Below are 288,358 nucleotides of genomic sequence, written 5' to 3'. Positions count from 1 at the left end.
CTGAAAGAAATATTTTCTTTTAATTCCATGCTTTCTGACACTGAGACTGATAACATCAGCTGCACACATGGTACAACTTCTTGTCTTTTTAGCAGAATAGATGTTCCAGTAGGATCTTCCATGATGATTCAGCTCATTGTTCTGCACTGTCTAAAGTACAGTGGATATTTCAATTAAAATGTTGCAGCTAGGAAGCTTTGTGACCTCACTTCTGAGCAATTCATGTCAGATTTGTTTGACAGAGCCAATTTGACATTGCATTCATTCTAGAGTGCATGGAAATGCAATTATGTGTCAAACTTTCTGAAATCTTCAGGGAGCTCAGGGCAATCAGTATTGGACAGGCACTATACTGTTTTGTCCTCCAGATTTTTATCTAGACAGGCAAATCTAGCATTTTCTCAGTTTTCTCTCTGTCAATTAAATGTAGTTAAAAATTTTTGATGAGAATTCTTTTGTGTAGCTTACTATTCAGAGAAGATACACTTGAAGACATTTGTCTCTGATAGTACAATCTAAAATAAAGGATGCAAAATTATTTGTTAAAAAGATATTGGAAATAATTTTTACAGGTCCCACAAATACAACTGAATTATATCAGGGAATATGTTACATGTAGTATGATAAGTCCATTATCCTTTTCAAAAACCAAATCTGAGAGACACTGTCAATATATATTTTAAGTGGAATCTAGAGGTTCATTTCACTTGTCTATTTGAAAAATCACAAAACTCTTGCAGAAAATGGAGTGGTTTTCTCTCCTTAAAATCCAGTGGTCCCCCAGTCTCCAAAATTCTTTTAGCAACCAGATCTTTACTTTCACACATTCTCCCAATTAACATTTCACATACTTGTTGAAAACAGATTATTAATCTTTCTGCAATGGAAGTATAAATGTAATTTCTAAATATATTTGTATTTCGTATTTAATATACAAATTCAAGAATTAATTGTATGTTGAATGATATTAAAACCAGGGTCTGATCATTCCTCATTTTTTTGATTGGCACTTTACTGTATCTCTATGTCATTATGCTCTATAAAAGCAGAAAATATATCTGAGGCTATATTCTGCTGGGACTTACCACTCCTCACCCTCAGTGATCTTATTCTCTAAACTGTTTGCCAAAGGACTCCAAGACTAGAGAGTGGAGGCAGAGGTTTCAAGCAACTTTTCTAGGCATAAGAGTCGAATCTTGAAAGCTACAGTGCATATGGATAAAAACTAACTTTCTGTACCTAGTGCTTTTGCAAGGGAAGGTTTTACCAACCTGGTTGGTATTGCAAATAATTAACATATTGGAATTGTAGATTTATTTTTTTTCCTTTCTTTTACTAACTTCACATCTTTGTATTAGTTTTGTCCAGAGAAAAGGATGCAGTACAGTATATTAGAGGGATCTTGGATGATTTAGGTATCACTTGTCCAAGCTTAATTAATCATTTGAAACTATAAAGGCATTGGTAGCTGTTCATTATGCATCTGAGTGTTGTAGGTAGACACTCTGTGGTGCCCTACTGGTCAAAGAACATTGAAATTGCAGGTAATAACAAGAAAATATTTTGTTGTTATTTGCAATCCTTAGTAGTTTTTAAGACCATTACAACATAAAGACTTGTATTTTAGTCAGTGAAGAAGGCACAGAAACCTCTGTTATCTCAGGATATCCATTGAACCATCATTGGGTTGGTTTTTTTTCCCCTTCATCCTGCTCTGGCCCTTTCAAGTGCTGCACACCAACACGGATGCTCTGGTTTCAAAGAAGCTATACTAAGCAGCAGTGAAGGAAGGCTTCACCTTGCTCTTTATGCTTCCTTTCCCTTTCAGTTCCTCGTTTTATTTCTTCTTTCAAGAGATGAGAAGCCTACGTCTGACAGATGGATGCCTTTTTTTCCTTTAATCTTTTTTGAAAATTCCCTTTCCTAAGAAGTAAATTACGGTCACGACACTTGTTTTGCATTGCTGGTTTTGAGCTACTGGGACCTAATGTAAGTGGTAAGAGGCCATCTTCTGCCTACACGCAATCAAAGTCAGCACAAATTCCTAAATTCAAATGTGGATTAGCATGTTCAGATCTATGCCTGCTTTCAGTGTAATCCATAAAATGTGTTGTTAGCTTCAGTAAATCTGTTCATTTTTAAGGAAAGTGGTTCATTTCAGGGAGATAAGAATCTGGTCCTGAGTGTTTGATTGCTTCCTGTGAGTTGCAGTTTACAGGGAGGCGTGTTATATCACTTCTGCTTATACCAGAACCCTCTCAGCTCGCTGTGCTGACAAAGAAATGTCTCCGCCTGCCATTTGAAATGTGCTGATATTATGGACTGTTGCAAACCCACTCTGCAGCTCGGTGTGATTGGCAGGCACCGCTCGGAGGCTGTGAGAGCGGGGATGCGAGAGGTCAAACGGAGCCATGCTAGCGGAAAGCTGGCGCACTCCCTCCGTGCTCAGGGCAGCAATCTCCTCCCTTCCCTGCACTGGGAAGCGCTGCTGAGCAGTGAGCAAACAGATGGAGCATGTTCCTAACCTCCGTGCTGCTCCACCAGACTCATAAAAGGCATTCGCCCTCCCACTAAATGAGTAAATGAGAGGTTGATTGATGACTCAGAAATTTATTTATTCAAACTTCTATTTAGCTGCAGCTACACAACAGCTTTCTGAACTTGGAGAAAATCAAACAATTCAATTTCCTGTGGGTTCAAAAGTGCAAGATGGCAACAGACAGGTTGCAATATGCTTTTCCCTTTTAAAAGTAGTAGAAGAGCAGCTTCAGGTTCAAAATTTCCTTGTTGGTAGAATCTGTGATGATTTCCCTCTGGAATGACTTTTGCTTTTCTGTACTAGGGTGTGCCATAGCATAATGTCTCCAACTTGATGCATGTGTTTTACTAAATTTCCTTATTTTTGTTTTTGAAGCAAGCAGAGTCAGTTTACCCCAACAACTGTGTCTAAGTAGATTTGAGGTTTGTATCCAGCTTGAAAAAATACGCGGTTCTGTTCAGGTGTTTATTGGGGGAATATGTACCAACTCACAAATATGTATTTGTTTTAAATTGAGAACAGTACTTCCTGTTACTTTTGTTGTATTAACTGTAACACGGACCCTGATAGATCATTTTAGTTTAAATAAAAGCTTCACTGTAAATACTGCTGAAACACAGCTATTTATATGTTACACAGGGCTATGTCTTACACAGAATCTATAATAAACTCTGAGATGGTAAGTTGAGAGATGTGCATGTGTTCGTGTGTGTGCATATATGATATGCATTTCTGTTGCCAGTTACAGCTAAAGTAAGTATCAGATGGCATTTACTGCTTTATTTCCTGTCATATAAATGCCTTTTTTAGGTTTTTCAGAAATCAGGATTATTTGAAAATTGCATAAAATTTGTATTTACTGAGATTTCTGATATGACTCACAATAGGATCCCATATTGAAAAAAAAAAGAAACAAAAGTACTTGTGATTTTGTAGTTCTGATATGCATTTTAATATATGCAATTTGGACTGGTGGATAGAAACTATTTGCAGTTTTTATGAAACAGCCCATCTACCTGTACTTTGGAGGGCACTCTTTTTGCAGCTCTAGAAGGACTGAAAAGGTCCTTAGTGAAAAGAAAAGTTCATTCTCTTTTGCTCAGTGTTTCCTTTCTGGTGAGTGTCTGTGGTGTTGACTGCTGTAATTTTGATTCATCAGCATTACAGATGTGTAGAAATCTATTAAGGCTTCTTGCTTTTATGTGCCGTGACAGGAGTGAGGTTGGGTGGCTCACCCTCTTGTAGAGCTAAGTCTGCACCATCATATTTCTCACAGACCTCCAAAATGGGATCTTCCTCACACAGATCTGACTTTGTTGCTAGTTGGCCTGAGATAAGGTGGTCTTGGTACTCTTCTGTTTGTTGTGCGATCCCAGAATAAATAATTTTCAAATCTATCAGCCCTTCTGTAAACATTCTCCCCATATATCTCTTCATGCCAGCATGTGGGATCTCTGCAGGAAAAGATGTCTCTATTTTCTCTTATTTTCCAGCCACAGGAGAAAGTCACTGTGAATTTTTATTCCCTTTCTCTGTCCCTTCCTTTGTGCTAATAATTGATTTGCTTCATGGGTCTGGACTGAAACTGCACCTTCCCACCAAAAACAGTCACAGCATTGAAACCTGAAATATCTGAACATGGAAGTGTTTTGTGTAAAAGAGATGCTGGTTCAAGATTATTTATACCCATTAGTGCTGTCAAATTCTCCTTCGGCAGGCTAGGAGAGGATTCATGGGGTAGCTCATGTCACTGTGGCACCAGTTCCATCATATCTGCCCCAAAAGTCCCAGCACACAGCTCCGTTCAAGACACAAAAAATCAGTGCAGTCAGTACCTATGGATGGCATTGCAGACTGATCTCCTTGAAACTAGATTGTCCCAACTTAGTACTGAATCTGTGAAAAGAAGTGGAGTCAAAATAATAGCTTAGCAAGCTACTTCATAGGTAACATTCACTCATTCTTGTTTTAATGACATTTGTAATATTACCTTCAGATTTGTTGCACTACAGAAGCTGTGGGTAAGCAGAACAGAATTTTTCTCCTCAGAGGAAAGACAAGGACAGGTCTAAAAGTGATGTGTCATTTCAGTTTGATAGTGAAAACTTGATCCAATGAGCCAACAGGAGTGTTGTTATGAAATTTAGTGGGATGAGAGCTTCAGCACGTGGCAGACCAGTGCTTGGCCCATCATCCTACGCGTGAAAGGTGAATGAAACATTGAGAATGAGAAGAGAAATCCAAGTGCCTAAGAATCTTTGGCTTCTCCTGGCATACGTTAGTTGATTGCTCAATTAGGTCAATGTCTTCGTCACTCTATTACTAAGTATAGGTTGTTGTTCTTTGGTTACATGAACTAGTTGTTCATTAATGGCTTCTCACTAACAGCTGTGGCTGGAGAGCTGCCTGGTGGAAAAGGATCAGGCCTGCTGGTTGACAGCTGGCTGGACATGAGCCAGTGTGTGCCCAGGTGGCCAAGAAGGTCAACGGCATCCTGAGCTGTGTCAGCAGTAGTGTGGCCAGCAGGACCAGGGCAGTGACCATCCGTCTGTGCTTGGCACTGGTGAGACTGCACCTTAAACACTATGTTCAGTTTTGGGCCCCTCTCTACAAGAGAGACATTGAGGGGCTGGAGCATGTCCAGAGAAAGGCAAGAGAGCTGGGGAAGGGTCTGGAACTCAAGGCCAATGAGGAGAGGCTGAAGGAGCTGAGTGTGTTTAGCCTGGAGAAAAGGAGGCTCAGGAGGGATCTTATTGCTCTCTACAACCCCCTGAAGTAAGGCTGTAGCCAGGTGGGGGTCAGTCTCTTCTCCCAGGTGACATGATGAGAAGAAACAACCTCAAGTTGTGGCAGGGGAGCTTTAGACTGGATACTAGACAAAAAGTCTTCCCTGAAAGGGTTGCCAAGCATTGGAACAGGCTGCCAGTGAAGGGGTTGGGTCACCACGCCTGGCAGTATTTAACAGATGGGTAGATGTGGCATCTGGGGACATGGTTTCATGGTGGACTTGGCACTATTAAATTTAGAGCTGAACTCAATAATCTTAGAGGTCTTTTTCAACCTAGGCAATTCTATGACTCTATGAAATCACTGTAGGCAGGCTGTGTAGCAACCTTTTCTCTCAGTCTATCTATGAGCATTCAAGGTCATCCTCAGGTTTCAGTAGGAAAGGTATCCTGGAGTCCAGGATCTAAAAGCATCCCCAAGGTTTCTCTGAACTCCTGTAGTCCTGGAATCCCACAATGAACCTTTTCATTAGGCTGAATCCTTAATACTCAGAAATTATATCCTCAACAGCTTCAGAGTGCTCAATTCATTCAGCTTTCTTCTTCACTCACTCTTCCTTTCTCATATTTTCTTTTAGTTTTTTAAAGCAAGAGAGGAAAAAATCGGGTAATCTTGAACATTTCTTAAAATACATTGCTGCAGTTGTCAGCTGTTTAACTATAGGAATACTTCCTATTAGTTTCCAGGATTTTAACTTCACTTTTGTTCCTCAGAAAAATTATTTTTTGGGAAAAAATGAATATGTTGAGATCCTAAATCTCAGTGGTTTTCATTTTAAAAAGCATTTTCCATGTGGGAGCCCTTTTCTGTAGTTTTGTTTGTTTGCTGTATTTTGTCTGTCTTCTCTACACGGGCACTTTAGACTTTGAGTTAATACCAGCTCTTTAGCACAGAATACATTTGATGCCAAAGTAATATCAATGGTTTGAAGGTAAACTCCCCCACAGCTGCAGATCATAGGTATTTAATAATGGGCCATGAAGCCTGAGCATGCTATGATGTGATCTGCCCACAGCTTCATGGAGTGTCCTCTTCAAACTACACTGGCTTGTAGCTCCAGCTCTTTGAAGAAATTATGTCAGCCTCTAAACACAGAGCCAAGTTGGCATTGGGCTGTAGGTGCATAGCCAATCTGCTTTCCATATTGTTCTCTTGGCTTTCATACAGTCATGAATCATCTGTTCAAGACAGTCTGAAAACCTCAGAGCAAGCAGGATGCCCTTTGTATCCCTAAAGTCACTTTTTACATTTGCATAGGCCTTGTGCCCAGTGAGGAATCTGTAAACATGAGAGGGAGAAAAGAGAGCGATCTCACAGAAAACAGTTATGTGATTTCATTTATTTATATTATACTGCTAGAAACCATGACTGAAGACTGTGATTTGTCCACTGACATATGCATGCAATTTTTCCTGAGATGCAGGAAACAAATCTGTCAGCCTCCTGATGAGCATTACAGAGAGAAAGACACCCAGGATAATTTAATTAGACCCCAAGAAATAACCCAAACTGAAGGACATTTTCTGGTTGTCAGAAACTAAATCCATCTTTAAAACAGGCAAAACCACCACCCTGGTTCAGAGACTTCCCTCCTCTCTGACCACCTCTGAATTGCTTTTCCTCTATGATGATTAGAGTTCCTTGACCCTTCCTGGAGATTTTCTTCAGGGTCCTCAGGTGTGCAGACCCATGGTACCCCCAAATGACTGAGGAAAAAAGTGACCTCTTGCTATAGCCCTAAGTGCTATAAGGAATGATCCAGGTCCAAAGATTAATTTACAGCAGCTCCAACATGTCTGGATTACCCTGACCTGCACTAAGCAGTGAGGAACTGATGCAGCAATGAATGATGAAAGGCTGATTCTTTTTCATTGTCTATATAGTTCACAGCTCTGGAATAAAGTGTAATGATGTTTGGGTAAGTTATGGATTATTTGCAGATTTTTGCTTTGTTCTGTTGGTTCCTCCCCCCCTCCCCCTTCCTCTTCCTCCTGGAGGGGAGTTTAGTAGAAGGGGAAAAGCCCAGCAGTCTGTCTTGGACAAAGTAGAGCTGAAGGAAGGAAAAGAAGGAAAAGAGAGAGAGAGGAACGAAAATGGACAAGTAGAAAGATGTATCTTCATCCCTTATCATGGCTGAACAGTTATTGTTGTGAGCCAGGGCTGATGGCCGGTGACCTCGAAGGTTTCTTATTATGGCTTGATCCTGCAGTGTGCTGCTTGAGAGACCTGGGCTGGGCTGAGCTCAGGCATACAGGGTCTGCTCTTAGTTCTGCTAATGATTCCTGACCTTTGACAGCTTTCTGCTCCATTAAAAGCGGGGCTTTCTGATCTGAGAATGACAGAATACGACTCTCTTTTTATAATATTTTTGCATCTTGAAATACAAAGCTGTTTCAGTAGGAACAAGCTGGCATTTGCTACACGTAGGTGATTCTTTCTCTACTGAATAAAGCAAGAGCTTTTCATGACAAGAGCTGTATGTACCCCTCTGCTGAGTACAAGTTATGCAACTTGCCTACTCAGAATAATGCCATTATGATTATTAATAATTATATGTAAATTAGTTCATTAGGCCTCTATTTTTCAAGATCTAATATATGAACTAACTAAAAATTATTTTCAATGACCCATCGACTAATTACCAAAATCAGAATTCACCCTCCATCTGCTCAGAAACATATGCAAAACAAGGCACTTAAGTCACTAAACAATAGCAGATCCAAACAATTGTGAGAGATGCAGCATTATAAACTGCACTGGTTTTTCATGAGTAGTAGAATACTATCAAATAAATGTTGTTAATTTCTTCCAGGTAAACCTGATTAACTATTTCAGATATTGTTCTTCTCCTTGTAAGCATTTTATTCATCCCTGCTACATTTGGTTTGAATTTTTTGTTGTGTTCATTCTGTACTATAAAACTTAAAGCTATGTTAATTTAAAATACAGTCCTGTATTTTAAGGACTGCACTGGTGGGGCTGGAATTTAGAGATCTAGTATCTGAGAAATTGAGAGTTTTAAAATGTTTGGTATAAATACAGTGTATGGAATAAGTCAACCTGTGCAGTGTAAATATCAATGCTGCCCAAAATGTAGTATATCCTCAATCCTCTATGTGTAGATTTAGAATTTAGTAGAATAGCTTTGACTATTTTCTATGTGTAAATTTACCTCAAAGTGTTAAACTTGTATTTATGAAGGCTAGGAAATAGCTTTGAAAGTGGATTTACTGACAGATTTCGCAGTGAATATTTTAAAAAAAAGTTTATTAGGCAATGTAAAATAAAATCTTAGATCTAATTCACTGCTGTTTTGTGAAGAAACTGGGCAGTGGTTGAGGAGGATGGAGTGAAATTCTTTATAAGTCAAAGATTAAAATATTTAGCACTGTTTTTAAGCTGAATGCCTTTTATACTTTTTTTATTTAAAAAAAGAGCCTAAACCTAAATTTCTAGTTTGTATCCCTAAGGAAAAAAAAAAAATCTCTTATTTACACAAGAAATATTATTGGAAATGGAAATAGGAGAGTTTTCCATCTTTTCATATTTGTTACTTTTTCATCCTTTCGGGGATGTACACTTTCTGTTACCATTAATGTTTCTTTGGAGTAAGCACAAGTCTGTTGTGTGCTGAATGTACCATGTAGTAGCTGCAAGTTGATTTCTCAGCAGCTTGCAGGCATTGATGGACCATGGTTTTAACTTCTTGAGTCAAAATTTTGAAAGTGATTGGCATGTGTGAAATTAAATCAGCAAAAGCTTACAAGCTTATTGAATCACAGCACAAGCAACAGGAAAATGATCTTCTGCAAGTCTGATGTTTTGACAACAATTGATATCTATTCATATTCTCCTGAAACCAGGGAAAAGAGAGGCTTTCTTTCAAAGCAAATAGAGTCCAGCTATATGTTAAGATCTGAATTAGATTTAGCTCACAGAGCAAAGAAAGAAATGAATGTCCTCAAAGTGTAGACACATTTCCTAATTTCTTTCCCCTTGAGAATTATCTGTACTTAAACTTTGCTATTGGTGATATTGCAGCTTATATGACACAAAGGAGTTCAGCCCTGTCTGTGCATATCAGTCACACCAGTGCTTGGCACTGATGCATTTCTGAGTCCTAGGCATTTTTTGGACCCATCAAAGAAATATATTGGGTGAGAAGTGAAGGGGATAAATATGATAGAAGTTGGACACAACTACACGAGGATGTCAAGTAAATATATGACTTTAATTGTTAGTCATATAAAAGGACAGTTTTTTAATGGCAGTTAAACTGTCTAGTTGATTTTTTAAACATTATTATTATTATTATTATCATTATTATTATTGTTATTATTATTATATTTTGTAATAATCTCACAAGGATAAATGTCCATGAACAAAAGAAAAGAAAGATGGTAAACCCTGAAGAGGATTATTTATAATTTATTAATTCTGCATGGCTCATGCTGTACATGCATGTTTATAACGTATAAGATGCCCAGAACATCTGTTAAAAATATTTCTAATTGGAACTTGTAATCTCACAGGTATTTCAAGAGAACATAAAAATGATTTTACTTTGAAGAGTTTATTAATGAGTAAAGATTAAGAATACTTTTACAGTGGTAATTTCTAGTTGTTTTTTAAATGAACTTGGATATATCTAAGGCAGAGGCCTTATTTCAGCACGAAAATTTCAGAGACCTCTCCATATATACAGAAAAGGGGCAAAAATGTAAAAATTGTTCCTTCTCTCCTGTAATGTGGTCTTTCAAAAAATTAGGTCAAGAAAAATGACATTTAAAGGCTGTTTTAATGAGAGCCAAACTAAACTAACTACTGTTTATTTTAATGAACAATTCTTGAAATATTTGGTGCTTTTGAAATTCTTCAGCTAAAATCATACTCTTTCCCTCCAATTAGCCTTCATCACAAGGAGTTTCCTTGTCTTTGACCCAACTCTGTCTATTAACAACATCAAACTTTAAACATAAAATGACAGGCTTAATAATAATAGTTCAAGAAGTATCCTTTCTGCCAGAAAGAAAAAAACCTCATTATTTTAAATTGAGGTAGTGCTGAAAGGAAACAAAAAATGCAACCTTGTACAGGACAGGTCTTGCTTAAATACAGGTCTCAGGTTTTGAAGACTATGTGGAATGAAATCAAAAGGGTGTGGTTCATTTAGGTTAAAAAAAAATCACATGTATTTTATAGTAGGTGACTTTTTCCTGTCCTCCTTCAGTAAGCCAAGCATACTCTGACTTGCACCAAGGGCAAATCTAACCTGGTGGTTTAAATGCAACTACTTAATCTAAGGTGTCTATCCTTCTGTTTCTGGGATCCACCTGCCTATGACAAATTTTGCTGTCCTCTCTGTGATACCTGGGCCAGTCACTGCACAGATTTAGGGATGATTCCATACCCCCACCATTAAACTTCTTTGATTTTGTCACCATCTTAAAATGTTGTCATGGGGCTGTTAGAAGTTTTTCTTCTAAATTTGTGTAGGCATCTTCTTTCAGTATAAGTGAAACAGAAAACACGTTTATTCTCAAACAGGGGAGTTTATTTTCATTCATTCTCTTCTTATCCTTATATGAGAATATTTTATCCTATGTCTTAATTGATAGCTGACCTTTTCTCCATCTGCTCTAAATCAGGGAAGTACAGTGTTTCTCTTGTAATTACATTTCTGCCACAAGATATTTTTCTTCTTTTAGGAGATCAAAACCATTATTGACAGCAGGATGCAGTCTTTTCAATATTTTAATAAAGAAGCCCACTGCGTTTGCCTGATGCTTTAGCCTGCCAACAGGAGTTTAATAGTCTAGTGGAGCACTAACAGCAACTGATCATTGTTCAGAACATCTAACTAGCCCTAGGTTATATCAACCTGACAGACAGGACATTAGCTGAGGGCAGCAACTTTTCATTAATTGTTTATGCAGATGACCCTCTGGTGGAAAGGTGGGCATTTTCTCATTTGCCTTGGGCAGTGTAAACCAGCCTGAAACAGCCGCTGCAATTAGAGGATGTTAATGAGGAAGCAGAGAGAGAGCGGGTGGCATGGAGAGCACTGCTACAAGCACAGCAGCACTGAGGGTTTATTCGTGTTCCCACTGCAGCCAGTGCCCAGATCCCTGTTGGTTTAAAGAGCAGGAGATGTACTCCTGGCTGAGATCCAGACTGGCAGCTTCCCCTGTGTCATATAAGCTGCTGTTGGAGCAAGTTGGAATGATATTCTCTCCAGACATAGTGGATGACTGTTCTTTCTCTAATTAGTCTTGCTTCAGACATTTGGGTTGATAAACATGCAAGGAGAAGCTGAATGTTTCTCTGCCCTGTGGTCAGAGACTTGAGGACTGAGAACACCAGCTGTTTAATAGGTTGTGAGCTGTGCAGGCTGAGATCAGTCATGGGTGGGCTTGTTTGCCTGCTGGAGAGATGGCACTTACTATTGAAATCATCTAGGATCCACAGTCACAATGCCTAGACAGCATGAAGGGACTGCCTCAGCCTGAATGGACTGAAACATCTGTGTCCCCATCATGGATTTCCTTCAGGGGAGGGTGAGGAGAATTGTTGGAAAAAAAAAACCAGATAGACCAAGAATAAAATGGCTATGGGATCAGGATGACATCCATATTGGCAGAACTGAAAGCAATGCAAAAAGTGCCTTCCATGTTGCAAAAATGACTCCTTGATTGCTTTTGTTTCATTTCATCAGATCAGAAAGGCAAAGACCTACTATTTAAGTCTGAACTGTCTTTGGGTAAAAGTCAGCTGTCTGTTAAGTAGTGTAAATCTAATGGTATTTCTTTCTGAAAGCAAAATCTAGTTTGCTTCTGTCAGAGTCTGTTTTGGCACTGGAAAAGTTGGTACCATGCTGTTCTGAGAAGTAGTTATCACGAAGCAAATATCTGTGGTCAATTTAAACTCATGGCAGGAAAAATCTGGAGAAAGAGATTGCTAACAAAGAATTGTTTATTTTCAATGTGTAGAGTTATAAATCTCCCAGGTAGCTTCAATTTTTCTTTTTTTTTTCTGTTACTGAAAGATTTCAGTTTATAGTCATGACAATTATAGTTCCCTTAAGAAAACCATTGTCATCTCCCTGATGTAGTCTTGTCTCAATGCACATTGTACTATGTCCAAAACAGCCACCCATGCAAGACATTTTTGTGCCCTTGCAGTTTCCCCCTTCTTCGCAGGACTTGGATCTGTGATGAGCTTCATCTGTTTATATAGGCAGTTCCTTTCCTGAATCCGAACAGGCAGTCCTGAGCCCTGGCATTCCCTCAGTGTGTCTTGGGTACCTGCAGCACCCAAATCTTCAGTCTGGGGGAGGAAACTTCATTTTAATGATATAATGGACATTTTGCTACGGACAATTTGATTGTGCTTGGAGGAACTGACTGCTAAAATCAAAACTGGGGTTAAAGTAGCTGCTAAATGTCACCTCTAGCAAATGATTTGCTTTTCTCAGGAGACTTTTTATTTTATGCTGTCTGTAGTTGATGAATACTTCCTCAGTCAGAGGGCAATCTGTCTTGGCCTGTCCTCTGACCCTGCCCTGTGCTCCTTGGCATTGCCACTGGAACCCAGCTGGCATTCAATGGACAGCACACTGACAGGTAAAAGATTAGCATTAAGAGAAAACATAGATAAACAGTAAGACAGGTACTGAACTCTTATACAAAGGCTGAAACTGGAACAAGACGAAGCATTTATTGGGTAAATAAGACCATTCTGAGAATATAATGCAAGTAGTTCTTTTCATCCCTAAGAAAAGGACATTTTCCTGCTGCAAAAAGTATCTCCCCCATTTGCCTTCAGAAGCATCTATTTGTTTGGGACATTCTATTAATTAAACCCAAACATTTGTCTTACACCTGCCTAACAAGACGAGATATTTACATTACTGAGGTAGGGATAAAATTTGCCTTTTGTTTGCTTTTTGTGATTCTGCACTGAACTTATGAAGTGGCAACTGGCCATCTTTTGTTTTGAGTTGCATATCCAAAAAACAGGCTCAGAGGGAAGGAAAATTCCCCTGTGTGTAATCCAGAAATATTGAAATGAATCGTTCAGCATGTTCAGATCATTCTCTTTGTCAGCACTCAATTGGAAGAACAGCTAATCTGGTACAGGGTAAGCAAAGGGGATGCCTAATAATTGTACCATCCATAAACTACTGTCAGGCAAGAGCAGTGAGGAAGCACAGGAGAATGGTGACTCAGCCATGAGTGTCTGAATCACAACGCCTCCTGGATCTGCTCTGCCAATGTTGTTATGGAGCAGGGTTTAGGGGTTTGTTTTTTCTAGCACTTTTTTAGAGCTGTGACTAAAATCATAGAATGATTTGGGTTTGAAGGGACCTTATAGATTTACTCCCAAGCCACCTGCTGTGGTCAGAAGCACCTTACTCTAGATCAGGTTGCTCAAAGCCTCATCCAGCCTGGCACTGAACACTTCCATGGATGGGACATTCTCAGCTTCTCTGGTCAACCTGTTTCAGTGTCTCATCACCCTCACAGTAAAGAATTTCTTCCTAGTGTCTAATCTAAACCTCTCCTCTTTCAGTTTCAAATAATTGCCATTTGTCCTGTCACTACATGTCCTTGAGAAAATCACTGCCCAATTTTCTTGTAGGCCCCCGTTATGTACCAGAAGGTTGCTCTAAGGTCTTTCCAGGGCCTTCTTTTCGCTAGGTTCTTCTCAACCCAAACTCCTTCAGCCTGTTTCCATAGGAAATGTGCTCCAGTCCTCTAAAAATCTTCATAGCCCTCCTTTGGACTCACTCCAGCTGGTCTATGTCCTGCTCATGCTGGGGGCCCCAGAACTGGATGCAGTGCACCAGTTGGGGTCTCATGAGAGCAGAGGAGAAGAATCCCCTCTTTTGAAGCAATCCAGGATACAGTTAGCACTCTGGTCTGTGAGCACACATTGCTGAGTCCTGTCAAGCTTCTTGTCCACAAACATCCCCCAGTCCTTCTCCTTAGGGCTCCTTCGCATCCTTTCTCCATGCAACCTGTGTTTGTGCTTGAGACTGACCCAAGATTAACTTTAGTGCATATTTGCCTCCTAATGCTTCCTTTTATCTGTTTCACAAATGAGTGGGCTGTGTAAGGCAAGGTGAAGAGGCTTTTCCTTAAAATGGCAGTAGTAATTCAACTGGTTTAGAAATGACTGCTTTTAATTGTAGACTAAAGTTAAGTGCAGTTGACTGCTTCAATTGAACAGAAATGCAGGAATTAATACAAATAGGCATCATAAATTAGTGTCTAAACTGTGGCTCTCTAGAGAGCTGGGAAATGGTTTCAGAGTCACCAGACCAAAATGCCAGGCAAGCTCCTGGGCCAAATGTTTGTTATTTCCTGTGTCTTAAAGAGTTTGAATGAAGCAGTGGGAAACACTGTGCATAGGGTATGAGTAGGATGTATCAGTGGTATTTCTAGTCCAAATGGTTCTATTCAAGAAAATACCCCGTTAGTTCTAAGAAACATTTGCATACAAGCAGGTTACTGCTTATCTTTATTCAGCTATGGCTATTGCAGAAAAGGGGGAAACTATAAATCCTGCTAGTGAAACAGTTAAAAGTACCTGCAAAACTCTTACATTTTCTCTGTCTACACTGGTAACAGAACACTGTGCAATCCTGTGAGTGGACGGGGTGTCTTTTGTCATGTAATGAGGAAAGGTGTTATGACGCATTGTGTTAAAGTTGCCACGTTCTTTGATTTTTTGCACGTGCCACTGCCTTCATCTTCATTAGCAGTGCCCATGCCCGTGACTGGCACATGATTGTATAGCACATGAAATATGGATTTGAGGATACTAAGAGGGACTGTTTTACACTATTCCTACGTACTTCAACTTTCAATCAAAACACATAGATATTGAACTCTGTAATATGTCTTGAAGGCTTGGGCAGAGTTAAGGTAAAGAGGAGTGTGATTGTTCTTGTCCATGTCCTCAGTTCCCATAACTGGCAGTTTTGAATAGGTTCCTCTGTTGGGATGGGGTAGGATCATAGGATACTGCTATGATGTTGACTAGGCAGGAATCTAAAACAAACTCCTGATCTCCTAATTTTGTTTAATGATGTCATTAGGAATTCTTTGCATTTCTACTGTCTGGGCTAAGGCAACAGCTTCTGCTGTTGCTTCATATGTGGGCTCAACTTACATGACTAAACAGGCTGTAAAGCTGGCAACTGCCAGAATAATCTTTCCATTAAACTGATGGTCCTTTTTAATGGGGTCTGCTTTCTTTTAATGGTAGCAGTGGTATAGCAATGCAATGGAAAGCAAATTATTTTTTCTTCTTAGTTTAATCTTCTTAGGGAAAACGGTAATCCTCTGCTAATTTCCTCCATCAGAGCAAGCATATGTCTCAATCACATTTGTAGCTGGAGCAGAACAGCACTCAGTGCTCAAATTATGCTAATAACCATTTAGATTACTTCTTCTTTGGCATTTATTCATATTGGAGATCCAGCAAGTAAGCCTTTCCACTATGTGAATTTATGTGTTTAATCCACATTATTTTCATTAATACCTCTGGCATGAGACTGTCTGGCTCCTTGCCTTGTTGTCAGGTAAATGTGAAGCAATGGTGTGGTCCTTCCAATGCATCCAAATGCTGAACCCTTACTTCTTAGTCTTTTTTACTTTGACCTGGCAGAGACAGGTGTGAAAGGGATCGCCGAGCAGTGCCACCTCAAGCACGGAGCATATCTTATCAAAAATGTTGTGCAGGTTGATGAGGTTCAGGTCATGTGGTTATGGCATTTGTGTTATGTCATCCAGGCTGTTAAAATGGTACTGAAGATGGACAGCATCATGTATATAAATGCATACAGAAAGCCAGAAGGAACTTAGTAAAACAAAAGTTATAATCTGCAGTCTATGGTATTGATTGCCATGCATGCTCAATACTAGTTTTGGAGTACTATGGTCTTACACAATACAAACTCTTACAATATAATTTGTTCTGTGTCTAAACTGAATAGGTATTATTGGTCTTGCCTGTTTTCTTATCGAAGTGCAAACACTGTTCCAGGCATATATATATATATATATATATATATATATATATATATATGTGTATATATACATATATATGTGTATATATACAATAAAGTGTGTTAAGAGTGACTGAGGCTAAGCCAATAGGATTGTCACTCATGTTTTGATATACCTTTTCCTTTCTTGTCAGCTTTCCCCTCTGAGCAATTCTTGATGGACTTGTTTTGCAGTTGATAAGCACAGATGAGTAGTAGCTGTGAGAGTGACACCAAATACAAATTTCTCTGCAGCATTTCCTTAACAAAAAAAACCAGGTATCAGTCATTTGTAACCGTGTTCTTTGGGTGAAAGATCTCCTTTTGCATCAAGGTGTACATGAATTCCTTAACTTATTTAAGATGACTACAAGGAGCCGTTTTCATAATCCAGATATTTTATTTTTAAAAAATTGAAGGATATTGGAAAAACTGACCTGACAGTGTATTGTGCCACTGTGTACACAATTAGAAGGGTTAGAAAGGGATGACTGGAATTTAGGAAGGATTTTCCTTTATTCAGAATAGGCTGTCAAAAAATATGTGGAAGCCTGTTACAATCACTCTGTGGAGTCAAAAGTTCCTCAGTGTAGATCTTGCTTAGAGCTAAATTAGGTCTATATTTGTCCAAATTCAGTCCTTTAGTGTTTATGCTTTGCAAGATAAACTGGGTATTTTCTTTGGCCAGAAGCTGGAAACTAGCTCTGACCAGAAAAAAACATACAAAAATTAAATAACACCACACAAGTTAATAAGAAGGTTGCCCATGAAAAAAGATAAGGACAAGTCTTTACAAATATGTTTTTCTTACCTCTGTTTACAATTTATTACCTTTTTTTTTTTACTTAGAATCAACAATTTGAAATCTGAGTTGAATCATTGCCTTTTTTTTCATGCTTAAATTTAAAGGTAATTGAAACAGCTTTAAATAGTTGAGTTGCTATTCTGATAATAATTATTGTTTAGCCTTCTGTTTGCCACATAATTTTCAAAGTCAAACCTTCAGGAACATTAGGAAGTATCTTCTTAATTATACTTGAAGAAAGCATTTGATATATTTTGTTAGTGTGGCTAAGTTGTGAAACCATTATTTATTTCCTACCACTGGAGAAAACCTTCCTCTAAGACTCAAGATCAACAAAACACTTAAGCAGCTGCTTATGAGATGAAAACCCATCCCAAGGCATTTTTTTAAATAGCACTTTTAATCATCTTCGGAATTCTCATTTACTGTTTTATTTAGGGTGCTTGGGAATGAAGGAAACAGAGAAAACTTTGTAAGAATGTTGTTCACAGATGGAAAAAATTCTCTCAGGAGAAGCACAACAAGAGTTTTCAGTTTCATTCCTGTACTGTTTTCCAGTACAGGTTTTAGATAAATGCATGTTGAAATACAGAGAAAATTTACTCTACCAATTACTCTGTTAATTTTTTTTTCCCAAATGTGCCATTGAGCCAGACCACTAATGGTTTCATCAATGAAGTTCTCTGTCTCTCAGTGACTAACCTAATCGTTCAAATATTTATTTTCACAGTAGAAGAGTTTGGATGCATTGTTAGGACTGATTTATTTGTTTTGGTACAGATTCCAAGTGCTAGATATTCAGCAGAAATCATCTTCCTTGCACATCACTCAAGTAATCATCTTCTTGTATTCTTGTGTAGCCACTATTTTACTTAATGTCATTATCAAGATAGTGGAAAGTTCTGTCTAATGGGAGGAATAGCGACAATTGACCCAGGTTCTGCAGAATTTTTAAGATGTACTGGCAAGAAATGGGTAGGGAAGCAAATTAGAGAAATGGTTTGTATAAAATCAGGGATAAATGACAGAATTCAGGTGCCTGACTCACACATAGTGTCTTCTCAGGGTACCATTTGTTTTGGACAGATATATATTTGCATCTGCATACACACTCAATCTTTGCTAATGTGCAGCCCTGTCCTTACAAATTATTCTCTTTCTGAATATCAGAAGGATTTTCACATCCTTAAGAGAATGACTGAAAAACCCAACGATCAGTTAGGGGGTGCCAATTAAAGTTTTAATGGTGTAACAGCTGTTGTCTGCTTGTAAATGATTTCTCCTAATTTTGGGATTTTCTGTTAGCACATAAAATGCTTTGTTAATAAATGTGAAAGTCCCTGAGGATTTCTGTGCATTAAACTTTAATAATTGAAGAGTGCAGAGGAATAGCTGAAATGAAAATGACTGCATTATGGAACAACTTTTAATATGTACCAAGTCTACTAATGATCATAAACTCCCATGATATAGCATCTATTTTGGGTTGGGTTTTTTCCTTTATTTTTTTTTTCTTTCTTCCTTTTCTTTTTTTCTGATTCTGAAGTCTCTCAAATATTTATCCCAGGTCTCAAATCCCCAAAACAAGTTAACTAGGATAGATTATTTGGAAAATCAAAGTTCCCTCAAATACTCTTTCTGTCTAATAAGTTATTCTGTTACCCTCCAGTGCAGGTCTGCTAGTTTTGGCAAAACTATGACTATTTACATCATCTGAAATCTTGGCCCACCGTATCATACACCATTCAGCTGGTGTCCTTAGCTCTTTCCTTTCAAGTCTTCTTTTCCCATTTCCTTGAAATCGTCACATCAAGTCAAATTTGACACAGTGCTGGAAAATGCAGCATAGGCAAGTGAGTAGTCTGTTGATGATACAAAATATCCAACAATCAGGATTACTGTGAGAAAAAAATTTCCATATTGTAAGTTTCATATAAGAAAGAATAAAAGCCCAAAATTTAGCAATGATTCAGATGAACAACTTTTTCTAAAAGTGCTTCTGAAAGTAGACATTTTATCAACTTCAGTATTTGCAGGGGCTGTAGAGGTATATGATGATCCTACTGATAATTATAATAATAGTAGTAGCAATAATAATAATAATTATTATTTCATTTATAAGTAACATAGCCAAAACAACAACAAAAATAATAAGATATTAAAAGAAGTAATGTAACCAGATATAATAAACAAAATCCTGTGTATTCCAGACGGCCAGTATAGGACTTTTGTGGGGCTCGTCACTGCATTAGCAGACATCAACCTCATTTGATAATATTGCTGCTCTATTTAGGTTGTGCTAGCCAGGCTGGCCACAGTATTTTTATATTCAGAAGTTTGCTTACTTTGTATTTCAGAGAATTAGCTGGACTAGCTGTTGCCCTAGATCATGCACCTCTGAGCTGCTGCCGAGGGATCTCAGTATATTGTGTGTTCAGCAGTGGCTCCAGCGTGTTTTTAATTTCGACGAGTCAAACTGATGCATATATTTTCCACTACAGCACTCATTTGTTTACTGCATCCTCCCTGTCTCTGTGCTAGTCACATACATTATGCATATTGTACATGCTGTCAAATCACTGCAAGGCCCAGGAGTAACCTCCCTCAGATTCACTAGTAGGTTTAAAACTGTCCAAGGCTGCACATGAGCGGTTTCCCTGTCAGGATCAGCTCCTGCATGGATCTCCACCTGTAGTCTCTGACAGCTTTGCCCCCAGCAGGGCGCTTGTGAGGAGAAGCAGTCTGGGGTTCCCAAGTCAGCTGGGGCCATCAGTGTTTTGCCATTCTGCTCCTTCAGCAGGAAGCATCTAAAACAGATCTCCTGCTGCATTGTCCAGAGGGATTGTGCTGAGGTGAGCTGGAGCCACACACTTCTCGCTTCTCACGCTGGAGGAGCTGCAATGGCAGAGGTCATGCAGAGCAGAGGCTTTCCATGATCACACACTGGAAATGTCAACCCTTCAGGAGCAGTGGTTCGTAGCTTTGGGAAATTCAGATGCATGCCATGTTTCCAATTTTGCACCAGAAATATGTTTATGAGAGCACTTTCTTACAGGGGCTTTGAGAGGAAAGAGAGGTGTCCCTTACTGCGCAATGCCTTGCATAGAACAGTCCAAACTGAGTAGACTTCCATAATTTCTTAGCATGATATAAAATATATTTTTTTGCTGATCTCTTCAGTTTGAGTACAATACTCCTGTATTTTTCAGAAGGTATTTAATTGCACACTTCAAAAGCTTTTACTTTGAAAAAATAAGAACTTTATTGGTTTTGAAATAATATAACTTTATGAAATAGGATCCATTTGGCTTCTTTTTTTCATAATTAGAACAAAACCAAATCAGTACAACATCATAATTATGTCTTAATTATTCTAACAACTTTCATTTTTGTTTTTAATCTTGATTTCTTTTTCTGTGCTGAAGAAGAGAAGACAAGCTAAACAATGAATTAATTCATTACTCTAAGCTCCTTATTCTCTTTTTTGTTCTTTCCAACCCTGCTTCTCAGATCATTAGAAGCTTGAGATAATCAGGGCAAGATTTCATTTGCTAGCTCCTTCCTTTCTTCCAACTCCCCCACTTTTTTTTCTCTCTCTTTTATGCACACCTTCTTATCTGTATGTAAGTAACTTAAGAGCAGGTATAATAGGAAGTAGAGTAAAAAGGAGCCCTATCCATTATTAGTTTCTCAGTGGGTGAACTTCTGCAGCTCTTTCTGTAGCCTGTTGAAATCAATGGAGCTCTACTGAAATGCTCTTGGGGATCTCCTGTCTCCATTAGAGTCACCAGAGACATCACTGTGCTTTGCCATTTGGATCTGCTTCATAGAAAATATGGTGTTGTGTAGTACTGAGAGCAAGAAAATCTGTGCCCCCCACACAGTTCATAATTAGCAGCACTCCTTCTTCCTACCTGCTGTGGCTTTCACCCTCAGCTGCCACTCGCTGGAGACTGGGAATTAAATCTGGTGATGGAGAGGGAATTACCTGCTGCCTGCAGCTTTGCAGTGCAGGTTTATTCAAACACATCAGATTAAAACTTCTTTCACAAGAGTGAACAGTGGAGAACTCTTGCTGGTGCTCTGCTGGATTGAGGGATTCAAACAAGATCTGGAGTAAGAGAATGTTGCTCTGAGAAGATCTACCAGTGCAAATAAACCAGGTCAGTGATGAGTGACAGAAGAAAGAGAGAGGACTAGGTTTGCACTGCCTTTTGCAGGCAGACATAAGCATGCTCCACCTGTGTTACAAGTGGATTAGGAGCTAATATATTTTATGTTTAGATGGACATTTGGTGCTTGCAAGGCTGGAGGTAGCAACGTGCTTCTGCTTCATAAATATCTGCAGTCAGAGACTTGGAGTTGCTTGGGCAGAGCAAACTTGTGTCTGCCTCCACAGTGGGGCCTGAACATCATGGAGGCTTGAAGAGACCTATCCCTCAGGAGAGCAGCAGATATTTATTCCTGACTCTGTGTTTCTCCCTCTCTCTCATCTCTCTCCTTTCTCTTCATCATAAGTTTATTCAGTGAGTTGATTTAAGGAACAAATTCACATTAGAAACTGTCCACTAGAAGTGGTTAGGTTGATTTCTTTCGGGCAGCAGAACCTGCACCATCTCAAAAGTGTGCATGAAAATATGGTATAGTTTTGTTAACTAGGATAATTATAAAAGTCTTGTGTTTTCTTTGACCCAGTACTCTTTTACTGTGACCGCTGAAAATATGTCTCCAGTGTAATAAATTATACGTCTGTAAGCTACTTAATACATGTAGTAGTACCTAATGATGAAAAAATGCTGAGTCCATTAGAGTAAAAGAGAGTTTTGACATTAATTTCAATGAAACTAGGATTTCATATGGAATTTCAGTGTCAATGAAAAACAGAAGAGAATAATAACTATAAATTCTGGTAGGAAATGGTGAGATGTGGAAATCCTACTAAGTATTTAAGGTAATATACTTTTTTGCCTTAGTATGATTTGCAAGATTTGGCTTAAAAAAGAAGCATGTTATCTTGCAGTGTTGTTGTTGGTATATATTCATGGTCTTACAAAATGTCATTACACAATTATAATTTTTTTCTCTTTATCTTCTTCTTCTTCTTTGCATCTTCTCCATATTTTCTATTTGAGCCCATGAGAATATTCTTTTGCTCTTTTCTTTCTCTTTCTTCTCCTTTTTCCCTGTCACCATCGTATTTTCTGGAAAAATCCCTCCACCAGGATTTCTTCGCCTGGGAAGCTGAGAAGCCTCAGAGAAAAATTAAAACAATAATTATCTGATTGCATCTTCTGTGTTTTGCTGCTTTGGAATGTGGTTGGAGATTGTTTTTCCAATATGTGAATTATTTTTATTTAATCACCAATCACGGTCAGGCTGTGTGGGGACTCTGGAAGAGAAGGTCACAAGTTTTTAATTAGTATCTTGTTAAACCTTATGTAAGTATCCTTTCTCTATTCTTTAGTATAGTTTTAGTATAGTATTCTTTAATATAATATAATATCATAAAATAATAAATTTGCCTTCTATGAACATGGAGTCAGATTCTCAATTCCTCCTTTGTCCTGGGGACCCAGAAAATACCACATTTCCCCATCTTCCTTAACCTCATCCTCTCCTTATTCTTCTCTGTTCCACTCTTCTGCTGCTAGAACATGCCCACTTGTATGCTAAACCCAGAGCCATTTCCATAATCTGAACAACTGCATTAACTCAGAGTAGTGAGAATCTGTACAGCTCTGACATGTTCTGAGAACACCTATACAAATCACACTGAGGAATGTATTTTTTAGACATTAGCTTATCAGTGTCTGCAAAGTCTCAAAGTCTGCAAAGTGCTGAGCATCTCCTCCAAGTTGCTAGCATTACCGAATCCCATCAGTGTTGAAGAAGACACACAGGGTATTGGGAAGTCACCCAAAACCGCCTTCCAGCCCTAATCAGGGTGCTGTATGAAATTACACTCTTATCAGCTCCAGTAGATCTGTCACATTTAAATCATAATGCATCTGTAGGTGGCTTTGCATTTGTTTTTAAAAAGACTGTGAACTCTGGAGTTGTATTTCCTACAACTTTCTTTGTAGGAAATAAAAAAGGCAAGTGATTTTTGAATGTGTTTGACTTTAGTTTAAAACAATGTATTTAATAATAAGATGCATGTTTTCTTCTCTACTTCTGTTTTACATTCTTCCAACATACTTCCCTGGCATTCTTCTGTTTCTCAATCTGGCTCCACAGTGAGTCGCAGCCAGCAGTAAACACTGAAAGGAGGCTGTGATTACTGCTTGCACAAGTTACATCCAACCAAAGATGGATTTTAAAGTGAGAAAGAGACTGCTGAAATGACAGATAACTACAGCTTGGCTTCTGAACACTTTCAGTGCTTCCTAGTGTTTTGAATCAGATTTGGAAGTGAGGTAAGGTTGTGAAATGGTATCAATAGCATCACAGGGACAAGAGGTGAAGGGACTGAGGGTTTCACTTTGTCGGTGGGAAAGGAGATGTGTGGACATTGGAATTTCACAGCCAGATTAAAATTATAGAAAGCAAGTCTTGGGATCAGAAATTTTTGTCCACTGCTTGGGAAAATCAACAAATTGTTTTAGCAGTTTTGTAAAAAAGACTCTTTTTAGAGAGTTGCAGACAATGACTGAGTATGGTTCTGGTCTTGAATCAGAAAATTGTGCACAATAATGCTGAAATTAAACTATTTAATCTGTGTCCTGTCAAATTAAACAGAATGTAGTATTTTTCATCTTTGAATCTTGACAAATTAGTATTTTTGTGGAACAAAGAATACGTAGCATAATAAATATCTTTCTAGAGTCTTTGAACTTATTAAAATAAATGGATATCTAAATTTTGGATGATGTCAGGCAAATTAAGTCAATATTTGTTTCTGAAATGCTGATGATATTGGAGTGTAGATTTTCCTACTAAGGTTAGATTTGAAGCCTAGATTTACTGCTGGGTGTCCCAGAAGACACCAAATTAAACATGAACCAGCAAAGCTGCATCACAAAAAGAGAAATGGTGTCTGGGGCTGCTTAGGAGTGTTGGGGTGCTACCAGCAGGTTAGAGGAGATGATTTCTCCTTTATTCAGCCCTGGTGAGGTCATTCCTGGAAAGCTGTGTCCAGTTTTGGACTCCCCAGTACATGAGAGAGATGGATGCATTGAGGTCCAGCAAAGGGTCACAAAGATGGTCTGGACCACCTTTCCTGTGAGAAAAGACTGAGAGAGATGGGCCTCTGCAGCCTGGAGAGGTCTCATGAGGGCCTCATTAATGTGTATAAATACCTGAAGGGGAGGGTGCACAAGGGATGGAGCCAGGCTCTTGCCAGTGGTACCAATGACAGGACCAGAGGTGATGGACACACACTGAAACACAGGCAGGTCCCTCTGAACATTAGAATACACATTTTTACTCTGACGGCATCTCCATCTCATATTCAAAAAGCTACCTGGACTTGGTCCTGAGCCACCAAATTTAGGTGATCCTGCTTAGGCCAAGTGTTGGACAAGGTGACCTTGAGAGGTTCCTTCCAACCTCAGCCATTTTGTGCTTTTGTGTGGATTTTCCATAGAGTTATAATAATTGCATTGGACCTTTACCAATGGGAGAAGAGCAGGATCTAGCTAGGATACCCATATTCACTTACTTGTATCTCATGCCATGTTTGTATTTGTAAGTTTTTGGAGAGAGTTAGCTAAAACTTCAGACTCACTGGTGCTGAAGAAAAAACATTATAGAGTATTAGAAACACTAAGTTGCTCCGGCTTCTTTTCCCTTCTCTAATTTTTTAAATAATTTTATTGTTGCTGTCTGGATTCTCCCATTACATCCTATTTACAGATGAATTGTGAAAACTTAAGGGCCTCTAATGCATCTTTTTGCAAAAATACTTTTTGCTGGTGGCTAGCAGGAACTTTGAAAAGTGATCCAGCACGTCACACTGCACTTGCAGAAAACTGCCAGCAGTGGAGAAGCAGCAGTCATATTTGGTGGGTGCACCAATTTTGGTTGAATCTTCTGTTTGAAGAGAATTTATGCTCCTGTCAAAGCCAAGGCTTGGCTGAGTATCTACAGTAGGGAAAGGGCTGTCCTGTCCTTCTTACTTTCTGTGTGACTACAGACAAGTCATATGGTTTCTGTTCTGCAGATGACAAATGAGGAGCTAAACATCTCTGCCCCAAAGGTGGGTCATGAAGACCCTTAGTGAAACTCATTGTGTAAATACATTCAATTTAATATTTTGTTTATCTGTATCGTGGAAATGCCTGTGACCTGCAGCTGAGATCAGAATCCCATCCTACTGAATACAATGATCAAGGGAATCAGTCCCTCGGAAATGAAATCACAAATCTTGATGCTTGGTCTTGACCCCTGGCAATACTGTATTCTGTCTTGTCAAGATTACAATAAAAATTGCAAGTGCTTGGACATAGAGCAGTTCCTCCTGGGATGCCTCTTAATGAAAATTTCTTCGTATATATAATCAGAAAGGTAAACCAAATGAACCAGCCAAATCTTCAGACAAAGGACAGAAAACACATCTTTCTCCTCTCATTTGTATGCTTGCATTGCTTCCTTATAATGATGCCACCTGCTTCCTTTAGGTGAATAACAGTCTTTTATTTGCAAGGGTTTTTCTTGAATATATTCCAGTTCAAGAAGAACATGTTCTTATGCTTCTGATAAAAAAACCCTCAAGCCCAAGACTTTCGTGTTGGGACAATCTGTCTGTCAATATGCACCAGATGCGTTGACCATAAAGTTGATTTAGTATTCTGCACCCATATTTTCTCATGAGGCAGACTAATGAGAAAGGAAAATAGATAAGGGAAATGTCAAGGAGAATTGCAGTGAAAATTTAGATTGTTTTGCAGATAGGTAAATAGAAATGGGGATAAAAAGCAGGAACTTTCTTTCTGACACAATTGCTTCTGCTGTAAAATACCAGACAATTTGAAAAACAGGGTTTCAGAACTAAAAAAACCCCTTCATTATAGAAGCCTGGCTGCCTACACCAAATCTGTAGCTAAACATGTTCTTACACTATGCCTGACAGGAGAGGTAATCACAGACATGACTTGTAGCCAGTAAATGTTATTACCAAGTATACTGTAGTTCACTTATGATGGGCATCTGTGAGAACTGGGACAGTTTTAAATAATATATTATTGAAGCCAAATTCTGTCTTTTTGAAACACTAAACCTGTAAGAAATAATGCCATCTTCAAGGATGGAAAAAAGAAATGTAACAGGTGCAGGGTTCTGTATGTTGACTGATGTCCAAATTTCTTTATCAATCACCGTTCAAAAGAATTCATCTACTTAGGTTGTACTGATAAAAGTATTTGTTGCCCCAAAGGATATCCAATATAATTTATCCCATTGTGAATAACCTCCTTCTTATTTTCTCTGCTTGTTTCAAACTATTTATATGACAAAAATTGTTTCACGCCCCTACTATAAGAAGATGGTGTACAGCAATGGGGAGAGACATGAGCTAGGATGCAGGAGAACTGATGCTTAGGTTAAGATCCTCTGCCAAGTCAGGTGTCCTCTTTGTGATCTGGCGACCTCTGCCAAGTCAAGTGTCCTTTCTTTGTCTTTTTTTTCTGTTTCCAAGTTGATGATAATGATACTGGCCTCCTTCAAAAAGTGCCTTGATATTTACTTGCTGAGGATATGAGTCATGTGAAAGTTATGCATTTCAGCAATTAATACAAGGCAGAGGTTCTCCTCCTGCTTTATTCCATCCCTACTCCCTCTGGCTTATAAAGTCAGATGAAAATAAGTGACAGTAGCAGATAAGCAGTTGCCTTCTTCATGCATAGATACATAGATAATCTCAACCAGATGGGAACAAGGAACAGATGTTCTCTAAACATATGTGCAAACAAAAAATTACAAGTGTGAGTGTTCATGAGCAGTGACTAAAAGAGGAGAAAGGAGCAAAGTATGATTTCAGGAACTCAAGTATTTGTGAGGCCTGACCTGGAAGTTTTCAGCTAGCTCTAGAAACAGCACATTTAAGAAAATGAAAGGATTTAGGGATATTAATTATTTTCTTTGAGACATGAAGACATTCATCTAAGTGTCCTCAGTCTTTTCTGAAGAAGAATATGATGGATAACAGTGTTGTGCCAGCACATACATCTGTTTGTATTTAGGCTTCTCTCCACATGGTTGGATTTGTAATGTAGACAAAGAATTACCTTTCCTTTCCAGATTCTCTATGGGCTTAAGCTAATTTTCTCATGATTCAGTTTCAGTCACCTTACAACATCCCAGGACTTCTGTTTTTGTCAAAGTGAGCATTAAAATGACTTACTGAAAACTGAATTGTTCTACAATGCTGTATTTCCCTTCCTTCGAACAATCTGGCTACATTTTACCTCAGCTTTCTCTTACCCAATTTTTACCCATCATACCATAAATTTCAGTGCAGATCTACATCATATTACAGACGAAAGATAAGTTGAAGTCAAGCCTGTAATTGTAAAGATATTTTTCCACTACCTGACACGCTACTCATTAGCAATATTACAAATACAAGATAAGTTGTTAAGCTTAGATTAAATATCTGAAAACACTATGTGATGCCTCCTTTTGTCATTGAGTGGGATGAAGAAACAACTATGAGCTTCCCTAAGATGCAAAGGAGACATGATGCAAAATAGACAAGGTTAATTTTTTTTTTCTGTAAGCGTAGTTCTGTTTTCAGTGTTAGGCTGTTGATCTTGTTCAAGCTTCTGGAATTTCAGAGATATTTTTGTTGGTTTTTTCTAGAAATGTAAAACCAAATATGAAATATGTTGTTTTTTCTCAGTAGATACATTTATAAAATGTCACGAAAATATGACTCTTACTTCTTAAAAGCTTTTGGAGGTATGGGTGAGAAGTCTGTTAAAATACATATAGTTCTTCAAATATTTTCACACTATTATATTTTCTCCATTCGGTTGTAGAAGCCCCAGACTCCATGCGAAACAGGAAGATCTACAAGTGTTTTTCTTTGATGCACGCTGTTTAAAAATATATTTCACCCTTGAGGAAATACCCATATGATGAATTTTTTATACCATCAGTAGCAAATTCATCTTAGTGAAGATTATTGTCTCTGCTTAGAAATCTTCACATTTATGGATGAAAGCTGCTTCATAAGGTCAAAGATATGAGTTCTCTTTTTCACACTAACTTGAGCAAAGCAAAGGTGAAAGCTGTAAAATATCTTCAAGCTCACTTGGCACCTGATCAGCTCTGATTTACAAGGATGTTCATATTGCTGCTATTGAATTAATACATTTGCACTAGCCATCTATAATTTAGATGTGTTTCCAGACCAGTTAGCTGGAAGAAGCAAATAGGTGTTTAGCATTTAATAGATATGATTATAATTTTTATATAACTTATTAGTAAAGCGGATTAACAAATGGTTGCCTCAACTCTGAAGGGTTTGGAATTTAAGAAGAGTATTCCTATGCCACACAAGGAAAATATTAGATATTCTCAGGGTTTTCCTGTCTGTGTGTGTGTCTGTGCACACATATAGACCTTATAAGAAAAGACGGTGGCAGAATTCTTGCTGTGTAGTCTGCTGGTGAGAGTATTTAATAAGAAATATAAGCCCAGAGCAAATGAGCTGAACTTAAGTAATTTTTCAGCCTGCAATACAAAGTTGTGTGCAATGGGTCTTTCTCTTGTCAGCTCAGGAGGTCTGCACTGTGCCTGTGGGCCTCTGCCTGAGAAATGATTAGAAACACTCTGCTGCGAAAAGTTTCATTTCTGTGAATCAGTGAATCACAGAGAAACCATTTAGTTGAAAAATTCACAGTCTTTCTGTTTAGGCATTTTGGTGTTTTCTTCTTGTATCTTTCATTCTTTATCCCCTCTCTTTTCAGAGCACATTTTTCAAAAACTGTTGCTTTCAGATAAATCTGTTGAAATTTTAACAACAGTGATTCTTCAGACATCTGTCACAACATCTGGACTTGGAGTCCTGAGAATAACTAGCATACTCCCTCCTGTCCTCCTCATTCATATTAAAAATCAGAATGGATATGTAATGTTTTTTCTGTTACCTCTGTTAATATGTAACATATGAGAGTCTCCCCAGGAAAAGAGATCTCTAGGAGAAGGTGAGTGAGTACACAGCTCCCAAAGGTGTAAACTGTGGTGAGCAAGCAGAACCTGGGATATTTGATCTTGCTTCTGCCTCTTCAGCAGCCCTTGCTTGGCTTCCCTCTAGCTGTCTTGTTCCAGCTGCTTTTTCCTGTCTCCACAATTGCAGCTGGCTCTTGTGCTCATATGCAGATGCTTTTTTAGCACTGAATTGCCTCAGATCCCTTAAAGTGGCTTCAAGCTCCTGTTTCTCTATGTTTTCTTCCAGCTTCTCATGCTGTGCAGCTAAAGGATATGGACAGAAATGTCCAGGTTTCCAGATGTGCCCAAAACAGATTTTGTCCCAACAGACTTTTATTTTTCTGGTCAAGCTGAACTAGCTATGTTTTTTTGTTTTTTTTCCCCAGACACATCAGCTCTTCTGGCTAGGCTGGGTTTTGCGTGGTGTGCTTATATGAACTCACTGAAAGCTTCAGACTGGTTGATCATATCTAATTTAGCTAACTTTGCAGTCTTTACTCTGCAGTAGACAGTGCCATGCTATCCTAAATTGATGATTGCTGCTTTTCTAATGTAAACATTCAAAACTACTTGGATAGACCAAGCAAAATACCTTTCTAAATATTGTTATTTTTCTGATTTTGTCTTCAAAATAAGACACATTATTAGCTGAAAGAATACTGTTCATCATTTCTGCAACGTATTTTCTTTATCTGAAATAAACACAAGAATTTCCAATATGTTTTCAAAGTTTTTGTGAGTAAATTCAGAAATGGAATATGAGTTTGGCGAGGAGGCAAAGAACAGCACAAATAGAACAAACTGCATCTCTCTCACAAACTTGAGTGTTAGCCCTTCAGATTCTATGCACACTCTTCTTCCTAACCTAACCAAGCCCTGAAGCTTACACAGCCAATAAATATTACTAGGAGAAATTGCATACAGCTTGTGCATGACCAGCTTGTGCATCTTAATGGAGGAACACACTTTTCTGTGTGTGTTTTTTGCTCTAATGTACACTGGTTATATCTTGAGAAAGGTATTTGGATGCTGAGCACCTAGTAAAAGTTTTATCTTCGTTTTACAGATCGTGCTGCTATAGAGGCCAATGCCCATTCTGTCCACTAGCTACCCTGAAACCACCCTTAAATCACATTGAGGCAAAGCTGGAAGAAATTTGTACTTATTTAGTGGGTAAAATAGGCTCCAAAGTTACTGAGGTTTGTAAAATTACAAGATGTTCAAACAGTTTGGCTTTTTGTTAGTATTTGTTTTTGCTTAGTTTTTTTAAGAAGAGCTCTAACATTTCATCCCACACTCAACTGACAAAACATTTTATCTTTACATGCTCCTCATCGAGGATTTATTTTAAAGAACCCTTCCTACATTGATGAGAGAAGAGTTTGAGCTGGGGACACAGTTTCTTGTTTCTGACCTTGTTAACTGTTTCTACAGCTGCACTGTTTTCAGAGTCTTTAAGGAAAAAATAACAGTCAAAGCGTTGCCTGTTGCTAATGTTGCTCTTTTAGCCATGTGTTCCTTTAGTGCTCTCTAATAGTAATCAATAAGTGCTAGCTATTCCTAAGAGAGAAGCAGCATGAAGAAAGGGGTGAAAATATCATTGTTTGCTAGCACAGAATTGCACATCACTAGACCTCTAAACATGGATCAATTATTTCTCTCTTTGTTTAATGTGAGGCTACTTCAGGTTTTCTAGAAAAGAAGTTGCACTTCCTTTCCTCTTGGCTGCATAAAAGTGTGTGCTGGTCTTAAGCATACTTAAGAAAAACATACTTTTCTTTAGCCTATTATATCTATCTCATGAGGATATCCTCACCATGCATGTATTACCAGTTAAAAGGCATACCCAGAGAAATCCCAAATAGTTTAGGCATCCCATATCTTAACCCATTTCAACTAATATTCTTCTCAGAACACTTTTGTCATACTTTTAAAAGATATAAGCTTTCTAAAAATAATAGTCCAGCAGAATCAGTAGAAGCAACTAATGGATTAGGTCACATTTTTCTCTTGTCTAGCAAAGTCACCTTATCAGGATTAAACTTGTGCTGAAACACTCTCCCAAACTGGAGCTGAGATCAGTGACCCTGCACTTTTCCTGTGCTTTGGCCACTCACTGCCATCCTATTGGAGGTTCTGCAAGTCTGAAGAGGAGAAGCTGAGGTGGCTGTAAAGGATAAACAGCAACAAAGAGCAGAACAAGGTGAGGAGACAAGGTGAGGTGAGCAGAATAAGGTGAGGTCACAATGTTGGAGGTAGCCTTTCACACCCAGATCTAGAGGGGTCTTCAGGCAGCTAAAGTTAAGCCAGTGGCTAAAGGCTCTGCCAAAATGTTTTCAAGCCGGGTTAAGCCAGACTGAAGCATTTTCATACACGTTAATTATGACTGAGGTGAAGAGTCCTCCAATTCACATGACCCACAAAAAGGTAAGTCAGTTTCCATATTACTATTATTATTGTATCTTTTAAAAGCCAGTATTGACAATATTGACTCCCACATTTGCAACCATAAGGACTGCCCATGCTGAATTAGAGACCTCCTGGCTTAAAAGCCCATGTATGAACAAAGAAATTGTAGGGAACAATATGCACATGCTGTGTTCTGTGCTCCTGACAGAAAGCAGAGAGTATGTCTTCAAAGTGTAATTAGTAAAACATGTACACCATGCCTCCTGTGGACCATTAAATATTGTATTCCATAAGAGCCAAACCAAACTTACATGCATGCATAGATACCCACTGTTGTTTTCACAGTAAAACTGCTATTTGTCTGGAGATGCTGAAGAAATTCAAAGTTTAGGCATTATTAGCGCTGGGTTTATCCATTTTTTCCTTCAGTAGGAGTGTAGTTTGATGCTCATATGGTATTTTGTATTCAAATCTGTGGAAAACATCAGTCCAGAAAGTCTTCTAAATTTTTTTCCCTGGAGTATTTCTACTTCTGTCTAATGTTGCATTTCATTTCTCACAGACAACATAACATAATAACAGGACACAGCACTATATGTGCAACAAGTCAGTTCTATCAGTTCTTATTTTAATTAGGAATTCCTCTGGACATTTAGATGGGCTATTAACCGAGACTGTGTCTTTTGGGGCCTTTGATGTCAAGTCCATTCTTTCATGCTATTTTCACCTATGGAGAGGAAATCATTCTGGTTCAAGCATTGCCAGTATGTCAGAGGTATTTCCAAGGAAACATTTTGAGCAAGTTAGATCTGTTGAAAAGAAATCTAAAGAAAATCGGTAACAAAACAGAAGAAAGTAAGTTGAAAGAAACAGAGTCTAAAAATGAGCTAGGAGTAGGATAAAAGGCCATTTGAAAGATGGCTGAAATACTTTGAAAGACTGAAGAAAAAACAATGAACAAAAATGTAGAGGGAAAACAGTGCAAAACATTCAGCAATAAAGAGAAATGAGCAAAATTAAAAAAAAAAAAACCAAACAAACATTGAAAGTAGAAAAGAGGAACTAATTAAAGGTATGAGAGAAAGCATATGAAGGGATTGACAATAAGGGAAAAGATAATAGCAGGAAGTGGATGGTTATGGGAATTTATTTGGAGAGAGGTTTTTTCCTTAACATTATCAAGTGGGCATTATCTGAGTTTTGGTGGCGACTTCAAAGTGAGCAAGGGGTAAAAATGGAAGACAGGTTCTTTGCTTTGGACATCAAAGATCTATGAATATTTGTGAGTAATAACCTGTAATTTTTGAGTAATACCTGTAGGTAAACCTGAGTGGTTCTGAACTGGCAACGTCAGGTTTTGGGAATGGGCTTGTGAGATATTGTTTGTGTCAAGTGGAAAAGAAACATACTGGCTTTTAGTTTTGATGGAGTGAACCCATATTTCCTGCTGCTCTAATGAGTCAATGGTAATAGTCTTAGTCTGGCCTTTCTTTAATAAATTCTTTAAAGGGAATGAGATATTAAATCAGTACTGCTCTTGAGTTTGAGAAGATTTGTATTTCTTAAAGGTACACTTCAAGTAATCCAGGCCTTACCCAGACTCACTGAACCCTGAAAATTAAGCTGGAAAAATTCTTTGAAGGCTGAGATCAGTGTACTTAGAAAATGTCCTAGCCAATATTAGGGTAGCAAATCTGATATGCAGGATCAGTATTACCCAATATCTCAAGGTGTTTGCATCTTCCATACCATTCCCCAGGTGATCTGAATGCCAGTTTGGAATGGCCCTGTGAGTGAACTTCCTTTCATCACAGGACATTCATATTGAGCCAGAAAGTCCTGGCACAACTCTAACAGTGAGTCTAACAAAGACACACCACTCATTGAAAAGGATACTCTTTCTTGAGGAAGGAAAACTCTGACATTTTAGATGTTGGAGCTCAGTGTTAAACATTTGAAGGTATCTTAAATTAGAAGTGGTGCTGAGTTATTCCTAAATGACTCAGCTCATTTACCTGTTTTATTTTATGTCTAATATCTTAATTTTGATCTTCTACAGTCTAAAATTTAGGCCAAAATTTATCACCACTTCTCCATACTTTTAAAAATCTATCTAAGATCACATAAAAAACTTTACAGTATTTATTTTTACAAAGTTTATGACATAAACAAACCATGCTTGTCTAGTAAACAGGAACCATTATCCCCTTTTAGAAAAGTCAGGTTTGAGGTTCTGCTAAATGGTGGAAAACAAAAGATGCAAAAAAAATCTTTATTTAAAAAAAATGAAAAAAAATCCCATTTTCCTAAACCCTCGAGGAATGGAATAGGGCATATTTCATTGCCAACATCTTTTAGACATAATTCTGCCCAGATGGTTCTCTTTCTAGGCTATTCTTCAGAGCTGCACTCCTTTTTCAGTCCATTACCTTCACTTTATCTCTAGTTTGTGCTTTCCTGTGGCTTCTGCTGCTCATGTAAGCTCCTCTACTAAAAGTATTTGTTCTAGAACTTTTTGTGTTTGTGCCTGGTATGCTTTTCACTGTGGGCCAGAACCTCACATTTTGGAAACTGCAAATTTTTCCCATATTTTTCCACCATGAAAGAATTTTTTTTTTTTTTTTCTTTTTAAATGAAGAACGCTTGTTCTTTCAATAGGATTTTAGCAAAATGTGTCAGTGCAGTGAAGATCACTGTCAGGGATAACTTGGTCTTTTTGAAACAGGTTCTCAATGATTTTTTGTTGCAAATTTTCCAATAGCTTCTCTCAATGCTTTCTACTGAAAGAATGAGAAAGAAAAGACTCAGCTTCACGTGGAAGCTGTGAGTTAACACTGATAAAGCACTGGTGGCAAGTAGCATTAGATCAAGAGTCAGGTCTCTAAGCAATTTGCTGAATTCTTTCATGATTTATCTCACAAGACAAAAATGTAAACAATATTTTCTCCTGTTATTTACATTGGCCTTTTAAAAAGTTTGCTCTTTCCCATAAATATTTGGGCAGGGTAAACCCTGCTACATCTTTGATTATTTTTTGCCCATATCTGAAATAAAACTTATCACATACATGCCAAGGCCATTCTCCTTGTGCTGCTGTAGTACAACAATGCAATATAAAGTTTGGAAGCTACTGCAGTAGAGCGAAGCACAGAGAAGTTCAGGAACAGAGAGGAGTCTCCTGAATATCTTATCTACCTGCAGTATACTTAGGACCAGGCTCCCTCATGAGGTAATCTCTCCTGCTAGAGACCTAGGTGGAAATGCTACAAAACCAGCCCGTCCCTGACATGTGAGGATTTCAGTTATTCATGCAGGGTGGAATTCAGTGGGAATAAAATGCAATATACCTGTAAAAGAAATAAATCATTAGTGTAACTTAATTCGCTGTTCTACTCTCTACCTACCTTACAACAGGGCTAATATTTTTACAGTCAATCCATTTCAATTGATATAGGGCATATTTGTGCAGTGAATGTGCCCTCCATGGCCACCATAACCTTCATGTTTTTATGCTTTTATTTCTATTACAAAGTCTCAACAAATTCTTGTTGAGAAATGGAAAAGAGCTTTATAATGTGTCTGTGCAAAGTACTTAGCTTGTAAGAACTTCAGAATTGTTTTCTCTAGATCTCTACAGCTTTTTCAAGGACTTCACATGTTGCTGTAGAGGCAAAGTAACTTTTTTTTTCTTTAAACAGACCTTAACAGTTCAACATACTTTTGAATAACAAGTGGTTGGTCATGTATCTTAATTACAAAAGCAAATTGAGGACAATTGTCCTATTCATCAAAATAAAACAGACATTAGTTAACTAATGAAAAAGTCAACAGACAGAAGAAAAATACCACAGCAGTTTAGCAAACATGGGATCAAAATCCTTAGCTGGTATAAATCAGCATGGCCCTAATTTCTTAACTGGATTGTGCCAGAAAATACCAGGTAATGATCTGACCTTTTCTGGGTAAATGTGTGAAGAATTATGTGTACTAATTTTCTTTTGAGAAATTAGGGGTCAATATTAATTGGTGTCAGATCTTTAGATGTTGCTTTGTATCTCTCCTTTTAGATAAAACAATCATGTTGCTCATATAGTGGGAGAATTTTACTTCTCTTCTGGAGAATGTGATTTGCAATTCTCATTTTCCAAGCCAGCTTGACATGCTTACACACAGAGATTAAATGTCTGAGATCAGAAAGTTCAGTCATTAGGTGAAGCAAAGAGCTGTGGTGCCACAGATACAGCATTTTCAGATCTAGACTAAAGATTAAAAACCAAGATTATTCAGTGTACAAGAGGAAACACATTTCACACATAAGGGTAAAAATTCTCTTTTAGAGAAAGAGTGAAATTGCTGTTGAAGGTGCAGTGCTGACTCACAGAAACCAGAATATTGTCTTGAAACACTATTCAGGTCTCTTGTTTTCCTGTGGAGATTTTGTTGCTGAGAATCTCTGCTGTAGGTGCTTTCCAGATGTACAGAGTTCCCATCCCTCCAAAAACCGTCAATAAACAGAGGTCGGAGGAAGTAACAACATGGACTTTCTATTAGAATCAATATATTTTCCTATAAAGGCAGCAGAGCATAAAAATGATTTTGAAGCAGGGAAAAAGAACAAAGGAAGCTTCAAGACAAATTAGTAAGGGCCAGCGGATGCAGAGAGGGACTGCAGAAGGGTGCAACAAGGTGACTTTTTGGGTTTGTGATAAAAGGGCATGAAGAGTTCAAAAACGGGGCAGAACAGAGGTAATAGGAAGGCCAAGTCTCCTGCTGAAGGGCAGTATCCACATGTCTTTAAGAGGCCCTTCAGTACATTTGACTATAAGAGTATTTTATCAGTACTTGCTGATCATTATTTGGAGGGAAAAAAAGGGCCAAGTGATAGAAGACTGGGAAATGCCAGATTTCTGGGAGCTGTGTTGCTTGAGACTGTTCCCCTGTGCTGTCATGTTGGCTATAGTATAATGTAAGGGCCTTGTATAAAGAAATGGGTGTAGTATTTAAAGAAAAGCTGTGAAAGGAAAATAACCTAAATCACCATAACAGAGGAAAACACAGAGTGAACCAAAATAATTCCTTTATAGACCATGCTAAGGGGTTTGTCCAACCCAGGACTTTATACATACTAATGTATAGAATACTCCTTTCTGTCATGAATTCTTTCTTTTTCTATTAATCTCTGTGATAAAATGGGCTTTAGGTGCTTTTTTTTTTTTTTTTTTTTTACAGAAGACCTATACAAGTGCAGCAAGTTTGTAAGGCTTAAGAAGAGGGAACAGTGAGGAAGAGCAGGCTGAAGTACCTCCCATCCAGCCTTCAGATCCCTTAGGTATGATCTTAAGTTTAAGCAGTGGACTTCATAAAAGATATACTTGGTTGTTCTGACCACTTTTTCTCAAGAGCTTTTGATTTCAGTGCATGCCACTGTCAGTGACTAGCTGTCAATACCAGGTGAACAATACCAATATTAGCTTGCTTATAAAGGAAATCACCTACAAAAGAACATGAATATATGGAGGCTTAGCTTATCAGCTGAGCAAAACCACTAGCCAAGTCTTAAAGACATTTCCTCTGAAGATCTCCTATATGACAAATTATTTTTATGTATTTGCAAATGATTGCCAGATAATTTCAAAGATTGTTCCTGGGTGAGTGCCACGTAATTATGAAAATTTCTACAGGGGAGAAGTAGCAGGCTTATTAAATTATCCTTTCGCCTTTGCTTTGCATGTCAAAAGCCTTGAGTTTGTTTATATATAATTTTTGCTTTTGCAGTAAGGGGAAATACTTTAGATGCTGGTAATAACTGATGTTTTTATGAAGAACAGCCCTGATGGTGTTTGGCCATCTTGAAATCTCCTTTTGGTTGTAGGACTTCTCCACTCCTGGAATAGAAACAATACCCTGAGATTTTGACAATCAATCACACAGCATGAATAATGAGAAATCTCTCAAAGCAATAGTCAAATTTGCATAAACCATTCATTTGGTTTATTTGAATATCTACCAAATTAATGCAAATCAAAAGGAATCCATGGATCATTTGCAACCAGGAAGGAGGGCGGAAACCACTGAATAGATGACTTGATAAAAAAATGTTCATGGCTCTGTCTTTTCTAGAACAAAAAAGAGGAGACAGGTTGGAGCAAAAACTACCAGGAAATGAGCTTCTTGCCCAGCCTCACAATGTTTCTTTCCATATAGGTCCTCCATATAGGTCACTCTATTTCTTCCTCTGGCTGTTGTTTTCAAGAGGGTTTGGAGGGAGAGAGAGGAAATCCGGGAACCCCAGTTTGCAATAGTGAGGGGGGAAATAGTTAAAAACCTGAGTTTAATTGATTTTTGCAAGAGGAAACCAGAGGCAAACACTTTAAAGAAATGTTAATTTCCAGAGATGCATGTACTAATAATTTTTTTTATGGTACACAACATGGCTGGAAAAATCAGTTATGTGAGGGTCTCTTTAGATACATTCAAAACAGGACAGTTTTGAATGAAACTCAGAAATATGTGGTTTTGAATTCTATCTCTTCTATTTCTCCTACTTTTCTCCTCCTCCTTGTAGAAGGTGCTGACAATCCTCTGCTATGAGTGTATATTCAATTTCAAGATAGAAAACCCTTCCAGCTGTCATACCTGAGGATGAAACCTAAAATCAACTGATAGTTTATCAGGAGGTGCTTTTCATTTATCTGCTCCTGCCACTGCTCAGGTTTCTCATTTCTTGGGAACCTGTTAGTGAGAAAATAAATTTAAAAAACCCAAAACCCAAACATATGCATCATTCAAATGTGGATGCAATTAATTTCATTAAGAAATTCTATAATCCTGATGTAAGAACAATTCTGTATAGGATAGAAGATCAAATAATGTGTCTCCTTCAATATTTAAAGAAGCACGTCTCTGTCTAGTTACTGATTATTGCACTCTACTTTACAACAAAAAGCCTTCACCTGTTCTTCTTACTTTTGTAATATGATATCAACAGAGATTCCATGCATGCCAAAATAATTACCCAAATTAAAAGATACATATTTATTGCTTTGGTAACTCCCATGAGTAAAGAGAGAGCACAGTGTACTTTGGATAAGTCAATCCCTATCAGACATGGCTCTGCCAGACAGGCTGGTGGTCTAGGTCTCCGTGCAGTTCTGCAGCCTGGGCTCTTTCAAATTGTCAATATTTGACATTCATCATTGCTTAAAGCACATGCTGATGCTCCTGCCAGCTGACTCCCTTCTTGCAGGACAGGAATGATCAGTGGGCTGTTCAGAGTCCCCCAGAGAGACTCTTTAACTTAAGGTCCGTGTCAGCAGGTTAAACAGATGGCTCTGTTCAACAGCCAACATCCTGCACAGCAGTCCCTGTGAAGATCCTAAGCCTAACAGCTGACAAAATCTGGGGAGCTGCCAGTTCCACAGGGAATCCCATTTTGGGGGAGACAGGAAGGAAGAACCTTGCTCAGGAAGTAGCTCACTCACTCCTAGAGCAGTCCAATCTTTTTAGGTCTTCTTCATTGCTTCTAGGGTTCTTCTGGCATCTGTTCAGTTGGGTGGGTTTTTTAAGGATTATGGATGGAAATACAACATGCCTGCTTCTCATGGAGCTTATCCTACAGGGTTTGAAGTATGGGTGCTGTGTTAGTTGAATGAAATGAGTCTGTCCCATTGCATGCTCACAGAAGGGACCTTATGTTCAGAGTTGTCATTACTCTCCCTCACTGGTTGCTCCTCTTTCTATACTTAAATCTCGGCAGAGTAAGCCCCTGAAACCATGAAATCCTCTTTCCAAAAGAAAACAAAAAAACCCAAACACCTTTTCATATATTCTGTGTATTATTTTAACAATGGCCATCTGATGAAATGCTTAGTTCCAGGAACTCAGAAAGGAGATGGCATAAGATGTACAGATTTCTGATTTTCAGCTTGAAGAGCACAGACCACTTTTGCTTTCTCTGAAGGCAAATCAAAGGCCCAATGACCTAACTGTAATTTCTCTTTTCTTATTTCCTTGTATTCAGAGAGCAAGAACTGTGCCATCCAAATACCAAACACAATTACTTTTTAGGGAAAAGTTAAAATTAACCCCCATGAAAATCAATTGAATAATATTTTAAAAATAACAGTCATATAAAACAAGCTGCTTATAGATGGAAAGCTGATGAGTTTCCTGACTTAAGCTGATAGAGACATTGTTACCGGCATCTGGAAATTTCATTGTTATTATGCTTTTTATTTGTTAAACTAGATCACAAATGAGCTATTTATTTCTATTTCTTTGCTCTTTATTCTGTAAAAAAACCTGCTGAGATACACACCAGATGTCTGTCTCTGTTCTCTATGACTTTATTTCTCATACCTGCATTTGTCATGCCTTATTGCTCGCCTGACTGCTACTTCCTGTTGATTTATTGTGTAGTTTTACACAATAAATTTTTGTCATATTCTTCGTTCTCCCAGCTGTTTCTCAGTAGTCTCAAAGGATGTGACTTCTGAGTGGTTCCTCTCTTAGTGTTCATGTACTGTGTCTCCTATAGCAGAAAGACAGAGAGCCTTTGCCCACCATTTGCAGATATGCATGCACTTAGAAAGCTTTAAGTCATCATAAGTGAACTGTCATTTTCATGTATATTTCTTCTCCTTCTGAAGCAGGGGGTCTCATCAATACATCTTCTTTTGTCCTCCCAGAACTCACAAGTGTTTTAATCAGCAAGGCACAAATGAGAACATTATGGTAGAAATCAACTGGAGAGCAAGGAAAGGAGTATCAGTAAAAGCAATAAATGTAAATGAGCGAGGGGAATGGCAGCTCCAGGGAAGATTCCAGTCACCTAAAGTCATACCCACTTTGTCCTCATGAAGTCTCTCTCCCTCCTGCAGAAGATTCGATTTACAGCTCTCCTCTGTTTTCTCTCTACCAGCTCCGTTTAGGTGTCCATGGCCTCCTGACTGCTCTCATCGCATTTCTGATGTCTATGCAACAGACTTTAATTAATGCTAACTTTCTTGCCTGCTTTTTAAACTGCAGCCCCCCTGCTGTCTTTACCTTTTATGAACCAAAACTTTCCTGTCAAAATTTGTTTTCTTTTGCTAATATATCCATCCTCTGTGCTTTTTGTTTTGCCTGTTTAATATGCCCTGACACCCTAGTGCTTCTGAGCAGATCAGTTGGCTTTGGTGGATTTGACCCCCGCATTTCTCAGTGTCTTTCACTGCTTCTGAAGGTCAGGCAAACTCAGCCTCCAACTTTCCTATCAGACCTATGATTTAGCTTTTAGTGGCAATCCTTCAACACTGGTAACTTGTCTGATTTAACCTTATCAGATTCAATATTCATGCTAACAGAAACAAAATGCTTCTGTTTTTAAAGCTAAAGCATTACAAAGTAATTTACACAGTAAAACACATTGCTACATCAACTATAGTCTTCAGCTTTTAGCTTCCCATGTGCTCGTCACATTTTACATTATGTCCTAAAGCTGTATGTTGCTCTAAGAAAGTTTGGTGTCTGCATTAGAATTCAAAAAACCCTCACTGGTGATAAGGCTCTAAATCACATGTAGAAGAAAAGCCCTAGGGCACCAGTATCACCAGGAAAGCACTGTCCTACTAGTAAATCTAGAAAAGAAATGGAGTCAGAAAGAAGAAATGTGAAGAAATTTTCAGAAGTCCAGAATAATGTGAGGAATTTCAGCTATCTCGAGGCTGCTTTCAAGCAGACCTGCTCCATACCCTGCCTGACCTTGTTCCAACCTTCCAGATCCTTTTTTTTAACCACTTCACTGCATTTCTCTGTATTCTTGGAAGCTGTACAGATGCTAAAATCACCCAGCTGGATTTACTCTCTCCCTAGCAAGATACTTATCTGAATCTTTTACAACCATCTGCTACTTTCTCAGACAGGTAATGGAGCAGAACATCAGCAAAAAAATCCAAAATAAAACAAAACACCCATAAAAACAACAAAAAAACCCCAAAACACCACAAAAGAAAAAGTGCCTGACTTAGAGATTTCAGTTTTATCCTAAGCTTAATGAATAGTTTTATAATCCATGATTTTTTTGCTTTAGCACCATGAGAGCTGAAGGGCATGCTATCATGGAGATTTCTTCCCCCTGCTAAAAGTGGTAGTACTTCTAAATATTCATGACATCATTTTGCAGTTTATCAAATCCAAAGCTTTTAATTTAGAGCACATCTCAGTCATGTATCACTTGTAGCCAGAAGTGGTTTTTATTTCTTTTAATATTTGAATCCAAAGTATACAGAATGGATAGACTGTGAATTTTAAGCTCCTCATGTCTCTCCTCAGATTATTTCATTTGCACTATTTTGTTTTGATTTCTTAAACAGGTTTTGCTTTTGAGCAACCAATCAGTGCAACTCAACAAGATATAGTGGACAAGCAGCTCCCTCCTGACTGTTACTTTCCATTTTTCACATCCATTGTGTAATTCATCAGAATAAAACCTCCAGGCTTGAATGATAGTCTATTTAGGGCATGAGATAGGTACTCACCAATGAAAACTCAACTACTCTAGTTTAATCAAGAAAAACAGTTGTTTGCTTCAGGTAGACCATTGCAAGGAGAAAATGAAACTTAGCCAAAATACCTTCATAGCTTATTGGCTTTCAAACTATTACATCTTCTTGCGACTCTTCAGTCCAGATCCAGAGATGGGATCTACTGCTGCTTCTCTTCTTGAATTCATTTCTTCTTTTATTTCCAAGAAGGTGTGGTTTCATTGGGTATTTGGCACAGGTGGACAGCAGCTGCTGAATGTTGTTATATGAATACAGGCAGCCACAGGAACCCCATGACTGTTTTCCCTGGAACCACAACAGCAAAACTGGTATAAGAATATAGGGGATAGGAATACACTTTTTGTGTCTTGTGGACTCCAGGTATCTTTGTCTCAGATTATTTTTTACTAAATAATCTGGGAATGTGAAAAGTAGGCACTTTCTAAGAAGAAGAAATTGATGCAGTGAGTTGAGGAAGAGTATAACTGAATGGTATAATAATCTTGAGATTTATTCTCTATTTCACTTTGGGGAATAACAGGAACTCCACTTTCCAGCTGTGTTTTGGTAAGGAGACAAAGGTTAAGAGAAGTATTTAGAGGGGGTTTGTGGTTATGTTGTTATTTGTCTGCTTGCCCAATTTTACATCAGCATTACTTGAATGCCTTCATCTGAAATCAGGTGCTTAAATGAAGGGATGTCCACTGTCCATTTGTCTGAAAGTACAAGGCAGGAAAATGGCATTAGAAAAGATACATTCATTAAACAGATAAGGAGCTAAATCATAGAAGTTGTTGAGTTGTGCTGACAAAAGGCCAGACATGGCTTCCAGCTGCTGAGAAGCAGAAGCCAAGAGAGACATTGCGAGTAAAACAAAACGCAGGGTAGCAGCTTACGACAGAACTGCTGACCAAGACTGAAATTACTGTAACACTACCGTGTCACAAACATTAGATAAGAGTAAAATCAGCCAAACTGGGCCCATTGGAAAGTGCAAAGAGACACTGGCTGTTTATTAGGAAGGGAGTGAAGGTGGCAAGGGAGAAGAGCTTGGGAGGGAGCAAAGGTGTAAAAAGAGGATACAAGGGGTAGCAAATTATGTGATCTGATCTGACTGGGATACAATTTTAAGAATGTTAGTGCTATGAATATTAGCCATTTGTGATTATGTTTTGATGCAATTGGTCACTAGTCCTTTGTTTCTGTGACAACTGTTTCTATTCTGCAAAAATAGATAAATCTGCATTGTGTCAGATCACCAGCACGGCCTCAGACTGCTTTTCACCAGCAGAAAGTTTATTTCTGAACCCTCTAGGATCTTCTTAAAAAATGTTAAGCTGTAGCATATGCATCTCTGTATTATTGCTGATGGCTGTTACTTTAGGCCTGGCTTTGGGAATTGCAATGTTTTTTGTACAGCAGACCGTGGCAAACATTCTTCAAGATGCATTGTCCAGTTAGAGAGAGAATGATCCATCCTACTACCTCAGCTACTTTTAGGCTTTCTAAGGTTTAGAATGTATTCTTGGTGTTGAGTGTGACCTTTCTCTAGCACAGACACTTTGTCTCCACTCTTTAAAGACGATTGCCTGCTCTTTTGGTAGTGGTTGCCGTGCAGCACAAAAAACTTTGAAGTCCCTTTGCAGTCCATTAAGAGATTGGTTTATTTACTGTCTGCTATTGATTATTACTTAATCTTAGACTTCTTCCCTCAAAGAAAAGAAAATAATCTTTGTGCAGTTTCAGGTTTGTTTTGTGGCCAGAGAGAAGAAAAAGCTCTGATGCAGCTGACAGAAGAGACTGTTCAGCTTTGAATCAAAGTGCATTTGTTTTCATTTTCTAGCCAAGTTTCTAGCCAAAAGATTTATCTTGAGCTAAAGTTTGAAAATTGCCAGGTTATTGATGCCCCTAGAGTTAAATTTCTCTGTTTACTTGTAGGGCAGATGCAACCCTGGCACATGATGTTTCCTAGATCTGTTTTCCTGGTTGTACAGAAGACTTGAGCCCCCATTAGAGAGCCAGGATTAACCACTGCTGTTGAGCCATATCTGTGGCTCCCAGGCTGCTATTTTAAAACCCTTTGGGGTAGTCCCAATGGTAGAGTTTGTGTAAACAGCATGTAAGCCCTGCACAGAAGCAAATGTTTTATTTTGTCACTCTGTGTTGAACAGCCAATGAATGGCACACATGTACACAAATCCCACAGTGTCCTGCACCACTTAGAAAGGAGTGAGAGCCCTCAAATGGGACAGAAATGTCTTTTTAAGCAGCAGGAAAAACCTCCCAAACAACAATCAGGTCAGTTCCTGAGGTGCAAAACTGGGAATGCCAAATTTTCTGTGCTTTTACACACTAAACCCCTGTGCTCCTACCCACTGCAGGGGCTCCTCCCTGGCTTCTCATGGCTCTGCTCTCTCTTGGTTGGTTCTTATGTTCCCCTGACCACCCACTGAGCAAGAAAAGCTGTAGGTACAGGGATCAGAGCTGAGAGGTGCATGTGCTGACAAGTCACTTAGTAGGTAAATTGCTGTGTGGATATTGGGAGGTCACGCACAACAGATGGGGCTCAGTTCCTGCTGAAGCCCTTTTCCGCCTGGGAAGAACTCACTTGGCTCTCCTCTCAACCCATCCAGACATAATTTGTATGAAATTTTCAGGAACATAACTATTAATATGATTTCTGCTACTTTGTCAAATTTGCATCCAGTTAGAGAAGAGCAGACAGAGATTGATGAAGGTTTTCTTCATCAAAAAAAAGTAGAGGGAAAACTAGGCAACAAAAAGTACTGATTTAATTAATTTTACTTTTTGTCCAAAATTAATTTTTAGCTGCACTTTGTATTTAGTTATGACAAGGAATTTGAGAGAATAAAGAATTTTTAGTATTTCCTGTAGATTTTGTACAGTTTGTGATCAAACCATATCTTCTATGTCCAGAGAAAGATAAAAGCAAAGCTGAACAGCTTGATGCAGTATTGTAATCTCATAAATATGAAAAACAAATCATTACCCATAATTATGAAGTACAATACAAAATAACAAATATTTCTATTTCTATAGTAGGGGTTTTGTTTTTCATTATTTTCTGTGTTGTGGTGTTTTGTTTTGAATATTTTTTAGATAAATGATGGGTCTAAAGGGCTTTTAATGACACACTCTTAATATACACTAAAAAAGAGCTCCCTTGCATCTAGCATCATCCCACATATAGCTACAAACTTTTAAAGGGACTTTTCTTTCCTTCCCTGGTCTTGAGGGGCAAATTTGGTGGACCTTCTGTCTGACATTTCTGGAGCCTGAAATCCCTTATTTCCTGACAGAGAGGTCAAACCTCTCATCCCCTCCTGTTTCCATGCCCTCTCCTGGGCAGATGGGAATTGCAGAAGCGCTTAGCACTGTCCCAGCTCTGCTCCCTCTAACAACTAAGAAGGGTGGCTGGTGCCAAAGGCTGTAGCTGAACTGGACGGTCTATAAAACCCCGTACCTTGTCATCAGCCCTATATTACCTGTATGTGTATAGAAGGGAGCAGTGAAATTCTTCTGGCCAGAGGCTCTAAGAATATACTACAGCAAAACCCATGTGGATAGAGTTCCGAATATTTCCCTAATCCCAACTAAGGCTTTAACCTCTCCTAGTTTTATTTCAGTTTTATATCTTTGAGGTCATAGGATTTCTGCCCCTGGAAAGTAGAGGAAACTGGCCCTGTAGCTCTCACTGTGGGAGTGATTTGTTGATCAAGACATATAGGCAGCAAATATACCCATTTCCCCTTTAATCCACTTATTTATTAATACTTGATTCTTTTTTGGTCTTGAATATAAACAAGAAAAAGCCAGAAGACATTTGCCTAGGAAAATTCCTCCAGTCCCCAAATCCACTTTTCTCTGCAAGTTATTAAACATAACTATCAGCAAAAGATTGATAGTGATTGCTTTGGGCAGAATTTACAGTCCCTCTCTATTATCCAGATGCACTGCCTTTAGAAGGGTGCTGTGCCTCTGCGGTGGTGCCTGGAACCAGCAGGGCTCTTCTGACATAGCCAGTGAAACCTTCTGCAACATCATGAATTAAGTGCTCATCTGTGAGTTAGGAGTGTATTTACTGCAGGGGAACAAGGACCTGAAGACAGTTCTTTCTTTTCTGCTGGAGTACATGAGCTCCAGATGATGTGCTAGAAAAGGAACCACCTGGCTGCTCAACCCATTCCTGTCTCCCCCTTTTCTCTCAACTTCCACAGCACCTGTGCTTCCAGCTGCGAAAGTGAGAAATTGTGCCAGCCAGTCCAGCTAGGATTCTGGTCAGCATTACATGTGTTGTTATTGCATTTCTCTCTCTTTTTTTTTCTTTCTTTTTTTTTTTTTTTTTTTTTCTTTTTTTTGTGGGGAGGGGGTAGAAAGACTATTTCTTGTGTTCTTACTTTACAAGTCCTCACTTTCCTTGCAGCAGAGAAGTTTCCAAGCAGATCTTTCTAACCTAAATCATTTCCCTAATTAGTTTAGCAAGGCATTTTCACAGCCATCTCTCCTGAAATGGTACCATGTAATTTTGAATGTGCTTGAACTTTCCAAGCCTCTCATGCTTAATGTGAATGTTCCCAGGCTCGCTGTGACCAAGCACTGATTGGGGATGTCCTGCCAGGTTGCAGGATCACAGGGAGCTTGATGTGGGAGGCAGCCCCTGAGTGAGTAACAAGTTAAAGCTGGTCCCACAACACAGCTGGACCTATGTGTGCACTTCCACAAGAAAGGAAGGGATGGAGAACAACTGTCTTTGACTTAAAGCCAGGAAACCCTACAGGACTGTGAAAATCTTTTCTGTGAACCCAGCATCCAGGTAAATCCCAAGCAAAGATGCTGTACTGTAGCTTATTCGTATTAATACATGCGTGTAGAGCTTAAAGCCTGATTAAGCTACTTGTTTCTGTTTTTCCCTGTATTGACCTTCTTTGGGAGCAGGGGGTATTACTTAAAATCTCTCTATGCAGTTTATGTGGTTTGAATCTTATTCTTAGATATCTAATTCACTATGTATAGTGAGCAAGGAGGTGGGAGGGAGCAAAAATCAAGAGTGTAGAAGTAGGTGGACTCATGGACTGTGTTAAGATACCTAAAATAATGCAGTTACTTAAAGAATCTTGCCAAGTGCAGCTCACCTTTTATATTTACTGACTATGTATGAATGCCTCTCAAGCCTAGGGATGTCTAAAATGATGGTAGATCCTTAAATATAGACATATGGATCCTACTCTGGAGGTTTCTATCTCTGTTCTGGATTTTGCTTCAGTGGTCTAAAGTCTAATTTACTGTGGGGTTGGTGAGCAACTCACTCATGCCTTTCTTGGATAGAGCCTTTAGTGGTAACTATTACTGCTGCTGATAAGGATAGAATATCCCTCAAGTTCATCAGGTGTACTCCAGAGAAGCCCCTGTTGCTAGGAGTGATGACATTTCTCATTTAATAAAAATATTCAACTATCAGCCAAGGAAAAAAAAAAAAAAAAAACCAAACCAAACCTGATTTAAATGTCCTGCACAAGTGCCTCCAGCAGCTACTTGCTTCATGATCTCAATTACATCTCTAACCAACTCTCTCTATTAGAATTATTTCTGTCATGAGTTTCTTGGAGAAAAAAGTGGTTTGGGTTATTTCCCCCATGCAAATGCCTAACCCAAGAGGGCCTGCTGAGTTAGGAAGAGGAATTTCTAAAAACTGTCCTGAGAAACACAATGACTAACCAAGGAGAAATGCTCAACGGGATAGAGAAAGCAAAGAGAGCTCTGGCAAACATCAAACTCAATAAAAAAATGGGGGATGTGTTTAACTTTTATGTGTTTTGTTACTTCCATATGTGTCACTGTGATTTATTCAAAATTTGTTTCCTCACGGTTTTTTTTAAGGCTTTGTGAATAACAACAAGTGAATTAGTGATGTTTATTCAAGTGAATGTTTGTAAAGCTGCTTTATTGTGTAGATACTGCTGCATATAAGCATTACTTTTCAATTTCATTTTAGTATAAATTAACTTATCTTCTTTCAAGTGCCTTTAAAGCTAATAATCCTAAAAGAATTAAGATTAGAAAGTAATGCTATCAGTGACAAAGCTCATTAATGGCTTTTTATCACTGCAAACTAGTGAACTATAGCCAAGATAATTGGAATAAATGGAACATAGCTCTTCTTTAGCCAGGTATCCCTTACTCTACTTTACATTAATTACTTCAAGGTTTTGTTCTGGTCAAATAAAATTTGAGTGGCTTGTCTACTTCTTTTCTGAAAGGCTGAGCAAATGTCAGGTGTGCTGTTTTGAGAAGGTAGAAAGGTTAAACCTGCAGCAGTCCAGATAAGGACAGGAAAAATTCCCACAGAAAAGGGGACATAGTTTTCTGGAAGGAAATGATGCTCATTTTGGAAATTATGTTCGTTTTATGCTAGTGGATAGCTCAGGCTTGCTGGGGGAGTACAGATTTTCCTTTTTTAAATAAATTGTTTGTAAGAATTGTATTATTATTTTTAAGTTGTTTTAAAGTCCAGTGAAGGCTGGTCTGCCCCAGCCTTCTCTGAGAATGCACCTGCACAAAATAAATGCTCTTTTGATTATGGACCTTAGTTGTTGTTTCCAGAGAGGCAGCCTTGTCTAGTAATTCCACATTCAGAAATTAAAGTGCAACATGTTTAAAGTGCTTTAGTACCCTTATTAAAGCTCTTAAGAGCCCCTCTCAGAGGCCTGCAAGCACTAGCTAAAGACCCTGACCTAAAGAAAAAGGGGTACTCATTCAAGTAGAAGCTCTCTGGTCTGTCTCTACTGGGAAATACTGGTTTACAACCCAAAGATAGAAGCAGATTTTTGGACTGCACCCCATTTTCCTGCCAGCTTTTGCTCTGTTATAGCTCAGAGTGCAAACTTGCATCCTGTAACAGCTGCTGCATTGTCCTTCCTTATGTTATCTATCTTCATGGGATACAAAGAGCTCATCCCTTTTCTCCAGTTAGTTGAAACGTTTGTTGTTGATACCTGGAAAACAGGATTGCATTCAAAAGAGAACAAATCAAAGTGTTAGGGCAACCTGTTCTTCCCTCTTCTGCCTCTCCAGTCTGGATTAGTTAAGGTAAGGAAAACTATTCCCTCATGATTTTGTGCCACACAGAACAAGCATAGTGCTATGGGAGTGCTATTTAGGTTTTGAAGGCATGAGAATAAATGTACTACTCCTTTATGGCAAAAAGTAGGAGAAAGAAAATTTTAACAGTTTGAGGGACTGGTACAATGCACTTCTTTCTTTTTCTCCTTCCTTTTGATCCAGTGGAAAATAAAAGAAAAAATTAAGCTGTGTGAGACAGAATGGGAAGTTCTGGAAAAAGTCTTCTGAAACTGAGCACAAACTGTTCCTCTCTTCTTCTTTTCTTCCACAATTTATTTAGGAAAAAAAATGCTTGCAGTGGCCGTGGCATAGTACATTTACTCAAGTTCAGACAGCTTTTACTTGGTATTCTTCTGACATTTCTGTTGGGAAGTAACTGAAAGGGTCTATTTCTTCCCTGTCCTACACCTCATTTATTGAGCAGATCGTGCATCTGGCAGACAAATCCATTGTAAACCAACAGACTTCAGGGAGGTTTGGTGCCATGATCTGTGCATTTTTCAGCAATTCAAATGGAATGAGTTCTTTTTCCCATCCTAAAAGTTTGCTGTGTTAGTGCAGTACCTCAGCCAGTACTCAGGACCTGTGGAGTGAAATAGGTGCTTGAAGAATATTCATGTATTAACCATTTTTGTAACTTAATTCAGGGCATGATATATACAGCTGACATCAAAAGCCTTTCATAGCTGTTCTTTAATTTTAGTTTCAGTAATGAATATAGATCCAATTAGAAGGGAGCTGATACATGATGAAAAGAATTAACAATACCCCTAATTTCCACATTGAAGTAATGACTGCTATTATAGACTTCTTGATTTTAATCAGATATTCTCAAAACTGACAGTAGATTTGGATTCATAATGCTCAGCTGATGCTACAAGTCACACTCTCTCACGTTCTCTCTCTTTGTCTGTATTTTAAAAAATAAATTAAATCTTACAAGCATAGACCAAAAGCTTCTTCCATGTGCTATGTGTCTTTTTTTTTGGCACATTAATGTTTCCCTAAGAAGCAGATTACAAACAGCATGTCACTGGTTGTGTTTGCAGTAGCAGACTCTGAGCACCAGGTATGTGAGACAAAAGTTGAGTCAGGGCTATTGTGAGTCTGGTATAGTTTTTGAAAGCTGTGTGGCACTATCTTCAGATCAGACCAGGGGCTCTTGCTTCAAAGCATTTTGATGGTATAGAAAGGAATGTTGGAGCAGCTGTCACAACTCAATATCATGATGATTTATCCAGTTTTACATCACAACTGTGAGGAAAAATGCCCCTGTGAGTGGTCTCTCTCAGCAAGTGGTAATGCACTTCTTTCAGAAATACATGGTGAGCTAAACTGGATGAGAGCCTGCAAGTGAGAGAGGATTACTTTGTCTGCTACGTGAAGCTTTGTGTCAGAAAATGCTCTGTCTCCAGGACTGCTCTAATTTCCATGCCTTATGCCAGTTTAAGAGGGAAGAAAGAAATTTGTGTACATGCAGTACACGGGGAATGAATCTATTTATGCAGGTTTTCATCTCATCCATCTACCCTCACGGTAAGATCTGGGTGTGCTTCTGATAGTGTCTGTATTGACTGCGCTTTACCTGTGCCCTTCTGTAACCATTAGGGTTTGGTACTGCAGGGAAGCCACACCAGCAGTTGCCACATGTACCTTTTTTGATATAGGCAACATATTAGGTGATGATGTGAGGTCTCTTCAGTTTGTCTTGCTTTCCTGGCATTTTTCAGTTGGTCTGTGCGTCAGGCTTCAGTACCTGTGGGAGCAGGTGGGATATGTGGTATCTTTTGTCGAGACACTGGAGAATGTTATATTTTCTGAAGCAATAAAGTCACAGAGTTTAACTGGGAAAATAAACCTATTTGGAGAAATTGAAAGTGCGCTGGTTTGTTGTCACTGAAGAAAAATTCCCCAAATGGTCTCACCTTTTAATAAGCGCTTGACTGACGCACAAGCTCAAAATGGGAGCTATTGCTAGTGTCTGGCAACAGCATCAAAAATGCTATATAGATACATCTATCCAAATCTGCCCTGAAGAACACCTTGCATGCAGTTGAGCTGCTAATCTAAGCATGTATTAGTCACAGAATTTTAATCAAGTAGCTTGAATTAGAAAATTTCATCAGCAAGGACACAATCCTTAAATTGAAAGAGAAATTGCATACTGCTGAATGGATGTGTTTTTTGTGTTCAGCTTTGGCTCCGTTTGCAAGTAGCTTTGGGATGTGCTGTGTTTATTGCAGTTATGAAGCATGTGTGGGTTCTTTCTGGAATGTGCTTCCTTCCTCTCAGCAGGTTTTGTACCTTATAATTAATGTTGCCTAGTCCGATGTTAGTATTCTTGCTTCTTTCTGTTTCTATGTTGTTACTGGAGAAACTAAGATAAAGGAGCCTGTGTTTATTATCTGAGATAGTGGAGAGATGGCCTGGCATGTATCTTGGTCCAGAGTCAAGCCTGAAACTATTTTACATGTAGAACAGAGAGTAGAGGAGACGTAGATGCCAGAAAACAAAGTTGGGGAGTGGCAGCTGCACTCTGAAGGAGTGTTAGGAAAGGAAGTATTGAAAGTATCTTTCTGTTTAATAATGCTAATGCATGATCCTACATCTCTGGTACTTGGCAGCAATGACAGTTCTATATGTAATATGTTTGCTGTTCTAGACTAACGTAACTTGATCATATCTACTATTGCCTGAGATACATATGGGAAAGAAAATATTAAAATAAGTTTTTTTGAAGAAGGATTTGTTTGGTTTTCTTTTTTGTTTTATTTTCATACTCAGCAGTATGAATATGCTTGAGAGCAAAATTTCTGGAGGGAGATAAATCTTTGATATGTGCTGATATGAGCCTGTAATGGAAACTCTTAATTCCTTAATATGCTTCCTTCCTCTCAGTCCCTTATTTCATGCTGCATTGTGCACAGCATCAATTCAATTGTGTTTCAGTAAATTTCTACTTAACCACTTCTCAGCCGTTATGAATTCAAAACTTTTTCATTCCAGGAGCTATTATCCAGTTCCAAACTGCATTGTTGTTACTTAAAACATTTGCCTAGAAAATACTAAAATTAAATCTATGTTGTTGGGGGGTTTTTGTCCCCAAATTATTTGAAGAAAGAATGTTTGAGTATTAATATCTTTGAGGGGCTTGTTTAGCTTGCCAGCAAATTCTGTTAATTTGTATTTTGCTACTTATTTTAAAATGTAAAAGTCGGTGCTGATTTGAAGGTACTAAACAAATATTTGAAAAGAGTTAATAAATATTAATTCATGCTTAAATGCATGAAAAATTAATAAATTTTTTTGCTATTAAAGGTTTGCATCTCAGATCTTGTTTATAGTGCAATTTATAAATGTATTTTACATTGTGTGTTGGTGATCTGTCCCTCCTGACATTGTGGCTGCAACATGTGGGCAGGTCATCCCTTACAACTGTACCAATTATTTGAAAACTTGCCTTCTGTATAAGAAGAAACTCCTTAGCCATCAAGTTTTAGTAATTGCTCTTGTTCACTACTTTTGCTTCCATTCTCACCATAATATATTTAGCAACCCAAGAGTGCAGAAGAAAAAAGGAGTGGATAAAAGCACCAAGATCACAGAGGAAAAAGCAACATTAAAACACTATCTTAGCCAGGAAGGCTGGGAAGACTGAGAAGCCTATCTGTGGAACTACCAAATTGGTGTACACCTAGAATTTAAAAAGATTAATATCCGTTGCCAATCCACTTCATACCTAAACCTCCAGCCATTCCTTTCTTAGGCACCTCTGATAGTGTTGGGCTATGACAGGCACTGCCTGTGCATTCTGTTTCGTAGTCTCATATCTCTTGAAATGGCACATCCAAAGTGAGGGACAGAGCTTGTGGCCATATCCATCGTCCTCCCTGTGCTTGCTGTCTCTGAAATACTGGCTGGGTCACAGACCACTACAAGCAGACTTGCCAAGACCCCGGTCTGAGCCCCCACCTGACCCCAGCTGTGTCTCCTGAAGCACCAGCAAGTGCACAGTGTTGATGGACAGAAAGATTATAGCCTGCTCTATCAGTTTGTGTGGGGCAAACCCTTTACATGAAAAAAATGTGCAGAATTAATTTTCTCTAAAAAAAAAAAATGGAAGCCAAAAAACCCAAACCCAGATTGGGAGTAGATATCAGCAATAGGAGATGTAAATGCAGACTTAAATAGTTGTACTGGAAACCAGACTTTAGAAGCTGCAAGTAACCATTGTGTGTACACAAATGCTGTGATTTGGGTCCATTTTAGGGGTTTACCTTTGGGACTCATGTAAGAAGGCTCAATGTCCTGGCCTCCTTGGAAAGAAAGTGAACTGAGACAAAACAGGATGAGTCTGGGCCTACCAGTTCTATTAGGTCAATTTATCCTGACCTCTTCAACTTGAAAATGTTGTGATCATTGGACTGTTAATGTTTGTGCAATTTTTCTGATGATAATGTCTTCTTTTCTCCTCAGCCATAGAGAAAAGCAAGACCTTTGTGAGAGTTTTCCACTTTATTTTCTCCTTCTTTTCTCTTCTCTGTTCAGCGAATAGAGTGGAGACTGTAGATGGTATTTGTTTCAGATGTGTGCTTTTGAAATGATGATACATGGTCTAATTTTTCTATTATGCAGCCTCACGGAATCTTGAACAAGTTGTTCATGGTAGAGAAGTGCAGGCCAATAAAGGCTTGCAGGATCAGGGGCTGTCTCTGTTCTTCTGACCTCACAGTCTGAAGTGTTGTCATTAGATTGTGTGTTACTGATAATTGGTCTGCCTCAAAAGTATTTTTATTTTGCTTTTAATGTATCAAATTTTTATACAAGACCTATTGCTGTGCTTTTCTCTCCTAATGCATGGGAGTCCAGAACATTAAGTTGCGCTGTATTAAACTCTCTAACCAAGCAAATCTGCATTCTGATGCTGTTACACAATAAGCAATTAAGCTTTGCTGCTGGGTCTGAGCAGGCAGCTCAATTCAAACTTAGCAGGTTTTGTGATTTTCTTGATCAAGGCCTCTCTGTGAATGCTCTGGTGCAAGTTCCCCTCCTCTACCTGCTGGACTAACTATACTATATTATTCATTACCAACTCTCAGCAACTTTCTTGGTCTTTGGGGTGTATAGTTTATGTACACATCCTGTCTCTCTCAGGCAGTGTCACACAATGCGTCTCTCAGGTGGAAGTAGGATATTTTTCCTAAGTGGAAACCTCTCTACTCCCTTCTCAATGAAGAGAAAGGAGGGTTGGCTTAAAACATGAGTATTAAAATGTGCTTTCTCTGACTTAGTGCTGTCTTTAAAGACAATGAAGAAAGATACGATCGAATGGTTTCTAAAGAGAGGAAATGCTGAAACTGCCAGTGGGCAAATTATGTCAAAGAGGTAGTCTGGGAGGCAAAAAGACATTTTTTGGGGGCATAGTAATATTAGGTATAACAGCAGCAATAAGATTTTTATTTTTTTTTTAATTAAGTAATCTTAGTCTGAAATTCAGACCCTAAGTCAGCTGTAGCTAGCTGCAGATTGAATGCTTCAACACAGATCATAATAATGAGAATATAGATATACTGTTCTTTGTTTATTTACTTGTACTTTTAAGGGGCAAAATATTTCAGGCAACAACTAGTTCAGAGGTCTTGGATTTGGATGACTTAATGGTTGGTTGGTTTGGGGTTTTTAAAGTAGATTATTTTTGGAATATATTTCCCTTATTATTAGTGGTACTGTAACTAACAGATATATGGTACAATTATTGAAATGTCTTATAGATAAAACAGAATAATTTCATAGACCCTGGGAAGCAGTAATTGTTTATGGAGACAAATTGCCAGCTAAGAATTTCTTATGATATTTTCAATTTTTAATGCCATGTAAATTATTCCTATACTAACATAAACAGGAAAGCAGGCTATGATTTCCAGAGCCTTATGAGTAATGCTTGTTCACATTTCTTTCATTCATTCTGCGTTTTTATTGTGCCACCCAATAATGCCTTCCCTCTCTTTCCCACCCTTCATCCATTAAGGCTCAGATAATGACCTCACTGCATTTCTGCGAAATGCACTTATCGCTGGGATTCATTATTCTGTCATGACAGGGCTATTTTTAGCCCAGACTCCAGCTGGCAACTGAGAAGAAACATAGGAAGGGAAATTGCCTCAGGTGCTATTAGCGTTATCTAGTTGCCTGTAGTGTCTATAATTTAATGTGAAGTGTCCTGGAGTGCATGGCTCCAAAATTAATTTTTTTTGTTATTTCTTTAGTCTTAGAAGAAGTATTCAGGTCTGTGGGGGGGAGGGGGGGGGAAATAAAAAAAAATATAAAATTAAAATGAATACATGGCTTTGAGGGGGGCTACTTCAAAGCTGATGAGTAAGGGCAGGTATAAAAGTATATAGCAGCCAGAGTTATGAAGAAATTTGTTGTTTGTTTTGCATTATTTGCTTTACACCTTAGCTGTGCTGGGGAGAAGCTCACCTCATGTTGGCATGTCCAGAAGGCTGGGGATATTAATCTAGAAACTTGTGCTTGGGAGTAACATATAAATAACACATTGTCACTTTTGCACTGCACTAAATGTTGACAGTTTTAAGGACTTACCTGAAAAAAAAAGATTTCTGGAGGTTTTCCTGCTGGTTTAACTGAGTTGCTGATAATTTTACTGTCCTGTCCTATCCGTGGAAAATACTTTGGGGAAATTTTCCAACTCCCCTGTCTCTCTAGACTGAGTTTCAAATGGGCCCATTGCATGTACTGTTTCCCTAACAAAAGATTTCAAGAGGTACTAACTCTTGGAGTAGAAAAAAAAGAGAGTGAAACTTGCTGTTCTATGCCTGGCAGCCTTGCCTTGGGGAATGGGAGCTTAAGGCAACAGTCCAGCTTACAGTGCACAGATTTATGCATCAAAATTTACCAGTTTCAATAGAGAAGGTAAATGAGTGTGAAACATTGAGCTGCACTGGAGAGATCTCCCTTGGGTTTAAGCAAATATTTTGGAGTGTGGACTGGGTTTCATTGCTCCAGGATCTAACCTGGCTTACCATAGTCCAAGACTCTTTCTCCTGTGGGAACAGACTTCCATATTTTAGGGTTTTTATTCTGATTCCATACATTGTTAAGAAGATTGAAAAAACTGATTTTGAGACAAATTCAAAATCTCCATTAGAAGAAGTACCTTATTTTCTGCATATTAATTTGTGGTGCATAGTGTCTCTGTAAAATAGTAATGAAAAATCTTTATTTTACTACAGTCCAAATACTGTTTATGAAAACATGCATGTGTTGAAAACCTTTATAGTAAGACTGTGCATATCAAAAATAATTCCTCTTAGTCTCACTAGAACTTGAGCTGTAAAAACTCCTCCCTGATCTTCCTTAGATACTAGACTGACTGGTGAGAGCTCCTCTTGAAAACCCTAAAACTACAGTAAGTCTTCATGGAAATTAGCAGTTCACCTCTAGATCCTTCTGTTTAGCATAAACAGCTGTGGTGCCTCTGTGATGCACGTGACTAACTCGATAGATGCAGCTACAACCTGTGATGGGAGTTACATGCCTCTGGGAACTTTGTGCTAGCATGAAATGATTTCAAGGCATGCTGTTTAATAAAGGAGAAAGATAAGCTCTTACAAAATGCAACTTTATGCTGCTGAGAGGCATGGCACCCAAGAAATTAAAAATTGTAGCTATGGGGGGAGAGGGGAGGAGAAGGGAACAGCAAGTTATTTCTGAAAACTGAGATAGCAAAGGGGTCTATTTTTAATGGCCACTGCCAACGCTTCTGCGTTTAGTTGAGTTAAACAGGGCTCCATTCTTGTCCTCAGGCATCATTACTTCCAAATGATTCTAAAATGACTATAATATTCTCCATTATATCCTTAATTAAGCATCACAGGACAAAGAAGCTTTGCAAACAAAGAACGTGTCTGTGTGAATTGTTTTGAGGAGGGAATTGTTGTGCATGGCATCTCTTCATGGCTCTGGTAAAGCATGATGGAAAAAACCCTCTCTTTAATTTTGTAATATGTTTAATCAAATTATGTGTTGTGAACCTGTGACTGGATAATGGCTTTACAGTGACTGTTTAATGCTAAGGCGATAATGAAAATAGGTTTAAGGAGATAAACATAAAGCAACTACTATATGTGTAAATCTATTATCTTTGTTCCAGGAATACTAAATAATTGGATTTAAACAATAGACAGTAAAGTACTGGTGAAACAACAACCCTTTTCTGGCTTTTAAAGCTCCTAGAAATCTCATTTAGCAGCAGTTGAAGTGGGGGACAAATGATTTTTAAACTTTAGAACATTTAAGAATCACAAGATATTAACTTAGCAAAGAAAACATGAATTAATGTGATGAATAGAAATATTCTGACTGGCTTGGAAAATAATCCTTTTCTTTCAGACACTTGGAAACCAGCATATTCATTTAACAGAAAATTCCAATTAAATTAAGCTGAAAATATGTTGGTTTCCAAGTGCTGAAATGCCACCGTATTCTCTGTGCCCTTAAAAAGTTCTCTTCTAAATGATCGTGGCTGCACTTCTGCATCCATGTTCCTTTGGGTGGTGCCCATGGCAGTAACACCTACAGATGCCAGCTGAGTTAATTCCTTGGTATCAGGCAAGAGGCTCGTGCCCAAAATGTGAGGCAGCCTGCGCTGAAGAACTCAAGGAATTATGGCGCTGGAGAGGCAAAGGACTGAGAAGCATATAGGAATGTATGGGAGAGAATAAAGGCAAAGAGGAAATAACAGCACTTCCTGAACCTGGAATGGATGAAACTTCTCTGAAAATGGAAAAACATTTCACTTTGCAGCTGTGATTGTGGGGTCTAAAAGACCCCTGATAAGGGATATTTCTGGAGTGACTCAAGAGCTAGCTAAAGAAATAGAGGCAGCTAAAAACCAGTGGAAATTCAGCAAACCCTACAGGAATTCCTCCATTTAGCGTTCAAATATTTTTTAGAGACTTAAATAGGATGGAGAAAAACACCAGCACATTGCTTCAGGGATTAAATGCTAGTCATTAAAGAAAAAAATCAGTGGCCTTTGCTAATTCAGAGCCGAGTTCTGTTATTGAAAAAATGTTACAACCACCCCCTGCAGTTGCAGCTAATAAACAGTTGCATTTAACTAGTAAATTTCTCCTAAATGAGTGGAATATTACTGATGAAAACCCAACTTTTCCAAGTGGTTTGTTTTTCTCAAAGAGGGTTAGAGCTGCTTGACACTATTTTTCTGGTTTGAAGCAGGTGAGCGGAGGTACCTGAAGACTGTGTGCATGTAAACACTTGAGGTGAAGCTCTGTGTGGCCCTGGGGAACAGCTGCTGAGAGGGCTGTGGTGCAGGGCACCTGAATTCATCCCAGGCTGCAGAACAAAGTCTGGGCTCTTCTAAGACCTTGTATGGAAGGAAAAACAAGCCAGTTTAATTCATGAAAACTGTGCAACAGTTTAAGCCATATGCATGTATGCTCAGCTTGGTTTCTGATACTGAGATGAAGTTAATGATATAAGACCAATTTTCACGGGCTATATCTTCCTGTTTTGATCCAAGAATTAAGTTAGAAATGGCTGTAGCTCACTGGTGGTTTCATAGCTCATTTTTGCGTGGTTTTTCAATTAGAACCACTGTTTTTTTCTGAAATTCTTTAAAACTTTCACTACCTTTAATAAACATAGGGATGTCTCAAAAGCATGGTTTTCTACGTATTGAGTGAAACTTGATGCCAAGAAAAGAGAAAAGGTCTTTTTAGTGCCTAATAAAAGGGAAACAAACCTAAACCATTATGCCTGCCACACAGAAATGAAGCCTGAATCTGGTCATAACATCATATATTGAAGCATAATTCTTAGCTGAGAGATGTAGGAGAGATCTGGGGAACAACACAGAGTTTATAGGACATGGAGGATGGAAAGGAGGAATGTATAACCATAGAGCAGGAGGCATGAAAGACAGGTTTCAACTGTTAAGGTGAGTTTGGAGCAGCACCTCAAATGTATGGCACAAACCTGCAAGAAAATGAGCATCCTTAATGAGATGTGTAGAATAGCTTGTCCTGCATCACATTTCCAGTGTTAGCAGCTGGTATCTTTATGTCAAAGGAAGTCTGTCACACTGCGATGATCTGCAGTTTATGGTATGTTTGTTGCCTTTGAGTGGACTTTTGTGTCATGTGTTGTTTTTTCTGTCTCAAAACAGATGAAAATAACTCCAACTGTTTGTGAGCTTGTCCCAAAATGAGCTTCCTGTGGTGCCTGCTTCAATGCATCCCAATTGAGTTTTCTCCAGTGTTTGCTTAAAATGATTAGCAAGCAGGTTTTAAGAATTAATATATTTTCCGGGATCACTAAGAAAAATGAATGTAGCTTGAATAAACTGCCTCTTTTACTTCAATGACTGCTCTGTGCATACATATTTTTTCCAAGTATTCAGGGTGCATAATGTAGCTATTGTGGTTGTTTAATTTCATCCCCTAGCAGTTTGTACAGTAGGGTAATATTTCAGGAAACCAGTAACTCACATCACAAAGAATAAATATAATTTTTTTTCTCCTCCATTTATCATTTTCCTCCAGATGATTGAAAATACTCTGTATGTGAATCTCCCTGGTTCTTCCTCATTGCAGCAAACATCAAATGGGCAAATAATTGTCTGCTTTTCTTTCATGGCATTTCTAGCATTTCCTTTCATTCCTCTGTTCTGAATGGTATCTTGAGGTGTTATAACTGAACTTTTAATATTAAATTATTTATCTGAAAAGTCCATGACCACCTATATTGATTTTGGAATATATTCTGGCCATTATATTTGAGGGCAGGCTAGGATTGAGGGGTCAGAGTGGAGCAAAAGTCATGCTGCAGACAGATCTGCTAATTTCAAATAATTTCCAGTACACTTCAATGTAGTTTAGAAGTTTTCTCCCCTTATGTGCTTTTATTTATTTATTTATTTTATCTCACTATTTCATTTCAAATTTGCCTGAATTTAAATGCTGATACAGCATTTACTGAAGGAGTGGGACTTTTTTTTGTTTTGGGGTTGTGAATTTTTGTTTTATTTAATTAGGGTTATAATATTTGATTTTTTTAATATACCAAAAATAAAATTTAAGAAAGAAAGAAAATACATATCCTCATAATATGAAATTTTGAAAATTTTAGTGATAAGTAAGGTGACTTATTGTTGTATGTGACTGTGGGATGAGGAGAACTGTCATATCAGTGCCTAATGTACTGAATAATGGGCCTTCTGCATAAAGTGCATTTTCTTTGTTCCTATAGTGACAGATGCAAGGAATTAATTGCTCTTAGCAAGAAATGTTCATTGAAGATAAGGCCTGAAATGAACATTGACACACAACTGTGAAACGCCCTGAAACTGTTTCATGGTGACAAATTACTGCTGAGGTATATAGACCCTTCCACAAAAGTGACACCTATTGAATTTATTAGACAGATTATATAGAGAAGACTGAATCATTTTTTTTGTCCTGTTTGTAGAGCTGACATTTACCAGCTTCTTCTAATGAATTGGATATGGGCTACTGAAAACAAAAGTCAGATGGTTATGAAATCTCTTGCACTGACTGCTGTGGATCATACACTGACAGTATTTGTGCAGCAGCATTTTTTTCTGAGGAGGTGGACAGACCCAGAGTTTCAGGCTTAAGCAGTTCTTCTTTTCCTGGGAAATGGTTGCAATCAGAGCTGTGAAGCGCCAGTGAGCACAGTGAGGCGTGCAGGCCGTTTGCACATTGCACAAGTGTGATGGTGTTCACGGGGGTTCTTGGATGAGGGAAGAGACGAGGATCTGACTCCATGTTTCAGAAGGCTTGATTTATTATTTTATGATATATATTACATTAAAACTATACTAAAAGAATAGAAGAAAGGATTTAATCAGAAGGCTAGCTAAGAATAGAATAACAAAGAATGATAACAAAGGTTTGTGGCTCGGCTCTCTGTCCAAGCCAGCTGGGCTGTGTTTGGCCATTAATTACAAATAAGCAACATGGGCCAATCAAAGATCCACCTGTTGCATTCCACAGCAGCAGATAATCAATGTTTACATTTTGTTCCTGAGGCCTCTCAGCTTCTCAGGAGGAAAAATCCTAAGGAAAGGATTTTTCATAAAAGATGTCTGCGACACACAAGCTAAGGCTGGATGTGATGGCCAGCTTGCAGCAAAGGAGGAACCTGAAGGCTTGAAAGTCGTGCAGAGGAGCTAGTGTCAAAAATCAAATTTCCCAAGTGAAGGAGCCAGTGCAGTCAGTGAAGTGTAAGCAAGCATTTCAAAGTCAGCTTTTTGTAGGGGAATATATGCTGCAGTAAGTTTATTTTGTGGATGTTTATCTTTGGAGACTTTTGTTAACATACTGTATTTGGCCACCAGTTATCTTGAATGTGGGCTAATCTTAAATTATGTCTCTTCCTTACATGTAGCCACAGAAGATTTTACATGGCATTTCTTATCAGTGTTTTGCAAAATAAGTTAATATCATGAATCCAGTTTGCGCAGAGAGAAGCAGAGATGCAGGAAAGTGACTGAGTTAGTAACTGCCCTCACTCCCCAACTAGTTGACAGAATCAGCAACAAAAACAAATCTGTTGATCAAAATCCTGTGTTGCTTTCTACAGTCCAGTTTATATAACTACAGGTCATTTTAGTCCCCTAATTTTATGATTTTGGGGTTTGAGTCCAGTTTGCTATTGCATGGGGACCAATGGCTTTATCTCTTCTATCAACAGGTCACCAGTCACTCAAGAATCCAGGTGTGTGGCAGTCCATGGGGCTCAGCATGCAAAGTTCACTGAGTTAATTTAAACCTGTAGTTAAAATGCAAGTGAGCAAGCTTGTAATTAAAGGCTCCTTTATAATTTGCAAAAGCAGAACCGTAAAGAATTTCCCTGTTGCACCTCCATCAAAATTATTATCAATGATCTCTTAAGAGCTAAACAGAGAAGTAATCCTTTCTCAAGGTATTCTGAAGGAGAGGAAAATAATGTGTTCTTCAGCAGCTTAGGCTAAAAGCTTCTCAAAAATAGGCTGTGTTACTGAACATTTGCTATAGGTGAGCATCCCATGACATGGCTCCTTGTAGTTGTTTCAGAAGGGTTAGATCAACCTTTGCCCAGAAAGTTGTATAAACTCAATGCACTGCTTTGATTCTGCTCTGCTCCCTGGTTTGCTGGATGCCAATACACAGCTGACTTTGCCCTAACACCACAGGGGAAGATGCAGTGAAGAAAACATTACAAAGGAGTATAACCCAGCACTTTCTTTCCTTTTACCCACTACCTCTGGAAATAAATAATCTGCTGATTTTAGTTCAGCTTTCAAGCATGGAAAGTTTTACCTCACTTTCAGGCTTCCTTATGAGTTCTCCACAAATGGGTAAATGGAGCGAATATATCTGAGTAGCAAATTCCAGCTCTGTTTGGCCTGATGGATGTGAAGACAATCCAAGGCTATCATGTTTCTGTAGTGAAATGTTAAAAGAAATTCTCTGTCGTGTTAGCCAAAAAAAAAAAAAAAACCAACCCAAAAAAACCCCAACAACCAAAGCAACTTCTCATCCTTTTTTATTACCTTCAATCCTCCCTTCTCTAATATCAGGGCTCAGCTAGATATTTGACTCTCTGTCAGTCCCTTCCTTCTTTTTGCCTACTCTGAAATATCACCTGCATCAGGGAGTGGCAGAAATCTTTCTCTATACAGCTTTAAAGCTCTCTGAACCCCAGACCTCTCTGTCTCAGAGGAGCTATGGGGATGCTCTAGCCAATGAATTCTGCACCATTGCACTTGAGCAAGATTGTGCACATACACTGTGATGTGAAAAAGGAAATTTCAGCCTAGCAATGACAGCTCATAAATGCTTTGGATCTTGGGAAAGATTGTTTTGATATTCTTCTATATGTGTAATTTTAGTATTTTTTTTCTCCCCAGTGATTTAAATTAATTTGAATCAAATCATTAGTTCAGTACCATCAGACTGGTACTGAACATAATGACTCATTCCTAAATTAATATTGTCTATCCTGAACAACTCTTGTCTAAATGACTGGAAGATTCATGCTCCTCACAAAGTCAGCTACATTCAAATGAGTTCTGCAACAGTTCATTAGATAATGGTGTAATTTATATGTCTGGGTCAGCAAGTGTTTTTCTGCTTTGACTTAAAATGGACAAAGTGCAAGTAACTAAACAGGTCTCCTGTAAATTTTTTATATTTATCTGAGTGGGGAAAAAGAGGGGTAAAAAAAAAAGCACTTGAATGAGGAAGAAATGCGGTGTACTGTACTGCAAGTATTTCCAGTTCCAGCCTCATTTCTCCATTGTACAGAGGGGCATTATAAAATAAACCTGCTTGCCTTTCAGCAAATTCTGTCTTAAATGATGCGCTTGACACCAACACTTGAAAGGTTCAATGCAGAAGGGATCTGTTAGTATGAAAAATAAATGTACATAATTAGTCTGAGTTCAGTGGTAGGTGAAACCCCTGTACAGCGGAAGTCAGTCATTCCAGATGCTTGCTGTATGTTGGACCTCCTGCCTCCCTGCATCTCTGTGCCAAGTGCTGTGTTTCAATCACTGGAGGAGAGACTGGCAACAGCACAGCAAGAGCCTCCTACAAATGCTTTTCTGTGGCTGTAGAGCCCACATGCTAAATGGTCTGCAAGCTATGCACAAGGCAATTTATCTTCTGGACTTAAATAGCATAGCCTTCATGAAACAAATGGAGAATTGTTATTAAATTTTTTATCAACTGAGCACCAAACCTTGTTTGTTGTTTTTGATGTTTGTTTTTTTAACTGATTATCAACTTTGGGTAGTGACTATTTTTATGTATTACCCAGCCTGCCAGTAAATGAGCTTCTCTCTTGTACACCTATGTTGACAGGGTATGGCATTTCAGATTTAAGTAATCTTGGCCTCCTTAGGGGAAGAATCTGTCAGTTGTTCCCTGTAATGAATGATGGGTTTATGGTATGAGGCACTGCCTGTAGTATTAGCAGCAAGGAGAGCACAGCTGTCCTAGATTGTATATTGCTGGTTTCTGGTTATGGTAGCTGCAGTAATGAATGAATAAATGATATGAGTTGACAACTGCTCTACTTTATAAAACATAACACTATTTTTGCTTAATTTCTGTGCTACTGTGAACAGCAAAAACTTCCTATCTTCCTCCCACAAATAAGAGAGAAGTGGTGATAGAAAACAAAATAATTATTTCCTCTCTTTTCCCTTAATCGGCACAAGGTGATTATCTAGCTATCGAATCTTTAGCATGAGTCTCTTTCAAAGCAATCTTGCAGTGAATTTCTGTGACTGACCTTGCTGGCGTCAGTTACTTTTGTAACCTGAATGCTCAGGATGCAGCACATTCATTTCTTTGTGTTGTTGGGCTCGGAGGAACGGAAGGAATAATGCTAAAAATGAGTGACCAAGCTGACAGAAATGACATTTGAGACTGCAGTTTGGAGGGGCTCAGAATAATTTAAGTATAATGGGTGTGAATCATACCCAGCATATCAGCAGATTTGATATCTGGAAGCCAGTTTACCGAAACTCTTTATCAAGTTGTGTCTCTGTATCTTCTGGGTTGTTGGTGATTGCTCAGTCCCCAGGGGATGGGCTTACAGGCTGCTTTTCATCTGCCTGCTCTGCTCTAACTGCTCACCATTAGTCATCCCATCTTGCTGCCATCCTTTTCAAGGATTTGAAGCATAGGAATTTCTTACCATACCAAGGTAAAATCCTGGGGCTATTAGTAACAGTCATTTTTATAAGAGATGGAATCTGTAAGGATTCCAAATACTTCAAAAATTTTCAAAGTAGTTTTTACACTTTTGGTTCTACTTTTTGCTAAAGTTCCTCTCTTTCCTCCTTGTGCCTGGTCTTGTGTTTGTTATCTTTTTGGGGTTTTTTGTTTTTGTTTTGTTTTTTGTTTGTTTTTTTTTTTTTTTTTCCAGAAAATAATGTATTATAGAACTCAAAATGATGAGGAAAGAATTTAAAACAACATTTTAAATTATGCAGTAAGAAATTGGCTTTGTGTGCTAGGTCTAGAAAGTGAAGAATGACTTTTTGGGTTTTTTTTGTTTTTAACAGGAATTTCTAAACAATATGTGGTTGGACAAATTGTTGGGTATATCACAAAAGTCAATGACTAAATTTTTAAACAGAACACTGAACAAATTCATTAGTGAAATATTTAACTTTGATTCTATAAAAGCTGTTGTTCAATCGTGTAATTTTCTCCTTTGGCAGATTTTCAAAGTTTTCAGAATATCGATTGTTCTGTAATTTTAGTCCCCACAGCTGTGGCATAGAGTTAATTTCCTTACTAGAGAAGCCAATCTGCATAATCAAGATCTGAAACAATGGTATGTTTTCTGCTTTTCCTGCTGAGTGTTTGCCTAAAGTAATTCTTGTCCTATCATAAACTACTTTCAGGAATATAGAGCATAATATGTAACACAGAAGTTTCACATAAAAAATAATGCAGTGAATAATTTAATGTTCCTGCAAACTGATTGTATGCATAAATGTGTGTACTTCTAGTGCCACTGGAAGAATAGTTTCTAGCCTTCCCACTTCCTGCAGCACTGTTCTTTACACATACACTCCTCTTCTGCTTGAAAACCCATGCACCCTTCATTTCCCACAGATGGCCCAAAGAAGACTCCCATTTTCCCAGAGGTGTGGAAAGAATTATATTTATCCAGATGCCCACATAAAGTCTCTCTTAGAATATGTCAAAACAATGACAGTTTAGAGAGCTGACAGGTGCATGCAGCAGTGAGCCTCTGAGAGGTCTCAAACACTTCAGCTGATGAAAGCAAAGTAGTAACTGGGCAAGAAAAAGCAGGGATGACAAAAGAGCTTGGATAATAAATATTCCTCCGCAGGCGAGTTGCTGTGCAACATCAGTGGGGGCTGCAAAGATACAAAGTGTTGAAAAATAAGAATTTCTGCAGTGTTGTTGACTGCTGGGTAGTCTCTTGCAACATAGGTCGTGGCTTCTCATGTTTAAATCAGTGAGTTTTGGTGACTGAAACATTTCATGGGGAATGTGTCATTCTGTTGCAGGGACCCAATCTGTTCCACCCAAGGAGATCACCACCAGTTCGGTGTAGCTTCCTTCCCAGGGTAAAGAGAGAGGATACTATGCAGGTACACCATTTGTCTGCCACTTTCCTTGTGATTTGAGATCTGTGCCTGTGAGAAGCTTTGAATTTAGGAATATCTTAAGTCATCTCTTATGCCTTAGAAAACAGACAACTAAGCTTCCTCTGGTCTATATATCTGTCTAGTGTCACATACCCAATGACCAAGGATGAAAGGAATTACTCAGCCATGTCCTCAAACAATGCTTTGAGCAACTCTCCTATTCTGTCTTTAAATATCAGAGAGCATTGCAAGCTGTGATAAGCCACGTGGCTGATCTGCATTTTGGTTCCTGAACAAGCTACAGCAGTCAAACCGCTCTCTTAAGTACAGTTTGCTCCTCTAGACCTCAGCTTTGGATTCACACCACATGTGGAAAGCTAAATCTCCAAAGCAGAAGAGGACCAAAGCACTGGTACTTAGAAGGAAAAGTCTCTTTCAGTGAGAAGAAAAAAAATTACTTGAAAAGTAATAGTAATCTCTGTTCATGAAATATGGGTTGGAGGAGCTTGCACACTGGTTACTGGAGCAGAGGGTGGATGGAAACTGAATGGGAGCTCACACTGCTCTTTCAGAGCCAGTGCTGTACTCTTCCACATGCCAACAGCTTCCACTTTGGAGAGCAGAAGTTATTTGGGTGCAGGAAGTTCTGAACTTAACATTAAATATGCATTCATAAGCCTGGACCCTTTACAGAATAGTCTATCTTTCCTACTGCACAGATGGGGAAACTGAGTCTTTTCTCCCCTACAGCTGGGGAAACTGAGTCACAAGGAATAAGTCCTATTTAAGGACTGACCGTGAGTCTATGATAGAATCAAGAGTGGCATTCAGTTCCTTCTTTATAGTGATCTAGGGTCAATAGCACCCTACAGGTGATGAGGAGCAGCTGAGTGAGCTGGGGTTGTTTGTCCTGGAGAAAAGGAAGTTGAAGTGGGACCTTATTGATCTCTACAGCTTCCTTGAAGGAGGTTGTAGTGAGGTGGGGGCTGATCTCCCAAGTAACAAGTGACAGGATGAGAGGAAATTGCCTCAAGTTGTTTAGGGAAGGTTTAGATTAGATATTAGGAAAAATTTCCTCGCTGAAAGAGTAGTCAGGCATTGGAACAAGCCTCTCAGGAAAGTAGTGGAATAGCAATCCCTGGAAGTGTTCAAAAGGTATGTGAGTGCAGCATCTGGTTTAGTGGTGAATACAATGCTGGTTGGACTCAATGATCTTGGAGGTCTTTTCCAACCTTCATGATTCTTTACACTGTATTATTGCTTCTTCCCAAAATGCATCTGGTTCAGAGTCATGCTGACACTCCAGCCCTTTTTTTTGTTGTTAATTGTTAAATTATTTTAACTAGGGGATAGCTACATTTTAATTTAGTTTTTTTTTCACTGAGATTGAGACATGTTTATTTAATTTAAGAAACCAAGCAAAACAGCCTTCTAACTATTGCTGCCTTTTTACATAGGCATTAAATCTCAGGATCTCTTTTCAGGCTTTAATTGTTTGTGTTTCCCTTAGTTTAACTTCACTACTGAATGTTCTATTTGCTTTTATCAAAGTTTAGGTTTTTGCTTCATGAAGGTATGAAGCTCTGCTACTTGCCTTTCAAGTTATTTTAATTGTCCTAACTAATTGAACTCTTTTGCACACAGAAATACCATTTAATTGGTTAATTTCTGTGAAGATTTTGGGAAAGTTTCTATGATAACTAAGATGCAGATAAAACAGTGTTAGTTAGAGATGATAAAAGTCAAAGTCTGTCTCTTCTTTCCAAGCCTAATATGGTTGGAGCATTGCTCATTAATTTCAGATTTCTGATGAATTTAAATATTGAGTGTCATGATTTTATCTGTGTCTCCTGCTGCTCTCTGCTGTCTCACTTCTTAAGCAACAGGGATCAGATAGTGCCACTATTTTCAGGGACAAAATGTGCTTCACTCAGTGAAACACCTTAGCTGTTCTTGTGAGCAAACAAGCAAACTAATGTAGCTAAAGTACTTGTGAATCACTTTACCTTCCAGGAGAACATTCTCTATCCTGGTTACCGTATTTTTTTCAAGGCTGTGACTCTAAATGGTCTTTCAAGGCTCTTTAATTGCAGCATTGTGATTACATAGACTGTACTTGTCATTCACAGAAAACTCTAAATTTGCTTAAGTCTCAGCATCTCCTGAGAGGCCAGGAAGCCTTCTGGAGGCTTTTCTCCTCGTGGAGAGTTGATGTTACCCTACAATGCATGGAAAAGAAAGCAAATTCCATTTTGTTGGAAGAGCACTGCTGTCCACACATGGTATGAAATGCCATTTGATGAGTTCAGGTCAGGATTCCTGTCTGCTGTGCCAACCCTATGACACAGGCACTGAGTCACATGACACTGTCCTCATCCTCATACACTCATCCTCAGAAAACTATGCTTTCACCAAATGTCTGTGTATCTCCTGTTCTTTGGATGTGATTTCTCAGCTTGGGTGTCCATAAGGGAAGGTTAATGATATATACAGGCATATTACATTAATACTAAAGAGTGGATTTTTTTGAAGCCTGTGTGTGTATATGTGAGTATGTAAGACTTTGAGGATGGGGGTGGCCCCTGTTGATATCACTGAGAAATTTTGACATTGGAAAAGGGCGTGAGGAAAGGAGGTGATCAATGGTGGGACCCATTGAGTAACTACAAAAACTGAGCTTAGTTGTGATTCTTAAGCTGATATCCATGAGTTTTAGATGCTAAACAGATTTGCTGCTGCACAGGGCTGATTTAAATGAAGAGTATGACAAAACTTCAGAGGTATCCAGTTGAATCTTGACACTGAGCATTGCTTCTTGGCTTTTTGGAAACAATGGGCTCCAGACATCACCAGTGATTTTGCGCATCTAAGAATGAGAGTGTGCCTGAGTTGCACATCTGCTCTGTCAGCCCTGCCCTCAGGGTTCTGTCTTTGAGCATAACCTTAGAAACTATGGAGGATCTTGGGCTACGGAAATGGGTATGAAAACCTGTGAATGAGCATTATATTTGATTGTGGTGCCGTGTTCAGATCCCTAAACGTGAGTCCCTGCCTGCAGTTTCACAGCTCAGGAACTCGTTCTTGTGAAACTGTGCCCGTGGACTCATCAAGTCACAGAACCTCCCTCTCCAGCTCCTCCAGGCCCTGCCCACCCTGGCCATCCAGGACACCAGGAAGAGGCAGCCTGAGAGGAAATACCAAGGAGTCTTGCTTTCACTTCCTCCTCACTCCCTCTCCCAGGCACAGCCACTGCTGGTCAGGGTTCACCAGCTCCCTGAAGATGAGCATGGGACATGCCAGGGTGTTCTCCTCATCATCCAGATGAACTCTAGTGTTGAAAAGTTTCTCTTTCCTCATTAGTTCTTTAGCTGCTATTTTTGCCAAACCCTTTTTTTTGTCCCATGAGGGCTTACGGCTTGGTTAGGGGGGATTAAGACCCCTGAAGGGTCATGGTAAAGGATCTCTGCAGTTTGCCAGCATAAAGCTTTTCATCTCATTAAAATCACAGGTGTGCTTTCTGCGAGAGAATGAATTTTCCTTCTTTGCTCCTTTCTCTCCCTGTGACAAAGGAGGCACTACTCCTGCTTTTCAGTGGCACTGTAGGGTTTTTTCCTTATTCACAACATTCCCCCTACCTCATTCCACACATCCCAGGGAGCGTCAGACCACCGCTCTAGCACTGCAGCTTCTAGTCATGCTGCTTCCTTCATCCTCCGCTGCCTGCCTGGCTGTGAAGGCATCCTAACAACTCCCACAGCCTCTGAGTGCAGCAGGACGGGCAGAGCTACTGGCAGAGCTTGCTTTCAGCTCTCGGTGCTGAAGCGGTTGACAGATGTTCGGAGGATTTCTTGTCTCTGGACCAGCACTTCCTCTGTTCCAAGTTATTCAAAACACAAACAGTGGGTTGGCAGGAGTGAAATATGTTCAGAACCAGGATGTCAAAACAGAAATATATTTTTAAAAGACAAGTGTCAAAAAAAAAAAAAAGGAAGGTGTTCATGCAGTTTATAGGAAGATGTACTGAAATAGTTGAGATTTTCTTCTTTTAACCCCTTGGGCTCCCATCTGACATGCTATTCCACTATGTCTCTGGTGGTTTTCTTGCTTAAAATGTTAACCAGGGCATTTTGGGTCCTGGGTCCCTGGTTTGCTGATGGATGGATTTGCCACATTTACAAGGTGTTTGGACTGCCAGCTAGGAACATAATTTGGGACTATCCTGTGAAGCATACTGTTGTAAAATTGAAGTGAGATCCTGCAAATGTGTTGAGTGGTACTGTTGAACAGAGTGGTGGAAGAGACATTTAGTGAGAAAGAAAATTATTGCAAAAAAATAGACAGGAGCAGGGCAGAGGTAGAGAGGAGAGCATGGCAGAAGTAAAAGATGGCTCAAATTTAGAGAAGAGAGGCATCTCTGTTTATTTCAATTCATAGTCAATATAGAAAGAAGAGTTTCAGGGTCCTGTAGCAGATACAGCTTACCTGCAGCCTCCTTCGGTTGCATCTGCATAGTAAGGCATGGGTGGTAGCATGACTGCAAAATGAATCAGCACCAGAGCCCTCTGGAAAGGGCTGTGCTGCTTTGGGTGAGTTGCTGCTAACAGGGTGTTAGTAACTCCAGTTGAAGATAGAAAAAGATTCCTCTGAAAACCAGTTCTAATAAAATTTGAGAGAAAGGATAGGAAGCAAGTATTTAAATTGGCAATGGAAATGAAGACAAAAGTAAAATTATTTCAATTATGCTTTTTTCTTATTTAGTGTGGTGATTACCTCAGCAAAATAGAGGAACAAAAAAAAAAACAAAAACCAACAGTCCAAGAATGTTGAAAGTTTTCATGTTCTATCAAAATGCTTTTTGGTCAGCAAAAGATCTGTCACTATTGGAATATGGATGTCATAGGATAAGAGTATCATCCTGTTATTGCTCTGCCCTAATAAATCAGCAAAATGCTGCTTTGCTGGCTTTCCCCAGTTGCAGAAATAATTCTTTCCTCAGCTGTTGATGCTGTTCGTGTGGGTATCACCCACATAATTTTCTGTTCTTGTTGTAATCCTTGTCATCAGGACAGAGTCACGCAGTAACGTTACCCAATCTAATGATAATCTTTGACCTGCAAATTAATCTGTTGCTATGCTTTATTTTTGATGAGAACATTTTTGATGACAGTGAATGCTTGGTGTCTTACTGCTGCTCAGTGTCGTGACAATGTGCTTGGTAGGAACACTTTGGGATTTTTAGAAGCTTTCTGTTCTCATGGCAATTCGTACTGATGCTCTGGCATTCTCCATTTTTGTTGAGACTTGATGTGAAACTGAAAGCTTCAAATGTACATGCATGGTGGATTTATGAATTCTAGTTTCAAGCTTGCAGAACTTTTATTACCTTTATAACAGTCTGGACTCTGACTTAGTGCCCATTCCTTTTTCTTCCCAATAGAGAGATGGCTGTGTGACTAGTTAAAATTGGGGGGACTGCTTTTCTTTTTATATTTGTGCAATTCTGCTTGCTTCAGCCTGCCTGAACCTGACTGATATTAATGCCAATGAAGAATTGAGCAAAATCCGCCTGCTTTCAGTAGATGTTTCACATATTTCTTCTATATCCCCTTTTTTTTTATGCTAATGTAAGCAGATTTTGTGAGTTCTTATTCATGAAGACAGCACATAGCCAGGGAAGGTACTGCATTTTTGTCTGAAATGAAAATGATGATATTTACCCATGTTAGATTCCCATGTCAGTTTGGATCTGCTTCTGTGCATTTGTGGGTGGACAATACTTAAACATTCATATTTAGAGCATTAAAACACTTTGTAAACTATTACAGCCAAGGGCAATGTGACACCTACCTGCCTTGTGCAAGAATCATCGAGTGGGTGTGGAGAGGAAAGGACAGGAAAAGATAAAAAAGCCAGCCTGGGAGATCTGTATTTCACATAATTTAATCCAAACAATGATATGCCTTTATTCTCTCTAACCCCTGGGCTTAAGGTGTAATTGCTTTCTGTCATTGGAGGCATTTTGGCTTGGTGTGTTGTAAATCTCAGGGAGAGATGATCTGTGACTGGCTATGCTGCCTGTCTGCTGGGTGATGCTGGAAGCATCCTGCTGCCTCCAGCTGCTCTTGCTTGTGTTGGTGGACAGTTTTTGAGGCAGACCCAGCAGACTGAAGCCTAGAGCTGACTCCAAGTATGGAATATGAACTCATAATGCTGGGCACAGACTTTTCATATGGGAAGTTAGAAGACAGGTTTACTGTGCAAGGACACTGAGGAGAGCCCAGATACACAACCCCTGCTCTGCCATAGACTGGAAACTGGGGGTGTTTATAATTTCTGTCTTGATGGCCAGTAGAAAACCACTGAAATGTCACAGCCTACACTTAAAAAGCATTCTGATTTGGGGTTTTTTTTTGTTCCTTTTTCATTCATCTTTGTTTTAGGAAGACTTTATTTTAAATTGATTTTGTTATTAGTGGATCTGCTCAGCAGCAGTGTACCTGTTACATATATTGAGAACCTGACTCCTGACTTCAGCCGGTGCAAGTGACAGTGTTTTAAATTAAACTGTCCTCCCTGCAACTATCTTTCTTTTCTTTATCTCCCCACCCAGACATAAATAACCGGGCAGCAGAAGGCAGGTAGTGTTATAAATTGTCAGGCTACACAATTGCCTCATGTTTTGCATTCTGTTCTCTTCCCCCATTATCATCCATTTTGAACTAAAAGTTCATCCGTTTGTGGTTCTGCCGTGAGAAGATGTCAAATAAATTGATACTGTAGTATTTAAAAAGTATTAAAGAGTACAAATATATATCAATACATTGATAATGCTCAGCAACTACAGCTGTAGTGCTTTACTACTGACATTTAAAAACCAAGGGAAGTAAGGAATAATATAGGGAAGAGTGATTATCTCTCACAGTGTCTCCTTTAAAAGTTGAGCTGTTTTGCTTGCCAGTAGGCCCGTGATCTATTAGTCCTCTCTTTCCCTTATACAGTAGGTGTTCCTCTAATAAAGAGTTTGCTATTTGCTCCTGAAACATCAGTATGCTGTCCATCCCAGGTCTTCATGGTGGTTCTGCTAAGCAGTCACTGTCAGGAATTGTAATGGGACATGGCCTCTTGCTTTCCTGAATGCTCAGCCAGAAACTCAAGGCACAGTGTTGGCCAGGCAGTTGAAGCAGCTGATGGGCAGCATTCTAGGGGAGCCTGGCTACCTCTCTGGGTGTTTTCATCATGGCATTTCAGGCTACCTCACTCTATTCCACTCCCCTCTGGCTGGTGCTTTGCTGTATTTCTAGCGGCACCATAACAAGTGTAAGCTGGTTTGCATTGCAGTTACTTTTTTAACCATGGCTCAACTGTTGTGCAGTATGCAAAGATCATGTCTGAGTTGCAGAAACATGCTTACATAATACCTAGAGCTTGTTGCCTCCACTGGGGCTGTGAGGGAATTGTGGGGATTGTGACTTCTTGGGGGCACTACCCCCACACTGCTCCAGCCTGTTGCATGCATGCAAAAAAGACTACTCCAGTTCTTCATGTCAGCCTTAAGTTTTTGTGTTTATTTATTAAAACATGCACGGGTGTGCCTCAGTTCAGCTCAGAGAATTCTTGAAAGAAAGAGGCAGAGCAATATATACTCCTGTCCAGACTATGATGGGCGTATCTCATTCATGTCTCAGTAAGTGTAAGAAGGCAAAAAGTGGGTCAGGACATGCTGTTGACATGAAAGTGTCCCTTTCCCTGACTCATCAACTATACCAGTGCCTGAGTTTGTAGGGGAAGAACACTTTGGGTAGGTGGCAATTGCTTTTTGGTTTTTGTGTTTAGTTTTCTTTTTTTTTTTTTTTTTTTTACTTTTTTAATCCCTAGCACTTTCTAAAATATCTAGTTATGCAGTAGGAAATAAAACCTCATCTGTGTTGCCAGTTTCCTCATCAATTTGTCTGAGTGCTTCCCATTCCATATAACCTTCAGATGTTATGGAGAACCCCACAGGCTGTAACCTGCTATCAGTTTTAGAGCTGAACTCCCCTCCCATTGCCACTGAAATTTAGATGGTGGGTGGGGTTGCATAAAAAGCAATGACACAATATGGTCCATAATTTTGTTTTAACAAACCAGGCTGACTTGCCAGATGGGTTTCTACTGTTGAGAGCAGACAATGCAACACTTGTGTCTGATCTTTGGAACTCTAGGGATAGAGACCAAAAGTGCAACCTCCCTTCCCTTTTCACTCTTCTGAAAATCTTTAGAACTGTGTTTTTGACAGTCAGTATTAAAAATAAAGGCATTCACATCCTTGAACCAATATTTTGGGATTTTTTTTGTACAGTGCCAATTTTAAAATATTATGCAGTGCTGTTGAGAAAGCTCAGAAGGTCTAGAAACTAATAACATCTGAGAGAGAGCATGGTCAGTGAACTACTCTTCATGTTTCCCCTTTTTGGTGTGATTTCACTGGTTAAATCTTCAGGCAGGATTTTCATAGAAATAGTCACTAAGAAAACCAGCTTCAGCAGGAGGATGATAATAAACTTTATTATATTTATGCTGTCAGCTTCCAGGAGAATACAGGACTATTTGAATAGATGGTCTGATTCCATGTAAGGAATCCCTGGCCATAAGAAATGAATATGTGAGTGACAGTAGTGATGTATTCCAGGCTGGAGACTAATCAGGAGAATAATATGTGTTTGTCCAGTTAGATGTTAGTCCTGCAAGTTAAGCTGATTAGTGACAGATATAGATAGGGATAGGGCAATGATTTGTTATCCACTATAACAAATAAGTCTAAAAATAAACATATGACAGAATAAACACCGTGAATTGGGGAAACTGTTTTTTTTTTTCAGAGAGATAAAAATGTGTTATTTCATCCAAAACTGGAGGCTGTCACGCTAATGAGTGGGAGATGATTGTGATACATCAGAAACAGGGATTGGAGTTAGTACCAATCTTTTGCTCTGGTTTTTGCAAGTAGGAAGCTTTCTAACAGGGGAACTCGGTGGTAGAATGTGAGTCGGCCTTGGTAAGTGATGCTAAGGAAGGAACTGGCAACAGAATGGGATGAGCCTCACATAATTTGGGGGTGGAAGAGGGAGCTTGAGTGAGTGAAATATAATTATACTTTCCTAGCTGGTAATGCTGCCTTGAAATTGCTCTCCTCCCTGTATTGTGAAGACATTTTCAGTGCAGCTGGAAATGTGTTGCTAATCAACACACAAATGTGAACACTACAAATATAAAACCATTGGCATTTGTTGAGAGAAAATATAAAGACTTTTCATCTGGAGGATATTTGTGCTTGCTAATAGCTTCTGACAGTGATAAAGTTGTGGGCAGTGTCATTTCACAAATGAGAGGTAAAATTCTGACAGATTCCTTAAAACATGAACCCAGGATCTTTTTAAGGTTCTTGTCAGTGAAAAAGTCTAGCCAGTTTGACTTGCCATCCAAACATGGACTTGTTAGTTTAATTGCAGATCTTCCTTTTCTTCTGCTTAGAAATGAAGATTTAAAAAAAAGAAAAAAAGAAAAAAAAGAAAAAGGACTATTTCAGGAAAATACATCTTATAAAGACAGGAATTGCTGTAATCATGCATCTAGTCAACCATCTTTAATAAGCTCCTGATGCCCTACTTCATTTGTGCCAGCCAGCAATTCAAGGTGGGTGTTAGTTGTCTTTCAGAGTTGCACCCCAAAGTCAGAGATGGATGCCATTTCACCTGCACGTTCTGCCAAATGATCCATGATGTGCAGGGGCGTCACCTCTGCAGTGGAACCTTGTATTTTGCTATCTTGCTAGACTTCAGTGTCACCTTGCCCCTCATGATTTACAGAAACTCATTCTGTGTTACCAAAACTGGAGGCTATTGCAGTATGTGACATCTGAAGAGCAATTGGAGATATGTGTATTCCTTTTTTTAGTGTTGTTTTCCAGATCATGTTCTTTTAGGGTGAGACAAAAAAGTCTCAACATTCCCTCAAATCATCTTTGAAACCATTCAAACGCGTTTTTCTGAGAGATGGAGAATTAACTAGGGTTGAACTTTGCTTGGCTTGAAGTATTTTTTATCTCAGTCAGAACAGCTTTTTTTTTGCATGTTCCCTTGTGTCAAGAATATGTATAAGTAAAAGCAATAAAAGAGACAGATAAGTGTACTCAGACAATGATGACACAGTCTTGTTTCCTACCAGGCATGTTTCAGATGTACCTTTTCTAGTTAATCTCTAATCATTAGTGTCCCATTCTTTGACAATCTGGCTTTGCTAGCAGCTTGCATAGGTCAATTGTTGAGGCCAGCATCTTGCAAGAGCTTGTTCTCCCTGGTCCCTCTGCTCATCTCTGCTTTCTCTTCTCCTCAGATGGCGCAGTTAACACACCCCTTCCTCCTTCTGGTAGGTCTGCAGCACTCACTAAATCCAGGTCCAATTTGGGATAGCATCACAGTGCCTGCAGGGAGTTAAACCAAGTGGTCTTTCCTAAAACCTCTGCCACAGCAGCCAGCCTGCCTGTTTGCTGGGTGAGCTGCTTTGTGAATGGGCTGGTGCAGAGCAGGCAGGTTGGATGTGGGCAGGGTGTGTGTGCGTGTGTGTGTGCACAGGAACATCCACTTAGGCACCTGCAACAGGACTTGTGTGTCCTGATCTCTGCTCGTTAGGAATTTTTAATTCTGCTTCTTGCTTCAGCAAGGCTCTTGCATCATCCAGGGGCATTTTTGGGTACCTGCTTAATGCCAAGCTGCCATTTGATTTTTTTTTTAACTAATTTTTAATCTTTTCTGTTTGGGGGAAAAGCAAGCTGTGTTTGAGCACTACTTCACATGTCTAAAAATAAAAGTTGGCTTTCTAAGTGCACAGCATACTCCCTCTCTCTCTGCCTCTCCATCTCCCCCCACTTCCCTCTTCGGGCTTCTTTCTGCAGGAGAGACTGGGAGGGGGTCATTCTTGGCAAGCACTGAAGATGGATTCTAAGTGGTGCACAAGCGCACACATAGCAATTTGGCACACAGCAGGGACTGGGGGCGGGAGGCATTTTGGATTTGTCAGCTCATCGGCACAGCTAGGTTCTTGTCAAACAGCAGAAGTTGCACAAGTCCCTGGTGGCTGAGATGCAATTGGTGAAGCTGTGCTGGTCTGGAAAAGCAAAGATGTGAGGTCACAGGATCATTTTCTCTCTCATGCTGCAGCACAGTTGACAAATTAGCTCATAATCCAGCATTACCTCCTCAACTCCTATTCCCTTTCCTGTCTTGTGTGCCCCAAATTTTATGTCAGTTCTGATATCTATTCTTTGCCTCTGGATCTTCATTTCCCTGTCTTTATGTATCAGCAATTCTGTTAATTTGGATCCTATGAATGGCTAGGAAATTTTAGAGACTTTATTGTGGTCAGCACAAGCCTGTGCCCAGGAAAGATTTTGTCAAGCCCAGGGATTTCTAAAAGGTGATGCACGTACCAAGGGAGTTACACAAGCTGCTGCAAAGCAGTACCCAGTACAGGGCTGAATCAGGGGTTGTTTTTGCCAATATTGCTTCTGCCACTGATGTGCTATTGATGGCCTGTCAAGAAGTATATAAAAATTGAAAGTGTATTATGTTCCTGGTCTAGGAGCTGAATGTAGTCTGCATAGCATGACACAGATTTCCTTTGATGAGATGCCTCACACTTCCCTAAACTCATTTTCCGAGTTAAATTATTTTTTTCACTGTATTTTTGCATGACTCAGAGATGCCTTTTCTATTTGTGCTTGCAAGCAAAAAGCATTGGAGCTTTTTAAGTCTATGCTGTTTGGGAGACAGGATTTCATCTGCAGGTAAATACAGTGTAACTTTGGGTATGATTGACTTCCTTCCATGACTCTGTCAGTTGCTTCAATTCGTGTTATCAGAATTTCTTTAAGGTATCTCAGTGACAGGTCCATGTAACTGTGTGGATTCAGTTCCTGCCTTGACCTCTACTGCTGTAGATGTTGAGTCCTAATGAAGGGAGTAGGAGGATGCTTGCTGACAGATCCCTGCTTTTGTGTGTTCACAGTCCAACCCTGGTGCAGCACGGCACTCTGATATGGCGAGGGACTGCTTCTCTGTGAGTAGGTGCAACAAAGTCCTCAGAAGTTATTTTGGAAAAAAATTAAGCCAATCTGTCACATAAGGATTGGTCTGGAATTAATATTGGAGTAACCTGATGATCAATCCACCCTTCCCCAGTGTGGTAGAGACTGCATAATTACAGACTTCTGTAGGAATGGAGCTAGGATGTTCTGGAAATCTCATTTCAGGAGCAATGCAGAGGAGCTGCTGCTCCTCCTTATCTCCCACAACACAGCCCTGCACATCACACAGACTGTTCTGCACACTGGATGTGCATTGCTATTCTTCAGATGAACTGATATACTTAAAAAACTGAAACAGAATAAAAATTTAATGATTATTAGTAACGAAATATAAGAGTAGATCCAGATCCATGTGCATCAAAACATTCAAATTTGTGTTTGGGTAATGAAAGGGTGGTTGACAGAGTTCAAAAATAAGGCTCTAGTCTAGAGATCAAGGCATTCTGCCAAGTTAAAGTCCTGTTGGAGAAATATGTGAATATTCCCTTGTATATACAGACTAGCTGGAAACTTGCATATTGCTTTTATCTTAAAGAATTTATTCTACCTAATCAACTAAAATAGCAACAGTTTTAAATTGCAGCCGTCTCCCTCAGAGATTTTTAGTTTTAGCTGGGTGGGTAGTTTCTTGTAGATGGGGAAAGGGACAATTCATTGCTTTCATATACCCTGCCACAGCTCTAACCACCAGGTGTTTTGAAAAAAAAAAGGTATGACTTTGGTTGGCCTAATCTTCAATATAACCTACAGATTAAACACTTCAGTTTTGCTGGGACAAAGTACAAATGAGTTAATTCAATTGCAGATATTTGGAACAGTTGTATTGAAAACTAGAGGCATCTCCACAACAAGGCAGAAGCCAAGTGTTTCTTTTGAGCATCCAACTCATGTGGATCTGATTGTATCTATTTTTGTCCTCTAATATCCTTGGGAGTACATTTAAAAACACAGGGGTTAAAGGGGTTGGACTAAAAAAATGCTTTTCTTTTCATTATTGTAATTTTGACTCTTCTGATAATGCATAGCAAGCTAGGTCAACAACATCATGGGAGACCATACACTCCCTAGCAGTTCTACAGCACCATATAAAACAAAATCAACATATACATGAGAAAACTCAATAGTAGGGTAAAATATCTTGTGGGAATTGCATGCAGGCATCTCTATCTCCAACACTAGCCTCCTGCCAGCACCTGAACAGCTTGTTTTGTGTTCTAAGGGCTTGCACAATATTGAGTGATGACACCAGCTGTGTTCAGGTTCTTGAATTACAGCTCCAAGGATGGTGGCCATCAGGGGACACACTGGGCCTGCCGGAATAATTGGCTTGCAGACCGAAAAGCAGAGGGTTGGGAGCTGAGGCTGAGAAAGAAATCAGTAGTTTCCTGAGTCTCTCTGGTTTTCACTATAACTCCCTTGGAGAATATGGCTTTGCATGTCAAGTTTTTGTTCTGATATGCTGACCTTCTAGAGGTATGTGCTGGCAGGTTGTCCCATATGCAGTAGAGGCTTGAAGGAGGCAGTCACATGCCAGTGCTCTCAGAGGTGAGATAGTCTCATACCTGCAGTCAAGCTTTGCAGCTAGATTTGGCTTTCATTTAGCTTGAATTATCTGTCATGAGAATTCTGGCTGAGGACACACATTTCCTGAAATGGATATACAACACATGCCTCAGCCACAAAGATTCCTCACTAAATCAATGTCTGGTGCCTTCCTCTTTTAAGGAAAGCTGTAATTTTCTTCCATGGCAAGCTTAATGCCTTTGACAGAAACTGAACAAAGCAAAAACCAATTTAAGTAATTTGTTTATATAGGTGGCTGCTCATAGTCACTTAACAGCTTGTGTCAGATGAAGACAAAGCAGACTTCCCATGTTCCAGTTTGGCATGCATTATAAGGACTGGAAGACATGGATCTGAATCCACATTCCTTAAGAGAAATGTTCCTTTCTCTAGCAGGGTGGATTATGTAGCTTTCATCACCTGACATCTTTTCTCTGAAAGGCTGTAATATACCAAGAAAAATTTCCATATCTAGCAATAATGCCATTTGAAAGATGCAAATGTAAATTTTATTTTAATTTTTTTAAGATTTAGTTTAAAGCTGGATTTTCTTCTTAAATTGAAATGTGTTTAAACTGAACTACTTGAATGATTAGTTAGGGAATGAATAGACATTATTTGGCTGTTGCAATTTGGCGAGCCTGTCTTGATTTGGTCAGCTAGCAGGGAACAATACAGTGAGTAGGGAAGGAGGAACTTGCCCAGTTCTTGGCCAGGTTTATATATTACTATCACAAGAGAGAGTTGGCTGTGGAAATTAATCAAGTTTCTTTTCTCCAGGGACCAAAGAGGTTACTCAGAGGATGCAGGAAAAATGTAGGGATTCAGCTGTGTCACATTTTCTCTCTAATTGAGCTGTCTAGGGAGCCTCCCACGTTTTGCAGAAGTGGAAACATCCAGTTTCATTTTATCTTTCTCAGACTGCAGCAGCTCTCTTCTTTGGAAGCCAAGGTCACACTGCATTTACTTTTGGTGTTTGTCCCTTTAATTCTCCTACAGTTTTGCAAATGCTTCTGGTGTATTTTTAAATTTTAGCTTATAATCACTGTTTGTTTTTTTTTTTTTAAGGCACCATCTGGTCCCTGATATAGTTTAAAATAACAATCTAGCCAGGACACAACCATCAGAAGGACTTTACACCATTCACAACCCAGTATGAGAGCTTCCCCACCTATATTTGTCCACAGACACTGTCACCATCAGATCCTGTTCCCTCCAGACAGGTCTTGCAGAAAGCAAGGTCTCACAGCTCTTGCTTTCCACCCATTTCATCTTGAACATAGTCATTTTATGGACACAAAATGGATGCACTAGAGAAGCTTGCAGCTAGGAATGTGGGAGGTCTGCTGTAAAGAGCTCAGTCAGAGAAATTCTGGTTAGAGCTCACGTTGGCATTTAAGCTGCCCTCTGGTGCTTACCACTTCTGCAGTGCATGCCTTCATCATGTCCCCTGGTGCCTGGAGACATCTGCAATACCCAGGGAGAAGAGGGAATCAAGCATTGCAAAAATCATCTCAAAAAAGAAAGAGAGAAGTGGCCCCATTCTGTGGGTGTTTTATTTTAAGCAAGACATTAACATGCTATGTTATCATTGCAGGTTATGCTGGGCAGGAAGGTTTTTTTAATTTTGATTTTTTTGAGTCACTTACAGCATAGTTTGTGTTATCTTCATGCTGTGTGCAACAGCACTGTCTGTCATGGTGCTTTCCCAGTAGCCACAAATCAAAGCATGGCACTAAGCAGAGTGATCGTGTGACCGTCGCCCTCAGCACAGCTGAGCCTCAGCCTGGTGTTTCTCCTCTGGCTGTTGGAAGACCTGAGGTTATCAGTGCCAAGGTAGCAGAGACAATAAATACAAATGTACCTTTTCTTACTGAAAGGACCTAAACACTGTTGGAGATAAAAGCAGGCTAATGTAACAAATGGGAAAAATCTGTGAACAATTCTGGGACTTCAGTGTACGTTACCTGTCTGGTGGGATATCCACTGCTCTTTTTGGTTTGTTCTCCTATTAACTAAAGGCAAAGGGGGACAATTATTTCCCTGCGAGTTGCTCTGAGCCTGAATCATGCTCCTGTCCCCGCTGCAGTCCCCCGGTGCTGGCAGCACGGCTGGTTAATATTAGCCACACAGCTGATGGTCCCGCTCGGTGCCCTCCCTGCAACAGGTGCGGGCCGGCCGCCGTGCTGGAATCCCGCCCGGCCCGATGCAGGCGCTGGCACCAGCCTTCCCATTATATCAGCAAGGGCCATGTCCCGTCGCCACGATGCCCCGGCACCCCAGGCTGGCCCCAGCTGTCTGCGGGACGTGGAGCCGGGCGGCAAGCGCCCAGGGAGGGAGGCTGCTGCGGGGACAAGCGCACCGGGATTCCTTTGGAGCGGCGAGACGGGAGGCTCCTGGATGGCACTTCCAGCTGTGGCTGTGGGGTAAGGAGAAGATTTCTGCAGAGCCCCAGGCCCGTGGTTTTGCGGCATTGCTCTTAGAGGAGGGAAGCACAAATGAATAAGTACTAAAAATCAAGTATCAGCACTCTGAAATGAACGAATACGGGTTGTGTTTGCTCATCGTGTTGGCCGTAGTTTCTTTATAGTGCAGTACTTTGGGCTTGCATTAATTTTAATTGGCACTCTCTAATTTTAGAATGCTCCTGCGAAAAGTTACTTTCAATTCCACTGGTGATTAGATGGTGGTGACGTGTTTTAATAATAAACATGGGACAGATACTGAAAAAGAAATCAAATGTGCTGGCTGCACTTCTGGGGAGGAGAAGAAGTGCTATTGCTGTCCTCTAAAATTATCTGCTCTGGCGTGATATCTTAAGGCTTCCCATCTCTTTTTTTTATAATTTTTCTCTTTTTTCTCTCTTTTTTTATAATTTTTTCCTTTTTTCTTTTCTCTCTCTTTTTAAATAATTTTTCTCTTTTTTTTCTCTCTTTTTTTTTTAATTTTTCCTTTTTTTTCTTTCTTACCACCCTTTTATTTTCCTTTTGTTTTCTTAAACCACAATAGCATCTTTTGGTAAGAACAACAAAATATCTAGGTGGTGTTTATGCAGCCTAAATGTTAGAAAGAAGAAGGGGGAGCTGAAAGGCTTGTAAGGTTTTACAGGATCACTTTTGGTGTCCTGTTCTCTTAATATGACCCCTCTTTGTAGACTGTGTGAAGAAAGGCAGGGCTGTCAGGCAGGTCAGAAGGGATCTGTGTGCCACAGTGTGACTTGTGTGTGCTGCTGCTCTGCCTACATGCGTGCTCAGGGATGGAGCCAGGCAAGCTTGCTCAGGGACTCGAGCAAGCTCTGGCTGCAGTGTGGCAGTCTGCTGTGTGCTGGGAAACAGATACTGTTGCTGCTGCTGCTTCTAAATTAAGGAAAAAAGCAAAAATGAAAGAGGGATTCATCTCTACATCCAGCGATTTCTGCTCTGAATTGGTCATAACCCAGGGGCAGTAGGTCAGCCTGAAGTAATGGTCCTGGAGAGTTAGATTGATGCAAGGGACTGAAATCAGTGGGAATCTCTCCCTTAACTATTGTAGGTTTTGAGTCAGCACAGTCCTCACTATTTCTATCTATCTGTAGCTGTGCAACAACTTTTCTGGGAGTTGTGGAATAAATAAGCACCATCTGGGCCAAATAAGTACAATAGGGAACTGATGAGAAAGGTCCAACTTCATAAGTGTCAGGTGTCTCTATGTATAGTCTAGGTTTAAGTTCCTTCCAGGAGAGGCTTTTGATTGAAGCCATTAAAATTTAGGCATTGTTTTGATACAAAAGAGAGAAAATACCTTTTCTTAGTGCTGCATGTGTGGTTGTGCCTCAAAGAAGAGGCTCTCTGCTGTGGAAGCCATAATGTCTTAGGGAATTGTGAAATCCTTCCTGGGCCAGTGCCTCTGACTGAGGACACTGCTACTGTACCACTAGTGCTGTCCTGCAGCTCCTGGCCTCTGCACAGGCAGCACTGCCCTGGGGTTTGACGTGGCTGTTTGGCAATGAGGACACTATGTAAACTATGACAATCCCGCACTCTCGCAGTGACTTGACTCATGCTTCCAGAGAAACCTTTCTCCAGCTCCCTCTCTATTTCCCACCACCCACCCACACTGGTTTCTATTCCTCCTGTTTTGATACGTGAAGCAGAATCTGCTGCACCTCAAGCTGGTGCTTCAGCCATGCCTGAGCAGGAGCTCCCACAGGGATGGGCCGGCGCTGAGGGTTGGTGTTGTGCTGAAGGGACATGTGCCAAGGCACAGGGAAGATACATGACTATCTCCCTCTGAAAGGCGTTGATTTGTGACTTTGAAAGGGCCTCTATAAGCAGCTCACAGAGAAGCCATTTGCAAATTTGATGCCAGTTTTTAAGTGCAAGATGAAAGTGGATTTTGATGCTGCTAAAATCGGCAGCTCCGAGTCCCTCAGGAGAGGTGCAGCAGTCTGCGTCACTGGAGAGCCAGATCTGTCGCCCTGCTAAAGATCTTGTATCCAGGTAGGAAAACATAAATGGACATGTGGATCTCCAGCAGTGCTGGATACAAAACAGCACGTTAGTAAAAATGTTATTTGTTTTTTAACCACTATGATAAAATGCTCAGATACGAAAGTTTGAGAAGAATAAAATTATTATCCCAATTTGTACACAAATTGGTGATCTTGGAGAGAAGTTAGAGGGCATATCCAAGTAAATTTTACAATTAATCTTTTATAACCAAGGAGGTCATGCAGTCATTACTGTATCTAGAAATTGTTTATATATTTTTTTATTAAAATTATGCATCATTTTCAAAGGAAACTGACATTATGGGTTTATGGGCTCCTGTATTGCATTATGTAGTACATCATTATCATAACTTACCCTCCCATCATTCTACTAATTTCTTGGAAATTTAGCTTGTAATTTCGCTACAACATATTACAAGAAAACTCAGTTATATTTATAAGCATTGTGGGGATCCTCTCTTGTACTGTAGACACATTACCTGGTCAGATTTGTTTTAATTTTCTGTTAAGGAAATACAAGAATATACTCTAATGACATACAAGTCTAGGTAGTGAGAAAAAGCATCCCTTTTACTTTTTTAACTACTACAAACATCTGCCTTTTCCTATGCCCTAGGAGTGTATACACATATATGCATTCAAGAATATAATTTCTATAATATAAAGAACCTGTGTTAAATACTCCAAAAATTGACCTTTTTAGGGTCCTTACAGCCATGTTGGTGAAGCTGATGATAGCCAAGCATGCAAGCAAGGTATCCCTTGGTAATAGACTGACATTACTGCTCTTCTGTGAATTTATAAAGGAGCACTCTCCTCTACTTCTAGCGCAGAAAATGTGATCATGGCCTGTTCTCTCCTCAGTGAGGTCTAGAGACAAAGAGAAAGGATGTTTGACAGAGCAATTGGGAAGAGAAAAATGGGACAATTTCTACTAGATTATGCTCTCCAGAGCAAAGGCAAACAGGTTTGCCTACAGCTAGAATTGTGTATCATTGAGAAAATCCCACCTCCTAAAAATCAAGAGAGAGAAGGAAAATTACTGGAAATAGAGAAATGGATGCATGAACAATCTTACTGGAGGCTGCAGGGGTATATCAGTGGAACTATATGACCTATCTCTTGGGAAGGTCTGAGGAGGACATACCCCTGTGGAGCTGAGTCTGTTGCTGTCCTGTTCTTGCCTGACTTGTTATTGACAAATTCCACTAGAAAAGCAGGGTAATGTCAACATGTTCTCACTAATAATGATTACATTTAGATGTCTTTGTCTTGAATCTAGATCTGTCTCAGATCTGTCTAATTATGGTTCTCCTCTGGTACTTTCCTGGCAAGTTCAGCCACTTCTCCCTCGTTGCTGTGATGGGAACTGCATCCTTATTTACTCCTTCATCTCTTCCCTGCAGCAATTAAGAAAGATTAGGTGAAAAATTTGTGTATCCTTAGGCTAAAGACATCCATATGTGAGCCTGCAGGACAGAGCAGGCAGGCACCACAATTATTCACAGGGAAGGAAGCCTCCATCCATTTCTCCTTCAAAGGAGAAGGAGGTGAGTTGTTCATGAGGCATGCAGGCAGGCTGGCTTCTCCTATATTAGGAGGAGGTTACAGGAAAGGCTCATAAAGAAGGTGCCCAGTCAATCCTTATCAAAATGCTGGCTGCTTCAGGCAGGTCAAGTGTTAATGGAAGAATGACGAAATGGAAAACAGCAGCAGCCCAGGCCCCTGGCCCCTGAAATGGTGGATCCCTGTGCAGTGCAAGGGCCCAGAGCAGGAGCAGGGCAGGTGACTACCAGTGATGGATGATGTTGAGACCTCAGAGGGAAACAATATAATAAATGGTTGGTGTGACACAGTAGGAAATGTTTGCATAGTGAAGTGACGGGTAATAAATAAGATTATGTTGCTATAGGTCCTACAGGCAATGCTGGAGCAAAAATAGTTTCTGATTTTCTTTCTCTAAGGGAAAAAAGGTACAGAGGCAAGGACTCTTATTTGTAATAGCCAGGCAAGAATAAAATTGTGTTTGCTGCATACAGTCAGTGTAATCTAAGGCTGATGCAGATCCAAGCCAAGTATTGCTGTAGGTTCTCAGTTGTCATAGTTAAAGTTACAAAACAACTTCCCTCACAGCTTGTCTAACGTCACTGTCTGGAGCTGAGGCCCCACTACTGTACCCATGGTTAAAACATTGTCTTTTCTTGCACTTGATATCAGGGCTGCCACTAAGACTGGAACAATCAGACAGTTTGCCCTAGGCATCGACCCGTTATATGTGATACGTGATAATACATAGAGGGATATAGACTCAACTTCTCCCCTGAAATTTCCAGGTGTTATGGTTTATTATTTACAATAGCTTTTTCTCTGGGAAGGTTGTTGTTTGGGTTTTGTTTGTTTGGTTGGCAGGTTTTTTGGTACAAATTTTCCTCTCTTGTTCATTTTTATTTGAATAGCAAAAATAGACCTCTATTACTACTGCTGCAGTGGTCCATTAAGTAAATTCTCCATGCTAGTTTTTTCTAGGTAGATAAATACTACCTAGATGCAGCATTGCCAATTAATAAATACTTTGATTGTGAAATCTATTCAATGCTTAACTGTCTGAAAAGAATTATTCAAAAAACATCTCTTGGTTTTTTTTTTTAAAAAACAGGAATGGAGGGACTACACTGGGTTTATTTTTAACATTTTGAGCTAGCTTCAACAGTCTTGCCCTCAACTCCCTGAAACCAGTGAAACAAAGTTTCCTCTCTTTTATTTTTCCTTATAAACACCTATGGAATGCATAAGAAATTTTATTTTGAACTTTTCTTTCTTTTAGTATGTGTCTGAGGGTTAGTGAGGAGCAAGGGAATGAGAGCACTGAAATTACCTGCCTAGCTGCAATGTTTAAGGTCTTGTACGATGCATTTCGGAATACTTTCTGCGGGGAGTTTTTGGTGGCTTTCTCCCCCTCGAGAATCTAACTTCATGCAATGTTAGCTATCCTGCTATCCATTTTTAAAGGACAATCATCCTGCAGGAAAAAATAAACTCACTAAAAATTCCATTTTACGCTATTGAGTTCTAGTTTCAAGAGATTACCCTGCTGAAAGTATGAGTCTTTGTGGGCCACTGGTAATTAGTTAGTGAATAAGGACCAGAAGAGCTTTTGAGGTCCCCTCCTAGATATGGTGCTGGTGTCTCCAGTGGGTCTTCTAGGACTGTTCAAGAGAGTGAGAGTTTAGAAAATCAGCACTGAAGTTAAATGACATAGTATGTGTGGTTTTTTCATACGTTTATAATTTTAGAAGCTTTGTCATTTCAATGCCTTCCTGTGCACCTGATTGCATATCTCCTGTTTTTCTCATCTGTGATAAGGATTTCTGGGACTTAGGACTTGGCAGGGAGGGAGAACTATTTTGGAATAGGCATGTGACCTATGATCTGACTTAGAATATCAGGCAAAGACCCAACAGTTGCTGTATAGACCTAGTGAGTACCAGCATTGGAAAGTGAGATCTGCAAAACAAAATGAAGCATTTTTTCCCAAACCCATCCCTTAACTATGGTAACTCAAAGTGACTGGATAGATTCTTGCTCTTTCCTGTGCTTCTGCAGTACACTAAGCCCATGTAAACTGGATTTTAGGATTACTTGCTGTTCAGTACAGCATTGACACTGCAGTATTATAAGGCAGAACTTTCTAGCCACTGGAGTATACAATATTAAATCCTGCAATATAGTTTCCATAGTACTGCATTGCATTCTCTCCTCATTAATCCAATGTTCCCTAAACCCTGCATTTTTAATGAACAAATAATTGTTCTATTACAGATAACTCTAATAGGGTCAAACCCATTTGGTAAAAAAGACTACATGGTTTTACATAGGTGAAAAATAGTGGGGGGAGAAAATATGCGTGTGGGGAGTTGATAATTATATACAACACAGATTGGTTCCAACATCATATTTATCTTAATTATAAGAATATGTTTGAGAGATAAAGTTTCCCTAGAAGACAGCTTACTAACAACAGTGGTTTTATCTGGCTGCTCTTTTTATTTGTAGGTTTCATATGCTGTACAGAATAGTTGTCTATATGGTTATCCCCACTTTACAGAAGAGGCATCCAATTTCTTGAAAATGAGAATGAGTTAGAGGGCAGCACCAGTTGCCAGCCATGCTGTGTCCTCTTTGACTTTCTGAAGAACATTTTTACAGCCAGCCATTGCAGGCTCTGAGCAGCACATACATGTCTGGGGGTTGGATTTCAGCCCCGCTGCTCTCTTTTTGCTGACACTGCAGTAATGAGCTGAAACAAGACATTATTCCCAGGGCTGTGTGGACATTGCTAATGCCAATTACTGAGTAAAACTTTGTTGTGACAAGGTGATACTTGTGTATTACACCAGATCTTAGGCTGTTAAACAAGAAAATCTCTACTGATTCTCATTTCACATAAGAAATAAATACTGAAGAGGAAAAAAAAGAATATTTTCAAGCTGGGAATGTATGTTTATCAGGTTTCTGAGAGAGACTCTGGAAAAAATAGAAAGTCTCACATAGTAATTAAGGGTGAGGAATTTTGCCTTGAAATTAGAATCTGTTTTCCTTTTCACACATCCAGACATTGGGAATATAAAAGCAATGTCAAGTCAGTAAGTTTCAGAAGGGCAGGGAGCTGTGCTGCTCATTACCTTCCCAAATGCTTGCCAAGGCCTCAACAACACCCTGAATTTAAAGCCCCGGTGGTTGTGTGAGAAGACAACATGTGGAAGGGCAAGAGCTGCTGCTTTGGTTGGCATCAGTTGATTGTTGTGATGGTGTTGGCAGGAGACAATGCCAAGAGTTTCAGGCCCCATCTTGCTGAGATGAGCAAACAGGCATGGACACCATCACTGGCTTCCTTGTGACCCAGGCAAATACAACCATAGTCCTTTGGTAAACCAGGCTGCCAAAAGGTGAGAAGTGTAGCTGAAATGAGTTTTTAGAGAAGGATATGTCTGAGTAGGCTTATACTAGAAGTCTTTCAGGAAAGCTCAGGGGTCCTCTGTGGATGTTTGAGCTGTGTTTGATTGCAGGAGAGAGAGGAGATCTTGGCATGGACCCTTCCTTTCCTTTCCTAGCCCAGGAGATGAGGAAGGGCCTTGAGAAACTGCACTATTTCAACCACAGGCTGTTAGAGCCAGAACTCAAATTCCAGGATCATGCAGCATATTTGGATTAATAATACTTCTATTACTACTTTTACTTTGGGAGCATTATTTGCACCATATTCTTGACAAATTGCAGAAGAGATTGGTTTGCCTGTTTTACAGGATGGATAAACAACTTCCCCAGGCAGGCTGATCACCAAGGCAGTTTTAATCTGACTCCTCCTCATAAAGCCTTCTTCTGCATTGCAAGGAGGCTTCAGTGAACATCACAGCTGAGACAAGGATGGCTTTGAATGGCAGATTATGGGACAAAATCTTCCAGCCAGAGAAGGCTTTCATGGAGATGTCCATGAAATCTGGAGACATCTACTTTCGTTTTCATGAACAGCATAAGCCAAAGAAGACATCTCTAGATTTGGCTCCCAGAAAGGGTGGTAAATAAGTCTTAAGTGAGCAATTTTATTGACAAATACCTTATTGTGTGACGTGTGAAAGGATGTGGGGCTTTTCACTGAGCAAAAACTGATCTGTGCTGTAGCCACTGGATGACTCACCACACAGGGGTCAGAAAATGCCTTGAGACAAATGGTCAAATGTAGCACAGGACTGATCCCATTGGTGTCCTGGGTATTCTTCTCAAGATGGTTGACTGTGGTCAGAGGCATCTCTGCAATGCTCAGACTCAGAACCACCAGCTCCACAGCTCATATGTTTGTTATGAAGAGGAGGTGGGAGACTACATATTCATCTAGCTTGGGTTCCTGCAGATTAGCAAGGACCAAACCCTCCTTTCCCTTCTACTGCTGTTTGCCTTTAGGCATTGAGAAGTCTAGGAGGGACTTCCTGAATGGTGTGGCATCCCAATCTTCCTGTTTGTTAGAAACATCCCTCATAAATTTGTCTAGTCCTGGCACAGGCTTATTTTATTCTTTATGGCCCCTGCAGCATCCTGTGGCAGTGAGTCACAGCTTAATTACACCTTGTGTGAATAGGTTCAATGCCTGGCTGGAACCAGCAATTAGTACTCGCAAAGAGACATTTTCTGTGTGAAATGTACTTTTCATCAGTGCCACCCCATGAGAGAAGCTGCCTGTTGAAGCTCACAGGAGATAACAGTTTCAGGGGGAGAAGGGGCCAGTGCCAGCAGTTGTGTCACTGATGAGCCAGAGGAGAAAGTCAGGTACTGCCAGCGTGGTGTCACACGCCTTGCGCTACCCAGCGCTGGAACAATTAAAAAACCCACATTACACACTGAACCCCAGCTCTTTATTTGGTTCACTGTGGCCATGGAAACATCTGACCTATTTACACCTTCAGCAGAGTGAGTGGTGGCTGGTGGAAGAGAGGTGGGAAAAGGGGAATGCTTTGAATTTTGGACTTTTAATTAAGATGGATGCATGTGCATATGTGCTCAAAAGGGAGAGTCAGAGGAACATGGCCTGAGCAGACCAGGGGTTCCTGCTTCACTGCAGCTGTGGCATCAAATCCTCCTTGAGGAAACATGGTTTACCCAGAGCTTCTGCTCTGCATACACAAAATGACACCCACCATTTCCAAAGGTCTTATGGAAATTCCTTCTTCTGTCACTTTGTCAGCAAAGAACTTCACACTGTCTCTGCAACATTCTTCCCTGAAAAGGCCCTGGTGGATGGGAATCAACTTGTTCTACCAAGGAAGGAAGGGAGATGAGTCTCATTCTGCTCAAGGCTTGCCCATGCACCTCACAACACTCATCTGCTCCTTGCCTATTTCTCAGTACAGATGGGAAGAGGGAAAGAGCAACATGAAGTCATTTGGACACATCAGATGGAGCAGGAGATTTCACTTAAATGCTGCTGGGGCATTTACCTAGGCTGCAGATTCCCATGGCAAGATAATGCCATGTAAGTTACCAGGCCAGGGGCACAGCACATATCAGACTCAGCCTCCAAATCCTATATTCTTCTGAGGGCATGTATTAATATAAATGGACATATTAGCTTTTAGATAGCAGTTACCTGAAATGGACCCTAGCTAAAAGGAGATCTGCTGGAGAGTGGAAAATATTAAACTCTAGGTACAAAGAAGACTTCTGCAGATACAAGATAATCACAGTGAGTATTAAGAATAAAAGGAACTTCAAGACTTTAAAGATCTGTTGGGAAATCTTGAGGAAGAAAGGGTGCTCACTTTTGATATTAGTGAGAAAGTGTCTTTACTATCCCCAAAGCATCTGATTGATAACCATAGCATCAGACCTCAGGAATGCAAATTTGGTAGCTCTTTAAGATGAAAGCTCCCCCTCCGCATGCTTTTTTTTAATTTTTTTTTATTGCACATTTCAAAACCATTCATATTCTGGCAGGTAACAGTTTTTTATCCTGAAAGTAAGGGTTGACCGAGGAACAAACTGTGCAAAATTCTGTTCTCAAACACCAAAATTAGAGAGAAAATACCATCTGTTTCCTCTACAGCCTACTTCCCCCAGTTCCAGCGATATCTTCTCGTGGAAAAACACTCATGAAGCCAACAACAGGACAAACAGCAATGCACCATAATGCAATGGTTTCTTTGTGTGTAGGGTTCCTCGCTAGAGGAGGCAGCTGGAGGCCCTGTTCCCAGCTGGATGGGGAAGATGTTCATAGGGCTCTGTGCTGCTGGGCTCTTGCCTGGGCTGGGTGGCATTCCTCTTCCACAGCAAAGGCTTTCAGGTGGCATTCCTAAGAGTTTTCTCCTCAACCTGCTACAGCAAACTGATGGAGCTTTGACAGCAGCTGTGACTCATTTCAGGAAGAAATCCACTTGAGTGCTCATTATCATTTCAGCATCATTTACATTTTTCCCAGTCGGGGTGAATATTTTGTAGTCACAGGGCACAGGCTGTTTCCTTTGTCCTGGGAAGCCCACACAAACAGACTTTCTACCTGTAAGCTCCTGCCAGAAGCTTTGCAGCTGGATGTCTTTTTTTTCTGACTTCTTTTTTTCCCCCCTCCTCCCTGTCCTTTGTAGATGAGTTACACAACACTGTTTTTTCCTCCTCCAGAATCGCTGAGCAAATTTCAAGGCTGCGGAGGAGGGGGAGGAGAGACTGATGCACTGAGCCACCTTTGCCCATCCACTTGTGACTGGGGTATAATAGGTGCAGTTGATTTGAGACTGCCAAGAGTTTGCTGCCAAATTGAATTTTTCATAAACTGATTACTGCAAAGTGCTCTTGGCAGAGGAAAGTTAACACCTTTCTAACAGGCTCAGCTCAGCACAGCTCATAAAGAGGGATACTGTAATAATAATCCTCTTCTGGATCCTTGGCCAGGATTTTAGATTTTCCGAGAAACTGTTTCCACCCTCATTCCCTCACCCATGAATAAATTCACTTAGGCTTTTTTTTTTCATAGCTGTTGGTGAAGGCATAGGAAGACTTCTCTGCTGGTGTAAAGCATCCAACCTCCATTGATTGCAGCACTCTGAGTTACTTTAGTGCTGTGGGGGTGATAGTATGATTCAGCCATGGTTGATAAAGTTAATGGTAATCTACCCTTAATAACTTAATCTTAGCATTTTTCTCTAAAGAGAGCTATGGAGCCAGGGAAAGGCGCTGGCTGTACTACTCAAACAATTTATCTGACAATTTCGGCTTTGTGTTTTCCGCTTGCAAAACACTCATCCAGAAAGCTTTTGGTTTTCAATGGGATTTTATTCTTCATTTAGTGTCAGTGGGTTATAAAATGGGGAGGTAAATTCAATTCCTCAAGTTGCAATGTTGTCCTTGTTGCCAGATGACTGTCACCCTACTATCAGAGAGAGGCCACTTCCAAGGAAGAAGGACAGTCTCCTACCTGCAGGCAGGAGTACCTTTGCTCATTCAGAGACATGTGCTAAATGGACAGAGTTCCCCAGAATTTATTTAACTTTCATGAACATTCACAAAAAGAAAAACAGAAAACACATTTTAGGAGCATCAAAGCTGCTATTTGCAATTAGCCCAAATCACACTTAGAGATCAAAAAACACACACCAGGAGTATTATTTTGGACAGACTGCATGCCTTTAGTTTAAATTTTGGAAGCTGTGCCACTGAGTCACCGTGGAGGACCCGGTTTGTGGTGGTGCCTTGATGTGAACTCCAGTCAGATATTCCAGTGGGTGGGCAGGGATCCCACAGTGTGAAACATCTGCTTCCCAAAACAGATGCTGGGTGCAAGCAATGCCTTAAAATAATAATAAAAATCATAATTTCAAATCTCCCATGCCTCAGATGACCTTTCTAGCAGGTGCTCCTAGGTTAGAATAAAAAGTGCTTTAGCAGTTACAACAGGGAGAGAGCATGTCCTTGTTAATTATTCTCTTTGCTATGCTATCCCTCCATATTTATATCATTAAAACATGGCAGGGCTTCACACTTGCCACTGACATAGATACAACAGAAAGCTTTTACTATTCCAAAGGAGAAGCATTTATGGAAGTGCCAAGGAGCAAACAACAAAGGCCCAATGTGCTGCTAGGTCCATCACCAGCGAGAGCTTCTGTGGAATAATCCGTACAGTGTACAGGACACACATGGACCATGTGGTTCTGATTTAAAATCATGCCATCTGTTTAGGAGATCCAAATGGTTTTGATCTGCTTTGAAACAAACAAGAAAAAAAGGAGCACTGGGGCTTTTATTCTCTTTGGTGGTACAAACAGGTGAGATGTTTATAAGTGTCCAAGATCCTGATCTGCTTGGCAAAAGGTGTGGCTGTGCTGTCCCATGGAGCAGGCAGGGAAAATTGGGTCATGTTTGCAAAAATTACCCACTCTCAATTTACAAAAATTGAGAGTTAATTTAGGTAATGTAGATATGTTGATATTTATAATTCAAATTTTTTCCACTATAGTTTTTTCCAAATATTGCATCGCGTGAATAATTTCAAATATTGCATTACTTGAATAATAAACAAAAGCTACAGGTGGGAGAGGAAGAAACCTGTGTGAGTTCAAGTAAGGAATTCTAATTTTCATTTTACTCCAGGAAAATTTATTTTTGCTACCTATTAGCATCCATTTTGAAATGAAAAGTCATTTTGATTTGGAAAATGAAGCTTTGAAATGAAAAGTGAATTTCAGTTAGACATTTTAAATTATGTTGAATGTTCACTGAAAATTGCCTAAACCAATGCCAAATCCTCTCAAAAATGCTTGATCGAGTGGCTTGAGCCAGTGTGTGCCAGCTTTTCTCATCACAGAGATATTATCTACAGCAGTAGGAGTTCTGGTGTTAAAACAGAAAGGGCATATCATGAAAAACTGCCATTTCAGCCAGATAATTCATATATATTAAGGAATTTTTTTGACATGAGAAATTATATTGAAATTCACTATGTGGTAGGAGAGATAAAATGGCTGTGAATGTGCTATAGTTAAGTGTCAAAATAATTTGGTGATAAAAAATTATGTATTTGTTGTTTTGATAAGAAAAACTATGTTTTATTGTGGTTTTACCATTTCAGAAATTGAATAGCATGCCAGTAAGGAAGAGTTTTAAACAGACAAGAAAGTCAAAATATTTTTTTCTGATTCTTCTCTTTTAATCAACTAAGGAGTTGAGAGAAAGACAAGCTGCTGTTGCAAAGTTCAGTTGCTTTGTTAAAAAAAAAAAAAAAGAAAAAGTCTCTCATTTCTTGAAAAAACTACTCCTAAAGAGGAGTATATGAAGCTGACTGACAAACACCAACCCTTTTCTTGCTTCTTGGCAAAACCACTTTTAACTGCAGCACAGCTTTAGTGAGATGTGTCTGTCCATCCACCTCTTTGAGTTGAGAGTCTGTTTCTTTTGGTCAGTGCTGAACCAGGAGGATTATGGTATGTTTTTCTTCTTGGCATGGCTCCTTCCTAACTCTTGCATGATTATATATATAGTAAATACATTTTGATTCAGCCTCCAGAAGGAGGGTGGCTTTTAAGACACCGGTGTCAAGATCTTCCCTGCCTGGTATGTACATGTCATTCAGTTCTGGTGCTGAAGGAAAGACTGATGCCAAAGACTCAGATGCTCTTTCCCTTCATCCACAAACCTCCATGTAGTGGGGGAATCACCAGAGCAGGGGACACTGGGTTTGTGAAAGGGAGTGCAACTGCAGTGATTTCTCTGTAACCTGTTGTCCACCCTCACTGCTGTCTCCCAGCAAGCCTGGTCCCTCACTATCCCCAGCAGGAATGGGGGCACAGTGCCTCTCTGGATTCACCCACGGGTCTGGTGTAGCAAGGACCATAAAAACCTTTTGGGTTTTCCTACTCTGCCTCCTCTAGGTAGAAGAGAAGACAGTGATTTGTTTCCTCAGGTCCATTCTAGTCCTTTCACCTTTGTTAACACAGATGCCAAATTTGGGGGTGTGTGGGGGGGAAACAGTTCTACATTTATTTTAGAGAAAATGCTGAAGTGTTGTTTTGATTCTGAACTGGGAGCTAAAATGCTCTTGACTTTCTCAAGGCGCAGAATTCTAAAAATTCACTTAATGTCCTATTTTTCTGGCTTTTCATTTCTGAATTTATTTTCTGTATTTTGCTCTGGTATGTCAATAGCACACAGTGCTGGTTTTCATCTTTCATTTGGTCTTGTTTGCAATAGCTGAAATACTTATTTTAATCGATGATTCTTTTTTTAAACGTTAAGAGCAGCTGCTACTCGGTGTTGACTAGCACATCTAAACATTGCTTGTAGATCACAGGGTTTCTTTTCCAATTCTAGTTGAAAGTGTTTTCCACTTGGCTTAATCTTTTTTGTAGGTTTCTAGATACTGCACTTTTGAATGATTATTTTTTAAAAATAAAGCAGACTCTTTTCTTAATTTGCATGGCATTGTTATGTTAGACCATATAATCCAGCATCAAATATTTATTTAGACACGTATCTTGCCTAGTTTCATTCAACTTGGAGGCATCAGGCAGAACCCTTGAGCAATTTGTTTCCAGTTGGGAGATATTAATGTTTCTGTGTGATAAAGTGTTGTTGCTTTCTTCAGTTTCATCTTTCTGTGACATTAACACTGTGAAGGCAACAAGTGTTGGTAAACAAGGTGCTCAAAGAGCCAAACAGCAAACCCACCCCAGTGAAAGCAGAGTGACATGAATTAGAGGCAAGAGCCATCTTTTGATCCACTAATACATACTTTGTGTGCACATCTAGGTTGCTGTACTGTACTAGTCCTGTCATTTACTTGCTGACTGTATGAGAAATGAGGTGCCCTTGTCATCTCTGACCTGTGCCTAAGGAAAATGAGCTTTTAAAGCTATGATGTTGTGTATATGTACTGCCCAGTTTGCTGCCGGAGAATGTTGCATATATGTATGGTATCATCATCTAGTAAACAAATTGTATTTGCAGTTTGGTCAGCATCATTAGTTAATTAGACTCTGGTTGTTTAGGCACCTGGAACAAGCAGTGGGAATTTAAATTCTTCTGATGAAAGGATTTATTTATAATGAGTTTCACCCCATAATGAGTTCCAGCCAGGGGAGACTGACCATTAGCTGATGACTCACAGCATTACTATAAAGATCAGAGTCACACATTCAATTTTATACAGCTTACATACTTTCATCTAGAGCACAGATTCTAAAAACAAGTCTTTTGGCTCCAGTTTTTCAGTCATGTTAAATTTGATACAGTACTCCTATGCCTGAAAGTAAACAGGCAGGATACAGCAGACTATTTATTTTATTTCATTTTTTTTTATTGCTCTTCCCCTCTACAGTTTCAAGAGGAAAAGAAGCTGAGTTTTTAATATTGTGAGAATGCTCAGCCCTTTTCAGCTGGGAGATGTCAGAAGCAGCTGCAGACCTAAATGAAAGGAGCTCATCTCTGAAAATTTGCCATGCTGTAATAAATGCAGGGTTCTGCTGGTGAGCTGCTGATGGCCCTTTAATGTCTTTAGCAGTACTCCAGGGCACTGCCGTTCCTCCCGATCCCTTCCCCCCCCCCTCCCTGCCCACCCAGGCTCAGGATTTCATCATGTGAAGGCAAAGATTTCACTGCAACACTCAAGGGCCACGCTGAGTTTGAAGAAAGGGTCGTGCCTGGTTTTATCATCCAGCCAGCAGCTTCCCTTCAGTCCAGATTGATGTTCTTTACTGGCATATTAGCTTTAAACATTTGGCTCCCTGAGTCACATTCATATAATGGGAGTTGTTGGTATGCAGCAACATGGGGGTTGTTATCTATTTATTTTATCTAAGTAGCATATGTTATGCAAGGAAAAAAATGTGTTTTTCCATCACCCTTGTGACATATTTTCATGGTTAATTACAAAGCACAGTCAAATGAAATCCAAGAACTACCTTCCAGCCTCCAGGTCCCTGCTTCTCCTTCATTAATCTGTGATCATGGGCATCTGCCAGTCTGGAGACTGGAAAAGTGTTAAGAACATGACAGATTCCCAAAAAAACCCCACTTTTACAGCTGGGAAGTGAGCATAGCATATGTGGATCTTGATAAAAGGATCTCAGAGTTTGAATAAGACTCTGGGAAACCATTTGGTTTGAGAGATGTTGAGTCTTGTCGAGCAGTATTTGATGACGGGATACGTGAGGCACAGTATTTTCGGCTGGGGGGTGTAATCCCAAGGAAAGGGGGCAGTGTGACTGATGGGCAAACCAAACACTGCCTGGAGCAGCTCTGGGTAATGTGGAAGAGCTACTAGATACTTGTAATGGTCAAGAGAATCGCTCTGAGGCAAATGGGCATATGCAGACAGATGATAAAACCACAGGATAATTTGGATTATTTGGCGATTATCACAGTTGAAGGGCAAGAGTACTTTCACTGCTGGGTAGAAATAGGACTAAACTCAGCATAAAACCCAAAACCTCTCTGACAGAGAGGGAAAGAGGCCAGCTGTTGGGATCCTTCTCAGCCTAAGAGGGACATTTCTAGGCATTGATAAACACATGGTTTGAAAAAGAGCCGTATGGGGTTTATGAGACTGTAGTGAATGTGGTGCTTGGAGCCCTGCAGGAGGCACTGAAGCTGGCAGGACTGTGGCCATGAGCTGTCACCACAGTCACTAAAGCTTCATGGTTAAAGGCAGCAGCCCCCCTGCAGCAGGAGGCTGGATGTCTGAAAAAGCCAGGGTTTCCAGAACAGCAAAGGATATTGTAGCAAAAGCAATGAAGATGTATAGCAGTCTCCATCAGTCCTGACTCAAGAGGGCATGAATGAGAACATGCATTACACTGAATGCATGTTTAGCGGGGGAAAGAGTCCCATGTGAAGGCATGCCAGCTACAGTAGGAAAGAAGCATCAGATGACCCAATGGTGATAAACCCCAGCTCCCTCAGGCAAGCAATGCTCTGGTAACCTCTCACCCTGCAATTCAGCCCATGCCTGTATGTCAGACCAAGCAACAATCACTGGAGTCAGAAGTGATCTCTGGAGTCTGGAGGAAGGGACATCAATGGTGGGACCACCAACATCCCCATGACCAGAAGGTGTTTCCACCTCATGGGAAAAGATCTGCTGGTAAAAAGCTCACTTTGTTTTGTAAGCTTAGAATCCTAACCTGAGCTTACCCAGCACTCAGCTGGCAGGTGTAGCGTTACAAAGAAAAGAATCAGCTATCATCATTAAAATGAGATATCAGTTTTTCCATAGCTGGGAATATTGCAGTAAAACACCATGAGAAAGCAAGTTGGTCTGAGCGACATGATAAGTGTTAACATCAGGAAATATTTTTTTGTCTTAAATTCCCCTCACTTTTTTATTTCAGATGATGCTTTTACATTAGTTTGAAGCTTGTTCAGACATAAATAGTCCATTATATAATACTTTAGCCACCCCTTTTCTTCTAAAGTTGCTCATTTGTTCTTCTATTGTAGGAAACCAGTTTGTAGCTAGGATATGCCAAGAAAATGAAATGGTCCTTTTGCTCCTTTTTCCCAGCATGCTACCCAGCTGTCCCAAAATCTCTCTGCTCTGTAATACTGAATACTTCAAGGCAGAGGGAGATAAATGGAAAGAGACCAAAAGTACCTTTTTATGGGGCAGTTTGCCATTTGGCACGAGCCTGTCTGAGTCAGAGTTTAATTGTATTTGCTGATCATAGTTTTGGAATAGATATTTTAAACTAGATGTTATCTATTAGGAAAAAAAATAAGGGAGAGGGTGGAAGAGAGGCAAATTCACACTTTAAATTGTCTGTATGCTTTTAATTTTTTTTGCCCTTTTAACATAAACAGTTTAGGAAACTGAGAAACATGCACATTCTATTAAATGCAAGTAGAGAATTTGGAGTTCCAGTTTACCAAATATGTGCAAAGCCCACATATATAATTAATCCCTGATGCTGCAGCCAGGATGAATTAATTCCAAAATCTATATAGCAGCCTTTAATTCCCTGGTTTGACGAAGACCAGCCATATTCTCAGCCATGTTAAATTAGATATTTGAAGCATTGAGGCTGTGGTTAGGTTTTTGCCTAAAGTGCCCCCAGTGCCCTCATTGTTGTCAAGTAGTTTCAGTGGCATTGCATGCAAAAGCAGCCAACACAGTTTGTTCACCCTAAAATAGCACAGCTATTAGCTAATGGTGACAAGTTTGAGGGACATTTTTTTCAATTTGTTTTAGGGGATGGGGGATTTTACTCCATTATCCAGTGAACGTATACTTTGAAATTCCTCTGCTGACTGTATTGTGAGAATGAACTATAGGCTGTAAACTGGAAGATGAGCTATTGAAAAAAGTAAGTATTTTAGGGGAGTCTTTCTCTGTATCATTTCTTAAGGGAGTAAAGCTGCATTACTCAACCTGTATAGGAGACATCCTGGGAACTGCAGTGGAGTTCAGGAAGGGCAGGTGTGTAGGCTGATGCTCCCACCTCCGCACTGCCTGGGGAGCAGGCACAACTCTCTCAAATTTTGGCAGGTGGAGTGTGGCTCCCGGCAGCCTAAAGTTTCTTACTGGCAAAGCTCCTCTCCTCCATCAGGGGTCCCACGCAGGTGTTTCACACTTGATCAGGAGAAGAATCCAGCTCTCTGTGGCTAAACTGTTTCCAGGTGCAGGCATCAAACTTCATGTTTGTATCCTCATGCTCTGCCTTCCCCAGAGCAGCCTGCAGTGGCCGTCAAAAAGTAGTATCAGTCCAAAAAAAAACCTTTTCTTAGCTAATTTTCCTTTACAATTAATGATCACTGTTAAAAAAAAAAAAAAAAAAAGAACAAAAAAACCCATAGAAAATTACCACCAAAAAACTAATCCTGAAAATGAACCACTGGGAATTTGGGGTGGAGTTTGTCATGGTTGTGGACTGGGATGGGGGCAGAACATCAAGATCTATGTTGTGTGTGTGCATTTGCCATGGTAGCTTTTCCCTCTGAGAGTGATTCCCAGGTTTGTTTCATTTTCAGACTTAGCCTCCAAAGAAAGTATGAGAAATGGAATAGATCACGTATAAAGTGCCCAGGTGGTGTGTCACTGGTTTAGGTCTCTCATCCTTAAACTGGGAAGAACATTGCAGGTTTCATAAAACCTGAAGGGTACATCTGTGTTCTTCTGGCAGTGCAATAATAAAATCAGCAAAGGCTGATGCTCCTGCGCTGCTCCATCACTCACAATAAATATTTGAAAGGCACTATGGCTCTGCAGTAAATGAGGCTGTCAAAGAAGGCCACTTCCAATAGCTCATACTAAATTATGGCATGTGAAAAGTACTGCCAATTAGCGGCTCTTCGTTCATTCAGTGCCTAATGGCCGGTCTTGAGTGGCAGGCAAGGAGAGGGAAGCTGGTGCTGCTACTCAGCTATGTATTATCTATGGAAATACAAGGGAGATGTCTTGAACCCCATTCTTTTGCCTGCCCTGAACCTTTCAAATGCCATGGAGCTTCAGCATCTCTGAAGAGGTTGGCAGCAAGTGCTTGGAGCCGACTCCTGTGGATGCTGCATGTTGTGCCACCCACCACGCTCCCTCTTTGTGGAGTATTTTCCTCTTCCCTGATGTCACTGAAGCCATTCAGGCTGAAAATGTGTTTGGCTCTTTGTGTATCTGCAGTACAACCAACATCAATGTCTCCTCACTCCTGGTGACTAGGAATAACCCATCCTTGCCTGCCCTGCCTGCCTCTGCCCCCTCCCCACCCTGCTACCAGCTCTCCTTGCAGCCTTGGTCAAATCAGCTCCCTCTCTCTGCTTGCAGTAAGCACCAAATGGCACTCCCAACCCTTATTTCTATTTTTGTGTGGATTAGATGGATGAAAAGCTCCATAGAAGGGAATTATTAGTAATTGTAGAGTGAATTATTAGTATTTATTGTGCCTCTGGCAAACTCTGCCTTTTTAAAGGAAGTGCCAATAATTAGTTATGGTGTTTTAATTAAAGAGAGCAATCTATAATTAACAAAGGGATGTTGTATTTTATATCTGACTTTTATTATTTTTATTAATCAGCAGTTCTTCACAGATGTCATATTTTGAATTGTTCTTACTGCTCTTCTGCATATTTTTTCCCTCACTTCAAGGTGCACTAATTGAGTGAAATATTTTCGTCAGGTTTTAAGACTCAGTCAAACTGACAGGGACACTCTGTTCATGTCATACTGGTGCTTGTGACAGTGTTGTACAAGTTACTCCAGACACTCTTCAGAGAATGTAAATTTAAGTTCTTGTGCTTTAGTTTCAGTGCTTTGCTTCTTCTGTTGTGTAAGTCACCTGCTGAACTTAAATCATATAGGTAATTTAGAAACTTAGTTTACTACCCAGCTTCTTTTCTCATTAGTGGTTATTTCTATTACCTGAGTGGTTAGGCATCATTCTACAGTATTTAGATAAAAATAACTTGTATCATTGCCCATAGAAAAAAAATACTTTTCAGTTGTTCTTTTTATTTCTGAAATTTAGCTATGTGGTGAACTCAGACATTCTTCATGTCAGCAAGATGTATATCCCAAATGGCCAGTTTAACTGTAAAATATATTTTGTTCTGGTAAATGGTTGTTCTTCATATGGTTTTTATCTTAGTCTGGATAGCTGAAATTGGTGTTAAAACCTAGAAAAGACCCAGGGATGGTACCTGAGCAACTTTCAAAGGGCTCATATTTCTCTGTATTTTGCTTTGGAGACGTATGCATTCAGTTGTGTCTAGCTGAGAATGACCATGGACATTAATTTCCTACAAGATGTGTATGACCATTCATCAGTTTGTGTGCTCTTTAGAGCACAGTCTCCAGGATTGTATGCTCCTTAAATAGGTTGCTGTGTTGCAAAAGCTGGTAGAAAAATTCCTGAACAGCTTCTCACTGCTGGCATTAGCAGTTAACGCCTTTCTTGTGTATGACAGGCCATGTAAAAGAGGTGTGTGGTCACCTAAGCTCTCTGTGAAAAGCAGAGTAAAATGGTTCAGAGCTGTCAGTACTGCAAGATTTATATTAATTCCTTGCTGTTATGTCCTGCACACACTGTGCAACCTCTAAGCTGATAGCCTCCTGATTTTAATTTTCAGGCTAAGTCCCTGGACACTTTTGCAGTCCTCACAGCTTTGGTGGCGGAGCCGTTCCTGCAAGATGTAGCCTGATCAAGGGATTGTAACTGCAGATTTAGTCTGAATGTTAATGGATGTGGAACTGATGTAGGAGAGGAGGGGGAGGAAGATATTTTCTTTCCAAACAGAGATGCCTGTAGCCAGGTGAAATTGGTGTGATCCCATCAGTCTCCTGCTTAAAAGGCTCCTGCTGGATCTGGCAGAAACAGTGATGTGATCTGTGCCTCGGAGCAAGGGACACACGTACGTGTGTGTATTCATCCAGGCTTTGCAGTGGGGGCAAAAAGACTTTAGCTTTTCCCTCCTATTTTTCTCTCCTCTTGTGTCTTTCCTCCCTCCTGCAACTCTAGGTCTAGATGTAATTGCTATTGTTTGTTTTGAAACCATTTGGGAAACTTAAGGAAAAAAAGAAGTGTAGCATATTGCTATCTTGCATCAGCCTTATTTTCCTTATTTATCCTTGAAGATATCTTTTAGAAAGAGTAGCCAGGATTTAGGATGCTCAAACTGACTATAAGGTGAATCTTCTCAGATATCCTAGTCACCTTTCCACCTAGCTCCCCTCCTAACTAGTGTCTCAAAATAGGAGAGTCCTTTCTGGAGGGAAGAGCTTACCTACACTTAATTAGAGATGTAACCATAGCCTTAAACACTTTTCCAAACAGGAATCATCAAGTGAATCACAGACTTGTAAAACTCCCTGGCAGGGAAACGTTAGTTCTGAGGCTTCCAGATGGTTAACCATGCCCTTGTTTTCAACTCCACTGAAGAGTGCACGAAAAGACTCACAGCTAGAAATACTAGGGCTTACATTTATTTATTTATTTTATTTTGGTTATATTCCCATGAACACAAGTTCATGATCTTCTTGAAAGGAAAGCTGGAGAATGTTGGCATTTACTAAAAAGGAAATGTTTTCTTGTGCCAATGTGTGCATGAGCTAATGCAGTTTTCTAGGGTAGTGGAGAGAATGTCCTGAAAGTCTCTCTTCCTTATTGCTGCTGAAGGAAAGAATGGAAAGGGAGAGGCAAGAGAGCAAAAGATGGAACAAAAAAAAAAAGAAAGAAAGAATTAAGAAGCTAATAACAGTGAAAGCTCACTGCCCAGGACATGTCTCTTTTTGTATTTGAATGATTTTTCTTTGTAGACAGCCTTGCATGGCACTATTTTTAGAATGTCTTTAATAATTGAGCTCTTGTGATTGTGCTCACCAGTTAGAACAGGCAGGGAAAATAGCATCTCAAAGAAAGTGTGCACCAGGGTAATAATTTAAATCAAACCACATTAGACTGTGCTCCCCGTTCTTCCCTCCCCCAGAAAGGTGAAATGCTGCAGAACACTGAGCACAGGGGAAAAATGAAAATTGGTCAAGTTTACAACATGTAATAAAACCCATCAAAAGAGTTTATGTTTTAGAGGTGGAGCACAGGAAGAGGTGATCTGGTCAGCAGTTAATGAATTGCTGTGACTGGGTGGTTTACGAGGGGAGTGCCTCAAGTTCCCACTGTCATCAGTGAATTAGGAGAGAACAGCATGCCTCTAACTTGCAAGGAGAGGAAAAACAGAGGAAAAACATTTGTCAAACCACTCTGAAAGAGGCACAAAACGGCAGTCCAGTGGCATGCAGGAAGCTCCAGTGGCATTGTCACTGTTTGTTTGGCTTTTACTTGGCTGTACAGCCAGGTCTGTGGCAGTCCTGGCATGGAGCTGGGTGCCCACTCTGTTCCTACCAGCTGTCTCATACAGGCAGATTTGGCCATCCTGACTGCAAAGTATTGTCCCTAACACCTCTTCTTACAAGCAGCAGACTTGGGGCTCCCACAGGAAAGTGGCTGAGGTGTAGACAGTAAATCCACAATCAATGAATCACTAACTTCTCTTGAAACTACAGAGACAGCAGCACCTATGGCAATTTGTAGATTATTACCACAACCTCTGATTTTGTGAACTCTGTCCATTCTAATGCTGCTAGTTCAAATACCATTTTTAAATAATTTTGTTTTTCATTCAATTGTGACAATGTTTTTTTATGGTATGTCAGGCCTGATGACATGGTTAAGTCCTCTTTAGGAATTCCAGATGTTAACCTTGCAGTTCTATGTTGGTTGCCTTGTCGTAGATAACATGTTTCATTAACATACAGACGGAAAACATTTTGAAACACAAATAGGATATAAAGTGTTAGGATTGGCACTAAGTATTGACTGGCTTTGAAGATTCAAAAATAGAAAAAAAAATCTGTTATCGTCTCACAGTGTAATATTACAACACAGTAACAACTAGAATAGATTTTTGAATAAACCCATGGGAACTGGTAACCAATTCATAATTTCAAAAATGATTCAAGCTTCAATTCCCTAGAATTTTTATTTGAACACAAAAAAATCTTCCTCTTAAGAAGACTGAAACAAAGACATTGAGAATTTCTTACCAACAAAAGAGTCTGAGTGTTGACCTGTTCTGCTCTGCTTGTCTGCAAACTTGAAAATACACAATAATCCACTGGGAGTGGGTATAAGGCTGCTATAGATTATGACTGTAAAGAAGCTGTATTTGCCTCTTAGGAAGTTTGATTTTCCTATCAGCACATGGAAGATTCTCCTCAGCATTTTTTATTCAAACCTTTTACAACTATTGTAGTTTATTCTTTAATATTTCAACTCACATTCTTCTCTCATATGACCTTCTTCTTCTACTTCTATGACAGTTTGTATAAAATAATAATATTGACAGTGTGATATGAGAGATATCCTGTGATAAGCTGGTGTCAAAGTTATTGGCTTCCCTTCAAGTTTTAACTTGTCTGTCAGAGTGAAAAGATGCTTTTCAAAAGCAATTATAATAGCCTAAGTCATAAAGATCCACTAAAAATATTAGAAGTATCATAGAAGACATTGGCCTTCTCTCCTGATCTGACCTAACTTGGAAATTTTTCCCATTGAAATTCAAGAAGAGTATTAAAATTAATTGACTTCTCTCTGTTGTCTTTATTAGTTGAGCTTTTATTCCTTAAAAAAAAGTGCTTTTTTCCCTTTTTTTTTGCTTGTAATAAGACTAATTTTTAAAGATATTTACTTGTTTTACTTGCAACTAAATTTTAAGCTCTTGAGTTTTGACGAAACAAGAATTTTTTTATCCTCACTCATGGATTGTAAGCTAACCTTACTCTTAGCTTAACCTGGGAGCTGTCAAGCAAAACAAAAAGTAGGGAAGTTTATTTCCCAGGATAAGTTAGTCTTCAATAAATGTGTAGATAAATATATCCAAATTCTTAGCACTGAACTGTGTATTGCCTGTCTGCAGGCAAAGTAATGTTAAAATTAAAATAAGAATATCACATAATAAAAAATCCTGGCATGCTTATAGAAGGTACTGTGTCAAAAACTGGTGGTTTGAAGACTAGGCTGAGATTGTGATCACTGGAGCAAGCAGTGCAGGCTTGCCTGGGCTATGACAAGGCAGGAAGAGGCACAGAAGTAAGGCCAATGTGTACCTGAAGGCAGATTATATATTTTCCAGTTGTCTATAAGTGGTGGCTTTGGGACTGAGATGTGACTGAGGGATCCTTTGTTAAGCCTGTGATCCATACTCTTCTGGCCTGTCATCATGGGAAGCTTTCCCTGAGAAACTCTTGAGTCCTGCACCCTGTTGGTGTCAGGAGGAAGGGTGTGAGCAAGATGAGATGTGGAAAATGCTTAGGACAGTCTGCTGCAGCCTCAAGGGTCCAGACAGAGAAAGCCCAGGAGGGCTGTGGGCTGTACATGGCTGATGTCCAAGGTGTCAAGCCCCAGGACTGAGCCCTGGGACTGGTGACTGCAGCCATGGTGGGGGAAAAGGGCAGAAGTGCTTGGGGCCAGTAGTCTGATCTCCCTTCCCTGGGAGGACAGATAGGATTTAGTCTACAGTACACCCCCACCCAGGAAAATAATGCACTAATTTCTCTCCAACAGCACCTGTACTAATCCAAAATAGAAAGATTGAGCCTAAAGTGTTCAGTATCAGAGCAAATTCCTCAGCCCCTGAAGAGCAGAATGTCTTTGTTCTGGATTTCTTCTTTGATCCTCTGTTTACTTGCCCTGTTCCCAAAGTGCTTGCTCTGTCCTTTCCCAAAATAGAAGAAAGATGTGTTTGGGGCTAGCTGAGAGCTTGCACACACAGCTTGGCTGCTTGGCCACTGCCCAAAACAACTGGCAACAGACAACTTTCACCTGTGTTTACCTCAATAAAAGTAGTGTCTTGGGATTTGCCTATCTGCCCGTGTCTATAAAATTTGTAGGACCCAAAAAGTCCTCATGAGAGCTCTGTCCCAGTGGCCAGGAGGAATTCCTCAGTTATGGGGCAGTAAAGAGAAGAAAGGGAATGTCACTAGGTAGCATACAGGGGGTACCATCACTTTATTGAGCTGGTCTCACAAGTACACTGAAAGAGAAGTTTGGCCTTCAGTTTGAAAAGAAGCTATTTTAAATTTGTTAATGTCATATGTAACAGAATGTTTATAGCACTATCTAAATGCTAAACAGAGGGAAATATCATTGCCAGTCAGTGGGCTTTTATATGAATAAAAGAAGAAGTAAACTTTTATTTGGAGACTTATCAACTGATAAGAAAAAGTTAGTGATGGAATAACAGAGGACTAGAGATATATGAATAAGCAATAAAAATTAATTATATTGTTTTCTTTTCAGCCTCATATTTGATTTTTTGCTTACTGAATGTTTGTTTCTATTTATTGTGGAACTTAGTGTTGGAGTTATATCTAAATATGAAATAGAAAAAAAAAAAAAACAACAAAAAACCAAACAAAGAAAAAAAAGGAAAAAACCCAGAAGCATTAATTCCTTGGAACAAAAAATTCATTGTTTATGGTTTAAAGGTTGGCTGATATGCAAAGAATATGTGTGAGTAACATGTCTCTGCAGAAAGGTAGGAATATACATGTATCATTATACTTCCAGGCATTCAGCAGAATGGCAATTTTCAACTTCACAGACTTTCCTAAAGCTCAGCTGCACGAGCCAATTGGATCCATGAAATTGAAAATGAGCTCAGATTGGTTTGAAGGGATTAGAGCTACAAAGAGCATCCACGGAATGGTGAACTTGGCCTCTCTGAATTATCTCAATCCAACCTCAGAAATTCTAGTTGGAAACTTCATTTGATGGAATTTGCAGTGTGCTGGAGAGCATCAAGTGGACCTGTGGTTCCAGAGATGGCTTTGTGGCTTAAATGTTGTGAGCTCTCAGCTCAACCCTGACTCCTCTGAAGCTACTTAGTATTTGAGGGTATTTAGATGGATTATATGTCAGCTGGAAAGCCCATGAGTCCCAACTGTTCATGTAAGCTTGTAACTCTACTTCTGTTCCTCTTAACCTTCTTTTTTTCTGAATTATGAGTGATGGGAATTAGTGTTTAATTTAATAATTTTTCTTTCAGTGGTGGGAGAAAAAGAGGAATTTAAAATTTAATTACTCCCAAGATTTTTATTTTTTTTTTTACCAAACGAAGAGACAGAGCTAATAGTCAAATATTTGGAAAATCCTTCACACTTCACCTTGTTAGCATCTCCAGTGTTCTCTGTATAAATACAAAGACATATTCCAGCATATATTCCTAAATAATAGTAATGATAGTTCCTGCTTTTGCTACATCCCAGTGTCCCAGTATTATGGAGATTAAAGTGAGGCCTTATCTTCAGTAAGAACTGTGGTGGCTGAAACACCTGTATTGGTAACAGAATTAAAAGCTACCTACTGTTGGGAAGGCACCCATTTCTTTTACTGCATGTGACATTCTCATCTCCTCATTATGTTTCAGCCATTAACATATTATGAGCTTCTTAATGTGCATTTGTTTACAAAGACAACTGACAGAGGGGTCATTTAATTTGGTCTTCAGTGTATTTTCTCAAAAGTGAAAGTCTGCCACTCCTCCTACTGAGATCTTTTCTTTGTGCAGGTAGCAAAGGATACTGTTCTAGAGAGAAAAAGAGCTTTTACAGGTTTTTAGGATCACTTGATGTACTGGTAGGTTTTTAAATTGTGACTGCCAGCAATTGTATCAAAGCAGAGCTCTAGTCACAGACTCATTGCACCATCCGTCCACTTGATAAAAGACAAGTTCATTTAAGGAAATGCTGAAAGGGAGATAGATGAAGATATTAAAGGCTCCTATATTCATGGACACTAGACTGCAGTACAGTGCAAGAGTGCCCTTGTCCATAATTTCTACAGAATTATAAAATCTTGTCATCAGCAGTTTTATTTTTATAACAAAGATTTAACAATAAAATATTTAAAAAATCTTTTCCACAGGCAGCTAAATATCTATCTTGTGTTCCTTTCTCCTCTGAAAGCTTGAGAGAAGCTTCTGTTTTCACCATAGCATATTCCTGCCACTGTTCTTAACCAGATTGTCCTCAGCTAACATGCTATCATTATCCTTTATTGAGATACCCATTACAAAATGGCCATTGCTTTCTGTGTCAATCTAGAGAGACTGAAATAACTGTTAGTGTGCCTTTTAGTGGTCTCATGGTGAAAAATAAACCCTTAGAACTGGAGAGTAATGGAAAGAAAGTGACTATTGCATACTAGTCAGGTAGTCACAGCAGAAGGCATCTGAGTATTAATTATGTAGGAAATACAAAGTCTGTCCATTGTTACATTATCAAAATCACTTGGGACAAGGCAAGAGGCAATTGTGAGATGCTAAGTTGACTGAAGGGTCCATTTCAAATTATATATTCATTTAGAAACTAATTAACAAATTTACTTGTAAACACATGGAAATACCAATTATGTTCTGAAAGTGTAAGTGCATCAACATTAAGAGGCCAAGCACTACCCTTCTTACATGGCAATGTAATTAAATCTGGCTGGAGGACCAAGAGCCAGTTCAAACTGTATGTTCAGTTCAAGGGGACATACACATAATCTATACATAAAAATATATATTTGCTGAATATATATTAGTGGTCTATTCTAGTATTTCACGCATTCATTCCTCTAGTCTAAAATGTTTCTTTGAATTGAGAGTGTTTTATTAGACTAGTAAGTAATTTAAGGCTTTGCATTACATTTGGGCAAGTATGTATTTCTAATTTATTTTCATTAGATACTCAGATGTATTAATGCACTTACAGCAAACTCACAAAGCCCTCAGGAAGCAAAAATTGCCTAGTGTTGAAGAAATTTTATGGTACCATTAAGGCTGACCCTAGATAACTGGTTAGGAAAGGTTTATGCTATCACTGCACCATTCAAGGTAAAGTGCTAACCTGGCATTGTTATGGCCTCTGAAGTTAAATGGAGTTTCCTGATAGGTATGAGCAGCTATTTTACAATATTTATTCATTAATATGTACAGACCTTGTATGGTTTACTATCATTACTTCAAACAGGAACAAAAATAAGGGTTTTAAAAGCACTGTAAATATCCAGTGTTGGCATATTACAGTGCTAATACACTGTGAGCCAAATTTTCAAAAAGACTTGATGTTCAGGCTGACTTCTCAAATGAACCTAGATTGCAGTTCTGTAGTTCAGTCAGACAGCAAAGCTGCAGGGGAAAAATCTTGCTCCATTACCTATTCTGGGGAGAAAACCAGTTAATGGACTGGACCAGTATGCCGCCCCATCACACTGACCAGCAGCATCACCGTCCAGCCTCAGGAGGAGGGAGGAGCATGCAATCATGGAACACAAGGGCTACTGATGTTTCATTCTGTTAAGATTAAAAGCACCTGTTTGCAACCCTCTAGGCTGAAGAACAATTCTAAATTATTAAGTTTCAAACATCATATTAAGTATTCAGGTGCAATTGCTTTCTAATTCAGGAAATTCTGGAAGTTTGCAGAATACGAGACTTTGGATTTCACTGCCTTTTTGAAAAAAATGTATCTTTAGACAGTGCTTGAGATAGATCAAGAATATGGCAGGATGGAAGCAAGGCTAGTAGAAAGACTTCTACATCTCTGCACGAGATTGTTGTTTATACACTAATTCATGGAATAGAAGGGGTGAATGTGTTTATACATGCGTCACCTTCATCAGCAAACAGAAAAAGAGAACAGAAATCAAACTTTAATATCTGCAGTGCCTTCTCTAGTACAGGCTTCAAAGCACTGGTTTAAAATGGTCACAGCATTTCTTCAGAACCTACATTTCCTGCACCACGAGGAAGACAGTCCCTAAAGCTGATGCATGGCCACTGGCACCTAGTCAGATACTGCTGCAGGTGGAGCAGGTAGCACAGCCAGACGCTACCCTTAAAAAACAACAGCAACCATAAATAAAATCCACTCTCAGTTATTTATAGTTCTCCCTAATTGTCTGCCATTCTCTCTATATAGAGACTTTCCAAAATCTATGCTTTGGGCAACATTTCATTGAAATTCCATTCAATGCCATCCAGCTGTTTCTACGAACAAACCTAGGCGATAGTATTGTCTGGCTTTCCCTTACCAAAACCAAGGAAGTAGAAGAACCATTCTGACAGATTTTCCTTTAAAGACTCATTTCCCTGGAGACCTGAATCAGATCTTTGAAAATAGCCATTGTTTTAGAGATGTGTATTTTTATTCTTCCCATGAGCCTCCACTAAAATTACACATTTTGTAACTACTGCTCAGATATGTGCAGAAGAGATTTCCTTTAATTTTAGTAGGGTTTTTTAAAATAATTTTTCTCACGTTTTCACAATATTTTTAAAATTCTCTAAAAAATTTAATTGTCTGAAGCTGCATCTGTACAGTGAGTTCAAGCAGCCAGTCCTGGCAGTGTTGTAGATCTGTTTAGGAAATACCAATGGACTATTGATTTTCTGCCCCTTGCAGTCTGGTTGGTTTTTTTCTTTTTGTTTTGTTTTGTTTGTTTTTTTTTTTTTTTTTTTTTTTTTTTTGGTGTTTTTTTATGTCATACTATGCTGCACAGAGGTTTTGGCTCACAATGTTAATATCTGACACTATCTGACATGCACAGATCATATGTGCCTCATTTCTCATGAGGATCTTTTACAGGTCACAGCTTTCTCAAGAACATGATATGTGTGTTTTATCAGCTCTTTAGCATGTGGTGCTGCCTATAACATAATTATCTGCAGAGATTTGCAGTTGGTCTTAATTTAGTTAAAATGGTTGATCAGTCAAGTCACTGACAAGCAAACAGCTGTGTTTACTTCCGCTGGTACTTTGTTTGACCAATTTACTTTGATCCCTCTATTAAAGAAAAAGCCACTTATTCTGTTTTTTGCTCAGCAGAAAATGAGTCAGATATATACAGGCCTCTGCCCTAACTGACTGGAGTTCTGCTTCTACAGGCAATGATGAGGAAGGTGGGTTTCAGTCCCACCCTAGTGAAGGTGTGAGGGGAGCTGAGTGGGATTCTCTGAATCATTAGCAGTGACAAAAAGGGAGACAGTGAGGGAATAGTCTGGATGATGAGAAATCAGGATGCAGGAAAACCTGAAAAGGAGATAAAGAGAAAACAGGAAATGGCCATAAATAACTATATTAACAATATTGGTGTGTGTACCTTAAGGGTTGTCAGGATAAGCTTGCTACACTTGGGTTTTGATGAACATTAGAATACTAAGGAAGAACAATGGATCTGTGAAAAGTCTCAGGTTTGGAGGCTGTGATTAGCTGTGCAGGGAGAATGATCATGGAACAAGGAGTCCAACTGGATGAGAAGGAAATCAAGATCACAATCAGGAGCTTTCAACAAAGCATGACACTTGAATGCACGCACATGCACTATTTCCAAAACCTGAGAAGGCTCTTAAAGAACCTTGGATGCAAGCTTTCCTTTTTTAAACTTCTGTGAAGTTTCTCCCATCCCAGTCAAGTATGTGTTTAATCCCTTTTAGTGTTGTTGCACCTTAACAGCAGTAACCTATGAGACCTCCACTAGAAAGTGACAGAATTAGTTTTGCCTGTGTCCCTTTAATTAGCCTCTCCCTGCTCTGCACATAAATAATTTACTCTTTGCAAAACAGACTTTAACTGCATGATGAAATTTTTCCTTCCGGACTCATGCTTTGTTCATTGCAAAGAACAGTTCTGATACAGCAACAAATACAAACCGTGCAGTTAAGGATGCTGTGTATCTACAGATGTCCTGCCTCACCAGTTGGGAAATTAGGCATTGTACAGAGGAACTGAAAATAGAGGTAGAAAATTGTCACAGTGAAATGTTTTCCTGAAGGCTTTTTTCCCTTACTAATGCCATGTTGTTTTGATGCAATATTAAAACCAGAGAAAGGCACTGGAACTTTTACAAGTCCCACCTGAACAGCTCCAGAAAATGTTGCACTAAATGTCCCCTTAACAGAGATTCAGTCACTGACCATGTGAAAGTTACAGTACTGTGACACTGGTTGCTTCTGTAATGGATTCAAAGAGCCTTTTCTACCTTGTACTGAACAGGAGCCACAACACTCGTGTGGTCACTTACTCCCTCTCTGCTGATGGTGCAGTGACTTCCATGTCATCTGCAGTAACAGGGAGGGGAAAGGCAGGAAGACTGTCAAATTCAACTGCAGCAGCACTGAAACCATTCTTTCAACTGGGAGTGAAAGGTTCATTTCAACAGAAATTTGAGGGTCTGGTCTCTGTGAGCATTTGAAGGACTCAGCATCAAATGAAATCTGTGGAGATGTACTTTGGACATAAATGATGCCACTGAATACTAGGTACATTTCAACTCTCCAAGCAAGTAGAATGTCTCTTTAGCCTATGCTTTTTTTTTCAAATCTGACCCTCAATTCCTGTAATTTAAAATGGAGTTAGTATTGCTTTTTAACCCCACAGATGTTTGAAAATAAAAAGTAGCATTTCAGCAACTGCTTGAATGCTTTAGTGATATGTACTGAAATGTCTGTAAGTAAATTGTTCAGAGCAAGGTGTAAAGTGTGAAGCCGAACCATTAGCACTGATGAGAAATGAAACACTGAGCAGCTTCTCATAGCATAGGTACCATCCATCCCTGGTGCTGTATGTTTTGAGGAATCTGCAAAGCAGACCATGTGCTTAAAAATTCCTATGCTAATGCATCCTCATCAAGGGAGTAAATTGCAGCTGCACAGGAGAAGAAAGCAGGAGCTTAGGAGTAGCCTTGAGAGTGAAGAGAGCACTAGGGTGGAGTTGAGCATGCTATATACAACACACTGAAGTTTATTGCATGGCTTTCATCATGCAGAATTTTCTGTAATTGCAGAAGAGTTTTCCATAAAAACAAGTTTCCTTTCTTATAAGAATGACCACAATTTGTCTTGTTTATTGGTGTTTTGTTAATTGTGACTCTTAATGGAGAGTTTTTAATGTGTTTCTTCTCAGCATCACTCATTTTTTTCTAAATGAAATTTACTGTTATATTTGGAAGAGAAATATTACAAATTTACCTTTCTTCTAAACATGAAGACTAGGATCTGTTCCATCTCTGCTGGAGGCAGTTTTATAATAAAGTGCTTTAATTACAACTAGTCTTGCTGTCCATGATAAAAGTGCATAATCATGCTGCACTGTGAGCAGTGACTGATACCTCTGCCTCTTTCTCTCCATTACTTTGTCTTTCCCTGAACCACACTTCTGGCAAGAACACCACATATACTTTCATTTAGTTACTTGGATATGCTGATCAGGTGGTACTCATTAGAAATAGCTAAGTAATTCATCTGTGGAGTGGGTTTGTTAATTTGATTTTGGAGTTCAGTTTGGGGGGCAACACAAAGAATATGTGGCATGTTGGGGAAAGAAAAATTCATTAAGTAAAATGAAAGGCATAAAATGGAGCAGATGTGCAAGGTGGAGATTCTCCCTTATCTCCTATGTCAAGTCAGAATTAAGGAGACCGTCTTGGAGGGTCTGCTGCTGGCTAGAGAGTAGCCAGAAAAATAGATTAATAAATTTATGAAGTGCTTAAGCTGAAATAGAACTAATTTTCTTCACAGTGGCGGGTGTGGGGCTGTGTTTTGGATTCATGCTGAATACAGGGTTGATAACATAGAGAGGTTTTGTTATTGCTGAGCTGAGCTCACACAGAGCTGAGACCGTTTTTTGGTTTTCTACTGCCACTCTGGCCAGGAAGATTGGGAGGAGATGGAACCAGGACAGGTGACCCAAACTGACCAAAGGGACATTCCAGACCATGTGACATCATGCTCAGTATATAAAGGGGGGGGGAAGAAGGAGGAGGAGGGGGATGTTTGGAGTAATGGTGTTTGTCTTCCCAAGTCACCTCTGTGTGTGATGGGGCCCGGCTCTCTTGGAGCTGGCTGAACACCTGCCTGCCCATGGGAAGCACTGAATTAATCCCTTGTTTTGCTTTGGTTGTGCATGCAGCTTTTTTCTTTCACTATAAAAATTTCTTTATTTCAATCCATGAGTTTTCTGGCTTTTACGCTTCTGATCCTCTCCCTGACTCTGTGGTTGGGAAAGGGGAGTGAGTGGATGGCTGTGTGGGGCTGGGTTGCTGGCTGGGGTGAAATCATGACAGCTCGTCTCCCAGTATAAGCTCAAAATCTAGTTTAGCCCCTTTGAACTCTGAAGGGCCCTCTGCTTTTATCAAACAACAGAAAACATATTGGTACTCAGAATGCTGAGTTCATATAACCAGATGTGTCTAGATTACTCTAGTTATTGAGTAATCTAAGGGTTTTTTTTTTTCCCCCAGCAAACAGTAAATCCAAACACAATATAAATCAGCGAACAAAGTTATTTTGTATTTTTACATTCAGGCTCTGAATCCTCTCTAATTTCTTTTGTGGAAATGTGTCCGAACTTAATAAAAAGGCTAGTAGCATTCCAAGTTTGTTTGTGATCTGGAGAGACAAGAAAAGCAGAGGTTGATGTGTCAGCCTGTCCCTTTTAGAGAAAGAGCCTTGAGGGGTATTATTCTTCAAGTGAGATATAAGTTTGATTTAATTCCCAGCCAGGACCACTAGAGTATTTTCTGCCACTGGGTCTAGTGATAACAAGGAAAAACAAACCAGTCAACAAGAAACAGCAGGAATTATATGGGTGTCACTGGTAAGCCAAAGCTGCCTCTAGGTGGTTTGCCCCCCGCAATAACTATCTTTTCTCATGATACAGAAAGCTATCTTTGGTCATATGAAGGATGTTTGAGAAGCCAAGCCAAAGACAGGCAGAGCCAGGGTTTTGCAATGAATTTTTCTGGCAACTGAAAACACTTAAGGGAAAAAAAGGGTTTCACAAGGAGTATATATTAAAAAAGTACTTGTTAAAATTAAGTTGTTTTATTTTCAATTAGCACCTCTTCTGAGAAATTATTTTTTTGCCTAAGATCTGGTAGTGTAGAAGGTTCAGCTCTCTTACACTCTCTCTGGTGGTCTGCTATTGCCCATAGTACAATTTTTCATTAATATGGTTGCATTTTAATTACGTTTAAAAGTTGATTGTAATCACATTGTGGTTATAGATTGTCCTGAGTTGGAAAGGGCCCACAAGGATCATTGAGTCCAACTCCCTTCTCCTTGAAGGACTACCTAAAACTAAACCATATCACAAAGAGCAACATCCAGATGCTCCTTGAGCTCTGTAGTACTCATTTATCTTGGAACTAAGGGAGAATGCATGCAAAAGATTGAAACTGACCAGTTTATAAGATACACTTCTTGTTTTTTGCTAGTGTATTTTTGTATCTTAATGATACTAATATGAGTAAAGTAAAAACAGGAAAAAAAAAAAACAGTTACTTTTCCATTCTAGTTAAATCTCTGAGTAATTTAGACAACAAGTCCTACTTTCAGTGGACCTGAACTGTTTACCATCACAACAGAATCCAGCATCTCTCATCAGGGGGTCACTTTCACAACCAAGCCTGGTTTGAAATCTGGTCTTTCAGCACCTCTATGAGAGACTCTTTGTGTGATTGAAAGCAGTGCTTTTTAAGAGCGGGAATCTCATACTGCAAAGGATGTAATAGGATTTGGATTTTCTGTTAAATATCTTTAAAAACTGGCCTTTAGCAATGAGTCCTTATCAAAACCTCATTTCTCTGAGTGATCCTAGCAGACCACAAAATTTGGCTCCTTCCCACTCCTTTTGAGTTACCCCACCCTTCTCTGCCAACCCCAGATTAGGTCTCTGTATGGCATTACTTGGGAACTCCACTGGAAAATCCAGCATGTATGGAGGACAGCTTTGGCATCCCAAAGTAGCAGTGTGAGACAGAGTGAGCAATTATGATCTGTTAGTTTTTGTAGGCCTTGCTTGTCAGCTACGGATTGTATTTAGGCAGTCAAGGGTGTTCTGCAATGCACTGAGCCAGTTTAGAGCGACGATTTATGTGAAATCACCTTTCACTCTTTCTTTTTACACAATTCAGATAATTTGTAGCTTTCTTGGACACTCTCTGACACTTGGCAGTGCAATTCATGTCTAGCAAGTTTTCCCCTCTTTTGTGCTGGAACAGCATGCAGAGAGGGCGTTCTGCTCCAGAGCATCTTTAGTGCTTTCTGTCCATTAGTATCAATACTCCTTTCCCATGGAGCTTACTTTTCTTGGCAAGACTGGTGAGCTACATCAAGCAACCTTTAGATCACCACTTGGGGCACATTTTTTGCTGTTTCAGACTTTTTCATTGGGGTTTTGAAACTAGCTTACATAATTTATGTAGCAAGTGGAATTTCTCATTGTCATTGTGCTACAATATGGCATGTAGTACTGATAGTACATTTTGAAAAAAAATCACACTGGAAACTGAGAGGTCATGATGAGAAGTAAAAATATGTGGATATACTTGGTTGGTAAGCTGGAAATTAAGTGCTGCAGTTGGATGCTCCTACTGCTATTCACAGTGTTCTCTCTGCTTCATTTTTCTTGTATATAAAGCTTTGAGGGCCACCTCCATTAACTAGGAATTTAACTGGAACTGGAAAGATCATGTAATGGAGTTGCAAGCTTAAGTTAGTCACAAATGAAAAGACATTCTTGCAAGTAAGAACAAATAAGAAAAAGAGAATATCACAGCTTAAGATGCTTTTCAGTTGCTCAGGGAGGCCAACCAGTTTTGCAGTATTAATTAACATTTTAGGGCATGCTATATCTAAAGCAAGAGACTGTGTATATGTGTGTGTGGGAGGTGTCATTTCACCACAAAAAGATAGAAATAAATAAAAAGTGATCATTTTTTGAGGAGTAATATTTTACTTATGTGGTACAATAGAAAGGTGAAAAACATGTTTTTACTATCAAATTATGAATTTGGGTGTTTTGGCAAAAGCCTAGCACGAAAAATGTTGGGGAAAACTGTGAAGTGTATGTGCATCTTGCTCTCTCCTTCTGTTGTTAATCGCTTCTCTGGGTCTCTGGCGATCAAGCTGTTCCTCCTCCACTTCAAATGCATGGAGGATGCCAAGAAAAGTTGCCTGGCCCTTTCCCCCTAACTCGGCAGACACGCAGTGGGGCTCCTCCTTCAGCACAGGGACTTCAAGATTCTCAGTGAAGCCTCCCTCAGACAGATTTTTATAGCTTTGTTCATTGTTGGTGTCTTTCACGCATTGCTCCACCGTATCCCAGCTGCACAGCCAGGGATGACAACCTGCGAGCTGTGATCCCTCTTTCCAGTGTCTCCCCCCAGCACGTGGCACCTACGTAACAGCTGGGCTCATACAGCTGCTCCCTTCTCATTGGTGTCTTACTATATAGGTCTCTTCTAGATGCAACACCTATTTTCTGAAAAGGTTGTGGACAGATAAAGAGGTGTATCTGTGATGGCAATATACCATGGAATCTTTAAAATAGCTGATTACCCTTCAATGTACAGTTACCATCTCGCCACATTTATTTGTATGCATCCCTTTCTGTGCATCTGTGTGTTTTTGAGCCCTAAGCTTGCTTTTCATTATGCCACGATAGTGATTTCCTACATTAAAAAATATTTTGTAGGTGTTCCTAATTGAGTTGATATTTTAGCATCTGGCTGGTGTAATAAGCCCACTTAGGCAAATAAAAGGAATTTGGCACAAACTGAAAAAAAGCAGTGACTAAGAAAACATCAGTAACAATGAGCAATTGAAAAAATGGATAGTAAAGGCTTGCAAGGAAATTTGTCCAGCTGGGAAAAAAGAAAAGAAAGTAGCCAACTTTCCAGGGAGACTTAAGTAAATAATAAAACTAAATGGTAGACATAATAAGTACTAAATGCCTGAAGAGAAATCCTGATATCAGCAGCAATTACAAATTTTAATATGTTATCGGTAAGGCAATGGAAATTATGAAGACGAGTGTCCAGTTTTATATTCTGTTTTAAATTAAGGCTTTATTTGATATAATTTTTAAGCCAGAAGTGGAAATTGAAGAGCACAGCATCATCTTTTTGTAGAAGTCTACTCTTTGTGAATCTCTGTGGCCAACTGTGTATTGATGTCTACAGCTTTGTTGCTAAAGAAATCATCAATCAGTCATTATGATACAATGCTGGATGTGCTTCAGCCGTACATACTGACTACTACAGGCCAAAATATTGATAGATTTATTTTCTAAGGTTATGTGTTATACAAGTTAACTGACAGTTCAATAACTCAGCAGTATCCTCGAATATAACTTTTTTATATTGTTTTTCTCTCACAAAGCATAGTGGAAGAGGGGAAAAACCCAGCTGAGATGCACAGTTTCAGAGAGCTTTTCTGCATTTTTCAGGAAATAACCCAGAGAAATGTGTTATAAATTTAAAATATAGAATATCTCATCAACTAATCATCTCCTGGCTCTGCCACTTTTTGTGGCAGATTTGGGTATGAAAAAAATTTCCAGTTTTTCACAATTGTTAAAAAAAATAGTTGGAATTTAACTGAAAACATATGCATATGGCTATCTATTATAGCTGCATTGGACATATGAAAAAATCAAAGCTTTGAGTCAGATTGCATACTTTTAATTCAGAAATCTGAACATGTTTTAATTCTGGAAAGTACAGGAATTTTTTTTTGACTTAAGATTGTTTAAAGACAAAGAAGCTAATTTAGAAGCTATGAAAAACTGTTGTCATTATCTGTAACATTTCTGATGTGTTGGACTTCTTACAAATCATGACAACTAAAGCTCTTGTAAAATTTCACAAATGGTGAATTTTTTCTTTAAAAGATAGATAATAAAAGAGGAGGCTTTCAAGAAGCAGGCCCAGAAATACTTCCCATCAGCATGACTCATGCTCCTAAATCTCATTCTGTGTCTGATACATCAACATGAGCTACCCTACATAAGCCTGTGGATTACTTTCCATTGAAAAAGGAAATAAGATGTTCCAGGCGGGAGATAGAAGACCAGATTTGGTGACATGTATGACAAGATCTCAGGCTGACAGTGTTAGCAGAGATTTACAGAGAGTTTAGGAGGACTGCTGCCTGCCTGTTAGCACCACTCAGTACAGCATGTTTCACATCTCAGACACATTGCACAGCCCAGTGTTGGAGGCACCAGCCATGAACAGGAGTCGCGGTTCTGCGCTCACTGCACTCAGGGATCCACAGAGCCAGGGCTTCTTTCTGATTGGAAAAGATAGCATCACTCCTGTATTATGTGCTGTGCTTTGCTGTGCTGTGCTGTGCTGTGCTGCCAGAGGTCTGCATGGAATTATATGATTATGTAAGAAAGGAAGGGGGAGATTTAACTCATGTTCATGCCTGTGTTTGCAGGTACATATGCACACTTGTATATATTTATAGGCCTTTCAGTGTGCTCCTGTGCCAAAAAAGGATGAAAATCAGAAAGTAAACCAAGAGGCATTCCTTTATCACAACATGATAAGGTTGTTTGAAATGCTCTCATTGAGCATCCTTTTAGGTGCCAACCTTTAGACATATCTCTAAGAGCTACGATCAGTTCCCACTTGCATTATCAAGTGCCTTAGCTGAAGAATATGTTACAGCAAATCATAAAATTGATCATAAATGAGTAGAGATCCATGCCAAGTTTTTCTCCTACACTGTTTCTCATGTTCCTCCAGCCTTAAATCAAAGTTACCTAATACATATGACTGCACATGCAAGATTTCAGTGTCATTTAGCAACAATTAGTTTTCACAAAACAATTGAAATCTAGCAGAGCTTCCTCACTAACACTCTTCAGAGACAATCAACTGCTTCACTAGAGCTCAGTCTTTGCCATGAATTAATTTTCCTTCCATCTTTTGCTTTACAGAATGAAACAAAAAATTGAAAAATATAGAAAACTGTAATGTGAAAAAGTTACAAAGTGAAGAACAGAGCATACAGCCATAATATGGGAAAGGGTATTGACTTCAGGTTAGAAATGTCACTGATTTCTGGATATTCAAAACAAACTGTTTCAAGAAAAGGCCATTTTGGCTTTTTCTCTTAAAATTGTGTTTTGTGTTTTTTCAAATCTTACTGCATTTTGGACTTTCCTATGTTTGATATTAATGTATATACATGGTTATATAGACAAAGAAAACATTTGTTCCAAATGTTCGAGTTGAGATTACATTATATATGCCTCATAATAGTAGAAGGACTGCAAAAGGAGTTGAACTGTTCTTTGAAAATAAAATTTCATCTTGATTATCTGCTAGTCTTTATCACAGAAAAGGGAGGGAGAGGAAATCAAAGAGCTTTGCTAGATTCAGGCTATGATCTTCCACAAGTGAGCTATGTGCCACTGGGAGACTGTGAAGGTCCCAGGGAGAGCAGACAATTTTTTTGGTGTGGTTTGTACACAACTTCTCTCATGTCTATTTTTTCATTTTTCTTGAAATATTTGAGAACCTTGTTTTGAACTAGAGTGTTGAAATCTTGGCATTCTTTCAAAAAATGTCTCTTGCTTCCTAGACAGACCTCAGAGAATTTTTGTATCAATACCAGTAAGATGGCAAAAGGGACATCAATATGCAGGTTTATTATTATTATTATTATGCAGATAAGGTGCATTTGTGGCTAAAAATATTCATTAAGAATTGTCATGAATTAGGAATCATGACATTAGGCTCTTATGAACTGTAAAGACAAGTGTTGACATGTTGCTATGTGGCTCACAAATATTTTTTCACCTGGAGTGACCTGTATAGAACTGTAGGTCACTTTATTTTAGAGAGGATTCTATGGGTTTAGAGGGTATTTCAGAAAAGAATAACAGTGAATAAAAGCATAGGATAGCTCTCATATGAAGTGAAAAGTGACTACCTTAGAAATAAGAAGATTCAGAGTTGACATAAAAGAACAAAAAGCACTGAGTGGTGGCAAAGAGTTGAGCCTTTATTGCAACAATGGTGGAATTTAAATGGGGATTTTTAACACTAGAAAATGAATACTCCTCACCATGGCATCAAGATTCTATGGGGTATTGTTAGCAAAATTCATACACTTGAATCTTGGTCATTGGTATGGATAAAGAAAAATATCTCCAGTTTAGTGCTAAGAAGAGGCTTATAAAGAATTATTTCAGTATTTGTTTAGTGCACTTCAGGATCAGAAGTGGGCTTCTGGTAGAATCAGATCCACTCCACTGACTTCTACACATGGGTAGGTGTGCACATTTCTCAAATGGCCCCACCTTCACAGGAAATTTAAGTGCAATAAAATGAAAAAAATTCCATCACCTCAACCCTCACAGAGTAAGCCTCAGGAGAGAGCTTATTTTTGTAGGTTTTTATCTAGTGGGAGAAGAAACTTCCCAGGGAATGCATAGCTGAGCTTTGTCCTGGAGGGAAGCCGTTAATTCAGTTCAGGATAAAGCCATCCTTGCTTCCAGCCCAGCAGAAAAGGGCTTCCTGGTTTTAGTGATGGAAGTGGAGTATGATTCCTTCTATTTCCCAGTTTCTTTGGAGAGATAAATAGAAAAAAAAAGGAGATGAAAATTGACGGCAGGGCCCTTGCAAAAATGAACAGATAGGGGAAAGCTTTCTTAGAGCAACTGATATCAAACAATAACAACAAATACTTTCAGAAAGGCCTGAGACACATGAGGAAAATAACCTATACTTCTTCTTAACAAAAAATGTATAGTATTATATCCTATTAATATTGTGACTCTCTTAGAACATTAGAAAGAAGAATGTGAGACACATAAATTTCTTTTATCTGCAGAATTACATGCAAAATGCTAGGATTTTCCACAAGTTGCAGGAACAAAAAGTATTATTTTTTCATCTTTGTTACATTGATTGCATGGAGTGCTTATAGGGTGTACATGAAATTACAACACATTGTTCTTTTCCTGTTCACAAATTGGTTTTTTTCCTCAGCAGTTCTGGGATTGACAACAGTAACTTGTCATTCACCTGAAAGTCCTTTCGAATTTCATGATTGATTTTTTTTTTTGTCTTTGATTAGATTATGTTTTAAAACATACTTTCATTTGGACTTCCTTAATTTTTCCAACAGCCATTCTTGTCTCACCAGCCAGCTGAGGCTACTTTTTATTGGAAATTAATTCTCTTAACACCTATCGCATAGTTAAAAAGCAAAGCAAAAGAGAATCTAAGTCACCTGAGCAAATAATCCTGTAAGAATGCCTACTACTGACTACCAAATAATGTAATTGTACTTCAGAAAAAGAAAATAAATTAATTTCTTCATTTCTGGACTCCTGCTTGCAGGGCATCACTGGGACTCAACATTTCTGACTCCATCAAAGACTGGGGTTTAAGTGCAAAACAGAAGGTTCCTCTATTGCAAAAATGATATCACCTCCTATTCTAGCTGTTGGGTAGTGATCTGAAAAAACAAACATTTTCTTTTCTCCCAGCCCACCTCCATGGACATAGTGTTTTATTGTTGGAACTGAGCAATTGTTGTGGCCTGTGATCCATTGCTTCTCTCTCTTTTATTTTCCCTCCCGGCTCTGAGCGAGGGCGGCAGAAACATCTGCTGGAGTTAAGACACACTGCGGCCACCCAGCTGATCCGGGAGCCCTGGAGCACTCTGGCTGGGCAGGAGCAAGGAGATGGGCTTTCCTGTCTACATGATCTATAACACTGTGCAGCTAATTCAGGAAGAGTGAACTATTTTTGGAGGTTACCAAATGACTCAGAATAAAGAAGCAATTGTATAATGCAGATGCAAAACTGAACACTCAGATTATCTGTCTGTTCAAAAAACTGAAAGAAAGCAACCTAATTTCAGTTCAGCTGCAGGGAGTAGGTTTTTTAACAGCACCCCAAGTTAATTTAAAGCATGTTCCTGAATAGAAAACCTTTGCTATCATGAACCACAGATGCTTTAAAAATGAAAAAAGACCTTTTACCCCCTTCTGATGACAAATATGAATTCTAGTGCAAGAGATTTAAGCCAGTGTTTGATGTTGACTTCATTGCACCTAGATTTTTAAATCCCATTATAAAATGACTATCTTATTAAATGAGGAGTTTATAGTTTGCTTTTATAGTTGATGGTCAAAACAAGATCAGTAGTGTTTTCACAAAATAAGAAAAATGATAAAAATTATGATGACTGAGTATGTACTAAGTGTCAGCTTTGTCAGGATCATGGGCTTGGGATATAAATTTTAATATAATATTTCTCAAACCTTATCGATCACCTCTACTTAAAATTCACAGATTCCCCTTATAATGCTTCAGGAACGTTGAAAATGTAACTACAAATTCAACACCTGGAAAGTTTTGCACTTGATTAAAAAAAAAAACCAACAAACTTCAATGTTTACCCTTAAAAACTGAGACAACCACATAGCATTAATATTTCAACAGTTTTCTAAGGTGGTGCATTAGGTACACTGAATGAGGTTTTGGCAGTACATAACAGGAAATGAGCAACTTTAAAATTTAGCCACTGTTGTATAACCCTCATTATTATAAAGATGAGTTGTAAAAATTAGGCTCAGGTGAAATCAGTGCCATGAATTCAGCAGAGCACTGATTTCATCCCTGCTTCCAAAATTCTACTTTCTTCAACCAGATCCTGGGCTTAGAGGACTTATTAGTAGTGAAGTGACTCTAATTGTACTGTAAGATAGGGTAACCAGATGTGAACATGCTGAAGTGGAACCACAGGATGGAGTCAGCAGTGGTTTATCTTTGCATATTGAGCTCTGAGGGAAAAAAAAAAGCCCCATACACAGAATGAATAAGAAACATGGGCAGACTGATGGAGGACATACCCTGTTTTGGCTGACATGAGGGCTGCCAGCAAATTAACACTGGTTGAGTAGACAGATGGTTTTTCCTGCCGTATTGGATTTTTCAGGTCAATATGGTGGAACTCCTTACTGGAGGCTGGGTGTTAGAGGAAGCAAAGCTTGCAGGGCTGTGGGGAAGGGACAGAGCTGTGATAGCCACTGGAGCCAATCTCAGTGTGTGCTTCTCATACTTGTCACACCTACGCGCAGAGAAAACTCTGCTTGTGAAGGGGAAACAAATTCAGTTCCACTGTGTTTTTTTCTACTTGGCTCTCCAACTCTAATGAATGAAAATTCACCTGGAGAAATACTAATTGTGTTTGACACCACAAACACACAAGCAATGGGAGCAGGTTTCTCATCTAAGCAATCTGATGATCTAACAAGATGTCTCAATGAGAATAGCTAGTTTAAGGTCTTGTGATGTTATTCATTAGTTTTCTAACACCAATCTTTACAGTACACTTCCCAATTTGATGTTGTTTCTCCTTCTCTGTTCTTTTATACCCAAGATAATGCTTCTTGCTAATTCATTAACAATCATCAGCAGAGAATTATCAGTCCCCCCACTTCAGCATTCTCACAGTATTGCTGAGGTTGTTTTTTTCACATCAATGTCATTTTACCATCACTGGCAAGGTGACCAGATGAGTTAATCAAGAAGGTGTCAGTAAGTATTTATAGATGGATATCTAGGAAATTTGTCTATGCTGACATTAGTTTTGTGCAAGAGAGATGGTTGACTACTAATATTGTGTTTTTAGGAATGGACAAATTGTGGGAGTGTAACAGTTGATTGCTCAGAGGAAGTATCAGCCTCCTGTGATTAGCTAGTTATTTGTTCATGTCAGTGCAGGAATTTGAAAAAGGCAAATGGGTGAGATTGTCTTTAGTTCCATGAGCATGGCAGGAAGAAAAAAATAGAATTAATATATGTGTCATTTAAATAATACTGGACTAGCATCATTAGGCTTGCAGCAAAGCATCCTCTGTATCTTGTCAGACATTAAAATCATCGACAATTCTCCTTGTACATCCTATATTCTTACTGCTTTTTGTGGTAATTCTTATCAGTGTAAAAAATTCCTCTTATTGAAAGTAAGTGTGTTGTTTTAGAGTCAATTTAAAATAAAACTAATTTGCTGTTATTGAATAACTGTATTTAACTAAAGGACAAATATTACCTTCATTTTCAGGGACGTGGGATTTGCAGAGAGAAAATGCACTGTTCCATTCCTTAGCTCATCACAAAATTATAATGTGGAGAAAAAAATATTTTGTATGCATAAATAAAAATCAACAAACACAGCGCATCCAACTATTTGTCTAGGAAGTTTCACACATTTCTTCTTTTATAATGAATCATAACTTGAATGTAAATATCAATTGCAATCTTCCAAAAAGTAGAAAGTTTCAGCTACTATTTTTGGTCACTCACTGTGCAAATAAACACTTTGAATATCATAGGAAAAGCTGTTCATAAATGGAGCATATCTCAGTTTAGAAATACTTTGTCCTATACTGTTTTATTTAGGCTATACCTATAAATAGAAATCAGTTGCTGAGAAATGAGTTTCCTATGCTAAATCATTCTGTTTTATTTTGCTACACAGCTAATCCTGGCAAGGCTAAAAAATAGTTAATAGGCAGTCTGTAAGATCTTATAAGATGACATTTGGAAATCCTGCAGTCATATTAGTCATTAGCCATGGCAATATTCTGCCATAAGGCAATGAGTCAGACGATTGATTAGAGAACCTCATCATGATATACCCTCCGGCATGAATATGGAGAGAGGAAAAGGAAAATGAGAAAGGAGAGTGCATGGGACACGGAACAGTAAGAACATGGAGGAATAGAAGGGCAAAGAAAGTCTGAAACAGTTTATTTTTCAGAGGTAAAGGGCAGTGGAGAAACAGCATAAATCATGGATCTTGGGGACCCACAAGGTGTGCTACCATTACACTTTGTGAGTGAAGTCCTGTAAAATCTAATTTTCACTGGAAAATCTAATTTTTCTTACACTCCTGGCATGACATCTTGCCCTAGACATGAGGCAGCCGTTGGCTACCTCCCTTACAGGTGTTCACTAAAATCTTGGAGAAGACTGGTGCTGAAAAATTCTCTGCTTTTAATTCTGTGTGTTTTCTCAAATAGATGTGTAGATACATATAGTTTTACCAGCTATCAACATGTGTGCTAAGGAGCATCAGCAAAATAAACAGTGCACAGAAGCTGACAAAAGGCCTACAGGGAACACTGGACAAATGCTCACAATTGAAAAAATTGCTAGGCACTGCAATTAAAAGGAAAGATCTCTGCTATTTAGGAGTTTGTGATGCTTTTACTGGCAGCCCTACTATGACTGCCCTGCTGCTGTTTTGGAAATTAGCACACCACTTTTGGCTGTGCTACTCAAGTATGCAAGGCTGAGTACCTACCCCATCCTTGCAGTCAAGCTTAAAAACTGCCAGCTCCTAGTAGGAGGCAGGCACTACACAGAAAATACAGTTTATTGTACCAACTATTGTACAAACTATAAGAATGAGAGATGCACCTAAGTGCAGCTAAGATTTTACTGCAGCACGTTTTTTATTTTATTTTTTTTATTCATGTCCCTAATGTGTGCTATTCTCCATAGCAGGGCATGATTTGCAGTATTTCCAAATGACTGGGTCTGTCTTGGTTTTGTCCTATATCAAATTAATCTAAGTCCTCAAACGATGTGCAATTCTATCAAAAATTGGTGAGCTTTGTAATTTTACTGCTGCAGATTTAGTACAATTTGTTCAACATATGTACTCATATGAAGAACAGTCAGAGGTGCTTGTGCCTTCAATGAAGGGGAGCTGATAGTAACATGTTCTCCATAAAGGCACTGTCTTTTATGATGTTCACTGGCTTTCCTGGCTTGCTGGGCTAATTCCTTTCTGAGGCATTCCAGGGAAGAGCTTTCTAGTTTTATTTATATTTATAGAAAAGATATTACATTTATATTACAGGGAAATGCTGATTTGTTGAGGGGTTTTTTGGCTTATTTTCTAAGTATTCTGATTTGTATGAAAATACTCTCCCTGCAATAAACACTTACTATAACTACTTTATGAATCAAAATGAATAATTTATTGTTTGTGCTTTTAAAAACTGTCTTAATCAATACAAAACATTTCAAAAGAATACATACAGATGATATTATTGGCAAACAAGATTGCTGCCAAGATCAATTTAAAACTCCCATCGTCTTCAATGAGACTGTTTTCAGACTGGGATGTAGGAGGTTACATTTTTGCAGACTGCCATGACAGAAGTTCCTCATGACAGGTAGTACTTTCCCCAGAATTACAATAGCCAGAAGAAAGATCAGAAGATGCAGCTGTGAAGAACAAACAAAGGCACCAGGAAACAGGTTGAATTTCTCAAAATGATCAATTAAATAAAAGGTAGAATCAGGATCAGAGCCCTGATATTTGAAGTCAAGACCTGGTTTCTGTCTAATGATGTTGCTTCACATGCAGCTTTCCCAGGTGATGCACAGCTCATCTTTCATGGGCTCATAGAGAGAGAGATCTTATACAGAAGCAACAACAAAATCAATTGTAAGAACAAGCTTCAGCAGATTACTCCCCACCACCACTAATTAGCTTTCATAGTGGCATCTTGCCTTTCTCTCTGCCCTATCCCCTCTCTTCTGAAGCACTTTGCTCTCTGTCACTTGCTTCTGTAAGCTGTGAAGCTCTCCTGACTTAGACAAAAAAGGCAAATGGGGAGAAGGTTTCATGCCTCACATGCTTATATAAGCAGAGGATCACAGGGCCAGGTAACACAGTTACAGATTTGAAAAAATATTTTTGTTTGCCATGCCTGTCTCACTTTCAAATTATTTAATAAATCTTTTCTTCTTCACAAGAAATCTTGAGGGCCTATGTCTAATTCATCTTTGGGGGAATATGGTGATATAAACACATTTAATTATCTTAAACAGCTAGAATTTCAGGACACAAATATTACAAAAAAATACTGTTGAAAGCAGCACAGCATAAGGATAATGCCATATGCCATTAAAATATATTTGTCTTAATTGTTATATTAATGGGTAGATCCTGTGGGCTGTAAATTTATCACAAGTCTGGTCTGCATTAAGAATGGATCATAAGATTGTAATTGCAAATCCTCGTGCCACTTAATAGGTAAAATTAGGTGTCCCATTAGTCACAGTTGTGACTAATTTCACCTGTTCTGACATGATTATGAACATTATGCAGTTGTTTTAATATTGTATAAAGATTAGCCTAGCTGTTTTATTATGTTTGTGTCTTACTCTATGATGTCTCATTTCTTTTGTCTGACTCCTATTACTAATAGTCAGTACATGAAGGAGTTCAAGGACTACACTCTTTTCTTTAGAGTCCAATTATTCCTGTATAACATTGGAAAATTATGAAGGTGTCTAACATAGAAACTGTTTTACATGGAAACACTCATCAAGATTAGCAGCTACTGAAATTCATTAATCACTAAAATTTAAGGAAAATTATCTGCAATATAAACCAACAAAAAAACCACAAAGTCACAGTCCAATTTTTCAAGAGTATATAGGACATCTCTTATGCCAATCAAAGACTTTTTGAGTGCATTCTGAAATTTTTTTGTGGGCATGCAAAGGTGACTGAGGATCATAATCTGGGTCTTTGTGACAGCCTCACATTCTCTGCCCAAAATATCAGGAGGCTTTAAAAATAAAAGACATATCCTATAGGTATCTTAGTCCAGGGCTCTTGACCCCAGATCAGCAAAAGAAGATGAACTGCAATAGCCACAGAAAGCAGATGAATCTTGAGAAAAACAGATTTCAGGAGGACTCTATCTATTTACACAGAGCAGCTGTACAATATCTGAGAAAAAACGGTGAATCCCTGAATCACATGTTGATTAAAGCTGGAATAGCTGCCGTTTTTCTGATTGCTAAACAAAGTAACTTTATTAGAATCAGAAAACTAATTTTATTCTGAGACCTACTCTCCTTCTGCATCTGTGTCTCTTTCTTCCACATCTGATACTTGTTAAATATCTGCCAGGAGCCCGCCTGCCCTCTAAAGCTCGACTTCTGGCTATGGATTTAAAGAAATAATAGGAGTCGTTTATACTTTTTGCTTCATAATGTACCCCTAATAATTTTTTGTAACATACACAGCATGCAAAATAACATTAAAGAGAATGGAAGAACTGATTTTCAATTAATCTGAGTTTGTTTTTTGTTTTTAAACTACAGAACATTCTCTGATGTTAGAGAGCTTCATAATTCAAATTGCTGAGGAGTAGCAGTCTTGAAATGAGAGATTAAAAGAAGATAGTAGGATGATTATGAGGCTTACTCTGTGGACCTTGGATCAGGCCCTGAGAAAATTTCAAGTTATTTGCTGTGTAGGTCCATACAGACCAAAGTATAGTTACCATCCCTCAGAGTTTTCAAAAGTCTGAAGTTACATTGTATGGTTGTATTGTACTGAACTTCCATGGAATTATTTAATGCAATATGCTTCCTGAGTTTTCCATGACACTGGAAACTAGACATTTAAAGTATATGGTATTAAAAAGAAAACAAACCAAATTTGAAAAAGAAGAGGCCTTTCTCAGAACAAAGCAAATTTTCTTATCTGCAGCAGATCAGCAGTAGGAGTTAATATAAAGACAACACACAGGTAAAGGGCTCTGACAAGTTAATCTTCATCATTCTAGGTGTCTCATGCTTGCTTTAAATGAATATGTCATTCATAGCTGGGTATCCATCAATTCATTCATGATAGGATGGGCTTTTGTCCCATGAGGAACTATATTCCTTGTATGTACTTGCATCCATACTGACTCCTGCTTCACTTAACTTGGGAGAGGCACAAAAGGGAACGTCCTTGGAATGGCAGGAAATAATTTTTTTATATATACAGGTTCCCCCCAAACTTAAGGTCAGCAAATGGAGTAAGAGTTGCCACACCTTTTAACTTACCCATTCTTTCTCCCGTGGCTGTCAGTAAATTTACCTTTGGCTGCCAGAATCCAATTTCTGTTGGCAGCACAGGCATTGAGACATGTACAGCTTGTATAGACTGCAGCCCGTATCAGTACTTAGTGAGCTCTGAATTTCATTGCTAGACTGTTCAGTGCCCCCACAATGTCTTTCAAAGTCTTCTAGGCTCTGGTTTATTGTATTACCTTTGGCAGTCTGAAGTGCAGTAATTTATATTTGTCACAACTGCCCTTCAACTGGTGTGGTGCTGGTACAACCTTGGGCTTTTTTGTCTTGTCTTTTTTTTATCAGTGAGGGAGTCCAATATTGTGAATAATTAAAACCCCATAAGTAGTTGGTCTTGGTGGTACAGCATACCACACTAAATGACTTATGTAAAAACCATATATTTTTACTTCTACTCTCTCATTTGCTTGAACTATATTAAAAAATTCTCGTCATGAAAAATTAAAGATTATAAGAATAGCCATTATTATCCTGTTTACTACATGCAGCTGATGTAGAGATATTTAGCTTTCTCCTGAGGAACGGTTTGATGTATATTTGTTTTCAATTAAATTTGCATATGCCATTTTAAAGCGAAAGATACTTTATTTATCTCTCTATTTGCTTTCACTAAGGAGGGAATAAAAGTTCCACACTTCCCCCCCCTTTCCCGAATCACTGCAGGAGAGCTCTGCATTGTGCATCATAAAGAGATTGGGAAGCTGGGTAATTAATCATGGGCTTTTATGTAATAGAAAGTTTAAAATTCATTAGCTTTATATCGGAGTGAGTGTTATGAGGGAGAACATGTTGTGAATGAGAGGGAGAGCCTTATAATTAAGGAAGTGTGTAAATAATAATGAAAGTCATTAGTGCCATTCAGTTTCTAAGAATGTCATAATGTAATTGGAGCATTAAAGTGAAATTTGCGATGACAAACATTAACGATACAAAAGAGAGAAAATGTGGTTATCTTTAGTTTGACAGATAATGTCAGCTTTCTTGCAAGGCCCAGATGGTGCACAGGAAAATGTTATGAACAGTTTTGTTTTAATATTTTTATGATGTGATATTTGGGGATACAATGTCACAAACACACAAGGAGGTTTACATTTGTGAACCAATAGTGCCTTTGAGTACCGAGTCCAATGCTGAAGCAACATATAGGAAAAGTCTTGTCACTGATACAAGACTGCTCTTGCAATAAAGTTGAGTTGCAGTGTAGCACATTATTATGTGGCATGAAGTTTTCTGTCTGTCTCTCTCTCTGGATATGCACTTTGAATCTCTCTTTTCGAAAGAGATTCTTTCTCTCCTTAATATTAAAAAAAAAAAAAGAAAAAGAGAGGGGGAGGGAGAAAAGGAAGAAAATGATTTAACAATTATGCAGGAAATTATATGATGCTAAAATTGTACCATGTACTGCTCTTTCAATGAAGGGACTTTCTACATTTATTGCACATTGCAAAGGCTATAATTTTAGGGCGTGAAAAAATGTAGATTCCAAACAAAGGAAAATTTAAATATGTCTAGTGGATAAGGCAAGGCGAAACAAAAAGAAGGCAGCTGGAGAAAATTTGAGGGAACAGTATTATTTTAAGGGAAGTGACTTAGAAATAACTATGCTTAAGACTCCAAGACCTGGAAGGCCCAAGACCTCAAAATGCTGAAACATTAAATATCTGTCTTTGTGTTCTGTCCATGAAGTACAGTGTTGGGGAATTTACTGCCCCCATCACTTTGTGTCAAAAAGACCTAATTTTTATGTAAGCAGTCATTCATTCTTTACTGTCACTGTCTCTTTTCTGCAGCCCAACAGCCAACACAAAAGTTGATTCCAAGTGTTGTGAAAATTGCTAAATTAATGCTAATTAATCTCATATTTGATTGACAGTTTTAAGAAAAGGAACACTGGTCCAAATAAGTGAAAGTGGAGAGGTGAGGGTGATTACTTCATTAGGATTTTAACACATGCTCCTTGAAAAACCTCTAAGACTTCCAACTGTATGACAAAGGCCACATTTTTTCACCACTGACAGAACTTGAAAGGTTTTTTAGATTACATAGCAAGAATTATTCTTTGCATACTGTGGGGCTGCTACTACTTTTGGGATCTTTGAGTAGGATGGTTCAAAGTAGAGTCACAGTGACTGCACCAAATTGTGGTTACATATCTGCCTTTTCTGGTCATTTCTACTGAGGATGAACAAAACTAGCGTGATGATACACAAGCTGTGAAAAGAGTTTGCCTCCAGTAGTTTGTAAAGGGCTGTTTTTGGAAAGTGTGATTTATCACTGGTTAGGCTTTTTTGTTCAGTTTGATCCATTTTGTTTAGGTTTTTATTCTGGTTTCTTCTGTTCTTTGGCACATCTGCACACAGTTTTGCATGTAAAAGCACAACATGGCCTTAAAGGGGGCAAGTACTTAATTTCATTCTGAGGGGAATTGATCTGCCAGAAAATTCTGTTACTCTCCTGACTCTATTGTGGAGGGCACCCTCCCCTCCTCTTGAAATTGGCCAATGTTCATGGCCAATGTTTGCTGCTTCTCTCACTGGTTGAGTTAATAGAGTGTGAGCCTCAGAGCATACACTGCAGTGAGGTAGGGTGGGCAGTAGGAAACCAACACATCTAGGTTACACAGACACTGTGGCCAGGATTCTTTCTGGAGATTCTGGTGGGAGAAGATAAATGTTTTCTTAAAAATTTTAAAGGAAAACTGAAAAATGGTATCCGCTTGAAGAGTACTTGTGAAAAGTACCTGCAAGGTAGGTCCAGGCCTCGTGTAAATGCGGACCCTTCTGTTAAACTCTTATATTTAAAATAGGTATTTCAGAGAAGAATAGACCTTCTAGAAGGAAAGGTTAAGAGGGCACCATGTCCAGGGGAATTTCAAGTGGAGAAGTTGGTGTTAGTGAGTACTCAGAGTTACAGGGGCTGATTGGCACAGCAAATCGTTCTTTTTTCACCTCCAAATAATTTGCCAACTTCATGCTCTAGGTTTTCATATGGCAGCTGGGATGATGGTCTTCTCTAAAACATACATGGTTTTGAGAATTAAAGCAAACCTACAGCTCCACAAGCATGTTTTACTGCTATTCTTAATATTGCTCTGGTAGGATTTCTGTAAAGGTAAGTGGGGATTCCTGTCAAAATTGTTTTTTCCTTCTTTCCCCCTCTCTATCACTACTGGATCCACTTGCTTTCCTGTGACGTTTCCTGGTCCCTCGGCTTCCCTTCTTCCAGAGCACCTTAAGGGCAGATGTTTTAATGTTGTAATGTTTTAGCAGTGAGAAAGACACCATGCACCTGTGTTGAAAGCCTCTATTACCCACTTCTTATCGTGGTAGCTGAGAATTGTCACCAAAACTTGTCTGCTGGCCAGGTGTGCTGGGAGGTAACCAATGCTTTTACACTTTGCTTTAGACAAAGGGCAGCAATAAAGGCTTTTATTGGTAAGATCTCAATGGGAAGCTGCTTTGTGCCAGTAGAAGTTGTTTGTGACTCTTATGGCTCCTACACCAAGGGCTGCAACTACTCTCTCTCTCTCACAGATGCTGTGCTTGTCATATGTCTCCTTAGAGCCACTCATATTTGTGAGCCAAGCAGTTCCTGGGCTCTTAGGTGACCCTGAGCCATTGGATTATTAAAGCTCATAAATCCTATTGAAAGTGTTTGGAATTTCCTCAGCCTGATTTCTTCCCTACAGTACTCTAATATGAGGAAGTAGTGCACATTCTCTGCAGTGAATCACAGATCTCAAGATAACCAGCTCATTGCATTCCCTGCTTGAGACTCTCCCTCCGCCTCTTTTTCTCACCATTTTATCTCTGGCCCATTCTAACACCACAGTTCCCAACACTCTAGCTGACTCTCTTCTTACTACTCTTTCTCTTACTCACCACTGCGTGTTTTGTAGCTTTGTCCTATCGTGCATGCCACACATACATATTATAGAAAGTACTACTATGCTGCGTTCGTATATCAGAGATGTGTTTCTGTCCAGTGCAACTGAGAGCTGCTGATGAGCCTTTTCTGTGGTCACTTTAGAACATCCTTTTTTGAGCTGCCAGCCACTCATCAGCCCATGAAACAGGCTACTGGCCCTCCTACACTCTGACCTGAAGGTTCACTAGTCCTCCTGCCTGTAAACATAAATTGAAGAAAAGGGTACAGCAGGAGAGACAACATGCACAAATGCTAGCTGTCAAAGACAGAGTTCAAATTCCTGCTCATCTTCTTCTGAAAGTCACAGCTGAGCAGTGCTGCAGAAGCTACAGTTTCTGGTCTTAGGGGGGATCAGGCAACTTTTTTTGTGTGAGGGGTGAGGAACTCCACACTGTAATCTCCTTTTCAAGATACACAGATATGGCACATCAAACACAATGGGATTTCCAAAAGAAACTAAGAGGGGATTTGAAATGTCAAATACAAAGAAATGATTCTTTGCTTTCAGTGGGGGAAAAAAAAGCTGCCTCAGCCCCTCTAGCAACAGATTATATTTTTAAAGGGTTGTTCATTGATCTTTCTCCAAAGAAAGAATCTGAGATTTAGGTACCTGATCTTAATCCTAATGAAATCCATTGCTAAAATTCTTACTGAGTTCATTGGAAAGAGCATAAAGCTTCATTTTTTTTTTGTCAAGTCTGAGATACCAGTATATGCTTTACACAAATTGCTTGGGTAATTTTCCCTTACTTGAGATGTTGTAGCTGAAAAATATGTTATCTCTTCCTGAGAAGTATTTAAAACTGGAGCAATTTGGCTATATTTACATATTGTAAAGTGCCATTTTAAACAGACGTGCTATATTTTTAAGTCCATCTGCAAATTATGCATGATTAATTTGTTTGTAACATGTAAGGACATGAAAGTGGAAAGGAGTTTAAAAATAAATGAAACCCCCTAAAACTGATCTCTTTCACATAAGATTATGATAAAATCCATCAACAGCTAGCTTATCATACTGTTGTGCCTCAAATTGAATCATTCCATAAATCCAAAACACAACAGACTTTATATGTTAGAGGGGTTTTTTCCACTAAGAAATGACCAGAAGCAGAAGAAATGTGCAACCAGTTGTGCAAGATTTTATTAAGGTATTTAGTAACATCACGTGCCTTCTCTCCCAGGAATATGTGATTGCAGAACTGCAAGAAGCTCTGTTTATTTTTCTGACATCTCATACTTCCAGTCTGATACTGGGTTTTGAGAGCCCAGTAAGGTTTTTTTGATTTCTAAGTGAAATTGAAATATCATAGCTAGAAAGTACGCTTGCAGTGAACAAGGAATATAATCTGTTGTCATGCTTCGGAAATACCTTGAGCTGAGGCATCTCTGTGCGCACATTCACGTGTGCTTCACATCTGTATGTTGCTTCTATTGCACAAGGGCATTTGGCAATACCAGAATCCTGGAAAGAATGTGCTCCTGGTTAATTGGTTAGATGTTTTGCTCAAGAAAGTACTTGGTGAAATAGGTCTTGTGTCTTTTTTTTTTCACCCATTACCCTCAAAATTTGGTCACGTAACAGACAGAAAAAGGTGTCAGAAGTCTGAAGAGTTGATCTAGCTCTGTTTCTGCTTAAAAACACAGCTTTTGCTCTGTTCATGGAAGTGCTGACTTTCATGAAGATTAAATGGACAATCATCCCTGTCCATGTTTACAGATCAGGACAGGCAGCAGCAAGCCATTGCCATGGTTTGCCACCTCTTCAATATTATGATTGTGCAATGATTGTGATTTTTCTTTCTACAAAGTTCTGAAGAAAGGGATGTAGGCTGTGTATTCTGTTAGATTATTATCTGACTGAGAAGGTCTGAGGTGACTTCTTAACAAAGGAAGGCAATTTCACTTATTTTCACATGCTGTGTTTGATGCTACTCAACATTCTGAGTTGAAAAACTACATTACGTGATACTGCAGTGATACTGGGTTCTTCTCCTGACTATTTACACTGGTGTGGCTGTAGCTGGCATCTTTTAGCATTTGGTAACTTGCTCCAGGCACATCCAGCCTTGTAGGAGAGGGTGGAATGAACTGCCAGACTACAGCTTGGATTAATTTTTATCTTCTTACAGATCTGATGTATAAGTTTTGGCTCTTCCCACTCTGAAGACAATCCAGTACCTCAACGCTGGGGGACAAGCTGTGGACACGAGGCTGTTTTACATGTGCATGGTGTCTAGTGACTGCAGCAAGGTTCCCAAACCTTCACTGCTCTCGTCCCCTTCCCTTCTGGAGGTGAGTTGCAAGGCATTCAGTGAAGGCATGAGTATCGCTTTTGTGTCCTGGTGCAGAGTGCATTTTCTCCCTTCTCTGGGTACCCTGCTTGGGAGTAATGGAATGATGAGCAGCCAGGTGAGGCCTTCTCCATTTCACTGTAGGTTCAGAATAGTTTTGATAACCACGTTGGAAAATTAACTTTGGTCCATTGTTGAGATGGCTGCAATGTCAAATGGCTAAAAGCAAAGAACTGGTCCTTGCCCTGTCACCAGGGGTAGCACATGAGTGCCATTTATAGCCTCTCTGCTGGTCTTCTTGCTTTCAACTGGAACCTGTAGCACAGCATTAAAGGGAATATGCTAAAGAATGAAATTAAAAGTAGATGGAGCTACATGCGACCATCCTAGGAGGAAACCACATCAGGAGGTGCATTAGCAGAACAGGTTTTGGTGTGCCTGGCTGAATGCCTCTGATCACTTGAAGTGTGCACCAAGAGCCGGCTAATGCACACCCTGTTGTGGCTCATCACTCACCGTATTCTTCCAGTCAGATTCCATTCAGCAGTCCCCAGTAAAAGCAGGTGTTTGCTTCTAAGGGGAAAGAGGGGTTCCAGGGGTGCAAGGATAATACCTACTAAAGCAAACATTTTCCTGCAATGCTCTCCCAGCCTCCTGTGTATTTGTCCATATTTACTGGTACGCAAGTTCTGCTACATTCATTAACCATGGCAAACTGTCTTCTCTAACTAGGGCTTTCTGAAAGCACATCATGAAAGGAGTGCATTTTTAACTGTGTATTTTAAATAAGAATTGTCTGTCTGTGGGAGTTGGTCTATTTGTATCACCGTAGACAGAAATGATCTCTATATTTCATAGGATCTTGCTGCTTTGTACTTATTGACTGTTTATTTTTCATCCATAGGATTACTAATTGCAGCTAGTACCAGACGCTTCTGTCTCCTTTCAGGTTATTGTAGTAGAGGGCATTGTACCAGATGCATGGTTATTCACAGACATGCATTTCCAGCAGCTGAATTGCTGGATCTGCTCTGAATGATCTATGGCAATTACATTTGGCGTTGTACAGCTATAATTTTACTGCATATTAATAGCCACCTAGCAAAGAGGTAAATGCCCTTTTCTTGGCTGGGTGCAGGATGAATGCCTGGATGTATTCAATTGGGTAAAACGAGGCCCGGGTTTTAAAAGCATAGCAGCGGTTTCATGTATCCGAAACGCGTGTGCTGGTGAATTGCCTGTTTCCCTCTGCCTTGATGGTGTGCAGCAAGGCTCCGAGGGAAACATCATCAAGCCAGATCCTAGATAGAGACATGCTGGGCAGGGGAGGGGGAAGGGGATCATGTGCCCCATTTTTAGTGGCTCATCTGCTACCACCCAAAATCTGCTGCAGTCTTTTTTTTTTGTAATTTTTTTTTTTACCCCTTTCAGCAGCTCGGCTGATCAGCCTGAAGGCTGTCAGGTTGCACCAGCAAAAATAATAATTAAAACCACCCTCCCCAGACCTTTCACTTAAAGATGTCCTCTGGAGTCAAGGCCCATTTCCTTCCCTCTTTATTTTTCTTGGGGGTCGCATGTCGGGGGCGACAGGGAGTGGGTGGGAGCAAATAACAAGGAATCGGAGGGGATTAACGAGCTTTCTCCTTATTAGCCCCGCTCGGGTGCTTTGTCTCTCTGCTCCTGGCTGAGGATGGGCTGACGGGGGAGGGCTCGAGGGAAGGGGGGAAACAATGTGACTGGAAGGGTCGGCGTGCGGGAAGCCACAGCCGCGCGGGCGGGCGGACAGACAGACAGAGCCGCCCCACACAGACACCGGCCCGGGCGGGCATCTCGGGCTGTGCACAGGGCTGGGTGGGGTGGGGTGGGGTGAGGGCGGGCAGCGCAATGGCGCCGGGGCCGGCGGGTGCTGTGCGGCAGCCGGGACAGCGGCAGCCGGGGCAGCGGCGCTGAGCGCAGCGAGCGCGGAGCCGGCGAGCGGCGGAGCCGGAGCGCGGCGCTGCCTGCGGTCCGGGGCGCACCACGCTGCGTGGGCGGGGAGAGAGAGAAAGGCAGAGGGAGAGACTCGCAGACAGACAGTACAGCCCGGGAGCGCGGCAGATAAAGGACGGAGGACAGGGAGAGAGGAGCGAGCCAGAAGGGGATCCAGGCGGGCGCCGGGAGCGGACGGGCGGAGCGGCGGACCGGGCCGGGACAGGAGAGGAGGCGGCCGGCGGGTCGGGCGGTGCCGCCGCGGCCACCGCGCCCGGGCAGCAGCGCGGCGCGGCGGCGGATCTCCTCCCGCGGCGGAGGCGGAGGAAGAGACCATGTCTTTCAGGAAGACAGTCACTGTACTGTAACAGCAGCGTATCCGCAGCAAAATAAACAAACCGGCCAACCAAAAATACCAAACAAACAAAAATAGCCCGAGCCGCCAAGACGCTGGGGGCAGATCCCGTTTGCAGGCAAAAAAAAAAAAAAAAAAAAGAAAAAAAAAAAAAACCAAAAACAAAACCCAAGGAAGCCAAAGCAGAATCTGTCGACATTTGTGTGGCGTGATGTTCTTTGTTGTCGCGATTTTTTTCTTGTCTATTTTTTTTTCCTTCCAGCATGTGTTTTCTGTCATTTCGTTGGAGTCATTCGCCCCATCCCCCCTCCACCCCCCCGCCACCCCTCCCCGTGATCTTTTAATTTTTGAGGTCAGGGCGGCTGGAGCATGTGGAGTGGAGAGAGAAACAGGAGCTGTGTATGGAACCGGGGCTTGCCTTTATTGCGTGCGATGGGCAATTATTAATAGCGGCTGCAGGATTCCGGCTCTAAGATGTGGTATTTACTAGAGGGGGAGGGAAAAGAGAAGGGGAAAAAGGGTGTCGCTCGTAGTGCGGCGGGGCAGGATGCTCTCGGTGCTGGAGCCGGCGCCTCGCACGGGACTGCAGAGCGGCAGCGTGGCGGTGCTGACAGCCAGGTAGGGCGGGAAGGGCTCGGCACGGTGGCGGGGCCGCCTGCCCCGCGGAGGGCGGCGGCTTCCCAAAGTTTCGGGCGCCCGGCGCTCGTCGCCAGAGGCGCTGCCGGCGGGAGCGCAGGCGGGTCGGGGTCGGGCGCGGAGGTGAGGTGGCCGGGAGCCGGGCTGGGGCAGGGGGGACGAGCGCCAGGGAGAGGGGGGTCTGCGGGGGGAGATCGCCCTCCTCCTAGCCGTCGTTTTAGCTAAAATGGATCAAACTCTTTAAGGAAATCTCAACTTTTACTCGCTGATTTGTGAACAGTATCGCGGGATCCGCTTTCAAAGCCGTGTTTGCTTGGAGGGCAAGGCTGGGCTGCTTGGACTGGCATTGTTCTTAACGGTGGCGATGTGAGGGCAAAAGATTTACTTGATGCTTCCTCGGCATCTCTTTTTGCATGCGGTGGAGGAGGATCACGGTCCAGGTGTTACGGCCGTATTGTTAGGTGTCCCGTTTTCACAAAAAGCAGTTCATGTTACTCCGCTTGGTGTATTCTGCCTACTTGTCTGTGCGTCTCGAACGATATCGCTTGTGAATCTAACCCCGACGTGCTCATCTAGCGCAGCCATTGCGCAGCCTTGTTTAATTGCTGTTATTTATTTTGCCTTCATTCACCGCGTCAGCCAGCGGGGGGAACACGCTCAGATTCCGGGTGCATTTTTACGTGCTAGGTGTGTCTCTGCGCTTCCAGGTGTGTGCGGTTTTGCTTAAAACTCATCCCGCCGCCGTGTGACATCGCTGTAAATGTGCCGGGAGGGGGAAACAAAAGCATTAGAGAGCCACACAAGTGTCTGTGCATCACCTGTTTGACTTCTCTGCCATTGCAATGCTGAGCCAGATGCATGCCCGGTGCGCGTTCTTCTAAATGCCATGTGCACATTTTAGGCAAGTACAAAGCAATTGAAGCTGAGGGGTGAGGGGAGGGGGTAAAAAAAAAAAAACAACCGAACCAAAACCGTACTGTAAACTGATCTGCAACTTTTTCAATCGCATAATTTAACTGCACGCTGATTTTGTTTTAGCAGTCTTCGTCACGGATCGAGGCAAGTTTGTGTGCACAATTGGGCTTGCAAATTGCTAATCTCGCACTGACTTTGCCTCTCAGCTCCCAGCTGGGCATGGTTACCTTGAGAGCTGTGGTATCAGCACTGTCAGAGCATGCTCCGGTGGGGAGATCGGGTGTGTTCTATTTTTAATACTATTTAATGAAGATGCTTCTCACTCTGCAATATACGAAGCATAATGGAAGAGCAGAGCGATGATTGGTTATGGATACTGGAAAAGGAAAAATGCAAAGGTAAAAACGGAAATCCCTCAAATATTTCTATTGCATTAATGAAAGAAAATGCAGCTGTGCAGAAAGGGGATTGAATAGCTCATTTTAAGCTGAAGAGTTTTGTGGTGTCTAGGGTGCTTTTTTTTTTAAGTTCTTTTAAAAAGTTGCATGGAGCAAACTGGATAGATTATTTTGTGCTATTGGTAAATCTTATTCTATGTGGGCATGCTTAAGTTGAAGAATATGCCATTTTATTTATTTTTTTAATAGTGAAGTATCTTACAGTGGAGTAGCGCTGAGGAACATCTTAAATATTTTTTTTTGATAACCAGTTTGATTAGCTCTATTTACATGCTTATTGGTAGCCTCCTAAAGTGGGAGTTTTGAGTTTTTATTCCTTGCAGTTAAAATTTAATTCAGTTGATATTAAAAATCATTGTTACATGCAATGCTCACAGAATGCAAGCAGCTGTAAATCTCTTGTGAAGTGTAAAGGAAAATAGCTATAGATAACTACAGTGTATACGACTTGGCAAGATCCATGGAGAGATACGTTTGAAAACTGCCCTGTTATGTTCAGTGTACTTGGAGTCAGAAATGTGTTTATTAGCTATTTGAAAGAATCCACACGCTTAGAATCATGTAGAGAAAGTCGCCTCGATTAAAGATGTCTTCTGTAAAACAACTGTATTTTCTCTCTGTTGTCTGCAGTTTTACAGGATGGTGGTCTAAGAAACAGCTGAGTACCCCTCCTGCAAAATCCTTTTCCAAGCAATTATTTCTTTCTGCTATGTGCTAGTCATTTTGACTGCCCCTGGGCTAAGTGTGCAAGTGAGGATTGCTCAGACAAGTGTTGCACCACATCGTACCCATGAAAGAAAAGTTACATAAGGGTGATAAAGGAAATGCAAAGAGATTTCTAACATAAGTATAATTATAGTTCTCAGAGAGGGAGAAAACAGTGCAAAAGTAACTTTGAAACTTCATTCTGTTGGAGGAAAACTGTGGGCCAAATCGTGTTTTTCTGATGGTGCTACTTTTCCTGTGGGCTTTACTGGGGTTATTTGCATGATTACAGTAACTAGACTTGGCCTGATAAATCACTGTTATTAAACACAGTTTCAGGGAGTACATAAAAGAAACCTAAAAAGTTTTAAAATCTGTGTTCTTGACTTCCTCACAGGTTACAGTTTTGAACAACTAACTTTAAACTTGGAATGGATGGGGGGAGGAAAAGTGCACTAATTCTAGGATGGCTTACTTGCAGTCTGTCTTGTGTCCTGTAGGCATTGGTCTCGCTGCAGTCAGTGGGAGCTTTAAAATTGGCTCCATGGTTTAATCAGTGCTAAAGACAGACACTGGGACAAATTTTCAGCAGCTGTAAATTGATGTAGTTTCTCTGGTCTTAAGAACAGTGTAGACTTGCACCAGCTGATGATTACACCTCTCTGCTTATAGCACACAAGATCTGTGATTTGCATTGAACGGTATTACCAATTTTGTTGGCATTAATTTCAGAGCAGGAAAATTATTTTGGCAGACTGGCAAATCGTTGTTTATAGGGACTACTCACGAATGAGCGGCTTGATCCTGTGAGTGCTCCCAGCCTAATTTCCTTGATGAGTTTCAAAGCTACATGTGTGTAAGCTACATGATTATTTAAAGGAAATGCTATTGATCTCTTTTCAAAAATATCTTTACAGATTGGCCAGTTGAGAAGTAATGTAACTACCATGCAATAAACTTGCAAAATCCATTTGTCCCCTGCTTATTCATTTATTAGATTTGAAGTTCTGTATTAATGTTCTTAGCAGGTAGTAAGTCAAGCAAATGGGTCCCTTTTTCTTCTAGAAGATTGAAACATTCATCAAACAAGTAATACATGGCAAAGACTCTGTACGTTCCAGTGGAGAGCACTTGGTTCTGAAGATTTAAAATACTGTGTATGAATATCTGTGTGGTAACATTCATGTCTAGGATACATTCTATTTTGATGACAAACTGCAATCCAGGTAAGTTAGATTTTCCCTAATACAAGTTGGGTAAATTGAATTGCAGATAAATTATGCAAACCATGTGAGGTCATGCATCTAGTTTTTGACAGTCATCAAGTGAGACCTATTCTGGTCTCCAGGCTTGTAACTGGGTCACCCCTGGATTGTAAGTTTCCCTGATAATTGCTGGTGTTTGTTTTGTTTTCTAATTTTTCCACTTGATACATGAAATGCTGATTTTCAAAAACATGTAGATGTAAATAAGTTTACATGTTTGTTTGTAACTATCAAAGTACTTTATTTTTACATAGTAATTTAATGGTAAGCCCTTCTAACAAGGAAGTAACTTCAGAACAAGGGCAAATAATGACTCCTCTCTGGTTTGTTTGTTTGGTTTTTTTTTAATAAATTTAACCTGCATATAAATTCGTGTAGACATTCTGCTTGCTATTCGTGGACAGAATGTGTTTTTCTTAAGGAGGCTTAAACCCAAATCAGAGGAACAGCCACTATGGCTTGCATGAGTATGCTGGTGTTCTCACGCACACAGACACAGAGCTTATTAGAGAAATGAAAAAGACAATATACCATAAAACTACAATACTTTCAGTTTTAATTGTAACTATTTTTTTTAGTAAATAACATCTATGATAGATTCTAGCCAATTCCTCATTTGTCGCTGAAGGTCCAGACTGCTTAGTTGGAGGACTTCACAGCTGCTTAGGTGTTTGAAGTGACTCTAGTTTTAGGCTTCATGTTTTCTCATATGTTGGTTTTACAGTAGGCAAGCTGTATGATTGGCTAAATTGAATTTCCTTGGCTTATCTTAGTTTATGACAGCACATAATAATCTGCATTAAGGCTTAATGTGTGACATAGACAGTCCAAAGTTAGGAATTGGATTGATTCCAGGGGAGGAGCGCTGGAGCTCTCTGTCACCTTTCAGGAAAATAGCCCCAAGCAAACACTTCCATAATGTCCTGCCACAGCTGCCCTCTTCCACCTGGTAGTAATCTTGCTGGTATTTACTACTTCTTCCTTTTTCACTGTTGTAGTTTCCAGGCTTTCAGGTGATCCACCACCAGTACACTTCTTTTCCGTTCCTTGGAAAAAGTTGTTGTGGAAGCGGTCTCCTTTCATTCAAATGTACAATTTTTTAGTCACATGGTGGGATCTTTAAACTGTGTTAGACCATTCTAGAGTCCTAAATAGGTAATGAGCAGTTATATGAAAATGATACGTCACTTTTTTTGTCCTTTTTTCCCCTGGCTATTACACATAAATTCCCTGTTACTGAGAGGAAAAAGCAGACTAAATACAGAGAGAAATACATAAACAAGAAGTAAACAAAATTGCTTTTTGTAAGAGTGGGTTCATGATGACTGTTTACATGAACACATTGCAGCTGTGGTAAACGTGGTCAAAAGAAGCACTAAGTAGGTGGTGGGGTTAGTGCTGAAGGAAGACGCGACGCGCGAGAGAGCGATCATGTCGTATATCATGACTAAGCTGAAATGCAGAAGGCATAGTTAGGCAGTGACAGCTGGGAATTTGGAATTTCTGATTTGGATATCCAATGACTTTGTGAAGCAGGGGGTTTAGAGTACTTTCTAGTTACTGGCAGTGTGTGGAGGCAGTAACCATGTAAGGCTGTTTTTAGGGCAGACATTCACATAGCATATGCTGAAGTATCTAAGGTGAGAAGTGCATTTTTATAAGTGAAAGAAAATTTTCACAGGGAAATTGGGACACTTAGTTATCAGGTCAGATGTCTGATCTTGATCTTTTAAGGCCAAGAGTGACAGATTACAAAGAGTAGTACCATGAGAAAGCAAAGTCCTATAAAAGTGTTTTTGTAATTTAATGCTTTCTGCCATATTCATAAATTAGTCTTGGACAATACTATAATTTATTTATGAGCTGTTTATACAGTGCTTGTGTTAAAATTCTAGAAGCTTAGTAACAACTTCCAACTGATAAAACTGCCTTTTTCCAAAACTGGATGCCTTCAAGTCAAAGGAAAACTTAAATGGTTGGCAGAATGGTGTGACAAAAAAATAGCAATTAAGAAAAACCCCAGCAAATACTCCCACCCTCCCTCCCCCACAATTAAATGCCCTGGTTTTTGATTTCTCAAAGTTTTGTCTGCTCTTTGCAATCTATGCTAAAACATAAAAAGCAAATATATACAAATCACCTCCTTTCAAGCTTCTGTTTATCCCAGTTTTTACAGCCAAGCAGCAATAATTTTTACTGGATTCATAAAATCATCAGAGCCAGTTTTATGTTCTAGGATTTGAACTCTGTCATCAAAAGCATGCCTGAACAGCTAATAATTTCCTGAGTAATGAATCCTGATGCAGTATTTGTATTTTTATTGTCTCATGAGATGAAGTCTTCCTGTGTTTTCAATACAGAATACATTTTTTAAGTTTTCATTATTAAATATCAATCAGAATGTGCTGCTTTTCTGCACAGGGAGTGCATGCATCTTGGGTTTGGTGACCTGCAGAGCTTCTCGTGGTGTAATTCTTTTTGTATTGTGAAGAGAGTTATCACAATTCGCTCCTGTGTAAAGAGGGATAGCAAGGCTTCTCAGTAGATTGAAGTCAATGAAGATAAACTGCAGTGATTAGAAGCATTTTATAAATACAATTAAATTATTATTAATTAGCATGAAGTGTTCAACTATGTATTTGATTCAATGAGAAGTTTTGCTGGGGTGCAAACTTCAGTGGTGTTGATGCTCTCATGTGAAATAGGTACAGCATGATGTTCTTCTGAAGAATATCCCTACTTAGTGCTTTTTGGGTGTTTGTGCCACTGAACTTTATTTGAAGTGCCTGAAAGTAAAGCATAAATTCTGGTGGTACAAACTATACCTTGAGGTTTTTCCATTTTCAAGTCACTATTCTGTTTTCAGATACATTGCCACTGGCATAACATTTAGAACAGTTTAAATGAGGCTGCTTAATACATTGTAAAGTATTTATCATGGAGTCAGAAATGTTTATGGTGTCATAAAAGCTTTGAGGGAAACACATCAAATAAATTGGTCCACTCTAAAGGCTCACTACAGATTTTAATGTAAGCCCGGGAAATGTCTGATAGCTTTATAATTTGTGTGCTTTATAAACCATGAAATCCAAAGTGAGAAGGTCTGACTTTCATGCTTTCAGGTTTTGTTCCTTTAGGAAAAATTCAGAGCTTTCTTCTACAAAGTGTAAAAAAAAGGGAAATTCTGACCATTGATCTGTAAGGAAGGCCTAATGAGTGACTTAGGGCATCTTAAAGTGCCGTATTTCATAATGCATGCTACTGTGAGCATCTGGAAATGCTAATGCAACTATGTTTGATCCAGGTATGGTTTTTGGGGAAGCTTTAATTCATCAAAAATGAGCTTAAGTTGAAAAACATAATGTATTTACTAGCTTTGTGTGTCTCAATACGCTTTTCCACTACGGTGTAGCAGTCTGTTCTGCAACTGAGCAGCAAAATGGACTGAGAGCTGTGGCAAGCAGCATAAGAATCCTGTTAGATACGGAAGACAATGAATTATTACTGAGGGATAATGCAACTTTTGTTTAATCTGTGTACTGTTGAAAATGACTGCATTTGAAAGAAGTCCTTGAATGACCTGCTTCTTAAAGTAGCCCTCTCAAAATCGGTGGCTGAGATAAGGGAGTGGTGGGGTGAGGGCGTAGTAGAGGATTAGTGCTAGCAGTATTGCTTGTGATGGGAAGTCAGGTTAAGGGGCATCAGAAGTAGGAGGACAGCAAAGGGAAATAGAACTTTGAGGACATATTCCCTGAAGATTAAATAACTGGAATTTTGGATATTGCAGAGAAAATATATAGATGTGTAGCTTCTTTTCAGTATCATTTGTCTTCTGATCTAAAAAAAAATAAAACTCCTTATGCGTGTGTCGTGATGCCTGTCTTTGTGTAGAGGATCAGGACAAAATGACTACTCCTCTGCAATCACACCTAATCTCGCTAAATCTGAGGTTACAGGGGCTGTAAATGATCTACGTCTTCTGATTTTTGCTGTTTCAGAATTGCTCCTCTCTGCCACCTATCTGGCAGGAGAGAAAGGAAGATAACAAAATTGTTGCCAAGGTCTGAGGGCAGCTCCCTGACAGTGTGGGCTAAAATGGGACTTCTTAGCTTGGTTTAATGTCAGTGAAAGAGACTGGTGGGTGAGTCTTGGTGAGACATGCAGGATCCTGGGTTCTGTGGTATGTAGCCAGTTCTTCTCTGAAAATAAATTGGTTTCTATCCTTGGTACCTCTTCTCTTGGCACGGCAGTACCTCATAAGTTAGTCAGATATTTGCTGAAATAGTGTAATGTGCCCTGTCACTACATAAATCCCCACCTTTCCATAAAGGACTTTCTGTTAATGGGGAAGGATTTGTAGGAAAGAGCAAATTGAGACACAAATCTCAGTGTAGCACTTCAGGTGCCTGTGGTTGTGCTGTCGGTAGCCCTGTAGGGATGTTCTGTGGTTCCACAGCCACCCTGTCCACTCGCTCTTTGTCGCTTTGGTTTCCGCAATGCGGGAGGAAGATGCGGCAGGCACCTACCTCTCTCAAAGCCCACGGATTTCTTTGATGTGTTTGTTACTCCTCAGGGTTTGTTTGTTTTTTTTTTTTCAGGAAGTAGACCAGAGAACATCATTCGTACTCATGAAGGCTAATTACAATTTTTCCTCTACAAATCTTTTCTTGGAGAGCTGTGTGTTCAAAGAACTGCTGCTAAGTATTTTCTGTGCTACAGTTATGCTCAATGTCCAGGCAGCGAGTGCCGAAATGTAGATTCTTTTGGCACCTGTTCCTGTTTGTGTTTGTTTGATAACATACATTTGTGTCTTTATTAATGTTGTCAGGCACGTCAAAGCCATCTGTAATAAAACTGCATCAGGAGAAGAGCATGTCAGAAAATGTGACAGTAAAATATCGATGATTCTTAATGAAACTTTTCTATTGATTAAACAGCACAATTTCAATGTGGAAAAAATGAAATAATTTCTAATTATTTCAGGACTTTGAGAGCAACTCCAGTGAGCCCTGAGTCTTTGGCTTGCCTATAAAATGACAGCAGACTGAGCAATTTACTGGTATATCATGAGAAAATTCTATGGCATGGGAATGCGTTTGCTAGGTTTGCATTGACTGAGATCACAACAAAAGAGGAGCATAAGTGACCCTTGCATTTCTGGTGCATAGTTGAATATTCTCCTGGAATCTGTCATTTATTACCCATACTCAGTAGTTGGAATGAGGCTGGCATATGATGTAACATACCAGTGGTCCTCGGAACATCAGCTGCATGTACGAGCAATTTCAATGTCTATTCACTGCCAGACAGATGATTTTAATAAAAGGAGTTCAGGGGCTCCATTCCTGACATAAGATGGTTTATTTTGGGACCGGTAACTTGACATACTCTTGTATTATAAAATCCAAAAAAATGGAGATAAATTCAAGTAGGTTTGCCACCTCAGCAGAGAAAATAAAAAATATGGAGGGTAGCTAATGTTATATTCTTTTGTCAAAGCTGAGTGTGTGAAGTAAAGCATACTGAATTAGGACACTTACTATGTCCCTAGGTGTAACATAAAAAAGGGATTTTCCTAAAAATTGGTCCGTAGCCCTGATTTGAAGCTTGCTGTAAGTGCAGGAAGAGAAATATTGGAGGAGTTCACTACAGTCCCGATATAAACTCTTTTCTTGTTCTGCTTCTTGACACTGAATTTCAAGCAGTAACTGACATGGATGTCTCGGCCTCTTTTTTTTGGCTGTTTTGACACTTTCATCAGTTGTCTCTATTCTGCTCCATATACTTTCTGGCCATTCTTCATACTGAGCCTTTGCTTTTTTCCTAAGTTGTGCCTCTTATGCAAACTTTACTTTGTTAAACTGACCCTTCTGGCTTTTCTTGGGTTTTCATCATTTGTTCATGTTTTCCAGCTTTTTTTTGCTTGCCTTCTTCTATGTCAGGTATTTGCCCCTGTTTGAAAGAGTTGAAACCTTTGATTTAATAGTCATGTAGTACTGCAATTTTTAAAATAGCCTTTCTTGGTAGATTTTTTTGACATTTAGTTTATAATAAACATGTTATATAAAACATACTATTATTATTCAGGATTTACCAGTTACCAAATCTCTTGGATTTTGTTCTGATATCTCTTAAGGAGATAGTACCAACAGGTCTGATTGCACTTGTGAAACAAAATTTTTATGGTGAAAGCCAGAAGACTCTGTGCTTTTCAACTTCATATATGGAGCTCCTGTTGGTATATCTGGGTCCTTTGGGGCCTCCATCCAAATTCAGTCAGCTCCATAGAATTGTCTGTGTGTTTCATGCTCCTGGAAAATTTTGTGTCCTGTACTCTCTATCTATTTATTTAGATTATTTTGGTTTTCTGGGATTAGCACTATTTTCAATAATTTTTTCTCTGTTGCCTTGAAAATAAAGTGTAATGGGAATGATTCAGAGTAAATACCTTTAACAGTGTTTTTTGTTGTCAAGACTTATGTGTTGGCTCTCTGACCTTTCAGATGGACTTCTGTCTATGTTGTGAGCACCACAGCACCTAAAACAGTATGTTGGATGCAGTTTGCTGTGTTACTGGGGTGTACAATGAAAGAAGGAGAAAATTACTAGAGTTCTTATGTATGGAGAATTATTTTGTATTTCATGCCTGTACAATTGTTGAATAAGCTTGGAAACGTCACCAAAAGCTGGAGGTTATATTTTCTTCTTGTACCTTTGATTATCGTGATGTCATGGTCACAGATCCTGGTCAAAATTGGAGGAAACTGATTGATTGTAGAGATTGTTATCAACTGAGGCAATTAGCTGAACACATTTGAGGACCTATACTAAATAGATATTCCATATGTATTTTTGTGAAATGCATATATAGTAGCTCCTTCTAAAGACAGAAGTAAAGGATCTGTTGGCTGAAATTTCTCACTCTTGTGTTTGAAGGAACATGGTTTGCTGCCATCATCTGAAAGCTGAAATCTGTTTTCTCCTATATTTTGTTTCTTTTTTTTTTCTTGCTGCTGAGATATAGCAGGAGAATTGCCTGTATTCAGCTGCCAATTACAGATTTAATTCAGTTATTTGTTTTTCAGTAATCTGATTGCCATTAGTGCCTAGTTCACTAATTGTTCACTGTACTCTGTCAAGTTATTATGCAAGTAACATTCTGAAATGAAACCTAATAAAGAAATGATGGCAGCAGTCTCAACAGATGATGTATAGTAGTTATGAACTGGTTTTTTGTTTCTTTTAGTGGGTTAATTTCCAGACTGGTGGACAGTCAATCTCAGTTATTCTCAAGTAGCATGAATTGAAGAAATCTCTTACCTTTCAAACACAAAATTCTCTTGTGTGGAGTCATTCAGTTTTTTAGAGGGATGTCATGTTAATAAGCTGTTTATTCCACAAATAATGGTGCCTATGCTTTTCTCAATGTCCTTGGTCGTAATTCAGTTCTTGAATTCAATTGTTTGCCAAGGAGATGATTTGTGATTTTTAAAAGCATGAGTGCAAATATCTGTAGTACCACAGACTTGGAATGCAGTGAGAGGGACTTCTTTTTTCACATAACCTTGGTTTAATTTGACTGACTCTTGTTTTTATTGACTTGATTCTATAATCTTAATCCTAGTAAATAAATGCATGAAAATATTAGCCCATATAACCCTATTGCTGCAACTCAGTCAAATATGCAGCAGGATCCTGTTTCTGTAGTAGGAAGCTGGAATGGCAGAAGATTCTTCCAAAATGTGCATCTACATATTTTGTGGGCTCAAAAGTTCAAGACCTAGTATTTGTGTTACTGAGCAAACTAAGTTGGAATTTTCCCCAAATGACTGCATTATCAGTCTGCTGCTCAACTGCCCTTCCAGTGCAGTGGGTAGGAAACAACAGGATTGCATTTGGAAGACAGAGAGGCATAACACTTGTTTTCATCTTTCTGCTAAATTCAGACATTGAAACGGGTGAACTCCTGATACATGGTATGGGAAGTTGCTAGAAAAGTAATGTTAATTGTGTTTAAAGTTTATGTTCTTCAGCTCAGTCAAATGACTTTAGATACAACATGTAGTCTTGACCACCCCCACTCTTGTAGTCACTAGTGTCAGTGAAGCTGAACTTTATTGTTGAAAACTTATTTTTTTGCTGGCATTTCTATAAAAGCATGAAATGGGAAAACCAACAAGTAAATTCTCAAGCTTAAGATGAGGAGGATGACACTGGGCTGCTGCTGATGCCTGGCTGTGAAGTGTGTGCATGTGGAAATGGGCTGGGAGTGGTCATGGGCCACTGGAGACCTGTTCCTCTCAGCCCTGCATGGGCTGGCTTTAGGTGATGGGTGTGGTGGTCATAAAATGCCTGTTTATTTCAGGAAGCAAAAGGAGACCCTTCTATAAACTGGCTCACTAGTCTGCCAAGAGAGGATGTGTTCACTGAGTTCTAAGTGGAAAAACAGGGCTGCTGCCCTTTGAAGTATTTTGTGGTAGTGTCAGTGAAATACTATGACATGTTTGGTAAGGTTTTGCTGGGTTTTATTTCAGGAAGGGACAGATTTTCAGTACTTCCAAATGCCTTTCTGAGGTTATTTGGATAATTTAAGGTTATTCTTTTTCAGTGAAGGCTTTTTAATAATCTTTATGTCTTTGAAAGGGGCCCTTCTAATAGTGGGAATAGCTACAAATTGAAGTGCTGCAGATAATATAAGTTGACAAGTTCTATAGCATACTAATGTTGTCAGAAAACCCAGCAGCTTTCTCCAAAAATACATTTTCCAATAGTAAAAGCAGATAAATGGGGGGGTTGTGAGTGAGAAGCATGAAGCTTTTCCAAGAGGACAGTGGTCTGCCATGAGACAGTAAGTTGGAGAAAGATGTGAGGACGATGAAAATTCCCTTTGTTCAAGGGTTCAGAGTTTTTGGGTTTTTTTTTGTTTGGTTGGGTTTTTTGTGGGGGGGTTTGTTTGTTTGTTTTTGTTTTTGCTTTGTTTTCTTCTAAACTTAATCCAGCAATCCAGCACTGAATTTCCCTTTGTCACATTCAGCTTTAGAAAGCATGAATGTCCCCCTGGAAGGAGAATAGGCAGCTGGCCATTTTCCTCACTGTGAAACTTTGTAAGATAGATGAATTTGGGAAGTGAATAGAGGAAGAAAACAATACAAAAGGAACTGCTTTTAAACAAAAGATACACTTTTGTCACCATTTGCAGTGCTCAATGGAAACTAAGCTGTCCAACCTTTAACTGTGGTGACTCAAAATATGTCTGTGCAGTATGCTGGCAGCTGTATGTGTGGTAGGTAGTGAAGATAAAACCCAAGTTATAAATGAATAGTCCCAGCAAGGCTTTGGAAAGCACTTGGATTGAATTCCAAGTTGGATAATGAAAGCAGGCTTGGAGGGAAATTGCCGTGCCCTTCCTGATTGCCCTGTTCAGCTTGCATTGATACCCCATAACGTCCCCATTGATGCCCCATAACACAGTGGGGCTGTGGCTGAGGACCTCAAGCCTCAAGGTACCCCAGAGAATTGCTCTTCTTTGTAAGTGAGACATGAAGAGATGGCTTCAGGTGTGTAGCCGCTGCTAATCAGGCTACTAAAAGAGATGTGAGAAATAGCAGTCCACTTTCAGCACTGTATTTATTGTAAATAACTAAAATGCCATCAGTTTACTGTTTAGATGCTGATATGGTTACCTGGTTTTCCCCATCTTTATGGCCAATTTTATGATGCAGGCTTGCATGCTGCTTATTTCTTAGTTCATTTCTCTTAAGGAGGTAGTGAGTCTGAGCCATCATTATAAATGGCTTGTAAGTGCTGTCTCAGTCTAGTTAGATTTATAACAAAATGGATCCTATAGACAGAGTTTTGCATAAATAAAAGCATTTGTCTTTCATTGCTCTTTCACTTTCCTACCTACTATCTTCTAGTAGTAGTTCCTGAAACAATTTCATCTAGAGGTTGCAGTTAATTCTAATATGCTTCAGGAGGTCAATATGAAAGAAGAGTAGAAAGGTTTTTCTGATTGTTATTACTCTTGTTAAAAATGCTGATGCTCAAGGTTTCTTATCATGTGCCCTGCATCTTTATGTATATAGGCAAAATAATTTTTTAAAATATTCTTCAGTTTTGTTGGTGACTCATTTTCATGCACAAGCATTCACTGCCTGCCACTGAAGTGTCTGTTACAAAGGGAGCAGTGGAGAATGCAAAGTGCTGGAGAATGGTGGCCGTGTGTCTGGGAAAGGGGGTGCTGGTTGCCCATCTAGCTCTTATTTTTACCAACTTCATTATTTATTTAGCCTCTGTATTCCTCAGTGTCCTCACCTGGAGGGAAATGCTCACTTTTTGTACTTACTTTCCCTTGAATCTTTTTTTTCCCCCATTAATTAGAGATGATGGCATTTTAGAGCCTTTTATTATAAAGAGGCACAGTAGGAATATTCACTTTGCCTCTGTTGGCATACACAATCAAGTCATGACACCTTCACAAGTTAGCTCAGTCACAGTTATTTGTGTGCAGCCCTGGAATCTTTAGCAAATTTGAAGACCCTCACTTTCCTTTGGCTGCAGTTACTCTCTGCTGTCACTGTTGGCTATTACAGACTTCCATTACTGGCTCTTTTCCAGACAAATAATGTGATAGCATGTTTCTGTTTCGGCAGGTAATAATGTTGAAGAATTTAAACAGGTACAAATAAAGATAATTTGAAAAATAAAGTCTCAACCATGTGAAAATTTAAGAGACAGAGCTTGAAAGAATTAAGAGATTTCTTTCAGCTGGTTGATTTCATATTTCAAGTCTAGAAACATGTGTTTATATTTAGCATGTATTTAGGGTTAGTTCTAGCCAGGATAGATTTAAAATAAAAAAACAGAAAAAAACAATACCCACCATTGTTTGAACCTGATGATGAGTATGAGTAATTAGAATGCATCCAAAACCATCGGAATTAAATATTGCAAACATCTGTCACCTATGTAGGCAGCTTTTTATTTTGCAGGTGAAAGTTCAATAGGCAAAGCATTTTGAGGGGGGAAGTTTTTGAAAATGTTACAAAGTAGACATGACCTGTTTTGTTCCAGGCCTGTGATCCCCCTCTAGTGCCTTTTTTTTTAAATTTGTGTAGAATGTATAATAGGTCATCCCCTTTTATTAAGCAATAATAATTTATAATCATCTGTGATAAGTTCCCTTCGATCTTTATAAACCACTACCTCTTCTGATACAGCTGTGATTCTAAAACAATCAGTATTGCAACCAAAGTCTATATCTGTTTTATTTTTGGATTGTAAATATTTTTCGCAACAGCTCTTTCAGAATATAATGAAAGTGTATATTGTAATGATTGTGTAGGCATGAATAAGGATTTAATTGCCTTCTGCATTTGTGTGTGGACTTTGTAACTTTTATTTTGAGAGTACTATTTTGCATTAGAAGCTATTATTTTTCACTTGATTGGGTTTTTCAGGAGGCTGGAATACAGAAGTGACTTAAAACCAGGTGTTGTCTGGTTTGCTGGGCCCTGTGTATGTGAGAGGTCCTGGCTTTCGCTTTTCAGCCTTCCACTGGCTTCCACTATCACAGTTTCACTCTTGGATGTTGCCTGGACATCACTGAAGTTTGTGACTGAAACAACCAGTTTTTCATGTACATCTACATGTAGCTTTTGCTTAAATCAGTTGCTTCTAAATATAAATTTAATTTTGCTTTCTCCTTACTAAACTTTTTCTATAACTGCTGTAACTGGTTTTTCTATAACTGCTCCATGCTGTAAGTTTCAGGCTTTTTTACAGTCTTTCTCAGTGCTGTTCTAGGTTCATTTTGAAGAGTACCTGTACAAGAGGTACTCTCCTTTGTGCCAGAATTTGCATCCCATTTGCCTGCCTATCCAAGGAGGTACCAGCCATGGATGAATGGCTGGGACAAGTGTGTTAATTTTTTTTTTTCCAATTTTGTGGTCAGCATAAAAGAAGAGTTTAATTTAAAACATCAGTTGTCCTTTTTCTTTTCCAGTTCCCCTGGAGCACTGTGCTTCTCTGATCTCCAAATTTTCTTTTACTACTGGAAACTTTTTGGTTTCTTCTAGCTGCAGCTAGCTCCAGCTAGTCTTTCTTTTTCTTGTTTTCAGTAATGCCCTGTTTATTTTCAGATACTTTTGATATCATGTGATTACCCATTTCTCATACCTTTATGAACCAGGGAGCATCCCTATACCTGTTATGTCGTCCCTCTCTGCACAAGAGCAGCTTTCTGGTTATACAGATTTCTTTGTTTACATCTTTAATAGTTCCTTATGTTGTGGAAAATGTGTAATGCATTTTGAATTTTGAAAAAACAAATTGATTAGAAGCATCAATTTCAAAGATTTTTTAAATACAATAAGCCTATGGCAGCAGTAAAACATTAATGTATTTACCATTACTTTGCTCTTTGAGAGGGAAGAATTCCTGAGAAAATCTTTTACATCAGCCAGAAGAGCTGGAAGACAATTTTTTCCTACTATGGTATAGTATAGATTGAGCTACAGACTACTGTGTTGGATTTCTGATTGTCTGACAAGAACATATATTCACTGTCTGAACAATTGAAAGTAAACCTGCATTCAGTAAATTTATACATAGAGTGTGTCAGAAGCATGAACACTCTTCCATGTGTGTCACTAGCAGTCAGCACAAGTGTTTCTTTGGGACTTCACACTGCAAAAGAAAATTCAGTCTGATCTGTTAAAACAGCTGTGAATGTTTAAGTGTTGAATTACATGTGTTTGTCAGTGCTCAGAGGATGTCACCACCCATTTGCCCCAGTAGGCTGATACTCAGCTGACCTTAGCTTCCACAAAACCATGTGAAAATAGATGCAACTGCAGTCTAAGAAAAAATAAAAGTTGTTTTACTCATACTCAGGTTTCTTTTATAGATACACAAGTATGTTTACACAAGTAAGCTTAGCTGCAATTAAATTTTTGCATTCTTTGTGGTCACAAGTAGTAAAATAGAGTGAAGAGAGAAGGAAGCCATAAAAATGGTTAGGTTAAATTTAACCAAGTAAACTAATAGCATTTCTGTTTCTTAAAAAATATGTGTATTCACTAGTTTCAGACATGTAATATTGGTGTTTACTGAAAAAAACAACCCCCCAAAAAATCAGTGTTCAAATACCATTTTTCATTTAAAAAGAAGGGCCCCATCAGGTTCTGTTGTAAACATTCAGTGATTTCACAAAGCTGGTCCAGTTAAAAGTGTCCACATTTTGGGAGAGAAAGAGATCTGTAAGTTTTATGGTACCTCTTTGTGATCAGGCTTCCCCAAGAGACAGTGTATAGATGAAAAACTAATGAACTCCCTTCAGTTCCTATAGAATCTTCTAAAGGACCAAGAAAACAAAAATATGGTGGTTGTAAGTTTTTTTTACCATTCCCAGTTCACATCTGGAACCTATAATCTATAGTATAGGAGCAAACCCAGAAACAATGAAAGAAAGCTCCAACCTGAGATACTCTCCTGGGAGGTAATTTTGAGTTTGGAACATGCTCAGAGAAGTGCTTGGCAGAAGAACTAAAGATCATTGAAAGAAGTTTTATGTTGTGTCTCTTGAAACAGAAATAAATTTAATGTACTTAAATTATCCCTTCAGACCTCAAGGTCTGTATTACTATGTAATTTTTTTTCCTCCCTATTGTGAATTGCCAGAGATTCCAACCAAGTATATGAAATGTGTTCTTGTACTGGTTCACATGCTTGGCCTGATACAACTATGTACCATATGGAGTCAACCAGCCTATTTCATAAGGGATTATAAAAGCTGAAGAAGTAGATGTAAAGGAAAATTATATAGACATTTATACTTTGAGAGAATTAAAAAAAATTGTTTAAATGCTTTGTCTTATTTTGGTTAGTTTTATCAGGTCACTCATGCAAAACCTTCAGCGTTTGTATTGAAATGAGAAGAGCTTTGATTTCAGTAGAAGAAGGCAGAGCATTTTCAGAATAGAAGGAGGTAAGCTGATCTCGAGGCCCCTGAAACAATGTGTGTAATACATGGGTGGAATTACAGCCCGCAGCCACACAGCACTGTGGAGTGGGAGGGGTGCATCAGTAGCTTTGCCAGTCACAGCTTCAGCTGGAATACTGTTAATTCTGCTGCGACAAGGAGTCGGTGCAGTCTGATATTTGAATCAATTGTTGCAAGATACTAAATGCTCGCATACCGAGGAAATTACTTCCACTGAAATTGAAGCAGGTTTCTCCTATTGCATTTGAACCCTTGGCAATCCCTAAAAAAGCGACTATCCAGAAGTTAAACGCTTGGCATATATTTTTACAGCTCAGAGGATAATAGTGAGGCATGTTGATAATGAATGGAAGGGAAAGAATATCCTCAAGAGGAGGTCTTCTAGCAGCTTGTTTTTTTACCAATGGCATGCAAGTAATTTTGTGATGCTCTGTGAACGATGCTCGGACAGCCAAGTGAACTGTCATTTTCCAGGGATTAGCCTATTAGTTGTTACAGTGCTAGTGGTGGTACTCGCCAAAAACAGGGGAACTGACTGTCTTAATTATCCCTGCTCTTTGACTTCATGCTTCAAAAGTTTTTTATGCTGAAAAGCCTCTTGAGGAGGAAAACAAGTGTTACAAATTGTTTTAAAATACTTATTCTAGCCTCCCTTATGAAATATCCTTTAGGGTTATATTTTGCAGTTGTGCTTAGACTTTACAGCAAGATTCAACTCTTCCCTTCTTAGTCCCACACACTGAAAAAAGGATCCTTTACACTGAGCAGGCATAGGTGGGAGGCAAATTGAGAAATAGAGGCAGAGATCCACATTCATGCAGGCAAACAGAGCATGTGAGACATGCCTTTGTATCATCAGGGTTTTATTGTTTCAAGAAGGTAAGTGATATTTTTCCTAACTGTGCATGAGAAAGTATTGCCACATACAGTTATTAGGATATCAATATCTTTGTTATGATATTGATAAACCTAAGCATAGTTCATTGATTTTTCAGAACGTTACAGGATTAAGACTACCTTTCAAATGCCTGTTTTACTTTGTGTTTTCTTTCCTGGTTTGTGCTTTTAATACTTCCCAGTATTCTTTTCAATAGTCTTAGTTGTCCATATCATGAGTGTCTTTAGGCAGCCATACAAATAGCAAACTATTGTGTCCTGTATATGCATGTGCAATGTACTGGAATGTCAACATACTTCATTTCTTAGGCTGTTCTAAGCATGAAAATATCTGTATGCCAGAGCCTTCAAAAAAGTAATATTCTTCTCATGCTCTGATTGTGGCTAGAATGTGAGAGATGATAGATTTTTGGATAGACGAGATAGCCGAGAATCAGGCCAGTCCTGATAACACATGGAAATTTTCACTGTGACCTTCTGCTCTCAACAACTTGAAGGAGTGAGTGTTGAGCAGATTTGCACGTAGCAGACAGAATATTTACCAGTGTTGGGCTTCTCTTTCACTGTTGGTTTAAAAGCCATTTTTGAAAAGATCCATCGTTGACTTTCTTCTGCTATAGCTATTCTTCCTTTGATTTTTTAGAATTGGTGACGAACCTCTTGCAGTGAATGAAACTTGATTCTGTAAATATTTTTGGTTAGGTAGAAATACTTTGGGACATGTTGCTTTTCTAGAAGTAGAAGTTTTATTAGTCAAAGGAAATATGTTTCAGGGAGATGGTGGTTTTGGTCAAGTAGGATGACTGGAGCAGGTTTCATTCAGCTGGCACTCAAGTCCTGCCCCATTGTTCCATTCTGAGTTGTCAAGCCACCAGTATGAATGCTGGAGGCTGTTTGTTTATCTCAGTATTTTTCAGTTCTGTCAGTGCCTTGGTATTTTGATTTAGTGAGGTCTTAATGTTTCCCAGAATGAAGATTTCCAAGAAATGAGGCCCTTTGTTGAACCTAGCAGTTGAAATTTGGGCAGTTCTATCAGATAATACCATTTAAAAGACAATTAATCTTTCAAATTTTAACCTTTGGTGGAATAAAAAAAAATCAACATTAGGCATAAGGTAATATGTGAGCAATTACAGTTGGCAGCCTTTGCACCTGTCTTTGGCTACATAACATATAAATGTAAACAGTCTCAGGTTTTTTTATTCCTCTATATCCCATCAGACTAGAAGCAGGCTAAAATTTGTCTGGCTTTAAGGTGGTAATGGTTCAGATAAGGATTGAAAAAAGCCAGATTAAGGAAAAAAATGAAAAAGCAGTAAACTCCCTCTCTATTCCTTTTTCTTCAAGTACATTTCTAAAAGAAAATCAGTTTTATTTATGCTCTTGTGGCTTTGAAATTTGAATTTTCAGGAACAATAATGTGTTTGGATACTTTTGCAGGAGAAAACAGGCAAAAAAAGACTTGTCCAGTGGCAAGAAGTTTTTGCTTTTTAATAATTGCTCTTTCTCTGAATGGTTGGGAAACTCACAGTTAGGAGATAAAATCAAATATGTAAATACAAAGCTCTTTAAACAAGAAATGTGGGGGTGGAGGTGGGTTTTGGGGATTTGCTTGCTTTTTTTTATGAGAACGATCTCCAAAGCTATAAGTTACAGTGATTAGTATTCAGGATTGTGGTATTATGTAAAGGGTTGGTCTAGTCCTGCTGGTTTAATTGTTGTGTAGTTTCTCAGGCTTTTCCTGTATTGAGAAGATGAAATGGGAATAGGGAAGTAATAAACATGCAAACTGAAAAAATACCATACAGCAACAAATGTTATAAGAATTACAAGATAATGTGGTTTTGTATGTTTTAGGAAGGTGGGTTGGGCCACAGAGCTCTTATCTCTCTTCTTGGGATAAAGGAAGAGGGAGCATTGCCTCCCTTTGTATTGAATTTCACAGAATCACAAAATAAGCTGAGTTAGAAGGGACCCACAAGGATCCTTGAGCTCAGCTCCTGGCCATGCACAGGACTTACAGGACTTGTCCATCTTCAGACCCTATTGCCACTTGTTTTTTTTTTTTTGGGGGGATAATATTGCTGTAGACTGAAGAATTTCCTTCTAGCTAGAGAAGATCTGGTGGCTGTTAATGGGAAATATAAGGTCCTTCAGTTGTCCAAGAGACACAGGCCTTTTCTTGGCTGGCTGCATTCCTAACAGGGAATGCAAAAACGGGATCTAATGGTGTTGGTGTCACTGCCTGTGATAGCAGGGTAATGCATTCCAGGGATAACAGATTTGCCTGCAGGCTGTGTTGAAAGTGGATTAGTGTAAGCACTGGTTTTCCTAATACTCCATGCTCTCAGCTCTTTTTAAGTACCAAATTCACCGCGGACTTGAATAATTAGAACACAAAGAAATTACAAAGTTCTTCCTCCTTTTTCTTGTGCTATTTCCTTTTATCTTTTCCTTTCTCATTTTTGAAACAAACAGGGAAATTAAGTAGCAAAACTCCCTTAGTGCAACATTGCAGTTGAGAATGAAATTGTCAGGATGGCTGCTTATGGTTCCCACAACCATAATAACTAGGCTAAATTGCATAAAACATAGAATATAGCAATATGGAATATTTCTTATGACACATTATGTATGCTGTGGGAGCCATCACTTTGAAAATCTTGACTTCTGTGATTTTAAAATATCTTTTGAAATTTAGCATTAATTTTTTTTTGCCTTTTGCATGAACATTTTTTTTCTGTGTCCACTGGTGATAAAAATCAGCTCATGAATGCCACCCTGATATCCCTGTGAAAAATGCATAGCATTCAGTCCTTCTTTATTTAATGAAAACTGTTACAAGGAGAAATAAATTACATTATGCAGTGAAATGAGAAGGCTAAACAGTGAGCTCCATTACAGCCACATCGCATCTCAGTACAGTCTTTTAAATTATCTTGGATAAACGTTTTAGAAAAACAGGTTGAAATATTACTTCCTTGGCTTACAGACAACTAAAGGGATACTTAAATTGCATTTGTATTCTGCTGACTCGTGTCATGCCATTATGCCATTTTGTAATCTAGCAAGCCCTTGGTTTTTGTACTGCTGTACAATTAACATTTCCTGTGCCAAGGCTGCACCATGTAGGTATCAGAAATGCTACTAAAGCCCTGACCTGAGCAGAAGTGAACTCTCACTGGTTGCTGAAACTAACCTCTGCAAGCTGCTGTAGCATCACAGCAAGTCTTGCTCTGTTCACTAGTGCTGGGACTCCTGAGCTGTGGTCATCTCCTTTCAGTCTGCTTTCAGTGTCGTCCTTCCTTTAATCTGTTTGATTTGATTCTAATGTTGGAATGTTTTAGCTTTCAGACAATGAAGGCTTCTTATGTAACTTGCAGGACCAGGAAGACTGATCTGATACTGGGCTTGTGAGAGTTTGATTATTTCTTAGTTCAAGAAGATAGATTCCTTTTCAGTGTCAACATTACTGTTATTCTTCAGGTGTTCTACCATCCTCCTCCTCTTATGACTCCTATTTAAATCAAGACGAGTTTGTATGGAGCAGCAGGATCATTTATAACTGACAGCTGGGTATTGCATTTACAGTGATTTTTTTTAACTTGCTATAATTGGAGTTCAAGGGCAGAAATTCTGTTTGGTTTTATCCTATTATGATAAGAAACTGGTATTTCTGTAAGGGTCTGTGATATTCGGTGTCCAGGTGTCCTTGGAGGTTTATGAATGTTTAAGTGTCCTAATATTTATTGTTATTCCTTATTCTATATTCTGATGAACAGAATCATGATAGGTGTTTGATGTTTTTAGTCAAGATTGGGCTTTCTCCCTAAATATCCTTACCACATTCTTGTCTCGTTTTGGTGGATTTGCTTCCTGTATTATGGTAGCCTCAGGCAGCTCCTGTCAAAATGTGGAGGATTCTGGATAAACACAGTTTTAAAAGTATTTCCCTCAAACAGGATGCAATCTATATAATTTATTAATTCCAGTTAAAATGGCAAATTAAACTTTAGAAGCATGGTGCTATCTGAAATGCTTTAAAAACAGTTACAGCTTTATGTGGCTTCACAGGTGTTATCTTTGCAGTTGCTGACAATCTTGAATTGGTTTTGGAAGGTGTGCTGTGTGAGTAGCTCTGACTCACACAGCTTCAAGGCTCCTTCTTTATAGGTCAAGGTGGAGTTTACTGTTGGTAAACCCAATTATTTTTATGGTCCTGTACTAGCAAGGAGGTACCAACTTGTACATTTGTTTTCCATGAGCAGGCTGTCTAACTTTGAAGCTCTTTTAGGAGAACCAAGATTCAGAAGAGGGGTAGAAAGAAGAGAGAAATATTGCTGTTCATTGGGGGCTTATCCATTTCATTTTTCTCTATGTAAGATGTATCCCTTAGATGTAACAATGAGATCACAGGCTTGAGGTTGGTTAAGGTCTCCATGCATGCAGGAGCTTCTGAGGATCAGGGGCTTTTGTGGCCGACTTCTCAACTTGAAGCCAACCTAGTTTTTTGGGTGCTGTTGAGCCTTTAACATATTGGACTGCATGGTGCAGTTGTAGGAGTTGCTGATGGACCTGTGCTTGCTCCTTCCTAAATAATGGCTATTTTCTGAATATGTTACTTTGCTATTTAGAAGACAGCCTGTAGTGTGCCCACAACCTCTCAGACTGGAGACAGCCATGGATGCAGTTAAACGTAAATTCCAGAACTGAACTTACTGCTAGATACTTTAATTTTAAGGTATGCAACAGTTTTATTAATTTTCTTTTGTGTTGGATTTCTAGGGGAAGAAAATGAAACTTGTGATTATTATGTGCATATGGTACATGTGTATAAAAGCCAATGCTCATCTGTGAGAGAAGTGAAAAATCACCAGTGCAGCATAGAAGGCTAGGCAATAGCAAAAGGAAAAAACTTGAGCCCAGTTAATTCTGATCAGCATACAGAAAATCAGCTGACAGTTGAAGTATGAGGTTTTAAGGAGAAGAGAGAGAAGGTTGCTCAAAGATACAGCTATTTTAATTGAATTATTTTGGAAAATAGCTAAACTACCTAACTGCTGAAGTTAATATCAAATATATTTTGTTGTAAAATTAGTTTTTCAAATCCTCTCAAGTTTTTTTACAATATGGCCATAACTTATACTGTCAGGTGATTACTCATTTAGTCAAAAAAAGATATTTCCTATGGTAATAAATGTTTCTGATATTTTAGACTAGTATTTTTCCATTTCTATAATGGAGTGAAAATTTTCACTCAGTTGTATGGATTTTTTTTAAAGTCATGCATTATTGAAAGTTCAGTGATTCTCTAGCAGAGTTCTTAGTGTGTGGTTATTTACACTTGCTTCTGATGGTATCTGCTAAAATTTGGGATATTGCTGAGCTTACTTATAGTCAGCACCTATACATAACAAGCCCCTGGGTGTTTTAAGCCCATTTTGAAACAGAGCATATTTACTAGGGATTTGGGGCAGAGGGGGAGGGAAGGGGTGTGTCTTCTATTTATTTATTTATTGAAAGTAATACTTATAAACTGGATGTCATTATTGTGTGATTTTGAGATATTGTAGGATTTACCAAACTTACTGTAACAAACTGACTGTTTTTGGAATAGTATATTTGCCTTATTTTTCTGTATGAAACTGCAGTTCTCTTTCCCTCCTCTCAGTGTCTCAAATTGTACAGCAGATAAGGGATTTTAATCAGTATTTGATCAGGAAACTTGTTTTGCTGTAGACTGTGTCATAAATTAAGCAGAGCATACAGTAGATTACTTATATTGTCTTTTGCATAAAGTTCTCAGGCACATAAGTTTTAACATCAGAAGAAAAAGTCATAAACCTTTGCCCCACTGCACTTTGGTATGTTACAAAAAAGGGTGCAGAGGATAAGGTCTTTTTTTTTTCCTTTAGGAAGGTTGATTTGCAAGAAGGATTGCAGATCTGAGGAGAACTAGGATTACAGTGACAGAAGTGGTTATTGACTTGCCCTTTCTCATAGTTGTGTCATGTTTCATCAGCCTTTGAAAATCTTGAAGGTTTCAAAATAAATCCTGAGGCTCAAATGGCATAGCGTTACATGCAAAGAACTAATTAACCAAAGAGAATTTGTGCTCCACACAACAGGATGCTTTCAGTTCTTGGAAGGGCAAGGTCAGCCTAGACTCTAAATATGGGTACATAGGTGAAAAAACATTAATTCACATGTGGATTTTATAAAATGTTTAAAGGGAGACAAAAGAGAGTAACTGGATTATGCTGAATTCCACCAAAATATGAAATATTAGGTAAATTAAGGCAACTGAAGTTTCAAAGTACTCATTAAATTCTGAAATCTTAGAGATACCTTCTTGAATTATTATGAACTTTTTTTTCCCAAAAAAACTTTAGAATGAAAGTCCCATTTAACAGTCCCATTTAAGGGCCAGACTGGAACTCAACCCTGGAAATACATCTTTTCTTTAAAGAATTTTTAACATAGAGCTGTCTCTCATATATATCGTAATAAATTCCTACCACCTACGATTTTTCTTCTTCAAATTTCACGCAATATATTCTCCCCTGTGATTTTGGTGTTGTGCTTGATAATGATATTTTTGTTTTTCCTGTTACTGAGCACAGCAATGAAAAAAATGTGATGGCATGGCCATTCTGCAGTGGAAATCAAATGTATTGCAGGCTGTAGAGCTTTGGTCCCACACCTCTCTCCTGTAATTTAAATCTCAGTATTTTTAGATCATTGATGTAGTTAGTGGTTTCTAGTGCCAAGTAAGACAGATTGTTTCACTGCAGGTAAACACAATTTTTGATATTATAGGAGTTTTTTTTTAATAATATTTGAACTTCTGGAGGCTTCAATCTGTATAACAAGATTTAAAGTACTGGAAAAGCTCACTGTTATTCTGATTGCTTTTTGAATGTCCTTTTGGATTAAATATATATATTTTTCCTAGTTTAAATTTAATAGAACATATTCCTTGGAGACATTGGCTTAAATATTTTATTTCTTCTGGGTATTCATTGCTCTTTTATTAGTTCATGTGTCATGAAGCTTTCTGGCTGGGTGTATGTGCAGTGGCCAATTATGCTTTTTACAAAACTGCTTATCTCTGTCATAAATATATCATAATTTCTTTCCTGAAAAACACAATCAGACATTGAAACACTTTTTCTGCTTTTTCTTTTGTTCACAATATCACAGGGAGCCTGGAATTACCCACTGGAAGAGGCAAACATAATGTTGAAACCACAGGGTTTCTGGCAAGATCTTTTCAGAAGCCAGAGCTGCGGATCTGTGAACTGGCATTGCCTGTTCTGTGAACCTGAGCTTCTGCCTTTTTTCTCTTGACTATTGTAACTGTTTCTGAAGAGGATTTCTTCCTCTTGCTGGCCATGGGGGTGACATTGAAAATACCTGACTGGTATTTCATAGTTGAGTGTCTTCCTTTGTTTCTTCAACAGATGATTGCAATGTGTAACACGTTGTCTTGATGCTGCTAAGGAGGAAATGTGGTGTGTAGTAATACATATTTTAGGATGGGTTCTAATCTCTTTTTCACATGACAAGGGAAGCGACAAAAGTTGTAAAGCTCGATTTGTCTTTTATTTCTACAAGTCAGCATAAGTTGAAGTTATTTGGCACTCCAGTGCTTGGAGCATTATGCAAAAATGTCTAATGCTTTCATTGGCTTTTGTAACATGCAGTTAATCATTAGGCCTTTTGACTTCTAATTTATGCGTATAATTGGCATTTTTCTTAATTTCCTTTTGAAACCATGGCAACAGACTATTGAATACAATCCATAGCATACTTAAGGCTTCTTTTTGTAATGTATTGTATTTATTATTTAACTGCATTGCCTGAGACCAGACAAAATTGCAACCAACAAAATGGGATTTGTGTGTTTTCATAAAGTACAAATAGCCGATATTCAAATGTAAATATATATAGATTAAATACATTAAAATGTATTTTCATATAGCTATTTATATCTATTATATCTGTTTATAGTTTCTCTGTAGTATTGGGGCAGAAAGATAATGCCTCTGCCTTAATTTTCTTTTTCTTCAGAATAAGAAGAACCAATAACAAGCAATATTCAATTAATGAGAAAAAAGGCATGTAGATCTGACATTAAAAAAAGAGCCATTCTTTAGAGAGTCAGAGTTAAAAACAGACCATCTCCAGACTTGATTGAAAATTCTGAAAATCTCATCCAAATCTTGCAAGATTTTAGACAGAAGAGCAGTTTATAGCAGAATAAGTGTACTTGATAAGACTTTGTCCATGCAAACTGTTCTCAGTCAGTGTTGCTCTCCTAAGTCTACAAAATGCACAAAAGAAGTAATCAACAGAGCATTTGTATTCCAGTATATTTTCTGATAAACACAATCAAAGAAATTTTAGGGCTGTTTCATTGTTGATAAAGAAAAACTAATAAAATTATATATTAAAAAGTATAAAACCATCTGGTACTGGGAACTCTCAAAGGATCTATCTAGCCCTTGTGGGTTTTGATAGAGACTTGGCTGGAATATGAGCTTAGAAAACTTACTCAGCATTGAACAAGCTTGATATGAGTTGTCTTTGAATTTGGAAAGTATAATTGCACTTTCTGAGCAGCAGAGTACATGAGGGGTTGTCTCATAGTGTATGGTGGTGCTTTTTTGATTTTGTTTTTTAATCTTTATTGCTTTTGGTTTTGTTGTTTTTGGTTTTTTTCTGCAATGAAGAACTTTACTTCAGCTGCAGGCTGGTTTTGTTTCAGAAAATGGCCTTAGGAAAACAGGATTAGCTGCTATGTTTAATTCTGGTAAACAAAAGAGACTTTTGGAGGAAAATAAAGTAATTTTTTTTCTGTCAATTCTTATATGAAAGCTTTTTGCTGTTTTGCAGTCAGTGTTTGTGTGCCAAGGCAATTCTAGTTGTTAAGCTCAGGTCTGTTTCATCAGTGTAATGCTGCTTTGCTCTTAGCAATTATTTTCTTTCAGGATTTGCCAATTAAGCTAGTGCTAGTGAAAATGCACCTAATTTGTCAAGAAATGGCAGGATGAAATATAGGGGCTATTATATAAATTGGGAAAGAAAGAGATCAGGACAAGCACATGTGAAATTCGGTGATACTTGGTCAGTTCCTGATGAATTTTCATCAGTTTATGCCTCCATCCCCTGGTGATGATTCAAGAAATGTAAAGCAATTGCTCTTAAGTTATGGACCATCTATTTACTGTTGTGTATTTTAAAATACTGTGCTAGTAGTGTACAAAATTGTTTTGTTTCTTTTGTTTAGGGATATTGTGGGCTTTTTTACCCCCCCTTGGACTCAACTGCTTTGTGGTTATTAATGAATGATGAAGGATGGCTTAGCTGGCTGTTCATTTATTACCTGTAGTCTACTTAGACTGAATTCTTCAAAGGCATCTATGCTTAAAATGCTGATGCACAATGCTTAGGTTTTCTAGTAAAATCCTTAAGCTTTAGGAGGAGCTGAGTAAAGAAATAAGTTAAGTTGATCTTGTAGTTCTATGTGTAAAGCAAAATGGTCATAATCTGTAGCTACCTGATTGAAATGGCAAAGAGAAGGTATCGAAGGTAGAAAGAGTAAGGATGGCTTGACTTGTAGAAAAAAGAAATGTTTCGAGAGCTTCTGCATTAAACTCCTCTATATGCATATATTCTATAAAAATTAAAATTAGTGTAAACTGTATATTCCACCAGATTTCATTATGCATAGAAGTGTATCATGACACCACACCAGCAGCTTTAATTATCTCACTGAGCTTGTGCTGGGTATCTGTAGCCTCATGAATTCAGTTCAATTCAGTGGTGGCTCCCACACTCTGGCTGTCTACAGTAGCTCTGATTCGCCCTCAGCACTGCTGAGACCCCTCTCTGGGGAGCCCAGGTTCATTTAGGCTGTGTTGTTCATCAGGGTTTCATATTGAAATGATAGTATTCCTTCTGGGATGTCCTTGGGTTATTCGTTGTCCTTAAACTGATTTTAGATTTTGTGGAAACATAGCTCCTCTGGTGCATTTACCACTGTGTGTGGATGGGTGGAGGAACATGTGTCCAGAGTGTAGTCTTGGTGACAAGTGAGGAAATGATGAAGCAGACTGTTGATTGACAAAAAAAAAAAAAAAATACAGACTAGAGGTAGATAGTAATGGAAACAATGCAGACCTGTTTAGCTGGCAACTAAAAGGAATGGGCTTCTTTAAACCTAACAACAAATGATGAGGTGATATGCAGTTAATTCCCACAGGAAGACAAAACTATTGCGAAATCAAGAAAGCTAATTAAACTGGAGGGCAATTACTGGCACAGTAAGAAAAATGCATAAAGTATTTGATGTGTACGATGGGGTAATGGAGATGATGTCCTGGCAGAGCAGTGAGATTCTTGAACATCCTTACAGCAAAATTACTAAAGCATCCTCCCTGGACATCCTCTAGTCATAAAATAAAGCTATTGGTCTCTAAAGAGGACTTTGTGATATAATTATCTTCAGTAGCTGAGAAATAGACCTGATTATCTGGGAAGATGAGTTTTGGTCCCTCTTTCCATTTGAATTGTGTATTTGCCAATGCTGGCTATTGTTTCCGTTACGGGACTTAAGGAAAATGACTTTTATGTATTTCAAGGAGACGTGCGTGCATTGAGGATGGCTTGGAACCTCACTGTCTTTCTCTTTGGACTCATGAGTCTTGTGCTATTTTCCACCACCTAACAGTGAGATCAGTTAATTTAATGACTTTGATTTTAGAGAAATTTGTCAGGTTTTGTAGGGGAATGAGAGAAAATTTGGCATATGTGTTTGAAATTAATGAGGTGGTGTTGAAGGCTGTTCTAAAGCAAACAACTCATTCCAGGAGTGCTGATTTGTACATCTGATTAGCTTGTTAAAAGTTTGGGTGTTACTCAGTTCCTACAAAAGTTGTGTGATTGACATTTATTAGCCAGATCACTCAGCCTCATACCTTTTCATGCTGATCCTGGAAGACTTCAAATGATCATTGTGACAGATAAAAGAACTTTTTTTTTTTCAAGCCCTAAGTATTAAAACAAAGCAGACTCTCCCTATAGGCCATCTATATTTATTTTTCTGGGTAAAGCTTCTAGCTTTGCAGAAATGTAACAAGCTAGAGGGAACATCATTATTACTTGTGTGAAGATGATGACATTGACATGAGGTCGTCTGACAGGGGATTAAAGTGGAAAAATATTGGTGGCAATCTGTTAGTAACAAGAGTATCTGTTTGAAAAAAAGGAATCAGGTGTAAACCACAAAAAGTTGATTTGCTTCTGGGATTTTTCTTTGGTTGTTAAACTGTTCCTGAGAATCCTTGCTGTTATTTGTAAACACTGGGTTCCACATGCAGATTGGGATGACAGTCAGTACCATTCCAAGATAGATGTTTCAGCTGCGAGGCTGCTCCATATTATCCAGTTCCCTCTTTTCAGGGACAGCTGTTTTTTGTACAGGATTTGAAATCTAGTTCAGTGTGTTTCAGTCTGCCCTGTTTTCATCAAAATTTGGCTGCCACTGCCACTGATGGTTGATTTCTGGCCTGTTTAAGCTGGGTCAGGGGCCTCTGCACTGTTGCTTGTAGGCAGATGCTCATGTTTTTTTAACTCATGGGAAAAAATAGCATCTGCTGACAGTCTCTGGTTAACTGCCATCAGTAAATGAGTCTAAATAACCTTTCATTTGCAAAGGTCTGTAGCATGTAGGAGCAGAAAATGTAGGCAATCACACTATTTAGTTTTTTAGTGATGATGAAGAGGGGACAATGTGAGGAGGAGGAGGAGGTGGGAAATAAAATATGACATCAAACACTTCAATTACAAATATTTTTGCACTTTGTTTTAAGGTTTAGTCTTCAGTCTTTTAACAATCAGTGAATTTGTAGGATTCCATGCACTTCACATCTTTAAGCTTGGTGGTTTTTTTTCATACTAAAGCATTTTTATATGAGAACTAGTACATGTTGTTTGAATGTATGTGACCATCCACACCTTCTTCCATCCCTTATTATCCTGCTATGCTAATACACTAGCTTCCAAGTGCATTTGTGTATTTCTTTGGGAAATGTGGGAAAACCGTGATAAGGAGTCTAATGATGTAAAGACTAGGACTAGGACTAGTTCTAAAGACTAACATGGACAACTGAGTAGTAGTGTGTTCGATCTAAAACTGTAGGATTTATTTTACTTGCCTTTTTTGTGTTTGGTGGTGGCATTGTTTGGGTTTGGTTTTTTTTTTTGTTTTGTTGTAGGGGTTTTTGTTGGGTTCTTTTGTTGTTGTTGTTCTGTTTTTTTTTTTTTAACGATGCATTTCATATCATGAATATTTTCTTTGAGGACACTAAAGAGTTAAAGCTTTTGTTTTCATTATGAAACCTGAGATTTTCTTTGATTTTCTTAATGGTAGAAACAAGAATATTTAAGAAAGTGTCAAATAACAGGAAGTTTATGGTTTTAGATATGAGAATCTGGCAAAATTGAGGGTTGTGCCTACTGATAATCTTAAGATAATGCTGGAGTCCATTTCCATTGGCTTCCAGGAGTCTGATGAGTGGTTTGGCAATAATGAGTCAAACCTCTCTTGATGCATATGGGTGAGGTTTGTATCCCTCAGTGGAAACTGACAACTGTGCTGCCAGCCTGTGGAGTCATACCTGCAAACCATTCATGAGAGTGGAGAATCATGATGGGATGAGAAGGATCCTGGCTCACAGATCTGGCCAGTGTCAGCAAGTTTTCAGTAGCAGGATCTATTTGGGCTTTGGAATGACTTTAACCTCTATGCTTGGCAGATTTGTTTTAAGAAAAGCCCTTAGATTTCACTCTGTCAGAGTTCTGTCCTGCCTGCTGCTGCCTGCTCATGGTTAATAGTATGCTTTTTAGCCTTAAAGCCTGCTCATCTCCTCCCTGAGAGAGGACATGTGTGATACTGGGACCATAATGATCCTGAAATGCCTGCTTCACCGTGCATACCTATGAGACCATCAAAACACCTCATGCATAATACAGAAGGGGCTTGCTCACCTGTAGTGGCCTCTGAGGGTTTTGTCAGATGTATCTCTTGAATTTTAGTTGATGATGACCTCTCAGGTGCTCGTTGCATAGGACTTTCTAACACCTTTACTTGCTTTTCTGTTCTGTTGTTTTGTTTTTGGTTTTTTTTGACAGTTCTTCTTCTGGGTATAGTTTTTAAACTCTTGCATTAAATTAATTGTATTCCTTCCCACAGACTTTTCTTGGAATTTGCGTGGTATGTGTTGTATGAATGTATGTGACCATCCACGCCTTCTTCCATCCTTTCTCTTCAAGCTCTGACTGTAGTTGTTCAAGCTCAGTAGTACTTTCAGCTTCTAAAATGAAAATCCTGTTAAAAGGAAAAGAATTTAAGAAAAAACTCCTCAGCATTCCCATCCCACAGTGTATGCTGAGCAGCTGGTGCTTATAAATTCTATACAAACAGATCATATTTCCATTAAAGTGGACATACAAGAGGCTTGGTGGGTCCCTGTATTTTCTGTTGTATTGCTGGGTGCAATACTCAAGTTGCTTTAAGGAATTAGGGGCTGAAATTTTGCCGCAAGCTCCTGTAGACTGCTAAGATCCCAACACCCGATGAGATTTTGCTCCCTTGCATATCAAGAAGGTGGTTTTTGCCTAGCAACAAGCTTTGTGGTTTCTACCTGAGGATCAAAAACAGAAGTGCATTTGTTCAGCCTTTTGCGTCATTTCGGTACTGAAGGTTTTGACAGTCAAATCATCCCTGGCATTTCTGTTGATGCGCAAGAAAGAGAATAATCCAGTGTGTTTTTCCATAGCAGTGCTGTCATTGCAGCACTGACAATAGTAAAAAGTACATTCATCACTGAATAACGAGATATCCTGGAAACAAACGAGAAACAGAGAGGCACACTTCCAACAAAAATGTCTCCCTTTTAACGGCTATTTTCTGACTGATTCCTTTTCGCTATTTATACTCTCCTTGAAATATTTTATGGAAACCTGAGTCCCTCTGAAAACCCACCCAAACAACCAGAAGTGTATTTTACGTATTCTAGTATGTAAGTGATTAGTCATCACTTCTAAATTGCTTAATAAAGGAGGAGGAAATCTATAGTAGGGGAAGGTGAAGAGCTGGAATTGATGGCTTTATGTCTCACTTCTTCTTGCTTTCTTTTCATATCCCAGAAGATAATTATGAAGGATTTCTTTAAAAAATCATCCTAAGAGACGTTGTTGTTCTGGGTTTGAGGAAGGTAGCTGTGCATTGTAAGATTATTTTCCATTTGCTTGTGTTTTCTTGGGGAAATTTATGTACAGGTTTTTTTGTTTCAATTTAAGAATCTGTGGTCTTATTGTACATTGCCAGTGAAAAATGATGTTGCCTTCAGAAATCTTAAGTGTAGCAATATGGGGAACGCATTTTATAATGAAATTTGCCTTGGGTAAAGTATGATAAGATGATGTTGAGCATCTGTGTACAAGACCAAGTCTTGGCAGATCTCTTCACTTGCTGCATATGATACCCTTTGGTTGATTAGTTTGTTGTCTTGTTTTTGTTTTGCTCTGTTTGTCTGTCTTATGAATAGTTAATTCCCAACAAATGGTCATACTGGAGAGTTCTGAAAAAAATTTTGTGTGTGTTCTGATTTTGGTGCAGATATCTGTGTCTCTGTTGGTTTTGGAGGGTTTTGATTACAGCAGTCTATTTCCTGGATGGCTGTTTTCCAGGTGAAACCTTCATGCGCTGTACTTCCTTGGGATTTTTGGTTTGTGATTGATTTTGGTTGATTCCCTCTCCTAACCCCTCCCCCATATCTCTTTTGGAAATGTGGGGGAAACAGTTACTGGAAGATGGGTGCGAGGAAAGGATTTTGAGTCAGTGGTTTATTCACTCTTTGCTTGCTGAGTATTGGCTCCATGGGATACTTTTGCATGTGCTTGAGTACTTGGGCATAGTTTTCCATGGTGTTCTTCCACTCCCATTGTGAGCCTATGTTTCTAATGAGCTAGAATTTCCAAAAATATTCTGCAAGAAATGCCAAAAACGTGGTGGGAATGCTTATTTTCTTTTACTCTCTACAAATTATGAAATGGGTTGAGGAAAAGAAATAGTTGTGTTTATAAATTTGCAGGATGGCAGTGATAGTTTACAGAACTGCCTGCTGGTCTTCTCTGTGTGCCAGAGCTCCCAGAGAGAGCAAGACTGGAGTATTGTGAAAGACTAAACTCCAATTCTGGTGCAGCAAATTCAGCTCTTTTCACATGGCAAGTTCCAGTGGGCTGACACGTGCTGTGTGGCAATTGCAGCCGTGCACAATGTAAAATGTGCTGCAGAAACTAGGAGTCAGATAAAATCAAACCACAAAATCATCTCCTGTTATTCTTGATTGGCTTCCTCCCCCCTCCCCAGCAGAATGATATGTGCTTTCTATTTGCTGGTTTTGTGTGTCTGCACTGTTTCAACCATGACTCACATGCAAGTCTTGAGAAGAGCTGCCTGTTGTATCAAGACAGTTCAGCACATGGCCATGGCCTCCAAATCAGTCCGACTCATCCTAAAATGATCGTTTTTCTGTTAAATCAGCTATTCAGCTGGCAAACACAATCCTGATGAACAGTAAAAGTTGCACTGCTGAGACAACTCTTTCTTTAGGTTTATTTCTCAAACCGTAACCTGGAAATCTCATTTTTCCTCCTCACAAAATGCTTCAGAAGAATTTTTTTGGCCATGTTGTTCAGGGAATAGGATTTCTTCCTTCTCCTCCTCTTCCTCCTCCCATTCTGGATAATTTCAACTTTTATTCAGCTTATTAAATTAACATCTCAATTCACTACCCTGGTAAAGCAGGTCACTTTCTAAAAGCACTCACCTAGCTATTTTTTCAATAGTGTTTGACTGTTGAAGTTTTAATTGAAGCAGAAGCCATAGTTAAAAAACAGGCAAATCTTTTCTCCTCATTCCCTCATTGATTTCTGTTGAAGCAAACAGATGAGCTTATATATAAATATGTATATATGCTTTTTTTTTTAATGAAAAGTGCTGGAATTCGCTAAAAAAGGTTAGAATTGAAATGAGTAATCTTCAGTGCATAATGCAATTGTTAATTTTAGCTTCTTGCGTAGGAGCTGTTATGACTTGAACAGCCGGCTCTAGCCTTCATTAGAGAAGAAGCAGGCAGTTTTGAGACAGGTGGAGCTGGATCAAGCTGTGAAAGTGACTTGCTGGAAACTGGTCATTAGTGTTAGAAATCTGGTCCTGTCCATTGCACCCCTCCCTTGTGCCGTGGTCACTGCCGGTGTTATTTATTTCTCGTCTTTTCCAGGTTGACTATGGTGCGTCAAGTTCTCCGAAGGACCAGCATGGAGATTGGCTCTCTGAACTGCTAATGGGGACATGGGACTCATGTTGCCGTTGATCATTTGTGTGGACTTAACCAGCAAAGACCAACAGAAGACTCTAGAAAGGCAGTTGGAATTATAGCAGTTTTTCAGGTAAACGGCGTCTTTGGTGCAGCTGATCCCAATGTAATTGTCTTTGTGAGCACTGTGTAAAGCATGTGGATGAGCTGCAGGTTAATCTGCCCATCAGGAGCTTGTGCATGCATGTGCATTTCTTGATGAGAATCCTTATCAAATTAAGGGTTATTTAACAGACCAGTTAAAGGTCTCGCCACTCATGTTTTGAATTTTCATCAAAGCAGCTCAAGTTTCAGTTGTAACTGCAGAATAGCCAAAGTCATTGGCCTTCTTGGGGAGAGCAGTGGGAGAAAGGAAAATCATAAATTAGCTCACAGTAAGGCAAGTCAAGCTTCAGGTTAGTTTCATATTCCATTCAATTTGTTTATGCACCTTATAGCTTGATTTCTTGTGAAGTTCACAGTCCTTCTCAAACCGGAAGATTATACAGAAAATTGTATTTGCTTGCAATGTGAAAACAAAAGCAAAAAGGGAGAGAAGTAAGTGCTTATAACTCAGTATGCTTTAGATTTTTTTCACTTAAAACATGGCTTAAAAATAATAAAGGTAAGTTATACTGGTTCTGTTGAATGTTTAATTTCAAGCTTTAAAAAGAACATGGCAAAGTGTGATTTTGCTTCATAGCTGCCGTTTCACTGTTGAGAAGTGGCAATATATTGCAAAAGACCCTTCCTGAAATAACTTCACATTTCAAATACAGTTGTTTTTCTTGAAGATGCTTCCTAAGAGAAATGGATGGGGAAAGAAAAGTTAAATTATTCATGAGTCTTCTTTGACAATTGATCAGTGGGGGAGTGTTCAGGAGGGAGCTGGGGGCAGAGAAAGAGAGAGAAAATAATAGGCTTTAACTCTGAAAAGCCGTTAAAGCTTCTGTACAACAACCCCATTGTAAGCTGAGAGTAAATGCAGTTCAGCTGAGATTTCTTCATTAGAAGTACCTGCCAAGGGTTTTCTGTACAATTTTCCTAGTACTGAAGAGTAACATAGGTTTTGGGAAGAGGCTTAAGGTTTTAATAATGGAGCTGTTGGTTTGATCCCTGAAAATGTTGACCCTGAGAGCTTTATTGTCAAATTTAGAGTTCATACTTATCTTGAATTATTATGTCTTAAAAAAAAAAAAGAGAAATATATATTTATAGTGGTGGTGAGCACCATGGCTTCTGCTCTGCATAAAACCCATGGCTGAATACTAAAAACAGTGTTGTTGCTCATGCTTAGTTTTTATTTCTAAGTCCTTGGCTATTATTTTTATTAAAAGAAAATATAGAAAAAATAAGAGAAGGGGAACATCGAGATGCCAGAGACCTAGAATGGATCCTTTTTGCCTGGTACCATTGAGTTTTGTGGTAGAGAATCCTTCTCTGTCCCGGCCTGAACCTTGGCAGTCCTGGGGCTGGGCTGGGGAGTCACAGCACATTACCTTAAATCTGCTCTCCACAAAGACTGTTTAGATCTGCTTGCTCAACCTGACACAATTCTGTTAACCAGTGTTGTTGATTCAGTACATCTCTTCAGCTGGGACATACATAGTTTTCCACTTCTGAGCTGCACATTTTGGTTTGTTTATCAAAGGAACTGAAATTAGAAATTAAAAGAAAAAAATAAATTTCACCCCCAATTTTTTTGTGTGTGTGTTTGTGTTGTGGTATCTTGACCTTTCAGATCACCAAATCTTGTTATTTTAATTTCTGTCTGGAAGAATGTCTGAGCAAGGTAAATTGAACCAGGAGACAGCAGAAGAAGCTGCAAAAGAGCAGGAGACTGCCATCTCTGAAGCCAACCCGGACAACTGTGTTCTTAATAAATCTGAAAGCTCAGAAATTGAGGAGGAGAAGCTCAGTGATTCCAAGACAGAGCTGCAGGTAAGACAAGAATAGTGAATGGGCATGTTAAATATCAATGTTTTACCGTTGCATTTCCATTTCTGTGATTTCTTTCATTGCCCACACTTCCCCTATTTTTCTTATGATTTTGAGACTGTTTCTATTTTTTCCTTTTTAAAATATTTATTTATTTTCGGTTCTTTTATTTCACTATAAAATAAATGCTGTTATTTGTTATACCTTTGAAGCTCTTTAGGCTGCTGTCCATGTTATTATTTTTTCTGAGAAGTTAATTTCTAGACATCTGTTTTAAAGCTTGGTGAGACATTTGACTGTTTTCCCTCTTTGGGGATTTAGAAAACTACCTTGATCTCATGAATTTACAGGTAATACTAATGAATAATTACTTAATGTGTGGTTTGGTTTGTAGGTGTTACTGCCAACAAAAAGTTGTAATGCAAAGCCTAAGAAGGTAATTTGATAAGAAGACTTTATCGGATGAGGGGTTTTTAATCCTTTTTGCTCAATCGAATAAAAAAATAAAGGGGGAGACCACAATTTAAGAGGAATTTGGAGAGGGGGAGCATTTACTTAAGTATACCTTTTCTTACATTTTTATTATATGCAAAATTACAGAACACTGTGTAGTGTTTTCTCTTGTTTATACCTGTTTGTAAAATGAATGAAAATGAACAGAGATGATTCTTGGTTTACCCTGATTTCCAAACTGGGTTTGGGGACGTTGCTTTTGCAGTCAGCAACTGATGTAAAATATCAGATAGAAGTGATTTAGTCTGTTTATTGGTAATGCTTTCATCATGCCCACTGTCCACTGAAGTGATAACTGCTTCTCTTTTTTTGCTGTACCCAGAAACGAGGAGCAAATCAGAAAAAGAGATCCAAGGTAAGGGTCCATCTCTGTTTGGAGTTGCATGCCACAGTAGGATGAAGAATTTCAGTTAAATGTCTTTCTACAATCAAAATTGCTTTATTTCGTCACTTGTCTGGTTGAGTTTTTTGTTAGTGTTGCAGGTTTTTTTCTTGCCCCCTATCCTGTATCCTTTTACACAAAGGCAAAGAACTGCCTCCAGATATAACATGTCAGGCTTCCCTTTATCCATAATAATTTTATGCTGCTGGGCTTGCTGTGTCTTTGTGTTAGACAGCATGTGTGCTTCTGTGCACCACTGGAAAAGGAAAACGTTCACTCCTTTTGCTTTAGTAATTAATGTTTCTGTTGGAATTTTATTTTAATGGAATAATCTTGACATAAAGAAACAGAGATTGACTAGCTCCCTAAGGGGAGAATAGGTGGGGGCAGGTGTGGAAAGGAGCTTCTAGAAACAAATAAAACCCTCAAAAGCTTCTTTAATTTTTCAAGCGCAGATCTGTAATACACGCATATTTTACTGTCCATGTTTCTTGGATATATACTACCAGAAGAAGGGGAGGGACTCCCAAAACAAACCAAAAAGCCCCAAACCAAATGACAAAAGGAACCCTTGAGTTTATGTTAAATAACTTTCAGTATTGGGCTATGTGTTCTTTGCTGTTACAATTTTTGGTGCAAATGAGTGAACTGTAGCTGAAATGATAAAAGCAAAATAAACCCACCACCTTCCCTGTGTGGCAAATGTCTCGCTGCTTAGAATCCTTTTTTATCCATGTTCTATCCAGGCAAATGCATTTTTCTAGACTGGGTGGGTAATAGTTATCTGGGATATTTGGGAACAGCTGATGTGGGCAGCTTATGTGACTTGGGGTCAGTAGTAGTGTTTTCTGTTTTGTTCTCTCTCTCTCTCTTATTCAGTCAGGAGCGAAGGGAAAACTCGTGCGGAGTCTTGCTGTGTGTGAAGAGTCAACCCCTCGCCCCGGAGCAGAAAATCTTCATGACAACCAGGTACACTTGCAATCATTGCTGTTAGCTGCATGGTTGACCTCCATCTCCAGTTGCATGATTGTGTTACTTAATCGGGCATTTAACAATGTCTTTCTTGGGGGAAAAAATTACATCCAACAATGAACATGTTTTCATGGCTCTTACTGGTTTAGCGTGAACTTTAATTTGAAATACTAGTTTTATACTATATCACAGGGTGTTGTTTGCTTTTTTTTCCAGACCCCCTGAAAATTTCAGCAAATGGAAAAGAATTCAAAAGAATTCAGATTTTAAAATTTAAAAAAATAGTAACAATCAAAAAGAATATTAATATGTTCTTTTCTCTAAGGCTATTTCTTTCGAGGCTGCACCAAATACAGTTATGAATATGCTCTGATTTGTGGTTCTCTAAGACTTCAGTTCATATTAATGTCCCCCTTCACACAAAATTCGAAGATCCTTCATTTTCTAAAATACCTTGGTAGTGCCAAGGATGCCTCCTACCGAGTGGCATTCATTTTTTAAACTCTTGGTGTAAATTAAACTATATCAAAAAGTCTGTATTTGAGTTTATCTGTACTGGTGGTGTTGTATTCCCAGCAGCTGGTAGAGTTCTGTCCTCTGCACTCCTCACCTCAGACAATAACATTGGTGGCAGTCTTTGCAGACTAACTCCAAAAAGTACTCCAAAAAGCAAAAGTTAAGCCTCAGTTACTCCTCTTTGCTTGCCAAGTGAGAGCAAGGCTTAAAAAAACCCAGCTAACTAAAATTCAAAATATGATGAACACTGCCTATAATTTATGAGATGTTTATGTGCGACTGAAATCAGCCATCGAGAGAGCTTGAGTAAGTGGCTTCTTGTGAGCTTAGCACAAAAATAAAAATGACATTTAAGTGTACTTTCTCACTGTTTCCTCTATTGACTTGAAATGAAACAAATCTGTCTCTCCTCTTAGCTCATGAGTAAGGAGAGGTTTTTTCTATTTTTTTAATTTTATTGAAAGACCAAAAACCAAGTTGTTTAGCAGCAGGACATTTGCATGTTCTTCTGCTCTACAATGATGCTTATGCAGTAGATGGGCAGGTTATTTTATCAGTTGTTCTGTTGTAGGTAGACGCTTTTTGCTTGACTTGCATTACTTAAAATGCGTGGCTTTTGTTCCAATTTTGTTTGTATTTTCTATTGTTTAATGGAGAATGAGAAGGAGAACGGTATAAAGAGATTGTATTAAACATTGCTGGTAGTTTACAATGTACTGCACAGGACCTGTACTAAACTACAGAGAGACTGGCAGGTGTTGAGGCAAAATCCCTATCCTTATACCAGGCAGAGGAGGGGTTCCTGTTTCTCACAGCCTTTGGTCTCACCTGACTGAACAGCCTCAGCAAAGATTTCTTTGACCATCTTAAAATATTCATGAGAGATGAAATATCTCCCTTGACGCCATCGTGTTTTCTAAGGAAGCAATTGGCTTGGTGTCATTAATTTGACAAGAATTGCCCTTTTGCTCTTGCTGACTTTTACTAACGAATGTGGCTCAACTTTGCCATGGGAAGCTGGACCTGCAGTCTCCTCTCTGGGCTGGCTGAAGGATACAGGAAGTTTTGTGCCAACCAAATTATTTTGCTTTCACTTTAGAGGAGAAGTAGCTTATTTTTGGTTTGGAATTTTTTTAAAATTAATTTTTATTTTATCTTAATGGTTTATAAACCACAGGGAATTAATTATCAGAGAATGTACGGTACCTTGCCAGAACTACTGAGTATGGATTGTACTGCAGACTTGATGTTTGTACTTATATTTGAATACTTGCCTTCATTTTCCTGTATAAGGAAAAAACTTGTTTACCTGTATTACTTGATCTTGAGTGCTTATCCAATGGTTCACTATGTCCTTACTTAAAAGAAATGTTGCCTTTAATGTTATACTATAGACCAAGAAGTGTATTATTATTGCAATTTGAAAATCTATTTTGTTGTTCACTATACTTGTATCAATGTATTTATTAACATTGTATTTTATTATTGAGAAAAATCAATAAAAATCTAAGAAAATACACAGTAGCTTGCTTTCACGACTCTACAGCCCTTTTGTGTGTTTTTTCTAGTGCAGATACATCAATATTACGTTACATGTAAAACAGTATTTACTGTATGTTCATATATGTGCTTTTCTGTAAAGTCTGTCATTTTCATCAGTACATTTTGAAGAACCACTGTGAAGTTTAGGATTAATATCCTGGGAACAACGTGGCCAGTTACATTTTTCTCCTGTTGAAAAGCTAGCACCACAGTCACTCTGCTCTGTGCAGGACAGGGAATCAAGTTATCCTTTGGGGTTATTTGGAAGTAGTTGATCCAAAGTTTGTTTGAATGAGAAATCAAACTGCCATTTGAAGTGAAAGAAAGCAGGCACAGCATTAGTTCTCTAAGCACAACTGAACAATTCAGAAAACATTTCTCAATATATCCTTATCTCAAATGACCAGGAATTCCCACTCTTTGCCTCTGTAGGCTCAGATTTTGTGTAAAACTGTCAGCCATAACTAACAGAAGTAGGGATGAAGGGTGGTAGGTCAGGTTAAATTTTGGGTCCAGGTTTTTGTTGCTCTTTTACAATGCTTTTCATCTCAAGTCTTTTGTGCCACATTCAAATTTCACAAAAATTCAATAATGATTAAACTGAGAAGTTACCAATTTCTGTCTTACTGTGGCATGTTTATGCTCATGCCTTGTTTTGTTAGGATCTTGTCTTACATGTCTTGTGATGGCTGATTCGTAGTTCTTTAAAGAATTCAGAATTGTAAAATTTTTAATAATTACTGGAAACATCTTTTGAATTCATAATGGTTCCTTAAAAGCACACTCCTTACTTTAAAATTTTCTATTGGTCTCTTGGTATGCTAGTATTCTTGGAAAAATAGTGAAGGAAGGGAATTCACTAGCGTTCAAGAAATTCTGAAAATCTCAAGTATTGGTGAATTAGGTTTTCATTAACATGATGTCAAAAAATTATCAAGCACACATGATTCTCTTCTATTAAAGAAAACTGTTTTACCAGGGAGTTTTATGACAGCTTTCTTCAAATTTGCTTTTTTACACTTCTCAAAGCATATAGTTTTCTGGGGTGGCTATTTTTCCTAAGAATAATAAAATACAGAAGTATGCTTCCTTCAATTTTGTCCAGCCAGAATAGGATTTCTTGAAATACATAAATTATGCCATGGTAACTTAAAAAGAAAACAATTTGGATTTTGTTAAAACAAAGCCAGTATAAAGTAATGTTGTGAGCAGGGAAAGCAAGTTCTTTAAAGAAACTAGAAAATGCAAACCAGCTTGAATTCTCAAACTGCTTAAAAATTAACTTTTTAAAGCTGAAACATGTTTCAAATGGACTCATAGTCTCCAAAATACTGAATTTGTGATGCCTTAGAGAAGTTCACTTACTAAAATGTCCTTGAAAAATCACAGGGCACATTTCCCCCCTTTTGCAAAAGGCACATCTGCATATGTATTTAAATATGAATTACCTGCTAAGTTAGCAAGCCCTCTTGTATACAATGGAGTATGGAATTTGGTGGCACTCTTTTACTATTAGAGCCAAAAAACTCCATCTACCTGATACTGCACTAATGTGTGCAAAACAATTCATATCAACCTGCAGACTTCCTAGTGAAAGGAAAAATGTTTCCTTTTTCAGATATCTAGCCATTGCTCATCACAGAACATATGTAGTATTAAATGATATAATTAAGAAAGGCCATATTAAATGTATTTCATTATTGTGAAAAGGCGTAAGGGAGAGCTACTGAAGTGTAGAATAATATAGTCCCCCTTAATAGAAGTAGCCCAAATTTTATAATATTCAAAATATTAGAGAAGCAGTGCCTACTTACCACTACAATTTGGCCTCTAAGAGATCATCATTCACCTGGCTAAAAAGTGCCATGTTTCAAATAGGAAAGAAATGTACCTGGCTTCAACTTTTCTAGCTACACATAGTTTAATGCTGATATCTGAAGGTTGGAAGCCATGGAAAGCATACTAAATCTTGCCCATAATTTATGTATCTTTTTTTCCCAACAGGAATCAATCCAACTGCAGCTTTCAAGTTTTCCTAGCTTGCAAGAAGAAGATAAATCTAGTAAAGATGACTCCGAGAAAGAAAAAGAGAAGGATAAAAATAAAGATAAAAACAGTGAAAAAAGCAAGATCAGAATGTTATCAAAAGGTGAACTTAAAAATATTTGAATTATTCTAATTACCATTGCAAAAAAGATTGTACATTTTTGCAAGGATGTATTTCTTTATTTGTGTATATGTACACAGTAATAGTGTTTTCACACACTGAGAAAATTCAGAACCTAAAGTGTATATGTGTAAGAATGTTTTTCATACAAACATCAGGCTTTAAAGTGAAGAAACCTTCCAAACTGATGTATTTCATTAGATTTTATCTATTTTCTAATGTAAAATCGATCTTTTGAATGCTTAACTGTGTTGGTATAAACACGTAAATATATAAATATATGTGTTATTGCATAATAAGTGTATATAGTGCATAAGATATTAATACTTTTTTATCTAGATTAATGATAATATATTGTCATGTACCTTGTGCAGTGTAGGCAGTAGAGGGTAATCCTCTTCATTATTGTTTCTCTCTCATGGAGAATTTATTTTAAATGGTGTAAGGAAATTCATCCATGACATTTAACCTGCATTGCCATCTTCTATTATCACCTACCAAGACTTCTTCAGGAAAGATGTTTCAGCTAAATTTGGCATTGCTTTTTAAAATCCTTTTATTAATCCATGGTATAAAGTTGCATTGTAATCTCCCAAAAATAATCATTACCTACCTGGGTGTGGATCTGCAGCTGGTGTGAATTGTCATTTGGCTTCAATGGAGTTCTCACAGTTCACGCCAACTTGAGGATGTGTGTGTACATTTGAGTCAGGAGATAATGCTGAAAAATTAATTCTGGCTACTGTCACGCATCCCTATTACCTGCCTACTCCCAGGTGTCATTGGATTTCAGGCTTTTAATGCAAATAGAGTTCCCACTGGCATGATTCCTCATTTGCTGAGTGTACAGCATTTATTAAGTGACGCAAAGAGACATTGATGAATAAAACTTTTCTTTCCTCATTTTAAAATGTTTTTTAGTTGTTTAAAGGAAGAACTTGGCAGAGTCTTGAATGGCATTGAAAGTTTTCTGTGTTATTAAATGACCAGCAATTTCTGTCAATATTTAGTTTTGATGCTGTGTTCTCATTGGAGTTGTACAGAACTGAATATCCACCTGATGCTTCAGAATGTGTATCTTTCTTGGCTGAACTCCAAATGACTTTTCTTTCAGAGCATATTCTTTCAGATTGTTGCTGGAAAATGGATTTTGATTTATAGCATAGTTAATCGGAACTGTTGGAATGAAATAAACGAGTGGAGGCTGTTTGTTTTTATTTTACAGATTGCAGTCAAGAGTATACAGACTCAACAGGCATAGATTTGCATGAGTTTCTCATTAACACATTAAAGAATAACCCCAGGTAGGTATTTCATGCGTTAGAGCTGACATTCCTGAATTTGTAGTTGGCAGTCTTTGACTTCTCATTGCTGTACACTGTGTTTTATTTGTTCTGGAGATGGTTATGAGGGAAAACGTAAAGCAGGTACACTGTTAACTGAGAAAAGTGGTATAAAAAGTCATCAACTTCTACTACCCATCCAGTCACCTATTGCTTAATTTCACTTTCAGTAACATCTGGTCTTTGTCCTTACCTTCTTTAATACAGCTCTAAGTGGTGATTGCAATAATACATTATAACTATTGCAGTTGGAGATTTGTATATGAATGTAAAGTAGCTTTCTTCTAGCAATGCTGCACACAATTAAAATCCTGTGCTCAGTGCCAAATTCTGCTCTCAGTATTCCCATAGTTTTCATTTGGAGCTACAAGCCCATCTCATTGTTAAATTTGCCTCTAAACATCCAAGGAAAGATCTGTAACGTTTTTATACATTGTGATTTTCAATGTTCATTTCAGCTGGCTGTGTTAAATAGGTGCCATGTAATTCTGCAATTATTCCCAGGAGAACTGTGAATAACTGGGTACCTAACAGCTTGCATAACCCCTTGTACAGATGATGGAAGGTCCTTCAACTGCTTTATCTGTGCAAAATGAGAAAGCTCAAAAGAACTAAGGAATGATAGGACTCTGTCCAGCATAGAAATGTATGGAAATACGCTGGGGAAACTCTTGAATGTTTTTGACAAGGGAGGGGAGGGAAAAGGAACATCTCAGACCTTCCAGTGAAAACCAGAGCATTTTGCCTGAGAAATACTGTGGTGTTGCCTCCTGGGAACCATAGCTCAAAGGTAGTGTTCTTCATTGTGCTCTCTAACTAGATTAGATGTGTCCAGCTTTTTTGCAGCAAATCAGTGCCTTCTGGAATTCCAGTATGTCTCAGGAAAAATGTTTAAAATTTCTGTTGTTAGCAGCTCTTCTTGTAAAAGATCTGGCTTAGGTGGAAATCTCATTTTCCATCAAAAAAGTTTGAAAAAAGACCAAAGCTATCCATAGCAGTGATCTGTGCAGCGCATTGATTGCATCCTGTTCCGGCTGAAAGCACTCTCAAACCATAGTTGAGCTCATAGAACAGTGAAGTCTGTATATCAGTGAAGATGCAGAAAAGCAGGCTTTAGTCTTTTGCAGATGATCCAGGGTAAAAAAAAAAGCGTGTTTGATTTTTAATCAAGATGACTGACAACGCTTGCAAAATAGCCTTGCAAACACTGTTTGTTATATGAATATTTTCCTCCAAAATGTCTACTCATACTTGATGGTGCAAATCCTTGCGTTTCTTTTTGACAGGGACAGAATGATCCTCTTGAAAATGGAACAGGAAATTATTGATTTTATTAGTGACAACAAGTAAGTTGAGTTCCACGCTTGGTTTATTAAGTCACGTGCATGTGCTTCAGCGTGGGTTGTGTGAGGGACATGCTCATATGGACCACAGTGCTCCTGAGGGCTGTTACTGGCATGCTGCAAGAGCAGGCTTCTGTTTCCTGCCACGTGGTGGGACTGCTTAAAATAAAGTAGATGTAAATGAATACCTTTTGCTTTTCATTGTGTTGTAATTGCACTGGCTCTGCTCATTTAGATCCAAAAATGTAATTAAAGTGTTGAGTGTAGAGGATAATCAAATATGTTATCTCATGGCTTTTCCTTTGTGCTCTGTTATTCTAATGCATTGGAAAATAAAACTGAGTTTAGGTGGAGGGATTCTTGCTACTATGTGGTTTTTATAAGAAAATATTCCTGCAGCTTTAAAATTAGGGAGTCAGAATAGCAGCAGAGGAAAAAATTATGCTGACGGGAAATAACCATTTTGTCAGTAATAGGGGAAAAAAGGGGTGTTTACCAAACTAGATCTTTCCAGAATTGCCCTGCATCTGACCTTTGGGAGAAAGGCAGAAATCTGTTGCCAGTGTCTCAGCAAATCTGTAGGATTGGTTGTGCAGGGAGCATGAGTGTGTGTGGGGGGTTGGGGGATGAGTTCTTCCCAGCATTCAGAGCACTGACTAGGTACCGTGAAGCGTGAGCTTTGTTTGTCCCAGGGTTGCACATGGAAATGTACTTATTAGAAATTCTAAAATTAATTCCTTTTTTTTCTTTCTGCCTTTCTGTAGCAAACATTTATATGTAAATGCATAACAGAGAAGTTTTCAGTGAGATTTCTGTCCACTGAATTGTCACATGTATTGCTGTTTTCATTTATTTATGACTTAGAGGGAAATTTAATTATCAATGCTATTCATTTCTTTTGTTTTTAGTAATCACTATAAAAAGTTCCCTCAGATGTCGTCGTATCAGAGGATGCTAGTGCACAGAGTGGCAGCTTACTTTGGAATGGATCACAATGTGGATCAGACTGGAAAATCTGTAATTATCAACAAGACCAGCAATACAAGAATGTAAGTAACAGTGCTGTTGTGTTTTTCTTTGTTCCCTTTCTCAAGACAGGAGCTGGTTTGTACCATGACTGCGTGGTGTAATTTTTATATATATATAAATTTTTGGGTTTTTTTGTGGCAGCAGTGAGTGCTGTTTATTGTTTTCTAGGTTGGGAAGGGAGGACAGGGGTCTCATGGTGAGGTTATCTAAGGCTATAACGATACATGAGGAGAAATCAACCTAACTGGTTTCTTGCAAGAAAGCACGGTATCTTGGAATGTCACTTTTCCTGATTCCTTAGTGCCACCACTTTGCTACAGAAGTGAGCTCTTTGCTTTGCAAGTCACCTGCTACCATACAGCTACATCCCAAACAGCCCAAACATATTTGGAAGATTGCCTCTTTCCTTGTTCTGGCTCTGCCTGCTTCAAGACTCATTTTCTGCCCAGCCTGATTATTTAGGATTTGGTTTCCCTCCACTGCCTGGTGGAGGGAAATGGTGATTCGTTCCCTTTTCTTTTCATCCCATCTTGCTTCCACGTTATTTTCCCTTCAGATCTCACTGTTTGACTAAAGTGTTTCTGTGAAATAAAAATTCCTTCTGATGCTTCAAACACATTGCAGAATTCCTGGCAGGTTAAACCTGCTCTGGCATAAGTTCTGGGCTTCTCCATGAACTGGTTAAAGCTGTGTAAGGCAAAACTGTATCAAGCTAACCAAAACTCGATATGAGCTGCAGTGATGGATCTGTGCCTAATCACCATCCCTTTTCCTGCCAAGTGCCACGTGTGATAAGCATAGCCTTCCTGTCCCTCTCTACCTATGAGCTACATAATGAAGAGGAAGTAATTACAGCTGGGTAATGAAGTTTTGGTATCTGGTATTGGAACAGGAAAGCCCCATTTGAAAATTGTGTACTTCCTGTATTCAATTAGTAGGAGAAATCTAAACATTTGTTTTATTTATATATCCAATAGCTAGGTGATTTATTTATATCCAGTTGCAGAGAGCATTTTCTAATGTTCTTAGCTTCTCCTGTAGAAGGGTGGAAGGACTTGGGAATGGTGCTGTGCAGGGCTGGGAGTTGGACTCAGTGATCCTCATGAGTCCTTTCCAACTCAGCTTATTCTGATTCTATCACTACCTGATTCTTCAAGATCAATACACATTGGTATTTGCTATTTCACTCAGCCCTAAAAGTCTTCTATGTGAAATTTAAGATAATGGGAGATTTATTTTAGATCCTTTTTCTGGGCTGTCCTTGAGATACTTGGATATCTGTGAAACAGCACTTGAGCATTAATGTTTTTAAAGGTTTGAGTAAAGCAGGCACTAACAGTTTGATTTTCAGAAGTCAAGAGAATTGCAGTAGCTCAATAAAACACTCAGGCTGCAAAGGCTTAGCCTCAGGGTCTGATAATACCTGCCCCCCCTACAAGGGCTATCTTTGGTTTTGAATAAGAAAAAGCTTGGTATGCAGCAATCTGGTGCTTAGTTGTGAGCTGAAAATGAGTCCCCTCTTAAACAGAACACAATCAGTCATATTTGAATGCTCTTTAGACATTCCTCTCTCTTTTACAGTCCTCCCTTTTCCCTTCACAACTATGTCACTGGTGTGGTGCACCAACTGCTACAGATCTTTCCTTGCAGCATTGCCTTCTCCTGGTTGACTTGATAATGGAATAACACTAACACATTAATATCTGTAAATGCCTTGCTCTGTTGTGTGGCTTTCATCTCACAGATGGGTAGCACTGGAAGCACTGTTGGAAATGCTTACATGGTGCTTCTGGAGAGGACACTGAAGCCTTCTTCAACAGTCAGAGCTTTATCTGAGCGCTCTGGTGAAGCTGTGGCTTCGTGCATGGTGGGAGTGAGCAAGCAAGGCCATTTTTGCTAGGTATGAACTGCCCTTCTTGCAAGCTCAGCAGCCAGGATCTTGTAGGGATATAACAGATCAAACGGCCTTTTCAGCTGTGCTCTTGCAGACTGGAGGTGAGGCCATTGAAGACTGGTTCTGACACCATTTCTGTCTAGATATTCCAGAAATAGACACAGGGTTTTGCCCCTCTGTTGACTGTAAGTACAGCTGTTTTGTAAGCACCACACAAGCCACAAGCTGCTGCTTTCTTCCCTCTTCAGTAATTTGGTGGTAGGTAACTGGATTATATGAAGCCTGTATTGCCTTGTGGTTCTTCCAGCGTGTTATTTACATTATTTTGATATTACCATAAAATAAAGCTTTTGTGAAGTGGCTGTTTCTTTTCATGACTGGAGGAGATGGCATGTTTTTTTTAAAAATGTCCCTGGCTCTGACAGAAAATAGTTTGTTATTATCTGGCATGAATAAGGGCTGATGAGATTTTATTATCCTCAGCAAATATTGTGTAAGTTCCACATCTGAAAGCGTCTAATGTGATTTCATATGTTCTGCATTTCACTGCTCTCAGAGGAGGCAGTTTTGTGCAGTTTCAAATCAACACCAAATACTGGGAATGTGTTGACTCTATTAATTACTACTTGGACAGTATCCAGAATACCGGAGAATCTGAAGAGCGTCTGAAACGCCGTTCATCGTGGTTAAGTTGTGCTGTAAGCCTAAGCCTTGATGGCTTCATATGAATTTATGGAGAGGCCCCACAGACAGATGTTCTGAAGATTTGCATTTGGGCAATAAGTTATCTCTTTGTGGCATGTTGTTACCAAACTACTTTAGCTACTACTGTGGAGAGAGAAGAATATTCTTGCATACTCAGGAATTCATAAATTCTGCACTGGTTGTGACTTCTGTGAATGTGTGCTTGTTTGAGAGGAGCATATGACTCTGCAGTGTCGCCCTGTGGGCTTGAATAAGTACCTTGTGTTTATTTATTTGGCTGAGTGAAGGTTCATGTCACATCTCTGTTCCCACTTGCAGGCAATGAGTTCTTCCCTGACTGCAAGTGATGGGTTCTTCCTTGGCCCAGGCAGTGAGGTGCATTATTCCTGCTCTGCAGAGACCTCCCATGCTCACTGCCTGCAGGTGCTTGGAGGTGCAAGTGTCAAAAGAGTTAATGGTTTTGAGATGAAAGAGCTGTTTGGAAAACTCTGGTATCAATGTTCCTTATGGGTGCCTTGGAAAGGAGTAGTGTGTGTCAGTCAAGGGATGAGCATATGACTGAAGCAGATCAGGGCATTTCCTAGCTTTCATCAATTGGCTGTCTTAGGGCAATGTGGATCTTTTATGTACCTATGCCTGTAAAGTACCTACTTTATGGAGGTCTGGAGGTGTTTATTGAAGAAGTCATAGCTGGAGGGAGGGCTGTGACTTCTCCTGTTCATCCGTGCTGCTTTACATAGAGGGGGAAAAAGGTGGTAAAAATTCATTAGGATCTGAATCTCTGGGAGTGCAATCCTGCAACTTTCATGAACTCTCAGTGAAGTCTCTCTTCAAAATGCAGTCAAACAATAATGGCAATTTTTCAGACTGAAGAGTATTTATAATGAAGAGCTTACTCTAAGAATCTAAGATGCCTTTTTTCTTTAATTTTATTGGAATGTGAATGAAGCCTGCTGTTTTCAGTGCTTTTTTTTTAAGAAATGAAATTTTAAAAGACAGTGAGGACCTCACCTCAACCACCTAAGTCTTTATTGACCTTAATAAAGTTAAGTCTCTGTATTCTAGCTTTCATTAGAGAATAGTGGATTTTCAAAACCAATTTTCCTTTCATATGAAGTGCTTACAAAGTCCTGCCTAACTAAATAATCCAATTTTTGAAATCTTATTCTCAGCAGTATATATGAGAAAAATTGATTAGAAAATCAGGGAGGATTTTGTTGTTATATTGTTTCTATAGTCAAAGAACTCAAATACTACTTAAAATGGGAAGTCTGCCTTGCTTGGTGTGAAACTGCTCTTGTGTCACCATTCTAATGTATATTTGTCTGCCGTCTATGTCTGCCTGTCATCTATCTAAAGATACACAGAAATGTATGGGGAACTTAAGAAAGTGAAATTTGATATAAAGAGAACTTTGCAATTGAGGCAATATGTTAGACAGGGCATCCCTTTTTGGAGGCAAAAAATGTGTACGTGCCACCTTCTGTTCTGCATATTCCTCGCAATTCCTATCAAACAACTGGAAGTACTTCAAGGTTTTTTGCAGACCCATTCATATTGTGAACTGTATTAGTTCAATCAGATTCATTGATTTGGTTATCTCTAGCTAGGTGGAGAAATGTAGGGGAAACATGTTTGGTGTGCTTGGTAAATTGAAAGGGTTTTCATTTGGTTGAGATCATCAGCCATGTGACAAGCATGTCTGTACCACAGCCCACACATGCATTCATGTACTTGTTTTATTTAAATGTGAGTGGCAGGGCTCATCAGAATTGAGAAGGTAGGATGCTTATGATATATAATGCTGTGTTTAGACATTTTCATATATTCTGAGGGTGTAACATAGCTATTATGAACTTCATACCTATGCTCACATCCTCAGTTCTGACTATTTTGTTTTTCAGGAGTATTGTGAGTTATGATCCTTGTGATGCATGGATTTTTTCCTACTCTGTTAATATTATGCTGGCTCAGTTGGGCTGTGTTTTGTTGCCTTTGAGATGCTTCAAAAACTTGAAGCAATATTAAGCTCTTATGTGTGTTACAGGGGTTCCTTATAATCTAGAAATGAACTGTATCAGCAGAAGGAGACATAATGTTCAAGTTGTGCTTTGAATAACCTGCAAGGCTTTTGTAGCTTGGCATACAATCTGTGTTATTCTGCCTCCTCTGTGTAAGAGTGGTTTGAATCAAAAGCAAAGAAGAAAAGTTCTTATTTGGTTTCTATTGTGTATTCACTGAGTGATCTTGCTGTAGATAACATCTATATTAGTAGAGGTGCACTGTAACAATTTCACCATCTTCAGAGTCTGAACTTTTGTACAGGATCCTACAGGCATGTCAGTAAAATGGCATTCACTGAACATGGCAATTTCAATGCAGAATTGATTCTAGAAATTCTTTTACCCAAGGCTGAAGTGCCAAGAAGACTTACTTGAGATACCAAGTGTTACAGCCTTTGGAGCATGCAGAAAACTATGCCTTTCTCCTTGACTGAGTAAAGTATTCAATGTAAATTACTTTAATTTCTTTCTAAGCTATTGTTTGGATGGGACATTTTAGCAAGTTGGGAGTAGTGACAAATGTATACCTAAAAGCGAATACCTTTTTTGTAAAATCTCAGTCAAAGCAATTTGATGTTTGCCAGAGCATTTGAAGAACAGTTTTGTTACCCTCCCTATTGTAAACCAGAATAGTTATCTTGCAAATGGTTTGCTTAAATTCCATCTGCATTTAAGCACCTTATGCTATTCTTAATTATCATATGTGTACTGAGAGGAGTGATCTCATGAGAGCAGAATTGCTTTTATGAGCCACATGATGCATGAAAATGTACATGAACACCCTTATTTCTGGTTTCATTATTTTCATTGGAGTCTGGCATTGCATTTTTTTTTCAAGGGGCTATGGAGTCAGAGTACCTTATTTTCCTGTTGTACTTACCTCTTTTCCATCTTACTCCTTGACTATTAACAAATAAACAGAAACTGGAGATATCCAGATGTCCCCTCTGGTTTACAATTGCTGTTGCTCAGTCAATATTACAACATTCTCTGCTACAAATGTGTAGAGAAATAAAAGGGTGTACATTAGATGTGTGCAACGAAAACAAACTGTGTATCTGAGAAATAACACTGTAATTGGCTGACACAATTTGGATTAAGATGAACTAATATGTAATGTGACTAATAATTCAGTAAAAGCATAAAAGAATAATGCATTATAAAAACTTTGAGGTTATGTAGCTACATTGTAACATGTGTAGCATTTAAGTTGCAGATTACATTGGTTTTCATAGATTTGAGGGTTTTTCATATGAAAATAATCAGTTTACTTCAGTCAGCTTTTCAATTATTAACATGATTAGAAAAAATCGTTTATTTTGTTAATGATAGTTGAATTAGGACAGCCTTTTATTTTCAGCAAGCATTCTGTCATTTTAGTCATATTTCTCTTTTGCATGAAAGATCCAGATGAAAAAACATACATACATAGAACACTTGAAGATGAGTTGAATTTGACCCTTAAATACTGCCTTCATTCTTTCTTCAGTGTAAACTGTGTACTGGACCCATAAGAAATTACTTATTCTGTAAATGAGATGTTAGGGTTAATGAACCAGTTCTAATAGGCCCCATATTAAATTTTCATCTAATGTAATTTATTAAAACTAAATTGTTTATAATGAAGGTGGAGATGTGCTTTTTACAGCTGTTCTATACTGTGATGAAATACTAGTTAAGTGTTAATCAGAAGATATCTATGGTATATCTTCTTCTATTTTTTTTTTCTTTTTAATCTTTTTAATCCACGCTACTTAATAGTATAAGTGTTGTTAAACCTAGAAGGTTACTGTCACCTGCTCTGTGTGGGTAGATGGAAGGTTGCCCAGGAAGGGAGTGCTATGGAATAGCAAGCAGGTAATTTGGTTGAAGGAAGCTCTTTCTTGCATGAGTAATTAATCTTTATGCTCGTTCAAGCTGTAGTAAGAAAGTGCTCATTAATCAAGATGCTGTTTGGTCACTTATACTTTCATATCACTGGGGAGAGATCTGGAAATCTGAGGTGACCCCTGTGCTTTCCTCAGAGTTAACAGTGCGTCCAAAGTAGGTGAAGTAATGGTTTTATGTCTGAGCATTTCAGAAATAAGGCTGAAATTTGCGTAAGTAAATTTTAGAGGTGGTTTATATTGGTTATATAATTGTCTTTTGAAATATTCTGTAGCCTGCCACATTTTTAACACAGGAAATAGGACTCATAGAAATGTAAAAAGTATTATGAGTTTAGAGAAGTCTTTGTCCATTGTTTCAGCTTGCTGTTTCCAGGATAGCCTTGTGAGGCTGTCTCTGACAGTTTATTAGAAACAGGCCCTCTTCTTCAAGCCAGTGATTGTTCAGAGTATGCCTTCTGATCCATGAGTCTTCCTGCTAGAGTTGGCAAAATTGTTCGTGGCATGAAGCAGAAGTCAGAACAAGAATTTGTTATGGCATTAATGTGTATTCGTGAGGCATTTCAAGACGACTGATAGTTTCTTTGTTAGCCTGCTGTTTTTTGGTGAACCATCTTCAAATCTTCAGCAGTCTTCAAATCTTAATTTTGCTTCCTTTCTCTCTCTCTCATACATGTTAATTTTTGAACTTCTGAAATAGAAAAGTGTAATTTTAAATAGATCACAGCAGTTATGCAACACTGTAATTTTCAGCCACTTACAGAATATGCCACATCCTTAAAATCAGATATTAATGAATTCCATAATAAACTGTGCTACCACTTTTGAGCCTCTATTAGCTGGAAATAAATTGGCACTGTGCAAGATGTTCAGTCTCAACAGACACCCTGAATATCAAGAATTAAATCCAACAGGGGAGAAAGCAGCAGAAGCAGGTCCCTCAGTAAAGAAATAATCTTAGTTTGATCACAGGAGGACAGCAGAGCATTGTGAGACTCCTAAAATGGTCTCTGCCTGAGAGAGGACATCGTGCTTCTGCCCTATCAGAAGAGCTGGTATTTGCATGTGCCCTTGGCCTGCAGGCTTCTCCCCTGTGTTCAAAGCCAGTGTTCTGGCCCAAGGATGCTGGGCAAAATGAAGTTTGTATTCAAGCAGATGCTCAGGGAGCCAAGTACTGTTTTTGCATCCATATCTTAAAACAGGATGATTTTCTGGAAATAAGTTTTAGGAAAGCTTCTGAGGGTCATGAATTGTGCAGTCATACCTCAACGTTAGATCGGGGTTTTTAAGTACTGTATCTTTGAAATCCCTCAGTATCTGGTCCCCTGCTTGGTCCACACCCAGCATAATTTGGCATGAAAAAGATTTCTGTAGCATCTTGATGGATGGGCAAAGGTGACATAATAAAACCTCACAGGCACTGAAGGAAAAATGCTTCCATGGAGCATTCCTGCTTCCTTTTTTTCAGTCCTTCCAGACTTATTTAGCAACCCCAATTAGAAGGCAAGAATGCCTGTGAAAATAACTTGTGATTTTCTGCATCCCTGTTTAATAATTGCTGAACATGTTTAGAGGCCAGCTCCTGTTCTGAAAAAATTATAAAGAATATATGGTCCTACTCTGGGAAAATAGAGCATTTGGATTTTGTAGATTCCTCCCCCTCCATTCTACAGAGAAGGCAGCACCTTGAAGAACCATCTTGTACAGGATTGATTTTTCTTTTATAGCTTTTAACGTGCTTTTACCATCATAACAGAAGTTCTTAGTGACTCATATGATAAAAGCAGCAATCTGTTAATGAGGCATTTACCTTCAAATGCTTGCAATGCCATCTTGAGTGGTTTTAAGTATTAAGTTGTGATAATATAACTGCACTGTACTTTAAAAATTATCTATATTTAAATTCCCATTCTAGCTTTTTGAAACCATGTTTTAGCATCCATCAGACCCTAAATACGTGAAACGTATTTGAAGGGTGTAATTTCAGGCCCTCATTCTTGAAAAATGTTGTTCTGATAGAATTTAATCCACTAATTTAAACTGATGTGCTGGAATTCTGCCTTTTTCACTAAGTTGGGTGATGAACCTTTTGACAGTGATGATATCTGCTTCCATGGTCTGTGGATTCTCTAACTCTCAGAATATGTTCCTGTGCCTCCATGATCAAAACAGGCATTTGTACTGCAGATAGAATAGAGTTTTGTCCCTCAGGGTGCAAAGCAAGGAGACAGTAATGCTTGCATAGTTTTACTAGGGTAGTAATGCAGAACCCTAGAAGAGCCTTCAGCCTAAAACCAAAAAAACACACACCAGGCAGATACAGTAGATACTCACAAACTAGCACAGCAGGGAAGGTCACCATACTGTGTAACAGGATGCCTTCAAAATAGAGGCCAACGTGATGTTGGACTGAGCAATCCATTTAATTAAAGACAAGTGTAAATAACAAGAAAACACTGCTGAACCATCAGAGCACCTGCATAAGAGTGACCCAAATCTTCACAACCTCTTTGAATCCTGTCTGCAGCAGTGACTCTCTCCAGCTCTTGCTACTCTGTGGCTTTCATCATGGCATCCTTCTGTAAGATCCTTTTGGTCAGTTATTCATTTTGTTTGCCAGATGGTGATTCTGTGAGTACCCCAGGTGGTGTTTTTCCCATTCCTAGCCCCATTACCCTACCTATTTTTTGTTTCTTTCTGCCATTCATTCAGGAGAGGAATATTAACCTGGTGCCCCATGTAATATGCATTCAGTGAACATTGCATTGCAAATGCAAAGTTCAATTTTTTTGGGCTCCTGCCCATCTCAGTGATCTCCCCTTTTGAACTTGCATTCCTGTGTGGAGTTCTTTCAGACAGCTGCCTGGCTATTACCTGTGAGGCATTTGCAGATGACATACACTAAGTGCTTGCTAGATTTTTTAACTGCATCAGGCACTGTAATGGCAAACCCATCTTTTCCACACATGGTGAGGCTGCTGCTGCTTTTGAAAGGCATCTTGCAACAGCCTGTGTGCTGTGGGGCTTTCAGAAACACATGCCTCATAATAAAGATTTATGTGCTGTATAGAAGTCAGCCCTGACAATACCAGACTGTGAGCTGTGCTGATGCAGTGACTAAGCTTTCAGAATTGTAGCATTCAAAGCTCTTGCTTGTCTCTTTCCATTTGTCCTTTTGGTGTGGAGTCTGTGCTTCCTGACTCTTAGACAGTTATTTCAGAGCTAATTAACTTATTTTAAATGAGTGCAGGCTTTTTTTCCCCCCTAGTATTTCATTTCTTATCTCCCGTGCAAATAGAGGTCTATGAAACTGCATTAGTTTGCTGGCAGACTCAAGGAAATGCCCTGCTACTTCCTTAGTCTGTGTATCATAATAGCCATTACCATTCTGCAATATGTTTTTAAAATCTGTAGTGTGACTAAATGGTGAATACCTGGTTAAGGTAGTTAGGGCTTGGGGTTTTTTCATTACCACTTACAAGGGCTGACTCAGAATCAAAAGCATTAATGAGCATGTAACAGGGAATTCTCCTTAAAGAGTCCGTGTGAAAAATATGCTTCAGGGAGGAACTCTGTTTTCTGTCATCCAGAGATAAATTGAGAGGAACTCTTCTACTGAAGTGAATGGAAGTAGCTCGCACTAAAACCACCGTAATGATAGAAGGGAATAAAAATCATCTAAGGCCATCAAAATCTTCTTCTTTTTCCTTCCTGACACACATAAATACTTTGCTGCTTACTCCAGCTTTACCATTTCCAAAATACAAACTTAATTGTAAGGAATGAGTCCAGAAAAGGACCTTTGGGGCCTTGCTTAAGTAAGGACTGCCCATAGTTTTTAAGGAACTATAACATCAGAAAGAAAAATGGCCAATTTATAAAAGAAAGAACAGACACAAAAACCATCTAAAAGGTACTGATGGAAGTCTGCTCTGCTATGGACTTTTTTACTGTATAACTGATTAAGTGTTTCACAAAATGACAGCATGGTTAAGGGTGGAAGGATTCTGGAAGTCCTCTTGTCCAAATCCTGGTCAAGAAGCACTGCCTGGACCAGTTGCCCAACACCATGTCCAGGACCATCCCTAGGATGGAGACTCCACCCCTGTCTGGGCAGCCTGTGACAGTGTTTGGTCACCCTCACAGTGAAACAATTCCAAGCACAGAAATAAGAAACTTATCTTGAAGTAACCGTTACAACATTCTGCCAACACAGAAGTGAAGCTGAAAGATTTGGCGTGATCATTGGCTGCCTGGGAAGGAGCACAGCCACAAGAAATGGGGACACAGTATTACCATGAGATTTTACCTGGGTACTCCCTCCAGGTCTGGACCTGATATTGCACACAAGTATGTGGAAGTGCTCCTGAGCCAGGGAAGAACACTGGGTAGTAGGGTTAATGGTGCCTGTTACCTACTGTGTCTGGCCTTGGGTTAAACTGATCACTTGACAAAAAGCGATCTCTTTTTACTGCGGGGAAAAAAAAAATTAGATTAGGGAACAGTCTAAAGTGATGGGAGCAGACTTTGCAGAAGTTTACAGATGCTCAGAGAGTTTTGGGAGGATTTTAATAGTGAAATGTTTGGGTGCTGCAGGACACCTACTGAAGCTGGCTACCTGGATATATGCTAGTGGCACCTACCTGAATATCACGGTGCTATCTTTCTGGGCAGGATGGAGAGGAGAAGGTGTCTTGGCTGCTCAAAGGGGCCTGTGCTTTCTGGCAGGTCTGGGAGTGACAAGGGGACTGTGCAGCTCCCTGAGGATTCACTAAGTTACTCTCAGGTCCAATCTCTGTCAAACATTTGTAGTGCCTGATCAAAAGCTTTACAGGGAAGGAAGAAATAGTTCTGCATTTTGTTCAGAACCATGTTGCCAGAAAGGTGACTAAGCTACCTGACAGCTGTTGGGAAATAGAAATTAATTCATATGCAGTTGTGGTCTTGTGAAGTTGCATTTTCAGGGCACAGATGTTTTGCTTTCACCCATATCATCAAGTAATAAAAATGTGAATGATCAAGAGGTTATATTAGAGAAAACCAAAACAAAGGAAAAAACACACCAGACTTCACATCTTTTTAGCCTGTGTGCTTTCCACCTCTCTTAATGTTGGTTTCTGAGCCTTTAAGGTATAATTGGGTCATGCTTTTTGGCTTTCTCAGTAGAGTCCTCAAATTACAAAAATCACATTGATTTGAAAGGTACTTCGTCCTTAAACTTCTTTTTCTGGAGTAGTAGGCTTTGAGATTCTCAAGTGATACATTAATTCCATGGGGGGTAAATTAAATACTGAATGGGCTAAATGAAATCCTGTCTTACAGGTAGATAGCACTGCTTGTAGGCAAATATTTGCATATCTTTTGTCCTGCACGTGGCTCTTACCAAGTAGATGGGTGTACTGTTATCCATGGTCAACTCACCTGTATAGTACAGGTATTGTAGGTTGTTTTGTATGTGATTTCTAATTTTTCTTTGAAGATCCCTAAACAGTGATGAGTAGTTGAGTTAGTGATGATGCCTTCTGAAGTTCTCAATGTCTCTTCAAAAAGGCTGTGCAAGTCTCATTTTTAAAATTACACGGTTTTTTTGTTTTAGGATTTGATGACAAAATTTAGGTATCCAGTGTGGTAATAGTGAAGAAGTTCCTGATTTTTTTATGGGTTTGTAGTAGTAATAATAATTGTTAACCTTGCTTTGATGACAGCAAGAACTTCGTTCATGCCATACTAAAAATAATCTTGATAAATTCACTCCCTTAAATGCATGAACACAATCTGATAAATTGTGCTGACTACTAGTGGCAGTATCAGCAAAAAAAGCTCAGAAGAGTAAATATGATTGTTATTAATTTAGGACTCACATTAATTCACTTCATCTGCTGTATTATTGTAATTATATACTGTATGACATTACACTATATCTTACACAAAATTGTGCATTATTTTCCTTGTTTTTAAGCAGTTGATTCACCTGCAAATTCATAAACTAATGTAACAGATTTCCCCAGAATAACCACAGTGTCTCTGGTTCCTTACAGCAAATGCATTATGCTGTTACAGGGAACTTTATAGCTGGGAATGTGGAGTTTACACTGGTTTCATCCATGGAACAGACCAAAACCATTTCAAAGTCACCCTGTTCTCTACCCAAGTGATTCAGAACATTTGGTTTCACTTATTGGTTTTAAACATTGTTTGCCATCTGTATCCTGCTAATAATTTATTTGTACAATAGGTGTTGAAAAAGAAAATGCAGTAGACAGTATTAAAGAGAAAAACACAAGCACGTGTGTGAATATTTTCTGTAAAATAGTCTATGTTTCTTTCTACTGATGATTTTTGGTGTTTGAGGGAGGCCTGCAGGTTGGTGTGCCTGAAGACACTTGCTGGTGGGATATCCTAGATCTCACATGACAGTCTTCCCTCAGGCTTTGCATCCCTATGAACTGAGCTATTGTATTTGCTGGGAATGCCCAACAAAGGCAGGAATGATGAATCTGACTCCATGTTCTCAGAAGGCTACTTTATTACTTTTTAATATTATATATTAAAGGATGCTATACTAAACTAAAGAATACAGAAAGGATACTTACTGAATGCTAAAAAGATAATAATGAAAACTCGTGACTCTGTCCAGAGTCTCGACACAGCTTGGCCCTGATTGACCAAAGAGCCAAAACAAGCCGCATGAAACCAATGAAACAATCACCTGTGGGTAAACAATCTCCACACACATTCCACATGAGCAAAACAGAGGAGAAGCAAATGAGATAAGAATTGTTTTCCTTTTCTCTGAGGCTTCTCAGCTTCCCAGGAGAAAAATCCTGGGCAAAGGGATTTTTGCGGAGAATGTGAAAGCTACACTGAGCTGGTCATGCTCTTTGCGACCTTGCTGGTAGCAGCGGCCCAGAGCTGCAGAGATGGCTGAAAGAGGTGGACCTTCTCATGGTGCTGAAGGTACCCTGGTGCTCCAGAGTGCTCTGTACACTTGCAGAGTCTCTCTGCCCATGCAAATTTATTTTCATGACTGGAGATTGATCACCTACTGGGCTTGCAGATTAATTGTATTAACAGGCACCTACTGAATCATTAATTTTGACTTGTGGTTTGATCTTATATTTTTCTCTTATGAAAAACAGAAACATTTTATAAATAGTAAATGAAGTGAAAATGGGATTTAAAATTTAAAATAATGCTATGAAGTATGAAAATCATGTTATTGTTTAAATAAGTTAGTAATCAGAGGAGACATTTTTTCAAATTTTTTTCAAGCTTTTTTCTCCAATTTTTCTTCTCTCTAATGATTGTTTTCCTGAATTTTAAAATCTAATTAATTTATTTTTATTTGCAAATGGTTTATTAGATCCTCAGTTGATAGTTTACAGCTCTAAATTTTACACTGATGGTACAACTGCAGAAATTTTGTTTGTGCTTTAGGATGTAAAACCAGAAAAATAACAATTCTCAGATAGTCCTGTGAAAGAACAATATTTGAGTGAAGGAATCTTCAGTTCTGGCTGCGCGGGCATAATGCTCATTAATAGGAGCAAAGGGAGAACAACCCACCTAGCAATCCACTAATGGGGCTTTGTAGCCTTTCTGTTTATGAGGAAACATAATGAATGACTGAATGACTCATTAGATTATGAAACTACTGTGCAGAGAGCCATGGTCCTCTGGGCTTTTCCTCAAAAAGGCTAGTAGGGCATCCAGAGGATCCAGTGACTTGGACCCTATAGTTATGGATGGTGGTCAGAGGTTTCTTGAATTATCAAAATCTGTGGAAATTAGGATAGTGTGCTTTGTTGCTTTGTCACAAAAAGGCAAATTGTGAGCAGAAGTGGAAGGGCTCAAAATTCATAAAGAAAGAGAGACTGGATAGCTCGTGTGCCTTACTATTGAATTTCTTACAGTTTATTACAAATGTTTCCTGTATATCTGACAATGAATTGTTATGGACTGCAGTTATGGCGTGAATGTGTGCTGTATTTTGAGTTGAAATCCATAAGACTGTAACAACAAAATGGTTGCTGATTTATGCTTCTGGTTTAATTTTCTGTTTTGAAATAAGATGAAGATGAGAGGTTTTTTTAAAGGTTGTAGAGGACTCTTATTTGCAGAAGCACGCACTTCTTTAAATTCTGCCTTTTGATTTCTTCACCGTTGCTTGTGTTGATGTCAGCAGAAGTTTCATATCTTGTTTGTGTAGGTATGTAGACATGAGCATCCCCTACCACTGCAGTTGGCAGCTCTTTCAGCACTGAGCACAAGGGTTGTGTTCCCTGACAAATCTCATGGTGTATTACTGCTTTTAAAACACAGTTTGTGCAATAATAGCCGCTCAGTCAAATGATGGCAACATATGAATGTGAGCTCAGTTCTTGAGACCATTGGTCACCCTCTTGATAGGGTTGGGCTTAAGACTCTGCAGGTTTAAACACCGCAGGCTTAAAGCAGGCTTAAACACCACTCTGGGAGTGGTGCAGGCTGGAGAAGCTACAAGGCATTGTCTGTGACCAACTTGGCCACAAAAGTTGCTTCTTGAAGTTCTCTTTTTGCAAAAGGTGGGGTGAAATCAGATATTGCTTTTTGCACAAGGTGAGAACGTGGAATGGCATCATAACATCTTATAAACCTGAAAATGTTGAGCCAAAACCCTGAGGTTTGACTTTATAAATAAATAACTAAATAAGTAAATGAGTTTAAATCAGTGATCTAATTGCTGCTCTATGATTGTTCTGGAGTATTTTTCCCACTTAATGGTGATGAGATAAAATTTTATTTAAGCAAAACATCATCAGTCCCTCCCTTTACCAGTTTTGCTTACCAGGAATGAGGAAACTCTTGGGTGTCTGGTTTTGGTTTTGTGTTTTTTAAGATTCCTACCAGTTTTTTCCTTGTTTTTCAAGATGGATAGGCTTCACTAAACAGCAGTGTTGCCAGAGATCCCAGCTACTGAAGGAAGCAAATTAACATACAGTATGGTAATTTGTTTTCCCTGTCCTTCAGTCACAGTGAGGAGAGTCTAAATATTTCAGTGACTGAGACTTTGGATTCCCATTCCTTGCTACACAACAACAACAAAAGCTATTTATAGCAATAACAGTTAGCAGCGATACAGCAGCCTCAGACAGCTATAGGCAGCATCTCACAAATGTTAACTGCTTTTGCGCTGAATGCCTCTGTGAAAACAAAGAGCACTGAGAAATAAAGATCAAAGCAAAACCAAAAGAAAGATTTTTTTATTGCTATGTTTTACTTTGCTGGCAGACCAGAGCAAAGGTTTTCTGAACATTTAAAAGATGAAAAAGGTGAAGAATCCCAGAAGCGATTTATCTTGAAGCGAGATAACTCTAGTATTGATAAAGAAGACAATCAGGTTGGTTCTCGGTTCGAGAGTTGCTGAAATTTGTTCTGTTTTTGAAGGTGGGCTGACTGATGTTATTGTTGTTCTTTTGTTGTTGCTCTCCTCCTCCCCTGCCCTCCTGCCCCTCCCCGCCTCCTTTGGCACACGAACCACCATGGGTGGCTCCGAGCCCCAGCGTGGCCGCTTCAGCCATGGCAGTGTGTGGGTCTGCATGGGTGGTTTGCTTGGCGCAGGACTTGCTGCATGCCCACAATGGTGGGGGGAATGCCAATGGCTCCGGGCTGCGTGGAAGGCTGTGTCAGTCGCATTCCTCAATGTCTTGCCTAACTATGGCAGTTGTTACGCTCCCTGTAGCTTCCTTCTTCCGTTGTACCCGTTCAGAGTTGGATTTCAGTGTGGACCAGTGATGAACTGATGTAGCCCAAAAAGGAGAGAGGGAAAAAAAAGTGTAAAAAAAAAGTCCCAAAGATGTGATGGTGAGGCCAGGTTGATTTTTTTTTTTTAACCATCCTAAATTACATTTTGACCACAAATAAATTAGGTCTGTCTCTTACTTCCCTTCCTCCTCCTGTGCCCTCACCACCTTTTACTGTCTTTGTAATTTACTTGCTTGTGCATGTACTGTGGCAGATGTTCCCCCCTGTGTTGCCTGTGCCATAACACTACCTTAACTTAGGTGAGCTTGATGAGTAGGGGAGCGCCAGGGAAACGTGTGTGTTTGTGCTGCCTTTAAAAGCGAGTGTTGTGCTGTTTCAATCTAGTGCAAGCTATGTATGTGGAATAGATTAACAAAAAAAAAAATCTGAAATGGTTCTGATGTGACTTGCTTTTATGAGAAAATTCTCACAGGTAAGAGGACAGCATATTCTTTCTTTGCTAGGGCTGTGTTGGTGGAAGAACCAACCAGTGATTCTCTTGTTGCCACTTCCCTTCATGTTTTCAGTAAAGGACCGTTTTTTTTCCTTTTCCTTTTTCATCCTTTTTTCCTTGAGTATTAGTTGTACATGGCAACCTTGCCAGTTGTGCTGCATACAAGCTGGCTTTAAAAACAAACCCCAAGCAATTTCAGGGTGTGGTGACTGTGGGGATCACTCAAAGGAAAGCAGCATGACCTATCCTACCCAGTGCTAGGATGCAGGGGGAGAAGGACCAGTCCTTGAAACCCATTTTTCAATGAAGCATTTCCCAATGGGACTCATCTCCTCTCCTCCTTCCCATGGCACAGCCATTTCCCACGCTGTGGTTTACCAAGATGCAAAAATGGCCCTTCCTTTTCCAGCCAGACTTCAGTAGAGGGCTCCATACAGTGTGAAAATGGTTAAAACTGTTGTGCCGAGTATCTGGGACTTCTCCTTGCACACACAGACTTCGTGGGTTTCTTCTAGGGTTTACAGTTTAGCTCCAGCAGCCTAGTTACCCTCTTTCTTCCTTGATTTCTTAGGTGGCCCACCACTGCCTGCCCTCCTGCTGCTCACAGCTGGTAGGAGAACCAAGAAATGTTAGTAGTTGAGAACAATAGCACTTAGACCTGGGGTGAGGACACCCAATTTTAGGATGGTGGGTCCACAAAAGCTGTGCAGAAAGCCTCCTTTTGGCCACCTACTTGATGAACCCATGTGCAATATCTAACTGGAAATCCTTGAGAGCCAGTCTCACAGGGTTCTTTGTGCAGGAACGACAGCTATCATTTTCATGCTTCATTTGTTTAAGTGAACATTTATTATTCTCAGCTGACAGTTACTTAATGGCAGTTTTTAACAGCTCAACTTATATAACCCTCCTGGTTTTCTTTCTGCTCAGCAAAACAGAATTCTTCCATTTAGAGATGACAGACGAAGTAAATCAATTGAAGAGAGAGAAGAGGAGTATCAGAGAGTGAGGGAGAGAATATTTGCACAAGATGTGAGTAGTTATTTTAATTGCCTCTTTAGTGCCATTCCTTCGCCGGTAGTCAGAGAGTTTTGCCCCCCGCCTACAACAACACTGCAGCTGGGCTTGCCCTGTGAATCTGGAGGTGACAGGGAAAGCAGATTGGCTCAGAGGGTCTCAGAGGAGCTTTAGAGGTGTGGAGGTTGTCTTCTGCAGAGTGAGGTGATGAGAGTTGCAGGGAGAAGGGTAGAGGAGAGATCAGGCCCAGCATGTTGTCTGGGGAATGCCTATCCTGTTTCTTTGAATGTTCATGTTCACATGGCCTAGGTTTATTTCCATTTTCCTTCTGCTAGCCAAAGAGCAGTGATTTAAGTGGACACTCTCAATAATTTCAAATAGCTGTGTTATTTTGTATTTCTTTCAAAGTGGATCAAATCTTTATAAGCGTTCTTCTGCAAAGACTCCCTATGGGTTTTGGTTTTTTTGGCCAATGCTGTTGCATCAAGGCGCTGAAAACAAAAAAAGGGCAGAGGTGAAAAATTGAGTTGCATCATTTTTTTAAAATGACCGATCAAAGAACTGTACTTCTACCATCAGAAAGAGTCAGTCATGCTGTTGATGATTATAATCTGAAAGCAATAAAATGAAGCAGACATTAAAATTCTTGCCTGTACCAAAAAATCAGAACTTGCACGATAAGGTATATTGCTAAGGAAAGTACTTAAATCTGAAACATCTGTGAACAATACCTGATGTTCCAAAAATAAAAAGAAGAAGAAAATCACAATTTGCAATAATACTGTAATGATGAGGTAGTAAAAGAAAAAAAAAAGAAAAAGTCAGCATTTTAATGTTTTATTTCATATCCCAGTGGGAGTTCTTCCATTTAGGAGGAATATGGGAATAAATCCAATTAAAACTATTTTTGAAAATCATATTGGGCAGTGTCCTTTTAAATTAAAACTGTTCATATGTTGCAGGGCTAATAGTACTATTAGGAATTGCACATGTCCAAGCTGGGTTTTTTTGGCAGAATACACTGTATAGTTTTAAGTTGTGTGTTGTCTCACTTGCTTTTTAGTAAATAGCTAGCTACATCTAAATGTTTTTAGCTTCACTTTTTCCTGGCTGAGATGATTCCAGTAAAAGCAGAGGCCCTTCAGTTTCTGTTTTGATTTCAGCATGTTGGCCTGATATAAATACTGTCCCAGGCTATACATGGTGGAATTGCCAAGTTGTTCAAGAGCTGCAAAAGCCACTTTGCAGCAAGTTTCTTATATGAAATATAGGAGGTTTTGACACATTACAAAAGAGCTTGTGCGAAACCAAAAAATCTTTGGGTTTTGATGCAGAATTCAGATGAGGCAAAATGCTAAAAATTACTAAATGGGAAGTTATTTCCAAAATAGTCCAGTTTCTATCACAAGCTGCAGCTAGAAATGCCAGACTGGGAAACAGAAGTGGCTGGAAAAGTGTGCTGAAAGTGGCTCCATAGTGTATTGCTGCTGTTACCTTTAGATATTTGAGTTCTAAAAACAGGCAAGTGGAGAGCCTCTGAATTGCCCACAGCAGGAGGCTGTTGTGGTTCATTGGGTTGGCATTTTCAAGTGGCAGGACCTAAGTAAAAGTGTGCTTTTTGGCAGACATTTTAAATGAAATTGGGAGGGAGCATTTTTAAAGATCAGCAATGTTAGATATCTCTCCCTCTCTCTCTCATATCCACTCCTTTGGTCTCTCTCTCTCTGCTATTGCAGGTGTTAGTGAGCATCATAGTGCAGTGAATTTCAGCAAGCTGTATGTTTAATGTCAAAGGCGTCTATGTTTTATCTGAGCTTTTTTGGGTGGAGCACCCCTTGCCAGATACAAGGTGTTTTTAGGATGATGCCAGTGGTTGTGGTGGTGGACAATGTATTTTTTCAATTTTAGGAAAGAGAGAAATGGCTTCCTGTAATAGATAGTCACTTACTGCATGTAAGACTGTGAAGTTTTAAGGCCCTCTGCAGTCATTAATTAATCCAATTCTCCCCAGGTTTGTGTGAGGTAGGTACCTAAGCCTTGTTACTCTGCAAATTACAGATACAGAGAGTCAAAGATGGATTAATCATGTGGTATTTTTATTACCTCTATACTGTTTACACTGTTGTAGTCAAGCCTTTATGAATGCCTTGCTTGTGAATCTTAGCAAATAGATCACAGATACATCACTTCTAGTTAGAGTATGCATGAAGAGAGCTTGCATGGGAGGTCTTCAAAGTGCAGCCATGAAGGTCAAGAGTACTGCTAAAACTTGTTGCATCCAGCAGCACTCCCCATCCCAAAGATGTTTGAGGCACACAAACCCTTTAGATAACAGCCCAAGAATCAGAACTTTAAATGAAATTTATAAGGAAAAGGCAGTCTGGTTGCAGGGACAAAAAATTCCATGCATGTTTCGAGTGCTGTGAAAAATGTCTTAACCTGAACCCCACATAACAATATAAAGCCTGTCTGTTCTTCCTTTGATCTTGCACAACTCTAGTGCACCAGACCTCTTCATTTCCAAGTGGGAAGGTTTTAACAAAATAAGTATGTTCATGAGTAATGCCATCGCGATGATAGTCCTTATGACGATTACTCTAGTATTAGTCAGTTTAAATTATGCTTTCTGGCAAACTTTCCATCTGTGTGTTGGCTATCACAAATTTCGACAAGGAGAGCTGGAAGCTTTAATGACTTCTGTCTCAGCAGGATTGAGAAGCATGTTAGTTTGATATTTTATAAAAAGATTGGTGAGGAAATAAATAGCTAAAAACATGATCATTCCAGCTCTCTGAAACAAGAACTGCAAAGTGCACCTCAAATTTTTCAGGCTGCTAAAAAAGTTTAAAAAGCGCAGGCTGAGCTCTGTTATGCTCAAAACTATTTTCAAGGTTTTTTTTTTTAATTGCAAAACTTATTTTATTGGAAACTTAGTTTTAAAACAGTTTGTGAATTTTACAGCCATATACACTGGAGCAGAGGACCTGCACTGTCTGGGTCTTGCAGAGAAGTTTCTTGTCTGGTCTGCTTTATTTGCGTTTGGGAAAATTGAAGAGTTTGGGAGATTGAAGAGTTATTGTCCAAGAAGGACAAAGAACAACATACAGGAATAAAAAAAACCACGTTATTTCCCTGTATGTAGAGAATCTCAAATGCTTGCATAAATAATACATGATATTTGGCTTTGAAGCATGCAGAAAATTGACTGTAAAGACTAGCAATCAAATTACATGGGGGAAATTTCATTCTTCAAGGTTAGTGCAATGCATAACCTCATGAGCCAGAGTCACGCTAGGACCATTCAATGTTCATAAATGCATTCTCTGGGAATCATTCTGTATTCACTGAAAATTGTAGATGTTTTCTTACTTACACAAATGCTAGAATTTCCAATAATACACATGGAACTTATTAAAGGAAATACACCATGCCCTTCATTTTCTGTTGTCAACTGTACTGGCTGTTTTTCACCAAGGACTGTATTCTAAAGAGGCAAATCCTTTAGGTACAGTTGGTCATGATTCCTGTAGTTAAGAAAACTCAGAGAATCTTTATCAGTCTCTGATGAAAGAGAGGAACAAGAGAAATACCTGTAGACTAGCTTCAGCCTGTTCTATCCCTCTAGTTTGAAAAGATTAGGAAGAAGAGGGCTTTAATAAAAACAAATCAAAGGCACACCTCATTCTGGCCACCATAAACCTATAGGTACTAAAACTCGTGTACTGGTGTACAGAGACTTTCTTTGTGGCTGCAGATCAAATAACAAATATTAGTTGGAAGCCTGAGATCTATCACATCTTGTTAACTGACATGAAAATTATTACCTGATAGTACCCATTGCAGGATATTGCTGCATGTTAATAGTTATCTGTGTTTGCTAATGTAATTAAAAACAAGAGCAGCAGCTCCCAGTATATCTAGTGCACTGGCAGAACTGATGCACATTTTCCAGTTGAGACTTTAAAAGGTTCTTGGAAATCAGAAAAGTGAAATACTCATTTCATAAATAACAATTAGTCATACAGAGCACGCTAATGGAAATCTTGCACACAGAGATCTCCAAGGACACTAACTTGTAGATAATCTTGCATAATTTTTTTATCTGATAGGTTTGTTGCCAGTCTGTTTAAAGGGTAAACAAGAGTCAAGTGTTCTAAGGATTTTTTGACAACATCTGTGCTGGGTATTTAAGCTTTCCTGGTGCTTTAAGTGCTATACATCAGGAACGTGAGTCCTGACCTTGTAGTAGCTAAATTTCTATCCGGAACTGCTTAGCCACTTGATTTTTAACAGTAAGAATAAAATAATAAAAAATTGCTTGTCTTCTCTGCTTCTCAGCCTCACACCTGTACTGAAGAATAACTTCCAGGGATTGGAAATGTGTTGGCAAAGTGTGGCACTGTGCCAACATCATCAACCAAGAAGACAAATTGATTTATTATGGACTCTGTTTACAAAGTCTGTAATACACTTGATAGTGGTTCCCATCAAGACATTGAGAAGGAAGCAGACCTTTCTGTTTGCTTGATAAAATATAAATCCCAGATATTTATTCTGCTTTATGCCCCAGTCTCTTTAAAAACTTTAATAAAATAAAATAAATACAGACAAGTGCATTACAGGCCCCTTTGCTTTTGTAACTTTGTGGGTACACAGTCCAGTACTCTGGTCTGAGCAAAGCTTTTTCTGTAAGAATAGCTGTAATCCTGTGCTGTGGAATGTAACTGCACAGAAGTCAATGCACAGATGTCCATCATGAACCTCGAGATGATGACCCCACAGCTGAGGTTGTACAAGCCCATGGGGTGATCTTGGTATGCTTTTCTGGGGCTTTTTGCTTCAGCATAGTTATACTGTGCTGAATTCTGCACATTTGTTAGTGAAACCTGGTACCTGAGCGAGGTACATAATATGAGAGAAGACACAGTGTTGTAGTTGTACAAAGGATCCCACTGGTTTTAGGTGAAGCAGTCTCTTAGCCTGAGGTGAAAGCCTAGGTCTGCTGTAGCTGATGGGAATTTGATTCCTGGCAATGGAGAACTTGTTTCTGATCTCCTGAGGCTTCATGCTAAGGAGAAACAGATTGCCCCTGATGCAGCCCAGTGCCTTGCAAATTTAGCAGGAGTGGAGAGTGGGAGTTCACCTGGGAAGCCCACAGAACTGTCAGATGTTCCCTAGTGTGGATTCTGAGTAGGTGAATTACACTCTAATGAGAAACTTTAGTGCCATCTCAGGGATAAATTTCTTCCTTTTGTAGATTGATGGGGCAGCACAAGCTGTGGTATCAAGGGAAAATTTCATCCAGGCATCAGCTGGAGCATTAAGAATGAGCAGGGTGTTGCTTCTGGTGTTGGCCAAGACTCTTTTGAATGGGTCATTAGCTCACCCTTTACAAAACAGAGACATCCAAAATCTGTGCTTATTCCATACTGTTAAAATTTGACACAATTAATGATGGCATTTTATGATTCTTTGGGCTGAGTCCTATTGTTACAGAACTAATGGCCATGATCTCTGGTGTCCTCCTTCCTTTACCTGCCTTTTGTTTAAATTCAGTGCAAGTGCTGACTATTCTTCTGTACTTCATCAAGATATAATCCAGTGACAGCTACGAGGCTTTTTGTGTAGCTAACATGAAATAGGAGGGAAATGAAAAAATGAAAGAGGGAGAATTATTCATGGGAAATTGAGCACAGCTTCATTTCTCTGCATAAAAAATTAAGTAATTCTGAAAGAGATATACACTTGCCCATAGGATTTATTTCTTCTGAGCCTTTCACCTTTTTTGGGATCTAAGTCCTCCAGCAGAGAGCCTTCTTGCTATGATTGTTGTTAATATTATCATTAAGAAGGTTATTATCATTTTATATCTCAGTGTTCCCTCTCCAACCATAAAATGTGAAGTCACACACTATTTCTAAGTACTGCAGTATCTTCTCTCCCTTTGAGGAACTTTGTAAATTCTGCATGCTTTCCTTCTGTTTGTCCTTCCTACCTACAACTCTGTGCCATCTTGCAGTTTTATTTTGAGGTGGTAGGCCAGACCAGTGGAACCTTATATTATGCAGGAAAAACATTTTTTCCCTTCAATTTGCCAGTATTTTGCACATTGTGCCTTCTTCAGACCCCTTAACTGAGAAGTTTCAGTTTGCTCCCAAACTGAGACACCTTATTGGCAATGTGTTGTAATGCATGGAATTTATTTTACTGGCCTGACCTTATTCTTGACCTTTTTTCCCCTCTTGTCTTTTGCAAATGCAAATGATGCATGAATTGAAATCCCCTTAAGCCTGAGCAGGGGAGGTAATTCTAAAATCAAGGAAGAAATTGGAACAGCAGAGCATATCTAGAACGTCTGATACAATGCCTTTTTTATTTTTCAGTCAGTTTGCTCCCAGGAAAACCTTTTTGTGGAAAACAGGTAAAAAATAGCTTTATTTTGTGTGTGTGTGCTAAACTTAGCTGTTTCTCTTATTTATTTTTTTGTCTATCTGTAGTTCTATAGTTATTTATCCTAATGTGAAGACTGTTGAGCAAATTTTCAGTCTGTATTATCTGCAGTGGTTTTGTGCTTTAAGAGGGGGTAATAGAGCTTGCCTTGCAGTATGGTATCTGAGCAGATAAAGTGTTACTGCTGCTTTCCTGAGGCTTTTGCATTTCAGTTTAAAAAGCAGATTGTGGCAGGGGGAGGGGCACATAAGCATTCATTTCAAGTGACCATTCTGTCTCTGGAGTGCCTTTAGTATTTAACTTATTGATCTTTAAAAAGCACTCTAGCAGTGGCTGGATGACAGTATTTATGAAACACCAGGCTCTTGGGTGTCTGTTGTTTAACCTGCTCTCCCATGGGACTGAGCAGCAGCATTGGCATCACTTGTTGCTTGTGAAGGCTCACAAGTTCCACACAAGTTCCTGCTTTACTGCTGCAGTGTAGTAATGAGTTGGTGATATTTGAGCTCACTGTTACTTTGCCTTTCTGCATGATAGTTCTTGTGAATGTTATTTTTGTTACCCACTCAAACCAAACAGGAAGAGTAAACTGTGTTTGAAATGTTGAATATGAAGTGTTGGCTCCATAACAGCCATAAAGTAGCTTAACTGTGTTGAAAATCTTAAAAATTGTGCACCTTTATGGCAGATAAGGATTTTAACCAAAAGTGGGAATTTAATTGGTGAGTGTTTGAACAGTGCTGACCCAAGTCTGTCCTGCGCAGGTTCAAAAACTATTTATCACCCCCCCTTGAATAAGGGGAGGCTCTCTCTCACAGTATTTTGTTCTCTGTCCATCCTTACATCTGTCAGATGCATTTATGGGTGAAGATGTTCTCATAGAAAATGACTCCACAGTAATGGTACAAACCAGATTTTCCAATGGAAAATGTAAGTGGAATGAGGGAAGGCCCTCAGGAGATCATGGCCACTGTCATCTAACCACCTCATATTCTGAGGGCCGAGGGTATTCCCTCAGCTGCTGCTTCTATGTTGTGACTATGGAGATATGTTTTATCAAAATAAATCAAAATTCCGACAGAGGAACCTGTAAAGCCAAAAGTTGATGCTCCCATAAACCTTTTTTTCCCTCTCAGGGGAGATTGGGGCAACAAAGATGCCACAATTGTTGACACTTCCAAGTCAGCATGGAAAGCACTCAGAGGCTGCACTGCCAAGGGTAGGGTGGGTACCTTTATGGGATAAACCATGAGCTCCATAGCCCAGCCTCCCCTGGTTTATGCATTCAATCCCACACCTGTGTGCAGGAGAATGTGGTCAGTTCTGGTATTTACACATGGTTTGCTGTCCTTGAACCGGTGAGCTGACTGACCAGGCCAGTGTGAGGATGCACACCCAAGTGGGAACCACTAAAAGGCCAGGTTGGGAATTGTACAGCCTGCACTGTTGCTGTCCTGAGGAAGACTTCAGCTATGTTCTGCAGAACACTGCTTTTTCTTGCTGCATGCCCTGCAGCCTTTGATCAGGTGAAGCACTTAAACTTGTACTTAGCTCCATGCACATGAGCCATCCTGTTGATTGGCTGTGTTGGAAGTTAGGTGTGTGTTTAAGTGCTTTGCCCTTCTTTTTTGTTAGAGGATCTGAGCCTTTCTCTGAGCTGCAAAGACTTCCAAGCGACTTAGCAAGTACTTAAAATTACATATGCAGTATCTTGCTGGTTTGCATTTTTTTATGTTCTTATTAGGTGATATTTTTTTGAATTTTCCTTTGGATGGAATGGTTCCTTAGCTTCTGAGAATTACCTTGCTTGGTAACAGGAAATGCTAAATTGGCCCTCAGCCTTGCTGGATGATGTTTCTTATATTCAGTTGACTGTGTACAGCTATGGGAGAGGGAGGAGGGGGCATTTTTAGCCTTGGTTCTTTAAACTGAATCTAGCACAAATTGAAAAATGTATCTAGAAATCAAATAAAACTTTACAGATCGGATAAATTTGAATTACCATGTTTTTTAGCATAATCTTTCTTTTCATTTTTCAGTAGGCTGTTGGAAGACAGTAGCATATGCAACGATATGCATAAGAAAAGACAGCTGTTTAGGTTTGTATGAATTTTATTTAATATTTATTTCCCAGTGCATCCCACTTGTGATTCTGTCTGTGTCCTTGCCAAGGCACACCTTGGCATGTGTGGGTATGTCAGTTTGCTGGTTGGAAAGGAGCATGGAGAACAGAGTCCTACCCCACTCTTCCCATGTTCTCTGAATGAAGAGGTAACAACAGGACCCTTTTCTTTGGGTCACTGCCTCAGGAACCACATGAGATTCTCAGCTGCCTGGCTGCTCAGACTGTGACTGTTTGGGAGAGACTGGAGAGGCTCCATTTTTCCTGGAGCATATATGACAGGCACGTTTCATAGACTGGTGCCCAGACTGACCTTTCCTCCTTTTGTTGGTTTGTTAAAAGCTGAAGTAAAAGTGCATGGAGGCAGAATGATTGAAGCTCCCTTATCTGAAGTATCTGTTTTGAAACTTTTTTTTGTCAACTTTGTCTTCTCAACTCCAATTCCTTCCACACATTCAGATGCATTCCATATCCCAAAGAGCATCCCAGGCCGACAGGAACTCATTAAAATTCAGTCCCTACTTTCATGGAGAGCAGTTCTACCAATTGACACACTGAATCAGTGAAAGTCTGAATCTGGTGGTGACAGTGTTCTTCTGAGAGTTTTAGAAAGATTGTCTTCCCCCACCATGAGCTCTCACACGTTCAATTCACATCAACCAGGCTCCTTTTAGAGTCAGTCAGCTGCCACAAGCCTTGAGCAGAGGAGGCAGAAGGAATGGATGCTTTCAGAAATTGCCCTTCATCTATTAAGGCGCATGGACAGCAAGGCAGATATTCACTAGATGTCTGCGTGCATTGGAGTTTGCATATGTCACTTCAAACCTATGTCATTTATATTACATAATTTTTCACTGTGAGGAGAAATGGATGTGTGAGGAGAAAATTTGATGTGTGTTGCTGAGTCTGCATGTCATCAGAGCAGCCACAGAGGAGATGGAGAAATTGCACCAGATAAAGAGCAGTGCTGGAGCATCTGCTTCTGTGCCCCATGACCACAGGCAGCAGGCAAAAAAAAGCTTCCTCCTTGCTTGGGGTTAGCCTTGATGACCTGAGAGTCTTGGATTGGGCATGCAGGACTTAGGAGGTGTCTACACACACACTCTTAATAGCTAATGTCTGAGTTTGGGGAGCTAAAAGAGATTTTTTTGTAACCCAAAGCCATAGATAATGGGGATATAATAGCATTCTGTTTCTCTCCCTCTTTTTTCTAGCATATAGATAGAAGAAAATTGTTAATTTCTAAGCACAAGAGTACAAAAGAGTCTGTAAATAATATACTTTGGGGTTCTTTTCTTTCTGATTAAATCTTAAAGGATGATTTATTTTTAAAGTATTTTTCCTTTTTTTGTGTTGATGCTTCTGTGCTGTTTCTCTTCACGCTTTCCCCTGTGTGGGTCTAGCAAAGGTCAACAGGCTTATACTGCTGATCACATCTGAGAGAGGCTCTGTTACAGGCAAGGAATGCAACAGCCTGATCCCATCTTTGACACGCTGCCTCCTTCATGTCCCAAGTGACACAGCTCAGAAGGTTCTCCAAATAAAAAGCAGGAACCATGTCCACAAGGAAAAAGGGGACCAAAAAAGATTAAACAGATACAGTCCCATCCTTTTGATCTGTAGAAAGAGTTTTGAGCCTGCAAGCTATTATACTGTAATTTATGACAGAAGAGTGGAAAATGTCTTTTAAAATCCTTCCAAATACAGTGTTATGAGCACCACTTGGGATAACAGTCATGGTGCACTAAGCCGTGGTAGGCATTTTGGTTCTGTCATTTCAGCAGTACAGTGCAAGTAGTTTACCATAAATAAGCCAAATTGTGATCGCAGGATTTACTGTGTTATTACTCACAGTACACTGGGTGCTCTGCAACTGTTCAAGGACAGGCAGCCTCTACCCAGGAAATTTCATTATTATTTTGTTCAGAGTGGAAACATAGTAAACTGACTTGTGGGTCTCCAAGTGAAGCATTAGCAGTGAAGAGATTGGGGTCACACTGAGAGGACACATGTCTAGGCAAGGCTTTGAGTGGGCTCACAAAGCTGATAATGGCTGGGAGCAAGCTCCTATAGAAGAAACATCACAGGGGATGGACAGCAAAGTGAGAAGTGGTGAGGGGCTTGCTGAGGGGAGAGAACACTCAGTGGGCACAGAAATGCTGCATAAGACTGCTGTGTCAGCCTCATCTGGTAAAGTGCTCTGAGGAGACATCCAAAAGGGGAGGGCGGTAAGTGCCATGCCTGTAAAACGGGTATTATAGCAGTGTTTACATGCTGAAGGCAGGTAAGTATGGGGGTCAAATCCCATTTCAGACCTGCTTTTGTAAAGGCAGAGTATCTCCTTTTTCTTTATTTGGGTTGCTGCAGGGTACCTGAAGATAGACTTTGCCTTGACATGGTTTTATTTGTGTATAAATCTTTGTTTCATGGTATCTGTAGGGGCAACAGAGACAGCATTGGGAAGACATCTGGCAGTCGACAGAGCAGTACAGAGAACGAATTGAAGTGGACAGACCACCAGAGGCCATGGAGCAGCACAGACTCGGACAGCTCAAACCGAAATTTGAAGCCAGCCATAACAAAGACAGCCAGTTTTGGTGGGATAACCGTCCTGACAAGAGGAGATAGCTCATCAAGCAACAGAAGTACCGGCAAACTGTCTAAAACAGGTAGCTAGTACTGAATTGGGTTCACAGTGCTTCTTGCTGTGTGGTGATAAATGGCTGTGCTGGTGCTTGTCTGGGTATGATCTGTCACACGATGGTTTGGGTTGGAAGGGACCTTCAGAGACCAGGTAGTCTGACCCTTGTGGTTGCACTAGATGGCAAAATATATAAACATTGTGTTTCCTGTACAAAGGAGATGTGTATGTCCTGCTGTGGATGCTAGTATGTGGGTACCAGCCTCTGAGTTTTTAGGAATCAAGAAAAAATGCAGCGCATGAGGTTTGCAAATCATAGGAGAGCTAGGCTTTCCCTGGGGTATAGTATGTGCACACCATACACAGACTGCACTTGTAGCCTGAAAAGGTGGTACTCCTTTCAGAGAAAGCACAGATTTTACCTTTTTATTAATCTTAATATTTACGAGTTGTGAATAATTAAATGTCAGATATCTGAGGAGAAATAGAAGAACATTTTGTTGTCATTGCTAAAGTGCACCCCATCTGTATTTTAGAGTACAGCCTCTGCCTTGGTTGTGGCAGTTGATGCCATGGTGGACTCACAGAAGTCCCACAATCTCTCTATTTTCTTGTTTAGTTCCCATTAAACAAAAACATCCTTTAAGGGGACTGTGAATCTGGTGGGAATTCTGGATTTATTTGCATTAACTTTATGAGTACATTAACATATGAGTGAGTCACAGGGTCTTCATCTAAGTAATTTCAAGCTATGCCATTAAGCTATTCTATTATACTTTAGGTTGAAAGTGCATAATAAATAACTGGGCCGTCAGATGATTCTATCAGATTGGTTCATTTGATACCTATAGTACAGGACAAATGGTAATCAATATGTAGCACTTAGTGCTCTTTCAGCTTGAGAGTGTTTTATGGATGGTACTTAATTTACACCCAGTTTATCAAACCTGACTTGGTTAAATTTCACTCCTATCCCCCAAATTTTACAGTAGCTTTTGTGTGGTTCAGGATGCTGGGGAATGGAGTTTTTAGAATAAATAAATAAAGCCATTGACATAGTAATTACATTTTAGATCTCTGGAGGTTGAACATAATTTAAAGTTTTAGACATCCTAAAGTCACTTGAGTTGAAAAGACCTTTAAGGTCATCAAGTCCAACCATTAGCATAACATGGTCAAGTGCACCCCTAAATCATGCTCCCAAGGGTCACACTTACATGTGTGACACTCCAGGGATGGTGACTCAGCCACTTGTCTGGACAGTCTGTTAGAATGCTTGACAATTTTTTCACTGAAGAAATTTTTTCCTAGTATCCAGCTTAAACATCACTTCTAGAAACTTGAGGCCATTACCTCTCATCCTGTCACTTGTTTCCTGGAAGAAGAGAATGACCCCCACCTTGATACAACCTCTTTTAAGGTAGTTGTAGAGAGCAAAAAGAACTCTGAGCCAGTTCTCTCAGCCGCCTCTCATCAGACTTGTCCTCCAGACCCATCACCAGCTCCATTGGCCTTCTCTGGACGTGCTCCAAGAGCACCTCAGTATCCTTCTTGTAGTGAGGGATTTAGAACTGAACACAGGATTTGAGGGGCAGCCTCACCAGTGACGAGTACAGAGGGACAATCACTGCCTTGGTCCTGCTGGCCACACTATTGCTGATACAGTCAGGATGTCATTGGCTTTTTCAAAAACTGTGCTGGCTCATATCCATCTGGCTGATAACCAACACCTTCAGGTCGTTTTCCACTGGCCATTCTTTCCCAAACCTGTAGCACTCCATGGGGTTGTTGTGACCCAAGGGCAGGATCTGTCACTTTGTCTCATTGAATGACAAAATTAGCCTCAACCCATTGCTTCAGCTTGTCCAGATCCTTCTGTAAAGCCTTCTTACCTCCAGCAGATCAAAACTCCCTCCCAGCTTGGAATCATCTGCAAACTTCCTGAGAGGATGCATTTGATCCCCTTGTCCAGATTATGGATAAAGACATTAAACAGCACCAGCCCTAGGGAACACCACTTGTGATCAGCTTCCAGCTATGTGTAACTCCATTCACCCCTACTCTGGACCTGGCCATCAGCCAGGGGGAACTGTACACCCATCCTGGCCATGAGCAGCTAGATTTTCCAGGAGAGTATTGTGAAAGAAAGTGTTGAAAAACGGCTTTTCTGAGGTCCAGGTAGACAACAACCATAACCTTTCCCTCATCCAATAAGTGGGTCACCTTGTCACAGGAGGTTGGGTTGGTTAAGTAGGACCTGCCTTTCATAAACTCATGCTGGCTGGGCCCTGTTGCCTGATTGAACTGTACATGCCACATAATGGCACTGAAGAGGATCTCCTCTGTAAGTTTTCTTTTCACCAAAGTCAGATTGATGGGCCTTTAGTTCCCCACATGCTCCTTATGGCTTTTCTTGTAGGTGGGTGTCACATTTTCTAGCTTCCACTCAGCTGGGAGATCCCACTGGGACTACTGATGGGTGATGAAAAGTGGCTCAGTGAGCACTTCCACCCTTTCCCTCAGACCCCTTGGTGGATCCCATCTGATCTCATAGACTCCTGTGGGTCTAAGTGCTGCAGCACATCACCACCTTTGTCCTTGGATTTTGGGGGCCTTATTCTGCTCCCTGTCTCTGTCTTCTGGCTCTGGGGACTGGGTACCCAGAGAACAGGTCTGGATATTACAGACTGAGGCAAAGAAGGCATTAAGTACCTTAGCCTTTTTCTTAATCTTTGTGACTGTGTTTCCCCCTCCAACAAAAGAAGGATGGAGATAGATTTAGCCTTCCTTTTGTTGCTAATATATTTAGAAAAACATTTCTTGTTGTCTTTTATAGCAATAGCCAGATGAAGTTCTAGCTGAGCTTTGGCCTTTCTGATTTTCTCCCTGCATAACCATTTTTTACCCTGAGCCAGGGTGGCTCTGTTCCATGCTGGCTTGTCTTTTAGCACATGGTTACAACCTGCTCCTGTGCCTTTAAGATGTCCTTCTTGCAGAATGGCCAGCCTTCCTGTACCCCTTTGTCTATCAGGACTGCCTCTCAAGGCCAAAATCTCCCAAAGTCCAAGGCAGCCAATCTGCAGACCCATCTCCCTACCTCTCTGAGAATTGAAAATGTCTGTTTTGTGATCACTGTGCCCTGTGAAACCTCCAACCATCACATCACCCAAAAGTCCTTTGTTCACAAAAACAGGGGCACCTTCCCTAGCTGGGTCCCTCACCACCTGTGCCTGGAAGTTATTTTCTACACACTCCAGGAACCTCTTAGACTGTTTCCTCACTGCAGTGTCCTATTTCCAGCAGTTATCTGGTAAGTCAAAGTCGTGTGCAAGAGCAAGGGCCAGTGATTGTGAAACTTCTCCTGTCTGCTTATAGAATATTGCATCTGCTTCTTCATCTTGCTTGGGTGGTCTATAACAAACTCCCACCCTGACATCTGCTTTGTTGGTATTTTCTCTGATTTCTACCCATAAACACACAACCCTTTTGTCACCACTGTCAAGCTCTAGACAATCAAAACACTCTCTAACATACAAGGCATATCCCACCATCTATCCTTCCTTGTGTATGCCTTCAGAGGCATTTCCAGCCATCCACTGCAGCCCTCCCCTTGTGGGAGTCATCCCACCATGTGATGGCAGCTGTGTCACAGCTATCCTGCAGTGCAGGTACTTCCAGCTCCTCCTCTTTTGTTACCCATGCTGTGTGCATTGCTGTAGATGCCCTTAAATTGAGTTACTGATCCTGCCCCCTGTTTGTGGGAAGAAGCTGTAATTCCTACTGATCATTAAGGGATGCTGTGCTGGTGAGGTTCTTAAACACTGGCATGCTGCATAACATCCCTTTTGCTTTTCAAATCTAGTTTAAAGACCTGATAACTCCTCTACAAAGATACTTTCCCCCCTTTTGACAGACAAGTGTAACCTGTCTGTCTAGGCTTGGTGTTGGTGAACCAACCCATGGTTAAAACCCCCAAAGTTCTGTCAATGACACCAGGCTCAGAATCTGTTCTTAATCTGCTGGCTCTTCCTTCCTCAGTCCCTGCAACTGGAAGGGCAGAGGAGAGCACTACTTTTTCTCCTGATTGCTTAACCAATCATCTCAAGGCCTTGAAGTCTCTTGATTGCCCACAGACTTCTTCTTGGGACTTCATTGCTGCCTAACTGAAAAATCAGTAATGGATAATGAACCTCATGAGAGCTGTATCAGGGTAAAAAGTTTTCCTTTAACATCTTTAACTCCGGCACCGAGGAGGCAGCAAACAACCCCAAGAAGGGAGTCTAATCAGCATATTGGGTCTTCTGTTTCCTTCAGAAGTGAGTCTCCCATGACCATGGCCCATCTTTTTCTCTATATGGAAGCAATTTTGATGCAGGGAGCAGTCTGAATTAACCTCCAGCCAAGTGAACCACCATCCTTGCTGTTGTTTGGTTCCACTTGCAGAGCCTCACATCTGTTATCCCAGGGCCCCTGAGACAGTGAGATAATCACACAGGAGACCTGCCCTGCTGTGCTGGGCAGGAGCTTGTTGCAATTGCCCCCTGTCCCTTCATCCCTGTGTTCAGCCAGGTGGAGAGATGACAGAATCGTCCCTATTATGTGTTCTGTCTGCCTATGGGATGTGCCCCAGGAAGGCAAGGTGCAATTTCAGTGTGTATGTAGTTCTGAAACTACACTCTAGTGTATTTTTAATTTGAATATAGACTAAAGAGCCCATACAGTGGGGCTTGAATTATGGAATAGACCATGGTTTCACTTCCAGATATCTTTATCTTGAATATTTGAATAGCATCAAAACTGAATTTGATGTGCAAGAATTAAGGAGGAGGCACAGGCTCGTGCTATACTTTTTTTTTTGTATCATTCTACCTTAAGTAAAGTGCAGGTAAATGTGTTTCTCTGCATCATTGTGTTGCAGAGGTACAGAGCATTTAAAATGGTGTCAGGGAAATCCAGTTTGGAGGAGACATCTCATTGCAAGGGCAATATTTTTAAGAAGCCATTTTAGTGTTAAAATCAAGCATAGTAAAAAGGATGCACTCAAAATGTATTAAAGAAGAGACTTGTGAAGCATGCCAATACTTGTAAATGCATCTGCACCCTGTAGACACCAAACCCCAAATTGCTTTCTAATGAAAGCTCTTATAATACATTTTTAAAACATCAGTGATATTAAAATTCCATGTTCTTTTTTAAATGCTTTGACTTTTTTAAGGAATGCATTTAGACTGGAAAGCTAGCCGAGGCACAAAAAGAATAAAAGAGAAGCAAGATAAAAGGAAGAAGTGGGGAAGAGGAGCAAGACTGGATATCAAAACAAAACTTCAAAGCCAGGACACAAAGTCAAACAGCCTGAAAAAAGTCATAAGAACATAAGTCCTAATCACTATTTCTGTCCTTCTCTCTAAAATGCTATTGAATGGCATTAAAGCAGAAAAGAATAACAATTCAAAAAACAATGGAGAAGTATGTCTTGATAAAGTGTTTTCCCTTCACCAAAAAAAATGCTAAGTGCATTCATACAGTAGTCAATGTGATGTTTGCATTTTCTAAGGTGTGTTAGGTACCAAGTGATACTTGATAGTGAATGTTTTGCATGCTGTCTTCATTACTTTCTACTTTTGCCATAGGCAGCCCTGGTGTTCTGTTCAGACATTTAAAGGTTGATCATGTTTTTATTTTGGATTATTTACTTTTGTTTTTTGGTTGTTTTTTTTTTTCCCTTGTGTTCACTACAGTAGTTGAAATGGAATTGCAGAGGTGTTGCTAGCCACGTTAGACATGCTGTCCTGGTAGCATGCCAGAGTCTACTAGGCACCAATTCTGTCCCAGTTCTCCTACAGAAAAACTTTTCTCTTAAGAGATTTATGGTTCACAGTAATACATTTAAAATATTTTTGTCTTGCATAAAATTTGTATTGAATCAGTGTGAAATCATTAGTTGGTCAAAATGTTCTTCATTGGCTGAATGATGGAAAATATTTATGGTCTCTTTAAATGTGAAAATTATTCTCTGTATGTATGGCAGTCGTCCAGAAGCATTGTTAAACACTCTTCCTGAGCATAGGAGTAGTAAAATTTTCAGGATTTTTACAGAAGGCTCACAGCTGCCTTCAACAGGCTATACGGTGATGCAGTATTAACATTGTAGCCTTTCTGGATCGCTTTTCACATTGTCACCAAAATTAAATGTTCTGCCCCTAACCTGTGATAAATCAGTAATTAATGGTACATAGCAAACAAGCAGGAACTGAAGCTCAGAAAGATGTTAGCTTCCCCTTAGGCTCACAAAGAGATCACAGAACATGCTGTTCTCTGCAGTAGAGTCCAGTAGTGTCAATTAGTCTTAGACTTTATTGTTTTCAGCTGCACAGGAATTGGAGCTTAGCAAAGGAATTATGTTACTTCATTTTTGTAAACTTCACAAAAGGGGCTGTTTGAAACCAATTATATGGTTATCTTATTGGTCCTGATGGTTATTTTCATGCACCTGTTGACTGTTTAGAAAACCCTGTTCTACTGAAAAGCACAGATTGTACAATGCAAATAAAATTTCTTTCTCTGTTATTCTGTAGTTCAGTAGGTACTAAAAGATGTTCTAAGCTATAATTCACTATCAAATGGGGAGTTAATAATTTAACAAATTTCAATTGGATTGCCTTCCTACTACTTAGGACATTATGCAAAGTGTTGGTTTGTTTAGCTTTCTAGTAATACAGTAAACTTTCCAGGGTTGTCTAAGAGTGGTAAGTGAAATGGTTGTCACTGTAGGGGCACAATGATGTACATGTTCAGTCTGTAACACCCAAAAAGAGAAAATCTAGCATATCAACTACCACGTTATTGTCACTGACACATTGCAACAGGTTTTAACGTCATGAGGGAAGATGTGTTTCACATGCATGTCCTATGTGTATCTACATATCTAGTTAGATAATTGTTGGGAGGCTTAAAAGTTGCAGCTATTGCACCTTTAGCTTCTCTTAATGCATTTTCCATTCAGTGGAATGCACATCTGTCAGAGCATATTTCTTTCCTCCTTAGTTGCAAAAAGCTGATTGCATTGGGGTATTAGCTGTGTTGATACAAATCTGTAGGGATCATTAGCTTCCTTGGCAGGGCTCCAAGTAATTGGAGACCCAGTCTAATCTCTCCTGTTAGGTGCTCTTTGCTACTCCTCTTGGGAAAGGCATTTCAGTACATTACTGCAGGCATTTTAATACCTTAACCTTCCTTTGCTGGTTTGGTTGGTTGGTTTGTTGTATAGGTTTTGGGGTTTCTTAAATGAAGTGTCCTGTATATTATATTTTTTCTCTTGAGTTTTGGAACTGGATTTTTCCTTCTTTATAATTTACTTGAATTAGGCATTAGCCTGATGAATCTTGTAAGTCCAGCAAAAACTGTCAGAATATTGATTTATGGGCAGCAGGTCACGAGCCAACTGCTTCCAGTCATAATCTTCCCATTGACTGTGCTGAAGCATCAGTTTTATTTTTAGAAGTGCAGCTTAGAGAGAAATAATCATGTTCACATGAGCACGTGCCATTTCATTAAAAGATCACAAAAGATATTGTTGCATAGAGAAGGGCAAATGACTTACAGAAGTAGCAAATAAATATTTCTAATCCAAGAATCTATATCCAAGACAAAAATACTGCCAGTATTCCATTCCAGTTCTATTGTTCCTGAAAATGGTGATGGTCTAGAGTAAGCAGTGATAGTGGATAGATTTGAGAGTGTAGTTGATATGAAAGGAGAAATTTGCCTTGGACTTGAAAGGTGAGATGAGCAGAGATGTTTAAAGTCATCAGATACTGAATGCTGATCCAAGGAAAATAGAGCAGGACATGTTGCATCACTCACTTTTGCTTAGAATATTGGTAGATTAATGGTACTTCCATGCTCTCCCTCTACAAACCCTCTCAGCTATTAAGCATTTTTGGTGGTTTTTCTGTCTCTTTTTCTTTACAGCTCTTTAAACTTCTGTATCTCTCAGAATATTTAAAAAATATATTAATGGAAAGTGATGAGAATGTGAAGGTTATTATTATCTCAACTGTGAAGCAGCAAGAAAATTATAGAATAAGCTAGAAGAACTATCCATCATTACATGCTGAAAAAAAGAGGTTAGATTGTGTAATGGGGGCAAAAATCTCATTTAGTCCAAGTTCCTTTCAGAAGTCTTTTGCAAGACATCTTTTAATATGAATCTGAATAAAGTCAGATAGTTTATTTTTTCCCCCTTTTCACAGTACTGAATTCATTATGAAGTGATTTCCCATTCCAAATTCAGGCAGCGTGAAAACAGCTAATCAGAGCTACAAAGACAAGATTAATTGGTGTTAATTTCCAAATATTAGTGTTGGAATTTACTTGGCTTAATATGTCTAGACTTAAAATGATAGGAAATAAGTTACAATAATGGAACTAGATAAAGTAGATAATTTTTATACAGTATAAATGGGGGGGAAATTGGTACAGCAGTAATTTCTGGAATTTTTTTTTCTTTTTTAAATTCAGAAAATTCTTGATATGCTTTTGTGACTTATTTGTGTTATTTCAAAATCACTAACTTGATCTGCTGACATGGGAGAGCAGATCTTGCATCTTTTAAGGTAGACATTTCAAAGTTATCAGCTTGATCAACGTGTGGGGATAGCCACAAAGTATTTTCCACTGCTTCCATGCCATGTGATGTGTACACCTGAATTCATTGCAGTCCTCTGGCTTTTATCATTCAGAAGCTGGTGTAGATCAATACATAATTCTGCCATAAGAACAGCACAAAGGGAGGAAAGAAAAAACCAAAACAATTGAATGTCAGAGCTGCAATCTTCTTTTGCACCAATAGTGTTTCATTGGAATGGCACAAAAAGCGGCAAGAGTCTGAACTCAGGCTTGGTACTACTCACACACACACTTAGAAATAATGGGAGGCTTAAGAAATCTCATCACCACTACCATCTCCAGGCAGCTTCCTGACCCGGTGAATTCAAAAGGTGAAGGAAAAGAGGAGAAAGTAAAGAGAGAACTCAACGAAACAACATGAGGTGCATGTAGAAAGGCCAGGGAAATACAGCAAAGGACCTTGTAACTGATGTGGAAGGAAAATTGAACTCCATCAGTTGCATTTACAATAGCGAGGAAGATGCCAAATACTCCTTGCAGTTTGATGAGGATGGCCTCCAGGAATAACTGCAATTTGTAGAAACACAGGAATTTGAAATTAAATAAAACTATTTCTTCAGGAATAATATTTCTAAATTTCTAACCTCAGTCTGCGAGGAAAGGAAAAATGTAGCAACTAATACAACTTTGATGTTTTATTGAAAGCCTTATTTAATGAAACAAAAAAATTCTTTGGAAATCTCTATTACTTTCTTGATTAAATACCGGAGAAGCAGATGTAGGGTCCTACTTATGGCAAATAGTGCACAGCTCATAGAGAGGACTGTGTCTGTAGTGATTGCTGTATGAGTGCAAAATTTGAAGATGATGGATAAAAAAAATGTGTGTTACATAGCAACCTGCAATAATCTGTGGAAAAATCCTCTGTTAAGTAACAGGATGGTGGTGTGATTTCTTTGGAAGAAACCTCTTCTGCTCTCATTTCTCAAAATATGAGAAAATGAATGAATTTCAAGTGCATTTGACTGAAAATTAATTTGAGGCTCTAAGCAGTCTACTGCAGGGTCCACCTGCAGAATCCCATATCTGAAAGGATATAATTTGCCTCAAAGAGGTTTGCTAAACTGAAGTCTGAATTCTGTCCTTGCTTTTAGTCTGTACCTGCAGATAAACACTGTGGAGGTTAGATGCACAGACAGTGGACTCAAGTAAAATGAAAGAAGTTGCAATTAAAACATACGTTGCTGTGGAGCAAGCATCCATACCATCCTGCTTTAGGGAAGCTGATCATCTGAGCATTATGCTCTCGGAAATCCTTGTCTTTTTTTTGTGAAGCAAATTACAATCTAATCAAGTAGTATCTCAGAAGTTTGAATATTATTTTTGGGGGTTAAAATAATGTGTCTTCCCAGTCTTCCAGGAACAAATGTGCTTTAGCACAGTTGATTTATCTTGATTGATCATTTTTAATAGGTTTGACGCTGAAAAACTAAAGTGGCAAAAGTCTTAGGTAGTATCTTAAATAGCTTTTAGTTAATATGGATATTACACAGCTACCTTGTGACTGAACTGATAACTCAGCTGCTGTTGCTTTGCAGAGAATGTTAGCTGATTTTTTTGTGTGTTCCATTTTTGTTTGGGTTTTTTTTTTATTTATAAACACTGTGTTTAGTTTTTATGCCTTATGAACTGATACCTTGGTATTAAAAATATATGCTGAGGATTTTGTGTTCCTCTTTGGTAAATCTGTTTATTGGCTGGGGGGAAGCTGATGTTGCATGAGGAAAGTGGGCTTTTGAATTGTCAAAATTACCACTGGGTACTGGGTTCAGTAGGGAGTGAAAATCCTGCTCCTACAAGCTGGGCATGGAGTGGTGCATGCTTTTGCAGTCTGTGAAGCAGTCCTTGTATGTGCCCTATCTGATGGGGACTAGTGTCCCTTATAACCCCCGTTCCTGCTGTGCTTGTGTCTCCCTGTTAGGCTCAGAGTCTTCCAGCAGTGCTGGCTCCTCAGGATCACTGTCACGAATACATCAGCCTCTCCAAAGTGCATCTCTCGTCCCCGGGGTGACAGCCAATTCTTCAGGCAGTGTGTCCTACCCTGAGAACGGGATGAGTGGCCAGGTGGCCCCCAGCAACACCAGCTATATCATTCTTCCACTTGAAGCTGCAGGGATACCTCCTGGCAGTATCCTTCTCAACCCGCACACAGGTCAGTACAGCTCCCTCCTGCCTGATTCTGCCCTTTGGGGTTCTGATGTCAGCTGGTGAATCGGCAGGTTTCTTGTTTCCAGACATATTTTTCTGGAAGCACTTAATGAGCAAATACACATTGAAATGATGTTTGGCAAATTGCTGTTTTCAAATGTGCAGGCAAAGCTGGATTTGATTTCTGAGGCTATTGTGGCATAGCTGGTGGGAAGTGATACAAAACACTCTTGCTCCATCTCAGACAGGATATTCCTCATTCAGCATTCCTGGTGCTCCCTAGCTCTCAGTGAATCCTCTAAGATCCCTTTAGCATCAATAAGGACAGATGCTCTTCTATATCAAGCATGGTGAGATATGGTGCAACCAAAATATAAAGTCACATTCTTAGAGATTGTGCTTAACAGCAGAACTTCAAAAGGCTTAAAGGCTGCATTTGAATCTGCACTTCAGAATTAATTTCATGTGAGTTATATGATTAGCAATTGTATTTATATTGTGAAGTTTGTGATGAGAGAAAGATGTAGCTCTTAAATTCCTGATACTTTTCATCACTGCAGCTCACAAGTGAGACACTTGCAAGCACCCAAGTGCTGTGGGCACTTCAGAAACTCTTCGGTTTGAACTCGAGTGCTTGATGAAAGCTTAAGGCAATTTGTTGCCTCCTTGGTCTGGATGAAGTCTGGATCATGTTATGCTGTTATTCCCCACCATATTGTACTATCAGTGTTAAGAAGGTTCAGGGAGTTTGAGGTTGTGGTGCTTCTTTGGTAATTTGGACTATTCCAGTGACCACGGCTAGCTGCGCTGTCAGCCTTAGCTGAGTTATGCTAGGTTTAAGACAAGAAAGCCTGTAGTGAAATGTAGCTTCCATTATACTGAGAGCTAAACTCTGAAATATTTTTTTCGAAGTCCTTAAAAGAACATTCAGGAGCTTTTTCTTTGGGGATTTTGTTTATAACCTGTATTTTATGTGTATTACATCCCTATGTTCCACTGTTTTGGTGGAAATGCCTAAAGCTTATTTGTGTGTCTGCTATTAAGAATAATTTTTTTTAGTTCAGTCAAGAAAGTTGCAGCCTTTAAGGAAAATACAGCCTTGGTAAACTGTTCAGCCAGTCTTACCACAGATATTTATAGACGGTAATATCTGGGGCTGATCAATATGTATCAGCATATTTAAAATCATGGAGGAGCTCTTGTTTGTTTAGATTTGAATGTTGTAAGTTGGATAAGTTCTGTCCAGAGAGGTGACTTACTAACTTGCACAACCTTTACTCTTCCAGAGCCTTTACCCTTTAAGTATACTTTTTTCCAAACCATTGCATTATTGACATGAGAGCCTAATACTGTCAGCAAGGAAAAGATCCATCATTATATTCATCTGCTCATTTCTGTTCTGGTAGATGACAGTTCTGTCTGCAACACTGAAATTTCTTGGTCAATATAGAAGACAACATTTTGTGTTCCACCATATGGTCCATTTCCATACAAAACTCATCAGGTCTAGGCAGGAGACAACTGTAATTCAGGTGACAGGACTGAGAAACAAATGAAAGGAAATTATGTTGCATGGAGCCCACAAACAGCTAAGAGATACTGCTTGTTCCTGGCCAGGATTGTTCTTTGACTTGTTCCTGGCAAGGATAGAGACTGGAGCTCACCACACTTGAAAGAGCCATGTAAGAGGAACATCTCCTACATCTATCTTGTCAATTTAGCAAATTGCAGCAGCTAGTTCAGATTTTTGCCTGCTACACAGGTAGTCTTTTTTTTTTTCTGCTATAGTTATAATGCCTTTCAATACTGTCTCTAGACCAGAGCACCTTATCTTCCCTCCCTGTGTGCCTCTGGCTGCAGATGCATCATTGGGAAACCCATGCATGTTTATATGGTTAACATTCAGGGAGCAAGTATTTTTGTGTATATATTATTTTGTGTTTCTTTCAAACCTTGTGTTTAATTTCTGTGGCTCCCATGTAAATATATACATAATAAAGTAATGGAGAGAGCAGATTTCTTTAAAAACCTGACATTCTTGTCTCACACTCCTAGCTTCATGCTGCTACCTCGTGCTGGAAGTCAGACTGTACTTTGGCATCTGCTGTGTTTTTCACATGCAGCAAAATACATGCTGCAAAATTGTCACTCTTTGGGCTCAGAATCTTTGCATCTCATTAGGGAAACATTACAAAAGGAGCTCCATGGGGAGGGAATTTAGATTGCTGGATGCTGTGATCGACTATCAAAGTGATGGATGCTGTCAGAAACAGAGATGAAGAGAAGACAGTTGAAAGAAAAGGAAAAAGATCTTTGTTTCCTGTAATGAATAGATTTTCTTTCCCTATGTCATACCATTCTTTAGCTCTTTCTTCTCCTCTTGCAGAGTGGCTACTTCCAGTCTTTTTCTCTCTTTTTGATCATAACACCATGTCCTTCAAAGATCTTTCCTTCCTCTCACACTACATAGTCACTGACTGTGCAACCCTCTAATGGCATCCAGAGATGCAGTCAATTTCTTTCTCCTCTGAGTATAACTCTGCTCCTTACCAGATGTTGGGAATACACGCTTTCTTTTCCATATCTGCAGTTTCCTTTATTTTCTCTCCTCTGCTTTACCCTTCTCCTTCCCCAGATAGTCAAGCTTCTTACTTACTTTGGGAAAGAGCCATTTATGTGGCTGTGCTCTGCATTTCACTTACTTCATCAGCCTGCTTTACCCTTTGAAGGATTCTTCTTGACACGTTCTTGCTTAACCCCTCTGACAATTTAAGAGCATTTACTTTTCATTGGTACTCCTTGAAATGACATTGCAATCTTCGCCCTTCTATCAGGGCCACAGTTCATAACTTACAGATGTCTTCCCTGTTACCTTCCGATCTCTCCTTTTCATTTCTGATTTCAGGATTTCTTCATGAGAAGTCTTCTCTTTTTTTATCTTTAAAAGTGTTGCTGGGACTTTAGACTTTCAGTTCTGCCAGTTTTCATTAAGCCACAGGAAATGCTCTTTATTAGCTTCTCTTGAGCATCTGACACAGGCTTTGGGACCGTGTTATCTTGCTCACTCAGTCTTCTAAAGTACTTCTGGGGCTTGAGATTCCCAAAGCTTGGGAGTCCATGCCATAGTCACCCAGTGGGTTCACAGCAAGAATCAGGAAATCAGTAGACAGAACTGCCCCATGCGTCTTTTCCACTCATTCATGACCTTTCTCAGCATGAATGTGGTGTTGGGTTCATCCAGAAACTTGATGCTTTAGAGAGACAGAAGGCAAGGTTCTTTGGCTGGTACTCTTAATGCATTTCTGACCATGATTCATTGGAAGGAGAAACTAGAAGGCTGAGGAGTAGATAGGGCAGATGGAGATGCTTTGTAGGGTACAAATCAGAAGTTCATTACTGTTACTTTAAGTTACTGAACTCCTCCAGATCTCTCTTTTTATCTCAGGTATTCATACCTTCGTTACCTACTTCAAAGGTTATAACATCATTGCTAAAATTACTTTTTTTTTCCTCTTGGAAATATTCATAATTCATTTGATTTACAGATTTATGATGGAAGTGAAAAGAGAACTGAAGTAATGGAAAACATTTTTTCTACTGAGAAGTAGCATTTCTTTTTTGTTTTCAAGACAATGACTTGGGTAAAATTTTTCTTTTAAACAAACATTGTTTTTGCAAGATTATTCCCCCCAGCTTAATTATCTGAAGCAAAATGAGTTCAATAGCTTTATACAATTCTGAAAAGAATTTGTCTTGTATATAAGAGATTCTTAAATACACTTTAAGTGTTGCTTCCTTGAAAACTGGAGTGCTAGCTCCTCTAAGCATAAGGCACAGCTCTGTGTTATTAGAATGTGTAAGTAAATCAGTAACAAGAGTGGGTTTGGTTTTTTTCCCCTTTCCTATAAACCATATTGTTTTAGAAGTAGTTGTGTGTTGCTGTTGTGTTAGAGGAAAATGTAAGGGAACATTCTCTACCTTCAGTGTTTGTTCCAGAGTTCAATTTTAATGTTAATTGATTCATCACTGAATGATTTCAAGTAACCATAGCATCTGAATCATCTTATAGCCATGGTAACTTTCCACCCATTCCTTGGAAAATCATGCTGCTGAAATAAATATCTGCTGTCTTGCCTGGGAAAAAATAAAAGCTGTCTGATACTGTAATTACTGTAATGAGATATAGTGAGTGATGAACGCTTTACTCTTGTAGCAGGTCAGCTAAAGAGCGATCAGTTAAAGCAAGATTGTTTGCTTTCACACAGCAAACAGTATGTTCTTAAAAGTGTCCAGCAAGAGCCGGGCGTTTTGTTTCAGGTCAACCGTTTGTAAATCCTGATGGGACGCCGGCAATATACAATCCTCCCAGTGGCCAGCAGACAATGAGGAGCCAGGTGGTGGGACAGTCTCAGCAGCAGCCTTCACCCCAGCAGCCTCAGCAGGTTCAACAGCCACAGCAGCAAATGGCAAGTCACCTTGTCACACAGGTAGGTGTAGTGTCACTGGAAAAAAGAAGGAACTCCTGGGGATATGAAGAATGACCTAGAGGAAAGAAGGGAGCAATGCAGCTAGACCAAATGTCAGGATGTTCTTTTCAAAGTGGATAAAACAGATGGAGAGGGAAGATTACACCTTCAATTTTATCTAAAGGATGATTTCATTTTCAAAAGTACTGTTAAGCGTGTTGGTGCATGTCTACATAAAATTAGTTTGAAAAATTCACCCATTAGTGGAAGCTGAGCCATTCATTCTCAAACCAGTGCAATCTGTAATTCTCTTGAAAGAGCCAGGGACGTTTCTCTTTTGACAGCAGCGGGTTTGAGTCAAAGAATAAGGTACAAGAGCTCTACAAACGCTTTCATGTCCAGTTGTATTGGGCCCAGTCTATGGGTGCTCTCCAAGCACTTTTGCCCCAGTTTGGTGGTTTTCTGCCTACACCAATATTCTGGCCATGATCCTGGTCTGAGCTAGAAGTTCTGGAGCTGCAGCAGGAAGAGCAATTTTGTTTGAGCACAGTGCAGTGTTGGCTCTCTGGTCCCTGTGCTGGCTGTGGCACATGGCCAGACGTGGCTGAGCATGGGCAGCAGGGTTTGGGTCTGGTTCAAACTTAATTTTGTGGATTGCATGCCTGTTCTCCCAGGGCAGAGCAGGCAGAGGGAACTACTCAAGCAAGAATCCTATATCCTGCTTAGTCACAGAGCAGCCAAGATCTACTTTGGTTCTTGTGTAGCTTTATAATTTGGCACAGCTTCATCCCAGCTTACGCAGAAATACAGTGTTTGTATTCAGTGAAGCTGCTTTGATTTTACTGGGTTTGGACTTATATGGTTATGGCTCTTATTTCTTGATCTGGTCTTCACAGTTTTAGAAGACAGAGATAGTACCAAACCTGTAAGAAGTTATATGAGAGGTTAAAATGAAAGGAATACTAAAGCTATTCCAAGGTAATAGTGCTGTGGAAAATTTTTTTTCGCTTAGATAAACATCTGCTCCAAGCTGATGGCCTGTCTGTTGGTAATTCAGAGTCTGTTCTTTGTCATTTTTTAAACTCTTGTATTCTCCCAAAGCAGCTTTATAATCATTATTCCTTTGCCTATGACACACTTGGAGTTAAATCAGTCACTAACAGCAAAATTCAAATATACACTTACGCTATGCGGCTTGCCATTTTTATCTCTGCAAATTAAATGTGGAATCATAATTTGGCTTTGCCTCATATTACAAGTAAGAGGGCATAGCTGTGGCTGTATTTAATCTAACAGCCATCAAATCCACGAAAAGAGTCAGAAATATCAGTAATAAATAATTGTTTGGTATAAGGCTAAAATGAAGACTAAAATCACAGTACTTGGCCTCTTGTACTCAGGCTGGTGATGAGTCACCTGTATTTTCAGAGCCGTATTTGTGATCTTTGTTCTCCATAACAAAGGTGGTGATGATGGCGCTTGTTATCTTTCTCTGTTGGAATTTATTGTCTTTTCCTTTGCTTGTTTTGCAGCCTGTTCAGACAATGCAGCCATCTTCTCAGTCAGTCCAATATCCAGCAGTTTCTTATCCTCCCCAGCATCTCCTGCCAGTCTCTCCAACACAGCAGTTTTCTGTGGTACTAAAGATTTCTTATTTCTTTTTTTTTTTTCCTTGAAGTTGGAGGTGTGACTATGTGTGTCCAAGAGCCTCTGGGGAGCACTGCAACAGGTGTCCCACATCCTGTCTAAATACCTGCTCACCTTTATGCTTTGGTACTGACAGGCATTTTGTATGAGTATTCCCACTGATTCTGGCTCCCTAACCCGAAGGGTGGTGTTACAGCAGGGCTCTCTACCTGCTTAGTAGACCCTCCAGAAAAATATTTTGTTCTGCCTGCTGGTAGGAGCTTATGTCTCCTCACTTAATGCCAAGTGACCTTAAATTGCTAACTTGAATAGTTGAGATTTGGGTTATTCCTCTTTTGTGTCCTCAAAGACAGGAGAAGAGACCTCAAGAAAACATTATTTTTATTTTATATTCTTTTATCCATATTCTAAATCCACTGCCTGGATTTATTCCTTGGTGATATCAGAGGACTTAGGAAGGAGAGTGGCACTGAACCAGCTGCAGAAGGTGTGGTGTGCTGTACATCATGACAATGCACCAATGGACATGTATAATGAAAATAAATAGAGTGTTCTTCTGGAGTCTGATTCTGGCTTGGTGCTTACAGGGCTAAGATTATACTGTTCTGAAATGAAGCTGACATTTTAAAGAGGCACCACGAGTTTTTTTTCTTTTGTTTTTCACTCTTGGTCTAGTAATCTTGTTTAAGATTGATTTATTTTTTTCCTCAATGTCACATAGTTATAGTAAGATATGTAAACAAAGCTGAATGGGTCCTTGCAGATAAAATAATGTTATTAATGACTAGTGATACCATTTAAAGGAAAAGAAATATTCCATGGTGAACAAAAGTTGCATATCTTAACGCTAATTCTCTTGAAATGTCTGTTGCAGGAATATCAGGTTGCCCTAGTAACAGTCACAAGAAAGCTAATATTTTTATTGGTTAATTTAATAGTGAAACTTCATCTGAATGACTATCTTCAATACACATTACATTATACAAACACTACATAGATTATATGTGTTTGAAGATGTTTTTCTCTTTTGTGAAAATCTAGAGGCATTCCTGGCTCAGTGAAGTTTGTTTGCAGTCATTTATCATTCTGATAATGAATATCCTAGCTTTCTAAAGGAACAACTTCACAGAGACAACTCATGTGTCTCAATATGAACGTAGGGTGACAGAAAAGTTAACAGCATTACTTCCATAGACCACCTGATGATCTGTCAGTAGTGTTTAAAACATTGATCCATGACATCTGCTCTCAGTTGTGAGCATGAGTCTCTCTATGTGAGGGTGACTCCCAGAAGTGCTTTCCACAAGCAAACATTTTATTTTGTTTTGTTTTGTTTTTAACACATTTTGATGTTTCCAGACATTAAATGCTTGTGCAGGATGGTTTTGGAGAATAAATACCACAGGGCTGATAACAATATTAAGAGGTTTCCTTTGAAAGAAGAGCATTTGTATGGTGCTTATTTCCTATCTGTAATTGGCATATTAGCACACAATGGAGTTTGAGTTGAGTATTTAAAGGTCTTATGATATGGGCACAAAAGAAGATGCCTAGAACCACACCCACATTTGTAAATCTTTGACCTTCACAGAATGAACTTGAGAGCATAGAATAGTATTAATCTTTTTGCAAGAATGAACAGATGCAGTTCAGAATGCATGTATTATTACTGGCATGTAATGAAGCTTAGGTCCATTGACTTTCTATGGTACGTTTATCCTACCACAGTTTTTTTTTCTTTTCCCCTTCAATCAAATATAGAACTTGTTTCTCTTCAACACAGAATAAAAAGCCTTGAAATAGCAACATTAGGCTTAGCTTTTTTAAAAATTTTCTCTATGTTTACAACCTTGGATTTTCAAAGCAGTCCAAAAAGGGAAAGATCTGCAGCTGAATCCTACTGGATCCCTCTTGGGATCAATTTGAAACACAGGTGAAATTACCAGCAGGTGTTTGGCTGACAAATTCTGTATTTGAGCATAGAGGTATCTATAATGTTATTTCCATGCCCTTTACATTTAAAATGTCTTCTTTTGAGCACTGTAAAGTTCACTTGTCATTTTGGAATTAAAGGTGAGGGTGGCAGGGATAAAGAGCCAAAATAATTGGCGTTTTTTGCCAAATGATGCCATTCACCTTGCAGTCTGGAAGTCTTCATCAAAGCATTTGTAGTGATTTTCATTTTAATTGCCTCCATTTTTGCTGAGATCCTTGCAAAGTTTGGCATGGATTGGAGCTGAGTGATTTCTTTCCCCCCTCACTCTCTGAGCCTGTTTTGTTTTGCTAACTCATGTGCCTGCTGCAGGCGTCACATCTGTATCCCCTTCTCCTGCCTTGTGCCCCGCAGCGCGATGACATGACAGCGCAGTTTAACCAGATGAGCTTGAGTCGTCAGTCATCAGGAGACAACCCCGAGTCGCCCTCTGGCCCCGTGTACCCCTCGCCCATGCTGCAGCAGCCTGCCCAGCAGACAGGTTACATCATGGCCTCCCCGAGCCAGCAGCTTCCCCCAGGAGGCTTCACGGGATCAGGAGCTCCGGTGTCCCAGCAGGTGCTGCAGCCGCCACCGCCACCCCAGGGCTTCGTGCAGCAGCCACCGCCACCTGCTCAGGTAGGCAAAACCCCGCTGCCCCTTGGGCACCATGCCCTTCACAGCATCGGGAACGGAACAGAAATTCCAGATTGTTTCTTATTTTTCTCCTGCTAAAAGTTTAGCAGATCTTTAGGCAGCAGGGTACTCTGTTGTTTCCTGGGTTTCATCATTTCCTTCCCTCTCTTCAAAACGTTTTCTGAGCATATGTTCATAGTCCATGACACATCTGCACATGAATATGAAGGAGGAGGGTGAGTAAATGCCCACACTCCTCCTTCCCTGTGCATGTACCAAAAGAGCAAAATGCACATCAGCCCAGGTAGTCGTTAATCATATTTAATTGACTTGAACATGTGAGGTGTCACAGATCAGTAATTTTAACTGTCTTCCTGAAGACAGATTATGTTTTACTGTTCACTACCAAACATCTCTGCTTGTCTCCTGGGTACCTTTACAGAATATTGAAAGTGATTACTGTCAAGAAGTAAAATGCACAGATGACTTTCTGGCCAATTTTCAAGGCATACACATTAAAAAGACAAATTTCTTTATCCAATTATAAACAACTTCATTTAAATTCTACTTTAAATGGTATTAATAGCATTTCTCTTGTTTTCATTTTATCCTTTGGAAGAAAAAATGTAAAAATAAAGTAAAAAACTTCACTATTACTTTTAATGCAACTTCATTATAAACCTTATTGGAAGCGGTTGTTTGGTTGGTCAGTTTTTGCTTACTGCTTCTCACTGAAAATTTCCACTTGTGTTTATTAATGGAATGTGGTATTGACATAGGAATGAAGAATTTTTACTGTTACAGTGTTTTAAGTGGGCAAAGGATCTAGTTAATTAGACCACTAATTAACAGTAAAACAAATCTGAGGACTGCTGGATGCTGACATCACATAGAGGACTGTGCAATCCATAATTTCTGTGGTTAAAAAATGCGCAACTATTTTTTCTGAAAGAAGGCTTGGCAAACACATGTTTGAAGGAGATGAAGTTCAATATAATGTGATTTCTTTTACAAAAAATTGAAAATACTGCTAGAAAAATATCACTAGGAAAATGTTTCACAGTTTGCCAAATGTAGCAGGTTTGGTGTTTTTTTAAAATGTGGGAGAAAAAAATGACCTAAAGAGCAAAATTCCTTGATGAATCCATCTTCCCATCTAGATTGTGTCTTGTAAGTAGAGGCTGTCCAGGCTTTACTCCTCATGTACAACCCCCAGGTGCCCTCAATGTTTTCTAGCATCATTTAATCCAGCCTCAGGACACTTCCAGTGAACCAGGTAAATGTGAGCACTTCCATGTTACAGGCTGCCACCACAGCAGGCCCTGATGTTTCCCAGCTCTGCCAGCCAGGGTTTGCTGTGGGAGTTGAGTGGTCTGCAGGATGGCACTGCCTGTCCTGACAGGGACCCCACAGCAGCTCCTTACCCCCTCAGGTGAGCCAGATGTTCAGCTCGCCCTGGGGTCTCTGCGAGACCTGCCTTGGCTGGCCTTGCAGGGGCTGCTTTGGATGGGTTTGCCCCCTGCTCCTGCCCCTGGCTGAGCCTTGCAGTGGGAGCACTGTATTTTCACCCCATTGTATTTCACCCCTGCATGCACAGCAGGGCACAGGATTTTCACTCAGCACAGCGCAGTGTTATTTGGTGAACTTCTTTTCCAAATTAATCCTTGTGCTGGTGCTACTTAGAGGCAGAGTAACTTTTCCACAAGCCAAGTGATGAGGAGGTGCCTTTTCATGTACAGGCTGCTGTAGGACCAGTACAGTACTGATATGTCTAATGATCACCATGTCTCTGTCCGTTTCCCAACTGCTTTCCTCCTATAGTTTAACACAGTGGAAAGTTAATTGACAGCAGAAAAATATCTTTTGGCTTTGCAACAGCTTCAGTTATTTCACTGTGGAACGGTTTGTCCTCGGGGGAAGTGTAGAAAGGTGAGAAATTCAGGGCTGTCAGGTTCCTCTAGTTCTGCAGATAACATCCATCTCCAGCTTGTTGCTATTCCAAAAAATCCTTGTCAGATACCTGTGGAGGAGGGCATGGCAGGGTTTAGTATCTCCTGCCCATGCCCCTATCCTTTGAAAGCATAGTGGCCTTGTTCTGCCAAAAGGGAGAGAGGGCAACCACTCCCTGCATCTGCATGCATAGATGGGAACTTCTAATTCACATTTCAAGTTTTTATACATTCACTTCAGTCCTAGAAAATGGTTTGGATACCACATTAAGTATATGTATGCCAAATACGGGAGGCTTCTTATAAAAAAAAGAGTGAATCCCTGGGAAACAGTAGTTCTGCCCTGAGAGCTTAACTTTCTGTACATGGGCAGGTAGATCTCAATTCCTTGTCCTGCCTGTAGCACAGCTTCTCTGTGGCAGTGGCTATTGTCAGTCTGAGTCAGCTTTGTTATTCTTTGGGGCTTAGATGCAATAGTAAAGCTGCTCTCAGTCACCATAGCAGGTGGTCTGAGGCAGACTCTGAGAAAAAAAGAAAGCAATAAAGATGGTAATGGGAGCAAAACATTATGTGATGCATTAATCAATGCAATGCAATCAATGTAAAAGCACTTTTACATCTTAAATGTTGCTATTGAATTTATACCAGTATAAAAGTGGCATGACTTTAGTGGCTAATTAGTTCCTGTAAATGCTCTGCTGATAAGGTTGGCTGTGATACCCTGAATGCTGTTGGAAAATAGCAGTGAAAACTTGGGTGGAGATCCTGTGATAATTTCCTTTGGGAGCTGAAAGGAGGAGAAAAAAATGCTTCAAGCCTACACATCCAATAGTACTGCATTTAAATTACTAGCTTTTCTATTAAAGTTCAGTTAAATGTGGCTCTACAGCTGCTCCCCAAGATTCTTTCTCCCAGTCTGTATTAAAGCAGAAGCAGACTGAGTTTGAAATGACATGCCTAAGAAGTGGTGAAAGAAACCTTTGGGTTTCGTTTTTGCTTCTTCTTTCATCACAGGTATCCCCCAGCTTGACAACAAAGGCATCATTTAATAAACTGAAAATAAGGATTTCTGCTTGTTCAGCCAATTAGGAAAAAAAACGAAGAAAAAAAAAAAAAAAAACCAACCCATAAAAACCAACAACAACAAAGAAATCAACCCAAATCCCAAATGTTACCCAGGGTTTTCTGAAAGGGATTTTTAGCAGCAAATGCCAGTTTGCTTTCTGTCATGGATATTGAACATATATATATTTGCTTTCTTTATTTTCAGTTTTCTTCTCTTCCTGATAGTTTTTCTGTAGCACTTACGGACTAAAGACTTTAACAAGAGTCCACATTCTGCTTTGTAGTACTTTATCAATGGTACCTGTCTTTGCCTCTGCAAATGAAGAAGTAGAAAAAAATATGAATATTATGTCAATGGGAAGGAATATCCTCCCTGAAAAGTTATTTTCACCTCTGACTCATTCTGGAAGGTATACTGGCAAAATGATATCCAAAAGTGAGATGGCATGAATTCTTGGAGAGGCCTGGAGATGTAATTAACACGTTGAAGGATTTTTCACTTGAATTAGTTTTGTGTCATCATTAATTTTGTGTCATCTTTAATCATCTGACTCTTTGCAGAAGCCCTCTCCTTGAGAGTCTGTAATGACCCTAAGACAAAAAGTCTTTATTCATTGCATATCTCCTCTAGGAAACTTGTTATGAAGAAGGTTGGGGAGTCACTGCAAATGAGCAGGGCTTTCCTTGATGATCTTTGAAAATTATAATAGACGACATCTTACAAGACATTATTTTTTGTTACCTGCTACTGTAATTATTGTGGAGGGGGCAGGGAGGAAAAGACCTTGAAGAATGACTGATCCCTGTCAGTTAGATATTGGGAAGAAATGTCACCTTCATGTGTCCGTGCATCACTGGGGTTTCTCTTGTCTTCTTCACTCCCATTTGCGTGACTGTATCAGTGGCATTAGCAATGGTGTCAGCAGCTGGACAGAGGTGCTAGTCCAGACCTGTCTGGATATCAGCACTGTTAAGAGAAGGTAGAGTACCAGTCCAATGGCTGAATCAAGCTGTAAGCCACTAGGGAGGCAGTTTATGAAAGTAAAGTCATCCTGAAGCATGTGTGGACTCCTGACCCTGCCATGAGGAAATAAACAAAAATAAACAGAGTACCAGTGAATTTCATGGGCGCTGCTGGAGAGCAGCCAGGGAGACGCCCAGCCCCATAATGACTCCAGGCTGTATGTGGACAGAACAAAGCAGGAAACCAATGCTGCACTGAGTCTCTGCACATTATCTAGGGACAAAGCACATTAGAAAGAGGAGAAAATAATGTCTCACTCTGCCATTGCATGAGTGTCTCTGAAGTGACATGCCCAGTCCTGTTACAATTCAAGTTAAAGTGTTGTATAGGAGAGAAAGATTAGAATGCAGTGGAATGGTCAGCCTACAAACAAGGTAATTATTAAAATCATACTAAAAATTATTATTCACAGTGTCAAGGATTAAGAGCAAAAAACTATACTTTTAAACTAAAGAAGGTGGCATTTATTTAGGATATAGTCTTAGAAGTGCATTTTTTTGGTAAATTTTTTTTAGTTTTAGGGTAACCATACGGTTTCATTGGCATGCTTGTTAGTGCCATGGAAACCTTCTGGTTCTGTAAATAAAATGTTTTACAAGCAAAAGGTTGAAGGTTGGATTGTGCATTTCACATGGGAATGCAACCCAAGTATAATTTGGCATGTTGGCTGGCTGCTACAGAAATGTAATGCTTTTTGTTGAAGAGCGCATAAGTAAACGTTTTAGTAACACTGATGAGAAGGTAAAAAATTCAAGAGGATCAGAGCAGATGATGTAAGTGAAACTTGTTATCTCTGATCCCTGTAATTCCACTGTTCACCAAAGTAGAATCAGAAAGGAAAAATAACATTTCAACTACTGACAGAGATGTACTCAAGATAAATGAGAATGGATCCTTCCAACCCCTCAAGTATAAAAGACCTATTTTAGATCATGTCTATATTTTACACCAGGCCCTTCTTTTAATGTGTGAGCTTTTAAAAAACAAACCTGCCCCCCCACCAAACAAAAAATGAGCTAACAAAAGCAAAAACAACAACAAAACACACATAGACACAAAACCAAAAGAACACATCCCATCAGAAGCCAAACCTCTGGTTTTCATGTCATGTGTGCATGACTACTGTCCAATTCTTTCATTAATCTTTATAAGTGAAATAATTTTTTTTACCCTTCTACTACTAACATTTTTTTCATGCTGATAGATTGCACTCTCATAAACTTTTAAGTGGGTTGCATAACAAATGTACTCCAATGCATTGAGAAAATGAGAGCAAGGGAGACAACCCTTTGACTAATGCTGAGGTTTTATGCGTGTGGTAAAAATAAAGGAGTGCATGCTTCAGTATATATATTTTTTTGCTCAGCTGATTCAACTATAAACCTGACTTCAAAACTTAGATTCTTCAGGTTATGTTTTAAGGGTAATACCTACAGAATCATTTCCAAAGAGATAATTCTCATTGTTGCCAGATGCTCATGTTGTTTTAAATATCTAGGGGCTTGTCTGCACTGGAAAATGAGGAAGTGGAGGGTAGATAAAATAAATCCTTTAAGTGAGATTAAGCTGCTGGCAGGATAAGTGAGAGCATTTCCACAGGGGTTTAATATTGTTTGGTTTGTAGAATATGTTAATAGAAAATAAAGAATATTTGAAAGAATGTGTGTTCTGTTCCCCTGCTCTAGGGCTGGATCAAATACTTGCATTGACTTGACTTAGAATGGGTCTCCTCATTTCTTTCAAGCCTCCTGTAGCAGAGTGTTGCTGAGAGCAATCAGCTGTCCACAAGATGAGTTTATCACACTAAACTTTCCCGATCCACAGTTTATACTGGTTAAAGAATGATTTTGCACCTTAAATGTGTGGGCCCACCTTCCTATTCCTTGTGGCTTTTCTTTGCAGAGAAACAAATTCATAATGGTGGTGTCCATTCTACAAAAGCATTTTGGTTTTGTTACATTAGTCACTAACAAAACAAATAGCAGGAGGGCAGGCCATTAGGTGTCACTTGGTATTGTCTGGAGGGAGGGTAACTTACAACATTTTCCAGTCAAAACCTTGTTTTTCTCATACTTGTTTGACTCAAGCTGATACAAGCATAGAGAGGGGGGAAAATCCATTGTTTGAAAAGAAAATTAATAGACCTTGAAGAATGGATGGGTGTTCAGTCTCTTGATTGACAGATGCTATTGACTGTCTGTTGGTCTGCGGGGTTAACTTCACTGACACCACCCAGTCCAGCTTTGTTAATCCTAACCCTTCTCCCACCACAGTTACCCATTCAGTAGGCTTCTACTTGCCCAAGTAGCAATCCACAGCCTATTCTCGTCTGGTCTTTTGTGTCTATGCCATTTTTTTCCCTCATCTGAGACTGGAAATTTTCCAAGGAGAATTTCTGATCTCACTTATTATGTCCTAGCAGTAGTTACCTTTACTCTGCTAACTTTATGGATGATCAAATTGAATGATCTGTACAGGAATATTTCTTCCACGCAGATAAAAGTGGTGAAAATAGTTCTTTTTTTGCATGAAAAAAATAAAAGCATTTGGTCTGACTCTGTGCATATGTCTATGTAGGATAAATGCTATGCACAAAGTGAGAAAAAAATTGTATGATTTATTAAGAAATGCTGACTGCTGTGGCAGAAGTTGAGAGAGAAGCAATGTTCTCCCAAGCCTGTGTCCCTCTGCAGTCTGTTCATACCATACATTGCCAAACTCTATCAGATGCCTTAAATATCCCTGACAACTGAAAATGAAAAATTTTGAGTGCTTTGAACTTGTGAAGGGTCAGTTGAAAGCTGTCTCAGTAACACTGGTGTGGCATGTATAGGAAAAATCTTTTGCTCCAGTCGCCCTCAAACTTTCACGTTCACCTGTGTGATAAGATGTAGTACACGTTTCCCTGTAATGGCAATAATAATTGAAGAAAAAAGAAGCCCATCTAGCAGAACTTGCTGACTTAATGCCTATCCTCAGCTCCTGCAAGAAAACAGCTATGATTATTTTTTGAACTGTAATTGTTTTCACAACAAGAGCAAGAAAATCTTTAGAGGGAAATCTTAACATAAGGAGGGATGTACACGTTAAACAGAAGCATCAATCTTATAATTTCCTTACAAGTGTTAGGGATGCACACACTCCATCTAGCTCTCCACCTTGTTTCTACATATTTGTGCTCCAGGCCATTCCCTGCTTTGACTGGATCGTTTTGTCCAGAGTTCCTTTAATGGTTCAACATGCCATCTGTAAGTGTTATGTTGATATGGAAGGTGTCATTTGCATCTATTTTTCTGCAGCTTTTGATATGTTACTATGATAAAATGTTACTGTGATATTTTTTCTTTGGTATGTATGTGTAGCTTTTTATAAATCCTAAATTTTTTCTCTTTCAATTGACATTTTTTTTTCCTATTTCTTGAAGTATCTGAAAATAAATGTGGGCACTGATAGTCCTTTTCATAGCACAGCAGCAATCCTTGAGGAGACAGGAGGGAAACCTCTTCTCTTGATTTCCATTACCACTAATACGCTTGATTTGAACTTCTGCTCCCCCTCCTTGTTTTGTTTTATTTTATGAATCTTTGATCTCTAGAGTTGACTGTTCTCTTTCTTTGCAGATGCCAGTGTATTATTACCCATCTGGTCAGTACCCTACCTCAACAACTCAGCAGTACAGACCCATTGCCTCAGTTCAGTACAACGCACAGCGGAGTCAACAGATCCCCCAGACTGCCCAGCAAGCAGGTATGTACATCTGGTACTCATTTCTTCAGCTGCTCACAGCGCCTTTGCAGGTGAAACCCGTTGGTTGTGCTCTGATTGAACAGCAGAGGAGAAAGCTGGTTGCTGTTCTGTTTGAAAGTGCAGTGGAAATTAGAAATTGAGAAACCTTTTGCTTGGACATCCCAAGCAATGGAAGAGCAGGGGTTGCATCCTCCATCCCTGCTGTCCTGCATGCAGTGTCCTCAGTGTCCATGCTCGAAGTGGGTGGGCACAGAGAGAGCTGAGAGGGAGCTGGTGTGAGCAGTCACACTGCACCTTCAAGCCATCCACTGTGGTTGCCCTCCATCATGGGAGCTCCTCAAGTGTTCGTACCGCCCTACGTGGTGGGCAGGCCTGCAGTGAGGCAGAAGGGGCCGGTTGTTCTCCACACCTTGTGCTGTCCCTGTCCCAGGGGAGCAGCAGGGCTGTGCGTGGTTGGTGCCGTGGGGAGCGGCTGCCCGCAGCAGTGCGGCTGGAAGGGGGGCCGTTACACTGTAAGAGAGTGAGTAGCAGGTCTCACAGTGAACCGGTCTCTTTTCCTGCTGTGTCACGCCACCCCGCATCACTCCAGAGTAAGAGGGACAGAGCGGGGGGCAGCTGGGCTAGTGAGTGCTGGGAGAGAGCAGGAATTGTGGTTGTCAAGGAGTCATCGCATTTCAAGGGAATAAACAATTCTGGTGTTGGAGATTTTTAAAATTTATTTATTTCCTGTCTGTTTCTTTAGTGCACACCTTCCCTCATAGTGTGTCTCAAACAGTAACTCCAGGCATAGGGGGAGGAGGTGGAGGGGTGGGTTTTGTTTTTCCAGATGTGCCAGGTAGAACAAAGCATTCATCATTCGATCTCAGTTTGGCAGAAACCCTTTAGAATGGCAAAGCAGATTCCCTGCAATAGCCTTGATATGGAAGTCATTTAAGATGCAAGTCAAGAGCCCAGACATGAGATGTGAACAAGACTTATGGGGTCATCCAGCTTGTCAACCTGTCTCCGTAATGTGACTGCTGGCAATTTTGTTCCACTCTCTCAGGCGCTCAGGGAGACAAAGACACGGCAAACACAGCTATAACTAAGCAATTCATTATTTTTTTTGTATGCTGTTCTGTGTTCTAATAAAATTGGTGACATTTTGGTCAGTGTCAGTGGTGACTGACTGTGTCTGCTTTCATACCTTCATATTATACATTCCTGAGAGAGAAGAGGGTGAAGTATTGCACAAAGGTCAACTGTCTCTTCTAGCTTCTCCTGCCTGACAGTCTGGTACCATATTTATTATCTCTATATAGTGGATCCTTGAAACAAAGTGCAAATCAACCTAGATGACATTATCTAGATCTACTGTGTTGTTATAAAACCATATTTATCAGTTTAATGCTACATCTATAGCCTAGTGGAGAGTATGGTAAGTGATATGTACAAGAGATGGTCTGACATACGAGTGATGTTCCGGAGAAGATCCAGCTGTGTGAAAATCCTAGTTTTAAAGATATATTGTAGCACAGGAGCTGTTGAATGCAGACAATGCAGAGATGCAAATGCTAATTTTGTTTCAGTGTTTACTGCATCGTTTTCCTTACATGTTTGGAAAACACGAGTCAAGGAGTTTGTGTAAAATCTCTAGCGCATCGGTCTTTCCCTGCAATCCGCTCTTTCAGCTGCCTGCTCAGTTGGAAGCATTATTTTTATCTCTTGTTTAAAAATGAAAACATTGTGTCTACAGTTTAGACTCCCTGCTGTGGTGATGATTTTAAGTGTTTAGCTATTCTCAGATCTTGAGACATGTCTGAGAACAATTTTGCACGCTAGTTCATCCCTTTGGCCTCTGATACATCCTTTTCCCTAGTCACGGTCCCAGCGTGTGGTAAGTGTGACAGGAAGCAGATTGCAGTTCCCTACAGATCTTGTTTTGGAGGTGATGTAAGAATTGTTCAGATTTACTGCATCTCTTGGTACTTGGGAAAAAAATAGCTGTGTATGACCAGAAAATAGCAATCCACAAGCAAGTGTATCAGACTTCCATTTTCCTTCCCACACAGACTTAGCTTCAGATCAGCGCATGAGGAGCCAGGGATAACGAGGGACCAGTTCAAGAAGCTATGATGGAAAATAGTGTTTGTGAAACAGAGTGTAGTACGGGAATACTCAGGATGGGAAGGGTGAACAGATGGGAAGGAGGCAGATGAAAAGATGATTTCTGAAATGGTTTCCCCAAAGACCTCACATCACTTGCCGCTGCTTCAGAGAGAGGACGACTGTGGTGCAGGCAGGCCCACAGGAGCCCAGCTGGCTGCCCGGACCTGCCGAATGGCTCCTATGGCAGGGTGAGCAAGGAGGCAACCTCAGCCTGGCAGCTCAGGAAATACTTTATTAAAATTAAAAGTTTGCCTGCCTGGAGGAGCTTTTGGAAGCTTTCAAAGCAACAACAAGGAGTTCAGGTCTTACTTCCCCTACTTTGGGATGCAGAGGTCAAAGTTTCATCTAATGTTAGCGATTTGTTTTCATTTTTGTTAGAAAAGGTCTCTTCAGGATGAAGCGGTATTGATGACTTTTACAGCAAACAGCTGAAGTAAAATATCTGCACAGCATCTGTGGTGGCTGCGGGAGCCTGTACTCTCTCGTGGCTCTGGAAGAAGAGCAATATTGAGTTAAAATGGCTCCAGGGCAGAAAAAAGGATGAGCTCACCTAAAATTAGATTAGAGCTCTAGCAGCAATAAATCATTTGGAGAGAAGGCTGAAAACATTTTGTGTGTTTATTTACCCTTTTTATTTTTATTTGCCTAAGTGCTGGCTTATGTGAGAACATAAGTGACCCATTTCTGGCAAAAGCCTAGTACAGTGTCCTCCATAAAGATTTTTTGTGCAAATGTCTGCCATTTGAATTATGTTCATTTCTGTTTGAGCTAAAACATGGTATTAGTGTAAACAGAAATACTTTTGTTTCACTCATGCCATTGTTGGTCTTCTTCATTATGCTTTTTCTGCACCTTTTTAGCGTTCAGAGCTGCTCAGTGCAAAGTTTTTCCAAGTGTTGCCATTGGGTGGGGCCAGGGTTGAGCTGGTGTCCATCGCACCATGGCAAACGGACGATGTCATAGGTGGATTCTTAAGGTGTGTTCAGGCAGGTATTCTCAAAAACAGTATGCTCGTTTTTCAGACCATTTGAGTATGTTGCTGTTTAAACCATTTCTGCCCTCTGTAACAGGTGATATTGTGGAGTGCCCAGTTTTGGAAGCACATGGAAGAAAATATTATTTCTGTATTTGCATCTAGCAGTACTCTGTAAATTGCATGTCTGGCATCATCAGTATTTCATTCTTCAGTAATTATCTCTATTTTGATAGACTGATCCTAGTTACTGTCTGAGTAGAAAAATAGAGATGTATTGATGATAAATCAGTAATTATTTCTATTTTGTCATGACAGAAGAAGTCAGCAATGTTTTATTTTATATCTATGTCTCTATTTTAGCAAATGCTGAGCACTTTGAGGATTTTTCATCTCTGAAGTGCTTCATAAGTATGAGCTGGATAAATACATCAGTATTATCTTCGGATATGCAACTCTTATTGCTGTTCACAAATGAACAAGCTGCAACAAATTACATTATTTTTTTCCTTCTCTGGTTCATTGTTGTGTGTTTGCCTCACATTCCAGATAATTTCAGAGTGCAACAGAAATTTTATGGATAAAATAATATTTATCTTCTTACTTGGGCCTAGTTCTAAGAGGCTGTTAGCTTGATTCATCATGCAGTTGTAAGGTAAATGTCTGTGGAGTGTGTTTTGCATCAGCAATGAAATAATCCTTTGAGGAGATTACAGCTAAGATCTTTAGTAGATCTTTAAGTAGCTATAGTACTTTGATAGTAAGTTTTCCTGCCAAAACTTTATACTATAATAATTCCTGTCAAAATAAGATGCTATTTGACATAATTTGTTGTTCTGTAATTCTGGCAATTAATGTAATGGTGTTAGGGTTTCTCATACATTCAAGAATCAACAAATAATGCCATTATAACCTGTTTCAGGGCCCAGATATCAGGAGAAGACTCAAAAAGAATAGGAAATCTCTCTATTTTTTTTCCTAAAGGCAACATATTTGCTTGTGTACAGTAGGCAAAGAAAGTCCTTATGTGAGGAAAGTATATATCTGTACATTGCCTGGGTGTACAATCCTTTCTTAACCAGTGTTCATGGACTTTCTGTAAACAGCAAGTGTTTGTCTTGAAGAAAATGTTCCTGATGGAGAGCAGTATTATAAGCCTTTACAGCTTCCAGTAAAGTAGAAGAGGTAATTGTCTCTTAAATGCACCTCTGAAACAAATTTTAAGTGAAGACAAAATGTACCTTAACAGAGTCCATAAATTTTTTTAGGTAGGCATCAGAGTCAAATAGACAATGAAATACTGAATTTTTGCTTAATTTAATCATTTCAGTGTCAGCATAATTGAAGACTGTTAACTTCAAGCCTCTTTTATCCTCTTTGTGTTCTGAAAGCATTTGTCACTATAAGCTGATACTTAGTGGGAAAAAAAATGGGGGAAGGGAAATGTGCAGCACTAAAAACAAAATTGGTTTGTTATCATGGTCATTAGAGAACCTTATAAAGAAAGATTGCTGCTTTCTACCTTCATTAGCAACCTGACAGGAGCTCATGGTCCATGATGGATTTGTTTGCATAATTCTGTCTATAATTTCACTGCTTATATAAACATAAACAACTTCAATTTTTAAGTATCTAATTATCTGAAGAAACTGTTTCTCTAACAGTAATTGCTCACTGTGTTATTGAAACAGATTTGTATGGAAGGTGTCCATCTGTGTTCAGTGCTATTCTTTTCAGCAGATAATGCTGCTCCTAAAAAGCATTACCAGGGGGGTGAATCTCATTTTCACAGAGGCTTGACAGGAATAGGAGGGACAGAGCCCTACTGTTCTAGATACATAAATGTAGTGCTATGCTCATTAATGTTTATGGAAGGCTTTGAAATTTACAAGAATTTAGTGAAATAGTATGACCAGATCAAGAAGGAGTTTGGAGCAATTTCAGTTGGACTAAGTTAAAAATTGTGATCTCGAAGTGATCCACAACGATGTTATTAGTTTCTGTTGAAGTATTTTATGTTTAAATTATTCAGAACCTTAGAGCTTAACCTACAAGCATGCTTCCATTTAGACAGGATGTCTCATCCTGAGAGGATGTCAGGTAGCCCATGCTACCTGAAATTTTGTGCTCTGGATTTCATTCTTCTTACTACCTGAGAAGGATGCTGTGACCAAATCGTTCATTCAAGTTTTTTTGAGAAGGTTCCTGAATGAGTCAGGATTCAGACTTAAAATTTTTTCAATTTCTAGTCTTAAAACCACTAATCCTTTTGTCTTTCTGACTTTATGCAATAGTGCTGCACCAGTACTGAACCATCATTCAACTTTATAGAATATCTGTAATTTAAATTAATAGCAGAACTAATACTATCACACTTCCTACAGCATACCTGACTCTGAAAATTAAAAGATGAAATTACTTTTGTCAGAAAGCTTTGTTCTTCCTCAAATGACTTGTTTAATTATTCAGCATTCACACCAGGAGAGAGGAAGTATTGAGGGAAGAGAACACTGGTAGGTTCAGCAGCTAGAATAGTCTTAAGACAGGCACTTATTTCTGGTTTTCTTTCAAGGCATCACAAGTTGTATTCAACTTCTCTAATACTAATTAGAATTTAAGTGCTTTCTGACAGCATTTCTAGTGTTTCAAAGTAAAATACAAATTTTTTAATTTTAATTTTGTTCTAGAGAATGTGTTAGTCTCGTGTTAGTTAATACACAGGAACAACAGAGCGAGAAGAATATTTCTAACTGTGTTGTACAGTAGACAGAACTTCAAAATAGCCTTTGTAAAAATTACAGAGGCTATAAGATAATGAGGATAACACACTAAGGTATTCAACAATGTCTACAAAGAATCTTTGTATTTCTGGCTTTTCTTTGCCAAAAAGAGTCATACATCATCTCTGCTGCTAATTCTGTGTTGGATCAATGTGCAGTGCTCCCACTTCTTGCGGTGGAATTTTCCAGCACTGAATAATTGAGAGGTTTATATTGTAGTCCTTGAGAGCAAAGGCAGATTTTTTTATTTTTTTTTTTCCTTTTCTGATACCATCCTGCCATTGGCAGAAATACTGGAGCCCCACCATTGACAGAAATGCTAGAAAGCCTTTCTGCAAGGACAGAGGCCACCTCCAGCTCTGCTTCAGGCACACTGCTCACAGGAGGTCTGTAGACTTTGGGGCTCACTTCTCTGTTGCTATTCTGCAGATGAAAGCATGCAGCAGGATGCAGAAGTGGAGGGCTTTGGGGTCTCAGCTAATAATGGAAAAACCTCAGAATGTACAGCAGAGATCTGCACTGCAGGAAGGAAGAGCAGGGAGAGCTTTTGCCTCACAGTTGCTATTGATTGAGGATTTAAGAATCGAAGCTCACTTTGTTGTAAAACTCCACAGAGCAGGACACATATTTAGATTGGGAGGCAGTAGAAGAATCATGTGAGTATGCTGGAGGAAGGGCCCACAGTGTGTGTTCAGTGTTAGGGCAGAGGAACTCAAGAATGATGTCACAGTAACTGAAGCAGTACTCTGCCAACCAGTCCTGATAGATTATAAAGTCCCAGTGTCTTTACCTGAATTTTGTTCAGCCTTTGTCACAGGCTCTTATTGTTTACCTAAACTACCCACAAGAACAGCATCCCTCTGCAATTGTAAGGACATTTTTATTTTCACTCACCAATGGTAGTTATATAGAATGCATGAATTTATATAGCAAATGAGCAATTGTTAGAAAGTTCTCCTTTGTTGGTTTGCAAGTGAAATAATGCTCATGGTATGGGTGTGTAAAAGAGGCAGCCCTTGAGTCTTCCCAAAGAAAGCAGCTTGTTTCCTTAGCAACTGGTAAGGATATGTAATACCCCTCCAAAAAGTTCTTCACCTCTTCCCCAGGTCCTGCTCTGTGTTGCAGCTCACTCATTATGCACCAGAGCAGAAAGCATTCCTGCAGCATGAGCTAATTGTAATGCATGATGGCTGGGAGCTGTCATTGGTATTGAACAGAAAATAAAAAAAATTGAATTTGCTGTCTGAGTGTCTGGCTCTAACAACAGCTTGATTATTTCTGTTATTACTAGTAATACATAGCCCCTGCTGAGGTTTCACTTCCAGTGGGCAAATCTCTGGCATTTGTCATTATGAATGATAAGGATAAACACAGGTTTTCTTGCTGCAGACCCTGGTGAGGTTTCTTTCATGTCTGATGGGATGTAGATTGAGGAAGGAAAGAGGTGTTTCTTTATTTGGCCTTGGTTGCCAGTCCTAGGACTTTGCTGTAAATGTGAGTCATTTTATGTTAATTCACTCCAGAATGGAAAAATAAAGCTGCTATTTCTGCTTCTGCTTGTGTGTTGGTGGCAAGACATGACTATGACCCAATCAGGAATGTTATTTTTCAGGATAGAGAGACAAACAAGCAACACTACTCAATATGTTGAACTGCAGTTCCTTGTTCCACAGTGCCTTTTTTAGAAGTTTGAATCCCTAATGCAACGAGTAATGGGAAGTCAGATAAGCTTTTACAGTTTCTCTGAGAAGAGCTGAGATTAAAAGTGCTTCAACACAGATTTTCATTCTGAATTTTTACATATTTAATTTAACTTTTCTATTCAATGCAGTTCCCAGGATCCTAGTGTGTTGGTTACAAATGCGGTCTTTTGATTACAAATGATCTTTTGATTACATGTAAATGCTTAAGGACAAGGAAAGAAAAAGAAGCCATCCTGTGCAATAATGTTTTTTGTCATACCAAGGAGCTACAGCAAATCTTAAGACACCTCTTAACTAAGAACTAGGTATGAAGAAATATGAATATGAAGAAATTTTCTTTTTCACTCCTGGAACCAGGCAGAGATCTTGCAATCAGGGCTAAAAGAATGTTAAGGCATCTGCCATGGTTGCCATCCAGTTCAGGACTGTTATCCAGTTCTAAATGTTCCTTAGCTTAGTTAAATCTGAAAAAAGAAAGAAAAAGCTTTTACTGTGGCAGCTGTTTATTCATTCACACCTGTAAAAAGTTGGGCATCCAAAGCTCCTACTGAGTGCTGAAAACAGGAAGCATATATTTGGTATTGTAGATGTAATGTCCAAGTGTGTTTTCCTAAATGTTAGTGTTTGGAGTAATTTGTGGATTTGCTACTGTCATTGTCTTCATTCTTGGTGTTCCTTAGATTTGCTTACAGAATGAAAACCCACAGCCATCATGAGATATGGGTAGTGGACTTTGCCTGAAAATAGCAGCAGTCTTTTTCTCGTAGCAAATAATCTCTTTCTGAAGGACCTTGGCCCTGTGGCATTGCTTAAGGAAAAAAATGAAGGAGAAAAAAAACCCCAGCCATTTCTGAGCAAGCAATTATTTAGGCTATGTGTATGTGTGTATACATATATATATATATGTATGTATGTATATTTGTATGTATTCTTGCTCTTTCTGTCAGTCTGTGTTATCAAAATATTTTGTCATGTGCTTCAGCACTGTCCTCAGGACTTCCAAGTAGTATGCTGGTAAAACAGAACATCTTCAATAGCATCTGCTCAACAATGCTGCATTTCCAGCTTTCTCTTTGTTGAGAGCTACCTTTCATCAGGTACTGAGTCTCCTGGAGTGCAGACCTTTTTACAGGTCCTACAAATGAACCTCCACAAATTGAATTTTTAAGGTTCCCAACTACTACTTTGTAGAATAAGAAAAAGAGGGGAAATGTATTAAATTATAGCAAGCAATGTGCTACTTCAAAATGATTGCTGGATTAATAGTTTGTATCAAATGGCAATTTTAATTCTCTCTCAATTGGAGAAATAGAAAGCAATTAATCTTCTGTAGCACATTGTGAAAAATAAGGGCTTCTACAGGATCTCAGTGAAGCTGTTCCTTCACTTAACCTTGAGCTGGGCAATAAATAATTATAAATGCAGCTACATCGCAAGGCAAAAGTAATTTGGTGAAATAGAATTATCATCTAATGCAGGAATAAGAAACTTGAATTGGGTTTCCTGATGTTCTTTGTTCCAGAAGAGTATGAATTTGATTGTGATTTGCGCATAAGAGAGTGGAGCTGGGTTTTACAGAGCGGATTTTATACCCAAGCTATCACAAGATGATTTATATTGCAATGTTGACATAGGCAAATGCTCTTGTGCTCTCTCAGCTATAACTCACGTAGAGCCTCTGATGAGAGGACTTGTTTTACAGAGGGAAAAGGTGGTGTCCCAGGTGCATGGGTGCATTAGCATCTGTCAAATAATTTCCTACTCTCCACTAAGGGCTCCCTACTGTCAGTACTGCCTTCCACAAAATTTTCAATGTGTCCATCTTATAAAGTTTCTGTTCCACTGTGGAGTGCTGCTGAGGAGACTGAGGATACAACAGAGAGCTGCTTCATCCTGAGCTTCTCTCCTGCCCACAGTGCCATTCCTTACAGCTCCCATGCATGCCTTGCAGATCCCAAAGCAGTGTTGTTAACCTCGCTTCACCTTGGGACTTTTCAGCCAACTAGTGGAAGCTGACCAGTGAAAGGATCAATGAAGCATGTGTGAATGGGTCAGCAGTTCATATCATGGAGCAGTGCACAGGATACTCTGGTAAGGAGAGGCAAAGGATGGGAGAAAAAAAAATAAATACAGGAGTGAAAAGAGCTGTATTTCTTTAGTGCAGAACCATGCCTCAGCATACTGCTCCACCAGAGCAATAGGCAGGAGCTATTCAAGCCCCAGGCTAATTCCATAAAAATGGGAAGCCATGCGTTTGTTATGTCGGTTTCTGTTCAGGAAGAAAGCATTCCTAAATGTAATAAAGCAAATATTATTCTGCTTTTCTTTGAATTGTTCATCTCTGTTTCCCAGAAATCTGTCTTTGCAGTATAAAGAACAAGAAATTTGTTCCTAGAAAACACAGCTAGCAATGGCAGTGGGTTTGTAGGACATTGTTGAGTCTGCACACTAATTTTATGGAGATAATGTATGTCTGGAGTGAGCCATATTTGTACTTCCCTGGTGGACACTTCACAGTGATTAAGACTCATCTACTTTTACCCGTTTTGTCTAGGTGTTGATAGAGTGCTGTGGAGAATTTACAAACTAAACTGAAGATTTCTTTCTTTTATAAATTTTAAATAAATGTGATGTACAATTGCTCATGCACTCTTAGTCTCTTCTATGGAAATTTGAGATCAACCAAATGGCTACAAAGGCTGATGTGGTGTGTCAAAAATTATAGAACTAAAGAAGGTATGGAATAGAAGATGTGGAACTAATGTTTGCACCTTCCCCCCCGGCACACACACACTTTTTCCCCCCTTTGATGTATTTATTTGTTCCATTATAAGGAAAAATGTAGAAGTGCAAAGCTAATAATTTTTATTAAAGACTATGTGTGGTCTTAAATCAGTTTTCTGACGAATTTGAAACCTAGAGGAAGGGGACATTTAGTTCAGTATCTGTCTGCTCAGTCTACTTGGTCCTGATTGCCGCATTGCATAAGTTTAGAGTGGTGTTTGGAATGCATTAGACTGCTTTTTTTTTGCCATAATGTGGCCCATTGTGTATTTAGAAAGGTATGATTTATTGGAGAAACAGGTGTGGGCACATGGAAAACCAATTTGTCTTAGAGAGTTATTTCTAGATGACTAGTAAAATGTTGATTCCAAGTAGGCCATAATTAATCAGCAAGAAGTCTTTTCCTGAGTTTCCTCCTGTAGGTAAACAGACTCAGGACATCCATCAAATTGAAACTGAGAGAATGAGGGGGGAACAGCCTGAGTCTCCAGTTAGCAAAGCAGTTGTATTTCTTTGAAGCAATCCCAGCAGGGTGCTTTGCTGAGTGATTGCAAAATTGGCTTCAAAAAAAATCCTGAATTTCTTTTTTCATAGGTTTTTTTAAGTTTTAATATACTTCTGGTGGCTGCTGCATACCAAGAAGGTGAACAATGGCACAGAAAATGGGCTGATAAACCAAAATCTTTCTCTGATTTCCCCTGCAGTGGCCTCACACCTTTTCTTTCATCTCCTTTTCCTTATGTTGTGGTGTGCAAGTATACCAGCAGTTACTTAGGGAGCTCTAATCATGCTGAGCTCACTAAGCACAAAAGTAAATGTCAAAAACTTCTGTTGATTGTCTGTTTTAAAGCAGCTTTGTCACAGTGCTTTTAAAAGCTTTAGGTCTGGAGATGTTTGATCTGGAGATGAAACAAGTGGTAGCCTAGTTTTTACGCTATACTGTAGTAATCTGAAAATCTCAGTAAGTTTTGTTAACTGTAAATGTGATTTCACTTGATTTATGTCTGTTTTGTGCTGAGAGAGATCTGTAATGCTGAGGGGTAAGGACTTGCACTGCACATTGTGCTGGCCATGGAGCAGGGACTTGATGTCCTGAAGCAACGAAATGGATGTTGGTGGATCTGCCATACAGGTGGTTGATTTTTGATTTTGCTTTAGTAGATGCAAGAATATGTCATTCATCTTCTTGTTCAGCAGTGTGGGAATTAGCATCATTTTATAATCCCTAAAAGTCAAAGAACTCCCAGCTATCCTTCATTTAAGGTAAGGTCCATAGAGCTTAATGATTAGAGAAGGTGGAAGCTTTCTGGATGTGGAAAGGGGGGGGGAAGTTTAAGTGTTTAAGTGTCCATAGCAGGAATCAGCCCTTGGTTGAAACCCACCTGCTTAATTTGCAAGACTTGACTTCTTTTCAAAAATTTGAAGAACTAGCTTGTTGGCATGAATCCCAGAAATCCAGCAGTTAGGTGAGGTCAAGCATGTAGTTTCATAATTAGGTTGTGCTGTAAAGGAGGAAAAGCCATAATCAAAATTATTATTCAATTCCTTAGGTAAAGGTCATGTGTCACATCTTTCTAGTGGTTTTGAAACTAGGTATAACTTTAGATTAATTTTCCAAAAATGTCTATGAATTGCTGAAGAAACTCCCTTAGTCTTGATGTACAATGAAGATAGTAAAAGCACTGTTTCAGGATTCTGTGTATTAGCTGAATGTTTACTTTGCTCAGAAATTGGCTATCCAAGCATTTTATGTTGCTTTCTAGTGTCTAAAAAGGACTGAATTAAGATGCTGAAACTTTTTAAAACCTAGTTTATCTGAACACCTGTAATTTCTACAACTCACTGTATCTCTCCCACTAGGAACACAGCCTGTGGACTGCTGGTGTCCTTGGGAAGATTTGTGTTGGGCCTAAGAGCTGTCCTTCATTGCATGAATGTTGGGATCTTCCTAGGCAGAACTGTGTGTTTCCTTAGGAACGGTGAATTCTTCTTGGATCCCAACTGGCCAGCACCTGATTTTTTAACACCTTTAATATGAATGCTTTGGTATGACCCCAAGAAAAGTTTGTGTGGAGTTTTTTTCCTTTTTTCTTTTCTTTAGTCTGCCTTGTGTCCATCTGTTTCTTTCCAAAGATGAACCTCTTTATATGATTCACAAAAGCCCTACACGTGTGCCTTCTGAGTAAGAGGAGAATGTGCTTAGGTACATCTGTTCTCCCCCATGTGACTAAACAAGGGGGAAAGAAAACTTGTGCCTTCCAGCACCACTTCTCCCCAGGGCAGGAGGTTAACATTTGACAAGATGTCTGCCCTTTTGAAGAGTCCCAGCAAAAGCAGATGCAGATTTCATCGAGGCTTGATCTTTTGAAATTCACTTTGCCTACTCAGCCAACTTCTTGCAGGATTTTTCCCACAGCTCACAAAAGAACCATCTGGAGAAAATTGCTAAGCAATGTTTACCAATCCATCTGTGCTCTTGAATGTCTAGACCTGTGTAAGGGCTGAGGTAAAGTCTTTATCAGCTGTCATGCTGAATACTGTTTTGAAGTCCTCCTGTGGTTTGCAACATAGGAAATGTAAAGATTAGAAATTCTGCTGAGGCGTTTTTCACATGCATTCCAATTCTTCAGCAATTTTTAGGGCAAATTCTGTTGTAGTATATATGATTGCTAGGTAATTAAATACTGCATCTCATTCATATGTGCCTATGTCACTGGAATTAAGGTTATAGGGACTACTTTTGCATTGCCTTTTTTTCTGATTTCTAAATATTTAACCTTGCCCCCAGATGCTCTCCAATGCCATTCAGACACAAATGCATCGACCTGTATTCCCATTTTTGAAAGCTGGAAATATGACCTCTAAAGAGAATGCAGCTATAGCCAAGCAATGACAAATTTCTTCCAGTTTTCAGTGCTTGATTTTCATTTCAGGGATCTGTTTGTCTCTGTGTAGTTGTCAGTGTGTGTGGTTTGTTGCAGATTTATTTATCAAGCTTTTTCTTACTGTTCATGCATCCCTAACTGGAGGAATAATGCAATTCTCTGCTGAAGTGTCTTTCAGTAATGAAGCTGCTGTGATCACACTGTGGAAGAGCAGGGCTGGCATGAAGGGAATCTTGGGGAGTATAAGATTTCTCTTTACTTTGGACCTTAACCTTCTGCTGGTGTGAGCTGACATTTGGACAGGTGCATCTGCACAGACCATCCTGCACCATCAGAATTCTGATTTGCTTGCAGGGTTGGGAAAGAATGGTGCTGCATACTAAAATATGTGTAGGCTTTTCATCCTGGCTACTTCAACCTTTGGTCTTGAAAAGCAGATTATTATCTATTGAGTAAGAATTGTATTTGTATTTTGGCTGTATGTTAAAATAGAGCCTTAGCAAAGAGACACCAGTTGCCCTTGCCTGAGAAGTAATATCGATTTCAAGAAGATGAAGAAGCGTTTGTCTTCTTGTTACAAAAGATTGTAATATTGAAGTAACAGAAACCAAAAAATTGAACATAATATAGTGGGAAATTTTCCTTTCATTTGAAGCACAGCACTGCAAAAACATTCTTTATAGTTACTTGGTTGTAAAAGCATGTGGCAAAATACTCTCAGCTTTTGTACTATATTTACCTTCCATGACAGCTTTCCAGAATCACTGTCATAGGCCTGGGAATCCTGCCGCTATTTTCCTTGGAGACCTAGGGAACCTGGCATGTATGGAGCATTTCTAGTTTTTGTGTTAATTTGTTTGTGTTGCTGAGCCCACAAGTAAAGTCATGGCTAGGATATTATTGAATACCTAGTATAAATGAAGGGGGTGGTGAGGACAGTATACCTCAGCAAGTTTCAGAGACCACATTTTCTCCTTTCCTTTTGATGGTGCTTTCTGTGCAATCTTCCCTTGCAAAGAGAATAATTAAATCATAAGTCCATCACACTATTAAAAGATGCTGGATTTTGTTCTGTAATGAGATCTCAGAGGCCCAGGACACCATTCCTGCTCTCCCTTGGGAAGAAAAATGAGCTGCAGCTGCAGCAGCTTGGCTGGCTGCTGTGGCCAGAGATGCTGGGAAGCTGTCAGAGGAGTTGGAGATGGAGCAATAGGTTTCCAGTAATTTTGGCTCTTTAGACAAAATAACATCTGTGCCCACAAAGAGAAGTTATCCTTCCAGGGAAGTGTCCTGAAAGACATTTCAAAGCCTGAAATGTAGAAATGGGGTTTTGGGAAGAAAGTAGATTTGGAATGTATTTAAGAGTGAAATCTTCAGGGAACAGGGGATAAAGTGAATGTTTTCTGGGTTAGAGTATGTGTGAGGAATATAAATAAATATTTTCTGGTCATTTTTACTGTGACTGCTGGAATGCTGTGAGGGTTATTTCATTGCTTCAGGACATCAAGTCACAAGCAGGTGATGGGACAGGGAGGGGTATTGCTGTTTCTTCTAAATGAAGACAACAGACTGTAGCAATGACTGCTGCCTACTACCCAGTTTGCAGTAGAGGGGGATTATCCCTCCCCTGCTCAGAGGTAAAGTTTAGCAGAATATTTCTGGTTGTTTGGTAAAGTAGAATTTAAAGAATGCTGTGAACATTCCTTTATTTAAAGTGAAAAATACGAATCTGAAATGTATAGACAAGAAAAAGAAAGGAGAGGAGTGCATTCCTTGTTACAGTTTCCATATCCAAGTTGTTGTTGAAGGAACAAAAATGCTCTCATTCCTTTCCCTTGCTTGAAGTAATCTATTTATGCCTTGTATTTCTATGAAGTGCTGTAGAAAAAAATTGTAATTACACTGTATGAAGCTAATTCTTCTACGCTGAATTAAGTTTAAAATAATGTTGAATCCATATTTCCATTAGCAAGCAATGAAAAAGCTATTAAGACTAAGGCTTAACACACAATCAGTTCAATTCCTGCAAATGTTCCTACAGAAGCATGGTGCTGCAGAGCTGTAAATAAATTGAAGTGATAGCCTGAAATGTGCTGTAGTATCTGTACTACCTAAAATTTCAATTCAAGAAAAATTGTTTTTTCTTCTAACTATTAGATTAGAACTACAGGGGGGGAAGGTTCAAAGAGGTACTGAGCTCTTTTTTCCTATACGTTTTAGGAAAATTAGGAAAATCAGTTTTATCACTTTTGCATTTTCTCGAAGCCTCCATCTGTAGAGAAAGCATTTAGCTCGCTTAAAGTATCAATCCATGCATAGGTGTTTTATATCCTTCCAGTTACAGTGCCACTGGGCCATTTTTCATCCAGAGCCTGTAAATACAGAAAAACTCCAGAAATGGCCAACTTCCACTAAAAAGTTACTCACAGATTGGTTCTGCGAGCATGCCATATGCCTGAGGTCCTCAGGTTATACAGCAATGGGTATCATAGAAATAGGATAGATACTCATTATCACTTCCCAAGGGAGTGTTTTGGATTAAATAAGTTAAAAATTCCCACCAGGCAGGAAGTCTTTGTTAAATGTGCTTTATTTTTTGCAGATGAGCTCATTACAGTATAACTGCTGATAAACTTCTTTTGATCCGTGGCAAGATGTAACTGCTTTGGCCTAGCCATTAATTCAGGACACAAAGATGTGCTTACCAGTGTGTCCGAGTGGGAGGACTGCAATAATTGGAGGCAGATAGAATTTATTAAATTTTCCCTAGTAATATGTGAAAAGCCTGGGACATGGCTCTCCATAGCACTGCCCAGGGATGTGTGCTCTTCAAAGGGCACCCCCTGAAGTCCAGGTTGACTCTGAAGTCAGTCTTCCTCTATGCTGGTACATCAGAGGGCAGAATTTAGCCCAAAGTGTCTTAAAATAATTTTTCAATGCTTTACATTAGTAAAACCCTGCTGTGGGTTAAGGCATTGTCATCATGCTTTTTCTGTACTCCTTTTCCAGTGCTGCTCTGAGCCCTGGGAAGAGTGTGGCTTTTTCTGTGAGATTGAACTGCTGTCATCAGTGAACAAGCATGGCCAGCCACTTGATTCCCTCACAGAAGGGGTGCTGCAGGTGGTGACTGCAATGTCCCCATCCCATTCTGGGTGTTAGCAGAGCTAAACCACAGCAGCTCTTGGGTCCCTTTGCCCACTGTGCTGAAGCCATGCAGTAGGTGTGCTCTAGGTCCATAGCCTGCAGCTTGCATCAGTCCTACAGCCTGGAAGCAGGAGGCAGTTATTTTCCAGCTTCCATCCAAGAGGTAGCATCTAAATTGTGACCCTCTGAGCCAGACTTTGTTCCAGAGCCAATTTGTAAATGCTTTGTATGTCAGCTTTAGCTGGGAAGTCCCAACCAACTCTCACCATTGTAACATTATCTTCCAAAGAGCCAATGAAAATACAGCTTTGATGTGTTTCTTTTGATGCTCAGATGCCATGGCATGTGAGGTATTATCCTGAAAACCACATTATCACAGTAACTCGGGGCCTTTGGGCATCTGATGTTGCCAATTGCCTTCACTTCTTGCTGGTATGTAATTTATCACCAGTGTAGCCTACCCTGCTAATCTGCACCCTTTGTGGGCAGAGACAAAGCTAATATACTTTCAAAGTGTATTTGAATTGCTTCCATAAATCACAGCTGTCACTGTGAGCAGTTTTATCACTTGCCAGAACAATATGTTATGCTCATGCTTTATAGCCTTGGTACTATTCTGAACTTCTATTTGTCTAAATTGTAATACATCATAACTTATTTTATCAAACAAATTTGAGCAGCCCCAGGTTTTTTTATTATTATTCTATTTTTACATGAAAACACTGCAAAGAAGAGCATTTTTATGGGACATGTTTTATAGTTGTAATTACTACTTTTTATTAGTAATTAGTTCTAAGAACTTTAGCAGTTTGCTTTCTTTTTGTTAATTTTCATTCTTCTAAGGAGTTCATGCAGCTGGGGCAGCTTTGTTTTTGTAGCTCATTTCCTCCCCTACTCTGCTGTGTAGCAGGAAGAGCAGCTACATGGCAGTCATGAGCCATGGAGTTGGAGGTGGGGAGGAGGAGCCTCATTGCCTCATAGATTTTATTTGCTATCTGTGCAGAATATCCACCAAATTAATCAACTGTGTGGATTTAAAATACAAAGCCTTGTGAAAACACTTGCAGGCAAGAACTTAAGGAGAGAAAACTCAAGGATAGTGTAGCAGGGAGGTCATGAGTGGTTATTTATGCCTAGGGCGTAATTAGTGCCTTCATCTGGGAGTGCTTCCCCTGAGCCATAGCAAGCAGCTGGGAGCATGAGCAGTGTGAGAACTCAGACTCAGAGCTGTGCCTGGCTCAGGCAGGGCTGGGGAGTGGGACAGTTGTGCCTCAGCAGCCAGAGCCACCCACCTGGGCAGGGACCAGCTGTGCCTGCCCGCCCCGTCCCTGCCCTGGGCGTGCAGAGCGGGGCTGCTCCCATCTGCCAGCCCAGCCTCCCCACCAGGCAGCTCCTGCTAACACCACTGAAACTCTGCACAGGTGAAAGCTCATCCATCATGTTTGTCTTCTTCTGCCATAGCTGTAGATCTGTTTGTGAGTGTGACCTGTGGCTGGTTTAGGACTTCACTGCAATAAGAGACTCTACTCAGCTCTTCTTTCTCAGGGATGCTCTGACATTAAATGCACTGTTTCCAGAACAGTAAAATACCTCCTTTTTTTACAGCCATGCTTAAAATACCAGTGAATATTTATGAACCAATTTGCCATGGCTTCTCCTGTGATGGGAAAAAAAAGTGGGCTTTTTTTTTTTTTAATTGATGCAATAGCTCATTCCAGAATATGAGAACAAGGTCTATAAAGTAGTCAGCTTTATAATTAGAAAATTATTTATTTGCAGCAGATATATTTGCTAAAATGTGAAGATTGCAGTCCTCTGTTTTTTAATGTGAAAAAGATATGCTAATTGTTTAAAATTGAGCAGTGTCTCTGATGGAATTTTTTAGGTGTAGATCAAGTTCTTTGTCATGAGCAGTAGTCTGAAGGTATGACTTAGGTTTGTCCTTTTACAGAAGTTAGTGTTTATTCTCAAGGTTTGCACTCAGAATGAGCAGTAGTTGCTAAAGAATGTTCTGCAGATGTATTTGCAGATCCTGTGATTTTCTCCTTTCAAAAATTTTAGCTACACAAACATTTTCAGCAGATTGGCTAGGCACATCAGCTACCACTTCAGAAATGCATGTTGTAAATTTTACATGAAGAGACATTTTTGGCAGCTGCTTTGTGGTTTGACTTTGAGCAACCCCAGAAAGGGTATGGGAAATCAGTTACCCCATCCAGACCACGTAAGCAAGAAGCAAGTATTTTAGCCTAAGGATGATTTGGAGGATGGTACTGTATTAAATTCAATGATTGCACATGGAGGAATTCGTATATAATGAATATATTCTTCTGCCCACGTACGTAGATTGTTTCATAGGATGAGAGGAACTAAGGGTGGAGGATAGTCACAATTTATGTGAAAAACAAAAAGCACTAAGAAACCTGTTTTTCCCACTGAAAACACCTCTCCCACCTCAGCTGAGCCTGGGGAGCTCGCAGGTGCCTTTAGCAAGCATTGTAAAGCCTCTGTAAACCCTTCCAGTTTAATTTGAAAACATCCATTTGTATTGCTTTGCTTGACAAATTTCTGATTCACAGAGACCTGTAGTTAAGATTTTGCTTTGGCAGCTGACTCTTACTATGCCCTCTTCCTCACCTTCCTGCCAGTATTGACAGACTTAAAGCTCTGGGAATGTGGCCCTATCCCTGCAGGCACTGCCAGGAAAAAAAAAAAACAGACTTTTTTTTGCTCAAAGAGGCATTCTTCATCTAACTGAAAATTTTGCAAAGCTCTGTGTGTAACTCTTAGTTAATTCAGCACTTAAAGGTCTCTCCTTATTATAGATTATATTGAATATCAGATGTTTTTCCATTGACTTTATCAATTGAATATATAGCACTTTTCAGCACTGCTGGATTTCAAAATGTTTTACGAAGATGCCACCCCTCAAAACCTTATTTTACAGATGAGAAAACTAATAAGCAGAAAGAAGAAGTAATGCACTCAGAGTGTACTAGGTCCCAGGCAAGAAAAAAAGCTATCAAAATTTATGATGTATGCAAGGAAAAAAAGTTCTGCTGCTGCTGGCTCTCAAATTTACCTTGACACCACACCCAGGTTGATCTTCAGTATTTATGCTGAGTTGAGGACTCCATATGTTTATGGTCTTTATTGTGCATTTTCCATCACTCTGATTGCTTAGCTGGCATCCATCAGGAATTCAGACTTTGCAAATACTTTTGGCCATGAAGATTGTAAACACAGCCTTGCTGGGGTTGCAAAATATTAAGTGTGCTGTGTGACAGCAAATGCACTGTGGCAGGTCTGCCCCAGTGATTTCTGAGGGCAGACTTCACCCTGGAGAGACCCAGAGCAGAAAAAGCACAAATATTCAGAAGACTTTCCTACATTTAAATTTGTGCTGTGCTTTGGGGGCGTTTTGCTAATGAAAGTATATTTTGCATTATTTACGGTTCCACAGTTACAGATACCTTGAGAGCAGACAAGGGGACCAGGACTGATCCTGTGGGTTTTGCAGAAGTCTGCATGAAATGCTGTTGCTTGGCAGATCAGCCCTCTCAGGCTGTTGCATTGGTTGAGTTAACCAACATCCTCTTATGCAGCAATAACACTGGACCAGCTATGGTGGGAGTTTTCCAGCTAACATGCTGTGCAATGAAAACTGGGGGTAGAGGGGAGGTTTTGGTTCATGGAGCTGAATTGAACCATGTTCTGGCTGGGCATTATGACATCTGTTGACCAGGGGCCTGATTCCAAGCTTTCTCAAGCCTGCAGAAAAAGTACCCCTAGCATGAGTGAGGCAGGGACTGGGGCAGTGATGCCTGCCCCTTTCCCAAGCACTGCTATCAGCCAGGCCAGCTTGGTAGAGACTTGGGAATCAATGCAGAAAATATAAGTGATGTCTTCTAAAGTCAGCTTCATCCTCCCTCTCCTTTTCTCTTTTTTCAGCTCTCTTTGAGCCAAGATTTCTTGGCATAGCTGTTCAGGAAAGCTGAATGTCATTTCTATTAAATTCTTTTGTGAATTATGCAAGGAATTTGTGATTCCAGGTGTTAATCCTCTTATTTTCAAAAGTGACACTAAACCCTTGTTAGAAAAGCCAAAGGTGAAAGTTTACATCCACAATGCATCCCCTGTTTTCTTTTTTTCTACTTTTCTTTCTTTTTTGAGTATTTATATTATTCTTCAAGAGTTGAAAATGCATTTGCCTGTAATGTGGGAATAGGCAGGCTTTATGAACTTAGGTGCCCGATTAATCAAAAGAGTTTGTAAAACTGTATGAATGAGTTATTTTGCATGTTCCTTGGCCAGTTGAAACAAAAACTCAAATGCCTCTGAAATGAGACTCATACCCCACACATCCTCTACACCCAAGGCAAACTAAAATATAAAACAAAACTGCCTATAGATACTAAACCAAACAACAAAAAAAAGAGTTTTGGAAACTGGTGGTGTTCTATTTGGGATATCAAAGGGGAATGTTTTTGACTTTTCTAGAGATTTTTTTCTTTTACTCATTTATTCCCTTCTTTGTGAGATGTACAGTTTGGCCGCAGGGGAAGCTAACTGGGCACTGGGATGACCACCCCTGTAGGTTCCACCCTTCACCTCCTTCAGAGATAAAGCTTTAGCTGGAAGATACAGCCCAGATGTAGTGCAGTAGTCAAATGTATTGCTTTTGTACCTATGTGAGAATTGAAATTAGTTTTTATATTTCTGCAGTGATATGGAATGGAGGGGATGCCCAGAACAGACACTGATACAAAGTACTTAATAGGCACTTCACAAGTCTTTTACCTCATACTTCAAGGGCTAAAGGCGAGGGAGGGTCTTAACGATAGCAACTGCTTTAACAAAGGCTTAACACAGTTTCATTAAGGCATTTTTAATCAAGAAAGGCAGGAAATGTAAACTAGTGTCTGCAGCAAACTAGAAGAGTTGGTAATTGCAAGGCAAACATGAGTGGGAGCTCCCTGTGTCTATACCACAGAAGTAAAACAAGGTAGACTCATCCCTGATTGCCATTTGGTTTATTAGTTGCCAGTATCTCTTGGTACATAGCCACTGCTTGGTCTGATGGCTCTTCCATACAGGCGCAATCAAGTGCAAGGGCCATGCATTAATGCAGGCTCAGTCCCACCTTGACCCAGATTTTCTCTTGTGGGTTAAGCAGTGGTTGTGCAGAAGGATTTGAGAAATGAAGTTGTTTCATACATTGTAGAACTGAATTTTATTGGAACAGGACCTCTCTTTCCTTAATTTGATTGCTACCTGCCTGGTCAAGTTTCTCAGAAACCTTTTAAAGCGATGATAAGGATATAGTGTGAATGAATGTGCTTGTATCTTTCCCACTGGAGATCCTCACCTTCAAAAGTTTGAGGTCCCTGGTCCAGAGGTGTATTCAAGCTGAAAATCATTGCTCTGAAATCAAGAAATTACCTTGTATGCTTAAAAGTTAAGCAAATTCTCAAGGACTCTGCTGTATAGGGGCCAGAGTAATCGCTGTGTTGCAGGCAAGTGCTTCTAATATGGTACAGAGCTGGTTAAGGTTGATTGCTAACCCCAGTAGTCTTTGGATTGCATTCTGCATGGGTGAACTTGGAAAAGATGAGATTTTTGCAGTTGGACCCATATGGACAGACATATGCTCCATCAAAGTCCTGTTGGCTTCAGTAACATCCCTGCGCCTGTTTGCATCGAGCTGGGGGCTGTAGTCTGCAGCTTGCTGTGGCCTTATGTTATAGGTAAACAAATAAAACTCACAGCTTTCTGTGATTTGGTACCTCTTGGTGCATGCAGAAGCTGTGGGGAGGAAGAGTGCCATCAGGCAGTGGCTGTGTCTTTGTTGCTGGCAGTATTTACAGTTAATGTTGTGTTTATGAGAACTCTTCCTGAGGCTGAGACACAAAACCGAGCTTGTGAAGGTGAAAAAGCAGGGTTTGTTAGTGATATGGTGCTAGCAGTTGTTTACCCCAGTCTGCCCACAGTAAAATGGAACACGGTACAGTGAATGGTATCACCAGAACACTGCAGTCTTCTTTAACAGAGAGGATGTGGGCAGGGCAGGAACCTGTACCTGGAGCTGTGTGGTGGAAAAAAACAGCCTGGCAGAGGCAGCCAGAGCCCAGGCACCTTCCATCTCCACAGCCATGCTGGTGAGCAGCAGCCTGCCCAAGCAGTCCCTGCTCAGAATAGGGGTCTAAGCACTCCACACATATTTTAGTGTACTGCCAGGAGAGTATTGTGCAGTTCTTTTCCTTTTCTTTGGGCAAATCATTTCCCTTGGATGCTTATTTTTCTACCTGCAGTTGTCTTTTCTTTTCAGGAATGCATCATCTTCACTGTAGTGACTGCAGCTATTCCTTGAGGTTTGCACAGTATCTGGCATGGAGGTTCACTCTGGGCTTGTGCTTGTAGATATTTCATCAGTATCAAGAGCTGATGCTAAGATAACAAGCTGATATCAAGAGAAAAGTTGTAGATAGATTAATACACAGGGCTTAACAATTTTTTTTACTCTGACCTGCCATTATTTATTAGAGGTCAATCCAGAAAATCAAACCAGAAGAAATAAATCTGCTGAAATTCAGTAAATCTGAATCAGTGGTTTGCAGCTGGCATGGAAAATCTGATCCTGCTAGTCTTGTATTTGTGCTTTTTTTTAATCATTCTGAATTTTGTTTTGGTGGTTAGCTGTCCCATTGCACAGTTCCTTAGGGATTTACTAAGAAAATCAATAGATATTTCATGTAACAGTTATTCTATGGCCATGGACTGTTTTATGTAACACAATGCAGACATAGACACAGGTACATATGGGCAGTATTGCAGCTGCTCTTCATCTAATGAGCATATCATATGCCAAAGGATTCTGTAAACACTAATGGGTTCTCACATTGGTGTTTTAGTTGTACATTAGCTATTCAGAAACCTCCTAGAGAGGAATTGCAGCAAACCTCATCAATGTAACTGTCTGTGTCTATAGTAAGGGCTAGTACCAGATTTGAATTTGTTTTGGTCTTTAAGCTGTAAATCTCCCTTAAGAGCATCCTATATTTTCTTCAAAATTATTTTTTCCCTGCCCACGGGTCTCAGTTGACTCTCCTTAAGATTGTTGGGATTGGTGGGCAGGTGCTGAGAGCAGGATTATTCCTGGATGATCCTTAGCACTATTTTGGACCTCCCTGTTGTCGTGAGAACTGTGCACCAGCTTGCAATACATGCCTCCAGTGGCTTAGCCCTGTTGGGATGAGAAGGCTTCACCCTTTTTAGAATAATGTAGTGTCCTCCCAGGTCTGGTAGTACCCTCCCTGCAGGCACCTCAGCTGGCTTTGGGCATCTGCAACACTCCAGTGTAAACCCTTACTCATGGTACTGGCCAAGGGGAAACGCTGTCCGAAGCTTGTTTCTCCAAAGCTGTTGAGCCTGTCATTTGATAGCAGGGTGACTTCTTTTTTCTTTTTTTTTTTTTTTCTTCTTTCTTGGTCTCCAGTAAAATGCAGAAGGCTCAGATTACAAAAACAGCTGCACATGCTTTGGGTTAATGCATTTAAGTCAGGCTCCAGGGCCTGGGCAAGTGCCAAGATCCTGGATCAGCTGCTTTACCGGAATTAGGCTGCTGTAATGGAGCCCTGCATTATTGTGTTGCAATTATTTTGGATTGCAGCTGGCTGTTCCCTGTATTTTTTTCACTGAAGTGAGATAAAAAGATTTGTCTTAAAAATAGAATTTTCAGAAACTTTCAGAAGCTTTGAGTAATACACCATGTCTGTAAGATGTGCCCCTCTGTTTATCTTTAAATTTATCTTGAAGGAGAAGAGCAAGAAATATTTGTCATAGTTTTTGAAGAGCAGGAAGAGTACTAAAAGGTCTCAAAACATAAAATAAATGTGTATTGGAAAGGAAATAAAATAAGTGATTAAAGTGTCATATAATTACATGGGTTTAGGTTTTCAGAAAGAATAGATTTATTTTCAGCATCACACCACTTACTAGTAGCAAGTTCTTCTTAAAGCTGTCCCTATAATTTGAAAATCCTTTGTATAGAGAAGTAAAGGAATGGATACAGATTTTAAACTGACACAAAACATTCCTCCAGCCTCGAGTCTCCTGTATTTGTATCCATTCAAGCTCTTTTTGATGCCTGTTTATATCCATTTCTTGTCAAATAACAGCTCTTTCAGGTTCTCCAATTGATAGCAAAAAGTAAACTGAAAGCAGTAATTTATCTTTGAACTGTTCAACTGTGCCCTTCTTCATGTTCTTGTTAATAATGCCAGGTCTCCCAGGAGCACTCTCACACAATTTTATCACATAAGCTTTTTGTTTGACCTTACCTGCTGTTCCCCTGGAATATAAGGGGAGCAAAATAACCCAAAATGCCAGCCTGCCTTAATTAAAGTTTTCGTCTCAGAAGATGTTACAGTATGTGATTTCATTAAGTATATAATGAAATTATTTAATCATACCTCTTACTTGTCTGGGCCTTTTTACTCAGTAGTGAAGTCACAGAGTTTTAATCCAACTCTGTTCAGGTGTGGAAAGGTAACTGAGGGGTGGAGATGCATCTCTAGGTAATTCATAAATTCAATTTACACATGATTTTGCATGTTTGCCCTAAAGATGGTTGCTTGGATTATGGAGTGGAAGGCACTAAATGAAAGTTCAGCACTCTTTGCAACCAATTTTTTCACCCCTGGGACAGCAAGCATGCATACAAATGTTTTTAAAAGATAATGCTATTCCTCATTTTGAGGTTGGAACTTAGCATCATAGAAAAAAGGTAGAAGAATGGGTAAAAGGTAATGGATATTTCTTTGACATATAAGAAGTGCTAAATCTTACATTGTGATATGTGGTGTTATTTCCATCATTTCTCGTTGCCAAAGTCTAAATCACCTCAACAGGAGGCTTTCTACCTCCCAGGTGAACTCATTTGTTTTATGCAGTGACTATTCTCAAGAAAAAGTCTATGCAAAAAGCATTCTATGTTGGCTTTTGTAAAAGTGTACCTTTTTGTAGTTTATATAGGAAAAGCAAAGTTAAAAAGTATGTCTTTGAGGCTCTGAACCTGCGCATCTTTTGGACCAGGAGGGTTTGGTTTGCCAGGGAAGTTGTGTTATTTCCCTAACCTTTTTTTTTCCATTTTGTTAGCAGTGGAGAAATGCCCCCAGTTGGCAGCATTGTCTTGAGTAGCACGTGAAACTATCAATGCTTCAGATACTCTGTGTTTAGGGCTTCTTCTAGCCCCTGGGGCTGCAAAACAAGTAAAACCAAGATTTCATAGAGCTCTTTGAGGAAGAATAAAGCAAGAGGACAAGGAGGAGCAGTTCACCTGGGTAGTTCCTAGAAGAACTTGCCACGTGGGTGATTTCAGAGCTGTTATCCAAAAAAAAAGGAAAAAAACAAAACTCCTAGTGTAGCAGAGTATTTTCATCAGCAGTTTTTACTAAATCCAACAAATAGGTTGCTCTGGAATAATTCAAAATTGCAGGAAATTTATTTCTACAGTTTTATTTCTTCTTCTGAAGCTGGATGAAGACATTCTTGCCCTATTGCCTTCATGAGATTTTTAGCTTTGTAAACCAGAGAGAGAAAGAAGTGGGAGGAAGACAGTCCAACTTCTTTTATCCAGGATTTTTGTTCTTGTGATAATAAATCTTACTGGCTCATATCTTTGATGCCTATACATCTTGTTGAGTTTCTTAATGCAGCTGAATATGGCTCTTTGTGTGTGAGTCTGACAACAAATGTGACTCTTGGTCTGTTACCAGGTTTGGGAAGCATGAGTGTGTTTTTTGCAAAGCTATGGCCAATTTAGGGGCTCAGAGCTGCTGTTCTGGCAGCAATTACGTTTCAAGACTCAAAGTTCAACATCCTGCAGTTTTATAACCTCAGCTCTGCAGAGAATTATTCGAGTCGCTGTCATTGTAATCACTTTAGGAATACATTTGCTGCGTTATGTGTTTCCAGTGAGTGTAGCTGGAGTGCCATTAGCTAAAAATTGTTTTGATCTCACAAACTTGAAAAAATCAATGCCATTAGTTTAAAATTTTGAAAACAAATCTAACATAATAACCTGTAGTTTCTCCTGCAAGCTGTACTGTTGGAGTGGAATGTGCTTTTACCTGAAACGAAAGAAGCCAAACTTGTGTTAAAAGGCTTCTCTTGTTTTTGGAGGGTCTGAACTTGCCAAATGCCATGGGCAAAATGAGTCTGTCTGCTGCTGTTTTTGACATATGCTGTTTTATGTGATACCTTGTACCTCTGTACCTCTTCTGTTGCTTCTTAAGACTTCCTTACTTCAGGCATAGGTATTCTTGTTTGTTTTTTTCTCCCTTCGTATATGTGTGAAAACTAAGTAAAATAATTGCATGGTCTTGTGTTTTGAGGGGAAAGGGATGGAATTTTAGCATTCATCTATTAGGTAGGTACTTTGTCCTTCTAGCTCACACGGTGTCCAGTTCGCACCCAGAAATTATCTGTGATGTCTTCAAGTAGAATATAAAGCTGAAATGTCTTACTAGGTCAAGACATTTTTTTGTGTGTTCCAGAGAGAAAGCACAGTAGGAATGGATAGACCAACTGCAGCCGATTTGCTTTGCAATGTGCTTTGGATTTTAGATCCCAGCTTAACTACAAAATTATTTAAAAAGTGGTTTGAATTTCAGCTGCACAAGATGCAGTTTAAATCTTCAGACTCACACAGAAAATAACACCAGGAGGGAGACCTTAGGTAGTGTGTCTTCTGTGTGAATCTTCCAAACTGCAGACACTCTGGGGTGAGGCTAAAATCAAAATTAGCTTATAGATTAATTTTACGTTCCATGACAATTTAGTCCATCATTTGCAGTGAAACTTGACAGATAATGGTCAACTGCATAATGGAAAAAAAACCCCAAACCCTTTCCTCAGGTGATTGGGCGCCCAATTCTAACACATCACACCTGGACATGAGAAGGCAGCAAGAACACAGTGCCTTGGAGCAGCACTCCTGTAGAGGAAGCAGTGCATAGGGATGGTGTTACAATGTCCATGTAGGAGGTGAAATACCTGGATGCAGTCCAGTACTTGAGTATCTCATGTAAAGTCAGGAGGGACTGATGGACCTCTGAAACAAGAAGGGCTTTGTTCTGGCCACCAAAAACACTTGCCTGGAATTCTTGCTCTCACTTGTGCTCATTATGCGGCTCCCACAACTTGGCCAATTGTCCTATGCAAGATTCCCCAGTTAGGCTGGCTTTCCTCCTGCTTTACAGATAACCTTTAAGGTTGATTTAAGAATCCAAAGGTTCTTTGGGATGCTTAGGGGCGTGGTTTAGTGGTGGATGTGACAGTGTTAGAGCAATGGGTGGACTTGACCATTTTAGAGGTCTTTTCCACCCTAAGCAATTCTGTGATTCAATTCTGTGATTCCATTCTGTGATTCTAAGACAGTGATCTGTCTTGCTGAACAGCTTGCTTCAGTTTTTTCCTCCTTCCAGTTCTGCAAATACTTTGGAATGGACCAGCTGAGAGCTTTTGGTAAAAAAAGAAAGTTGTCAAAAACTTTACTGAATGTACTGATGTATCTATGAGTGAATTGTAGTTCTACAATGACATTTTTTCTTCTCTGATTATAACTTAATCATGGGCATTGTAAATTTGTATTATTAGAAAGTAAAAGCTACATCCATCCACTTAAATACTTTGCCCATAGCTTATTTCAAAAAGTCAAGGAGAATATAGGCTAGTAAAATTGTGGGAATGGATACCAACCATATTCTTCAGTCTACAAAGTCTGCTGAGCGCTACTCCAGCCCAGGCAAAGTAAACTAAAATAGGCCAGAAGTATCCCTTAGAAGATCCATTATGCAAAGGTGAACTCTGCCTGTGGAATGAACTGTGTGGCATTGCCAGCCTGTGGTGAAAGGGAGGAGAGGCTGGGGAGAAGATCCTTTCTCCTGTGCAAAAGATCAGTCCTTTTGCTTGGGAGGCAGGAAAAATGTTAAGAGCCAACTGGCTAACATTTTCCTAAGTATTTCAAATATGGAATGTGTAATTTAATGATCTGACTAATACTGGACAATGAGCACATTCTGATCATTTTTATTACCAGAACTACTTATTAAACGGATTAATATCTTCTAGCAAGATGTCCATCCTCATTTTAGAGGTTTTAAGTGACACAAAAGTTCTTTCAGTCTCAGCAAGGTGCGTCCTTGTTAATTATAGGGTCTGATGAAACTTTGAATTTTTTTTCTAATCCATAAAGTTCTAGGTTTATCTTCCAGACATGTCATTTTATTAGATCATTTTCTGGTCTGTTCAAGAACTATTGTTACGGTTTAACGTCGGCCAACAACTCAGCTCTGTGTAGCTGCTTATTCGTTCTCCCCAGCTGTACAGAGAAGAGAATCAGAAAATTAAAAATGAACAAACTCATGGCTTGAGATAAAAACAGTTTAATAGGGAAACCAAAAGCTGTGTGTGCAGGCAAAGCAAAACAAAGAAACCATTCACCACTTCCCACGGGCAGACAGGTGTTCAGCCACACCCAGGAAAGCAGCCTTCACACCTAAGAGTTATTCAGGAAGAAAAATGCCCACTCTGAGCATTCCCCTTACCTCCCTCCTTGCCTCAGCTTTGTATGCTGAGTATGTTGTCATATGACACAGGATAATCCTTTGTTTGCCTGTGTCTCCTCCCAAATTCTTTGTTCACTCCCAGCCTCCTTGCTGATGGTATGGTGTGAGAAGCAGAACGTCTAAGTGCTGCTCAGCAGTAACTAAAACATCCCTGAATTATCAACACTCTTTTCAGCACAAAGCCAGAACTTCATCCCATACTAGCTACTAGAAAGGGAATTAATTCTACCATGGCCAAAACCAGCACAACTGTCTATTTGCAGGTCCTTCTTTTTCTTTTGAATAAGTTGAGCAGAGTGAGCTCATTAAGCCTTTCAGAAAGAGATGTGCTTCCTGACCAGAAGAATCATGTTTTCAGCTTGGTTCTCAGCTCTTATCAGTTTTGAGGAGCCTTCTGCAAATGTAAGCACATTCTGTGTGCAGAATTTGCTGTTAAAATATTTTCAAGTGCTTCACAGGCTCCACACCAAGAGTTGGTGCTTGTTCTCCTTAGCTTTTTCATGTGAGCTCAAATTCAGTCTCTTCCCAGTGCTCCTGGCAGTTGTTGCAGGGCCTGAACTGGTCTATACTGGGGAAGGGAGGGGAAAGGAAAGGGAGGATGGCATAGGACACTAGAAAGGCACTGCACAGAGCAGGCAGGAGCATGACCAGACTCTGTGCAGCATTCCACCCAGCTCATACCTCTGCTTGAGGTTTCTCTTTTAACTTTCTTTTGGACTTTGCTTGCCTAAACCATTGCAGTGTGTTGCCGAGGTACCTGAATTTTATGTGGCACTACACTGAGTAAAGCAGAAAGGGAGCAGGTGAGCTCTCAGGTCATGCTACATCAAAAGCACTAGGAGTGTATGTGTTTGCATTGGATGGGCATGGATGCAAGGAGTCTGTTCAAATAGAAAGCGTACAATAAGATTTGCAGTTCAGGGACTCTTCCCTGCATTCATCAGACACTCTTTACCCACAGTGCTGATGCACATGTTCCCAACGTTGGTAACATATGCTTCATGCTTCACATCTGAAATGAGCAATGAAACAGTCCCTCCCAACATGAATGTGCCGTTTATGAAGGATGTATGCTGAGGCCAGGAAAGCACCAAACATGCTTTAGTTGCAGCTCTGGGTGACACTACCAGAAAAGGTGTAAAACTGCTGCATTTTGGCTTTTGAGCTGCATAGCCTCATTAGGAAAGTGAAACATTTGTGGGTCTTTCATGCAGTCTTTCTCCCCTGGGATGTTTAAGTTAGATGACGTTTAGCATAGTGAGTCAGGCTGTAAAGGTTCAGAGAATTACCTTGATGATATGATGGCCTCTTCCATTTCAGCTGGAATCCAAGGCTCATCTTTCCTCTGAGGCATTCGTTGAAATTCTGTGCATGATTTGTTCCCCTGGTTGTTTAACAGTGTCTCTCATGTTTGCCCTGATTTAAAAAAATCCTCCTTTGTAGCAGAGATAACATAGAGCAGGATGATATAATTGCAGTAAAGAGGCCCTGGAGCTTGCAGTAATAGGATGGTTCATCTGATGTGTACTGCCATTAGAAAATAACGCACGTATGTGTGTTCTCAGGGGACTGTAAAGAGGCTTTTAGGAATACTCTTCATGTAGTATGAAAGCTAATGAGCAAAAGAGCAAGTGCAAAGAAAACTATTGCTGCATAAGCATGTTGCTACTTCCTGTTCTCACTTTTCTTACACCTGTGTAGCTCCAAAATATCCACCTCTGCCCAGTAATGCCTGGTTTCTCATGCACTGCAGTCAGTTTTCATGACTTTTGAGAATACAGTATTATTTCCATGTCACTGAAAAGTAAATAGCACATGAAAAGCATGGCATGGTTTCAGACTGTGCTGTGTGTGTACAAATTAAGTAATTTTGTTGGAATGGCATTCTCTGGTAGTCTGTCCCTGAGGAAAAAGAAAAAAAAAAGTATATAGTTTCACAAACAGTGCTAAAAGGTTGATGTTAGTCTCAATTCTCCCACCTCCATTATTTTTCCTGGCCAGAGTGCAGAAACATACAAAGATGTCCACATCCAGTAAACACTGGAGGACCTGTTTCAAATATTACCTGGAGAATTTGGACTGTAGTGATAGGAAATTCAGTACAACTGGTTTCTGATATTAACAACTTCTCCTAATGGATTGCCGCTTAGACTGCCAATTGTTCTACTTTCATTTGTGCTGAAACAGAAGCCATGTAGCAGAACAGATACTGGCTTTTTTGTTTTGTCATAGCATTTTTTCTTGCTTATAAAGCTTGTTGTAGATTAAAAAAATTATCCACTTTTTAATATTCTCTATCTCCTCTATAATGTTGGAATATACTTTTGTACTTTTGTACCTTGTCATGTTTTTAGGTTCAAAAGAATGGACAAACCTGCATCTTGCCTCATGTATTTAACGTAATAAAGGGCTTTCAGGTAAAATAAAGTGGCTTTATTGAGGTGCAAAACCTTAAAGAAGATGCTGGGTTTTGACTAAATGCTATACTGGGTTCAACAGCACAGTCTGACATCCATAGCTTCATTTAATTCCAAATGGTACTGATCATAAAAAAAAAAAAGTCCATGAATATTAAGTAAGGAAGAGATGACAAGCAGCATCTTTGCAAAGATACACACAGGCCAGTAAACTTAAACATCCCCATTTCTACTCACAAGTCAGGGCATTAAATATTCAAGAGTACCTCCTTCTGGACAAAGAAGGGACTTACATTCTTGTAAATTCTAAGAGGATTCAGGATACAACCTATTTGTTCCCATCTAATCAAAATGGAAGTATGTTAGGGTGCATGTGAAGTATTTGTATTGGGGCTTTTCTGTGTGGTCAGAGCATTGCAAAAGGCTTAGACAAGGAGTAGGAAAAAGGTCTTTTTCTCACTTTCACTGATGTACTCTGCAGGTTGGGCCAGGGGTGAGGAGTGCACACGTCCTATGGTCAGGAGAAATCACTAAAGTCCTTGAAGAGTGTTGGAATAAGATTTTTGAAATATTAATGCATAGCCCAGTGGACCTCAGCTCTTCAGCCTGTCTCCTTTTCATATTTCTGCACCTTAAACCTGGAGTGGTTATACCATGTACTAAGCAGTGCTTCCCAGTACAGAGGAGATTTTTCAGGGCTAGGTGTTTATCTCTGTGAGTCATTTGAACTAGATGGTCTTTAAGGTCCCTTCCAACCAAACCCATTCTATGACTCTGTTTTTGTAATATCCCCAGGAGATCATGGCAATACATTCATCATACAGGTAGCTACTTCAGATTTTCCATTATTTTTTGTTTCACTTTGATAGTCATGTCTGCACTGGGTCATAAACCTGTCACATGTGGAGAATATGGAACACAAAGCTGAGGTGAAGAGAGAGCTGTGTATTTAAACACACAACAGGGCATTTGCAGTAGTCTCACAAAAGTAATGTTAATGCCATCATATTTACTAGATATAAGAGAAGGGCTGCTTTCTACTTGTCCCCAGTGGTGTCTGTCTCTCTGCAGAGCCCCAGTCTACCACCCTGTGCTGGTGCATTACAATCCAGTTCTCTGAGCCCAAATCCAGTGTTGGATTACATTCCACAAAAGTGTCACTTGATCCCTGGCTCACTATCCATCTATGGTTCTTTACACTTCTGGGATTTAACTTTAACAACTGGAGGTGAGAGGAGATGAATTTCGTGTTACTGTTTCTGCTGTCAGTTGACACCCCTCTACTTAAACTTCTAGTCCTGCAAATACCAGAAGAGCAATGCTAAATTTTTTATTTCTGTGTTTTATCCACCCCCCCCCGCCCATAATTGGTGTACTGGAGCAGAAGAGAACTTGCAATTTTATTATTGCTGTATAAGCCTTCTGTAAACTCAGTAACAGCAGTTCTGATGTTGGTAATTTTTATGACTAAAAAATATGCTGACACAGTGTTTGGGCATAGGAAAAGAGCAAATCTGAATGTATAATAATCTGGTGAGTTAGGGAGATGTTTAATGCTATATCCCAGCCAAGTTAATCACTCATGGAATTTTTTTTTTTTAATTTTGCTCAGTTGACTGGAGACATTAATCTCTGGAATAGCATTTTTAATGCCAAACACTTGACCAGAAATCTCAACATTTCCCTGGCATAAGAACAGATTTAGAAGGAAAGCTATCAACTGACAATAGACCAGCAGAAACAGACATTTGTTACTTTATTTCTCTTACATAATGAAGAAATATCCAGATGATGGTTTTCACTTGTGAAGTATATTGAACTAGGTACTGTATTCATGAATATAAATTGAGTAGACATGACACAATTTTTTCATAGAAAGATGACACAGAGTTTCTCCTTCTGGTAGTTCTTCGTCTGAAATATGCTTATTGTAAAACCATCACTACAGAGTTAATAGTGCACTGCATAACTGCGTGCTAAAAATATGAGTGCTAAAGAACACAGAATGTGTTAAGGAGAAATTATTCATAGGTTTATAATACCTATGTCTGGCCACATTTTTCAAAGGCAGTATCTTTCTGCATATTCCTTTCTTTTCCTGCTTTTTCTGTGAAGTTCTTAATTGCTAAATATCACCATCACCCAACCAGCCCAGTTCCATCTGTCTAGGCTCATTCCCAGGCAAATTTGCATTGCTGCTGAGCAATTTTTTATTTGTGCTTGCCTTCCCATCCGCACTGCTGCCTCATCAGCGGCTAGGCTCTCTAGATCATCTCATCTTTGCCCATTTCTCTGTTAGTCCTAGAGGAGCCATCCCAGCAGAAAATCTGCAATATTGTGGTGACTTTGAACACGGAGTTAGTGACAGGTTAAAAGAGAAGCATCAGCTTCTCATCCTTGTGCAGTGTTCCTACCAAGCAATGGGGAGGATACTCCCTAATTTATTATTTTTCTTACTTTGACACACATGAAAATAGTATGGTGGATTATTACTTTTAATATGCTCTAATTGCATAAAAAACCTTGCAAGTGAGAGCCAGTGTTTATAGAGGTGTTCTTCTTGATTAAATAAAGGCTTCTCTCTTTATATTAAGCTAGGGAGCTGCGTTACAAGGAAGGTAAGAGGGTAAGGTAAGAAATACGACCTGAAAGAAATTGTCAGGTTAGACCATGAAGGCCAAATGCTGATGTCCTTGAAGTTGTTGAGAGTTTTGCCTCTGAGGAAGTAGCCAAAAGACAGTAGCACCCTGTGTCTCTTTAGGACTTTACAGCCCTGTGCTGCAGTCAGACAGTTCTCCAGGTGGTCTCTGCCACAGTGTCAAAAAGCATAAGGAAAGTGTGGTGCCCACTCAGGTCAGCCTGCTAGGGCTGCCAGCTGATGCACTTGTTTATTGCCCTTCAGTTTACATTTCCAGTAACATTTCTGCAGGAACAAGTAACTTTTTAACTAACGTGGGTATAAATGATGGGATCATTTGCTGTACCTTAGAACTGTTGCAGTTTTGCCCCTACAAGCAACAGGGTATTTGAAGATGTCTTTCCTCTTCCAGGTTACCAGCCTGTCCTGCCGAACCAGCAGCAGGGGTTCCAGGGTCTCATGGGAATGCAGCAGCCGCCCCAAAGCCAGAACCTGATGAATAATCAACAGGGGAATCAGGTGCAAGGCATGATGGTGCAGTATCCAGCCATGTCGTCTTATCAGGTATTTAGGAGCTGTAAGGAAAGATGTTTTTTCTTGGAGAATGCTTAATTGAATTAAGTTTTTGCATCACACAGTGCCCTTATAACTTCATTTGGGTAGTTTGTGGCAGGAAGCCTTCTGATGAATATGCTTCTAAGTCAGTTTCTTTGCTTCCTATTTACATGGTTGTAGTACTCCTGACTTTCGTTCTGATTTCGGAATGCTTCAAATGAACTATTTATTACAGCCTGCAGTGAGGGTAATGTCACAAAGAACGAAGGAATTAGACTTCTTCCTGTGAAGAAAATTCATTTTAAAAAATATAAGAACATTGTTCATTTCTTCTCTTTTTTGCCAGTGCAGTACTGTTTCCTGTAATGAAGTTGAGGGCTTTGCCTGATCCAGTTAAAAATTACTCATCTGTGGAGACTCCTGCCAAGGATCTCACCATGTCTTCTATAACAAGCTGTAGCCAGATGGATTATTGTTTATTGGGTTCTGGGGAGAGGGAAGGCAGTGGCTTGATTTTTACCAAGTCCGTAAGTTACCCAGACTTATTTCCCAACCTTTGTACCTAGTTTCCGTGAGATATGCCAAGCGCATGTGAGAGGTGGCCTGTGCTTACACTTCCTACTGGTCCCTCTGGAAAGTTAAGAAACTAAATGACATCTAATTCATTTTAATAGATTGCACTGATTGAGCAGCCATTCCCCTTTTCCCTCAGCTTCTTTGAAAACACTTCAGCGACACAGATGGAAATGAGGGAATTGCTTATGGGTAAAATTTTCCCCTTACATCTTCAGAATTACTATATGGAAAACGTGTTTTAAAGGTTAATGATCAAGTTAAAGGTTTAGACCTTTTAGATGGCCTAGATATACCAGGGTTGAGTCTTCTGTTTGCACTGATCCCAGTATCACAGTAATGCATATTCTACTAGGTCATGACAGAGACACTTTCTAGGCCTAAAAGCAGAGGGACTTGTCTTTAAAACCTTCTGTAACAAAAAAATCCTCAGAGATGAGAACAGTTCCGAGCAGCAGAAAATAGCACATTTTGGCAGAACATACAGTATACTCAAATTCAGCTAGAAGGAATGTAGGGATACTGGGAGCCTACTTTAACTTGCTTAGTAATTGCTATCTTTTCTTCCCTACGTCTTTCCGTATTCCTACCCAGGTGCCAATGACCCAGGGTTCTCAAGGATTGCCGCAACAATCATATCAACAACCAATCATGCTACCTAATCAGTCAGGTCAAGGAACACTTACAGCCACTGGAATGCCTGTCTACTGTAATGTCATACCTCCTGCCCCACAGAACAACCTCCGGTTGATTGCCCCACACTGCCCCTCCAATAACGTTCCAGTTATTTCTGCCAGCTGCAGGACAAACTGTGCAAGCATCAACAATGCAGGGTGGCAGGTCAAGTACTGACACTGTGGCTTAGATTTATGAGGATAGAGGTGCATTATTTGACAAATAAATCATGGCCTTCAAATGAAGAGGAACACAACAGAATAATCAGTTGAGGACACGAGTACTGACAATGCTCAAGTGATTTGCTGCTGGAAAAACCTGTAAAAAAAAAAAGTAAAATAAATTTTGAAAAAAAAATGTTTGCTGGTTAATGGTGCATATTTTTGTCATGTCTGCTAGGTATGCCTTTATAGCTTAGCTAGTGACATGAATTCATTGAGGTAAGATTTTTTCCTACCACTGAACACCACTGTGTAGATTGTAATATCCCCAATTCGGATTAGTTTTGTACTTTGTGTTGAGTTTGTGAAGCTAAAAGTATTTAAAAATATAATAAAATCACATTGTACCAAAGCTGTAATGGAAATGAAAAAAAAATTGAAAACAAAAAGAGAATTACTGAATGGAAGGAATAATTTATATACACTATAGAGTTTTTTTATGGATATATACTGTATTGTAGTGCTTAATCACAATAAAGCTATTTGACCTCATGAAGGAAGGTCATGTTTCTACCACCTGCTTGGTCTCCTCTGTTTCTGAGTGAATTTCCTTTAGTTTCTGCATTGTCTTTTTTCAGGTGAAGCTGATGGGGAATGGTGTTTAATGGGCTTAGAGTTTGATGAGAAGGGAACACAGCTGTGTCTCAGCATGAGGTACCATAACAGCTAAGACCACTTTGGAATTGTAGCATAGCCATCCAGGAAGTACATGAGAAGACCTAGTTGTCCTGTGATATTCCATCCACTGGATGGAAGATCAGTTAATACTGATGTAGCAACCACAGTACCCAGCAATCCTGCTACATAGAGATGCTCCACCCCGTTACTGGTGCTCCAGCTGTAAAGCCATTTTGACAAAAGAAGATGACCCAAGAATCAGATCTGTCATTTTCAAGTAAGTGGGGATGAACAATATATTTGGGACGTTGGCTTTTAAAACACAGCAGTTTGCCAGAAAGTTTTAGAACTTTATTCAGTTCCTGTGGTGGAGTTTTATTATTATGTCCATCTTCACTCAAATACCCAGCTTGTTCTGATAAATTGTTCTTGATTCATAAATGCTGCATGTAGTTCCTCATTTTGCTTCAGTGATGACAACATTTGAGACAAAATTTTGTGTAATTTTTCACTTAAACTTTATTTTTGATCAATTTTGAGCACCTTTACTGTAGTTGAGCAGTCCAGAATTATGCATACACATAATGAAAAAAACAAAGATCCATCTGTGTGTAAAATCTGTTTATGACATAATATGATTTTAGGTATCCAAGATTACAGCAGCCTACATAGCCCTTGATCATTGTTAATCTGTATGTGAAACAGCTTTAATTTTACCTTTAGCATATGTGGCCCTTCCTATGGTTTCCACTTCAGCTGTGGAAACAGGAGCTGGAGGGGCTTCAAATCTGTATTTGAAGGAAACATTTTTCTTTACTATACAATGAAAAGATGTCTTTCAGAGTTCAGTTATTTTTTTACATATGTGTCTTAAAGTGTGGAATCCAGTCCTGTGGGATCATAAGAAAGCCAAACACTGAATTTTATGTAGTGTAATCACAATTCATTTGCTGAGAGACAGTCAAGAGCATGAGCAGTTAAGTAAACACAATTCACTCTTCAATTAGAGGTGAAATGCCTTGAGAGAGACTGCTGATTGATTTTTTTTCTTTCTTTCTTTTTTTCAAATCAAGATTTGAATTTTGCCTGTGACCCTGAGCTCTCATTTCAGATTCCCTGCATTTTATGCTTTATTCCTTTAAGAGTTTCATATACAACAGAGGTTTCTGTCCTAGCATGGATATAATTACAAAATTGATGCTGTGTTTGCTGCTGTGGCATCACTGACAGCTGAATGAATGGATGTCCTCTGTCAAGGCTCCACAGTCAAGCAGGAAGGACCTTGTCCTGCAGGTGACCTTGTGCAGGACAGGTTGTGTGTGCCCAGACTGAAGAAGAGGGGAGGGAGGGGCAATCTCTATGCATCCAGGGTCTGGGATGAAGAGACCCTTTGGTCCCATTTCTTCTCTGACGCACTACTGTTACCTTATAAATCTACCCTCTTGTCAGGGAACAATGGATGAATTGCCTGGTGAAACAAAAATCTGCCCTCAGTGTCATAGATCGATGGCAAACTGGGCTGTAGATGCTCTCAGTAGAGATGGGGAAGGGACTCAAAAAGGAAAGCCTAGGAATCTTGCCTCTGTAGACAGGATTTCCTCATGTCCTTAGGCTGCTCTAGGTCATGTCCCCTTGGCAAACAGCATATCCCATGCCTGATCATGGCCATGCTTTCCCATGTTACCTGTCTGCTGGCACAATGACCACCTGGTAGAAAACACCTACTGAGCTGTGGGAGCAGGGATCCCACTGCCTGACTTCTCTCAGCCTGGTGGCAGCAGCAGCTACCTGCATGTTAATGTGCCTTCCTGCTGATAGGAGACTTGAACTTTTTCTGTGAAATTTAATTTACAGTTTTGGTAGACGGTCACAGTCACAGGCACCCACCCAAAATAGCTTACATCCTCTAATTGTCTCATTCACCAAAAAGTTTGAATCTCCTTAGGCATATCTTGTATTTGCAGGGTTCCCAAACAAAGGAAGGAATGGTGCATCTGACTCCATGTTCTTAGAAGGCTAATTTATTATTTTATGATACTATATTATATTAAAGAATACTATACTAAACAATATTAAAGAATACAGAAAGGATACTTACAGAAGGCTAAAAAAATAATAATGAAAACTCATGACTCCTTCCAGAGTCCTGACACAGCTTGACTGTGATTGGTCATTAAGTCAAAACAATTCACATGAAACAAATGAAACAACCATCTGTTGGTAAACAATATCCAAACACATTCCAAAGCAGCAAAACACAGGAGAAGCAAATCAGATAATTATTGTTTACCTTTTTATCTGGGGCTTCTCGGCTTCCCAGGAGCAAAATCCTGGCAAAGAGATTTTTCCAGAAAATATGGCGGTGACAAGCATATGAGGATACTGAATCTGTTCTCCCTCAGCTATGGAGAATGCCCCAATAATTACAGTATTATGTATGTGGGGGAGCCATCTCACGTGGTGGTGTGTTGTATTTGCTTTTAGGTAATTTTTCTATATCAAGTGAAGCAAAAAAAGATTGTCTAATTTTTAATTATACTATATTTTCAAGTCTTTATCCTATTTTTTGTTCTTTAGTAAAATATTCTGAGCTGGATTGCTTAGCACCTTTCTGCTATTAAGAGATGTTTCAGCATTATCAGAAGAGGAGGGAATGAGGAGGAAAAAAGAAGTGATGTGAATACATATAGCAGAAATGCATAGGTGGAGCTCAGTGCTTTTTCCTCAGTCCTTTGAAATATTTGTAGGCAATCTCTGTAAAAGGAGCGTTGTGGGATTCACATGGCCAGACAAAGCAATTCAGGAACTGGTCACCATGAGTTCAGAGTCCAGCTTACAGTAGTGAAATTGTTTACAGGACATGTGCCTCTCCTGTGGGGATGCTCTGTCTCTGTGGGCTTGTTTTTGTCTAGTCTTCCCTTGGAATCTGGCAGACTCAGGCAGCTGCTCTGTGGCAGCCCTGTTGTAGTGCTAGGGACTGTTTGTTGCATTTTTCCTTTGCCTACTGCATACTTGCCTTGTTAATTGTATATTGCTTTCTCCTCCTTTTTTATATTCTATAGCTGATGGAAAGTTCTGCCTAGGCCCCATACATATTTAATTTGCCACTCTTTTTTTCTAATTTGTATTGCACTGAGAAACCAAAGAGGCATATCCTGAATTAAGCTGACTCTGTTGGATGACACTGATCAGCCTTTTGGATGGCTCTTATTCATTTGGGCTGTAATTTGCAGGGGCTGTACATCCTGACAGAAACCAGATGCCATTTGCTATTGTTTTGCCCTTTGTGCTGCCCAAGAAGTCAATGATTTCCTTCTAAAACTGTATTCTCTTATGTTTCTGTTTAACTCTGGGTGGAAAGCTTCCTGCGCTGAAGGAAGGCTGCACAAATTATCCCAGCAGCAAGGAATGGGAATGTGCGGGGGGATGTAGAGTAGCCAAAGAATCTTGCTCTCTGCCCTCTTAGCTGCTCCGTAGCATGAGGACATGCCCTGACACGGCCACTTAATGCTTCAATACAATTGTTTCCCTTGGGGTCCCTGAAATGTGCACAGGTCAGTGTCCTTTCAGCCCGTCTGTTCAGCAGTCTGTTGAGTTGTGCCCACGTTTCCCCTTTGGGCCAACAGCAGAGAAAAGTTTCCTCCCTTAATGCTCAGTGCAGAGGCTCTGATGGAAGATGATTCCCAATCCAGGCTTGGGATTTTGGCATGCTGTCCCTCAGAGCTCCTCTTGACTGGTAAGGGAGAAGAAGAGTAGTCCTTAGTCTTCCAAAGTGTCCCACTCATGCTTAGCCCAGGGACCGTGCTTCAGAAATGCTCACAGCTGCAACACCTGCTTAGCTCATGTTGCCTAAAACCACATTTCTGGTGTAGGTCATCACCATCCTTTTGGGCAGGGGCCAGTTTTGGGAAAACAATGAGGGAAGCTCGGACTGGTGCTTCAACAGCAACCCTACAGGCTGCAAGGGGGTTGTAGCGAGGTGGGGGTTGATCTCTTTTCCAAGGTAACAATCTATAGGACAAGAGGAAATGGCCTCAAATTGCACCGAAGTTTAGAGTGGATATTAGGAGAAATTTCTTCAGTGAAAGGGTGGTCAGACATTAAAACTGGCTGCCCATGGAACTGGGGGAAACATCATCCCTGAAAGCATTCAAAAGGCATATGGACATGGCACTTAGGAATAGGGTTTAGTGGTGAATATGCTGCTGCTAGATTAATGGCTGGACTCAATGATCTTAAAGGTCTTTTCCAACCTTGATGATCCTATGATTCATATCTCTGTAGCAGGATATAGAAATGCCTTGAGTGTTTTGGAGGAGAAAAGGCCTCAATGAATGCACATTGTCTGCACCTAATCCAGTATAGGTGATGCAGCAGTTTGGGGTGTGTCTGCTCCCAAATCAGGGCAAAAGAAGATAATTTCCAGCTGGATTTCTGCCCCTGGTTTGCTTTAGGAATCCACTGCCTTCCCAGCTGGTTTCTTTCACTCTTAAGAAAAGTGCTTATAATGACCCTTTGGGGCAGTGGATTGATGGTTAAATATTTAATGCTGTGGAGTGTTTCTGAGGACAGTTGGCCCTGCATTCAGAGAGGGATGTGAACTATTGATGTACTCCTGTATGTTTTGCAGACCCTGGCTTACACACTCCTGAAAATTCACCATTCCAAAGCACATCAGAAGGGGGAATCAACCCCCAGGCTTCTGGCTCTTTTTAACAATATCTCACCAGCTGTGGATGGGGATGACTCCTCATTATCTCTCCTGATAAAAGGACTAGGGGACATAAGAGAAATTTTGCCTATTAAACCAGCACTCTCCAAACAAAGGAAACATGAGAAGAGCTCTTTTTTTTCCCCACAGAGTAGTTAGGCAACCTGCAGCATTCCTTGCAGCCGGATGCTAGGTGCCATTTCAGAGATGGGTGGACATGGTCAGAAAAGAATCTTGTACAGAATGAAAGCTGCTTAATACAGCCAGCCAGTGTTTAGTCCACAGAGGCAGAAAATAACCTGGAGAAATGTCACCATATCATTGCCCCATCTATAAATCCTTGCTCCAGACACTGTCAGAGATGAATATTGGACTGGGAATGAAGCTTTGACCTGGTGCAATGTGCAGTTCCATAAAGCAGTATTCGTTATCTAATAATTAATAATAATTTCAAAATAGTTGGTATCACCCATCAGAGTCCATCCTGTAACAAAACAAAGAAACAGAAGGAGGGAGTGAGGTTCATCTTGGGATAATTTTCTTCAGTGTGTTTAGTGTCATATGGCCCTGACTGCATGAGTGACTGGCCTTACACAGTCGCTTGTTCTGCTATTCAGAGCAGGATGTGTTACTACACTGACAATAGAATAAAGCTTACAGGGGAAGCGCCTCATGGTTTTTTCCTCATCTTTCATTTCTTTGTAGCATATACTTGTTCATTATTGTTGTAAAGGTTAATTATTCACAAACAATGCTTTTGTGCTAAGAGTGATTTGCTTCACTTGGTAATAATTGAATTTTTTTTAGGTGGCTCTTGGTATATAATTTCTTATTTCATGTCAAAAGTCTTGGCTTTCCTGAGCATCAGGTGTAATTGCTATTAAGAATGGGTTTGACAGTATTTTTTCATTGACTTAAGGGGGCTTAAGTAGGAATTACAGGAAAAAACTGGAAGAGAGGAACTATGATTAGCTTTCAAGCTGAAGAATAGCAGGTGTTCAGGACAGACTTATGGACATCTTGTTGAAAAGCAATATTAAATTCTTCCCTGGTTTTTATTTGCAGAGATCAGCTGCAAAGCTACACTTAATGAAGCACTATGTTCCAATTTGAAGCACTATGTTCCAGTTTATCCTTGTGTTGTTAAGAAGTAGTTTTAGAAAATAGGTCAAAAAAAAGTTGCCTTTTATGCTATGGGTACAGTTTTACAAAAAGCATTTGTGAAATGGAAATGTAAAACTATGTATGGCACGGTATATCCATTGAACTCTACTAAATATATCCCTAAAGAAATGTTTGAAAGATCCCCCCAAAGAGTACTGTGTATCTTCAGATAAAAAGCAGGTTTCACAGATCCCAAGGCTACATGGGTTTTTTAACCCTAAGGATAAATCATATGGGTGTGGATCAAAACACTCGCCACAGCTAGGCTTTGCATGCAAATTTGTGCCAGATCATCTCTGCCACCAGGAAAAACTGCTTTTATATGCATGGAAAACAGATGTACATGAACTCCTTTGGTATATTCTTTTTTCCTTCTAAGGCAGTGTCTTCTTAGTATGTTTGGAAGAACAATTGAATTGATAGTAGATAAGACTGGAAATTTTCTACTTAGTTCCCATTAACTTTGATCTCACCAGGTTCCTATGTCTGGTGGAAAGGGAAAAAGGGATTCTGTGCATGTATGTGCATGAGTAAAAATTTTTGTGATCAAGAAAAATGAATTGTTTGGATTTTTCTAAAGCCTTTCAATTGAAACAAGGTTTTTAAAAATTTCTCATGAACTGTGCTCCTGTCTTCCAAGCTAAGTGTTATTGATTCTTTGAGGACATGATTAAACATGGGGCACAATGTCAGGAGGTGAGTGGTTACAGTATAGTCCTTTGATACGTGACATTTCGTGCAGATGCTGGTAGGAGAAAAAATGATCTTATCTAGGAATCCAGGAGGAAACAAATTGACACTGAGATCAAGCCTTAATTGGAAAATCTGGACAAATTTTGCCTTTGAGATAAAACCTTCTAAAATACATTAGAGAATATCTCCACAGGGGGAAAAAAGAAAAGCTTTCAACGTCTCAATGCCTATCGTAAAAACCGGGAGGCCAGACCTTAAAGCAAAGTGCTGGATATTTTAAAGTTTCCTATAAATAATGGTTTAGAGCAATTTACGCATACATTCTCAGTTAATCTCATTAACAGGAAGTAAAATGGAGGTCTGCAAGCATCCAGAATCTCCCTGGCCCAAATATTCAGCGAGGGTCAAGTCTTGGCTACACTTAAATGTTAAGGCAAAGCTTCTTTCATGCAAGCAGAGTTGCATTTGCATGAAGCTCACATGTGGCACTTGAACCAAGCTCATGTGTGTGTTAATGCCCACTCTTTCATTTTGTTTCATCTCTGCAGATGAAACACTGAGACAGACAGCATGCTCTAATTCAGAACTGCTCCAGGCATCCACACTTCTGCTTCCTACTGGGTGCCTGAGCCTGTTGGGCAACACGCTCCCATGACTATGGGCTAGACACAGCTTGATGCTTCTTTTATTGGCATGGATATCAGAAAACCACATGGCATGGGGCTTGCTGTCATCTTCCACGAAGCTGAAATTACCAGGGAGTGTTTCAGAAACTACAAAGGGGTCCAAATTATATGGAAAACACTTGGGTAAATCTGGATGCATGGATAAGTCTGGGTCTTTCATGCTGTTCCAGAGATAGAGAGGAGAATAAAAAATTACTGGTTTAAGTATTTCTTGAACATATTATATCTTCCCAGTCCACTGGGACTTGAAGACTATATGTAGTTGGCATGTGGTGGAAGGAGTTACTGCTCATGTGTGAATAAAGATGTTGCAGACATCAGAGCTGTCACACAGCAGTGGAATGAGCTCTGGACATGAAGCATTCATACAGCACAGGAAAGTATTCTGAGTGTTGTTCTATTATTTATTCATGTGCTTCTGTGCTCCCCTGGACTGGGGCTGTATTTTTTAGAAAGCTGTCTTGCACTACAGCAGATGTTCTATGGTTCAGGGCTAGGAGCATTGCCCCTCTTTCCTAAGGAAAAATGTGGCTCAATTTTTTGTTTGCTTGGTTTTTGTGGGGTTTTTGTTTGATTGTTTTGTTTTGGATTTTGTTTTGGTTTTTTAGTGGAAAGGCAAATTTTCTGCACAGATATAAGTATCGCTTTAGCAAAAAAATGTCTGTTGGTCAGAGAAGCATTGTCCAAGCGCAGGTATGTTAAGGGAAGCTGCAATTTTTTAAAACCACTCATCCAATAGAGGACCCTGCTGGTATAACATCCTCTCATCTATAAAGCATAGGGTTTTTATAAAAGAGGGGGTGGTGTTCAACTACAAAGGTACCACTGGTTTTTAAACGTATTTTTGTGCAAATAAGTCTTTTTTGTTGTTGTTTTTTTTTTT

The 288,358-nt window shown here is 39.4% G+C and overlaps 1 protein-coding gene across 17 annotated transcripts; it reads left to right on the top strand.

Annotated features, from left to right (window-relative positions):
• Positions 1-82,535: 82,535 nt before the first annotated feature.
• ARPP21 (cAMP regulated phosphoprotein 21) lies at positions 82,536-280,116 on the top strand. Of its 17 annotated transcripts, none has more exons than XM_030971413.1 (23): positions 82,536-82,701; positions 137,587-137,749; positions 175,302-175,470; positions 177,118-177,317; positions 177,709-177,750; positions 178,150-178,182; positions 179,089-179,178; positions 183,244-183,388; positions 184,632-184,710; positions 186,036-186,095; positions 187,001-187,141; positions 202,940-203,048; positions 204,837-204,938; positions 211,307-211,344; positions 213,413-213,472; positions 215,935-216,167; positions 226,746-226,976; positions 231,290-231,459; positions 232,971-233,075; positions 235,391-235,696; positions 243,352-243,478; positions 277,992-278,143; positions 279,302-280,116. In XM_030971413.1, the coding sequence occupies exons 4-23, from the start codon at positions 177,156-177,158 to the stop codon at positions 279,557-279,559; spliced, it is 2,643 nt and encodes an 880-aa protein (XP_030827273.1). In that variant the 5' UTR covers positions 82,536-82,701; positions 137,587-137,749; positions 175,302-175,470; positions 177,118-177,155; the 3' UTR covers positions 279,560-280,116. The 17 variants fall into 17 exon arrangements, with proteins under 17 accessions (XP_030827273.1, XP_030827272.1, XP_030827271.1 ...); XM_030971412.1 differs by lacking the exons at positions 82,536-82,701; positions 137,587-137,749 and adding exons at positions 140,569-140,689; positions 141,415-142,020; XM_030971411.1 differs by lacking the exons at positions 82,536-82,701; positions 137,587-137,749 and adding an exon at positions 140,569-140,689 and having other exon boundaries at positions 177,155-177,317.
• The last annotated feature ends 8,242 nt before the right edge of the window (positions 280,117-288,358 follow it).

The sequence above is a fragment of the Camarhynchus parvulus genome, chromosome 2, assembly GCF_901933205.1.
Source record: "Camarhynchus parvulus chromosome 2, STF_HiC, whole genome shotgun sequence".
Lineage (NCBI taxonomy): Eukaryota > Metazoa > Chordata > Aves > Passeriformes > Thraupidae > Camarhynchus > Camarhynchus parvulus.
This window is presented reverse-complemented; position numbering and strand designations above follow the sequence as displayed.

Coding starts and splice junctions, on each gene's coding strand:
- ARPP21 (XM_030971413.1), top strand. CDS start 177,156: ATGTCTGAGCAAGGTAAATTGAACCAGGAGACAGCAGAAGAAGCTGCA. Junction 177,751..178,149: donor GTAATGCAAAGCCTAAGAAG/GTAATTTGATAA, acceptor TGCTGTACCCAG/AAACGAGGAGCAAATCAGAA. Junction 216,168..226,745: donor CAAACTGTCTAAAACAGGTA/GCTAGTACTGAA, acceptor TCTCCCTGTTAG/GCTCAGAGTCTTCCAGCAGT.